The 242,666-nt window shown below is 37.9% G+C and overlaps 3 protein-coding genes across 24 annotated transcripts; all 3 read right to left on the reverse strand.

Annotated features, from left to right (window-relative positions):
• Positions 1 to 330: 330 nt before the first annotated feature.
• Positions 331 to 63,667, reverse strand: HSD17B4 (hydroxysteroid 17-beta dehydrogenase 4). 3 transcript variants are annotated; one of them, XM_030512124.1, is made up of 24 exons: positions 63,502 to 63,667; positions 60,718 to 60,771; positions 56,283 to 56,390; positions 55,698 to 55,757; positions 54,654 to 54,675; positions 54,501 to 54,547; positions 53,657 to 53,741; positions 51,741 to 51,928; positions 49,601 to 49,692; positions 48,979 to 49,003; positions 47,264 to 47,392; positions 41,950 to 42,056; positions 41,155 to 41,388; positions 40,676 to 40,727; positions 39,369 to 39,440; positions 37,780 to 37,883; positions 33,911 to 33,976; positions 20,660 to 20,729; positions 17,234 to 17,340; positions 16,841 to 16,927; positions 14,370 to 14,459; positions 12,304 to 12,442; positions 2,677 to 2,804; positions 331 to 765 (listed from the first exon to the last, which is right to left on the reverse strand). In XM_030512124.1, the coding sequence occupies exons 1-24, from the start codon at positions 63,557 to 63,559 to the stop codon at positions 676 to 678; spliced, it is 2,214 nt and encodes a 737-aa protein (XP_030367984.1). In that variant the 5' UTR covers positions 63,560 to 63,667; the 3' UTR covers positions 331 to 675. The 3 variants fall into 3 exon arrangements, with proteins under 3 accessions (XP_030367984.1, XP_030367985.1, XP_030367986.1); XM_030512125.2 differs by lacking the exon at positions 63,502 to 63,667 and adding an exon at positions 61,069 to 62,912; XM_030512126.1 differs by lacking the exons at positions 53,657 to 53,741; positions 54,501 to 54,547; positions 54,654 to 54,675; ... (2 more) ...; positions 60,718 to 60,771; positions 63,502 to 63,667 and adding an exon at positions 53,370 to 53,614.
• Positions 63,668 to 75,456: 11,789 nt separating this feature from the next.
• TNFAIP8 (TNF alpha induced protein 8) lies at positions 75,457 to 137,915 on the reverse strand. Of its 4 annotated transcripts, none has more exons than XM_030470059.1 (2): positions 137,899 to 137,915; positions 75,457 to 77,347 (listed from the first exon to the last, which is right to left on the reverse strand). In XM_030470059.1, the coding sequence occupies exons 1-2, from the start codon at positions 137,912 to 137,914 to the stop codon at positions 76,782 to 76,784; spliced, it is 582 nt and encodes a 193-aa protein (XP_030325919.1). In that variant the 5' UTR covers position 137,915; the 3' UTR covers positions 75,457 to 76,781. The 4 variants fall into 4 exon arrangements, with proteins under 4 accessions (XP_030325919.1, XP_030325920.1, XP_030325918.1 ...); XM_030470060.1 differs by lacking the exon at positions 137,899 to 137,915 and adding an exon at positions 107,707 to 108,018; XM_030470058.1 differs by lacking the exon at positions 137,899 to 137,915 and adding an exon at positions 96,093 to 96,854.
• Positions 137,916 to 139,028: 1,113 nt separating this feature from the next.
• DMXL1 (Dmx like 1) lies at positions 139,029 to 220,050 on the reverse strand. Of its 17 annotated transcripts, XM_030470950.1 has the most exons (47): positions 219,880 to 219,909; positions 218,944 to 219,032; positions 210,842 to 210,969; positions 205,374 to 205,451; positions 203,309 to 203,387; positions 202,572 to 202,704; positions 200,114 to 200,180; positions 198,409 to 198,584; positions 196,695 to 196,884; positions 194,976 to 195,144; positions 191,659 to 191,871; positions 190,798 to 191,051; positions 190,021 to 190,705; positions 189,356 to 189,477; positions 188,802 to 188,891; positions 188,391 to 188,493; positions 186,312 to 186,428; positions 184,904 to 185,152; positions 182,500 to 184,188; positions 181,820 to 181,930; positions 180,291 to 180,460; positions 179,096 to 179,193; positions 178,587 to 178,752; positions 177,515 to 177,767; positions 174,826 to 175,913; positions 174,373 to 174,564; positions 173,045 to 173,121; positions 172,693 to 172,820; positions 170,627 to 170,875; positions 170,125 to 170,238; positions 161,066 to 161,229; positions 159,468 to 159,607; positions 159,055 to 159,140; positions 157,022 to 157,223; positions 155,671 to 155,788; positions 154,328 to 154,390; positions 153,226 to 153,312; positions 152,454 to 152,575; positions 152,200 to 152,341; positions 147,868 to 147,918; positions 147,535 to 147,595; positions 146,788 to 146,915; positions 146,524 to 146,616; positions 145,986 to 146,077; positions 145,009 to 145,061; positions 143,019 to 143,236; positions 139,029 to 142,644 (listed from the first exon to the last, which is right to left on the reverse strand). In XM_030470950.1, exons 3-47 carry the CDS (start codon positions 210,854 to 210,856, stop codon positions 142,420 to 142,422), a joined length of 9,120 nt encoding a protein of 3,039 aa, XP_030326810.1. In that variant the 5' UTR covers positions 210,857 to 210,969; positions 218,944 to 219,032; positions 219,880 to 219,909; the 3' UTR covers positions 139,029 to 142,419. The 17 variants fall into 17 exon arrangements, with proteins under 17 accessions (XP_030326810.1, XP_030326799.1, XP_030326804.1 ...); XM_030470939.1 differs by lacking the exon at positions 218,944 to 219,032 and having other exon boundaries at positions 190,798 to 191,048; positions 210,842 to 210,967; positions 219,880 to 220,050; XM_030470944.1 differs by lacking the exon at positions 218,944 to 219,032 and having other exon boundaries at positions 184,904 to 185,062; positions 210,842 to 210,967; positions 219,880 to 220,050.
• Between the last annotated feature and the right edge of the window lie 22,616 nt (positions 220,051 to 242,666).

Consider the following 242,666-nt stretch of genomic DNA (forward strand, 5'->3'; position numbering starts at 1 on the left):
TGCAGTGCTAATACCTCTTAAATGAAAAAGCTTTCCCTAAGCAATTAATTCTTACCATTTTCCATGTAATTTATAAGAGTAACTCATATAAAAATGACTGTCTAAATAAGGTGGGCAGAGGCAAAGTTGAAGAGTTTTTCCTGTAGAGAAAAAAACCTATAATGATAAGACGTAAATAAATGGAACTGATGGAACTGACTTGCATCTTCCAGTTGTTCTAATGGAATCATGAGAAATCAAGACAAAAGACAATTTTAATAATAAACCACTCAGATTCACAAAAGTTAGACAGTCTATTTAAGGCAATATAAATGAAGACTGACAGACACATAGAAGGAGATACTAAAGAGGTGTATTGGTTTAATTTTCTTCATCATTAGTACAGAAATATATGCATCTTTGTAAGAACTACATACATTTTATTTAGATTCAGGTATGTAATGAGAAAAGTATGATTCTCTATCATTGCTGAGAAATAAGAAAGGGATAATATTAACAGTTACGTTCATTTCATAACTTTCTGTCTACAGCAATTAAAACAGCTTGTATATTAGCGGTATAATGAATCAGTATATTGATGTTAAGTAGCTTGCAATGTTTCAATTATTGGTTCTGAACTAACTGACGTTTCTATCTTTTGAAGTTCTTCACTGCTGTGGTAGATGATCAAGCAGTTCAGAGTTTGGCATAATCTTTCAGGATCATTTCCAATTTCTGGCTCAGCATGATGTTCCCCTTCACTTTCAGTTTACCAGAAAAGAATGCCTACAAAAACCAGAAAGGAAAAAAAAAATTAATTCAACTGTTTACCCACAATGCAAAGAGTTGCTAGAACCAAACAAGACACCAAAGATAGGTGTGGCTCTTCAATGCTCAGAAGAAAACCTTCAGTTCGCAATGCTCATTGGATTTTTAGCTGAAAACCATCCAAGTTCAATTTTAATGGCATCCAGAACGACAGTTTTCTATCTAGAGTGCAAGACCAAGCCTATGACGCAGGGGAGAAAAAAACCCAAATATAAAGCAACTTCACTGGCTTCCACTTCTTTTGTACATATAGCACAGAGGACTTCTCCTCGTATAAAAGAAACTTCTTCTGAGAAGCTGATGGCAAAACTTCACCAGGGCAGGAAGAAAAGCTCCAATTCCTCCCCTCACTATGCTGTAGATATTCACATATCCTTATATTAAAGGAGAAAATGGAATGAAAAGGTCATTTACTGAAAATTAAAGGCCTAATGAAAAGGTCAGCTACTCATTCAAATTCATGAAAAATCCAAATACGTACACACATATTCCAAATAAATGCACCAGCTTTATACATAGCATATTGCTACGAACTGGAACTAAAAAAGACTTCATTGCATTTGCAGAATCACAGATCAATCAATACTTTCATTGAAATGCTGGTATATTGCATTTTTATTGTCCTTACTTCAAAGAGCTGTATACCCTGTTTGAACCTAGTTCAGTATTTTTTTTAAACTGGTTTTGCTATGCTGTGGCTTTGCAATTTGAAAGCTCTTTGAAAGTTCTGAAACAATGTGCTTTTGCATAGTTCCATTAACTTGAAATACATTCAAATAAGGAATAGACAGCCACCACAGAAGAATTTGAATAGATGCTTTGAGCTTCTTTAGATGAAGAACTTCACAGGAACTCAAAGGAAATACTAATGCCTAAGAACAGATAATGTTCCTGAATTGCAATCATTTTTCTTTAGCATTCTGAAGATTACACACCAACAGCTTGTTTGTTTATGCTTTATGTAGAGGGTCACAAAGGATTTTACTCATGTGGTACGTAGGACTTCTAACAAACATTTGCCATCATCATTAGTCTCAAATTTTACAATCAAAGTCTCCAACAACTTCTGCTTGGGATCAAAGAAAAGGAACTGTTTGATATATGATGAGCTTAATTAAAGTTTTCATTTTCTCAAGCTTTAATCTGTAAGCTGACATATTAAATTTATGACAGTTTAATTTATTTTTACACAAGGCAGTTTTATTAGTAAAATTAGTAGCTTTAAGTAGTTGATTAAGCCAAGAAGCTAAAAGTGCAGAACCAGATTACATAACTTTCTTAAATTGTTCTTTCCCTTAAAAATCTACCTAGTTTGGGTGAATTTTGACCAGTTTCTATGGATCTACTGCCTGCATTGTCCAAGATTTCTCTTTGCTTTAGTATTAGCAGTAAATCAAAATACTGGAATACCAACTTCCTGCAACATGACCAATCAAAACAGCCTCAATGATCAAACTGACAAACCCAAACCTTGCAAATCATATACTGTGAAGTGTCAGGAAACAAACAAACTAACTTTGTACTGCTGGGCTTTATGTCATTTGAGGTACCTTTGCCTCAAGATGATAAATTCCTCATCATGTCTCCTGACTTACTCAGTAAAAGCTAATGTATGCGGCTTTGAGCAACCTGGGCTAGTGGAAGTTGCCCTGCCCGTGGCAGGGAGGTTGGAACTAGATGATGTTTAAGGTTCCTTCCAACCCAAACCACTCTATGATTCTGTGAATCATGTGCTTATACCTCATCTGACTCTGGTCTGCACTGCCAAACAGTCTTGTAGATTTCAGAATGCAAACAGTCAGAAGAAGAGCTTGATTTAACGGAAATAGTATGTCCCCATGTAAACAAGTAGCGACGAAGAGGTTTTACCTTCTGGGGGTTGGTCTTTTGTTGTACCACATCCATGAAATCCTCATCTGAGAGTGTGAAGGTAGTATCAGCAGAACTTCTTGCAGGTCCTTGATACACTGCTCCAGAGCCATTCTTTAAGTCAATTGCTGAGAAGCAGCAGCAAAGATAGTTTTATTCCAAAATAAAGATAAAATTTCCAGTCTAAAGAACACTACTCTCTTTATCTATTATTATAAAGTATTCAATGTGAACATAAATCTTGAGCTAACAGCCACTTAGAAAATGAAAAGGCTTTAATTTTTCTTCGTTAATGAAAGAAAACAATTGAGATTACAACAGAAAAAAAAAAAATCCACACTAAGGGAGAGGCGGCTTACAGCAAAGACTGACATTTGAAAAATACTGCATAGATGGCAATAACTTTTTAAACAAAACTTAGGATGCACAAGATATTAATTGGTGCAATTACTGCAAAAATGTTATTTAGTAATAAAGCTCTAATGTTTTAAACCAGCACCCTATATTCTGAGAAGGCAAACGTGGTGATGTTCAAACATGCTGATGCATTTTCTCTGTTCTGCCCCACAGGCAACATAGCCTGTTCTGCTTTATGCAAAGTGCATTTAAAGCATTGCCAAATAACTGTCTTTCTCTTAGGAAAGCCAAAAATTTCTCAAAGTGTCTGGAGCTTCAGAGTGTTCTTTTCCCACACCAAATAACCTGCCAAAATAATCTATTACAAAACTAACACTATCAGGTATGGTGTCATTTAATTAGAAGAAATTAGAAGAATATTTTGACAGGATGTGCTCTGCCAAATCATTCTCAGATTTGCAAATTCCCAGTCTTTCCCTTTACACCTCTTCCTCTGGATGTCCCTATCTTGATGCCTTCCTCACCCCCCACCCACCCCAGGTTTTCACACACAAACAAAAATTATTATTCATGTGGATGTTCCCATAAGGACATGACATCTCTAATCACAGAATCACTGCTGCCTAGCCAGTACTAATACTGTCAGTTGGTACCTCTTTGTTGACAAATTCTAAGATGCTGACCTAACTATGGAGACTTATTTCTGCATAAACCATCTTGTATTTTTTTCAAATAATTTTTCTGAAAGTCTAAGGTGAACTATACACACTGGGAATAGCTTTTCTCTAAGTCTTTCATATACTGAAATCTGTTCTAAGTAATATTTATCCAGTTATAACAAAACTAGAATCTGGGAATCTCATGTCCCCAACATAAGAAGAAGCCTTCCAGTATCTGAAGGGGGGCTACAAGGATACCAGAGAGGGACTCTTCATGAGGGACTGTAGCGACAGGACAAGGGGTAATGGGTTCAAACTTAAACAGGGGAGATTTAGGTTAGATATAAGGCAGAAGTTTTTTACTATGACAGTGGTGAGGCACTGGAACAAGCTGCCCAGGGCAGCTGTGGCTGCCCCGGGAAGCTGTGGCTGCCCCATCCCTGGCAGTGTTCAAGGCCAGGTTGGATGGGGCTTTGAGCAACCTGGTCTAGCGGAAGGTATCCCTGTCCATGGCAGGGATGTTGGAACTACACAATCTTTAAGGTCCTTTCAAACCCAAACCATTCTATGATTCTACAATTATAATTTAGAATACAATGACGCTCAGTGAGAAGTGACATACTGGATTATTATCCACTTGATTTTAAGGTAGATTTTAATTTCAGGAACAGGTTTAACGGACATCACAAACTTGATGCAATGAGAGCAGAAGAAAGAAAAAGAAGTGCTGATCACCAGACGAACAATCTATACCTTCTGTGTTTGTGGCTAGGAGCTGTGTAACATTCTTCTGATCCAAACCAGCTACTATATACATTCTAACATCATAAGCTAGTGTTTAAACATTGCTCTTGTAGGTTATACAGGCACAGCCTATTATTTAAATATATATATTATTAAATATAATATATATAATATAAATACATATTATTTAAATATATAATATATATATAATCTACTGAATCATGAAATGCAAGCTTTTCAGCGGATACCAGCTCCTCAGATTAAGTTAACCAAGATTAACTGTCAATATGCTTTTAAACTACCTCTACTCAAACACTAGATATGTTACGAACCATTCCAGTGTAGCCAAACTTAGCTCCCTTTAAGCCAAATAGCAAGCTTTTTATGTGGTCAGCAAGCCGCACATAACTTGACTTGGGCAAATTCTGACAACTCCAAGATTTTAGTCTGAATATTATATTATCAATATCATACTTAATACTGATACAATCCCTGTTCTCCTCCTCCATTTCCTATCCCAGTCTCAAAAGCACTGCTTATCAATCTACATCTGTAATTAACTGTAAACTCTTATAGCACAAACATGCCTGTAAACATTGCATAATCATAGTACCATGGGCAAAACTGTTGTGTTTAATCACATCAAATCCTTAAGCCATCTGAAATTTAAACTTATTAGGAATTCCAATTTAAAAAAAAAACAAACAAAAAAAAACCAAAAAAACAAAACAAAAAACCACAACAGAGGACCAACCTAACAGTATGTTCTTTTCACAAATATATGAGAATACTATTTCCATTTACTCTTCATTCTTTCCAAAGAGCATTCATATTTTTTCTAAGGAAGAAAAAAAAGAAAAAAAGAAAAAAGAACAGAACAGCCACAAAAGAGAAGAGCTCTGTGACAACGAATACTGTCTTTTTCACAAAAACATGAAGGAGTTTCTACTGTTACTTGGCTCACCCTTTTTTTTTTAAGCTTTATTATAAACGAGTTATGATTTCAGTTACTCTACTGAAAGCAGTCCAAAAAAAAAAAAAAACAAAAAAAAACCACACAAACCTCCAAAGGGACTAGCAGGAGGAAAAGAAAGAAATGAAGTCCCTAAACTTGATATGTAAGCCCTACTGGGTTAATTCTGGTGAATCACACTGGAAAGTGATCCAAAATACACCATATGTTGGTATTTTAAAGAGGGACAGGAACTCGCCTTGTTATAGAGAATGGAAAATTTCCCCAAAACATGTTCTTTTGTTGTTTTTTTGCTGGGGGAGTGAGGAGGTGGGGGTGGGGAGCGGAAGGATTAGAAACACGTCATTTGATCATTTTTCTTGCCTCCTGATCTATACCTAGCTTAAGAGTATTCAGATGATAACTGAGACTAAACTACAGTACTGGCACACAGACAAATGAATATAACCTAGCAATGAAAGAAATGATCCAAACACCAGAACAGATTCCAACCATGAGAGGAGAAAAATTCTAGCTTCCCAAAATGATCAGAGATGGTACCTTCTTGTAAAATACAACTTTATGACGTAAAGCTATATAACACAGCTGCTTGCTGTAGCAGGAAATGGTCTTGATGCAAGTCTCCTATACCTATCTTCTGCACTTATCTGCTGGATACACACCTCTACAGTTGTAGCTATATACTTATGTACTATATACCATGATGATTGCAGCAGCTTGATAATGATTTGGTACTGGCATAGCTATGTCAGTGCTCAGCTGCCAGGCAACTACCTCATACACTGCTAGTACTAGCAGTAACAGATGAGTAGCCTAAAGGTGTCTCTGGTGTTCTTTTTCTCTGAGATCACTTGGCCCTTCGTGGCTGCTACACATGCAGCTCTTCTCCTAGACATTCACATGGCTGATCCACTCCCTATGAAAACAGAAGTTTGAAACACAACTGTGTGTGCAGCAACACAAATTAAACTTAAAGCTCAAGTCCCTTTTAAAAATCAACTAGTTTCTCAAATATTTAAAACTTTAGCATTACACACACCTGGCAGAACAGCAAAATGAAGCCGTTTCAATGGATGAAGCAGTAACTATCCTTCAAATCTTTGTTTTTACTTTTATACATAAGTGTTATATTACAGTAATTAAATAGCCATGAATTCTTATTGTCCATAAGACGCTGTTGTCAGAGACATAATAAGAAGGGCAAAAATGATATATATGCAGGCTAAAACACTAGACTTCGACATGCTACAGCAGGTAGCCAAAGAGCCTAAAAATCCAAGATTTGGGGCACAGGTTTTGCTTTGCTTTTGAAGAGTGCTTTACAATTTTTAGGAGAGAAATATTAAGAGGTCAGACTATTTTCTGTTTTGGATTGGCTTTTATCCTGCTTTACAGGGGGTAACTGCAAGACAAGACTCATCCTCAATCAAACGAACAAAGTGTCATTCGCTCTTCATTGCCTGAAGTCATATCACATTATAAATTATTAAGCAGTTTTGCTGTAATTTATCAGATGATCACAATCAACTGCACATAACAATTTCTCTCCAGTTCTCTTAACAAAGCTTTGTTCTTCTGAGAATTGTAAAGTAACAGAAGTATCTTCTGCCTTCTGCAGTGTCTTCAGAAGCATGATGAAAAGCAACAGATGGGTACTGTTCTAGACAGCCTTTAACTATCAGCTAACAAATCTCGATGGCAAAGTCTTTTCTCTATAGAAAGAGAAGTTGGAATGAAGTAACTTAACTCTAAGGAAAAGATAAATATTTTATAACTATTGAAAACAAAGGCATTGTACAGTAATAATTATGCAGAAGAGAGCAAAGCATGCTTTAGGCAGTGAAGCCAAATGGAGAAGTAAAAGCTGGGCAGTCTCGATTAAGAATTTTGTTTACAAATAAGAAAAGATAGTTCCAGTACTGCTAAACTTACTCCTTAAGTTTTGATATTGCCAAAATCTTTATTGCTTTCTATTCTTAAGAGGATTTTCAGTATCCGCTTAAATTAAAGCATCTTGTTTCTATAAAGAAACACCACTAAATAAAACCAGCTGTTAGTGGCTATAGTTCAACATCGTTCAGACAGCAGATGAGCTGCCCAAAATTTCACATCCTGAGTGCAAGATCAATGGTTCTACACCTCTCCATGGCTTCACACCATCCACACAGAACTACATAAAAGGAAAGGTCATCACTAGTTTAAAAGATTAACGTTACCAACATTAGTGCTACTATCAAGAAGTGTCTTTGTAACAAAAAAAGCTAAATTCAATTCACAAATCCACCTTCATTTAAAGTAATAAATAAAAATCTTGGCTTACTGCCAAGATCAAAGGGTTACGGTTGTAATTAAAACAAAACACTAAAAATAAATATAAAATAAAGAACCACAAACAAAACAAACAAAAAAAAAAAAAAACCAAACAAAACCCCAACCAAACAAAAACCCCAAATATTTTGGTTTCTGAAAGTTTGGAAAGTACCAGAATGACTGCATACATGAGAAAAAAATTCACAGCAGCCCTTAATACTGCTGCTTTCTCTTCCAGCCTCCTCCCAGATCTTAAGAGGCTCAAGGACATTAGCAGAATATGCTGGAGCTACAATCATTGAATAAGACAGCAATGAGCTGCAGGGCCCAGATTGTTTCTAGGGCTGTCAAGTGCTGCAGTTTTCACAACAGCACAAAGCTGCGCAGAAGTGACAAGTCAAAAAATTAAAAGACAAGCCAGCAAAACTATATAACAAATTTAATAAAGGGAAAGAGGCCTAGCAGATAGCCCAAGAGAACCACAAACAGTGCCTGTAAAGGCCTGGGAGGTCCTTAAAAACAGAGGTCTAAAAAGAAGATAGATAATAAAATAATTAGTATCAGCTCAAGGCTTAAAAAAAACCCTCCCTGAAATAAAATACTCCCTCACATTTCAGTTGTTTCAATGACAATATGTCAAGAATTCTGATCATACATTGAAGGAGTATGTAATATTTATCCACTGGAACTGAATTAGAAATCAATTTTAATGTCATATTTTACTCCTTGTTTTACTATAGCTATGTACGTTATGGGATCTCACTCTCAAAGCAGTAATTTTACTTTAAGAAAAAAAGATAATTCAAAATTGTTATAATCTAACTTACCATAACATTTACAAAACTGATTTAAAATTATTCTACCTAGAATTTTAGTAATAATCAAGTAATAAATAATTTAGTAATAAGATCAAGCAATAATCAGTGGGCAAAATTTAAATGTAGTGTAAAGCAGTGCAATTTTACTATCAGAGTTGACGAACATCAAAATCTGAAGCAGGTTTGAAACTGGTCAAGATAGTGACAGAGAATTGAATTTAAGCTATAGCAAAGGTAACATCTTACTATCACCCTAGTTTTCAAAGTAAAAAAAATATTTGTTAAAGGCTAAAATTTCTAATTGTGTACAGAAGCTTCCATTCCTTTAACAACAGAAAGAGTCAAGCTTTCAAATCAGCAAATGGCATTGTCAGTGTTACATATCTAAATTGGCTGTCTAAATCTAATTCTAATCTAAATTGTTCATGTGCATTACAAAAGTCTTGAACATATGAAGATCTGTCAGAAATCTTTTGGGTTATCGACAATATCTTAACTGCAAGAAAGCTGTCTTCCTTTGAACGCATAACCACAAACCACTCTCTTCTTCAACATTCACCATGCAAAATGAATTATGCTAGCATCTGGTAGAAGAGAGAGTACACGATGATGCTCTTGAACACTGAATAATAATGTATGCAAATAAGTAAAAAGAATTAAATTGGCCATTGCTTAAAAATCTTCAATACTTGCCTCTGGAAGGTCTTTCTTCTGCTTTGTGTTTCTTTGCATGTTTTGTAATGACCAGAACAACATTCAAGAAAATCCCCAAACTAAAAGTTCCATCATGTAGATATATACACCTCATCATTACAAATTTACCATTAAATAGAAAGCAACAGTAGTATGTTATTAATCCACATAAGGACAAACTGTGAGAGGTGTCACAACTGCGAGAGGTGTCACAACTGCTAACACTCTGGTTGTGAGTTTACATAACTACTTTAATATTACAATTTAACATTTAGATTATTAATAAATTAATTTAAATGACTTAATATTAACCAACACCTGCTCTTTTCAACCTTTAACTGCTTGAAATTTCAAAGACACATAAAAATATTCAGAAAAACATCTGATGACACAGAAAGTTCTTCAAAAAAGTGATATACAAAAAAGGGACAAAAAGTGATAATAAAAGAGATTTCTTGCATACCAATATTTCAGATGAGAAAAGTAAGCAATATTTTCTACAGGCACCCTTCTTGTCACCTAGATATTTACATTCAGAACTACATATTTACTACCGCATAGAAACTACAGTAATTCAAGAACACTAACCACTGTTTTGACACTCAGGCTTGAAGGAACTGACTGCACCGTGCAAAAATTTGCAGGAACTTCCAAGACTTTGGAAATGTTTCATTTAAGCTCTTAACAGTAGTCAGCAACAGGAAACGTTTAAAATATTAGATTACCTCCTCCACCCTCCATCCCACAGGGAGCTTTCATATAAAAAATGAAACACATTCATATAAAAGTACAGATACTGTTCATTGCAACAGAAACAGAGGGAATAGGACAAAGAAAAGTTATGTCTATTTAATCCCTTTTACCTAGGGAAATGAGCATTGGAAGAAGGCACTACTTTCCTCACATTGCTCCAGTAGGAAACAGAAGAGAGGATGAGCTTTCTTTGAAAAACAGAAGAGTCTGATTTTTTATTTACTCAAAGCAAGAGAAACTCTCTCTCTAAATACAAATACAAAAATATCCACCTAGTTCCCCTCTAGTAATATTTGGTCTCATGAGGCAGATAAGGCCACTGCTCAGGCCTAAATCTTAAAGTATGCCTGTTATGCATTCAATGGTTTGCAGCTTAAGGTCTTCCAGAGCAAGAAATTTTATTCATGTCTTGAACATTCCTCAGATTTTTCTTTCATTCATTTGTCCTTCCATTCTTTCAACATATGTAATACTGTGTTTAGGTGACAAAGTAGTTCCAAAATTAAAGACAACGATAAATCATCTTAAAGATAGTTTTCTGGTTGTTACAAATATGGTCATCACTCACATTACATTTTGTTACACATTAAATAATAGACATGACTGATGTCATGTACAAAATGATCTCTAACAGACACGAGTATCCACTTTAAGTGTTTTGGAGTTTAATCTACATACTTCTAATAGATCTTCTAAAAATGTAAGCAAGAACAGAGGAAAGACTACATAGGCCTTCTGCCCAGGTTCTAAGCATGCCCATCATTTAAAGCACTGAGTGTAAAAGTGAAAAACTGCAGACATTAGGAATAATTAAGAGCAGTAATGAGTTTTAAGACAGATCTTCTGAGTTAAATTATGCAGTATTTGGCCCCCTTCTCCTCCTGATGTATAGATACTCAGCCTGCATAATCTGTACAGGCATATTCAATATATTGATTAACTGCTATCCAAGTGGAAATCACCCTTTAGCCCTCAGAAATTGCTTATAATTATTATTATAAATATTATAATTCTTATTAGTATGCTTATTATTACAATACTATCTTGATAAATCTACATATAGTATTTTTCATGAAACTTAACAGCAGTTTTGCTACTCAGAATCTCTGCTGGTTAGCATTGGGAAAAAAGAAAGTGGAATTATATGTTTCTAAACCTCTCTATAAAAGAAAGAACAGTTTCTTAACCATAATAACCATTTACTGAGAGCAGATATTGCAAAGACTTAACAATAGTTAAAAAAAGTCAGAGTCTATGGGACAAAGCACTACACAGACTTGCTGACTTACCAATGTCAGTCTCTCTCCTTAGCCCATCAAAGGGTAGCCCACCTCATCTGCATCTACCCCAAAACTGTTCTTTTGACTAGATCCAATCATTAAGACCAATTAAAATGAAGCAGCCTCGGTGACATACTTCACCTCAAGACTTGCACTTTTCCACAAATTAAAGGCCTGGTAGTTACAACCTGACTATAGTTTATTCCTTTGGAAAAGCTTCACATTCTACTAATAGATCTTTCAGGACACCTCTGGGAGCAAAAAAAAAACAAATTCCAAAGACAATCAAATTTATTTCATCACTAAAATTAAACTGCTTCTTGCAAAAATACATGTCGCTAGAAACTGAGCACAAGAGAATTTAAAAAATTTTTCGAGGAAGTAGTTTTGCCCCCATCAGTCCATTTAACTTGTACAATCCATCTCACCAGGAAACACCCCCCCTCTGACCCATTGCTATTACAAGCTTCAGTTATCAGTTCATCAACACAGTCACATGCTTAAATGATGGGTAAGCATCATTATACCTTCATTAACCCTGATCTCAGAAAATTTTAATGGGAAGAAATTGGGCTGTATTTTAACTGAAGTGAGAAGAATAATGTAGTAGAAATAAACACTTCTTTGTCTAGATTAGTTAGCACGTACATCACCAGCAGACTAATTACTGTAACACAGAACTCCTATTAGGTTAATTTAGCCTGCTCATCTACATGCAGTGACAATCCATTCTGGAAAATGTAAATAGAAACGCACTTAAGTTCTAGAGGATGGTTTGACTGTGCCTACATCTAGATAGGCAAGTTACAGAAGAACGTTCCTACCTATAAAGGTTAGCAACTGCCATCATAGAACTTTATCTACCTCCTCGTCCCTTGTGCTTTCAGTGTGCATTCAGATTTTTAAGTCCCAGTGAATATTCATCTACTATCTTAAGCTTATTTTCAAGGTGTCAGCTTAATGAGTATAATTACTCTCATGTCTTAAAAAAAAAAAAAAAAGAAAATGCATGGGGGCATTATATAAAAGCTACAACTTACTCCACTGCATTGCTGTTTTTCCATCTTTAGTGATGTCCCATTGGAATATGGCATTTACTTTCTTTACCAATTCATTTCCAAGCTCTTTTACACGACGACCAATTTCTTCAAACACAAGGTCACTCTGCAGTCCTGCAGTCTTAAAAAGACAGTATGAATCATGTAAAATTGAAACTCTGATTAAAATGTACTAAATAGCTTTATTAGTTCAAGCACTGTGTCCAGGAAAGTCTTTACTGCAGAATTACTAAATGCAATTGAGATTTCTTCCACCACAAATAATCACCTCTAGCAACTGTCAGCATTAAAGAGCACATTCAAGCAGAAAATGCTTCATGGACTCTTCCTTGAGAATTACTACAAACCTTGCAGTTTTTGTCATTTATCACTACAATTTAAAATACGTTTAATAATTAGGGCTCTAAGGGCTTCTAAATTGCCTTTTATTCTATTCCCTCTGGAGGATAACCATTGCCACTTTTTTCCATGGTGGATGCCATGTTAGTTTTTAGAACACAAAAATGTTTTTACCAGTATATTACTTTAACTTGACATGGAATATGTTCAAAACATATTGCATTATGAACACATTCAGAACTCCAGTGTAGACACCATTTAAGAGTAGGATTAGCTACATTTACATTTGCTTTTCCAAACACGTATTATTTTGCAAGCCTTTCATGTCTTTCTTTAACAAGTATTTGTACTGGATAAAATGCTACACTTTAAGAAGCTGCTCTGGTGACATTTTTCATCTAATTGGAATCGGAGCAAAGAAGCTCTCACAGCTTTAGTCGATCTGTTGTACCTACATGTACTCTAACATGCAATACTCCTCACGCTCCTACCTTGTCACCTCTTTGGTTAAGCCTAACATTTTTCCATTACATAACAGAATTCCCAATTACATCTAAATTTGCCAATCTTCACTCACTCAGGCTCATTTTCTCTGGTAGACGTCTGCCTCTGTCAGCAAACTTCTGCGAAAGCACCTTTTTTCAGAGTAAGGTTGAAGAAAAAAACCCTGTTCTGCCCATGTTAAAAAAAAATCTCTGTAATTATTTTACTGAAAAGTCATAATGCTTACATGTTTGAACTTCAAATGCAGATCTGGCAACAGTTCACAATGTTAGAGGACTAAACACAACCAGCAAAAAGAAAAGAGATTCCAGGAATGTATCAGCAGCTTTCTACAAATGTCACTATCTTAGTACTTCATAAACTTCAATGCATTAAAGTTTCATCCTTTGCAGACAGGAATCAATGGGGAAAAAATGGCAGTTTATTAAGGCAATGCATTGTGCACCCATGTCTTTTAGACCACATTAAGAATGCAGGACATCCTTGGCATTCCTTGTACCATTCTGTCTGTTGTCTTAAATGCTGTACCCAAGGCTTAATGAAGGCATGAAGAGGGTTGTTTTAAATATATACAGCATAAAGTGTGTATTGTGTGTTAGGCCTATCCCTATGCACAAACAGCTGTCACAGCCGTCTTTCAAAGTGATTCAATGACAAAACTGTTCTTTTCTATGGGTACACTATCTCATTTTCATTTGTTCTGTTATTCCAATGCCTTCCTGCCACTCTCCCCATGTCTCTCTGAAAAAATTAAGTAAGACAACACACTGTCATAAGTTACATTGAGTTTGATAATCAACATCTATAAAATAAAACCAAAATGCTCTTTTTACAGGTACAGTCCCAAATTATAAGGACTAATTTCAGTCTGAAGTTATGCCAGTGCTCAAAACTTGTAGCCCTCACTGGTGCATGCCCTCATTCATTTTGCCACATAAAAACGCAATGCTTATCCTAACAGTTCAACTGGCATCAAGCACTTCAAACATCAGCCATCCTGTGTATCTTAAAACATCTCTATTTTTCCCAAAGCAGATCTTTCAGCTTCTGTATATACAACCATGTGTGTTTACATCTCTGAACTTGTATACTCATCTAATTACTGCAAATAAGACTAGTGATCTAAGTATTTTTCACGTTTTTTCACAAAAATAAAGCTTAACTATTCTGCTTTGCAAGTCAAGACTTCTATTGCTTCTCCCTACCTTCAGAGGCTCCCGAGCAGAAGTCTTATTCAAGGCTGGTACTATATCCACATAGCCCCCTGCAATAGCAACTTCTCCAGTCTCTTTGACCTGTGGTGGGGGCAAAAATTACATTAAAGAGGTAACATATTTGCAAAAAATCACAAAAGAATGACAACCAAGGAGTTTTCCTTACATTTTTAAAATCAAAGATGAAGGAAAGAGCAAACACAGAAGTTCCAGAGAACCCCACACATAAACGCATTATAGTCTTGAGGCAAGTTAGTCTACTATGCTTTACAACAGCTGTTCAATGTAATTATTTGCTTCATGAGAAATTATACCAAAATATATTTCTATGTTCACAAAATGGTAGAAAAAACTTATTTATCTGAAAATTAACCTCCAGTGTAATAAGTTACTGTTAATGTTATTTCATAAACAGTTCTGAGACAGATATCATTTTTCTTGAGGTAAATACACAGTTGTCAAGAGTTCATCTAGACAGTTTCACTATCTCCAGGTGCCTTACACTGCAACTTGTACTAGAAACAATTTTTCAAGCATTGTAAAAATAGAAACTAGAAGAAGGATGAAAAATAGCTGAATTCCCTTCTGTTTTAGTTTTTTAAAATAGTCATGTCACAGGAGAAAATGAGTTTCATTTTGGCAGTCATTTTAAAGGGTCTGACAAACCATTCTGACTTACGGAAGCAAAAAGGTGATAGCAAAATGATTCACTGATAATGCATACAGAGTTACATGATAAATAGCCAAAGCAGAGAAATATCCAGTATCACAGCTGACCTTACTGCACAGGTGAATTTAACACAGAAAGACTATATAACAACTATTACTCAAATCATGCCTAACACCCTACCACTGCACTTCAGACAACGGTGAAAATGGATTTAGACCAGCATATTGAATTCATATGTCTACCTTTAGTTTGATTTAACTTGAGTTTATTGCAAGTTTAAAGATAGCTTTACTTCAGACAAATCCAAAATGCAGTAAGAAACAGAATTCTAAACAATTCATAACTGCTGAAACAAGGCAGTTTTCTATAATCCTATTTAACACTGTCATTTGTATCCAAAATGACTCCACCCTAGTGGGGGGCGGGGGGGAAGGAAGTGTACCAAAATCCCACAGAACTCTACATATTAGCAATTATGAAACAAATCCAGCTTTTAAACACAACAAAACATCCCACTCTGCTTACAAATTCCAAAGGGCTTGGAATTATATAATGAATTCTGTTAATTTAACCTTCACATGCAAACCCTCTAGAGTAAATACCTGAAGGCTAGAAATTTTGTCAGGACTGAATATAGATATGCCATCTCCAATACAGTAAGTTTCAAATTTCATTTGAGGCACCAAACTGTCGTGTTTACTACTAGTAAGGAGAGACAAGAGTTTGTACACAGTAGCCTTGATGCTGTTGTCATTCTGAAATTCTATAGCTGCTAACGATCATCAGGTCTGCAAACAAAATTTACCTCCTTCAGTCACTTTTATTCCTCAAAGCTGTATTGCCGTGGAAACAGCAACCCCATGTCCTTACGATGACTCTCATCATTTGATTTTGTCTTCACAATCCTCCCTGCAGCTGCCACTATCGCTGCTGCTGTACTCACTTGTCAACAGTTGGCTAAATTTTTAGAGATAGGGCTGCAAAACATTGGCCCTCCAAAGCAACGTAAATTGCATCTGCATAAGCCCACACATACTGACAAATACCAACAGCAAACATAGCTTAAGAAACAGACAGTTTCATAGAATGCTACAACAGAAGCAAAGGGAATTTAATTTTTTACCCTGCAGAGAGTATTTTACCCTTAGCTTCCAGAAAATATCCTATTAAATGTAGGAGAGGATTACAGATACCCACACAAAATGCTAACAGCAATGCCAAAAACCAGAATAATACAAAACGTGAATTTATAAAACTATAATTCTGTTTTATTGTAGTTACTATGCCCAAGTGCTATGAAACTTCAATTTTTACATAGGTTGTTCTGTATTGAGCAGCTTAAACTCAACTCAATCTAAGCTAAATTTGTAGAAGTTTACCTGCATAAACTAACTGTCAGGAGATGATTTAAGATAAACAAATGTTAAAAAATATGTATATCCATGGTTATGAGTAATTGTAGAAATCAAGTACAAGCTATGCTGACCTAGGAATGATTGCTTTTTGCTCTTCCACAGTGGAAAACACAGAAAATGCAATATAATAAGTAATATGAGAGCTCATTTCATTGTAAGGAGTGTATGATTTGTAAGTCGTATGAGTATAATGGTATTTTTAATGGAATCGTACTGACACCAAAAATAAGTAAGAATATTTCCTTCTATTCACAGGTCTTTACAAAACCTTCTTCAATGGTGTCCTTGATAAGCCACTTTTTTTGCTTCCCCTCATGCCCCCAGTCTTTTAACCAATACATCTTCCTCTAAAACCCTCATGGCGAGTGTGTTCTGACCTTGGTCTGAAAATGGATTCTATTTCCTTCCTTCCACATTTCTGTTTGTAAAGTTTGCCCTGGAAAGACTGGTTTCGCAAAGCGAACCTAAAGAAAAAAAAAAAGGTGTGGATGTGAACAAACCTACAATACGTACATGCAAAACTTAAAAGCATAGGCTCTACTGAAATGAGAAAAAGGAAAGAGAAAAATCAGGCAATTAGTCAATGTAGAAAGCCTAAATATTTAAGTAACCATACTAGACAGAGGCATTAAAATTCAAGCAGCAATAAGTAAAAACAATTGTGACAGTTAAGACAGTGCAAAAGCCTTTTTCCACCCTGAAGATTTTTTTTTTTGACACTAAAACCAGAAAAATAAAGAAAATTAACTGCAAAGAATGAACACACAGACCTTGATCGCCTTGAATCTGTTCACATCATTATTTGCAAACTGCTTCAAAATGTTTCTAGCAGCAAACCCAAAGGAGCATAATCCATGAAGTATAGGCTTCTTAAATCCTATTGAAAAAAGAGTAACATTTAAGTAGCATTCTTAATCTTAGGAGTTTGCATGTTGCTTCTCAAATACAGATATTTTATTCATGGTATTTTCCTTCAATAATGTTCTTAATACTTTGTAACATAATTTATCTCACTGGAAAAGTATCTGTTGCCATTTATTGTCTCCTCTGCTTTGAGTCAAAGTAAAGTGCTGAGAACTGGCACTCCAACACTTTGTAAGACTCAGAAGTAGGATTAGTCCCTCTCTGTAGAGGTGACAAAATGAAAAATAAGGAGATTGACCTTTTTAGTATACATGCATAGGCACACCAAATACACAGTTACGTGGAAGTATGCATTTCAAGAATAAGAGGTATGGTAATGGTTAGAAAGTGGTGATATTAAGATTATTTGATGCTTCCCATTTTTAATTCCTATTTATGGTTGCCAAAATTCTTCAAATGTTGTGCACACTTCAGGATTAACTTTATTAAGGATAGAAAGCTGAAAAGATTTCAAACATTTTGAACACATCTAACAACAACAAATTTACAGTGTTCATTTACACTGGCATTTTTGGTCAGGTTTCGTTGCAGTTCCGTGCTTTGGAACTGGAGCTGAACCTTGGCAGAAGACAATCTTTGTATTAGTGCTGAATCTTCTTCTAGTCCTGTCAAAGTCTGACACAATAACCCTTTGAAAACTGCCCCGATATTTGCTAAAGTGCAGTGGATAAATTTTAAAGATTCTGTTGTACTGAGTAGGTTCTGATCCCTTAACAAGTTGCTCTGACTTGACAGGGCACAGGAACAGTAATTGATCATACTTTCCACAGGCCAGGGATTCAAGACAGGTCTGTCCAGATTTGGCTCTGAACGCAGTTTTGCCTGAAACTCATCTGCCACTCTCAGCTGCCAGTCTGATTTTTTCTGAGCTCCAAACAACACCTCACATCATCTACACAGCATGAAAAATTGTCCCAAGGGACAACAGCTGGGAGAAAAAAAGGCAGAACCAAAACCAAACCCAAAGAAACAAAAAAGAGCAGACAAGAGAAAGTCTAGCCTGCAAAGAATCAGAAGATGTAGAAGGAGAAAGCACCTTCAAGACAGACCCAAAAAAGCCACTAGACCTCAGAGCCAGGAAAGATGGGAATTCTGAGACATGGCCCAAAGGGAAGACAAGACTAGCAGGATAGTAAGGATGAGAAACGAGTAAGGAAGAAAAACAGGAATTTTGACTCGTTAGGTTAGGAGATATGACAGAGGACCGGCTAAAAGGAACCTAACTCTGTTTTCTTGCTTTAACTATTCCATTCTGATCATTCTACCATTTCTGTCACGTAAAAAATATTTGAATATACACACTTTTAATAGCATGCTCTTCTCTGTACACTGTGCAGGAAGTATTTCTGAAAGCACAAAGATACCGTGCAGTCAATTTTAAAACAGCTTACTAGTATTACTGTAACAGTTTCAGTACTCACTATCTTTCATACAGAATGTTATAGAGACATATAGTTCTTTAAAAAGCCTTGTTCAATTCACCTTGCAAGAACCAAAACCCACCACTATTTTCAGAACTCAGAAACAGACAAATACATACGGTCCTATTCTCCCCTCTATTTTCTTTATAAAACTAATGCATTCTCAAAGAAAAATCCATAAGACAATCAAGTTACTTTTTATCTAGACTAAAATGAGAACAAAGTAAATGTTGCCTTCACTTTCTAGTATCTCAGAAATACTCAGAAGCTACAGGCATAAAGGCACAAGAAGATAAACAGGTGTTTTCATGTAGCCTGTCTCCTCTGAAACATTACCCACGGGAAGGCTTAACAGTAATCCTGGAACAACCTGTGCGCGTTACACTGATTGCTTGCTTCCTGTGCATGCTGGTAAAAGCCAGTCAAAGAGAACATATACAGAGATTAAAGACAAGAAGGTGTGTGAACATGCCCAAAGAAAAAAGCTTTTCTATAACTACAGAATATTTGTGGAGTATCTCTATAGTAATATTCTTTGGTTGAACCTACAGTTAGTATTGGTATTTGAACAGGATACTGCCAGAGTTCCTATTCCATAAAATCCAGTGCAGCAGTTTTGTGTTCAAAGAGACTACCTCGTCTACAGAGTCAGTTTTATTTTTCACTATGCCTAAGTGCCAGTGCTCTCTGTGTGAGCAGGTAGAAGTTTTCTACTTCTTTTGTAACATTTTTACAGGATTATTGTTGTTATTATTTTATACTCTGTGCTTTCAATTATAATCGGGTATTTTTCTCCTCTACCATCTTCAAGATTAATGGGGTGATTCCATCTAAATATTTATCCAAAATCATCAGCCGAACAAACAAATAGAATGGTTTAATAAACCACAGCAATCTCTTCATGGACTCTGGTATTTTGTTATTATTATTTAGTAACACAAATTTACATGGAATTATACAAAACAGTTAACCAAAAAATTAGTATGTATTTATTAAAGGAGACTATTTGTGGAAGTATGTTAAGCATGATCTGAATAAAGAAGCATAACTCTGCTCTATTTATCTTAGTAAGAACACCATACAGTGATACTTCTTTATCAAAAATCAGTCACTGGAAAACTGCAGACCAACTATTACAGACCAATATTTTCACGTAAAGATGATGATGGTAGCACACTTATTCAGGAAAATTTCTTAAGTAAACAAAATTGCTGTCTGCCTGTAGTAATCACACTGTACTACTACCACAGCCTGAAAAGAAAAATGCCTTTACAAAAGAAATTTAAGAAAACAGACCCTTCTTTAGCAATTAGCAACTCTTCTCTGCAAGAATCAGTTAATGCAGTCTACGATCTGTTCCTCTGGCACGTAGCATTACATAAACGAATAAGCTACTGCACTAGCAAGAGATGCAGTTAAGCAAGTTAAGCAACTAAGACCAACATACTCTCAAAATTATTTACTTAGAAAGAATTATCTATCACAGACCTCATGCAATTCCTCCTGAAGCTTTTGACAGGCAATTATTTCTGCTTATAGGTATTTGAATATTTCTTAAGGAATCATTTTCTTATGAAACAGAGGCTGTAAAGATGGGATAGTGGCAACAAATAAGGTCTAAAAGCAAAACAGGGTAGGAGGCTGGTTTCCACTGTAGGTAATGCTTACAGTGAAGTGTCACACAGAACTCTGAAGACATCTAATGGTGACTTTAAGAACAGCTTTAAAAAAGTACTGTTTTTTTCCAGTTTGTTAAAAGTCATACAGACTGGGGGGGGGAGGGGGGAGATTGAAAATACATTTACATCATCCTTCAGCCAAACATTAATACAATGGTATCCCTCAGCTCACCTCCAAGAGCAGCAAAACTTGGATCCACATGTAAAGGATTCCAATCCCCACTCAGCCGATATAAGGCAGCCTGCAGAAACAGAGAAATAAAAATGAGAGGCTAGCTGTGTTTGGCGGAAACAAGCAGGAGTCACTGAAAAAATGAGGACAGAGTAACAAATATCACAATTTACTAGCCCTTAGATAACTTACTCTAAAACAAAGCAGGTAAAATAGAAATTAAATGTTATTGTGCAGACAAACTGCCAAAACTCCAGGGAAATGCGCCAAGAACTGTGTGTGGTCTTCATACATAAGAAAATAATATAACTGCTTAGTGGGAGGAAAAAATCACCTACTCTGCTGACAAATCCAGCTTCATTAAAATTTGGCAACAGTGAAGGATTGCATTTTCTAGAATTTGCCCATAGGTTCTTTAGCTTGAAAGGTGATTTAAGGAGTCTTCTTCCATGACAGACTCATCCATGGTTTAAAAAAAATTACAAATCAAAACTTTTTTTTTTTTAAACACACACAACACCACGTTTTTTCAACATGTGATTCATCTTACAGAGCTCAGAAATATCCTTATCCTTTTGCAGAGCAACATGATTGACTAATACACTTCTCTTTTAGCAGCTCCATGGGTAGCTGGTCCCAGTATTAAAAACAAACAAACAAAACCTCCAAGTAACAGGCCAAGCTTTCTAGAAGACTTTCGCTTCATGTTAAGTATTCTGTTTCACGAGTAAATAGTAGAGAAATACAACTTCAGTGTATTGTATATACCGTGAATGTGAATAAATCTGAGAAATTACGAAGAATATGGCTACTGTACTTCAGTTTTCTTTCTCTGTGTGGCCTTAGCATTTTTATTATCAAATCTCACATTTGCTGTACAGTGGTCAACAGACCATAACACAATAGGTATGACAAGCCACCCCCTGCTTGTCTTTCTGGACTAAAAGCTTATTCCTTGGTCATCAGATTCCAGTGAAACCCAGTGACTAAATAATTGTGGAGTACTCTCTAGTGCGACATTCCCAAAAGTACAGAGAAAAATCAGTACACATTACTAACACTAGTGAAGATTTAAAGAATTTAGTATTTTTGCATGATGACATATATAAATTGAATGTGAATTTAACTGAAATGAACTTTTAAACTCTTAGTTTAATTGAGTACATTATTGGCCTTTGGAACCACTTATCACTAAACATTTTCTCCCAGGATTTTGGACTGGGATTGTAAATTGTTGTTTACTCTTTTTGAAACACTCTTCCTTTTGAAAACAAAGAAGTATTAGTAAGATGACATCTGAAATTTCTAACTGTAATTCTACTCTCACCCAAAACTTTTGCTTGTTTGTTTGTTTGTAATTATCTTCCAATTGATCCTATACATTCTTAGGAGAATAGTAAAGTCTGGAAATTTTGTATTAATGTAAGACTACGGTTCAGATGGGTCGGAGTTTGCTCTTCCAAAAGGGACAAAAGAGAGGGAAAATACTTGGCTGAAGTAACAGTTAACTGAAATTAATCTTACAACTTCACCAAGAAGTAGAAATAGCTAAGTATCTCGCCTGGTGAGAAGAATAAAGTCAAAATCTCTTGAAGGCAGTATCCTTCAATGCTAGGACTCTACAGCTAGCAATCTACAAGTAAAATCAAGTCCAAAAGAGCAAGCCAAGTGGAATGGCAAGCGATCCTGTGCCACAGAGGACATTCTATAAGGGGCATCCAGGTAGTGTGTGGTGAAACACAGTGCTGGTTGAGGGTGGAACAGTAAAGCAATCTGAGATAATGTCAATATTTACACCCTTGTTACACCACTAAGGCAGCTGGAGTGAAATGATGGCTGGGAAGAGACAGCTACCAATATCAAAGTTATAGCACCATGAAAGAGACTTTTAGTGAGGAACAGACCCTTAGTTCCTTAGGAAAAAAAAAAGTAAACCGACAATTTAAAGAGTTGCTCTTGACAGAATTCTACAAAGTAGATTATCACCCTTCATTACTGACGTTTTCTTTCAAGAGACTCTAAATTTTAACAGCAAATCACCAGTCTTGAGAGAAGAAAATAGAAATTGCTATATATGAAAAAAAAAAAAATTAAATCACTTAACTAAATTAAAATTCTTAGGTCTTAAAATTAATGGAAGAATTAATGTAACTTTTACAAAAGCTGTCAGCAGGCTGTTTTCACAAAGTAGCTGCTGAATTAACTTTTAATTCAAACTAAATATCATTTAGTTGTAGTACTGAAAAATTCTACTTATGTATGACAAAAAAAGGCAAATTCCTGTTTTAAGCTCAAATCTCAACTTAAATCTAGCTATGTAGTTGTTGCTTACTAACTAGCCACTTACTTGGAAGACAATACTGTCAAATGCTTTTCTGAATTACTGCAGTAAAAAATACTCGTGATTTATTGCTAACAAAGTAAACATAGCATTTAGGAAATGATTAAGTTCAGATAATTAAATGCGATCAATGTATTGAACTAAAAGTCTGATATATGAATATGGGAAACAGTACTTGTCTTTTTGTACTTTCAATACCTAGAGTGGCACTGGTCACAGCTAGAAAACACACAGGCTAAACTGAATAAGCAGGTACACAGCAGGTTATTTCAGATTCAGTGCAGCCAAGTCAGGTCTGCCAATAAACTTCATTTACCACAGTCTTTGGTATCACTTCATTATATAAATCACATTTCACATGAGAACAGAACTGTTTTAAAGCCTCGTTGGCTCTACTTTCTACATTCCTTGAATAATGACATTTCCTGAAGTCCTGAGTGATAGCACTAAAAAAAGAAAAAAAGAAAAAAAAAGGTGATGCATCCCTGGAGGATGACAAGAGTCAACTGATGTGAGGTATTAGACTGAAGTCAGTCATAATGTGGTTAGATTGTTTTCCAATTAATAACACAAACTGTCAAGTCTCATTTCCTAACAATTTAGGAGTTCTGCCAGACCACAAAAGAAAAGGTTAGAGACAACCTGCCCATGCCAATTTTTCCGTCTTGCCTACAGACTGCAATAAAGGTCAGTAGTAAAGCTAACAAAATAGGAAGCCAACTATCCGTATATTTTCCCTTCTAACTGGGGAAAAGAGAGCTCTTTTTAAGATAAGCCCAAGAGCTTGTCTACCAAGTATTTGTGTATATATATATAAATAGGTGTGTGTACATGTATGTGTGTATACTTTACCTTATGTAAGTAAAAGCAAGCAGTCAAGCAATCTTGTGAACAAAAAACAGCCACAAATCACATCTACACATTTCAATGAGCTCTGTTTTACATTAAGGACAATTAATGTATCCAGTTAAATTAGCAGTGCTGATGCTTCAAAGGCTCAAATATAGCACAGAACTTAAGTAATTCACTGTACTTAAAATTAAGCAGCTACTCTGTGACTGAGATCCCCATTTGCCATATCTTCTTTTTTAATCATTGATTTCTGTAAGGGTAAGGAGAGATATTAGGAAAAAGTAACTGGTAAAAAACAACACATAGAAGAAAGATACAAGAGTTTATTTGTTCCTCCAGATAAGCAACTATTTTTCTCAAAGGTGACTTAATTGGAAAATAAACAAAACAGGCAGTTTAAGTTCATAATGATTTCCAATGCCTAAATACACTTTGTGGAAATCTGGATCACACATGATTCTATTTTTTAACAAGACTGTAATTAAAAACCAGAAGTGTATATTTTCCTGAACTGCCTCAGGTTTGCAATAATAGAACCTTAGCGGTCCAGACTACACAAACACTACCTTTTTCCCCACATACCACTGACTCCCTCAAGAATAAGAATTACTAAAACGTTCAATTAAAACACCTTCACATACACAGCTATAAACAGGAATAGGTATAACAGGTATAAACCAGCACTACATCTTTTCTCCTTCCACACCCCACATTATTCATCTCTTTACTGTTTATCCCTACCACATATTTTTTCAGATTTAAAATCAACATTTATATTCTGGCACTGGCTTCACAGAACATTAGGCGGCTTTCAGCAGCATGGCAAATGTACATGTAGCCTTCCCTTTAACAGTGCCTGTCTTAACCAAAAACAACAAACGACTTTGGTTTAGGGAACTTCAGATGGAGTAACAATGTCTATATCCCTTACTAAGACATGCACAGATAAGGAGGAAACAAACTCTTGGTAATGAAGAGTTAAACAAAATGAGTGCCAGACTAGTATTTTTCCTTCTTTTACCACATTACCACACAAAATTCCAATATAATCCAAGCCTTCAACTATTTTTCAAAATTGCCATGATCAGAAAATTATATTCCGATCTTCTCAACAGGAATAAATACGGAGGGGTGGGGGAGTGTGTATAAATCTTGAAATTAGCATCATAACATCTAACAAACTTTTAATTAGTATTATAAATACTCACTATACAATTTCAAGGGTTTTGAAAGTATCATCCCTGCACACTGAAATGTCTAGACAAATTAGGAAAACATTATCAAATCCTTGCAATGGCCTCACATCCATTTGCTTTGCTTGTATCATCCTTTGCTGTTAAGCACTTTTTTTCCTGGCATACTCCCTGTATCTGTGAACCTACTACAGCAGTTCCATTTTCTTTATCATGAAACAAATTATTTATGCTACAAACAGAAAAAAAAAAAATAAAAAAATCACCCAAGGCTCTTGAGAGGCTCTCTTGTACTATTCTCTGAAGTCAATTTAAATTTACATGTTTACAGGCAATGCTGTACTACAATCTTTACAGAGCAGGACATAAAAAACCCCCATTTGTCCTGTAACCATATTTTTCCCACCCACATGTACATGTTGTCATCGTCTTCTTTCTCATGACTATACTGCACTTATTCAAAAAACAATCTTAACACAAAAAACTGACCTTCTTATAACATTTTTCTTCTAATATGTTTAAAGTAAGCATAAAATATCTCCAGGGAAATAAACAAATTTTTCCCCCCATATAATGTTAACAATTACTTATTATATCTATACATAATCATAGAATCATCAAATAGTTATGAAAAACCTTTATGATCATCAAGTCCAACTATAAACCTAGCACTGCCAAGTCCACCACTAAACCATAGATTCATAGAGTCATAGAGTCAACTAGGTTGGAAAAGACCTTTAAGATCATCAAGTCCAACAGAATAGTTTGAGTTGGCAGGGACCTACAAAGGTCATCTGGTCCAACAGCCCTGCTACGCGCAGGGACATATTCAACTATAACAGGTTGCACAGAACCACATCCAGCCTGGCCTTGAATCCCTTAATGCCACATCTACATGTCTTTTAAATACCTTCAGAGATGATAACTCCAACACTACCCTGGGCAACCTGTTCCAATGCTTGACAACCCTTTTGGTGAAGAGATTTTTCCTAAAATCCAATCTAAACCTCCCCTGATCCAACTCGAGGTCATTTCTTCTCATCCTATCACTTGTTCCTTGGAGGAAGAGACCGACACCCATCTCATTTACAACCTCCTTTCATGTTGCTATAGAGAGCAGTAAGGTCTCTCCTGAGCCCCCTCTCCTCCAGACTAAACACCCCCAGTTCACTCAGCCATTCCTCATCAGACTTGTGCTCCAGGCCCTTCTCCAGCTTCATTGCCCTTCTCTGGACCCACTCCAGCACCTCAATATCTCTCTTGCAGAGAAGGGCCCAGAACTGAACACAGGATTCGAGGTACAGCCTCATCAGTGCCCAGTACAGGGGGATGATCACTGCCCTGGCCCTGCTGGCCACACGATTGCTGATACAGGCCAGGATGCTGTAGGCCTTCTTGGCTGCCTGGGCACAAGCTGGCCCACATTCACCTCCATCAATCAGCACCCCTAGGCCCTTTTTCATGAGCAGCTTTCCAGCCACTCTTCCCCAAACCTGTAGCGTTGCAGGGGGTTGTTGTGGTCCAAGCGTAGGACGCAGCACTTTTGCCTCATACCACTGGCCTTGGCCCATTGATCCAGCCTGTCCAGATCTCCCTGCAGAGCCTTCTTACCCTCCAGCAGACCAACACTCCTGCCCAGTTGGTGTCATGTGCAACTTTACTGAGGGTGCACTCAATCCCCTCATCCAGACCACTGATAAAGATACTAAACAGAACCGGCGCGAGTACTGAGACCTGGGGAACACCACTTGTGACTGGCTGCCAACTGAAATTAACTCCATTCACCACTACTTATTGGGCTCTGCCATCCACCCAGTGAACAGTACACCGTTATAGGTATGAGCAGCCAATTTCTCCAGGATAATGCTGTGGGCAAAATGGTATCAAAGACTTTACTAAAGTTTAGGTAGACGATGTGCACGTTAGTAGGTCACCTGGCCATAGGAGGAGACTGGGTTGGTCAAGCAGGACCTGCCTTTCATAAACCTGACTATGCTGACTGGGCCTGGTCACTTGGTTGTGCTGCTTGATGGCACTCAAGATGATCTGCTCCATAACTTTCCCCAGGTCAGACTGATAGGCCTGTAGTTCCCCAGATTCTTCTTGTAGATGGGCAAACTTCCAGTCAACTGGGACCTCCCTGGTGAGCCGGAACTGCTGATAAATGATTGAGTGGCTCAATGGGCACTTCCACCAGTGCCCTCAGTACCCTAGGGTAGATCCTAGCCAGCCCCGTAGACTTGTATGTGCCTAACTGGTGTAGCAGGTGTCTGACCATTTCCCTTGGATTATGGGGGCTTAAGTCTGCACCCCACCCCTGTCTTCCAGAGAACAACTGGTCTTACTATTAAAGACTGAGGCAAAGAAGCCATTAAGTTCCTCATCCTTTTCCACTATGTTCCCCCTGTATCCAATACAGAGTGGAGATTCACCTTAGCCCTCTTTCTATTGCTGATGTATTTACAGAAACATCTTTTATTGTCTTTTACAGCAGTAGCCAGATTAAGTTCTAGTTGGGTTTTGGCCCTTTTAATTTTCTCTCTGCATAACCTCATGACATGGTTTAGTGGTGGACTTGGCATAGTAACAGTTGGACTTGATGATCTTAAAGGCCTTTTCCAACCTAGCCAATTCTATCATTAAGCTCCAGACAATCAAAGCAGTCCCTAACATACAGGGCTACTCCACCACCTCTCCTCCCTTGACTATCTGTTTTGAGGAGTTTATAGCCATCCACTGCAGCACTCTAGTTGTGAGAGTCATTCCATCATGTTTCCATAATGGCAACTATGTCATCGTTTTCCTGCTGCACAATGGCTTCCAGCTCCTCCTGTTTATTGCCCATGCTGTGTGCATTGGTGTAGATGCACTTCAGAAGGGCTACTGATCCCACAACTTTTCTGGGGAGAGAAGTCCTGTTCCCACATGACCATTCTCAGGGGCTTCTGTGGTTTCTAACACATCAACAACTCTTGCATCTTTGCTGCTGTCTAAGCAGCATCCTCTACCTCCCCTACCTTCACTGAGATTGCAGACCAAAGGTCCTCGCTAACACACTGTCCCTCAAACATCAGTGTGCTGCCTCCAAGCTTATCTCTAGCGAGGCTGGGTTTATCCCTTTTCCCCTTCAAATCTAGTTTAAAGCTTTTTTAACAAGTCCTGCCAACTCCTGTACAAAGATCCTTTTCCTCCTTTCAAATAGGTGTACCCTGCCTGTTGCCAGCAGGCCTAGTGTTGTGTAAAGCATTCCATGATCAAGCCCTCCAATATTCTGCTAGTGACACGAGGCTCAAAGCCAGGTATTGATCTACCAGCTCTTCCTGTTTCTTCCCTCATCATTGCCCATGTTCTTTAAAAACACACAAAAATATTTACATAAGCTTAAAATGAAAACACAAATGAGACCTCTGTAGAATAAAAGATGAACTTCCACAGAGAAGTATCCACATCCCAATTGCACAGAAGCTTGTAAGGGTCTTGTCACACCATCCTCAAAGTAAAGCACTGACTAATAGTACTGAACTCATTGACAACAGGCAGAAAACATTTCACAGTAGGTTTTAGTTTTATAATTCATTAGGTTGTTAAGTATTTCTCATGCATCCCTTTCCTCCCACAATGTTGTTAGTAAGTTTTTATTCCAAAGTCCACTCTTTTACAACAAACTAAATTTGTGTATAATTGTCTTCACAATTTTTTCCAGTTACATTAAGAACTGTAGTTTTAGCTGAACTTGACACAGTGAAAAACTAAACTCAGGTAGCTAGAAGAGAGCAGTATGAGTGACAGGACTGAAGGACTTCAGAATGACTTAGGAAGGAAAGGACACTCCTGCAGTCTTAGTCACAGGATGCTGATAACACTACTTGAAACATGGCAGGCGCCAATTATTTTCTTCTCTATGAGAGAAAACAGAAAAGAACTGTATTTTAGGAAAACAAAAAACCCAAACCACTAAAAGGCAGCAATTCCTTCACATCCTGTCAGTCGATGCTTGATCTATACCTGAAACAGAAGGCTTTACATAGCCTGTGTATTTTAAATCCTATCAGATTATCTAGGTGTGAATTTACTGAATCTCTATAAAAATACCTGAATGAGTAAAGAATCATGATATTCCCTAAACTGTTTTGGTTTTTTTTTTCATGCTGCTTACTCTATCACATTCTCAAAATCAACACTGGACACTATATGCCACTCCTTTAAACACTCTCTGTACAATTAAAATGTCTCAAGCATTTATAAACATCCTTACTTTATAGACTGGAAATTATAAGGCAGCAGAAATGGTCATAATTTTCAACAGCACAGACCAATTCTGGCTCTCCAATACAACATTTGAAAGCTCAATTCTTCGAAGTGCATCGCATTTTTGAAGTGCACTGTACAAGTTCACAACAGAGCTCCTATGAATTTCAATTTCAGCCTGTGATGCTCAGACACGCTCCTGCTAGTCTGACTCCCAAATTTCATCTTCTAAATTCATTCACCTCATCCTCTCCTATCAGCCATCGATTAAGAAGCACCCATGTCTGAGTACTTTGGGATATCTGGGTAACAGTTGCCTGCAGACCATAAGAATTTTATGAACAAACCAAAGAAAATCCATTGTCAAAGAACTGCTCCAACCAGTCACTAAGCATGAGATTATTTTCCTCTCATTACTCATTCCCAGAACACAACTTCTTGCAAAAAATAACATAGGAAAACTGACTTCCCACACTATCTCAGCTCATCCCTCTCTTTGCTTGTGGAAGGAGTTCTTGAAGGAAAGGGAACAAACATTTATGCCTGCATGACTGAAAACTATCATAAAACATTGCATACAAAGCAGATTAAGACTACAAACAAAGAAAGCTTTATTTGAAATTTTTATCTTTTTAGAGATTTTGCAACATTTAAGACATTATTGTAATTTATCAAGTGAAAGCAACTTAAACATGACAGGATATAAAAAAGCTGCTTCTCCAATGGATCAGTTATTAATCTCAGTTTCACCAGCTCTAACAAGGAATTTAAAAATTCTTGAAAGCAAGGACAAACAATTTTCCTGACAATGAAAACAATAGAGCAAGAAGTATCATGTGCTTGAGATAACCAACTTGATGGAGAAGTAGCTCTGGCAGAAATTCACGATAGCTTACATGTCAGTGCTATGCAGAGACCTATAGGGGGCACAGCTGCATGTACACAGCTGGTCCCAAAGCACGGCACGCTAAGACGCCATGTTTTTCAAAATCTATCTAAAAGGTGTTTCTCCCTCTTTCTCATGTCTATTTCTCCCTATCACTGTAACTAACAAATACACAGAGTCAGAATTTACAGCAGGATGATGTTTTAGTGAAATATACAGTAGTGTTACAAGTAAATATTTCAACTGGCAACCATTTCTTAAAATTATTACACGTTACTGAAATAAGCTGACATTAACCAAAACTCAGAAGTCCTACAAACTCAGCTTTAATTTTTCCGTATAGGCAAACAGGACAGATGGCTTTCAGAAGAAAGAGGAAAGAAACACAGAACAACAAAACTGAAACAAATACTTGAAGAAAATCCATTTTACAGGCTACTGCTGTAATGATTATTTATTGTCACAATGTTGTGTATTCTGAGTATTAATTGTGATATTTGAAGATAGAGAACAGTTTATTTCTTGGGAGGCAACCTGCACAGTATCAGAATGCTGTGAGATTTTCCACAAGCAAACAAAAGAACCCCAGGAAAAAACACAGAAAGTCCCTAGAACCTCAAGACTCCATATTTGCTCCCTTCCTCAAAAGTGACTTGCATCACTTGGACATCATCCACTTTAAATACCCACTACATCTTATTTTGTGTCATCAGAAGATGAATTTCCAAGAAATCGACACATATGGGAAGGGAGTGCAAAGGAAACTCTGCAGAGACAAAACGCTCCAGAGATACATGTCATTCACTGCTTGTGATTCTTAATTGCATTATGAACCATTCAGCAAAATCTGATTGATTGATTAATTTAAGGCCCTAGTTCGAAAACTGGCAGGACTAAAGTAGCCTGGTGATACTGAAGCTCTGTAACTACATTACACATTCCCTACAGGGTTGAAATTGAATGATTCATTTCTTGCTAAACGCCTAATAGTCAAACACCCTCTAGACTTCTTGATTCTGTCAAAAGGTCTATTTTACTAAGAAGATTTACAGCAGTGTATCTAGTAAAGCATAGCTCAGGTTACAGAAAGAGCACAAGCTATAAAAATGCCACAGCATAAGCACATGTCTACAGGGCAAGATGGAAAAAATGTCACCTAGTTCTTTGCAGAAAAATTAATGAACACAGAAGAAATATTTTATGTCCTTCTTCAGCAGGATGCACATTTTAAGCCTTAAAGCCTTTTTAAAAGGTCAGATACTTCTAAGTTTTTCTTAACCATTTTTCATCTTTAAGCAGCTTACACCATGGTACTGCAACTCATTCATAAGCCCTGGTTAGTGTTTAAAAAACTTCTCAGGAATGGGCACAGATTTGAAAGGGATAAACATTTATTATATTATCTGATATTCATCTTTGATACCACTAACCAAAAAGATTAGTTTGTTCTGTGAACGGTCACTGACATAACACAATCATTTTTCATAGAACTGTAGGTGGCTGTACCCTCTATTCTGCTAAACATATGATTAAGGGCAAAAATGGTTATTAGCCCTCTGTTTCCAGTATCCTCTTCACTAAGCAGCGCTTCCTCCTGTCTGAAAACACATAAAGGACATTCTTTGTCTTGGAAAAAATTTAACCCAGTGTAGTTGAGTTAGAAGGAAATATAACTTTCAAGATAACCACAGTCATTGACTTCAGTGAAAGGCAGGAGTCATCACTAAACATTTTTAAAATATGCATGATGCATATCATAGGCATAACCTGCCTATCAGGAAGGTTAGTACATGATTATGCTATGACAAGTTATGGGGGAAAATGCTAGATTATGAAGAGCAGTTTAACCACATAACTGTGGTAACATAAAAACTGAGTGGGGAATGACACAACTCTGATTGGAAATTAATACAGTCCAAGTTAACTCAAACGCCGTCTGCAAATTGATTCTTTCAGTCTGTCTCATACTCTATACTAATTCAATAGCTGAATGGCCACAGTCATTTCTGCCAGCACCTTTTTCATTTAAACTCTTAAGGAAAAAAAAAAAAAAGAAAAAATCAGAAACTTCGATGTAATTTCTGTGCTGGCTTCCATTTTCAAAAAGGATTTTAGGCAGTTATGTGTCATTCCACAGACACGCAAATGTAAAATCTTGGTAACGTTTCCCCAAGCTGTCCTTCACATGAAAGTCTGTATTCCTGCCCATAAAGTTCCCAGGTTCTACACATTCCCCCTCCTGCACGCAGGCATCATCTCATAAGCACAGATGTTACTGAGTAATTTGGCAGACAAGCTTTCTTGCGATTCCCAAAGTCCGCTGACTGTGGCTCTTGCAAGATCTAATTGGAGAAGAATTCTCTTTATATGTTTACCTGTCAGTAGATCTTAAAAACTGTGCCGGCTACTGTGTCACTTCTTTCATTTCCAAAAAAATCAATTTTTGCAGTAGCAAAGTTTCCCAACTTCTGCATTATATGGCTACTACCATCTTCTTTTGTCTCATGAACTTAGCATTTTATGCACTTTAACAATTCTAGACATGAGAATTTAAGGCTTAGAAGCTAAGATTACTGTATGAACAAGGGGATCAAAAATGACATCTGAAAATTGATGTATCTGGAATCAATTCTGATATAATCACACAGCGTAGAATCTGAACTAGGGTTCCAACATTCAAAGTAAATTATAGGCCATTACGGTTGCTGTATCTTATCTAATAAAGAGCCAGCTGCTACAGGCTACCTTCTCCTACATTTAACTACTTGCAGGAACAAAGTACTCTTTCAACATTCCCTGCTCCTTGCTCAACTTGCCAACGTTCAACAAAGCCTATTCAGAAGAATTAGACACCTGTACCTCCTACACCTATGCTGTGAATTTTAGGATGCAGCAAGTACATCAGTGATAGAAACCCAAATGCTGATCTAGGGTCTCTTTCCTGGTTTAAGTGGTAGGGCTAACTTGGACTTCAAGCATGTAAATCAGCTGGATCAGACTTAAGTTTAATTACTCCATATATAATCAGAGGCTAAGCAAGTACCACAGTTCCTGCATTTCAGCTGATGCTCAGCATTTTAACTGCATCTCCAAAAGCTACAGCCTCCTGCCATAACTAAGTTGCTTTTGAAAATATTGCTGAGTGTCTTAATACTGGTAGCTCCAGACTCTCCTGACTTATTTGTTTGATACCTGCATATGTTTACCTTCAGAGGAGGTTATATGTATTTCCTTGGGTTTTTGCCTATGATGCCTATGAACTAGTGGGACTGTGGACAGATGGACAGACATCTGTCAGTATTTCAGGTTTCCCTGACTACTACTACTACAGAAATATACCCTTTTCAAAACTGTGAATTTTAAGCACCTTTTTTGTATGTGTGTGTGTGTTTGCTTGTACCATTTGTTATAAATTTCATAGACTTCGAACCTCTTTTCTTAATCACAACAGAATACAAATGCTCATTTCCTCCTTCTGTGTATAATTTTGTAATCAACAATTACAAACTTGCATCAGCCTTATGAAAAGAATGTTTTAGACAGTACATTGAACAGACTGTCATAACTCAATAAACATATACACACACGTATATAGATATACACACCAAATATACATACATAAATAAATACCTGAGGTATATAATATAATTTTAACTATAAGTGAACATCATATAAGACTCTCTTCTCCAAAAAAACAAACATTTTCACACCAAAAGCATATAAAACTTTACCTGATCAGCTGTTGTTTCATCAAAAATTACAGCATCAGGGGGTCTCTTGGGAGGGTTCAATGTTACCTAAAGCAAAAGAAGTAGTAGTATTATTTCACTGCAAAAATCTTTTATCCATACCCATGCCAGATTATGTCAGGTATGTATAAAAAGAAACAGCACTTAAAAAGCTGTTAAAGTTCCTCCTACCTTTTCTACATTTACAGAAAAATAGAAAAAGATATTTAGGCCTGGAAAAGTCTTTCATCAAGGTTAGCTTTACAAAGATTAGTCGGATTTCATGCTAAGATCTGGCTAACAGTTACATGTTGAAGCTGATTAGTTTGATTACATTTATTCCAAATTAGTTCAAATACATTTATTTATTCATAAAAGCTTAAGCAAGAATTATTCACTCAGAAAAAACAGTTGTCTCATAGAACATTAGTGTTTCGGAACACAAACATTAAAATGAAGCTTTTAAAATAATTCTTTACAAAGTGCAATAGAGTACAAAATTATCTACTACCTCACTCATGGACTACATCACTTTTGGCTTTTAAGAGCTTCCAGTTCCTTTTCTGCTTTGCACATTTTTCTTTTGGTTTGGGTTCAGTTTGTTTTGGTTTTTTTGTTTGTTTGTTTTTTGGTGGGGGGGGGGTTGTTCGGGGTTTTTGGGGGGGGGGGCATTACATGCTATATATTAAGCCCCACATTACTGTAAAAAAGACATTCCTTGTGCCATCCACAGCTTCATCGTTAAGCTTTGAAGACACAAACTTTACCACCTGCGTAACAGAGAACATCCTAGATCATGATAAACACTGTCATGGTTTAAACACAAAGAACACCATAACCAATTAAAATCTATTAAAGTAGGTGAAATCTTTTTTCCCCTCTCCTTCCCGGGTTTTCAAAACAAGCAAACAAACAAAAAGGCCGAAGAAAGAACTGGCATAAGCTCTAAAACAGAAGGAAGAAACTTGACTCTCACCTGTAATAATTCTACTTAATCTTAGTTTGCATAAGCTCTTTACCAAAGAAAAGAGACATCAAAAGAAACCGAGTGCTGTGTAATTTCACATCTAACAATGGCAAAAGCTCTTTCTTGTTTATTAACAGCAGGGCAAAGCCACCCCTTGAGCAGAAGACTTGGTAACACCATTTCTACTTTTGTCACTTGAGAACCACAAGGGACCTACATGTTAATCAGTTTCATAACTACCTAACACGCTTTAAAAACAAGAACAGCTTGACAATCTATTTCCAGTTGGTTAACAGAAATTCAAGCTGACCTACTGAGCCATCCAGATGTTAGAATTAATGAATAATTAAGGAGACCCTTCTGCCAGTAATACATGAAAACTCCGATCAAGAGGGAAGACATGACTTACACAACGTGTTGCTCATCATAGAGCTCAATTTGGAAATTTTTTCTTACTTTGCAGATATAACGTGTCAAGTGACAAAAAGTCACATTAGAAAATATGTCTGATTAGCTTGGGGTTTCTCTGTGGCACAGAAGGATGTGAAAGTCTTATGATTGGGAAAGTTTGTGAAGATGAAGCAGGAAAATTTTTTGTTTAAAACTGGCCTCTGACATGCAGAGGCCTCTGTTGAATTTGCTCTCACTGTACACGTCTATCTTAACTAGATTACATTTTGTTTTCTTCTATCACAGGCAGAACTGCTGCCTGAAACAAGTATTTGTCCTATTTTTTAAAATGTAAACTTATTGATATAGTATTCTCATACTTCACTAAATATAGTGAAGAAGTTGCAGTTGACTACAGTGCAGTGTTTAACTAAAAAGTGCCAAAGCACTACACTGGACTCACTGATGCTACCGCTTTAGATTAGCAACATTTCCTGTGAACCACTGGTTTGGAGGTTTTTTTACATGCACTATTATAAAATCTAACTACAGAAGAATTAAGGGTTCCAGCAAAGAACTTTATAAACTGTCTCAAACAATATTCTGCAATTTTTTTATAATGCACAGAGGCTTTTCCCATTTCTCTTCGAAGCAGCATGCATTTCAAGATTTGATCTGTAAAGTTACATATGGGAAAACTTTTATGTAACTGATATAGATTTAAGTAAAAAAACTTGTAAGTGTACATCCAAAAATCCCACAAAAATCCCACAGAACATTACCTACAATATTAGACATATGCTACTTCATGTATCTGGACATATACACTATGTGTTTATGTGACCCTGTTAGTCATTTGCTAACTCTCTCCGAAAATGCAGAAGTTCCACTTCACTGGAAGTAAGAAGCCATAACGCTCCTTCTCTTTTCCTCTTTATGCTTTCCAAACCTCTTTCTTGCAAACACATAGATTTATAAAGAGCTATACCTAGAGATCTCTTCTAGAAATTGCAAGTTCAAACCTAACATCACACATCTGAGTACTTCTCGGCTTTTTACTGCTTAGCTTTTTTCTAAGCTAGTCTTTTTACTAGAGCAAAAACCTGCAACATTAACATATTATTATAGTTATTAGCACAAACTTCACACATGAAAAACAAGTTACTAAACATAAACATACACATAAAATTATCACTAGTATCAATTTATTTTAAAATATAAACAGCTCCCCAATCCCTTAAACACAAGCAAAGAAAATGTCTGAGGTGGAGCAGCAGAACACACTATAATGTTAAACTGATGACACACATAGTCCCAACTGAAGATGTAAGCACTGAGGCAGAAATTGAAATGTGATCACATCAAAAGAGCTGAGACAGGTTTAAATCAGAACTCTGCTGAGTCTAGTTGGCACCACTCAACAACTCAGTAGTAGGACCCTACACAAAGTAGCTAAAATCTCAACTTCGTCACTCTCCTTGCTGCCATGCTCAAACAAGAGTAGCCAAAAAATCTGCTCCTCAAGCTACATATAAGAGAATTAAAGCTCCCCAAATCTACTTGAGAAAACCAAGACCTACAAATAAAAGCCAATTCTCTGTTCTTGTTCTGATCTAAAAGGTCTCTAAAAATGTTTCACATCAAAAGTAGATTGAGGAAATAAAATCTTTCCAAGAAATCAGGAACTTTGCTTATGTGCACATTACTGGAGAGCACGATTTGGAGTAACCAAATAAAAATCAAAACATAAAAAGTTTGATTTGTTTGCAAAGCTTATATTTGGGTTTCATAAAAACAAGAGTCAATAAGACTCTTGCCACAGCATCTTCCGTCTGATCTACACAAGTAAGATTTTAATGAATTTGGCACACCCCAAAGTACAACATTAAACAGATTTTACCACTTCTATGGAATTAATTGGGTCAGATTACAGCCTGCTGCACTGATGGCTTCAAAAGACCCTGCTAAAAGATCTAATACAAATCCTCTAGAGGAGCATTCTGGCCACATCATCATGCATTTTATATGAATTTCAATTTTATTTTAACTTCAGACATCATTTTCTAATTCCAAGTCTACAGAATTTAGATTCTAAACATTTTCCAGAGACTCTCCTTTTCTGTCTTCCATTAGGATATTCCCTATCTATATATTCAAATACATAGGAATATCTCAGCAGCTGCATGTTTAGCAATTCATTTTTCTCCCTAATTGTCAAAACAAAGCCACTGGTTTCCCAAGCTCTTAACAGTACCTTTTCACTCAAGGTCTTCAGTGAACAGAAGAAGTTAAACTACATTGAGTTTGTAGAGCCACACTGCTCAAATGCCAGCTGATCCTAGTTGATACAGCAAGTATTTTTTCTAGTGCTGACAGAAGTTTTTATGTGTTTGTGGGGATTTTTTGGGTTTTTGTGGGATTTTTTTTTTTTGGTTGGTTTTTGTGGTTTTTGTTGTTGTTCTTGTTTTTCCGAGGCGATTGTTTTTTCCTTTTATATGAGTATGCATGAATTTACCTTGGCCTTTTCTGACGTTCGTTTTCCACCAAATCCTCCAGCTCCAACGAAAAACAGAGAGAACTGATTATAACATACTAGGTCCTTTCCACAATAAGTATTCACTGAAAGACAACAAAAGAAGGAGGTCATATATTACCTTCCATCTCCTTTTTCATATAGCTAGCATGTGTTGCGACAAGAGAAAAGTTCAGCTTCAAACATGACAAAGCTTATCTTAACAACTGAAGGGACAATGCTCACGCTTTTCATGTCTCCCTGTTGCAAGTCACTTCCTGATTAGTGACAACTAATGATCTCTTTCAAATAACATTATCATGAATTTTATCTATATGAAAGCATCAAAATTAAAAAATGAACTATCAAAATGTTGATGACATTCAAGGTGCTAAAAATACTTAACAATAGAGTGCTGAAATTAGTATTTCAGCATCTCACACTGCATTAGCAATTTAATTAAATATGATAAAACTGTGCCATAAAGTGTAATGTATCAGAAGCTTATTAAGAATCCCTAGTGTGTAAAGCACATAACCAATCCATACCAAAAGTGGTACTAGTCACTTGCATGAAAAAAGCTTCAGAGCAAGCTTCAACTTATGGTCACCTGTTCCTTCGCTTGAAGAAGTTAAACTTCTTACACTGAATTAAGGTTCAGCTGTAATTTCTAGTTCATGCCTATTCCACTCCCTTAAACCTTCAGACTGAAATTTACAGTATTGTTAATAATGTTCATTTCCATCTCAGGAAGAAATTTAAAACCGCTAATAGCTTGCTCACAAAAAGAACTTTTGTGTGTTGCAGAAACAGACAGGCTTAACGTTATCCCAGTATGGAAGCAAAACACAGCTGGGGAAACACAGCAACAGTGAAGACCTTTTTGAAATTTCACCTGCACACTGAAGGAATAAAAGCTCAACAGCGTTTATAAATTCACTGCCTATTAACCTACTCTTGCAGTCTAATTTCCCCAGGGACCCTAAAAGATATAAAAATTCTGAAAATGACAGCTTACCAACTTCTGCAGATAATCTGATCTCTTAACTTAGATACAAGAGGAAGGAAATGGGGGGTTGTTTTGTTTTGTTTAGAAAAAAATAATGTAGGCTCAAAAAAAGAATGCAGGACATGCTCTTAAAGACGGCTGCTTTGCAGATGAGACTAAACAACATGCACCTTATGACTAACTAGCCTTTGTAAAACCACCCCCCAAAACACACACACGCATGCATAATCCTTTGCTGAAGGGTGGTAGAATCTAAAAAGGCTGCCTTCAGATAGGACTAAGTAGTATTATTAAAGAACTTTGTTCAGTTTGTATCGTGCACTACTCTGCCTACATAAGAAAAAAACAAACTTTCTCTGAATTTTTTTCCAAGTGTTCTTATTTCAGTACATTAACTGCCCAAGAACAATTACATTATACATTTACACAGCTATTGCTAACTAGCTAATTTCTCAGCTCTCGTTGAGGTTTAATAAGCTAACAGTCTTTACTGTTGAAAAACTGGCAGTTATTGGTACAGCTAGTTAAAAACTGAGCCTGTCAAATTTTAATGCACCCCCTCCAAAAATTATAAATTTCTTACCATCTATAAGCAAGACTGCTCCTGATCCCTTGTCAAGAATATCAGCAATGGTTGAAACTGAAGTTAGTTGCCCTGTAAGAAAAGAAGAACATCTACATGTAAGGTCTTCCTTTGTGAATGAAGTCCACATATCACTCTTTACACTTTGTTACTAACAATAATAATAATTATAATAATAATAATAGTCATAGTATTTGTGATCATAATGATTATAATTAAAGTGCCTGAGAATCTTCGCAAATATTGGTTTGTAGATGTGAGGAATTTTATTTATTTTAAGTTGGGGGGGAAGGGGTTAATAGAATCTTGCTATAGTTTATGTATTCAGAGCTAAACACAAGTCACATTTCAGACTCAAATACATGTCTAACTTCAAATTTAGGTCAACTCACTTAAGGATTGTCCACAGATTTCAAGAGGGATGAGATAACTACAGTTCTACAGAAGAGAAGCTCAGCTCAGGGCGTAGGCCTGTGGGTTTATGAAGTTTGTCTCTAAAGAGGTTATTGCTCTAGAGAGGCCTGTAAGCATATATGTTTACATAAGCAGCCTATGGAATGGAAAAAATAGAAAGCTTTATGAAGTCATGGCAATCCGTCACTAATTATCAGACCTTTGTGAAGTTAATACAACTTTCACACATCTTTTTTTTCAACAAGAAATTATGCCATTTTTCTGTGGCTTGCAAGACTCTTTTTCTCCCTTCTACAGTCCAGAAAAGTTAATTTTCAAAAACTACTAACGAAGAAAACCAGACACATGCATACATATCCTGTATGCATCTAACGAGCACCTCTCAAGTGTTGTAAACTCAGAAAAAGAGCTTGCTACTGCCAAAACTAATTATCTTGAGAATTCTGACAGATCTTCTCATTGAGATGGCCATTCCTCCTTTACACACATAATCTTATCTGCTTATAGGCACACAGATGCAACCAATGTTGAAGAATTTTTAAGTAAACATCCCAAAAGTTCTATGATACAACCTTACAGAAAGAATTAAAGTTTCGCTAGTTAGTATCAAATTATATGAGTAACACACCAGCAATTAGGGTATTTGCTTATTATATCAAAGATTAGGTATGATTTTACTAAGTATTATACAGAAAAGCAACACCTGATCCCAAGAATGGAGTTTCAGAATTCCCTCAGTGATGCACCAGGCTGCCTCTCTTCTCCCCCACCCCTTGTAAAAACAATGTGCAAAAAATCCAGTTGGAAACAGAGCTTCCCTGTTACTGTTCATAATATGGGTAGAGAAACTTTTGTCATACTGGAAATCAAATCAGCAACACAAAAGGACTGACCTGAGGTTGGTAATGGTTTATACAGTTCCAGATATTGCTCACCATGCAGCATCTATGTAAAAAAGGCAGTGCTATAATGACAAATCATTATATTCTATTGCTTTCCCCATTGCAGTTGCAAGGAAATATAGTTATTTTAGAAAGTGTTCAGAACAAATAAAAAATGCAAGTGTTTGTTTTGTTTTGTTTTTCCAATTTCACCCCCAACAGAAAGTATTTTCAAAGAAAGTTTTAAACTTTCATGGTTGAATAAAAGCATAGTGAACACAAAATTTAACAAAAAATTCATCACTCATCTCAGGAAGACACAGGTTATAAAAGTAAGGAAATTAATATTTTCTTAGGATGCAAGAATACAAAACACTGAATTTTTCTAATCTACAATAAAGGAAATTTACTAATATTACAAAAATAGTAATTAAAATCACCTTATAGTTATCTAAAACACAAACAAAACTAGATACTTAACTCTTCCATACCTTAGCAAGATCAATATTTAGTCCTGGAAGAGAAGGGATACCATCAAACATTGAAGTCTGAGCAGGAATTACTCCAAAGCTAGGTAAACAGCAGAACTCTTCACTTCCTTCAAAGAGAAATTTTAGATGATCTGGATCCTTAGTTGACATTCCCACACCAAGGGCATATAAAATAGGCTCTAAGTGAGTATATTTATACACGTTGGTAGCCAATTCCCGGCCAATAATGCTTGTCTGGAAATTAAAAGTCAGGATAAAATAAAATTTCATAATAGTTAATTTTGCACTTGCATTCTTCCTATAATTCTCATACGAAACAAAATCCATATTTGAGCATTTTCTTTATAGTCACATGTAAACAAAGTATGACTAATAAATGCATCATAAAATATTAATGTATTTGTTGCAGTACATGCAAACCTACTGTAATTCATTATATCTTGCTGCAAGCAATTCACTTCAAGAATAAGCAGCATAACTTCACACATCTCCACTCCTGGCAATGCTTAAGAATTTTTCTAAAACACTAACCCTAACCAAAAAGGTTTACAGAACTTACAAATACTTGCATTCTACATTATTCAGTCTATTCAGTCTTAAGTTTTCCCATCATCATTAATAAAAATGAAGAGTGGTGTCTGGAAATGTTTCTTATTCTGCTTCCTCACTTAGCTTAAAACCGACCCTTCCTTCTGCAGACAGCAAGCTAGAGTAGAAAGCTGATCAGCAACATAACTCTCTCCATTCAAGACTTTCACCTAACTTTGAGTGCATCAGGTAGACAGAGCTACTTACCGTGTCAAGAGATGAAGAGAGCACTGACCCAGAGCTTGTTGAATTCATAGTAACATTCCCTTGAGATTCTATCTGACTAAGAGCATCACTCAATACACTTATGGACTCTAGAGAAAGGAATTGAAAATAAATGACTTACAAATAGCCTTAAATGAGACACTCCAGTTAGACACACAACAAACATGCCAGCAGATGACGTATAGCCTGGTACTTCAGCAAACATACATCTGCAAATTGAGGATAGTTCCGCATTTTATAGGCATCAATAGTTGACGATAAGTGATCTCTACACAGGTTCCGCCAATTCTGCACCCAGGAGTCAACTATGACACCTACATAATTCAAGTGCCTGAAACACAACTGGTGCTGTACACCACCATCCAAGCCAAGAAAAATATGCCAGAAAATACTTCTATTCCCCTGAAGCAGTGTTAAGGAGAAGATAATAAGCATTATGTTTCAACCGTCTCAGAAATAAACATCTGAAAATTAGTACTGCTTTTCTTATCTGAAAATTATTTACAAAACAAGTAACAGGTCTCACCTCCTCATGGTTACCTTCTTTCCCAAGTCACATAAACAAACAAACAAACAAATAAATAGAAAAATAAATAAATAGATAAGTCTGAGGCTTGAATAACGCCAAGATTACAAACAAGATGATGCACGGCAGAGATACAGAACTCAGCTATGGTAAAGGCAGGCCATCAAGAACAGCTTCCTCCTTGAAGCTCAATAAGGCTAAAATCCACATTAAACATTTGCATGTTAGAAAGAGTCAAACAGAAAGTGGTGACCCAGAGCTGAACACAGTACTCCAGGCAGGGTCTCATGACAGCAGAGGGGACGAATCACCTCCTTCGACTTGCTGGTCAGGCTCCTTTTGAGGCAGCCCAGCACATGGTTGGCTCTCTGGGCTGCAGGCGCACACCGCCAGCTCATGTCCAACTTTACGTCAACCAGTACTCTCAAGCCCTTTTCCACAGGGTTGCTCTCAATCACCTCATTCCCCCACCCTGTATCGATACTGGGAGTTGCCCTAACTCATATGCAGGATCTTGCACTTGGCCTTGTTGAACCTCATGAGGTTCACACAGGTCTACTTCTCAAACTGTCCAGGACGCTCTGAAAGGCATCCCATCCCTCAGACGTGTCAACTGCTCCACTCATCTTGGTGTCACCTGCAAAATTGCTGAGGGTGTGCTCAATCCCTCTATGTCCTTGATGAAGATATTAAACAATACTCGTCCCTGTATGGACCCCTGAGGGACACCACTCATCACTGATCTCTACATAGACACTGAGCCATTGACCACTACTGTCTGGATGTGACCATCCACAACCAATTCCTTATCCACCAAACAGTACACCCATCAAATCTCTCTTTCTCCAATTTAGAAAGAAGGATGTTGTGAGGGACCATGCGAAAGGCCTTACAAAAGTACAGAGAGATGACATTCATAGCTCTTCCCTTGTCCACTGATACAGTCACTCCATCACAGAAGGCCAGCACGTTGGTCAGACAGGACATGCCCTCGGTGAAGCCATGCTGCCTGTCTCAAATCACCTCCCTGTCCTCCATGTGCCTTAACATGTCTTCCAGGAGGATCTGTTCCATGATCTTCCCACGCACATAGGTGAGGCCTACAGGCTGGTAGTACCCAGGGTCCTCCTTTCTACCTTATTCAAAACACGGGATGTGTTGCTGTTCATCCTTAACGTCACCAAAATTGGTTTTTTTGGTTTTTTTTCTGATTTTGTTGGTTTTATTTTTTTTTTTAAACTGGCCTACTGTTATATTTGTAATCAGCAACAGCTGATCGACTTGCATCAAACCAAAATTGTTTAGTAACACTTTTCCTGATGTTCAAAGCATATATATGAACCAAAAGCTGTCTTTAAGGACTCCTGTCCTTTACTTTTTTACTTTTTTGTATCTACAACAGACACCAACAGCATGAGATATGCCAACGGCTATAGGCCCTAATTTCTTGAGAGGTATCAGCAGAAAGTATGTTACACTTTATGTTTTCAGGTGGTTTTCATGCATTAATATCAAAGTTACTTTTAAGATGTTGCCCCTTTAGATTGCCTGAAAAGCTTAAGCAAGCTACCAGAAAATCACCAAATTCAGGCAGCAAAACCTTTTTTTTTTAATCTTTTTTTAATAAAGAGAAAAAATGTTAATTTCTCCCCCCCGCCCCACCCCAAATCAGTATGTTACAGAACTTTTCCAGTTAAGAACCCCAGTGCTAACATATTCCTCTCCTCTTTCAACTTACTAAGTTGAAAGAGGCCTAAATTATCACATAGCTTCCTTAAAAAAAAAAAAAAAAAAAAAAAAAAAGGTAGTCCAAAATCTGTTCTCAGATTTTTCTGCTATTAAAATGACATCATGTAGTGAATGCACAAGTAATCTTTAGGTACTTAAAAGGACTATATGTGAAACTGTATAGGAGTACAGAAGAACTGCAAAGACTTCCCAAAGTACATTAAGTACTAAGCTTTTAAAGCCTAGGGAATAACTACAGAGAACATTCAGATACCTGGGGCACTAAGAGGAACATGAAAAGGCAGGAACAGTTGGTTACTTTGACTGTGTCAAGTAGCCTTTGGGATAAGGGGAGGAGTTTGGGCAAAAGACTATACTGAACCTAGAAACATGCAGGATAACTACCAAGAAAGATTGTTTTACTGAGTGCATTTTCATAATATCTGAGGAACTTCAGTGAGTTACTGAATTAACATCAAATGCCAAATCAAGTGACAATTAGCTATTTCCTATAAATCAAAATTGCACAAACCCTATAAAATCAAATTCTGGTATACAAGCAAGAGTTTTTTAGCTTGATTCAGTTTATGTACCAAGAGAACAAGTTAAGGCTAAAAGCTGAACAAGTGCTTAAAAAAAGTATAAAAAAAAAAAAAGAAAAAAGAAAAAAAAAAGAAAAAATGTGGATCTTTCTACTTAAGCTTGTTCTAAGAAAAAGAATTCAGTGTTTCTATTTTTTAAAGACCACCGCTAAAACATAAAGATCAGACAGTAATTCCATTTAACCTTGAAGAGTTCAGCATCTCCAACAGAACAACCTTGACTGAAAAACACAACTATGAACATGCTCTAGACATTACATATGGAGCATTTAATTTATTTCTCTTTAAGAGAATGAATACTCCTACACCTGCAAAAAAGGAGAAAAAAAAAAAAAAGAAAAAAAGTACATCACAAATCCAAGTAGTCACAGTATTCAGTAATGTATGATTGTTATATATGTAAGAAAAACTACTTAAAAAAAAACCAAACAAAACACCAACAAATGATGCTCGTACTTTTTTGTAATCTAGAATGAAGAAAGTCAAATTGCTTTTATCGCTATGCCCAAATTATGAAAAAGATTAACATCTCCAATTATGGGATTTCTACTATATTACAACCAAATACTTTATCTAATTATTGGGGGGTTTTATAATTATACATAATGGTTAGTACATGACTGCTCTTCATAGCATCAAATTACTTAATGAAATCTTCTGGGAGAGTTTTAACTTGCAGATGTTGGGTATTGTAGCTTTTTATTTTTCATGCGAGTACTCTAATTAGTTTCCCTTATTTAACAGTTGAATACCTTCATGCAATATAGTGGAGACTCCCACAGAAAAAACTTTTAATATAGAACTGAAAATCCTATTCAGCTAACTTCAGTATTTTCCTCAACCCTTCCGCTGATTCTCATACAACAAATTAAGGTAAGAATTTTCATTCAGACTGGCAGTATTTGTGGCTTGATGTCACTGAAAGGTCAGTGCTGTGTTTTGGTTAAGTTCATAACAAAACAGAAGCTAACGTATGTACACTGCATGGGAGACTCATGCTAATGTAGTATTTCGCAGTTTCCTCACTTTAGAAACCTGCTGTGTTTTATTGTAAGCACATTTACTTCAGAAATCCAAAAATCTTGTCCAATATTTTCTCATGATAGCGTCAAGAGGCAGATGTACAATATCGTGTGTAATGCTGAAGCAACTTTCAAAAGAAATTCCCATCTACAAATTTTTTCCTGCAACGTTTTTCTGCTACCAACCCATAAAAATAATACAGCACATGTGACAGGTTGGAGAACAGACCAGAAATTATAAAGCTGGAATTCTGTTGTTATAAACACCATTCCATAGCAGGACAGAGAACATTGTTATCAACTGACATACATCTGGAAATGGGATATTTGTAAGCCAAAGATCAGTGAAAACAGTAAGTGAGGTGATACAGAACTACTGTATGGCTGGTTACATTTCTCTACCAAGATCTGAAGGAAAGGACAAAGTGTCTCCTGTTCTGGACTTGGTTTAGGCATCTGAAATGTATCCCTAATGGATTTCAGAACCAACAGCTTCAACATTTACTGTGTTTCTAAGTATCTTTGAAATTCAACTGGCATTGTGCATAAGGATGCCTCTTCCCCTCCTCCACAATGCTGGAATTTCTTAATTTGACAAATTCTCAATCTTTGACCTAAATAATGACATGCATAATTACAAAACATCCATCAGTGATACTAAGCAAACATAACTCACACTAATAAACTAAAGGTAACATCTTGAGAAATCTTGGAAAGCAATTGGGAAAATTAGTCTGTATGGTTCATCTATGACCTATGACAGCTACGTATCTAAACAAAGAGAGACGTAAGACAACAAAGAGAAAGCTGGGAAGATGAAAGAGAAGCAAGTATAGCAGCAGCAAAGATCAGAGTCGTTTTGGAAATTATATATTGTGAAGGAACAAAGAAAGTAAACAAAGCATTGGAAGAGACAGCCATCTTGGTCACCAGCCAAGGGGGTCATGTTACCCAGGAACATAAGGCAGTAAGGAAGAACTTCTTTGCTATGTGACTTAACCAGACTTAACCAGAAAGCTTTTTGGTATGGAAATGTTTATGAAAAAACAAGATTCCAGGACTGAAAGAAAAACACAATCTCTCTACTACACTGCTATTACCTGTAGGTTAAGTGCAATCAAATTAAACACCACCATTAGCCCGGCTGTAATACATAAGGTGACAGTGTTGTCACTTCCCTAGAAACTCTTAAGAAGATAAAACTCTTAATTCTACAGAGAATGAATTCTTAATTCTACACAAAAGATTTATTAAAATGATTTGACTGTGCTGAAACAGTAAATGTTTAATGTTACATGTTTACAAAAGAAATCAACGGTTCTGCAGACTTGCAAAGTTTCAGCAAATGTCTGACAAGAAAGCATTCTCTCCTAAGCTTTGCTTGTCCAAACTATTCATGTTATCACAGCCTCATTTACCTTGGATACTTCTGGGTTTGCTGGCATTATCAAAGTCACAGACCTTCTCCCATTTATCTCTCACTGCTTCAGGTGTCATTGGCTGATTCTTTCCTCTCACAATAGCACCCAAGGATCGCTCCCAGCGCACTAATGGGAAACATGAGCCAGAGAGTTCAAGGAATAAACAAAGAAACTTTTAGTTTCTTTAGATCACTTTCATCTAGGCCACTACTTTCAAGACAGTGCAAGAAAGGAAAGGTTATAAGTACCCCAATTTAATTCACAGTATAATTTCAAGCTGGACTAAAAGGCACACTGCTTTTAACTAACATTTAGTAAAGGAATAGCCCTGGGTTTGTATTTCATTAATGCCATGACAGACTAATTGCTCTCTGAAAATATTACATAATTTTTAAAATTCTGCCTAGTGAAAAGCTGTAGCTAGTATATATCTACAGACATTCTCTTCTGACATGATTTTGGCTACTAATGCTTAGGAAACTTCTGAAAGCCTTGGAAAACTATAGGGGAAATGTGAAAACTACTTGTTATCTACAAAAGAATGTTAATACTAGTAGCCAGCATCTCCAAATGGTCCCTGAAGTTGTATTTCAATATCATAACTTTAGAGAAGCTGGTAAGGCTAATGTGAAGTGAAATCAGTTCTGGAAGGATACAGACTTCCTGGATTGCAATTAATCCTTAATCTGTCATGTTGGTTTTGCTCTTAATTAGCAATAGACACTGAATAAGGCCATACTGCTACCTCATTAACAAGCTGGTTTCATTTTTAAGACTTCAACAGAAGCCATTATAATGATGAAAAGCGGTATTTAATTTTAATCAAAGAGGAGAAGCCACAGATTTTCAGCTGTATTAAAACTCAACTCTTCGTGGAGGGCAGCAACGTTTTACGCTGCTGCCCCAGTTTGTTTAGTCTGTTTAATGTGCTACCTGTGAAAAGCAACTTCGGTGCCACCAGAACACTTAAAGTTAGTTAGAAATGTACAAAACCTTTATGAAGTGCGGGGAAAAAAAAAATTTGGCAGAAGCAGGATCCACTTAATTAATGGTCCTAGTTCCAACCCACTAATCATATTCACCTAGGCTGAGAAGTCCTTGACTGGTTCAGGAAAATAATGCTGGTACTAGGTTCAACATATTTAGAAGAAAAGACACTTCACACACTGAATTCAGTTTTCCTCAGTATTATCTGCGAGTTTTCTTTATGTTCATATTTAAGCTAGTTACTGGTGTCACTTAAGGCAAATACTTAGCTAGCATAGCTACTGGTTATTAATAATGCTAATTGCCTCAATATGTTAATGCATATTGCTAGTATTTTTACAGAAGTATAAACAAAGGTGGAAAGCAACTAAAAAGCAGCCTGTTTACCAGCATGTGCTACTTTCATACAATGAAAAACTGAAGTTATCAAAAATTATTCTTCTTGACTTCAATTATTTGACATCCAAGAGCTAAGGTTACTTAATAACCTTAGTTAGCTCAAAGATATAATAAAGCACATACCTAGTTTACCAGTTTTCCCCCATGCTTAGTGAAATTTGTGACTTCTACTTAAAATAAGCAGTCTCCTCAGAACCCTAGGCTTTTGCTAATCGTCTCTCTTGATACAAAAATGTCTTCAGCAGAGGTTAATTGCAAAGATGATTTGCGCATTTTTGTTGTCAATTCAAAACACAAAAATCAACCCTGCAACACAAAGTACTTACATTTTCCAATCCATCCAGCTCCCACCTGCCAAGAAAAAAAGAAAATCATCGGCTTACCAAGTCACAAAGCAAAGCTTTGGTAATGTAGAGAAACAATACTATACTTCAGAACAAATTCAATATAATAGAAATTTCCGAACTACTGCTGGTTGTATTTAACAGTTTTGTTAAACACTGGAATGTGAGCAACATAAAACTCAAAGAACAAGATAACAGCTTCCATTCAAGTTTGACAACAATACCCATAATGTATTCCATAACTAAGTAATTCATCCTTTCTGCAAGTTGCTTTCTGTGTTTGAATGATTTAGAAAACAAGAACTTCTTTTGAAGTACTTGCTTTGGTATCTTTTCAAACTTATAAAGGTACAGTAAGAATTGTAACAATCAAATCAGTTGTATTTTCATCACACACCAGAATTTTACAAGGTTATTACTGCCTGATGTACTTGTTACATACAGCACAGGAGGGCCAATATTTCTTCTGTCTATGCTGAGTATATGTAGAACTTGATAATTCAATTTCAGAAAAAAGGTTAAAATTGGACAGGCTAAAGCAAATTACTGATTTTGGAGTAAGGGAAGAAAAGAGGGGGAAGAAAGTGGGGAAAAAAAAAATTACCTCAAACAGACTGCCATTCTCTGCACAGCTCTCGTGGCAAAGCCAAACAACTAATGGAGCAACATACTCTGGTTTGAAAGCATCGACAAGATCTAGAGCAAATTGGAGGGAAGATCATAAAATAGAAATACTATATTATTTCACCAAATTATTCTTACTCTAAGACCTTCTGACAAACAGCAGAGCGAGGAAGAATTTAACCAACAGTTTTCTGACATGAAAAGACAAATTAAATGAAACATTTGAAGATTCATTAAATGCATACAACTCATGAGACACATGCATGCCTCCAAACCCAATGACACTGGTTCTCAGCCAGTGTCAGATGAAAGACTGTCTAAATGATGGGAACACCGTAATGCGCAGACTGCAAGGCAGGCACCTCCCTAAACTTCCATTTGAGAGGCAGCCTGAAACAAGGACAAGCCAGCTAGACATAATCCTGATGGAGACGTACCTGAACAATTTCCCTTTTCATTTACTAGTCAGTTACAAAGACAAGACAATATGAAAAGAATTGAAGCTGCTGAATATTTGAGAAACATCCCATTTTAAAATACTGATATTTCCAAATGTGATATTGGGAATTATCAGCCCTGCGGAATTTATATATCAATTGTACTTTGTTGTATATTTTAAGTTGTATTTTCACTGTCATCTGGTACAAGAGTTTTCTTGAAGAACTGTCTGAAAGCAGTAACTCAAAACCATGCAGCCACTCGCTCACAACCCCCTTTTTTCCCCCCCGCTCCCGGAGGGATGGGGAGGAGAATAGAAAGAATTGGAGGGAGGGAGGTAAGAAAGAAATGATCAGTGCTGTAACTATCTTATAGGGAGACCAAAGAATCTCACTCTTCTGAAAATGACTAAGAAATAAAATTAGGAAGTAGTTTTATCACTCTAGTAAGTATCTCCAGGAAATTCCAGCTACTGAACTCCACTCCATGCTCCAGGAACTCATGGCTGCAAGCTTAAGGTATTTGACTCTTCTCTAAGTAAGTGCAATAAATCCCTGGAACCTGCAACCTACAGAGGTACTAGATTTCCTGACCACTTGGATTTTTTTTAGACTTAAAGCAGGATACTTTAAACAGAACTTAATTAGTCAAATAAAATCATGCATTCAATCCATGCATAACTGTATAAAATATATTACTTTTCAATATCTTGTATATCAGTCTGAAAAGTTTAATGATTCCCCTGGCTTTGAAATTGGCCTATAACTAGGGAAAAGAAGGGCAAGAAGGAAATGAAACAGGCTGATCACAGAATCATAGAATGGTTTGGGCTGGAAAGGACCTTAAGATTATCAGGTTCCAACCCCCCTGCCATGGGCAGGGACACTTTGCACTAGACCAGGTTGCTCAAGGCCCTGCCCAACCTGGTCTTGAAAACTGCCAGGGATGGAGCATTCACAGCTTCCTTGGGCAGCCTGTTTCAGTGCTTCACCATTCTGACAGTAAAGGATTTCTTCCTACAAGACTTTGTGAGAGCAATTTGCTCTTACAGACTTTTATTTCCAAATCCTTTTTGTTTCTTCTTGTCATTTGCCAAAGTAATTCTATTTATCCTACATTTACACTTTACACACAGCTGTCTCTTGATACATTCTTTACACTGACTTCCCAGTGCAGTGCTCTGTTAAAACCTGTTAAAGCATTCAAAGATTCATAAATGTGCAATAAAGTAAAACATAATATATTAGGAAACTCCATTCATTATCATCTCCTGCTGATCATGTAACAAAGAAGTACGCACGTAATGTGTTGTGCAAAAAATAGTATTTTGCACTTAGACAATATTATAATAACTGCAGAGACCTTATGCACATACCCAATTCCACATATGATGAAACAACCAACCCTTGCCACTACAAGTAGGAGGATCTTAGAAGATACTAACCAAAGAGCCTTACACATGAAACTGTTTTTGTGAAAAATTGCTTTTTATCTTGTGGAAGAAAATACGAATTCCTTAGACAACGTAAGTAAGTTGACAATTCAGAGACAAAAAGACAGTAGAAATAATGAATTAAGAGTGTATGAAATGTAAAGGATTTGTATTTTCTAAGAGACAGGAAAGTTAGCTGTGCTTCAATTCACTGAAAAACATCAGTACATGTAGATCTTAAATGATTCACCTTGTGGCATGACAGTCTGGGTCAGTCTGGATCCAGCAGTAGGAGCAATTGTGTTGCAGTGGATGTTATACTTCCGACCTTCAATTGCAATTGTGTTTGAAAGACCCAAAAGGCCAAGTTTTGCAGCACTGTAGTTTGCCTGACCAAAATTTCCATATATTCCAGCAGCTGAGGAAGTCATAATGATTCTTAGGGGAGGAAGGGGGTGAAGGAGAAGAAAAGTTCTATTATTTCTTCAAGTTTTTCAATTCTACACAACAGTATTTTCCACCTTTGGCGTTATATTGTCCACATTTCACAAAGCAAAAGTGTGCAAATAAGAAAACATTACATGTTTACTTTGCTAACAAACAGATGCCTTTTTTTATGTTTGACTGACAGCAAACATCTGACAAATCCTGAAAGCATTATCATAGTAGCAGAAAACTGACAAAGTCACGAGTGGTTTTGAGTTATAGCGCAAAACGAGAATAGGCACTCTGTGACAAGTGGGTACAATATAGAGAAAAGTATTTCCTTTTCATGTTCTAACTGCACTTCAAGTGGCATTATTCCTATAACTATCAATTGGCTTGAGCAGTCAGAAGAATTTATTTTATTGAAAATTACTCCACCTTAATATCTACCTGGTAATATGTGAAGACACATTCTTACAAAATTCACATTCAAAGAACCCTGATGTGTGTTAAACACATGAAAGAAGCAGATAGGAAAGTCTTGCCCTTTGTTGTCTCCTAACATTATTGCTGTGGAGATGAATGAACTCCTCACAAAAAAGCTCTAAAACTACTGCAGTTCATAGCTGGTTTGAGGCAAGAAAACATTGTGCTGCATGTCTTCTCATAAACCAGAATTCAAAAGAAAAGAGACTACATCTTCACTTTTAAGAGAAGACTTATCAGAATTTGATCCAGTCTACTATAAACACACTGCACTGGGATCAAAATCTATTTCATTTTTATTCTTATTTGCCTTACTGTCAACAATTCAATGTTTTTAATCTAAATAAAAAGATGTGCTACAAGTATTGGCTCAATATGATCAAGATGAAAAAAGCTACAAACTCTATACAAAGCAAACATTTTGCAGATGGCACACACTTATACATAAACTGCAGAACAACTTGCTACCATTCATCTGAGCAAACACAGAAAAGAAGCCATTCCCTAAATTGATGCAACTCCTAGACTTGAACCATGTATTCTGCCTGCTGATCTCTTTGCTTATCCTTACAGTTCAGTTCCCTGGATGAGAATGAATACCAGTTTGGTCACAGAATCACAAAGAAGCTCATAGAGCTTTTGACATGTGGGTATGGTTATTAAGATTAATATAATCATGTCAGTGTTTTGATAAGGAAAAACAACAGGAAGTGAAAAAATTTAAAAGGTCTGAATTCAATGCACTTTTTCAGTTAACAGTAACACATAACCAAAATAGACTAAGACCACTCCCTCTATTTTTAAGACATTTGTGCAAAGGGGGAAAAAAAACACCCCAAACAAACCCCAAGACTCACAAGCAAATAATCCACATGTACTTGTAATTTGAATAAAAAGGAGGAGGCCACAAATCCCTCAGACTTGCAGCAGCATACATTAGTATGCGTGTATACTTGCAGTAACATACATTGTAAACATTTCTAACCAGTCCTCATGAGAAGAAACGGTATTCTGCTCCTGTCTGGGATACTTGCACCTACATGGAAAAAACTTTTAAACATTGGGCTTGGAAAGCAGAAAGGGAAGCAATAGTGAAAGGGTAAGGCTTACACATTTGGACTGATTTTGTTTCATCCCAGTGACAGTGAAAGAAAAGGACACAAAACTCCTCCTTCAGTGACAGGGCATGCATCGGTCTGTTTTACTGAAAAAGTAAAAAAAAACCCAACCAACCAACCCACCCCAAATTTTTACCTGCCAAATTTCTGATTTTTCATATGATTCCATGCAGCTCGGGTCACCAGGAAAGATCCCCTCAAATGAATTCTATGAATTATATCTATGAACAAATTAATGTCACTTTAATAATCCCAGGATTTTTCCTCCCAACTTGAAATATACCGTTTGTTTCTTCTTCATGACAAAACCTGCACTCTCTTCATAGTCTCAAACTGTTACTAAAGAAGTGGTGGGCTTTTTTTTTTTTTCTTTTTTTATAGATCATTTTGAAGTGCTTGCCTGAAATACACTGATTGTCTCTTCTTTCTTTTGGACTCTTGTGTATAGAACTCACATGCATTCATAATTCCTGCACTTAAGCACAGTCAAACAAGGACTACAGAAGGCAGACCATCTTTGCAGAAGTCTGTTCAACTACCTACAACCTCATTGAAAGTTCCCCCTGCTCTTCTGTCCCTTGGCACATCAGCTTTCTTTCCTCTGTTAACTAGTTTTGGGGTTTTTAAGCCGTTTAGTATTCAGCCAGTCACGAGGAACGTGTTCTGCTCACAAAAACTATTGTGTGTGTTTCACATGGCTCTTTTTTGCATTCCACCCAGCAACAAGGAATGGCAGCTACAGCCTTTCTTCCCCTTTGGAACTACATACACCTACCATGCATTGCAGCACAGATCTGGTTTGCACACTGAACACAAGGCAGCTGAAGACAAGCAGCTTACCACTAAACTGTCAGAGCAAAAGATAATTCTTTAATCTGCTATAAAGAGCCTTCCCCACCTTCTCTTGTTCCTTGATCAATGGGAGAGATGTACCTTTCACCTTTCACACAGAAAGTGCATTTCAAAGTTTATCAACTCACCCCAATCTTCATCACTTATCCGAACAAAGGAACGGTCTCTTAGGATCCTGAAACGCACCAATAGGGCAACAAAACAAACAAAAAGATGAACAGATGTTTACACAAAAGTGACAGCCCACAATCAAATAAGAAAAAGCCTTCAAGTTTACTCACCCAGCATTGTTTATAACAATATCTGAAAAAAAAAATAAAAATAAAAAAAGAAAAAGAAAAAAAAGAAACTAAGTGAATGCACTGATAAAATACAAGCTTGTTTCTATTTTTCTGCCACTTCTAAAAACATATAGAGTCAAAACCATTGCACACATACATCATATTACTATTCTATAGCTCCTTATCCTGAACAATGGAACTCTACCATTGGACAAAATTTAGACAAGACAAAATACTTCAGTACAGGCAAGTCTCAGCCTCCCAGTGAAACAAAGCCTGACAGGAGGTACAGCTGAGAAATGCTGGCTATCTAGGAACGCAATACCTGCAGGATGCAGCCATCCTGCACAGTTCTGCACCTTGTTTTGAATTCCAGAGTGCTCCTGATTATACGGTTTGTGTCACCATGTTTGTTGCAGTAAGCCCAAACGATAACTGGAAGAACAACAGAATCACCGAGCCACTAAAGAAACCTGGATCATATTTTTTTGTCAAATATTTAAGCTTTGACGATGTGCACTTTTAGCCATTTAACCCTGAGTTAAAATCACATATACTTTACAATTAAAGAGTGGCAATCATACGGTAAAGAGGAACATTCCTTGACAGACAAAATACCTCAAGCTTTTTTTTTTTTCCATTTTTTTTAAAGCATTTTGATCTTCACATATGCAAAAGATCTTCCAAAACACGACTCTTCACCAACATTATTTATCCTAATTTTATGAAGCTGCTATAATAATTGACGAACTCTGTGCATTGAGACATAAAATATTTGCCATTACTTAAGTATAAAATTCTGCAGGGCAGGAAAACAAGAATCATATATTGAGCTTTAAACGTCTGCTAAAAACTAGGAGAAAGGCAGAAAAGTTGCCCATGCAGATTAAAAGTGGAAAGCCCCTGATTTAGGTTTCACTAAGGGCATCAAGGATTCGTGAGTTCTAACTATTATCACACTGTACTTCATATACTTGTGAATTGCACTGTTTATAATGGCTCTGCACCTGCAAACAAGTTACAACAAGAATTAAGCCATTGTACCTATCCTCCCAAAAGCCTCAAGTGCTGTCTTCACAAGCTTTTCACCATTTTCCACTGAATCTGTAAAAAAAAAGTATGAATTTTCAAGTAAAATGAACTGGATATATTGCAATTCCAGGATATTAACAACTAATTCCATGAAGTTAAGAGAAATAAATTGTATACAACCCCAATATAAAATAAATTCAAATTCAACCACTATTTGCATGTGGCCTAAAGCAAATCCCACACACTAAGTCTCAATGACACAACGCTTGCCATTGCAAGAAAAACAAGAAGCAAAACTAGTCAGAATCACCCATTCCCATTTTGCCTCTGACAGCTGCAGAGGGACAGTTTCTTATTATTTCCATGTTAAGAAAGCATATGAAAGGGTATTACTAGACAAGTACTAATTAAAAATGCAATTGATGCACTTGCTTTTAGCATCAATGTCTCCCTACTCCACATCACATTTAAGCTATTCAATTTATATATTATTGGCAAGCTGGCAGTAGTCCTTCATTAAACAGTGTCAAAAATTCATTCAACAGGTCCACTATTGCTATAGATAAAGCATTACACTAGTCTGGGAAAATAACATACCATAATTAGGGACTGCTTTCCCTCCTTTTGCTCTGATTTCGTCAACAACTTTGTCAGCAGCTGAGGAGCTCTTCCCATATCCCTTGAAATCACCTCCAAGATCATTCACTGTGCATCACAAACAAATGTATTTTTCATTGTTAACATTCAGACTTCACGGTCTCTTCCTACCTCATTATCACACTGAAAGTTATATGGAGTATTAATGAAACCTGCTGCATGTGGATCCTACTACGAATTTCAGGTGATTATTAAAAAACAGTAGGTAGCTTTATTTTATTTTTTTCTTAGAACTATAACACACAGTATCAGTTTTTAAAAGTAGCATGGGAAACATAACTCGCTCTGTTTGTTTCTTCTCTCTCCACCATGCATTCAAACTTGCTTGCCCTGCCCAAGCTACCTCTCTAATTGTGTTACTGTAGTTCAGAGATTAAGATCAAGATTACCTATCAATCATAGGCGATTAATTCTGGTCTCCTGTCAAACTGCTATAGCTACTTCATGAACCGTAAAGAAGACTGAGAAGACTTTGTTCCTGTCCAACATTGTAGCTACAAGTTACTAGTAAACTTTATTTCAGAATAGATCAAATGGCCCGAACAAAGGGAAAAGATCCTGCTCCAGATCCTGCTCCTGTGGGGTAAGGCCACCTAACACAGAGAACTGCTTTGCTTCCAGGCTGCTCTCTGTACTGGGACATGCACCATTAAAGGCAGCTGCACAGTAACAATATAGTTTGCTGCACTGCTGTATTTGCTTGCCCCACAGTTTAGTAGAATCCATCAGGGGAAGAAAAACACCCCTAAAAAATCCATACACACATTATATTTGGACAAAGAATTTCAAAGAATGGTAAGAAATATGTTTAAATGGGTGTAAAATGAAATGGTAAGAAAAATACAATTGACTGTGGATTTACATATGATACTGGTATTTTGCTAAACAGTCTTTTGCTATGGCAAACTCCAGCTTTTTGCCTTCTAACTTTTTTAAGTCCTCAAGAAGCCAGCAATAGTGAAATCCTCAAAAACATATGAGACATTCTTGCTGGTCCTGATGGTAAACAGCAACTGTAAGTCTGCTGTATCATCACAAAAGGAAATAAACACATATCATGCCCCCTTTTTCTTCTTTTTTTTTTTTTCCTCTTAATTTTCTTTCTTTTTTTCCCCCCTGGGGTTTTTTTTGTTTGTTTGTTTTTTGTCTCGTTTTTTTTACTGTCCATATAAAGAGTAACATAAGTTGCAGGAGACATGAAAAAAATTGTTCTCTATTACTTAAGCCAAAACGTCTCATTTGAAATCCTGTATTCAACTTCATGTGGAGCACTGCAAGAGAAATGTAGAAAAACTGCAGAAAATCCATATGAGTAAATGAAAATGCCAAAGCCCAGAAGAAGTGAGCCATGTAAAGAATGGGGGAGGCATGGGGAGACAACAACAAACCAGAATCAAGAACCACCTAACCTGAAGCAGGGAAGATTCAGACAGAATATGATGATATGCTCAAGCACATAAACAGACTGATGCAAAAATAAAGGAGACAAAATCTCCAAGCTAAATAGATCAATATCTAACAGTTTGAAAATGCAGGTAGCACAATTCAGGTGACGCACTAGAGAAAATTTCCAAGTGTAGTGAAGCATTAAAATAGATAACATGGGCAGACTGCTCCGTTTGCAACATCAAATGTCTTTAACATGACATTAAAGAAAAGCAAGTCAGGAACAGCACCAGGACTTCTAATCTGTCCTGGGAAAGAAGAGTGGACAATTTTGTGGTAAATATTTATACGAAAACATTCAGTTAGTCTTGTTAAGACACTACAACTCTCTACCAAAGACATGCTTATATATGTTTATCTTTCAATAGTAATTTGCTGACAAAAGCTTAATTAAGTATTTGGGAAAATTTCTAGAGGCAGCAAAGCACCTTAGGCTGAGTGCAAGCACTAGCAGAGTTTAAGTGAAAGTGAGTACGCAAGAAAGAACACAGCTATTTCAGGTTTGAAAATGATAAAATAACTCTGTAAGAGTAATTAAAACAAAACCAAACAAAACAACATATAAATGACATTATTTTAAGCTCAAGCTTTACATTATATAATATCCAGCTGAAAACATCCAGTAGAAAAGAGCCAGAGACTGCAGCAGTTGTGGCAGAGCGCGGTTATAGTCTGAACCATAGACAAGAATTTCTCTAAGCCTATGGGTGCAAGTAGTGCAGAACAGCAGAAGCAAACCTGCAGAGTGAAACAGTTAGTGCTGACGACCTAACATCTACAGTACATGGTTGGGTTGTTGGTTTTTTTTTTATAAACCAGATCATTTCATGCTGTAGCCTGCTGCCAAACACACACTGGGAACAATCTTGGTGCGCTGCTAAACTGCCTCTTCCAGTTTGGTTTTCAAAGGAACATGTACATCAACACCATCCCACAACACAAAAATACAGATGCAAATCAGGAGAGATGCTTCAAAACTATGCCTCTAATCTAAATTAAAACAGCAACACAGAAGAGACTTCACGTAGACTGAAAAAATCAAAAATCAAAAAAAACAGTAAGGTCAGGACATAACACAGGTTGCAAGACTAAAACCAAAGCATTCCTTTCCTCCTCCTTCCAACTTTTTCCAATAAAAAGCATGAAAGAGTTGAAGCATGACCAAAAAAAGAAAAAGAAAAAAAAAAGAAAAAGCGGTAGCAGGCAGCCTTTGGGTGATAAGAAAAGGCTACCACAAGAAAAGATAACCGCACCGACAGCAACTCATTCAACAAAAGGTTGCACACAGAGATGTGGAATTGGACAGATAACGCTCCCATGTTGGGACACACTGGTATTCCTTCAGCTACAGTATTTGATCACTGTTCTTACAATGTACCTTAAATTCCACAACTTAAAAAAGAGAGCTTTTTTTTAAGAAACAAGATGTGAGACTTGTATCTGCTTGAGTTAAAAAAAAAAAAAAAACTTTACACAGGTAACTTCTCAACACTTTGAAGTCAGAATCATAAGAGGACAAGAGTGATAAAAACAAGCACATAGAGGTAACTGCAAAGCTGTTACCATAGACTTCAGTTACTACAAGAGGTGGTGAAGTGCAGTTTCCAAAGGCAAACAAGAAGTTTCCCTTACTGACAGTCAATTCTTAACTTACTGATTTAACTATTGTGCAATGAGGCCACAAGATAAATAAGTACTAGCTGTGATCACGCAATACATTTTCTTTCAGATCATTCTGGAAAGTCAGAACACCACTACCTATACAGAGTCAATACAATCAAATATTTGGACTGCTTTAGTACCTAATTTTTGTTACACAAGAACTTCAGGTAAAGTATTCATTTGCTGATAAGTAAGGCATCAAAGGTGGCAACCAGCAGCATCTTTGTCTCCACGGAGACTTTCATATTTAATCAATAAAGTAAAAACAAACAATTCTTATGAAATTTTGTATACTGAGATTGTGATTTTTCTTAGAAAGCTACTAAAAATCAGCAAGTAGGTTCTTGTCCACAATTCGTTTAAACCTGTAACTTTGAACTCATCAACCATACCTGTACAAATTCATAGACAGTCAAATCATAGAATTGTTTAGGTTGGAAAAGACCTTTGAGATCAAGTCCAACTGTTAACCTACCACTGCCAAGTCCACCACTAAACCACATCCCTAGACTGCCACATCTGAAGAGTCTTCTAAATACCTCCAGAGGTTACTCAACAACTTCCCTGGGCAGTCTGTTCCAGTAGTTGACAACGCTTTTGGTGAAGAATTTTTTCCTAACATCCTATCTAAAAATGGCAATGGCAACTGCTGGAGAATGCCCAGGAATGTAACTTACCCTTCCAAATTAGCTTGTGATACAGCATTTTGCACAACTAAGTATTCCCTGAAGAAGGTTCAACCAAATGGCTATGGAACTATCAGAAATCCTTTACTGAGAGCTATTTGGCACTGTCACTAAGGCCAGATGGCCCTCCTGTGCAATGCACTGCAGAAACAACGCAGTGTACTTTCAGTACGTTCTGTGCTTTCTACATTTCAATAACTTCTTTCCTGCAGTAAGGTAACAGAAGATAACATACATTTTCAACCAGTGATATTGAAAGTTTCTGAGCAGTATTCACCTAAGACAACACCCTCTCTGGCCACGACTCACAGTAAAGGTTGGTATACATGGATGAAAGTTAAGTCCAGGAAATTATCTGATTCAAACCGGCTTTCCAGAAAAAATAAGCCCTTGGTCAAACTTGGGCAATTTGTTTCATAAGAAAATAAAGCTTAGAAGCAAAATTTAAATAGCAAAAGATAAGACAAAAGAAACATTAAATAACAAAGGTTACTGTCTAAAAGGGCATGGACTGTTGAATGCAATGCAAAAAGGCAAAGGTTATTGTCTAGATCAAGTTAGTTAACATAAATAAAACTTACCAACTACTGAAGCTCCTCTTTCAGCAAAAGCCAGAGCATATGCCCTGCCCAAACCTAGTTTAAAATAAGAAAAAAAAGAAAAAAAAAAAAAAAAAAGGTAAAAAAAGAAAAAAAGAGTCAATTTGTGTCCTGGATCACAACTCAAGAGAAAAAGCTACACAAAAACAAATTGTGTGAGGAAAAATGCACCAAATCAACACAAACACCTTAAACATTCAAAGTAAAACACTAATTACCCCAGGAGTTAAAAGTTTCATATAAGCTCAAAACATGAAAGTAAACAAAACAGATAAATTGTAGACAAAAGGCTCCAGTCAGAAGAAACAAAAAAATAAAAATCCCCATGCTTACTCTTTGTTATTGCACTGGACAGAACCATCAGGGAAAGCTGTCTGCTGCTGAGTTTGTGCTTGTGATAGAAAAATACATTTGTAAGGCAGAAAGTTTAATGTCTTGGTGTTAACCTTGAAGGAGGGGATGTTTCAAGTTAATTAATTACATTCTAAGTGAACAAGATACCTCCCTGGTTAAAGTTAGTCTTTAATATTTGAAGAAGAAACTGAACAAAATTTAACTGTCAGTGAAGATGTACTTACAATACCCCTCCAATTATCTGGATATAAAGGAACCACTTAATACCACAGTTAACCAGATGCACCCACAGTTTACCTATCCTAACTTTTTGCCTCACATTCAAAAGCAAGACTTGTGCACCTTTACTCTGGCTTAGATTCCAGGTGTGTTATACATTAGTTATTTGTTATGAGAAATAATTATCCACTGTATCATTCAAAAGTTATTGACATCAACAATAATTTTTTCATTCCAAAAGAAACTGAGATTTGACTGATCAAAATATGACTGGTCAGAAAAAAGTTTCTCCGAGTGCAACAGTATCTCTTTGCCCTTCACAAAAACATTCAAAGCTAGTTCTCAAGAGAAAAAAATGGGGGGAAAAATCAGAACTATTTAGGTTGTATTGAAAGACACTGATCTCACACCAACAAACTGGAATTTTCCTTAAGACTCCAATCACAGTCTCTGCAATGGAGTGTACCACATGAGGTGCAGCCACTGCCTGATGCTAACCAAGTCCAAGCAAATTTTTTTTGTTTTGAAAAGCCACACAACTGAGAAGTGCACAAAACCCAGACCGTGTTATATGTGCTGGTATTCTCAATTAGCAAGCAAGGACTGAATGCTAAAGAATCAAAACTAATCTTAAAATAAAAAAAATCAGCTTGCAGTGGCAATGCTACATGACAGGCCACAACAATATTTCACAGGGGATTTGCCCAAAGTGAAAAGAAACGTACATTTTTAGATGCCTGTTTATGTGAAAAAAGGCCTCACTTTGAAACAAACTAGTGATCAAGATGTTTCAGATAAATTCCGAGCTCTGAGCTGCTCGCTAGCATCCAATTCAAAAATCAGTGTTGACAATGTCTTTGTTTTGCTAATACCTAAGGTCTCAACCTGTTCTTCAGTTAGACTTGTTACATAGAGAAGCACATAGTTCATAGGCCTGGCAAAAGCTGAAAATCACCATGCAAAGACCTGGCCTCAGTTATTCTCTGGTTTGTCAGCTGCAGGTGACCTGAGTGCTTTCCACAAAATCTCATGTGCATAGTCCTTCTCCGCAAGACATCACATCATCTAGGCCTCCAAAGTGACTTCTCTATATGCAGCTCCACAAAAAAAAGAGCAAAACTTTACTGTGGAAAAGAATCTTCCTGAAGGATGACAGAACAAGCTCCTTTAGCAGCTTATCACAACAACAAACTTCGCCTCACCCCTGGCCATACTCAGCTCATATCTTCGCTGGAAGTACCAGAGTAGGCAAAGGTCAAATGCATTCTCACGCATTCAGAGTAAGAAGGAAAAAAAAAAATACAATCAAACAAAACATGAGAAGAAAATAAAAATAATTAAAAAAAAAAAAGCACACCACAACAACAAACACAAACCCACAATTTCCTGGCAAAACCAAGCATTCCACTGCAGAACCACCTTCTCTGTTCCCCGGAGAGACCAGGCCTGCAGCCCACCAACAGCACAGCACAGCCCTCCTGCCGAATGAAACCTCTCCCCACCCTTTGACCTCTCCGCTGCCTGCTCCCTTGTGCCTCCAGAAGGCCTCACAGAAGGAGGCTGGGAAGGCAGCGGCACGCTGGAGGCTGCTTTCTGCAGCAGCAATGGCACACGTCAAACCCCTCCTGGAACAGCAATATCAGACCACGCAGGCTGCAAGCGTCAGTCACTGGGTCCAAGGCGAAACTGGAAGGAATTAGGATACCAAAACAGCACGTGGGGCAGGACATCCACTACTGCAAGTAGTGTGATTTCTCCCGTGTACTTAAACAACAGAGAGCACGCATAGAGGCAGTGCTGGCAAGCTCATTTTCAGCAGTACGGGGCTCTTATCGAGCTGGAGTAGCTCTAAGCAAGCTCAGCGGTAACCCCTGTACAGCCTTGGCACCGCCGCGGCGATGGCCGACATCTGACCGGGCCGCCGCGGGCCCGGCTCCCCTGCAGTGCGTCCCCCTCCTGCCGACACGCCTCTGCCTTCCGAGGGAAAACACCCCGGGCTGGACGAGCGAGCCTCTCACAGACGTCCCCGGCGGCCACCGCGGGGCACGACGGAGCCTGTCCGCACCCCCGGCCTCCAGCGGGAAGCCCCGCCACAGACTCCGCCGCCGCCCTCCACACCGCACCCTGCGATGGGACGGGACGGGACGGGACGGGATGGGATGGGATGGGATGGGATGGGATGGCGCTGCTCACCTCCTCCAGCGCCGGTCACCAGCACCACCCGCCCGTCAAACCTCAAGCCCGCCGCCATGACGCTCCGCTACCCCGCGACCGACTGCGCTGCACAGCAGCCCGACTCGGCTGTCAGGGCACAGCTGGGTAGGGCAGCGCAGGGCGGCGGGGGCGAGGCGGGGCTGCTCCGCGCATGCGCAACCGCCGCCGCCCTCTGGGAAACGTAGTCTGGGCTGAGGAGAGGGAGCGCGGCTCCGAGTGGCGGGACGCGGCTGCCCCGAGGCGGGGTCGTCCCGTTTCCACACCTTTACAGAGCCGCTTGTGAAATACAAGGACTTTAACAGCGAGTTCCTTTACCCTCCCCCACCGCTGGCACGTCTTTACTGGTGTCCGAAGGGGCCGCAGCTGGGGTTGTGTGGGTTTCAAGGTGAGGCTGCCTTAGGGTAGGCATCCCACTTCCATTTGAGGCTCATCTTTATTTACTTCTTTCATAGAATCATAGAATAGTTACAGTTGGGAAGGACTTTAAGATCATCTAGCTCCAACCCCCCTCCATGGGCTGTAACGCCTCACACTAGACCATGTCGCCCAAGACTCTATCCAACCTGGCCTTCATGTTAATCTTATGTTTTATGGTTTGTTTTTTTTTTTCTTTATTTACTATTTCCCAACCCAAATTGCTGCTTCCAGCTGTTGCTTCCCTGGTTGTAGAAGTTCATTAAATGGAACAATTAATGTGAAATATACTACCTTTGTTTCCCACACCGATTTTGCCCTTCCATGTGTGGAAGGCTATGCTGGAGCAGGTGCCCAGGAGCTGGCAGGAGGCTGCAGGAGTTGCCCTGCACCAGACGCAACCACTGGCCCACCACAGGGCATAGCTGAGCCCCACAGCCAAGCTGGTGGGGCCTTTGTGAGAAGAAAGGGCAAAAACCCTGTGCAGCAGCTATGAGAGAGAAGCATCAGGAATCTGTGAGAGCAGCAGCCCTGCAGACACCAAGGTCAGTTAAGGAGGGGAGGAGGTGCTCCAGAGGTTCCCCTGCAGCCGATGGTGCAGACCATGGTGAGGCACCTGTGCCCCTGCAGCCCATGGGGGTCCACGGTGGGGCTGATATTCCCCTGCAGCCCATGGAGGTGCACACTGGAGCAGGGGGCTGCCCGAAGGAGGCTGCTACCCCGTGGGCAGGCCGTGTTGGAGCAGGCTCCTGGCAGGAGCTGTGGAGCTATAGAGAGAGGAGTCTGTGCTGGAGCAGGGACCCACGCTGGAGCAGCCCGTTCCTGAAGGGCTGCACCCCAAGGAAGGGACCCACGCTGGAGCAGTTAGTGAAGAAATGCACCTAGTGGTGCACCACCACAGTGGAGCAGGGGTACAGTGTGAGGAGGAAATATTAGCAGAGATGATGTATTTTGTGGAACCAGCTGGTGGGTTAAGTAGGAAGGAACATGCCTATTCATTATATTATTGTAAGCATGGTGTGATGTGAGACAGCGTCATTTACAATATAACTGTAAGGAGTGCCCAGAACTCTGAGCAGCTGACTAGCTTATTTTGCTGGGGGAAATCATCCACATACTCCCTCTGTACAGATGAAATTTAATTCATGATTAACCTTTCTTGTACAGTTCATACAGTTTGTATTATTTCTGGAGCTAGTGGAAAGAAAATTTGGTTTTGTTGCAGATTATCTTCATGGCTGTTAGTGCTTTATTGTCTACACTAAAAAGAGCTGATAGTTACCCAAGTGTTATCTATTTAGAGACTTGCAAACTCGGAGAAATTGGCATTTATGACCTCAAATAGTCTGTAACATTTGTTTCTTTAGAAGCATTAGCAACAGAGTTGTATTGCCTGTGATTTTATTACATGTGGTTCGTTTTGAACAGACAAATGGCATTGAATCCTGTAATTGCAATTGACAGTTTGGACACTAGAGAGAGCACTGTGCTGTAGTAAAACTGACAAATACATACCCACCACAAGATAGGAAATTCTTATATGACAAACCTAAAAAAAGTTTATCCACAGATCAAGTCAAAGGGACGCTGCTTTCAATAGACACTGGTTTTACTTAGCCAATAGATTCACTGGCGTGGTGGCATTTCTTCTGACTGTATAGGCGTGTTATGTGTATGCACTGGAAACTACAAAAAATTGTTCTGGAGTCAGGTAAGAGAACACAGGGCAGGTAATTAGTCCAAAAAAAAAAAAAAAAGGGGGGGTATGATAAATAATGTTGACTGCATGCAGAAACAATCTCTTGCACTGGAAGTGTGTGTTTTTCTGGCATTGTATTATTTGGCACAAATTACCCTCATAACTAATTACACTTTCAAAGTTTGCCTATTTCATTTGAATGCAGCTCAACACGAGCAGATTTCCCAACAGCAAGAGGCCTGGTGCAGTTAGCTGTGTGTTGCAGAGAGAAGTGATCGTGGTTCATCTGTACCCAATGTTTGATAATAGGAGGAAGCTGTTTCCTGGGAGGGCAGGGCTGTGAGTCAGTTTGTGATTGCTCTTCCTGAGGAAGTAACTGTCTGTGAGCTTTAGTTCAGCCTGCACACTCAATATTTTATTTGTTGTTGCTATGCTGTGAGATTAAGCTCCTGCCTGGGAGAAGACAGGGAGGTCTGCAAGACGAGAGCAGTGCTGGCTGCTGTGAAAGCAGCCTGGCTGGCCCCCCAGCACCACCCTGGCACATGGTGTACCTCAAAAGGTACAGTGCACAGAAGAGATCATTGTATGGATGCAGTGTGTAGCCATGGTGCTGTCTGCTGAGCATTATGCACCCTTATTTGCTCCTGTGCGTTTATTAGAGATGTTAGGGTCTTCCTTCTGTGCTGTGCAATAAGTTCAGGATGTAATTTGTTAGGGTAATTTGTTAGCTTAGTCAGCTGTGCATACACTCCTGGAAACATCTAGTTCAGACTAGAAATACAGGAACTAATGTGGTCAACCCTACGCTACCAAATTTATTTGCATGATCCCTTATAGAATCATATCTATCTAAAGCAGCATAATTCTGAGTGCATGGCTATAAAGGAGTCCTGGGAGAACTTTTTTCATTTTCAGTGCTGGTTCTGGGCCTCTTACGTCATCTTGAACTGACCATTTCAGCTCTCGCCTTTCAGGTTCCATAGTCTTCTGTGTCCTAGTTTTGGGTTGGGTTTTTTTAGATGATGGCCAATTCAAGGAAAGAGCTCTATTCTACATGCCCCAAGTAAGATCAGGCCCTGAGGTACTTCTATAGCGTAATTTGTTCTTTAAGTAGCTAACAAACAGGCCTTGTTAACAAGTCACTAGCTTTTACACCTTCCACATTTTGGTGCATAAACTGGGATTAGAATCAGCAAAGAGCTCACACTTCAAAACAATAAATAAAGCTGAAGTTTTCTCAATAGATTTTCCTCCCCCTTCCCTTCCCCCCTCCCCCCAACACAACAGGAAGTGCAATGGAGTGAAAGTATATCACTTTTATGTTTTTTAAACTGAAACCTGTCTGTGTACTAACAGCTATTTATTATTAACTCTTACTGCTCAGGAGGTTTTTTTACACAAAAAAAAATTCACCAAAACCCCAAAGCAGTACTGAGTATGATGACGGGTTTTTTTCTGTTACACTTCAATGCCTACAGCAGTATTTTTATAAACAGTGTATTTTCATGTTGTGCACTGGAATAAATTTATTGTGTGTTCTAAAGTCATGCTTTCGATTGACAGGTTAGATAACTCTATGAGAGGGGAGTTTCTCTTGTAAACTTGGGGTTGCATGTGTTGTGGATACTATAGGAGTCTTACTCCCATTTAAAGTGGTTTCTGCCATCTGCTGTAGTAGATGGTGAGCACCTTTGAACCTTTTATTAGCGGGGGGTAAAAGAATTGACTGATTTGCTTTACTCTCTATTTTTTAATGTCACTGTAAGATCTGTTTGGATCGTAAGGCTCATTTTCAAGTGCTTTCTTTGCTTTCTAGATGGTTTTGCTCATGGAGATTTGTAGAGGCCTATTCACTTGGAACAAAGATTTCTCTACAACTGTGAGTGAAGAGGGCAACCAGATGTTTTTTGCCATTACCAACAACTGAATCCATATTAAAAACTGTGACGCACTTCACTGAATACTACATGGCCTGCAACAGATGGTACCTCCACACAGCCTTAGTCCTGGGGGAGTTTTGAAGGTAGGTATTTTCTGCTGTGACGAAAGAGGCCTCCTTTGCAGCCAGGTCATCGTCCCCATTTTCCCTCTCCCTCTCTTTCTCTCTCTCTCTGCAGCCACACTCTGTCTGACAGTACAGAGAGTTCATTGAGAGGTCTCAGCCCCGAGCTAGCCACAAATGTTCATTGCATACAAACCAACTGTATGGCCCGCCTCACTCTACTGATTACTCTCTTAGCAAAAGTAGTTAAAGAAAATTACATATTTTGATTAGGTATACAATTTTATGTAGTAGAAACCGGGGCTGAGGAATCCTTCATAGGTAGCATATAGTGTTCCTATTGATTTCTTTCACCTGAAAGAACAGCAAATAGTATTATTTCAATTCTAACTAACTCACATTCTCATGCATTCCTTTATTTTTCTGTGAGCCTACAACAGTTAGTAAGTGGGGATTTTCTTGCCAGTGAATCCACTGTCACCCTCAGAACTTGAAAAGCAGCTTTCCTAATGTGACACTGAGGAGCAGCCCACTGTATAGTTAACAGTGAATGTCTTCTTATGAACCAACTGCAAGTGTAAATGCAAACATTTACATAGCTCTTGTCAACTACCCACATCACAGGAGGTCTCATGTCCCTGTTTTGGCAAGAAACGTTAATTTTGGCATTTGTAGCACATACCACTCAATTAAGTAGAAAATCCATGCTGGGGGCACAAGCAGAGCGCTATGGAAGCTTGCCATTTGTTTCCATCAGAGACTTAGGGTTTAAGGGGGACTGAAGCCCTGGGTCAGTCAGGGCTTGGAGGACTGCTGAGCTGGTATGTAGTAACATGTTAGTAGAACAAATTCATTAAGCAGAAACTAGTTGCTTGTGCACATCTACAGCTTTGAAAATATGTCCTGTGGAGAGATGTTAGGGAAGTGCCAGCAGAGTTATGGTGTTGCTTCTGTAACATAACCACTCCATTTCATCCGAAGTTCTTCTTCATGAAAAATCCATTAACTTGGTCTCCTTGAAGGCTGGGGGGGGGTAGGGGGGGGGGAGAGGAGAATAAAACCCACATGATCTAAAATAAGAAGTAAAAAGACTAACGAATAACCATATGTCACATTCTGTGGAAATCAGATGCGTATTGGCACTACTACCAAGTTATGGAGTAAACAGATTTGCAGATGAGCTGAATCTTTAATGAATAGATGGAAGACTTGAAATTGAAATGCCTTCTGAGAAAACTGATTCAGTGCAGTTGCTTTCTGAGTTAACAGCCATATTAAGCTTTCAAACAACCAAAAATTCCAAGAGGTTCTGCTCGTAGAATAAATGTAGGTGGCTCCTTTAATAAACAAAAAACATGCCCAAAAGATAAATTACTTTTAAATTGTGCCTCCTAAAATGGCTTCTTCCTTCAAGCTGCCACCAAGGGCATTCTAGAGTGCTGAATCCCGATGTTACAGCAGCTTTCTCTGCACAACGGCGCACGTTAATTCCCTCCAGATAAACAGCAGACTTCCAGTTGTGTCTCTCTGAAGCACCCCACTTTGTCAGATTCCATTCCAACTACCCCAAAAACGCAAATGAAAGGCAAACACCACAGGTTCAGATAGACTATATTCTGTGGCGAGAACTCCTCCCCAACCTGCAGTAAAGAGCAATTTTATTCGAGAACACATGCGTTATGGAATAGCTCACTAACAGAGAAGCAAGATGAAGAACAGCTAGTCAACTAAGTAACAACATAAGCACTTTTTCCTGTAGTAGGTTGTACTCCTCTTCAGCACTTGCTTTGCTAATCACAAATGAGGTGAGAAGTCTGAATTCCCCAGCCAAGGTTCTCCCATCTCCAAACAGTAGCAAAAACTAGTTTTCATCAATACTGTTTTGTACAGGGCCTCCTTTCTTGTTTCCATATTGTAGAACCGATCTTCTCACTTCTAGCTTTGGGGTAAACTGTAGATTGCAGTGTCATAGGATACTGGAACTGTAATCTTAAACACATTGTCAGACTTAGCCAAAGTCAAATGCCTATGCTTACAGCAGGCAGTAGACCTTATCAGATCGAGGATGGCAAAGCAAACTTAATGAGATCTTTCTTTGATCACAGCCCTTTCTCCCAGAAAAGTGCTGAACTTTCCTTTCCATTTTTCCCTAATAGTTTCTCATATGATGGCACATCAAAAACACCTTTGGGAGTGTCCGTACCATTGAAATCAAGTTAGGCAGCCTGTAACTGAGATAGCTTTTCATTTGGGCAAAGAGAGCCACTTTAGTTGCAAGGGTGAGATCATTTTTCTGTTGCTGAGTTATCAAGATCCTTGAGATACAGAACCAGCTTTCTTGAAAGTAACAGCTGATCTCATGTCATGTCCCAGGACCGATGCAATTATTTCCACTCCCCCCACCCCTGCTTAAAGCACTGCCTCAGTCTGTTTTATTTCTGCAATCTCATAGTGGGCCCAGCAGATGATACGCAGTTGTAGGTCCTGACTCCCCACAAAAAGAAGCCAAATCCCACAGTATCTCAAGTCCAGTCAGTGAAGTAACCTGAAAGCATCAGCTGAGTGCTTCAGGAATGGGGAAAGGCTGGCCTTTCACGTCACAGCAACCCTTAATTAACAACAGTCTATCAACAGCCAGGGGACTTTCTTCTCAGGACTCAAGCCAAGCCCAGCTACTGACATAGATTCCTGGAATAAAAGGAGACTAAATTCTGCTTGTGAAAGCCGAATAATTTTTCAACCATATTCCATATGCCATAGAACTGGTGCCTTGCTATTCCCATCCAAGAAAAGAACGGTTGGTGGTATACAGGCCTTACCTGGACTCGTTTATTCCATATACGACATCATGCTCTCTGCATTAAAAAAATTTCACACAACTTAAATGTAACAATATTTTTCATCCACTGTTAGCTGTGGCTTGGCCTGTACAATCAGCTTTAAATGTATTCTGAAAAATGTAATTCGAATGTCTCACAGATGTGTTGCTAATGAAGAGCTTTAGGTTGCCATGTTTAAAGACCAGTGGGGCTGACACTCTGAAAAGGTGCCAGCAGGAACTGGAGAACAAGTGAATGAAAAGCCATCAATTTTCTCTTGGAACAACCTGCATTTATCAAAACCTTCAGAATTATATCCACCAAGAAGGTTCTTTATAGCACACAGAAACACTTACTGACTGAAGAAAAAAACAAAGTATCTAGGAAGAAAGATACTGTGCACAAGGCTGACTTCTGTTTTGTTTCAGCTCATATTTAAGTGCTTAATAAACACTGAAAGAAAATAGAAGTCAGCCTTGTGCACCATATCTTTCTTTCTAGATATTTAATACAGTCTGAAATAGGAATTAATTTGTCATGAAGCCAACGGAAAGTATGATTGATTTTAAAATCCAGTGTTCAGATTTTTAGAGTAGACAAGTGGAAGGCCTTACATGTGATGGTAAAAAATAATTTATACCTAAATCACAGTAACTCCACAGGAAGCTCCACCTTTGTCCTCCACCTACCACACCAAGACTTTCCCACAGGGGAGCACAACAAATAGCAAACAGGTTTCGGTTGCTCGGGAAAGCTAGGCAAGTAATGTGCCTCCTTAATTCCATTATTCTTAATCATTATAGTCTGCTGCTTTGCTTGATACTGTGTAATTATGGGATATCCCAAAGCTGTCAGATGCTTCTTTTCAGTTTGCTCCCTAATAGAAATGCCATAAAGGATATTTCTCCAGAAACTAGTTTTGTGATAACAAGTAGAAATTTACAGATTGTTAGAAGATATGTCAGTTCCTGTATTTCCCAAGCTCGCAAGAAAAAGTGGGTATTGATTCAGGAATGTCCTGTCCATAAATATCGGAAAACAGAACTGTAAATATTAATCTGAGTACTAAGAAATGAAAGCACAGCAATTTGTGGTTTAAAAATTAAGAAATGTTGATATGTGATATAGACCAAGCACTGCTGTAGCAGAAGGAGCTCTTAAGCACAGCCTGTAAGGAGACATTACTCCTTTATTTTTGTAGAAGTAAAATAAATCACATGGTAGCTACCAATATGAATGACGAAGCTGCAATATAATTTCAGCTGCACTGTGCAAACTTCAGCACAAACAGATTACTAATTTAGTACGGATTAGGTTTTTAGAACTTCTTTCTCTATAAGAAAAAATGCAAGGGTGGGGATTTTTTAACAATTTGGAAATAACAACTACATTACTTAGTCTAAACTTTCAGAGTAACAGCCACAGTGTGGGTTTGGGTAGCATTTTTTTAATTTTTTTTTAAGATAGACAGGGAACTTTCCTCTCACAAAAGAATTTTCATTTATGTGCAAAACATAAAAATAAGATATTACAGAACTTTTCTGGACAGCTATAATATCCTTTGATGGTTGTTTAATCCAGAGCACAGACATTTGCCACTTAACCATGAATGTTGGCTGACCTTGCCCAAATTTCAATGAAAAACAGTTGTAAGAAGGTTTCTCTGCAAATGCTTACGCAAACAGCAATCTTCATTTCATGTTCATGCTGAAGTACAACCTCTGTAATGCATTCAAAAGCACTATTTTATTTTTTTAAGGCTCAAAAGTACATTTAGCTGAAATCACAGCTAAATCCTTACTATGCTTACTAATACTGATGGGGGTATAGATTATATCCAAAACAGTATTAGCAGCTACACCAAGATATAGATTATTCTTTCAGGTTTAAAATTACCTTTTTTTTTTCTTTTTTTTTTTAAAAAAAAGGAAACTGGTATTTAGCTCTGTTCTGGGGTTTTTTTGTTTGGGTTTTTTTTTTTTCCCATTAGGTGAAGTGGGTAACATATTCTATCTATTGTTCTCTTTATGTGCATACTCAATATAATATTATCATGGGACTAAAGTGGTAAGGAAGAAGTGGACCTGTCTGAAGAGTAGTTCTGCTGCTTGGAAGGGCAAGAAAAGCACATAAGGCCAAAGAAAAGCTGTGGTAGCAGGTCACTAGATGTTGAACACTCAGAGAGATCATCTATGCCCATACAATATGCAACTTATCCATCCCCCTCATAACACTGGCATGTTTGACAGTGAGGAACTTACGAGTCGTGTGGATTTCTCTCTGCTAGACAATAAAAACAAGCATGTTCTGGTCCCTTGAAGAGTTACATGCAGAATTCCAGTTTACCTTTAAATAGTCATTTTATAAGTATTACAGCTGTAACAAGGAGCTGGAAGCAACCGAAGCCAAATGCCATCAAAATCAGTTCTCTACTTTATTGGACCAGTGGAATCTTTGTAGGAAGAGATGTGAGAAAGCAATTGGCCATCTTCTCACTCCTTTATTTTATAGGAATTTGCTTTATGGATGGGGATTGAATCTTTTTTAGAAGAGATGTAATTTGGATTTTTTCCTAAAGAAAAAAAAAGAAAAAAAACACCAACCAAAACAAAAAAAAACGAAGACCACACCAGTTGTCGGAAGCTTCCAGTCACCTGATAATCTCTTACCTTTTAAATGGAGGTAAATCTCAAGAGGTCTTAAGGACAAGAATAATGCTTGCAACTTACCCAACTATGTCTTTTTTTTTTTGTCTATGTATACACACAGATGCATACAAACATAATTAAGGGGTGGCCAAAAGTTCTAGTGAATCTCTTCCAAGCTGGCACACATAAAGTGCCTTTGATAGCCTCCATCTTTTTTTCTTTGTATGGCTTATATCACAGTTGTTTATGTCTTGCAAAAGCTATCCAAATTCTGACTTTCCACTATTTCAACATGTCTAGAAGGCCGTAACACTAGTTTTAACTTGCACAACTTCATCAACATACATTCTGATGGCAGTAGGTGCTACATATTAACTGAACATTGAAAGAACATTACAAATACGGAACACCTAAGGTACTGGGATTGAAAAGCCTATTGTAAAATGAATCCATGGTGATTGGACTTTAACATATTATTAATTTTTACCTTATTAAAACACAGTGTTGCCTCAGTTTTACAGCACAGAATAACAGCATTACCTTACCCATAATTAAACAGTACTCCTATATCCTTTTTTAAACTCTGGACTACGTCAAGTTTCTGCTAGAAGGTCAATGTTTTAATACAAGTGTATTATAAAGAAAAATGCTATCAATTTATTTCTGAATTTTTATAATAAAAGCCACTATTTATATATGCTGCAGGAAAAATAAATTAACTGCAAAAGTATACAGCTTGAGTGCTATGTCGTGTTACTTATAAAGGTAGGTCTTTGGAAGTCCAGTACAGTTGCTGTCTTTCATCATGACAGAAGTCACTTCTTTGATTGAAAATGAATGCCAGAAAAGAACTATTGTTACAGCATCTCGGAAGAATGTAGCTAAATGGTAAGCTAAATATAACTTCTACCAGTTTTAAAGTTTTTAGGCTTATAACTGAATTTCCATGAGCAATTTTCACTTTTTCAAAAAAGTAAATGGTCAGATAACGCAACTGAGTAAAAAGTTACTCTGTTATTGAAAATATACATAGTTTGATGACAGTATGACTCATATACATCTAAGTAGGTGTTTGTTAACAGTGTACAAAGGCCACCTGAGCGATTTTTGTCCCAGAGAAAACTTGAAGTTGCACAGTCAAAATATTCTGGGTTGTGGCTGAAGAAAATCTTTTGTGGTTTATGCAGCAAATGCATATATTATACCTGCTTCTAAACAAGATACTGTCCTGTCCTCCATTCAGTAACTATTACCATTCATTCTAAACTATGCTATTTTGGAGAATGAGAACATGATTTAGAAATAGGATTTGTAAAGTAAACTTTCAGTTTCTAGAAGCTGTCTCTTTCAAGGTAGGAAAGGAACAGAAATACGTGAGGCAAATACATCAGAAACTATACTCTTTGCAATTTGCGAGATTTTCCTCGTGATATTGCATTCCACATATGACTTTTGAGGGACCCAAGCACAATGTATTTTTGGTTTAAGTAAAACCTGGGAATGAATCTTAAATGATATTCCTTCAGATGTCAACCTATTCCTTGGCAAATTCTGGTGCACTATCCTTACATCAGCTTCCAGTCGCTCCAGCCCAGTAACATTAATCTCCTCCCTCAGCTGGACACTAGAGGCATGTATAAAATGAATTCACGTTTTGAATACACAGTTCTCTGGCATACACATTTCTCTTACATTTCGTCCTCCCCAGAGGAGGGCCACAAGGATGGAGGCTGGAGCACCTCCCGTATGAAGACAGGCTGAGGAAGTTGGGGCTGTTCAGCCTGGAGAAGAGAAGGCTGCGTGGAGACCTCAGAGCAGCCTTCCAGTATCTGAAGGAGGCCTGTAAGGATGCTAGGGAGGGACTCTTCATTAGGGACTGTAGTGGTAGGACAAGGGGTAATGGCTTCAAACTTAAAACAGGGGAAGTTTAGATTAGATATAAGGAAGAAGTTCTTTACAGTGAGGGTGGTGAAGCACTGGAATGGGTTGCCCAGGGAGGTTGTGGATGCTCCATCCCTGGCGGTGTTCCAGGCCAGGCTGGACAGAACCTTGGGCCACATGGTTTAGTGCGAGGTGTCCCTGCCTGTGGGAGGGGGGTTGGAACTAGATGATCTTAACGTCCTTTCCAACCCTAACTATTCTATGATTCTATTGCTGGTAATACTCAGAGCCTAGTGACCAAACAAACATGCAAAAAGTGGTATTTTTTTTTCTTACAAAATCACAAGTAATGCTGAAGCCATATGTCAGGGGCTGCAACGCTTTCTTTGCTGGCACAGGCCAAGTCTGCTTTTTATAATGTAAAATGCAACAAGGGGGGGGGGGGAAGGAAAAAAAAAAAGACATGACAAGTTCAGAGTGCAAATATTCTTTGGTTTACTCAGTAAAACAAAAGGACACAACAAACAGCAAAAACACTGGCAATTAAATAAACAGCAAATTCTTTATATGCATCCTAACAAAAAGTCTTTGGGTGTTTGAAATGTATTAACTTCATGCTTTTAAGTACATTACACTGTCTATAAAGTCACATTTTTTTTTATCCCCAAGGGTAAGGCAGGAATGAGGGAGAAAAAGAAGGATGAAACATAGCAGGAAAGAAAAGAAGGGAAAAAAAATTATTAAAGATTCCATTTTTCTATTAGTTAAATAGTATATAACACAATGATAAAACTAATTTCTATTTCTAGTTTCATAGTACACAAAGTGAATTGGCTTGGAATTTATTTTCAGATGATCAAACTTTCTGAATTCACATCATCATACACATCAGCCTAGTGTATAAAATAGACTGACTTACACCTTTTCAAAAAGAATCGTGAGCCTTCCATACCAAACAACTGATTCTGTGATTCTATTAGCAGGATTCTAAATACCTTAAGGAATTGCACAGATAGGTCACTATGTTTTACCTTATCATAGACAGAGTTAAAACCACGTACCACAAGTGGTTTATAGGGAATATGCTTCCCCAGTTAGGCTATTTTACTGTAGCTTATTCCTAAAATAATCCCCATATAATCAAAGGAAGCAAGCATCTGTGCAGGTCTGTGAGGATCTATACTTGATAGATCCTCCCTTGCAGACAGGAAGTTTCCACTACTGAGCTGGAGATGAACAAGCCAGTTAAGACTCTATGTGATGGCATCACTGATATTATTTAAAACTGAATGCTTCAAAAGGGCAACACTAGGAAGCTGTGATCTGTGCAGAGAGCATTAAAGACTATAAATGAGTGACATATATTTTACAAATAAGTCAAAGAAATTATAGAGTGTACCATCACCATAATAATCTGTTACCAACATTACTGGATTCTGATAGTTTAGGAATAATTGTGTAAATCTATGAAAGATATGGACAGTCTCATAACATACTGTTTTGTTTTATATATCTATCTCGCAAGACTCGCTCTACTTGGACCATTCTTTTTTATTGTCTTTATCCAGCTGTTTCTGTAGGCAAAGCACAGTAAAAAAAGGCATGTGCAGTCTTCTTCTAGATAGACTGTGAATAGCAACAGATAGCTCATAATAAGGAATCAATTTAATAAAGATATTTTGGAAATATTTTTCATAAGGTAAAAAACCTGTTTTGCGTGCTCCCTTATTCCTTCATAAATCAACAGTGTTTCATCTACAAAATAATGCACAGGCAATCAACTTTAATACACATACTTATATGTTTCCCTCATCTAGCATTTTGTTGACACCATCACAAAGTTTCTGCAAATGGAGTTTATAAGGTCCAAAGGGATTGTACAAGGCAGCCAAAAATTCACAATCAGAGAAGTGATCAAACACATTGTTGACACGTCCATGTGACTTAGCAGTTAGGTGACGCTGAATGATTTCATGAAGTAGCTCTCTACAATCATTTAACAGTTTGGACAAAAAATTCCTGTCAAAGGTGTAATCCACCTGATGGAAACTGACCACAGTCTTAGCCAGCTGATGAACTTTCTTCTTGAATTTCTCCATCAACGCTATTTCATCCTGATTAAATTGGTTGTTCCTGTAGAGAATTGCCAACTTGAGGACTACCTTAATGAGGTTTTTGATGATTTTCTCTGCTTCTTTTTTATTTTGTGTATATTCCTTTGTCACTCTGTAGAGCTCATCTAAAACATCACTGCTTGTATCATCAATCAAAGTAGTTGCTATTGATTTGGACACCATTTTTCCAAGGATCTTCTTCTGGGCCTGAATGGCCAGACTTTTGGAGTTGAAGACATCTGTGGCCACTGGGGGGAAAAAAGAGAAACAGCGTGCAGTCAATAGTTCATAACAAACACACCAGAGAGAGTAAGTTGAGGAATATTTCCATGTCTACCCACTCATATTAGTCCTACTAAATGCCACAAAAAAATACCACCTTATGTATGTAGTTGCAGAATAACCCATTTTTTCAATCCCTAAAATGCTGCTGTCTTCAGGTTTACATTCTTTTAGACCTTTGCCTTTGAGAAAACACAAAATGATACAGAACTTGCTCAAAAATGGCTTAAAACATCCCTTCACATATGGATTGATGTGATTTCAAACTGAGGCAATAAACCTGCCCTATTTTATCAGATTAATTGTAAACCTGATCCGATTCTCACATTCATAACGAAATCTGAAACCATGACTATCCCAACATCATGACAATTACCACGGCTACTCAATGAGATACCAATTCTCTCAGTGAATTGACTGTTGCAAAACTTTTTCCCTCTTAGCATTTTACATTACCAATGAATTCAGATCCCACACATTGTTTTTTTTAATAATAGCAACAAAAAAATCCTTTTTCAGCAAACAATACAGAGATTCTCTGGATGCAGACTGAAGAAGTTAGTTTTCAGAAAGGAAAGCAAGTATAGATGAACACTTCTATGTCCTATGTAGACACGCAGAAATAGCCAAAAATAGGGATTGCCATAATACTTGCTAACATAACCTCATAAAGAAATCCTCTGTGACCAATAAAGCAGATCCTAGAACACATTTCCGCCTCCAAAACTCTGCTTGCTTGCACCAATATACCAAATGACTGATTTGTAATTTCTTCGAATACTTAAGAAACTTGTTTTGTGAAACGTTTCTGTTCATATTCCGTTTCCAGTGACAACTATTTACAGCACATTTCCTTTGCAGCACCTTCTCCATTAAGGCTGATGTGAATTTGTATTTCCAGGTTGAACGGCCTAGAGACAGCTGCCTCAATGCTGCAGCTTTGCTGGAGGCTCAGACAGGCTGAAGGAAAGCTTCATCTGTTTATATTCACTTTGCATATGGAAGATTTGCTTTGCAGACACAAGGCCTGGAAACTTTTTTTTTCTTTCCTTTTAATGAAAACATAAACCCCGCAGATGCGAAACAGTAAGACCTTGAATTTGGGAAAGGTTTCTCTTTAACTGTTTGTATTTGGGCAGCTGGGTGTGTTCAAACAATGGGTGCCTCTGGGGTTCCAGCAAATAGCAGGGGCTTGTCCTTCAGGACATGAGACACAAATCTGCATTTTTTTCTTTAACACTACTTTTGAGAAACTTAGTAACAAGGTCCTTTTTTGTCACCTCGAAACTTTCAAGTATGTTTGTTTGTTTAAGCTTTCAGTGTATTCCTGTATTTTGTTTTGAAGCACGAAGTGTTTGAGTGAATTTTTTTAAATCTTTACTACCCGAGAACACTCAGAAACCAAAGAAACCATTGTTAACTATCTTGGGCAAAGCACTCAAGATCACAAGACAGACACATTTCTCAAACACAAAGATACAGGAAGACATTAAAGATGCTAAGCAGTCAATCTGAACTGAAAATATTTTATTCACTTTGTGTTTTTAAAAACAAAACTGCAAGTGTTACTGATCAAATAAAGCTAATCAAAGTATTTCACAAAGTGGTCAAATACTAGAACTTAGCAGCCAATGCTTTAGAAAGATCTACAGATAATGATAGCTTTTTTCTCCAAAACAGAAATATTGATTGTTCATAAATTTCATTTCTTAAAGCCTTCCAGTTTACTAATTGCTCATGATGTCTTCTTTCTGACACTTCACAAAGATATACAGATGTTCATACTAAAGCAGTTGCTGTTTCAAAGTATCTTTGGGTACAGTTCTAACAATTTACACATAACAACCTGCAAAGCATCAATTTCAAGAAACTGAAAACATGGCAGTTTTCTAAAAATTGTAGTTTTTCAACAAAAAACAAAACTAAACAAAACCCTTACAATATGTAATTTAGTATTTGACAAAGTGGAGCTTGACCTGTAATTACCAGTGCTAGGCAAAACAGAAATTGTTCACTTACAAGAGGTGTTAAAACTCTTAATGGCATTTCTCTAAAAACTGTCCAAGTTTTGAGACTACTCAGCATGGCCTATTTTCTATCTGCTCTGCAATACACCAGAAGTTAGCTTCATTCCCCCTGTGTTATTACATGGCTTCTAACTTAATTGCAAATAATGTAAATTTCATTCTTCGGTATTTCAGTCAATCTAAAAAGAAACTTACAAACTATTTGTGTTTTATAATCAGAATTTTTCCTCATTACCAATGGCAGAAAGACCTAAAATGTATTTCACGGTCAACTGCTTAAATAAAACTGAGTTTAAGCAGTAAGATTATAGAGCTTCTTCAGATGGAAGACACATACTTCATTAAGCCCAGTAAAATTATTACTTACTTGTTCACCAAATGGAATTGCAATTGTTAATGCTGACAGCAGAGAGAGAGGCAAAATAACTTCAGCTGAAGACAGGCCCGAGGCTTATTTGTTCCGCTAAATCCAGCGCATGCTTTATCATGCACTTTGAAACGCCATCAGAAGCTATGACAAAGTGAACATGGGTTTTTCCCCCTGACCGTAACAGCAGCTCTTCTTGGCTACCTTTCTCTCCTGCCTGCAGTGCTTCATTTTGTTTTGGCACCTCAGAATGCAAAAATACATCACAGTGGTTTCACTTCCTTGAAAAGACTGCTGAAAGGAAATTGCACTGCTGAGCAAGCAGTGCAACACCAATAGCTGTTATATCAGACAACTGGAACAATAAGCAGAAAGGGAGGGAGAGGAAAGGTCCTGTGACTCGAAAGGGTAGGGGATGTGTCAAGAAGAGGTTAAAACATTAACCTGGTATCTGCAAATGCAGACACTCTCATGTATTGGAGACACCTGATTAACGGGTCACAGAATGCCTGCGCCTCCAAGCCCCCTGTTCCCAATGTGAGGACAGCCCAGCATCTGCTTCCAAACTGCTGACCTCAGTTTCAGGCACAAACACCTGAAAATAAGCCTGTAAACCCACATTTAGACAACTACCTAATGCAGCCTCATTTTCTTAGGTTTGATTGTATGTAGTCACTTTTTAAGAGGGACTACAGTACCTGAGCAGGATGTATAAATCTCTGACCACACATATGGTGTTGACAAGCCCCATCCTTGCACTTCAAACTGAAGTAGTGCTGTTTCTCCTGTGGCCTGCAGCAGACCCAGAATTTGGGCAGATAATTCCACTAATTTTAAGCATCTCACATATAGTTTTTCCTCATGACTACTCTTTATAGCTCCTATTTCTCTCCTGTGCAGTTTTACGCTTCACTTTTCAAAGGTGTATCATCACAAAATACCCCTTTGAAATCAATGGGATGTCATTTTCTGTACCAATCTATGCAAATAAACATGATTATGTTTAATAAAGCCACCCCTCTGGCAAAAGAGAGGAGTCCAAGGGGAAAGTCTCTCAGAGGAAATCCTGCCTCCATTACGTGGAAATTCACAGGATCTTAGGGAAGACGGGGACATCTGCAAAGTCTTATAATTTGTTATTTAGAAGAGCAAACAAGTTCGTGGAGACTGCCTCCTGTGCAAGTTGGCAGCTTAGTAATTTTTCCAAGCAACAATGTGTGTTTAACAGTATCTTGTGTTAGAGTCAATAAACATTGGACATATGAGCATTCTGGGTGTGTTTTCCCCGAAACATTTTACCTTACACATATTTTCTTTAAAACTGTAGTGGAAGTATAAACTTTCAGTGAAAATTTGGAATTGTGGCGTTAATAAGCTCTCAGGAGACTAGTATAAAAGTACAAGAAGGCTACTACTTATGGCTGTGATGCTGACTTTTCCTTGACATGGCAGCTAGTACACCTCCCTTTGTACTGTGGCAAATGCATCTTACCAAATACCCTATTTCTCAAGTCTATTTAAACTAAAGAAAACCAAAACAAAATCAAAAACAAAAAACAAAACCAACAAACCAACCTAAAAAACCCAAAAACAAACCAACAAACAAAAAAACCCCACTAAACCAAAAAAACCAAACCAGTAATGGGGGAGGGGGAGAAGGAGGGAAGTTGAATCAGATGAATTCACTGCCTTAAATCAAGGCAGAATGTTTTTTCCACAAGCTAACAGTTGATGTTAGATTCAGCATCACTTGCAGTTGAGTATATTCAATCTCATGTACATTGACAATGAATACTTCAGTCACTGAGTAGTTTTAAGCCTGCTGAAATAAAGAAGGACCAGGAAAAAGAAGTACCCAGTAAAAACTTGCAGTGAACCATGCTGAATTCCATCAGCAAGTCGAGAGTTGATCTTTCTGACATGAGTTCCTTTTCTAGCGTACATACTTGGTATGTTGATACAATAGTCCCAGCGGAAGAGAAAATGTGACTGCAGAGCCATTAATAACGACGCTGCTTCATGACAGAGTTCTCATTTTAGTGATTGGCATGCCACGTACTGCACTAGTACCTGGTGAGCGCAAGGTCCAAAAACTACAGGGGGTTTTGGGCAAGGCACAAAGAACACTTATATGGGATTAGGAGGAAAGAGACAGCACTGAATGCTCCAGGCAGCATTTAACAGACTGTCTCAAACAGCTTTGAGAAATGTGGCAACCTGTTTCCTGCCAGGCATCCTGTGTGAACAAGTGTGTTTGCCTCTCTACAGACTGTGGGTGAGAGCTACCGCTAAAAGCCCACACGCTGTATGAACTGCATGTTCAGTCAGACTCTCAGAGTGAGAGAGCAGAGCAAGAGAGGGATGCAACATGGAATGAAGTGGGGCTGACAGCACTTTCCGAGTGTATGTGACCATAACTTGTCACCTCCAAAATCATCAGATTGCCCAGATATCAAGGGATAAAAAGATTACTGATTTTTTTACTTTTTTTTTGTGCCCTCTGCTTTCTCAGTTTTTACTAAGCTACCCTAGTTTTCATGAATTATAAAGGCCAGAAACTTTAAAAAAATAAATATACTGAGGCATATAAATATATGACTTCATGTATAAACACATGACTTCAGTAAGGTAAAACTTCAACTGTGATAAACTGCAAGAGCTAGCATCAGTGAATGAAGAAGTCCTGAAGTATAGAACAGGCAAGAATAGTCATAAACCTGTTACCAGGCCTGTAACTATTTTCACAATGTACTTACTACATGACAATAAGATTAAAAAAAAATAAAAAAGAAAAAAGAAAATTCAGTGGTAGGACTCAGACTATGAATTTTTCAGATATGAATAATGTAAGCTGATTTTTCTAGTCGCCACCACAATTTATAGCTTCTTCTTAACTGAGTGAGTCATGGTTTCAAAGAGTAGGGTTTTCTGCTGTTTTGTTGTTGTTTTTTCTTTTCTTTTAACATAACTGTCAATGTTTTGATTCTTATCTAAGTGTTTCAAAGTTTCTGGGGTAAAAGGTGTGTTAAATTTAAAGTTTTTAAAAGCACAGATAAAGTCCTTGCAATGTAGAAATCATTCCAAAACCACAGCAGTCCCCACATGGCCACTTCAGTGTATCGGCCAGTCTTTGTGTTCGCAAGTGTTTGTTCATTTGTTGGCCTTTCAGATGCTGATGAAAACCAAAGTTTGTACCAGACATGCAAGACATGCACTCTGACAGCTTTCACTCTTCACCCTCAGACACTGGGACTGCAACTTCTACACTAGCTGATGGCACTGGTGAAAAGAGACCAGGGCAGCCACAGCATTTGCTGAGAAAAGGACTACAACAGGGCAGATAGCCTGGGCAAGCACCATCAGGCAGTGGAAAACCCAGAGGGCAAACAGGTAAGTGCAGAAGGAAGGGGGGAAAAAAACCCAACCAACAAACCAACAAAAAAACCACAAGGGCTCTATACAGTACTTACTTCTTCCACATATTTCTTCCACTTTTTTTGATTCAGGTACACAAGATCCTTATTTGAAGAGCAAATATTTTATTTGCCACCTTGTTTTTAAAAAGGGAGATTTATATGTGAATATAAATTTTAACTAGAGAACAGTTTGAACTAAAATTTTCAATACATACAAAGCATTCGTTCATGAAGATAACTAACCTTTGCCTACCGTTCTCTTAATGGGTGCAGTAAATTGTACTGAATTCTCACTCACCATAATCTTTACCGACTGAGCTCACTATGAGAAAGTTAATTAGTCAAGCAATGTGTACTAATTTTAACATTCACACTGGAAGACCTTCAAAAGAAAAAACAGCCAATCTGAAACCAAGCCTAATGCATGGCAAATATTACATGAGCAGGATTACTGGTTTTGTAAGCCAGCTCTGAGGCTGAAAGTCACTCTGAAGCAACAGTTCAGCCATTCTGGAAAAAAAATCTGGCTAATCACACATTTTTTAAAATATACAGCATGTCTAATTTGCATACTCTTACCCAAAAATGAGCATATAGTCAGCAACAGGATCACAAGACAAGATTAAAAGCTAGCCAACACCATTGGGAACACCTTTTTTTACTCCGTAAAGTGCTGAAGAAGCAACTGTCCATTTGCAAACCTGCAAAATGCATTTGATATTGTTATATGCTTCCTCATTTTGCTATTTATTCTAGCCTTAGTGTATTAAAATGTCCAAAATTTGACTGTCAGCAAAAGATGACCAACATTGTAGCCGCAAACCCAAAAACAAACCATGAAAAAACAGAAAACAAAATACTTTTTGATCAAGTGATGAGAAGAATTGCCAAAAAAAGTACCTGGAGGTTAAAGCTGTGTAGTGTGGCAAGGAAAGATGCTATTAGCAACAAGAATGTATGCGCAGAGTCTTGCACTCCCATGAGAGCAGTTTGTGCCAACAAGTTATTCTGGTTTTACATGCCTGTGCTTCCCACAGCCACCCTGTGCATCACATGATACATACTGTAGCTGATTTAGAAATTTAAAAAGCCTTCTTAAAGCCCTTCTTTCTAGAGCCTCTGCATGTATTTTAATTAACAGCAGAGCTTTAATAATAATTAAAAAAAAAAATCAAAACAACAGATTAACTTCTGATGGCTGCTCTTAGAGAAGCATGTTTTAAGATGTGTTGGATATTAAACAGAGAAAGTGACAGTCACACAGAGTAGGGTCACGAACTTGAATTTCACTGCTTTGCCACCATTTGTTATCCTTGCTGGAATGTAACAACAGGTGCTGTGGTATAAAATATGCAGCCTGTGTATTTCAGCTGTTGGCCATTTCAGGGCTGTATCAAGTTCCTGGTTATCTACCAGGTGTCCATGCACCATGCACGAAGGGTAATACTGCACAAATCTCTTCATAGGAAATGGAGTGTATCTTTGGTCATTCCTTTGGATCAAATAAATGGAAGGCAGGTACTGCATTTTTTGTCTAGCCTTAGAGACACATATCAAGCTACAGCAAGACAACAGTGCCAAGCTCCCTAACCCAGGTCACACTTGCAATAAAATAATTGGTCCATTACACTTGGATGTTTTACCAAAAGCTGAAGTTTAAAGAGGTATCTAATTGCTCTTGCAACCATCCTGACAAATGGAATGTCTCCTCTCCAAAAAAACCTTAGCTGTAGGCACAGGGCCTAGAGTATTAATGGAAGAGCTTCTGGCTTGAACGCAGAAGGAAAAGCACCAAGACCAGCAGCCCTGAGGAACTTTGAATCCATTGGAGAGACTCAAATTTGACACGGGGACAGGGTGAGGTAGTTAAAAGGAAGCTGAAGATATACATAATAAAAATGTAAGGAACTGGAAGGTTAAGACAAGATGGCAATCTGGCATGAAAGGAACAGGGAACTGATTACAAGGACAAGATAGCAACCTGGCTGTCAAAATGTAAAGGGCATATATTTTGAATAGCATGTAAAGAAAGACAGAGGCTTCAGAGAGTTCAAATCAGAGAGTTCAAATGGCAGAAGGGTTTGTGAGTGATCTTACAATGGCTTTGAAAGTAGTTCATAATGTTTGTCCTGTATTTCCAGTCCTGTTCTTCTCAGTGCCAATCTGTATGCCACCCTGTCTGTTTCTTGCAGACAGGAGAGGAGTCCCTTGGTATTATCTTTCAGTGTAATGTTTAAAAGAGGCTGGATTACTAGTTTACACTTTTTTTTTTTAAATTTTTATATATATATCTATGTATATATATCTCACTTTCGTATCTTTCACTAGATGCCTTGAGAAACTAAATGAAATGTTCCCCCCACACACATAATGCAATTCTGTCTTCTCCTTTCTAAAGAAACTCCTAAAGCGCTGAAGATTGCCACAGCTACAGGCCAGATACTGAAAAAAAATCAGTAGCGATTCCCAGGGCGCTCAATTCTCACATATCTGGTCAGCATATTCCTTTTTTCAATATCAACACTGAAACGCCAATTATAAAACACAAGAAAATATGCCATCTAAGAATTTTACTTATCAGATATTGGGTTTTTCTTTAGGTCTTTGACATCAGTGACACCCTTCATCTCTTTTGCACTTTTTAATTTTTCACTACCTTTTCCCTGTTTTATAGCATGAAGGGTAAGTTTTCTGGCACTAACCGAATGGCTGTACACAGAACATTTGTCTACGCTTTTGCACCAACCATTCATGGTACCTGTATATTCTTGGTGGCCATAGTGGTCTTTTCCATTGCCACTGCTGACATGCATTTCCCTTACTTTCCTCTTCCACACGGAGCAAATTTTTTTCTCCCAATATTTAGTAGCCACAGTTACTAAAGGCTACCCTCTGTATCCATACTACAACTACCAGAACTTTCATCGTAACTTCCAGCCATGAAATACGCTTATAACAACTTATCTCTAACTCACTGCTACTGCCTTTTCTTTGTATTTGGCCTGCATGGCAGGCTGGATGGGGCTTTGAGCAACGTGGTCTAGTGGAACATGTCCCTGTCCATGGCAGGGGGCTGGAACTAGATGATCTTTAAGGACTTGTCCAACCCACACCATTCTGTAATTCTAAATCAGTGGCTGAGAGTATTATCTCTCCTTCATTCCCTTACTCCCTTGCTGTCTGTTCTGAACAAGACAAAAATGCACAGTCTATCTTTTGGGTGTTTTTCTTTGACTCCTGTTTGTTTCCACTTAATTTGCTTTATTTCATTTGGTATATCCAATTCAAAACCAATGCTCAAAACAGCTGAAAAGTATGAGAAGTATTTCTATACGTAACGCTTACTGGAAAAAAGAAAACCCACCATCTTTGACTTAATACCTCCCAAACTTTCAAGCATGAACTAAGATTGTCAAAACACAGGTCCACCTTCCCACATAGCTAAAGAGTTTGGTTTTGCCTTCACTAAAGTCAGAAAATTCCAGTCAAATATAAAGCACAAGAGAAAAATTAGGCATTTAATACGGTTAGCAACTCGTTCTTACGTAAAATTAAATCTTCTAGTTAAACATCATTGTGTGTGACACTGCCATTTTCTTTTACATCAGGAAGCAGTATTATTTGGATACAAAACTTTGATACCTAGCAAAGCAGTAGCAATCCTATTTATTTTTAAATGTTGCAAATGTATTTATTGACTAAAGCTAGGCAGTCTCCAGAGGCCCCTCTCAGCCTCGACTCCTTTGTGATTCTGTGAAACTTGTGTCTCTTTTGTAGTTCACTCCTTGGGGCAAGGTGTGGGAGATTGAGTGCACTGGTTTTGACAGCTGTTGACTACTGCCGAATTTAAATATCCAGCTTCTTTACTTTGCAGTGGCATCAAAAGGTACCTTTAAGTAGGCGACTAACAGCACTGATCACCTATGAAGGGATATCCACCATCAGGAAAGGTTGCTGTAGCTTGCGATTTTCAGGACTGTTACCCAAAAAAGTAAGAAGGAGGGAACGCAAATTTGAACCTGGAGAAGAAAAGGCCTCAAGTGGTGAAAGTAAACATCATTAATCTAAATTTCAAATTAGTTAGATTCTATTTCGGCACATTTAAAAATGTCAACAGTTTCTTTTCACCTCACAGTGATACTGCTCTCCTCCCACAACAAATGGGTTGACAGCCGAATCCACCGTAGCTTACAACTCTTTCAATTGATTACAATACCAGCTGCTTGTTGCAAAGAAAGGTAAATTTAAACATACCTTAAGGACAATGACGTCTTGCATCCCAAACTTCTACAGCTCTAATCTCCAGCATTGAGGACAAGGCTGCAAGCTTGGTGAAGACATCTTATGCAGGTGTAGACGCCAGAGCCAAACTTGATTCTTATCCCTTCCTGAAGTATCCACTACTTCTGTTCATAGCTGCTTAAATTCATGATTCACTGTTTCAAGTTCTTTGCTAGTTTCTGAAGTAAAGTCTATGTCTCTATTTCTCAGTATTTTCAATATAAATGTTTTTAAGTGAACAGAAACATTCATTCGTTTTCTCTTTTTGCAAGTAGGAAAAAGTAGCCCTTGGAATCAGTGGCTGAAATATTCACCAGTGTCATTTACTTGTTTTTGCCAAAATTAAACCAAAATTTTTTTTCTCTCTCTAGATAGTTCTATCTTGTAGAATAGTTTGGTAAAGTGGACATAGTAAAGGAAAAAACAAATCTCATGAAAGCTTTAAGTTTTAAAACAATGGAATTTCTGCATATTTCAAAGTTCCCTACACACCTCAATGAAGTTAATAAAGTGGAAGCTTGTCTGTGCATGCAATGATTCAGTGCTTTAATTCCTGTATAAAGTGAAATGTAAACACTTTGGGATCAAGACTTGAGGGTAACACAATCTTAGAGGTCCACTGAAATCACAGCTACCAAGGCCTTAGAGGAACTTTCAGGTACTGACCTTCACAGATACGTAAAATATACGCCAGAGTATGTCCCTGGATCTCAAATTACAAAATTTTCAGGGATAAAGATTCTCAAATAAATAAAATCCCTGCTATTTAGTCTCACTACTGCAAACAGCCACCAGGAACAGGACTCTCCGCAGACACCCCAACATTTGTGTATCATATGTCAAACTGAAATACAGGTTTCCCCTACTGCTATGCAAAACAGATCTCTGATGTTTCGTTCCTAATCTGTATAGTTACAAATACTAATACCAAATTCAGCAAAAGGTAGGAAAAATAGATTGACTTATACAGTATGTATTCAATCCCCTATATTGCTTCTCCTGCTGTGGTGAAGATTCTAGATCTCAAGTTCCCCACATTGAATTCGCCATGCCATGACATGGGCTGTGTACTTCTCACTGCTAGCCAGTCCAGCACTAGAAATAGATTCTATCTCTAAACTACAAAATAGAATCCTGTCAGGGAATCAACTGATGAAACTTAATAAAGCCACAGCCCAACCCAGGCAGGGGATCTTACGAAGAAAAACAAAATTTATGAGAAAACATCCCAAAAGGACGAATGTAGAATGAAATTCTCAAAGGACACGCTTCCCAGTTTCTATCCTCCTCGCTCAAAACAAGAATGTGCCCAAATGAGAGCAGATTTAAGGCCTGTTCAGTAGTCATGATGGCAATGTTTCCACAAAACCGTACATCTACCATTAAAAAACATAAGCAACTTGGCGAATCTACTGGTGCAGACAGAGAAAACATGAAAACCTGTAACTTCCAGATTTCCCACAGTACAAAAAAAGTTAATGTCAATATACAAAAGAGTAATGTTCAGATAGGTGCTCTTTATTAATGCAAAAACAGTTTAAGCACTCAAATTTCTTATGAAGTCATATACAGCAACTGTTACTGCTGTATATGCAGTATGACCACTGAATATTACTGGATCTATGAAATATCTACCCAATACACAAAACTGAAACATTAATCCTTAAACATGAAAAAAAAAAAAAAAGTAATTTTTTTGCTTTAAAGCCATTATGAAGTAGATGAAACTATTTTTAGCCTGCTACTTCTTCTATTGAGCATGATGTATGGAAAAACAAAACCAGAAGCTGTTTCATGAAGTAGCAGAAGAATCAGTAACTCTTTCACACCTCTTTATGAAATGCTCTCCTCTTACCACATTTCATAATTTAATTGTAATAAAAATACCAGTCCAGAAGGTTGAAATAATACCTACAATACAGTTTTCGTCTGCTTTGTTTTTTAGATGTGTTTATATGTCTGAGGAGAGAGAGAGGATGGGAAGCAATTTGCTTTTCAAACTGTCAAAAATGTGACAGTTTCCCTTTTGAAACTGTCACATTTAACATAAGATTTGACCAAAAGATAAGATTAAGAGGCTGATGTGTGGTTTTGAATAAAGATTACAAATTACAATTAGTATTTGTTATATTTTCCTTATCCCTGGAACATGCATTACAAAATATTCATTATTCTTAGAAGCCATTCATTTAGCCTTTTGCTATACTTGGAAATAACACTAATAAAGAATACAGCCTTTCCGAATGTAGGTGCAAGGCCCTTCCCTTACCCAAACACTTCTTTTGATTCTCCAGAGACTCATTGACCTTTGCTCCCTGATCTCTAACCTCTGTCTCATTTGTAACAGTGCATAGTTTGCAAATTCCTCAAAGAAAATAACCCGAGGGTCTAAGAAGTACTATAATACAGCAAACGCTGTCATCAACCAATAAATGGAAGGAAGGCTGGTAAACTAAGTCTCCAGTAAAACAACCAATTCTGTGTGACAAAAAAAAAAAGACTGGTAGAATTTGAGAACAAAGCCACCAAATGAGCTGTAGCACATGACAGAGGCTGAGAGCACTAGGTTGGCTCAACCTGAGGACTAATAGTGGACCCAACAAATACATCTAACTTGTTACTGAACAATTACAGAGAAGACAGAGCCAGGCTCTTTTTGAGGATACACAGCAAAAGAGAAAAAAGGGCCACAGACACAAGCAGCAGCAAGGGGAATTCTTATTAGGAATGACCACTTGAAGGTGGTCAAATATTGCAATACGTTGCTAAAGAAGTTGTGGGACCACCACTCTTAAAGGCACTATCAACTTGACTGTAAAAAGCCTAAGCAACTTCACCTATCTTTGGATCCAACTCCAAAGCTGGCTCTGCCTCAAGTGGAAGGCTGTGCACAATGACCTCTAGAAGTTTCCTGCAGCCGCAATTACTCTACGATTCTATCAACTAGATAGCTCAAGGGACTGTATCTTATTTGAAATTAAATGCATGAGTCTTGTAGTTCACTATGTAATCAAATATTTTAATTCATAAGTATAATTAATGGATCAAGCAAGCTAGCATTCAATCCAACAATCGCAGCTAAATGATTAACTTAAGAGTTTCAGTGATTCTCTGAGGTAACCTAACAGCTACAGCTAGTGCTTACTCTATGCCCTCTGTTCAAATTACCACCTAGCTTCCTGATCTGCTCCAACTGCACGAGGAAGACATTGCTAAATATGAAATGTTCTGCTGACGATAATTATTCCATACGGACTTCCAAATGTGGTATACAACAAAAAAACAACAGTTCTCCCACTCAATTCTGAGCCTGTAGAAGAAGCAATGAGAGTAGCCACCTAACTCCTTCATAGAGAGGTTATCTCAAATATGACCCTGATTTTGCCAGGGAAAAAAAACCCCAACCATTCCTTTGACTTTTTAAAGGGAGAAACAAAGAGCTGCTTCCAGAGTCTTACAGTTTAATAGCCTTAAGCCAATGCTCTTACCAAGAGAGTCCAGTGTCCACATCTTGATGGAGCTGCAGCGGCTGTACTACAAACCATGGTAGCTGTATTCCTGTTCTCAAAGCCCTTTATTCATTTCCTGTATCTTGCTTCATTAGACACACAATCCTACAAACTACATTAAAAAAACCTAGCTGTTATGACTTGCCTGTGTACTGTGGTTGTCTTTCCTCCAAATTTTCCATTGCTCCTTCTTCACTAAAGTGTTAGCTTCTTGCTTTTCCTTCCACCCCCACTATTTGCACCTCTGGCAATGCTTTCTCTGTGCATATGTTCCACAGTATTACAGTATCTGGTTAGTAACAATTCTTCCTTTATAATTTCTCATAAGCTTACTTCCTTTTTTTCCTTCCTTCCTGTACTAAAGTGATATATTTTGCCTTCAACTTGTCCTATTACATCTTGAATTCTAATAATGTATAGAAGGGATTACATGAAATGCCAAATTGTTAAGCACTGCTCTGATTTATAGAGCTGCATATATGGTATGTATGGCCACAGTAATCTTTTAACTTTTCATCAGCATCAAGTTAACCGTGAAATAAAAAAAACTCAAATTGATCACTCTAGATTTCTGACACATCCACTGAGGCCAGATGCTGCTTTCTGCTCCTGAATTAAACTTTTCAGACTACTCTCAACACAAAGCTTCTGTTTCACTGGCTTTAATGTTTTATGGAGATTGTTGTTTTGACAAGGGAGAGTAGGTGAAGAGTAGGTGAAACAAAGAAAGCCCACAGGCCACGTTTTGTAGTCTTTCAGGTGAGAGCAGAAGGTGGGTCTCTTATGTGGGGTAAGCACTAATTGATTGTATGGGTAACTCTCCACTTGTGCAGTTTAGATCTCCCTGTTCATTGTCACAAAAGCATAAAAGGTTCTAACAAATGCTAGTTTTGGAGATGATAGACTTCCATCGACATTTTGGATAGAATAAGTGGCCTGTAGGAGCATGACAGCAGACAATTTTCTATCTAATGTGAATCTACCCTGGAAAACTTGCACACAATGAGAGGTGACTGAAAAATGTCAAAGCAAATCCAAGAGTACTTACAGAAGGGAGTACTGACTTCTCAAATCTGTGAGCGCTCTGTGATTTTATAAGCCCTGTGTCTCTGTTCTGAGCTCTAAAAGGAACAAAACAGGTGAGCTCATTTCTCAGTAATCTCATTTGGATTAACAAATGCTAATTGTTTCTAAAAAAGCTCTGAGCACTCGTAGGAATGCAGAGATCTCTCTCATGAAACATGTTACTTAAAACTAAGTAAAATAAAGGTACAATGCATGCTCTCAGTGCTTCCGAGTTTGTAATACAATATCCATTGTTTCATAGGCTATAACATTCACTCTGATATCTGCTATTTTTTTTACTTTTACTTTTAGACATGAGATTTATCTCCTGTTGTTTTCTAAATATACAACATGAAACCTGTAGAATGAAGCTGAAGTTTTCTAGAGGTTTACATAAATTACTATTTCCTTCTACTGAAGGAATACTATGTAAGGAATCCATTACCACCACAATAATTTCAACCTGTACTGGCGTGTATTTAAAAAGGTGTATTTGTGACACATATTTTTAACATGACAGCATTAAGAACATTTCCTTCAGATCTCAGAAATCAAGTAAGTCAAATAGCAGCCTAAAACCATTCAGTACCTTCCTTGGTACATGACATGCCACCATGCAACACCAAGTTGAAATTATGCCATACAGTTAAATGCTATAACCATCTTCTTGACTTTACCATGCTCTTTGTTTCACCCAGGGCAAAAGTAACTACAGGAAAATGTTCCAGGGTTATTTATAACATGACAGTTGTTGGGATCTGAAAATGCAATACAGATTGATGCCATACACACACACACGCACACATTTACCACAGCATTGTGGTATACGGATGAATACAGAGATTGTTCTAATGTTACTAAGCAGCATGATGGGAGGAGAAAAAAAAAAAAAAACAACAACAACACAAAACTGTTTCATGTTACCATTCTAATACAGACCATGCAGAGATCAAAAGCAGAAGCTGAAAAGCCCAGATATATTGCTGCATGCTCCACAGCCAGCAATTAGTACAAAATACAGTGAATTAATGATTGTCTTCCAGCAATGTCCTTTTACTCCCAGTTCCTACTAAAACACTAAGATTTTACTTGAGGTCAAAGACACTAGCTTTATCAGATTAATTATAAAAAAGAAAATCTTCAGGAATTACCATTCAAAATCGACCTCAATTTTTGGTTTCACTGTAGAAAGGGGTATTGTTCATGTTTACAGTAGTAAAACCTACGGTTTTGAACTTGTTATGCACATTTTAAATAATAATCCATATTAATCCATAAAATCTACTCTTATAGACATACCAGTGTTCTCCAGATACTGCGACTAGCTTGTATAATAAAGTGGCTATAAGTGAAGTATTGCTCACTTCAGCATCAGATCACTGCCAGAACACATGTGATGTTCGATAGTGTTACTGTGCCCTCAATCTTCCTTTTGATTCAGGCTGATCCTCCAATACATAGTCCAAGAGACACACCTAGCAGCTGCAACTGAATTTCAGAGCTCCTCATATAACCCTTCACTAGCACCCACCCAGTGATGCTTCCCTGGCTGCTTGAGCATCTCTGCTTCAAGGAAAACAGAAAAATTCTGCCTTTGCTTACAAACAACAGTAAAATAACTTTTTTTTTTCCCTGTAGCTTTCTCCTCTTTCCACTTTTTAACATGCAGTTATGAACCACTATGCTTTCATCACTAGCTTTGGCCTTGAAATGTACAGAAAATAGTAAAACAAATATAGTAGTTGAAGTGTACCCTCTACCCCTTCTGTAATCAGTCACAGACCTTTAGCTAGTCATTCCCTGGCTAAACCTCATAATTTGTGGGTAAACCATAATTTTTTTATTTTTTTAAAAAAGTGACATTCAGTCTTGCACCTAAAGGAAAAATGAACCACCCTCCCCTCCGGTAAATCACTTCAAAGATTACATATCCTTAGTGTCAATAGCCTGAGCCCCAAATTCAGTTTGAATTTGTGAAGCATTCATTCTCCTTACGCAAAAAGCGCAGTTTCTTGATGAAACAGAGACTCTGAATGCCTATTTTATGCACATACAGTGGACCATACTAATCCACAAGTATTTTCCTGTATTTTTCAGTATTTTAATCAGTGATCTTTCATGTCGTATTCAATCAGACAAGGCAAAGCTGCAGTTCTACATATTTACCTGTTAATCCCAGTCTTTATTCACCTACACACTAACTCTGTTTTCTCACGCATCTTCTAAATTATACTTCTGCAGATTGGAGTATATTACCAGGAATACATCTACAGACTGACTGAAAAATATTCTCAGTGACATCTGCACCTTACCTTCCCATAATGGCTATTGTTTTTATTTTGCATTCTAACCTATTAACATTACAGGACATCAAAACCCAAATATTTTCCCAGCTAAAGTAACTAACCAAAAAGCTACCCTTTCTTTCTTGTCTCAGCCACCTGCTCCAAATGCCTTTTTTTAATAGAATCATAGTATCACAGAATGGTTTGAGCTGGAAGAAACCCTGAAGATCATCCAGTTCCAACCCCACTGCCATGGGCAAGGACACCCTTCCACTAGACCAACATGAAGATCCTGGCATCTCAAATTGTTACAAAAGAAATGCACAGAAAGATATAATCTTCAGCGGATTTTAAGAATCTGAGTCATCTAAGAAGGTAGGAGATTTCTCTAAACAAGAAAATCCACATTTCAAATATAGCCAACTTGGTAAAATTGTCTGAAGCTTCTGTATAAAACTAGAGAATATTTCATTCTATGGCAAGCACGCTGATATCTCCTGTTCTAAAACTGAGAGAGAACACTCACATTGCCATATTCTTATTCACATATACTCTTTTTCAAACAGTTTCTATAATTTTTTTTTTCAGTTCTGTTTTTCAATAAATCTGTCCTACAGAATCTTCTTGGGAAACAAAAACAAAAGCTGCCTTCTAGTTCATCTGTTCATTTGATGAGAAGAAATAAGAAAACAGATATCATTGTTGTAATTCTTATCAAAACATATCTTATTCATTCCTTACCAGGTTCTATAAATCAGCACTATTAGCATTAAGTTTGATTCAGTCCAAGCTGACCTTTCTGCAAACCAAAATACTTCTTTACTCAAGTAAGAACAAAGAGATCCATGATAATGTTATTCTTCAAATGGGGAAGTTGTACAGAACGTGAGGGGAAAACCATCTGAAACATTCTGAGAAGTTCTTTCCACCAAATACAAAATGCTTAGGTTGCCTTACCTCTTGCTTATCTGTTAGGGTTTTTTTAACTACTTCTCTGAGCCATACTGGATCTCTGTATGTTCGAGTCTCCCTATGGACTATTTGTAACCATGGAACAGTTCTAAGAAATCCAGTGCATAACCTCACCGCTGCCCTGTTCCCTCTTCTGTATAAATGCTCTTTTGTATATCGGCACTTTCAGGAAATTGCCCTCCTCCTCCCCTGCTTACTCCCTACCGTCCTGCCCCGGCTCGCACCCCCTCCCAATCAACACTAGGGAATAATTGTATTTTTGTTGGAGCGCTGCCAGCTCCTCCACACCTTCCACTCCAGAAGCAGTAAATGAAACCCTGTAGCTCTGGCACACTCCTTGCAGCTTTAGCACATGCATGCACGGCACACTCATTCAGACAGGGAAGTAAGTGGCATCAAGCTTATTCCCAAAATAATTACCTTTCACTTCTCACCCATGCAACTTCCTCTTTTGCTGAAAAATACAGTGCTTCCAAATTCAAGAAACCTTCCTTTTTCGACATTCTCCTGCCAGTGTTTTGAAACACCGCTCCTTCGACTTAGCAGTATTCCACGTGCGAGTAAATTACCGCTGGCAAGGCAGACACATATCCCTGCGTGCCAACACTTGGGTCATTCCATACCCAGCGAAATCAGCAGGACTTCAGCTGATTTTGCCAAAGCATTTTCCCCTCCCCTTTGAATACCCAAAAGCTAAAGCGAGCAGATAGTCTCCTTCATGCTCACAAAGGCACCGCTGGCAATGTGAGCGTGCTCATTTCCTCTCCTGTGAAAAGTTAAAACCCGTACCTTCCTTGGGTTCATCGGCCTCCAAACTCATGGTGTCAGCAAGGCACTGGGGACCAGACTGCAGCTGATGTGCACGCCGAGGAGCAGCCGCACGTCAACTTCCCAGAGAAAAAGTAAAGAAACCGGGCGGAGGCTAGAGGGGAAAAGTGAGAGCGAGCGAGAGAGGGCTGGGATTTTAAGGGGAAAAGTCTACGAATTCAGCAAATCACAACTGAGCTACTTTAAAAGGATCCCGCCCCTTTCTCAGCTGCACACCAGCGGCCGTCTGGAAAACTAGCACCTTCACAGAAACCCTCATTTTACTCGCCAGCAGTCGCCGTTTATGCATTTTATTCTCCCCACTCTGTAGGAAGGGTGGAGTTTCACTTGTTGCAGCTTGCCAACGTGGTATGAGAAAGCAAGCAGGGGAGACCGAGAACGCCCTCAGTGCGGAGCAGTGTCTGATTGCGGTAACTGACAATCAGATTGGAGCTCTCTTAACTTGCACGAAAATCTAATTTAAATCAATTATTTTTTAAGCCTAAATTGTGCATTTCAACACTGGTTACTATCTGGAATTAGTTCTGTAGGCTGCGTAATTATACTGAGTAATACAGGATGACTAAATACATGCTTAAAGGATGAGAAGCAGCAGCTTTCTTTCAGGTAGTTTAAGCTAAATAATTATTTTTTTCTTTCTCTCTTGTTAAGTGCATAGTGCCGTCTACCCTGAAACGAGCAATTCACCTTTCCTTCTAGGAAAAACTAGCCAATTTCTCTGTGCTACAGACCACCCTGCATCCTAGATTTTTTTAGATAACTATTATGCAGTATTGTTTTACAGCACAGCGAGAGAACAGGGGTCTTTTGCAGCCACCCCCCAACTTGCCTTGCATCTTGCATAAATGCCTTCAGAGCCAAATCGGGGAATTACTTGGAAGCCTATTTTCTGATTGGCACAGCTTCCAATAAAATCACCCTCAAAAGGAACCATCTTTTCCTACTTACTCATTTAATAGATTTTTAGCACAGTGAACAGGACAAAACCTCGGTGGAAACGTGACTGCTCAGACAAAAGCAGAGGCGTGATCTCCCTGGAGAAGTCCTGATGGTGCTGCCAGATCTGACATGCAACCAAATTCGCACCTGCCTCCCCCTCACAGGGTTACATGTGTGCACCTGAAGGTTTGTGAGGGGCTTTGTGGAAGTAACGCTATTAACAGCTATTAATAGTCAGCAAGCCTGTTACTGGAATCAAGTAGAAATAAGTGTATTTCAAGATGAAGTCAGAAAGAGCCAAAGCTGCCAGCTGCACAAAATTGGGGCACATAGGAAAAAATCCAAATATAAGCATTTCAGATTGTAGCATTCAGCTGTATTGACTAATGCTCATGGGAAGACTTAAGCTGGTACAATGGTCTTGTGAGTAAAAGATACCCAGTCAGGAAGGGCGGTATGAATTCTTAAACCCTGGAGAAGTTGCTTTGAGACCGGGGTAAATAATACTTCAGAATGGGAGCAACTTTTGTCCTATTTTGAATGATTTTATTCATGAGGACTGTTCTTTGCCATGTATTTCTCCCATGCCTAAGACAGACAGATCTCTTTTAGTTAAAGGCTCTTGGTGACACTGGCAGTTTTTTATTTTGTAATATGCACAACTCCATGAGTCCCTTAAGGACATTCCTCAAGAAGCTAGCTGTCTTCTACAGGCCTCATCATCTCCTGCAGTGTAGCAAAGCACAGCAGCTGCATCCTTCAAGGAACAGAGAATAAAAGTGAGTATTACCCTAATTACAACACTGGGCTAGTTAAAGAAGCCACATTTTCAAGTTAAAAAAAAAAAAATAAATTAAAATTACTGTTTTGGGGTAATTACTGTTTAGCAGATTGAAACCACTCAAAAAACCCCACACAGAATAGAGGAACAGGAGAAACATAATGTTAGTCAAGATGAACTGCGATAGCCTTTGGGGTCCTTTAATCAAACGGAATGTTGGTAAAGAGATAAAATAGCCAGAATATATATAAGAATATATATAAGCCAGTATCAAGAGACCTGCATGAATAGATTTACACAATAGATGGATGCCTTTAATTTAGATGACAGACAGACACTGAGACATAAAGAGCCTTGTGGTTAAATGTCAGCAAGTTCTGCAAATTAAGATTTCTCAAATCTCTCAGAAACTTCAGACTTCTCTGGGTGGCTAACAACAACTTCATGATTTTGTATTGTTTCTCCCCTACAGCATCAAGATCACATCTCCTCACTCAGCCCTGTTCCTTCTGCATACAGGGTCTCAATTCAGATTCCAGAAATGTTGGTTTATGTTTCATTTTGGTTCTTGTGCATCTTGAAAACACATGCATCAGCCGAAAAGACCCCAACCAGACCAAAGAGTGTTTAGGTGGGTAATTTTCTGATCTTAGGTTAAGCACCGACTTTTAATGGTGTTTGATCATAGAGACATTACCACCTTCTTCAGAGTCTGCACCCAATGAACTCCAGTAATTTTACTTAGAAGGCCAATAAAAGTAACGGAATAAGGCAGGTGAAAATTAAACAGAGTCCATGGACAACACCAGAGCCCAGTGATGTAAACAGCCTGGAAGCTTAAAAAAACTCCTCTTTAATCACAAATTGTGCATATGATACGGAGTAGGAAGGACAAAACACAGAATGACAAAACCTCTGAAAATACAATCAGTAGATACAGCTAAATTTCATATGGCAGATTCTCTTAGGGAAAAGAAAAGTAACTTCCTAAAATGAAGGGCTTAAAACCCACCCTGCATTTGGATGGATGCTGTCTCAGAGGGAAGGCTAGAATTCCCAGAGGAAAATTAAATCTTTTGTGTGGCATACACAAAAAAAATGGGTTTACATATAAGTTTCAGTGGCTAAAAGTCTAAAAGTCACAAAGCTGGTACAGTGAAGTACAGCCCTTTAGAATGTGAAACAAAAAACTTCTGGTTTTACTTTATGAAAAATGTAGTTGGGTTTGGTTTGGTTTGGTTTTTAGCACATAATTTATAAATTGTCCTACTTTCTACTAACAGTAAGGCAGGGTTACCACAGAAGGAACAGGCTGTAGCCAGGCCTTGGCTTACTACAGCAATACGCAGGACATAGTGAAAGGATGGGCAGCTGTGTCAGCACATCCCCAGCCCAGCTCAAAACCTTGCTCCTGTTTTGTGTCTCAATGCATGCTGAGACAGCTCTGTTTACAGAAGCATTTTCTTATTAGATACATAGGTGACAAATTCTATTACATATTTTATAAATATTTAAAACATATAACTATAATAGCAATCAAAAAAATGCTGCTAAAATTACTGCTAGGAAGATTCTGAAGCTCAATGCTGAAATGTCAAAAAAACCCCTAATGTTTTGGTTTACAAAGAAGGGGAAGCAGGACTACTATATGAAAAGTACCAGGATGAAACTTTCAAGAGGACGCAGCTGCCATGGAAGCAAGAATACATCTCCTACTGAAAAAAAAAAACCACCAAACCAAAACCCCCACAGCCTAGAACAGTTCTAGAGAAGGAAATGATAATGTAACACTTCAGACATTACATATTAATGGAGTTTTTCAAAAAAAGAAAAGATCTCCCCATGTTTGGTTATCATAATTAAGGTTATCTGGTGATAACTTCTGCTTTTCCAGAATGTCACATTCAATGGATTGCAAACCTTTAAACAATAAAAAGAAGGTCCATGATAATTTCATGCATAACCTATGGATTATGTTAACTTTGCCTTTTAGCAATCATGCAGTAATATAAGGAAAGCTTGTGCCATCTCTCTTCTGCAGCCCCATCAAGTTGTACCCGTTTCTGAAGCAAGGGGTTGGAGTTGACAAATTTTCAACTGCTGACACTCTTCCGTGGATGTGGATTACGGGCACATAATGCAAGCTTTCACCCAGGACAAGGAGAACATTGGATAGTCATGAAGCACTACTCACATGTATTATTTCTTCGCATGTATCATTTGCAAAATGTAACGAGAAATTATGTGATACACCCATTACTGTAAATGCATTTCACCCATTCTCAAATATTTAAGTATTTATCAAACTAATGTTCTGAAAGGGAACAAGATGTAAGCTTGTTATATTTTAATCCAAAATTTCCCAAGCAGAAATAAGTGCAGCATGTCTGGTCTGCACATTTTTATGGCATTTCCAAATATGCTGCCCTGTGAGAAGCGCAATGAGACACTTGTACAGCACCTGTGAAAAAAGATACAAAATAATAGTTCATGGAAGAAAGAGGACAAATGGTTAAATTCAAATGCCTGGAAGCCACCTTGAAATAAAATTAGGAAACTAACTGCAGCTACCTCTTCAGCAAGTGATGCCTTGTTAACTTGTAGGTTTTACCAGAAATACCTTTTTAAAGAAGTTACTATTAATAAGCAAAGACAGCATAGAAGCATGCCCTCGACTTGCTCCACTGGTCATTTTCTGCATCTATTCCAGTACCACCACAATCTTTTATTTTTCTTTCATGCAGGCAGATCGTAACTGTACTGAGTTTCAAGGTGCACGTTTATAGAACAGGAGACAATTTTGTTTTCTAGCCCTTCCCTATTAGTTTAGACCTGTGGATGAGCTCTTCGTCATCCATACAGAGCAGAGACCTTGCAGCACAAAGTGAGGAGCTGCTGCCTCCTCCAGCACTGCCTATGTCCTACGATGCAGAAATCCACCAGCCAGGCATCCTCCCAGGTGCCAAACAGCACGGCCCTGGCCTGCTGAAAGTGCCTTCTGCTGCTGCCACACACAGCACATGCACAGGGACACATGTGTGCACAATGGTGCACAGGGAGAGGAATGGTGTGAAGGGAGGGGCACAGAGTCACAGAAAACAGTAAAATATCTCCTTTCTTGCATTGTGTTTAAGTTGTTCTGCTTTCAGTTATGCACTTAAACAGTTACACACAGACATTCAAATTAGCAAACCAAGAACCTATTTTAAAGTTATTTCCTAACCCAGAGGTAGAACAACACCATTTGTAGTTGTGTTACTTCTGTTATTGCACAAAAGAGTGCAATAGGCACTGTCTGTGTAGCCAGTGCAGCAAAACCAAACTTGAGCTCTTACGCAACTTTGTTAATTTGGGGCTTAATATTATTTTACAGTAAAAGAGGACTTTTGATTAGCTCTGTGATTTAAATAGTACTGTTTATGCAGTTATGTAACTAAAAGGATTAGGTATAATAAGCCCATCTGTTGTTGCTGCAGCCAGACTTCACTCCTGATTACTATTTAATATTTTCTACCATAAAGCACACAAAGGTCAAGATAACCTAGACAGTGCTTAGCTTTTGATTGATGTCAGAAATATTGTTTTCAGCATACAGCAATCAGGGTTTTCACGTAACAGCGCAACTCTCACATCTCAGTTAGAGATGTCATCTACAAATGCAAACTTTTTATTTATGCAAATGCAGGTACTGTTTTCCGCTTAGGAAAATTCAGTCCACTGAAAGCCAGACAGCCAAAATAAACCACAACATTAGCAGGTTGATCTATAAGCTGGATCTCAAAAATATGGGGTTTGGCCTGATTGTCACCACTTGCTGTTCCTTATCCTAAAGTCGTGTTTTCCTCTTCGCGCAACAGACTTCAGACTAATCAGATGATAATGCTTGAGGCACTTGTTGAAGCACTTAAAGTGCTTCCACCTATTGGGCGAACCCAGAAAAGATACTCTGGTGTATGTTTCTACCTTGGGGTTAATGAATTATATAAAGTCCAGCCCAAGGGACCAGGCAACCCTCAACAGCTGCTGTGCCGTGCTTGGCATCCGGCACTTCATCCTATTCTCCCCCTTTCCTTGTGCTGTCCTTCTTGCCTGTTTCTGTACCCTCTTGTTCAGCATCCATTCTCCACCCTGCTAGTGATTTATTCAGGCCTGTATATTTGTTTAATTTCCAAATGGCAAGAGCAATATATGGGAAATTTAGTATTGTTATGAACCCACACCACGCTGCCAGTGCAGCCTTCAAAGTAAGCAAAACCTGGGCTTCACCACAGAGTAAGCTGTGCAAAAGTATGTCTAAAGACTTCCTTTGGTAATGAACTGGCAGAATAAGCAGCAGTATGAGGTGAAAAACAGATTCACTGTGACCCAACCAAATTAGGGATAAGAACAAGCAGCATGTAGGGAACAGATCCTCGTTTCAGCCTCAAATAAGCATCCTCTGTCACAGAACAGCACAGTGCTGGGAATGGGACTGCTCTCAGCTCAGAATGGGTGTCGCTGGCTTACCTTTTTTCTTTCAGAATAGCTCTGCAAATTCACATTCAGAGCAACGCCATGACTTCTGAGATGTGAACCGTGATATAACTCTGTTGCCCTGACTATAGGTACCATGTTGTACAAACCCACTAACAATGGTTTTATCATGTCATGCACTTAGAGGCGCTTACTTATCTAGCAACTACGAGTTACTGAAGACAAGGTTACAGTGCAGGTTGAAGTATAAAACAATTTTTTATGAGCAAACATGCCAACTAAAATTCAAGGACTTGACTGCTATCCACAAATGCATGATAATCAATGATGGTTGCTGAATGTTCAGGAATCCATCAAGGACATGACGGAACTTAAAGACAAATAGTCAAGGTTAGCTTGTGCTATCCTGCACCAAGGACAGCAACAGATACTTATACAGGCTTACTGCACTGTTTCTCCAGATACCAAAAATTTCACTATTTTTTTTTATAAAAGGAGAACACCAGGTTGCTACTGCCAAGACAGCTATGCCAAGCAAAAGGCAGCATTGAAGAGAATGAGACAGTGACAAAGAGATGTGTGTGAACACACCTAGGAAAGTGCAACCCTCCAGTTTGGTAAAGAGTACAGCAGATCTGAGCTAGTTTTGTCACACAGAAAAGTAAGCTTCCTAGTGGTAGTTTATGATAAAATTCTTACGAAATGGTTGTGTTATTATATGACATTGCAGCCTTTGCAAAAATGAAAGAAAAGTCTAACAAAAAATCTGAGGGGCAGATCGCCAAATACATAAACATGAAAAAACCCCTGCATCAGAGACAGAAATCAAACAAAAGCATCACACAGACGAGGGGGGCAGTTAATATGCTACACAGAGACTGACAGCAACACCACAGGCCATGGAAAGAGATACTTAACCCAGAACCGCTCTCAGCAAGACATAAGAAAAGAGGTATTGCCAGATACTTATGCATCAAAACACAGTGCTGGTGCAATTTTAATTTAAAAGGGGTATTTTAATTAAAACCACAAAATCTAATATCACATTGCCAAAAAGAGCTTGAAAACAAACTGCCTGAACTAGTGTTAAATACAGTATGTTTTAAACAGTGCTGCTGGAGTATATGGCTAACAAGGTATGGGGGGTTGGTTTGTTTGTTTAAAAAGGTATGGCAGTGATGCTGACGTAAAAGAAAATTGAATATTACCTTCAAAAAGGAAGTTTTTTATTCATATAAAAGCAGTGTACATATGGGAAAACACACCTGTCTTGGTTTGCAAGGGCTGTGTTCCAGTCCCAAGCAAACAATATAAGTGTTTGTATATAACACATAACAAACTATGCTCTTTTTCTTTAAGACTCCAAAGCCGTTAATCATGCAAACAGCCAAAACACCACTTGCATATCAAATGCAAACCTTATCAAGATAAAATTTCAAATCAAACAAAGCTAAAAAATACGAAGCTATGAGAATAATGTCCTTTTAGTTCAAACTTAATTAAAAGAGACTAAAAGAGGAATTTAAATGGATATTAAACCTAAGCAGAGTTTGCTTTTTAAAAATTCAGTTTAGCTATAGTTTACATTTGCAAGCCAGATGTACCTAATTATGTGGTGTACATTCAAAGAACCATATTGATTTCTGCATGTTTCAAATCGGTTTTAAATCAGTTTATTATTTGCCTAAAGCTTTGACTGAAGCCACATTAAGAATCTGGAAAAGTACTTGCAAGAACTGGATTTCTTTTGGGGAAAATATTAACTAACACTGTGCTGAACAAGTGCTGGAAAGTTAGTTGCCAACACCAAAACACATTTAAGAACTCATTCTTTATGGCAGTCTTATAGCAAGTCTTATGGCAAGTCTTTTAGCACTTGCTTTCCCTGGCCTGTGGTAACATTTTCATAATCAAAGCACACTTTGGAGATCAGCACTTCAGGCTAGTCCAAGTGAGAGCAGCAGCATCTCCTTCTTTTCCACCTACAATGCTAGCACAGGCATGTGGAGTCCACTTAAGGAAGATCCTGTTATAGCTAACCTTTAATATTTATTTTTTTGGCTAGGAAATTTTAACCTAAAATACCTCTGATTCTTTTATTATTATTATTATTATTATTATTATTATTATTATAAATATCTAATAAATTAATTGTGGCTAAGAGTAAGTATTTCCCTCAGAAAATAAGGGCTTGGATGATCTAGTTATGACAAATGGAATCCAGACCTTGCTCATTCTCCCCTGTATTAAGCAGGCTTATGCTAGTGAGCAACACAGGCAAAATCCAGGTGTAAGGCATTAGCATTAGATTAAAAACTCAATGTTGGGTTTTCTTGATCACTATGAGTTCCAATAAAAAATACAAACAAACAAACAGAGAATTTTTGCTGGAGCCCAAATGAGTTTATTTAGTAGAGGCATGTCTAACCTTTCAAGTATTTTATCTACAGGAAATTCTCAGCTCTTAGAATGCTTTAGCAACAATAACAACTGAGTCTGTACTCTGGGGCAAGGCCAAACCGAATACCACTTCACAGGGTTCAGGGTTGCTGCGAGACTTTCACAAAACTATTTCAAGTATTCATTTTCAAAAAAAAGGGAGGGAAGATAGAGGGGAAGAGGGGGAGATGTGGATAACAAGATCTGAACAAGACTTCTTACTCTTTTTGCTCAACATCTCATTTGCTGAAAGCTGAATTATGGCACATACTTCAGATGGTTTACTGTTGAGGAGGCTGGTCTGCTGGAGCCATGCTACTGCAGTTCTCCTTAAGGCTGAGGACTTTGCAGTGTTTCCAAAATCTGAGGCTCAGTGGGGACAACAGCTAGCACCATCATTGTCCACTTAGAAAACAAAAGGAGCAAGACAAAAAATAAAGGCTGCCAGTGACTCTTCCACTGTTGGCACAGAAGGGATGGGGCACTTCTACCAGAAATCCCACATGTCAAACTTCTGAGCCAGAAGCAAAGCCTCGAAGGAGATCCCACCCCCCGCGCCTCCCACGTCCGTCTCATGATGCAGGTCATGGAGCATTCGTTGCTGGTTTTGGCCAATGCCACCAGGTGGCAACAGCGCCCTGAGCTAAAAAGAGCAGGTCTGCGGGATGTTTTTGCACAGGACCAGCAGCAAAGGGCGGGCAAAAAGACGAGCGGCTTCACGTGCAGCCCCGTGTCAATATTTCATATTGCAACTCACACAAAAAAGGAAAAGGTTGAAATTATGCTTTGTCTGTACGTGCTGGAATGGAAAATCTGGAGAACTAGACGCTTCTGACGCAGTGGCCGTCGCCTGACATCAGCCATCAGCACACTGGCAGCAGCAGAAAATATCTATCATTTTTTCCAACCCAAACGCCAGATGTGCTTGAAAAAACGCTTAAATCTATCTAGAAGATGCTTACTTTTTTTAGGCAAATTAAGTGTGTCTATCTGGAATCCAAGAAAGCCTGTGGTAAGGGGTTAAATTGAAAAGAATTACTTCAAGTTGGAAAGATGCAGATCAGTAAAAAAATAAAAATAAAAAAAAAGGTAAAGGGGCTGCTACAACAGCTTGGAATGAAAAAAGGAGTCCAGCTTCAGGCTAGACGTGAGGAAGAAGATTTTTACAAGGCGGGTGGTAACATACTGGAAGACGCGCCACCCCTGGACACATTCAAGGCCAGACTGGATGTGGTTGTGGGCAACCTGATCTAGTTGAAGATGTCCCTGCTCATTGCAGGGGCGTTAGAACTAATGACCTTTGAAGGTCCCTTTCAAACTCTTCTATGATCCTATATTAAGATAGCAGTATAACGGATGGTACAGTGGTAACAACTTGGCTCCATGAGTTAAAACCACACAAAAATTTCAAGAATGACTTCAAGGTACAGATACAACTGTCCTGCTCATGATGCTTGGTCCCTGCCCCCAGTTCCTGCCTGCAATGACTCAGTTCAGCCCTGCTATGCCCATATGTTTTTCCCTTCCCTATCCTTCCACTGCATTGCCAGAAATGGGATAATGCAACCTTCCCTTTCCTTCCCCCACAGAGAGGATATTTTGAGATACCTATAATACACTTTCCCAGCTTTCAAGTCAGTGGCAGCCTTTCTGGTCAGTGGCAGACATACAGGATTGTTTCATGTGTGGAGACAGTGGATAAATCAGGGGGATAGCACATAATTCAGGAGAATAGTAGGTGAGAGAGAGATGTGGACAGGAGTAAGTCTCCCCTATTTCAGAAATTCAAACAGGATAAGGGGGAGTCTTGAAGCTGTAGTCACCTCTGTAAAGAGGAGGTCATACTGAAGCAGGTTCTAGGTCCCCAGAAAGTTGCAGACAGGGTGAAAGAGCAGTGGGGAGATCAGTGTGGGAAGGAAGAGATGAGCCCCAGCCCTCAACTAATCATTGGGAATCCTGACAGCTTCTCACTTGATGTGTAGCAGTAATACGAGGTCTGATGCCAAGAATCATAAATATCACTACCACACAGAATTAAAATGCCCACCATAACCAAGGAATGCCACAGATAAAGACTGTACATACAATCTGCACTAAGCTTGCAGAACATCCCCAAGCACTACATTTTTCTCTGTGTCAATGCCAGGAAAAGACAAAGTCCCAGTAACTCTGTGAGAATTCAAAAATTCAAAAGATTTTTTTTTCTCTCGAAAATTAAAAGCAATTCAAATGGTGGAGAAAGCATGGTTTACCTAAGATTAGAGAATAGTAGAAGTTTCTGTGTACACTGTAAAACTGCAATTATCTGGGGACTAACCTCCCCATAATATTTTTTTTCCCAAGTATTAGTCACTCATTTTTTTCTGCATGCCAATTAAAACCTTAGCAGACATTAAAAAAAATGCAGTTAATATGTAGTAACAGAGATGCAATAAGACTAATAAGAATATTCTAGTTTAATCAGTGTTGGGTAGATACACCTGCCTATCATGTTTTCAGAAGTCTAAGAAAATAATGCAAATACTGAATCTACGTTCCTACTTCCTAGTTGCCTTAATACATTTCATCCTAAATGTATGTACAAATGCGTTCACATTCCTCATGAAAAAAGCTGAAGCAGGAATTGCCACCACTGAAAACATTCTCATTACTCTAATAAATGCTACCTAAGCAGGTAAGATTTTCCACATCATTCTTGATCCATATTTTAAGCCAATGTAGATTTATCAAGTTTTTCATCTCTAAGTGAAATTGAAAAAATAAATCTCCATTCTTTCTCAAATGCCAGATATGACATGTTTGTCTTAACTATGAAATTAAAAGAATGATACTAAAGTACACATTAACTGAAAGCAGTAAAACATCATCTATTCAGAAAAAAGCTCATATGTTCACTTGGCTATAAAGCTGTTCCATCAAAATTTTATTTCCAAACAGACTTACTTGATCTCAGTGCAGTTGACTGTGGGTAGAAAACAGTAGCAAGTCTGGTCGATGAGCAGAAAAGCAGAGGTGAAATGCAGTATTATGAGGCCAGACTACAAATATATTTGACTCAAAGATAATGCAATGCCTTCCCAAAACAGATCATTTCAGCATCTACATAACACAACTTATTTTTAACATCAGGAAAAAGCCAGCAGAAGCTTACCTCACAGTAAACAGTGAACATGTTTGGGCAACATAATTCTAAAGCCATCATGTTTCCCCATTTCCTGAGAGTTTGGTTTCACAATCCTCTGTGGTTTTTACTCCACAGTTTGTACTGTAAGTGCCTACTGACCTTCAAGCTTGTGACCAATTCAAGATAGCTCTTCAGCAGTCGCTACACAAATAATCTAATTTCTTCTCAAAATTTCTATGGAATTTAAACACAGCAGACACCATGTGGAGATATGTGGAAATCCAGAAGTGTATCAGTTTATCAAAGCAAAACAGGGGTAAGGAAGACTTCACTGCGAAAATCACAGGCATGACAAATACCACAAGGATAGCCATCTCATCAGTAGTAACTGAGTTTTGACACTACTGACTGCAGGAAAGAAACAGAAACTCCTGTTTGTTATACTGGGTTTCTGGCATTTATTCCAATCCTAATCAGAAATGGGTGAGATACAAACACTTACTACTGTATGATTAGGGAAATACTGAAAAGAAATGAAGAACCGACTGCACTAAAATACGCAAGTATCTAACACCAACAAAGAAATTTGAGTTAATATAATGTTTGGAGAAAAACACGGTCATAAGTTTAACAAAAAAACCCAAACAAACAACGAATGCTAATAAAAACTGGTATTTTTGATGACAAACACTGCTGCTTTGGCTTACTTGTGAACTAGATTAATTTTCTTATTTCTCTAGTTTTTTAAGAAGCATGCAAGTACACTCAGCATGAAGCGCTGTGTTTTTAAGTGAAAAGGTATAGCAAATGTCAGTATCCCCTGCATGACTCCAGGCGACACAGGATTCTTGGAGTCTTCATTGATGGTGTATACATTCATGCACACACAGAGCACCTGTGGGGTACCTATTGTCTGTCTATTTTTCCAGATTGTTTGAAATATGGTATCTATGAATATTTACCTTTAAAAAGTGTTACACATCAGTGCCACCTCCTTCATTTAAATACAGCTTAAAAATTCTTTGCAGAACTATAGATGTACACAGGCCAATGTGCACAACAAAAACGAGAAACCATAGTTAATAATGTTTGTGCAACAATGATCTGAAAGTAATGTGTACACGATGACAGCAGAGACTTATGCTGATCTTACCTGATTCCAACTCAGATCTACTTATGGCTTTTCACCAAATGGTTTCTAAATGAAATCAGAATTGAACTGAGTTTGAGATGCTCAACCTTGACTGAGACTTAAATAAGAATTTTTTATCATCTTGAAATTGTTCCTAACCTCAGCATATAAAAAAACCCAAAACAAACCCACACAAAAAAAAAAACAAAAAAAAAAAAAACCAAACACCTCCCCCCCCCCCCCCAAGAAACTAACCCCCAAAAAGCAGCAAACCCCACACAGATACTTAGTCTGAATTCATGTATTAGCAACCTCTGTGCATCAAAAGGCCTTGTTTCAGAGGTGAAAGCTCAAGGATATGAATTTTGGGGTGAAACAGGCACTGCCTTTCTGTTCAAAGTAGCGCGTCTCTCTCCAGAGAGGAACTAGGGCCTCATGCATGTCAGCTTCTCCTACAGATGCTACAGCAAGCCCTTACCTAACCTACTCGTGGTTGTGAATCCCACGTAAGTTAGCCAGCTCTCTTCAGATGTCCTGAAGTCTGACCCAGGGCTGCATGCTGAAATCCCTCAGTGAATGCAACAGCGGCTTTTTTCTCCTCAAATCTCTTATGACAAAACCCTCAGGTATAAAGCAACAGATTTCACATAGTACTCGTTTCATAGGGTGTAACCACAAATACCAAATATAATTGGCTGTACAGGAAAGTTAATTATTCACAGGTGTTTTATACTAAAACTCAAACTAGATATAAATCTTATTTTGACTACATATGACAAATGAAACTGTATCTTCTGTACCTGAGCAGAACTGCCAACCCCCAACAAATAAATAGTACCTGTTTCTACTCTGAACCAGAGACTAGCTGTTGATCAAAGTGTCTGATACACCTCCGTTAAAAACAAGGAGAGTTAGCAACATTGTGAAAGATAAAGTCCATGCAGTGACAAAAAACATCAACAGTTAGCATCTGTGAAGTCACTTGCAAGACTCTTGTTTACCTGTATTTATGATACCTGATACTCCCTCAAAATGAAATAGGTATTTCTATTTGTGGTGAGGTGATTCTCCCCCTCTACTCTGCTCTCATGAGACCTGACTTGGAGTACTGTGTTCAGCTCTGGGGCCCCTGACACAAGAGATATAAGGACCTGCTTGAGCGAGTCCAGAGGAGGCCACAAAGATGCTCCAAGGGCTGGAGCACCTCTGCTGTGGAAACAGGATGAGAGAGCTGGGCTTGTTCAGCCTGGAGAAGAGAAGGCTCCAGGGACACCTTATAACAGTCTTCCAGGGCCTAAAGAGGACCTATAAGAAATCTGTAGAGGGACTTTTTATAAGGGCATGTAGTGACAGGACAAGGGGGAATGGCTTTAAGCTGAGAGAGGGTAGATTTAGCCTAGATACAAGGAAGAAATTCTTCACTATGGAGGTGGTGAGGCGCTGGCACAGGTTGCCCAGAGAAGCTGTGGATGCCCCATCCCTGGTGGTGTTCAAGGCCAGGCTGGATGAGGCTTTGAGGAACCTGGTCCAGTGGAAGGTGTCCCTGCCCATGGCGGGAGGGGGTGTAACTAGATAAGCTTTAAAGTCCCTTCCAACCCAAACCATTCCATGATTCTATTTTTACACGCATTTTAGTGATTACAGAGTTTTGGGGACCAGTTTCATAACAAAAATTAAGGAATTTACTTTTAGGCCAAATGCTTGTTTTGAATGTTAACAGTCAGTGAGTATATTCAGCACCCTGCTCCAAGCCTGTGCTATCATTATGGTCTGTATAAACTTTGATTTATTATAAAATGAGACAGAACTGCCTACCTGGTATACAGTTCAAAAATATTCCTAAAGCATGCAACTTCATCCACAAACCACAGTGCTTTCCAAATCCGACTCTGCTGTATTTCTGAATGTGTTTGTTACCAGTAACCAACACCTTTAAGAGATACTGTCCACTGACATCATGACTAAGCATGACTGGAGCTGCTGGGACAGATGTGCTCACATGTCCTCCTTCCAGGAGAACATAAATAGCTGGAACATGCTGCCGCATTTCCAGTTTCTTGACAATATTTGAATCTCAAAATCACTTGACAGCACTTGAGGTAGACAGAGGATTCTGAATGTGAATACAGAATACATCTGGAATAACCTCTAGTGATTAATAAACAGCCTTCACGTCTCCTTCAGGGAAGTGCTCATGCATGTTTGTTCTCCCTTTACTCCAGAAGAAAGCACAGACCACTCAGGGTTGCAGCCTTGAGAGGCTTCTTTTCAAAAGACATTGATGCCTGGTAAGGGTGTCCTGTGAAATACTATCCCTGATCAAAGGAAAACACTAAGGAACCCAACTGAGGCCTGACAGGAAAACCCAGGATGTCATCTGCATAGACTAACACTGAATTTAAAACTGACAAATGCACCTCATGGGGCTTAGGAACCTACACATTTTTGTGGCCGAAACTGTCCAGATGAGGAAAGGGGAAGGATTCAGGATGGGAAGCTGTCCCAGCACTCCAGGGATTCCTGAGCTTTTTTGAAGAGGAAGAAATGCTCAGGAGAAACACCTACCTTGAACTGAGAGGGGAGGAAGGCAACAAATTATGATGCTGGGAATCAATAGGCTCAGGAACAGAAAAACCATCACTTCTTAAAGTGACATGAAAGGTAAGCCTTAGGAATTCTTCACTCAAAATGTGTTATCTTGAACCTTTGTCCTAAGCCTCTCACTAGCAACCCAGATGTTTAATCAAACTGAGTTATCTCGTAAAATAACCTCCCAAAAGCCAATGAATTCCTTAAACAAGAAAGATCTCATACTTCTGTTTATGTGATGCATTATGGCTGTTAACTGTCAACACTAAAGCGTGACAGCTCTTGATTCAGTGGGAAAATGCTAGACATCCCTCTGTATCGCATGGAGCTGCTCTGCAGAGGTATACAGAAATGCTGTGCTTTCGCCATCCAAGTGTGCTACCATGCTGAGGAGAACAACATCTGAGTCTAGATGGACAGTTCCCCAAAAACCTGGTCTAGCTTTGCATCATTCAGTCAGAATGATAATTCTCAGAAGGGCTGCGATCACAGCTATCTTCATCATTGATGTCCTGCATCAGTTTATGTGGAATATGGCATGAAATACAATGTCAGCTGATGACATCACACACTCCACTATCTTTAGGCAGGATATCATAAACATGCAAAGTGATGTCCATGACGATACTGCTGCAGGTGAAGTAGAAAATGTACATTCTGTGTCCAAATGCAGAAGAGAGGAAGAAGAAAAAGAAAAACATACCACTTCCGGCAAATACTGAAAGATGTGTTGGTGAGATACAGTTGGAGGCAAACACAGGAAGACAGTCTCTATAAGCAACAGCACTCCTTCCTTTTCTGAATATATGGATGACTATGAGTGGTCGTAATGTTAAACCAACAGGCAGAGTTTGCAGTTCTGCAGAAGGTTAAATTCTGTCTACCTGCTTTCAGACACAGTGCAGGGAAATCAGTTCGAGACGGATAAAGAAGAAGCCACTGAGTTAAAATCATAAAATAAAATAAAATAAAATAAAAGCCATAAAAAAAACCCATAAAATAATGTGAAACTTGTGTTTTCCTAGAATTTTGTATAGGTGGAATATGATGATATTCATTGCTTCTGACATCTGGCAGCAGCCGACCCCAATCTCTGTAGCAATCAGATAGATCAGGAGAAATCTCAAGTTCCTCAGATTTGTCACCATACATTTCAGCAACTTCAGGAAAGGCCCCAAGATCTTTCATGATAGCAGCAGATGCTGGAGGAGTATGCCACCCTCGACTGAAGCAGCAGGGAAGACACTATTTGAGATACCACTGTAGTGCAGCAGATGGAGAACAAAAGCATGGTTACATCCTTTCTTGTCCCTGTATAAGGGAAAGCATCTTGAGGTTGTATGAGTAAAAATAAACTAATTTTTTTTTTTACTATTTTTAAGCAGAGCAAGGCTGATATACATCAGTAAGGATCAACAACCCTCTGGGCCTGACTGTTTGGCTAGTTTTCAAACCTCCTCACTATGCAGTCATCCAAGTAGTACTTTGTCAGTTTGTCCAGGAGGATGTTAGGGGAGACTGAGACAGTGTCAAAAGCTTTTCCCCAAGTTGAGGTGAACAACGTTCACTGCTTTGCCCTCACCTACCAAGTCACCTCACTGTAAAAGGCCATCAGATCGGGCATGATTTCTGCTCTGTAAATCCATGCTGACTGCTCCTCATTCCTTTCTTGTCCTTCACGTGTTTGAAATGCTTTACAAGATTTCCTCCATCATCTGCCCAGGAACTCAGGTGATGCTGACCTGCCTCTCTTTCTCCAGATCTTCCTCCCTGCAGAAAGCAGTGACATTTGCTTTCTTCCAGTCTTCAGGAACCCCTTTGTGTTGCCATGAAAGAAGTTAGTTGAGACTGGCCTCACAATGGCATTAGCCAGCTTCCTTAGCACATGTGTGTGCAAATTCCCAGGTCTCATGGACTTCTGTACATCCAGTTTGTTTAAGTGCTCCCTAACCTAAGCCTGGAGCAAGAGTAGAGTACCTCAGGCTTTTCTCTGTCACCAGTTCCCCTGCCCCATTCAGCAGTGGACCCACATATCCTCTGACCTTCCTTTTGCTGTTTATGTACCTGTAGAAGCCTTTCTTGTTGCCCCTCACATCCCTTACCAGATTAAACTCCAGGTCAGCCTTGGCTTTCCTAATGCTATCCCTGCATGCTCGCACAGTAGCTCTGTATTCCTCCTGGGTCACCTGTCCCTTCTTCCATCTCTTGTACATTTCTTTTTTTTAAATCAGTTTAATCAGGAACTCTGGGGTCATCCATGCAGGCCTCTCCTGCTGTCTCTGCTGATTTCCTGCTTGTTGGGATTGGTTTTCCCTGAGTTTGGAGATGATCCCTGAATATTAGCCAGCTTTCCTGGGCAGCTTTTCTCTTCATGGCCACATCCTGTGGGATTTTTCCAAGTATATTCTTGAAGAGGTTGAAGTTTGCTCTCCAGAAATACAGGACGATGGTCCTACTTTTTGCTATATTCTTTCATGATCCTTAACTCCACCATCTCATGGGCACTGCAGCCAAAGCTGCCCCTGAGTGTGAAGGGGGAATGCCAAATACCCTGAGGTTAGGATCTAAGGAACCTTTGGCTGCACACACTTTTCAATTTCTCAGGCGGTTCTTTTCTACCACCATCATCTGTAGGACTGCCAGGATTTGTAAGGAGGTGCTCTAATACAGTTTGCGAGATAGGACAAGTCAGGGTACTCTGCTGTCCAAGTTTATCTTACCTGCCCTTGAAGCAGCTGGAGAATCTTCTCCATGCACAATTTTTATTTTCTCTCCTTATGATAGTAGAAGATCCAGCGGTATCTGTCAGTCAGCATCTGTCTGACACTGGAGAAAAACCTGCCAGGAGGCAGGCTTGCTTTCACAGTTTCCTTACCCTACCTTTAGACCTCAGACCACACTAGGCTTTTCATTAGGAAAAACACACATTGCTTACAGCACTAGGAATCTCCCATTCCATGCACTGTTTCAAACGGGAGGGTCTGTTCGGGTGATTGAGAAGTTAAGGCTACTGGTGAAGCATATGCATAGTGGCTTTTGCCACTGTGAACTTTCACTTTATTTTAAATGCAGCTAAAAGCTTTCCTCGCTTTAAGTAATCACCTGCAAATGTAAAGAGCAGCTGCAGCAGACCAGACTGAAGATTTTCCCAGAACTCTCCCTTCAACAGTGGCCAAAATCAGGAAGACCACAAGACATCTGCACCAGAACTGCCACCAGCCACCCTTCTGACCATCTGCAGCTCAGGACCCACTGGAGGCAGAGATGGCTGGTAGATAATCACGTACAACACAAAAAAAATCTGAGAAAACATTGGAGTCAATAAATAAAAATAGAGACAAATATAAACAGGAAGGATCAGGAACACATTTAAGAATTCATAAATCTGTAACTTGGGAAACACATTTCATAACTCATTAGGTTAAAGCTTTTAGCTTGTATAACTAGTGTGTAAATAACAGAGGACAACATTATATTGATCACTAAGAATTAGGACAATGTTTACTTAAAGGATTTAGATGGGAGCTACTTGTATACTCAAATATCTGTGCAATTTCATCATGTTTTAAAGTTACAAATACTTTATTTGTTATTTGCTGGATCCAGTCCCAGTGTCAACCTGTTTACATTTCCTAAATATTACTCCTCTGTGGAATTAAGCAGAACTACCTAATAGAGGACTAGACCAAATTTATTCTTAGCCTTTACGGACTAGTACTTAATAATTTGTTTTAGTTTCCAGTAATTAAGGGTCCTAAAAAAATAGGAGCTATCCGTTTATATCGTAAAAGTAAACCCAAAATTAGAACAAAAGTCATATTAATTCCTAAAGCATTCAAAAGATCTACTTTTGTTCATTTATATAAGCCAAAGACAAAGGAAGCTACCGAAACTACTATGGTCTTGCCTGGTCTTTTGCTCTAAAAAGAAAACTGGTCCAGACACTATCATGATATTATATATTAACTCAGTTTGTCAGAGGACTGTGCTGCAATTGTTATAATTGTTATATCTACCTATCTCTCCTAACTACTGATTAAACACTGTGGACCTCCACAGTGTTGCCATGTTTATCTTGCAAATGCTTCTGAAAGTCTCCAACAACCTTCCTTGATGGGTAACAAACAAACAATCTATTCTGCTCAGATCTACTTTTCAGAAACAGCATTGCAAAATAATGCTGGGTCCCATGAGCTTTGGAGTAATTCACTGACAGATCTCCTAAGATCTCCAAAGGGTTTTCAGAACCCCTGGAACAGATACGTAAATGCCCAACTACCTAACCATGCATGTGCAGTGAAGCAGCACCATGGACACTCCAAGTATGTCTTCAGTTGCTAAAAATAACAAGCAAAACCTTGTCATTGGATAAGTGGGAGATTCTGTTTGCCATGAGTTTCTAGGTGTTTTGGTGGATAGCAAGGAAACCATCAGATTTCTTATGAAACTGACTTGGTGCTTCAACTAGCTCTGGGACTAAGGACTCCAAAACACATGTCCCCATAGACTGAGTATTTATATAGTCTTTTTATAAGGAGCAACTGTTAATCACAAAAATCTGTCAACAGCTTGTGACACAATCTGCCTGTGCTATTGTAAGACACTTCTCGTAGGGCTTGTTAATTCCAACTTTTGTGTCAAACCAGGCTTATATCCTGCCACTTTGGAGGATGGGACATGCTTGTTTGCTTACAACTGAACCTCTCTATGGAAATCCTTCACAATAGACAGGGATAAGAGCTATTTTATGGAGGTTTTATACTGTCAATCAGTTACCAGTGTCCAAAGATACAACTAGTGTTTGGATCCAATTCACAAAGCTGTTAATTGTTTCACTTGCATTTCTGCATTTTCTTTGGATTATGAGAAAGTCTACATGAAAGGTTTTGTAATGCAGGAGAAGGTTTAGGGTTCACACTCTAAGAATTATTTTTCCTTTAACAAATTTCAGTTGGTCCTGTTGACAGAGCAGTACAAAGTGGTATATAATGGATGGTAAGTAGTTCAAGCCCTCAGTAAAACACTACATTGGAAAGTCATTAGTTATTTGCTCATAAAAAGATGACTAAATTTAGAGAGACAGAATGTACTCAACATTTTAAAGAAGAATGTGAACCAGAGAAAGAGGTTAAGCTTCTTCAAGAACCATGAATTAACAGCAAGAAAATAGAAAGTTTGATTTTTAGGAGAAGGATTCAGATACTTCATTCATAGCAGGTTTTGTTGTTTTAATTCAATGAGGCTTCAGTTCGGAGGCTTGAGCTTATGGGGAAATTAACTGGTAATTGACAATAAGCTTTAGAGAAGTCCACTTTGGGCATTAGAATTTAATCATTAATTTGGAAAGTAAAATTAAAATGTTTATCATACAGAGTGCTACCTTTACCATGAATGTGTAGAAGAGTTGGATTATCAGAGCAAAGTTAGCAAACCTATCAAGGTGTACTGTTCTTGCTGCCTTACAGGTGAGTCAATGTAAGTGTCCTAGGTCTGGCTGAGATGGAGCCAACCTTCTTCATAGCAGCCCTTATGGTATTTTGGGATCTGTGACCAAAACAGTGTTGGTAATACCAATGTTTCAGTTGTTGCTGAGCAGTGTCAAGGCCTCCTCTGCCTCTCACTCTGCCCCGCTACTGACGTGTAAGTTCGGAGTGGCAACAGGTCAGGAGGTGTCACAGCCCAGACAGCTGACCCGAGGTGACCAGAGGTATTTTCCATACTACGTAACACAGTGATCAGCATTAAAACTGGGGTAAGGGGGGGGTTTCCAATGTAGACATTGTTCTGGGACTGGCTGAGCATTGGTCTGCTGGTGGTAAATTACTGATTTTGCAATACTTGTTTCTTTTTCTCTTCCCTGCCCTGCCCCTGCTTCCTTTTCACCTACTAAACTGTCTTTATCTTGACCCATAAAGGTTTTTTTCTCTCTCACTTTCGTCCTTCTGGTCCTCTTCCCTACCACTGGAGGGGAGTAAGTAAGTGACTAGGTGGTGACTTACCTGCTGGCCAGGGTCACCCCACCTCAAGATGGAAAGCCCAAAAACCTCCTTAGTAGGAACTCTTTTTATTACTGCTATCTCCGTCCACTTCAACTGCTACAGATAAGCTCCTCAAGGCTATCTATGCTTTCTAAGCCAAAATTAATCCAGTGGAAATCTCCTCTGCTTTCCATCACCTGCTTTCCTTCTGGGGCATTTGTCCTCCTTAATATTTTTGACAAATAAGTTTAGGGCAGGGTAGATCAGGATTGTTAAGATAAATTAAGTTTATATAAAAAAGGGGAGATTTTTTTCAGCACAATATTATGTACTACTGGATAATTGTTCTTAAGAATTAGGAAGAAAAAATCCACAGGAAAACACCTAAAAACCCCAGACTGTTCTAATAATCCAAAACAATTCCTGTTATGTCATTTATTTTTTTATTTTACCTGACTAGTGACAGAGGAGGAAACTAGCAATGCAAGTCTATGCAACAGCATGAAAAAGTATGTACGTTAATCCCACTTCTTGTTCTATACATTAGATACGTTCTACCTTCTTTTATACCCAAGAATATCAGGTCAGAAAACATTAATCTTTGAGTTTGATTACAGATTACATGATCTAGATATTCACTGCTAGCTATAACTGTGTACGCTTGCAGTCTCTCCCATAGCCTGCTCAATAAAGACACGTTACAAATCCCTAAAAAACATACTTTTCAGATTTCTCTTGAAGGAGCTGAAAAAATCCTAAGCAGTAAAAATCAGACATCTATGACTACCAAATTTTCACTGTTCTGGTTCGGCATATAATAAAATACAGCTGTAACAGGGAAAGCAAGTCACAGCATCTTGGCTTCTGTGTATTGTCATTATTTGTTCAAGTACCTCTGTCACAACTAATGCTTTTTTAAGGCATCTTCTGTATTATGGCTTTTAGAGAAGCAGAGAATGCAGCAAATAACTCAGGATTCAGTCTAACTGGTTTAAGAAATAATATCATTTCAACTTTTTCAAGTATTTTAAAAAAGGAACTGCAGATTAGGATTAAATACTACCAGTTTTCCTCCCTTAATAAACATTTAAAATATTTTTTAAAATCCCAGTGCTTCCTTCACATGCACTGACTTGCCATTTGCACTGAAAAGCTATACAGAAACATACAACTGCTAAAGCAGCATATTTTTAAAACTCTGTATGGTTACTAGTATAAACATAGGAATATTTTGACATGCATATGTATGTCAGCTACACATTTATTTACTGAGATGTTTATACAGCAAAGGATTTGTCTAAAACACAATACACACACATGTGGATTGCAGATGCTACATCAGCCCTTCTCATATACATCCTGGAATGCAACCCTGCCACTGCTGACACACTGAGAAGACAGATATTCATAAGAGTTAACCACAACATTAAATCACTGAATGTAGCTAAAGAAATGCTAAAATTAATTAAAAAATATCTGTCTAGCATCTTTTTTTTCTTTTTCCTCTGTACTGTACTTAGACATTCCCGAGCCAAATTTCCCTGTGTTCCAAGGTAAATCTCTCTCTTTACTGTGGCAAGTTGCACTAACAAATGCTAAACACTACACTGGCACAACATACACATTATGGATAATAAGCATTATTCAAAGGCACCTTTTTCAGGTATGCAAGTTTACATTTGAGAAACAAAGCCAAGCTGTGTTTAAATATTCAATGCACCAACAAAACAATAACTTTAAAAACTGGCTTACAGAGAATCAAACATTTCCCAGTTTCCTAGGAATATTGCAGAATCTGAACACTGTACAAAATTTCCTAAAAAATTCTTGTACACAGATGTTGATTATATTGATTTAAGGCTGAATAAATTACACCTGTAATTTAGGAAAACTGCAAAACAGCAAAGAACAAAAGGGAACAGCAAAAGGAAAAAAGTGACCTGACTGACTACAAGCCTTATAGTTTACAGCAGCATTCTGGGTTATGGAAAGCTCTTTAAAGAAGGAGAAGTTAACGAAACTGAAATGTAATTCAGAAAATGGTTATCTCAAAAGTGGATAATGTGAAAATAGCCTTCTATCTTTCCTGATCAAGACTTACTATACAGAAAGCCACTAGTGAATGACTGAATGACTACTAGTGCATAGTTGGGCAATGGACTTCATAAAGGAAAAATGTTAACAGAGAGTACTGGAAGGGTAAATCTCAGGCTAAAAGAAGGTTTCTTCGACAGTTTAGGTAAGGCTAATGCTTGCAACATATTTAACCAAAACTTCAGTAATAAAACTTGTTTCAAAAGAATGTGATAGTTCATGTGCTGCCTCCCACAAAGCTGAGAGGCATCCTTAACACAGAAACAGTGAACAAATCTAAGCAGGGCTAGTGCCAGTGAAATGGCATACAGACTGGTATTTTTAAGTGCAAAGCCAGACTGATACAATGCAAACTTTTAAGTGTTGCCTCCAAATGCAGTGGACGCACAATTCCCAACCCTCAGACACGTTACACCAACTCTGACTTCTCCTCCCACCCAGCCTGAGAGCTCTCTGTAGTAGCATAAGCATTTGCTCAGCTGCACGGCACACCAGATTGCAGAAATGATTCACAGGAAAAAAATTGCTGGGTGGGGGGAACAAAATAAAAGCTAACTGATCTCATGATTGAGTTCCTCAGTCTGATGAACATGAATGTTTCTGCTGACACAAGGAAGGAAATAGTATAAGCATGGGAGCAGGACTGAATGACATTTTTGGCAGCCAAAAATGTGTGTGAAATTAGTGCTTACTCACTTGCATCCTTCAGCAAACAGAGGATATCATCAACTGGAAACAAAAGGAAAAGGTCCTGTGCCACCAGATCATGACAAATCAACCAATCTGTTACTGCTTGGGAAAAGATAAGACAACAATGGTGGGATGCAGAGACTTTTATTTGCATACAAAGGATGACACAGACACTTGGTATGTGGTTAAACAATTAAGCAAACAATAAAGCAGAGCTTCAGCTCTTCTACAAAAAGGCATGAACCTTGTGGGCTTGAGGATGCCTGGTTTCTTATCCCATACCAGTGGTAAGCGAGTATCATAATCTTTTTAACCAAATAGAGACCACATATGTCAAAGGACAAAAGGTTTCCAATCATTTATTTTGTGTTCTAGGATTAAAAATTTATTAGCTCACATTATAGTATTTCCTTCAGTTATTCAGCCCTTGACCACAGCTACCAGTCCCATGCTTTAGCGGTATCTGTCATGCCTAATCCTTCACTGTTTGATTACACAGGGGCTCCTCCATTTGAAGTAACACTCGCACACCACACTTTGCCAAAGATGCCACTCTTGGATAGTCTATTTCTCAGCCCAAATTTCCATTACATTCTCTCAGAATGCTTGCTAAGTAAGGGTCATTACCAACCCTCAACAGCTTTTCCTAGGTGTACCACATTCCTTTCTATCTACTCCCCCTGTGCCAGCATTTCGACTGCCTCACAACCCAAATTCAGGCCTGCCATGACAATGTCCCTAGCATGGCTGTCATTGCATCATTCCTGCCATGTCAGCATTGGTAGCTGATCCCATTCACTTCAGCAACTACCTCTTTCATTGCACAGCACCCAGTTCTCATGGTGGGGGAAGGCAAGAAGATGACACCAGAACCACTCCTTACAACAGCCTCGAATCACGCCAGTGTGAGGCTCACCCCCCAGACTTCCTTTAAGGCCCACATACCCACAACCCCTGACGCCTACTGATGCTTGAAATGTTGTATATCTCAATATAATCAAACATCACCGAGCTTTTCTCCTGTTGACTGTGTATTTATCTTACTGAACTGGGACATCTTCACCCTCAAGCTAGCTCTAGATGAGCAGCTACCTCAGCAGCACGTGCTCAGAACAAATGTGTTTAACCTTCTTTGCCTGACACATGGATAACTTCACCTGCCCACAGATTTTCCATCATTCTTGCGATTAGTTCAAATGGATCCTGCCAATGTTTGCTAACGAAGTGGTCCGTACTGTTTCTCACACGCAGGAAGAGAAAGGTCCTAGCACAGTGAGTCTCTTTTCACATCAGTAAGGACTTCATAGCCTTGAGCACGTGCCAGGGCTGAATCCACCACAACCTCACAGCCCCACATGCCCTTGGACTCACAAAGCATTAGCTATGCCATCACATGCACTGCAGAGGCCACTTTCACAACTAAGCACAAAGAAAACCATGCCTTGCCATATGTTTGCTAATAAAGTGCACAACAATCCAATGGTAACACAGCCAGATGAGCCTCATATGTTGATGATTAGTCTCAGAATCTTAGAATCATTTAGTTTGGAAGATACCATTAAGAACATCGAGTCCAACCGCCTTCCATGTTGTACCAGAAATGCTGCCGCAATACAATGACAGTTAACACTAAGGTCTATCTACGTCTGTGGCATCATGAAACCATTAGCAGAGGAGCCCACAGTCTCTCTCCAGTAAAAAGAGAAAATAAAAAATCATGAGCAGCAATTCCAGCAGTCAGAACTCTGTCTAGACATGCTATTTATGACAGACATGTACGTATGTATGAAAACAAAAGTATGTACCTACACTATTCAAGAGAGAATTCAAACCACAGGAAATGCAAAGGAAGAGTGTTGCAGTCAAGGGGGGGGAGTGCCCATCCTGCAGCAGCAGGCAGAAGATTTTGGTATATTTACTCTTTCAACAAGGAAGCTCATTAAAGAAGACCTCAGTCTGTAAAAGCATCCAGGGGCTAGACAGCAGGTAACAGAAAGGGTTATTTCAGGCTGATATGAAAACAAGTGAGAACAGACCAGCCACAAAGACCCAAGTAAAACTTTAAACACCAGAAGTCTCCAGTGCTGGCACAATCCTCCCCCTACCTCTATAGAGGGTGCAAGCACGTGTGCAGAATTAAAATGAGGTTTGATCATAACAGGAGATGAAGTTGCTAGCTAAAGGGGGACCTGGAACCTGTGATTCAGCAAGCAGGCTTCTCCCAGTTTCCTCTTCCTAAAGCAGAGCCTCCACCAGCCTAATGAAATTGGTTTGAGTGTATACAGGACTGGTACAAAAGCAAAAAACCTTCTTATGAACCTTATCAAAAGGAATTCGGGGATGTATTAATTATTAAAACAAAAATTCTGGCAAGTGTCACCAGATTTCAAACAGCGTAAACATTACCAAAGGTATTTAGCATGCATTCCAAAGTGATTAGTGATAAAACACTAAAAAAGATTTCCTATGAATCAAAATGGTTAGTAGTCAATGTTATTTGAAGAACAGCAGTGAAATTTATGTCCAGACACATAATGTTATTTAAAAATGTGCACACTCAGAGGAACTAGCAAAATTGCCCATCCTAAGTTTGTTTCTGAATAACTTATTATGAGTATCACCTTTTTAACTTACATTTCTTTAAATCTATCTTCCTACTAAAAAAAACCCAGAAAATCCAACCAACATTTAGTAAAGCCATGGACACTTTTCTACTTCTGCCATGTCAAAAATTATTTTAACAGGCTTCAAGTATCATAAGTTTAGTTTCTTTTTTTTCAGGAAAGAAGCAAGAGAAGTGACATTTTTTACAGTTCCTATTTGAAAAAGAATGGAAGAAAAGAACCTGAGTGAAAGTGCCAGAAGACTGCAGCATAGGAGCTGGTTTCAATCTGCGACTGGAAAAGCTTATGCTGGTTTTAACATGCATTGGCTGAAGCAGTTTCTTAACAGTTCAGATTCCTGTCTCCGAGCTCTTTCACAAGGAAAGCAGTATCAGTCACCAGGGGATTCGTGTCCTTGCACAGTCTCTACAACAAATGTATTCATTATTTTGCAAGAGGGCAAACAGCTGCACTTCCTGGAATGTGCTGTAACTAGTCATCTTTAATGCCAGGTAGCATTAGCAAAGCTCAATGCATTTGAAACAAAAAATGATGTTATCCAAAGAACGCAGTGTAAAATTTCCTTATTATATGGCTATTGACAAAGTATGCTCCCTTACAGCTACCTTGTGCCAGATGTCGTAGTTAACACAAGGAGGTGCTTTGATTGCTACTCTGAGTTAATGTTAGAATTGCATTCTAGGCTACGCAAACAACTTGTCAGGACGGTTACAGATTTCCATAATTTTACCTCTGAAAAACAGGTTCCCAATCTACATATGCTACCCAAGCAAGGGTGTAAGGGCTGGAAGCACTCGCTTCCGACGGCTGACAAACAAAAAAGGACTCCTTGCAAGACAGGAGAGGTGCATTCCCAGAACCAGCACCACCCTATCAAGACTATAAAGGGGAACCTGTGAATGTTACACTTCAGGAGTCAGTGCTTGTGTTTCTGCAGTTAGGCTGTGCTTTACACATAAACAGGAATCGCAGAAAAATACACACCAAAATAAGTAATACTTATAAAACCACACAGAACTGGTCCAAAAATACATTTTCTGAATAGAAATTTAAAAAAAACAGTTCCTTTGAAAGTTGTAGCATTCTACACTGAACTGTTTCATCTAAATTACCTTAGTAGATGACAATTTTCTATTCAAAGTTTCTGGAAGTCTGATGTAGATTTGATATTTTTCTTTTTTTTTTTTTTCCCCCCACAAAAAATTACAAAATTCTTAAACACTGACATGATACCAGAGGGATCTGGAAAGTTTTTAGCTGAATGTTAAATTAATTAAGCCTCATGCAACCTCCATCTTCTTTGCATTAGCTAGGAATATCTCTTTTTGGAAACGGGACTCTATTCCACATGCAGGTATGTCATTCTAAACAGGGAAGAATCATAAATACAATCAAATTTTCCTTGAAAATTCTTACACCACCGGGATGCAGCCAAAGCCATTGAGGCTCTCAGCTGCCTCAGTTAAATGACTGCTTTCACTGTTCTTACCTTACTTGTCTTTCCTAGAGGAATAAGGCCATGCATTGCTTTTCATGAAATTAAGCATACTTTCCCTGAAAATAATACGGAATGGCAGATTTTAAAGTAGAGTAATTTGTGACTTTCATTACACAACCTTTCTTTCTTTCTTTTTGGAAACTACTGCCCATCTGCCCATTTTAGCTGCACAGATTAAGGAGAGGTGGTAACTATAAATACATTGACATGCATGCAAGGGAATCTAAAACAAGAAGAGGGAAAATGAGGAAATGCAAGCTGTTTTGCACTTTCTTCACTATGATAAAGCAGTTATGAAAACAGGTTAAACCATCAGACAGCTCCTGTGTATTTTCAACTCCAGAATAAACCACCTGAAAGTACCACTTAGTGCTGTCACCAGAAATAAGGATGAAGAATTTAAAGGTAACATTATCTACTTACAAATACGAGAAATATGACAAAATGATACTTGGATTTTTAAATACTAAATAAGGATACCTAAAAGTACTAAAAAATATTAAGGGGATTCCTACCTAAGCTAGAGTCGGATAAAAGAGAAAGACTTAGGGGTACTGATGGATGAAAAATTGGACATGAGCCAGCAGTGTGCGCTCGCAGCCCAGAAATACAAACATAGCTGGGCTTCATCAAAAGGAGTGTGACCATCAGGGTGAGGAAGTGATTCTCCCCCTCTGCTCTGCACTCATGAGACCCCACCTGCAGTGCTGCATTCAGCTCTGGGGCTCCCAACACAAGAGGGATGTGGACCTGCTCAAGTGAGTCCAGAGGAGGGCCACAAAGATGATCAGGGGGCTGGAGCACCTCTGCTATGAAGACAGACTGAGAGAGTTGACCTTGTTCAGCCTGGAGAGAGGCTTCAGAGAGAACTTTTTGCAGCCTTTCAATGCTTAAAGGGGGCTTAAAAGAAAAGACACAGAGACACTTCTTATCAGAGCCTGTAGTGACAGGACAAGGGATAACATTTTTAAACTAAAAGAAGGTAGATTTAAAGTAAATATAAGGAAGAAATTTTTTATGACACTGGGACTGGTTGCCCAGAAGAGTGTTCAAGGCCAGATTGGACAGGGCTTCAAGAACATCCTGGTCTAGTGGAAGATGTCCCTCACCCAGTGGCATGGGGGTTGGACCTAGACGATCTTTGAAGGTCCTTTCTAACCCTAACCATTCAATGGTTCTGATAAAAATGGAAGCACACAATCAAGGGGAACAAAAAAAAAAAAATAAATTAGAATGACAGGGTGCTGTAATTATCTCTATACCAAGCATTTTCCAAGAAAATTCAGAGCTAAAGTTTTGCTAACAAAAAAAAAAAAAAAAAAGTTTAAAGAGTTAAGAATAAAAATGCAGGTCTGAATATCTCTAGCCACTTTCTTCAGTCCTTAGTGGTACATTGAAAGAACAAGAGGGAAAAATTAGGTTTACAGAAGTAATTTAACTAGTGGTCCCAAGCACTGAAAAGCTTTAATCACAGTAATTTCTGTACGTTATTAATGCAGAGTAGAACACTGTTCAGACATACTTCTCTTACTTAGTGTACCTGTAACTACATGCAGCTGTTAGGAGACAGACCTGTCTGGATTTGGTACTCTGCAAATAAAATCAAGAGAAGAGATATGAATCGTAGGGAGAAAGACAGCTTTTAAAGTACCTTGTGTTAAATGAATCAATTCAATAAACAAGCATTAAACCCAGGTGTCTGAGAAATGTTCCTGTGTATAACAAGGTTTAGCTTTTACAAACTACCTCTTAAACTGTGTACAAAAATGGATGTGTATTATGCAAGAAAACTATCCCAAATTATACTCTTGATCAAATATTACGAGTTACTGAAAACTCCTCATCTAAATTACTGCAAAATGCAGTAAAAAACAGTTCCTTCTACTTGGCAATAGGAAAGTAAGTTTTATCCAAATAGAAAAGTCTGGACACTTCCTCTCATGTTGAGCAAAAGAAGATAAAATTTCACAGAGAATGCTTTCCTCCGCCAGACTTTTTTCAGCTTGGTTAAGATTTGTTCAAAACAGACAACACTTCAACATCCATAAACAGATTTAGCCTGAATCACACAACTAGCCCTGTAGCCACCAGCAATAACTCACACACCTCTACTGTCAATAAAAGTTTTTGTGTACTCAAAGAAGAACCCATTTTCCTTCTGTGACAAGTATTTCTTACTGGATCATCCTGGGCTGCTTTCTTCTCACACTATTAAAATACCCCCAGGGGTTTTCTGGAGAAGAAGAATTCAGTACAAGTCCTGTATGGAAGGATCACACAAACAAGAGGAACTGCAAAACTTGCTAGTCAGAGTAAACAACCGTATGTATATATGTACACAGATAGTGACAGAGGTACTAAAAGAACAGACGGGTTCAGAATTAATGACTCTGCTTCGTTTGGAGCACGGAAAAAAACCCAGGGTATTAAGGGAGCAGGCAAGTTGTTGCCTGAAGTCTTTCCACAGTTTTCAAATTCCATCTTATTATTTCACTACCTTATGTTAGAATGACATCATTAGTTTATCTTCCCATTTTCTCTCAGTTGTTAAGCTGGGCTGGCAAAATGACATGGCTCTTTTTTCCTAAACTACACAGATTTCTGAACAGCCTCAGAATTGCCATTTTAAGTACCACAACTACTCCATCGTTGCCTATTTGCCACTAAAACTTAAATTATGCATAAATACCACACCTTGAAATAACTTTAAACAAAAAAAAAAAAAAAAAAAAAAAAAAGAGGTTTCTTCTGAAGCCCTTGGTCAACTTTTATTCCATCAAAACAATCTTGCATTGAAAGTTTCATTTCCAGATTTAAATCCAAAACAGGAGTTAGTTTTGCTACAGGCTGCCACACTAAGTATTACAGAATAACTGCTGCACAATAATTGTGTTAGTACAGACAGCTGTTTCCTATTTCAATCCTTACTGTATTCAACAGAGTTTTCAGATACAGGAGCATAACTTTTAGGACATGACTGCTCTACTGCAGGCTTGGGGCATGCCAAGAGTCCCAGAAGTCAGAAGTAACAGGAGTTGTGGGAGCCTGGAACCCTCGGGCATACCCTCCCATCCCCCCTCATCACCCACCATACATCTCTGTCCATGTTTAACAGCACATCTCCTAAAACTATCATCAGACAAAACGGATGCTCCAGCTCCCAGATCAACTATAAGTAGATACAACTTTTGTATAGCAAGCTCAGAGAGCTAGTTACTCCACCACCATGCTATTTGGACAGACACAGCAGCGGATGTACCAGCCAGGGAAATACCATCAAATTGTTGTTTGTGAGTTATTTGTTCCTTGGGCAGGGAACTTCAGCTGAATTTACCTGAGCAGAGAAAATTAGGCAATGGTCACTGCTCTTCATGCCATCTGTGTAGCATAAATTGACAAAATGTTTATTTCCCTCAGTTGTGCAGCATAACCTCAGAAGACTTGTCTTTGGTCACCTGCCTGAACAGGGGAGACACAATACCCATGTCTACCACCAAAGCATTACTGAAGGCAGATGGTTACTCCAGGTAAGTAACCACAATCTTGTGACACATGTAAGGGCTTTGCAAGGCACTTTCTGTGATGTGCCTGCCCTGCTGCTGGCCACCCCCAGAAGATGTTGGCTGCTCACAACAGCCACGGTACATGGGGTGCTCCTGCTCCACGCATCCCTGTGGTTCCATGGCCTCTGCCCCACTTGTGAGCTGCAGTTAATGGTACAGATGGGGTCTGCCGGCTTTTCCTGATGCCAGTGTATGCTCTAAAGCCAACAAGCCTTCAAAATATTTTTTCTGTGGCAAAATTCCCTGAAGTGTTTTCAGCTCATATCCACCCAAACCAGAAATAATACCTACAAAAGCTTTAGATCACTGATTCTACCACTTTCCCATTGCAAGCCCTTAGTTCACTGAGCCCAGAAAAAAACTGCAGTGTCAGGCAGTTAACAGACTGTCACATTAGGTATCTAAACCACTTCTTTTGTAGCATAAAGAGGCTTTGAAAAAGACCTCTCTTCTGCTTGGCACTGCTGTCAAATGTTTTTGATGAGCTTTAGGTTACTTTATCATGGTGTTATCCAGCTCTTCGTATTAAGAAAAAAACCAAACAAACACCCCAAACACTTCAGCATACATGAATTTTTTTTTACTTTCAGTGTTTTGGGTTTTGGTCTCAAGCTAATAGGAGCTTCATTTAAGCTCCTATTCCAGTATTTGATCAAGTTATGAATTTACTCCTCCGAGCTAATTATTATTGCTTTGCCCATCTGTTAATTGCCATTTTTCTCCATCAATGTATTTATTGCCATCAAGACACAGAACACTAATTTTCAGATTTGTGCTGTAACTATTCATTTCTTAAACAGCATGGTTGTAAGGCAAATAAAGACAAATAAAGGTAAAATTGGTCATAACTGCATTTTTAGTTTTTCTCATACACAGCTGTAAAATGAACAGATTGTTAAATGATGCACGCTGCATTTAAGCTTGGCCAGTACACAGGTCTGCTTTCCTATCATTTTAAAACTAAATTTCAAAGTCCACTCTAACGATACACTCTCCATCTATCATCTCTTTTTGAGCAAAAAATAGGGTTGTTTTTGTGACAGGGTTTCCTGTGTATGTAACAGCAGCACCTACTCTGGTTTTAGGCCCTTGCAGGTTTTGAAGGTCTCAGATGCTGACTTCCCATCAGTTGGACACAAACCCTCTGAAAATGTTTTCAATATGTGTTCTACGATCGCTGAAAGTAAATAACTGGCTTGATACAGAGACCTGGGTACTTGTGGTAAAACAGGATCTTTACACAAATACGGGGTTTAATTTTTTAAAGGTCTTGGGTTTTAAAGCAAGTGATTAGAAAATGAGCATGCTGAGAGACTTCTAAAAAACTACAGGTAACAAAAAACCCTTACACAAAGCTTATTGAAAAACAGCAGGCAAACAAACAGTGTGTCGGAATGCCAGACAGGAGGGACAGCACTGTACAAACTGCAATTAATGCTCAGGTTCTTGTTCTGTGCTTTTCATATTCTGGTGTCACCTAGAACACGCTTTCAACACAAAATACTGCTAGCAAATACGCACAAAAGCATTCGGTCACAATCAGCATACTTTCTGCATCACCGACAAGTGTAGTGTTCTGCAGACCAGTACTACACAAATTCAAAGCTTGGGTTACACAGATTTCTCTACAATTCAACAGTTAATCACATTTCCACTATTACTCAATGCTACTTGTAACTTTAAATGTTTCCAAAAGCTCCAAGCAAAAATGTATTTACAGATTTCTTTTTCTTTAACACGAGGCTAATCTAATTCACCAAAGTACTAAAATACTTCAGTGGATAACAAAGTCAGTGGATGTACCTGGAAATAATCAGTTGAATTAGATAAAGCAGGAGATAAGACCTTGATATGAAATTCATGGAAATACAGACATATCACATAAACTGTTTCTAGAATGACATCTTCAAAAAAGAAGCAATTCCACCCATCAATATGCTGTCAACTACCAGGTGAAAAAAGGGCTGGCAGCTTTTGTTTTAACAAAGTTCTCAAGATTCCCATTACTCTGTTTACAGTAACAGATGTGTATTATCTTATGCCACGAGTCAGGAGGCTAACGCATTCTGTCACTTATCCACATTATTATTAACATTAAATACTGCTCAAAGATACAAAAAAAGAAAATTGTAGTCAAACAGAGAAAAACCATTAGCTTCCCCTCAATGTGTGTGAATTATTCTGAAACTGCTGGAAACCACAGGAAGATGTTCAGAAAAACTTTTCTACACTCATCCTGAATCCACTTGAGACTTCAGCAGGAGATATCCCTACAAACAAACCTCACTTATTTTAGATAATTGCCTTTATTAACTTGTAAGAAGTTTGGGGGGGAAATATGAAATATTAAAACTGTTATCCCTCCAATGCAGATTTGTCCATTAGCTCAAATGCAAGAGTCAGTTTGCATCACAGGGTTAACAAAACAACACAGCTTCTCAATTTTGTTACAGAAAAATGTGGCAATGGTTTTTGTTACACAACAATTTCAAGAACAGCACAGATATAAAAAGTCTTTGAGCTTTATTATTCTACATTTCACTGTAATAATATCCATAACTAAACTGCTAAAAATATAGGTTATCAGCTGCATTCTTCTAACTTGACTTTCAAAGTTTTGGACAGCTAAGCAAGCTTCAAGACTCCCAAAATAAGCTTGGCTTTGTCTCTCTTGCGCAACCCTCTATTTACATTCTTCTGCCTGTATCTTACACAAAAGGCTTCTACTTTTTGATCTCATAAAAAGCATAATCAAGTTCCACACGCCACTAACACCCCCCTCTCCTCAGCTGTTTACAAAATCATTCCAATCATACCAAGAAGGTAATATAGTTAAAAGTGCTAGCAATACTACAAATAAGACCAAGTCTAGACTACTTGAGGGACGGGTTTTATGTCTGGAATCCTAAACATTGCAAGTTGGAGTAGCAAATTTTTCTCAATATAAACTCAACTATTATATCAAGGAGATAAAGCTCTAAGTGAGTTGGCATGGTAACTTGAGACAGAGAGTTTCTTTTAAAAATTAAAACAATTCTGCAGTTCATAAAGACAGCACTATACACAGGAGGATTAGGTAAAATCTCAATATCAGCATTTGTTGACCACAAAACATGAAGATGAGCTGAATTTTTATATATATATATTTATTTGCCAAACAGTATTTGTTGATTATTCTTTCATCTTGGAACAAAGCATGAAATGCAAAATTCAGCTGAAGTACAGCTGGTAAAATGCAGTTTGTGTTCCCAGTCGAGGAGGAAGGATGTGTGATAAGCTGAAGATAGACAAAGGTTCCCCCACAAGACTTGAAAATTACTTTACTACACTAAAGAAAATAGATTAAGCATATACAAACCAAACAGTCTTCTACCAAGAAGTGGAAGGACAAAAACACATATCTAACTCTGAATACTCTAAATTAGCTCAAAAATCAGGGCTTAATTACAGGCCATTCAAGTTCTCCTACCTTATCTAAGATTTCTTATGCCTGCACATACTTACCACTTGGTGAGTACTTTCTGCAGTAGATGAGTCAGAAAATCATGGTACCTTCCAGTACCAACTAACATTGCTCTACAACATTCCAAAAACACGGTATCTAAATAATCCCAAAATCTACAAAATATTTTGCAAAAGATGGAGAATGGGTTTACAACACATTTCATATTAGTTAACCAATACACCACAGAGCTCTAAAAACTGACTGCTTCATATAAAATCACGATGCTTTATTAATAGTAATTAACATAGCAGCAAATTCCTCTTCATTCCTCAGAGCAAAGCAGCACCAAAAACCCCTTCATAACTATTTGTATAAACACACACTAGAATGCTTTCAGTAAGTCATAAGGCATGATTCAACAAAAAATTTGAATCATATTTTAGAAGCATTTCACTATTTATGTCCACTGGTGATAAGGCCTTCTGCGACACAGTGGACCATTTATGGATAAAAAGGTTCTGCTGCATAATCCACATTCTGAAATCAGAACCACGGAAGATTTATGAGTCTAGACAATTTTTTTGTTAGTGGCCACCATGCAATATAAGTAAAGGTTGACATATTCAGTGCCCATGTCCACAGGAATACAGTACAGATGACTTTATCCACCACCCTCCAACAATATTACAGTGATACCATAACTTGATTATGCCTTAGATTTCTGCAGAAATGGCAAAAGCAGGAAGGCTTTTGTTTCTTTTAGGACTCAGTGACAATGGCAATATATTTACACATGTAAAATGCTAGATAGCACACCTACCCAACAGACTTCTGACAGAGAACACTCCCCATCACCTGAAACCTACTTTTTACTATCTTATTTTTGGGATTTGCAGATTAACTTCCAGAACTTCAGCTGTACTTGTAAGTAAAAGTTCTACAGGCAAGTCTAATATTCTGCAGTAATGCCAACATACTTGTGACAGCTCAGTACTACCTGCCAAATTTGAAGTGGCTGACACTGCTATATGGGAACTGGGTCCAAAGCAACTTACTTCAGCTAGAAACTAAAGGGAAATTCATCTTCATGGAGAATCAGAGTAGTCAGAGACATCGTATTTCCTAGTCAGTCATTGAAATATGATGGCATTTTGTTTGATAAACTCCACTTTAGCATGCCTTTAAATAAAATAATTATCTCCTTCTAAACCTTTTTTTTTTTTTCCCCTGACAGATGAAAGATTTTGCCTTCTCAGATCACTTATTACTTCATTAGTTAAAATGTCTTTCAAGACATCCAGTTTTGTGGCATTATCTGTGTGTTGTATGTATGCCGGAGAGGATAGAGGGCTTAAAAATCAGTTACTGGTAACTAGAGATTTTTATTTCCTTCACAAATTAGGTATTCAACTTCAAAGCTCAAGGGACAAACATATTTGCAGGTATGTTTTCTCAGTTTAAAGCTTATTTTCCCACTTCCTGGTACCTTACAGGTTAATACACTCTACCTAGTTATGCCTGCCCCATCTCTGGCAGTGTTCAAGGCCAGGCTGGACAGAGCTTTGAGCAGTCCGGTCTAGTAGAAGGTATATGTGCCCGTGGCAGGGGTGTTGGAACTAAATGATCTTTCAGGTCCCTTCCACCCCAAACCATTCTATGACTCTATGACCCTTTTACATGTATTTGCCACATAAACAAATAACATGGACTATAGTTACAGGTTTTTACTCAGTTAAGCTATTTAGGACAACCAATCCTGAACGTATTTAAGCCCCATGAACTTTTACAAACACCAAACAAAAAAAACCATATTGTCCCTATAAAAAAATCTGATTAGCATATTAGGCGGTATGCTTTTAGTTAATGAGAAGGCATTGAAAGAAATGCAGATTTGGTACTGATATCTTCTGGACTTAATCCTCAACATACATCTTATTAACTTACCAATGCCAACTAATAGTTTTATCATCTAAAAGCCATGTAACACCTCTGAAGCCCCTATAAGGTTTCCTCAAGAGGCTGAGACATTTACTTTTCACCATCCCTGCTTCTAAACAAAAACAGAATTGAAATTAAATAGTAGCTTTAACTTACATCATTTAAAGGGAACATGTGCCTTACTAAATGCAAGGCTGCTGCACAGATCCCAGGAGCCACCACAGTGAAATAAAGAAAAATAAAGAAGTGATGGTGATTGTCTCCTAGTGATAGAGTCAATTATCAGTTCAGAAAATGGCACCTGAAGCACAGGACTATTAGCTTCTAATTTAAATTGGATATTCTGTACTCTTCCCCTTCTTTCAGACGTGTTAGAGATGCTAATGAAATGTGCATGTGCTACTGCTCTGCAAATTACACACCTCAGTCTCAGGGTACAGAGCTCACACTTCTCAGTGGGGGTGAGGCCACTCTACCTTCAAGTTATAAAAGGAAATTCTGGTTTGAGCAAAGCATTACTTGAGAAAGAGAGTATAAAAATGTTGAGTGAAACTTCTTGATCGCTTGCCTAACTGACAAATGCCATCTTAAGTTCTACTTGACCCCATATAACGTTCACTCTGGGTCTTATGATCTGAAGATGCTGGAGGCAAAAAAGAAAAACAACCCATAACTAATTTCAGGCCATACTCACTTTCTTTGAATAAAGAGTCTCGAATAAAGAGGACTAGATTTTTCACTACGTCACAGTTGAAAAATGGGGCAATCATTTCTATCACAGATCAAATAAACAACGTGACTGCTCATGGCTGTGAACATATAGGCACAACGCCCCCCCAAAGCCCCAAACCAACTCTGAAAAGTCCCTAAGTTACTTTGCCATTAAATCATCAGCTCCTGGAGCACCACATTCCGTGTATCGGTACTCCAAACAAAAGTCAAGAGCACTAGAACTTGTTGAGATACGTATCACTGGAAAATGTCTTGACACTTGTTCAAGATATATTGCATACAAGGTATACTTTCTCTGTGAGAAAATTGTTCCTATGTACTTAATTTTCAGTTAAATTCTGTTTTGTTCATCAGATTAATCTGATCCACAAAACCTAACTTGAAGCAGAAGAAATTTGTCAATGGGGGAAGATGAAAGTAGTTTGAATGATCTGACTAACAGTGGGAAAATAAACAAAATGGCAAGAAAGGTACCTACAAAGGCTGAAAAAGAGACAAAAAGAAAGGAATCAAAGCACAGTCCAATCACCTTGTATTATATATCAGTGCTGTAAGAAGCTTAAACCAAATTTATCCAGATAGTAGTCAAAGCGCTATAAGGTAATTAATACAGTAAAAACTATGGAAAACATACTACCAGCCATTTAGATTAAGGTAATTCAAGTGGACATATACAATGTTAAGATCACAACAACTACCATTTGGTAGCTTTTTTTTTTCCCCCCACTGTTCATGTATGAGAATTAACAGAAAAAAATAAAGGGAAATCCTAGGCCAAAACTTCTGTTAAGAGACAAACTCAAGGGTGAACATCTGCAAGCTGGAAGAAAAATTAATCTAAAGATGTAACTTCCCTTGAAGCATCTGCTGTTTAAATACCATATTTTGTTCTTCAGTCTTTGTTATGTGTACAACAGTAACCTGCAAGGACACATTATCTGCTTTAAAGATTATTAGGCATTTTACAATCTGTCACTGGGAGGACTTGATGTACTGGGAGTCTTGATGTACTGAAATAAGAATTTGACCCAAGTTGCGATTTCTCAACCATTTGATTATTTCCTCAGCCATTTGAAGCAGCAATTGTTATTCTTTACCTAGCAGCAGTATTTAAAGAAATCTCAAAATAGGCAAATTAAGCCACAAAGTATACTGAAATCTGGGTTTAGTCAGGTTATGCTCGTTACTATTTAACACAAACGAGTAGCTTCCTGTTGTCAGGGGAAACAATGGGCAACTTCCATTTCAAGCCTCAGTGTTTTGTACTCCTGCAAAGATCTGCGCCACAACTTTTACTTTTGATAATATTCCATGTGAAATTTCCTTCCAGGTGATATAAAAATAAGTATGTAAATGTACTGGAACATTTCAGTTCCTTCTTCCTGCTTCTGAACATATTCCAAATTCACCAAATTTTGTCTACCAAACAGTAGTCTTGGACTTCCTTCCCCTGCAAAACTCTTCCTCTTTGGTTTCTCTCCCCACCCCCCCCAACCCCCCCAAAAAAAACCCCACCCAAAAACCTGAACAATTCCTGTTTAGAGCCTCATCAAACTTTTACACAGTTTATTTGACAGACAGCAGATGATTCCCACCTCTTAGAAAATTGACTTCTGGGATGAAGCAGTGAGGAACATCCAAATACCTTCTTCTAATGCTCGAGTAGCTGATTCCCTTAAGCATGTTTTTCTCTCCTCCTCATCACCATGTTTTAAACAAGGCAAAGCTAAAAATGTATACTGTTCATGTAACATGCAGCCCATGCATGTTTAAGTTAAAACTTTGAGGTCTGCAAACACAGGATGTGACATTTTTGCACTAGTAATAAATGGTAACAACAATACAGGTAGCACATTGAGGAAGGGAACTTACTCAACTTGAATTCAAGTTATAGTAACTTGCGCTGCCTCCAAAGTTTACTAAAGTCACAACTTTCAAAGTTTACCTGAAGTTATAATAACTTGCACTGAGCCTCCAAAGTTTACTGAAATGCTCATTAATCACTGCAAGGTGAAAATAACCACCAGAAACTTCTACCACAAAAGAAAAAGGATTCCCTCCAAAAACCACTAACTGGGAGAGTTGTAAGCAACACACGGTGTCAAGGACTTTTCCTACGTTTTTAAACAGCATCCATGTAACGTAACATGCTCCCTCATCACGGGAACAGGAACAGTGTGCAGGTGAGGACTCTGTCCAGGCAGGGTACCTTTATGCATCTGGCGCAGCCTGACCCGTGCTGCCGCTGCAACACCCGCCTTGGGTCTCCCAAAAGACAACAGTTACTGGACCTCGCAGCGATGCCACAAGTGACGGGGTTCAGCCCAAAGACGCTTTTCAGACCGGACCTGTGGTCTGTGGCAACTGAAGGGCTAGTCCGTCGTCACAAGGCTCGGCTATCAGTGCTCTTTCACAGCAAATTTCCTATTTAGAGCTGACAGGAGATAAGCAGCGCTAGCAGCAGCCAGCGAGTGCAACTCACAGCTGCTCATCTGGCGCATCCGGCGCCTCGGAGAGTTCTGGCCGGGCGGTTGGTAACGTGGGCAGTTTCACCATGCGGTTACACCAAGTGTTTTGCAAAGGAACATAACCGAAATCAGACACGTGCAGAGCGGAACATCACTTGGGCTGCGATTTGGTTTACGGATGCGGATGTGTGCTCAAGGAGGGTTGTGAACGTGCACTTCTAAGAGACGCACAGATCTCCAGCGTGGAAAGCCTGACCATCCTGCCTCCTGAAGCGGAGGAGCCCACACTGAACCGTGATCTCTCTTGCTCAATTAGCAGTATGTACGCAAGAAACAAACTAATTTTACTGGCAGAACTTTTGCTAGTCGTAGTTCAAAACCAAACTCTCAAAGTTTGTCTTTTGCCAGCGCCGCGCAGCACTCGGCTGCGTTATCCCACTTGCCGCGTCTGCCTCCAGAGCTACAGATGGGCTCTGTGCAGACTCAAGCACAGCCCGCCGACAGCTCGCCTAGGCAAAAGCACCAACGTTTCTGAGAAAAAGCAGGCATCTGCCCCGACGCCTGGGGGAGCGGCCGAGGGGACAGGCGGAGCGGCTTCCCGACAGAAAGCCCCGCGCCGCTTTCACCCCACTGCACTTCTGCGTGTCGGATTTCTCAACGCGGGCGCTTTCGGGCAGCTCCCACGGGAAGAGCCGCTCTGAGGCGCGCCTGGGCTCCGCAACGGCGAGACTCGCCGTGACAGGAGGCGGCAGCGCCCCGACTGCGGCTCCAGTCCCGGCCCCGTGGGGACTTCCTGAGCTCCCTCCGCCCCAGCCACCACACTTCGCCCTCCGTGCCGAGCCCCGAGTAACTCCGGGGCAGCCCACCTCCGCCTCTCACTTGCAGGGCCGGGCCCCCACGGCTGCCCCCTCGGCGAGGAGGCTGCGGGGGCACCGCCAGGCCCCGGCCCGGCCGCCCCGGCGCGGTGGGACCACTGCCCTGTCCCGCTCGGGGCCGGGGCTGCCCGGCGCGGCGTTAGCGGTGGCACTTACTGTGTGGGCGCGGGGCGGCGGCGGCGCCTCCTCGGGGCTGGCGGCGGGAGCGGCGGGCGAGGCGGTGCCGAGGCGGTGCGGGCGCGGCTACGGCAGCCCCGGCTCTCCGCGCCGCGGGGCGGGGCGGGGCGCGGCCCGGGCGCGCAGGCTGTGCCCCCGCCCGCCCGGCCGCCTGCTTCCACGGCGCACACCGGAGAGAGCATCGCGGGGGGAGAGGGAGTGAACACACCTCCGAAGGAAAGCATAGCCGCGGTGCTGGGCTGCGGGGCCATCTTCGCTTCTTTCCCTGCTTTGCTGGCAAAGGAGGAGTTACAGCTATTGCAAGAGCAAGCCCCGAATAAAAATGTTCTTTCTTTCTGCTGAGCTGAATGCTATATAATCATGGTATGGTTAGGGTTGAATAGGACCTTAAGATCATCTAGTTCCAACCCCCCTCCCACGGGCAGGGACACCTCACTCTAGATCACGTCACTCAAGACTCCATCCAACCTGGCCTTGAACACTGTCAGGGATGGAGCAGTTACCATTTCTTTGGTCAACCTGTTCCAGTGCCTCACCAGCCTCATAGTAAAGAACTTCCTCACATCTAACCTGAATCTACCCTCTTTCAGCATAAAACCATTCCCCCTTGTCCTGTCACTACGGTCCCTGATGAAGAATCCCTCTCTGGCATCCCTGTAGGCCCCCTTCAGATACTGGAAGGCTGCTGTGAGGTCTCCACGCAGCTTCTCTTCTCCAGGCTGAACAGCCCCAACTTTCTCAGTCTGTCTTCATATGGGAGGTGCTCCAGCCCCCTGATCATCCTCTTGGCCCTCCTCTGAACTTGCTCCAACAGCTCCCTGTCCTTCTTACGTTGCGGAAACCAGAACTGCACACAGTACCCCAAGTGGGGTCTCACAAGACCAGAGGGGCAGGATCAACCTCTTGGGACCTGCTCGTCACACATGTTGTGATGCCTAGTGTGTAACTAAAGTAGGGGCACCCATCTTTGTGCCTCCTCCAGAGGTGGGACAATTAAGAGGTGAGGTTCCCAAAGACCATCACAGGCTTTCATGTTTAGAGGGGTTAAAAAAGTGAATTGTGGAAGAAAATAACAGAAATATCAGCCTTATTCCCATAAGAAATGACTTAGAACTGATTAAAACTGATAGTTATGCATTCAATAATAAAAAAAAAAAACCCACCAACCAATTAACAACCACACACTACACCCCCCCCCCCCAAAAAAAAAAAAAAAAAAAATCAAAGCTAATATCTGGCATTTAAAAAGAAAAAAAATAAGAACACAGAAAAGGAAAAAGGCCAAACCCATGCAAATTTTAGAGCTAGAAATGGGGAGGAATAAGAAACGCCAAGAAACTTGGTAAATCAATCTTTTTATTTTATAGAAAGTAGTTTGATCAGTGTGCTGAACCTGCCATTAGAGGTGGTTTTGCTATTTTAGTAAAAATAAACATTTGAAAAAATTACCTTGGAGAACATATCATCTCCGAGCTTATTTCCTTTTAATCACTGTTACTTTTTTCATACCTATTGCAACTAATCTAACACTCAGTGCTCTTAAGAGGAAGGGAGTGCTACCTAACATAGCATATATCAACAACTTATTTCCTGTAACTGGTAGTGAGGTTTCTAAATGCAGTAGAACATGTATAAGCTCACCTTGCGCCACAGCAGGATGGTACAAAATCTGCACCTATTCCACTCTCCATCTTTCTCCGTAAACATCCTGCAACATCAGCTGTCAGCTGAGAATTTTCTGGTTAAAAGCCACAGAGCAAGCCAGTTTAAGTACCCAGATGGCCAGTTTTAACTCTCACAAAGTTACAAAGTAATGGGATCATATACCTGTTTGAGGTAACACAAGAATGACACGCTCTGATTGCATTATGTATTGCTACATAGATAAACATGTCACAACTGCTGATCTATGATATTTTAAAAGGGACATTATCAACTACAAGCTGTTTTGCCTGGATATGGAATTATTGTTGATTAAGCACTGGTAAATGAAAAGTTTAAGTTCAATTTGTGCACATGGCTACTTCAAGCACAGAATCCCTCTGCGTAGCCGCTGTTACCCTTCTGTTTGAGTAACTTGCATAGCAACAGGGAGAAAGCATTAACTGCTGGAGGACAGAAATCACTGGAAAATTTTAAGGGCTGCAGCTGGAAGAGTTCTGAGTTCAGTTTATTCTCAATGACTAGATTTAAAGTTGAGAGTGTCCCTTTAAAAGTTTCAGATACAACAGAAGTAATTGATGCCATCATTACAAGAAAGCTACCAGTAATTTGACTTACCATAATTGTTAAACGCCAATAAACATTATACAAGCAAACAACTAATTTTTAAATGAAATAGCAGCAACATGGAACTCTAGAAGGTTGAGTTTCTGCAGGATTTATTGGGTAGATTATGAAGGTGTGGCAAATACATCTTGATTTTACATAATTTCATTTTGAGAGTAGCTTATGGTAACTATAAACGTTATTGAAAAATGCCTGCTCACAGTCAGTACTTTTCTGGTATAAGCCTAAATTTGCCAGCATTATTCATAGTGCAGCTTTACTCAGAAAAAATGACAACATTGTATGTCTTGGCAAATTACACATAAAATCTGCTCAGTTTGCAGATGATAAGACAGCTTTTTGTGATTGCCAGTACAATAAACTGAGCTTGAAATACTAAAGCTAATGAGATATAAATATTTAAGGACAAAACATCAAGGACATCATAATTATATAATGTTGCCATGATTTTTGCACATTTTTCTTTTCTGAATGTAACTTTATTAGTTCAGTGGGTGCGTAACACTAATGCATGTAAATAAGCAGCAATATAGTCAGGGTTTCAGTTGATTCTCAAGGAGTGTGCTACTGTTAACTCCATTGTTTTCCTTCTTTGATAAGAATAAGGAATATTAGAAACTCAGCCACTGAGCAGATATGACATACACATTGGGCAAGTCTGTTTTGTAAGGTGGTATCACTTTTAGTCAGTTACTTTTCTGGTCCACCACTGTACTTAAACTGTTTTGATATCAATATTTATGTCAATGTGTAAGTGTCATAGAACAATTACGATTACACTGAACAGCTGTACCAGTTTGAAATGCTGTCACATGTTTCTTCATGGCAAAATATTCACATTCTTTTTATTGCACAATTTGAAAATTCAGGTTATGTGCATAAAAACCTTCATAGTGTTTGCACTGCAACCTGCGAAACATACATTTAAAATGACCTCAATACGTTTTATAAAATCTTTTTAAACAATTTTATATTCTTAAGAGAAAAGCATCCTGAGAATGTTACAAAGTTTGTTTTACAAGCCCTTCATTTCTGCTATGCTTTATTTATCCCCATAGTTCCTAATTTGACAAGTTTATTTTACAGTTAATATCTTGCTCCTATATTTCACAAAATATCTTTTAGCAAAAAGTACACCATTGGCATTCAAGTAATCCAGCGTCACATCTAATTTACAAATTAAACCTTTGTCAAGCTCTCAAGTCAGGAAAAGTAAACCAAAATACTTACATAAACAGTTTTAAGCTGACTTAAAAAAAAAAAAAAAAAAAAAAAAAAAAAGGCTTTGTGCATTAATAATTTGGTCAAACATTTAAGTTATGCAGTTTAATATTTTGGCAAAAAAACCCAACCCAGCTATCCTTTCCAAAATATTATCTTTCATTTTACACCAGATGTAAACATACAGTACAAAGACAGTGTTAAAGTACTTTGCTGTCGAAGTTTTTTACTTTTTCCTTTTTTTTAAAGTACTTAGGAAAAGCAGACAAACAAGAACGTAAGTGCTAAATATGAACTGAGTATCTTTGGGCTAAATAAAAGTCTTACTGGAAAAAAATGTAAGAATAAATTATTATTTTTTTCCCCCTCTACCAACATGTAAATAAATAGTCTTTGAAGAAATTCTAGTGCCATATCGTAAAGCAGTATCTTCCTGCATCTTTTTGATCAAGACTAAAACTTCATACAATCTTGACTATTTTACTAGGAAGATATATGTTAATATTTACAGATATTTGTAAAGGGAGTGTTCAGGGTTAAAAATATATTTCTTTTTAAAAGGTAAGCCTGCCATCCTGATGGCAGTGATCCAAGCTGTAGAACAGAAGACAAGTCACAGAACACCCTTCAGTTTCTTATACTCTAGATCAAAGGAAAGAGATCAGGCAAGTTAGAGAGGAAAACAGCCTGGATTCCAGGAATGGAGACAGACAGTGGTTTGTTACATGAATGCTTGCATGGCCAGGACTATCTACTCATAGAGGCTATCTCCTCTACACATAGGTAAAATTCTTTATTGTCAGCTGACTAAAGTTGAGAAGAGAGACAGTTACAATAGTTGCCGCAGTGAAAGAGTAACATTATCTGAAGGTTTCCATCTGGACAGAGGCCATGCCCAAGGTGGGAGTGTAACTACGTGAAAAGGAAGAGTAAACCACCTCAGCAACATCTTAATAGTATTATAACTATGTAATTTGGAGTCATATATAGCTTTTATTTTAGGCAACAATCAAAATCTGAAGAACCTTGTTAATCCTTAAGGCATCAGTGCATCAGGGACTAAAAGCTTCAGGTAATAAATATGGAGGCAAAAAAACCGAAAAAGTGCATCTTTGTGGCACACGCTATCATTGTGTATCTGCTTTGTTGGCTAGTTCCAGGACAGTATTTTCAGGGATGGTAGAAGGGGAATGTTATACAGTGTTCTGAGAAAAAAATATTACATCATAAATTTCACATCATTTTTTAACACATCATTTAAAGGGCTTAATCTATCGGGCAAGATCCTCATCTTTACTGTTCCATCAGCACCACAGGAGAATATGTGATTTGCTGGTCCTGTCTCGATTTGCATGACTCCTGTCCCAATGTTTCTGAAGAGAGACTGTCGAGCATGCTCATTGATGAAAGTGTGAAGAAGATTAAATGTAGACAGACTCCATACCTGAAAAAGCATCAAAACATCAACTTCTTACAAGGATAATTACTGTGATCTTAAAATCCACCAGTAATAAGTCATGGAGAAACTGGACTACATTTTGCATTCATTTTTCTGACATTAACTGTAAATGAAAAGATAGATAGCAATCTGTAATGACACAGTTATAGAATATTAATACTCTTTTTCTATAATGAATATATATGGGAACTAAAGTAAAGTAAGAACTAGGAGGACTGTGAGACTAAAATTTCATAATTACATTAGTAACAGTGAAAAGCCAAGGTTGAGAAAGAATGTCATATCTGATTATTCCACACCTATGCAAGATTGTTTTTGAATTTACACTTCATCACCAGCTGTTCCCTTCCCATTAATACCTTTATGTTGCCTTCAGCAGATCCTGTGACAAAATACTCTTCTGTGGGATCAACAGCAATTGCTTTGACTGGCGAATCATGACTCTGGAGTAACTGTTGCTGCTGTTTTTGTCGAAGATCAATTAGACATGTAAAGCCTTTTCTGCCTCCAGAGATTAACAGCTGATGTTTTGGAGCATATGCTAACACAGTCGCTCCACTATCATGACAGATAAAAGCTGAAAGCCAAAGCAAAGTAATTTAAATAAAACGCACAGTACTAACTTCGATTTGCCATCAACCTCTAATGTTTCGAGACAGTAGCAACAGTTACTTTGGTAATCCAATTGACCACAACCAGTCCATTTATTGCAGTACCACATATATTAAAGCCCAGGTTCACATCAGACATCTTGAAGTTTCGGTATTCTCAAGCAGTTGCAAACTGTATGAAAAAAAATTATATCCTTTTCTCTATCCTTGTGTAATCACCAACTATTAAGCCTTGACCAGAAACATTCTTTTCAAACTCTCTAATGCTTGATATTTTAAGGCATATGTTTGCCATAAAAGATGTCCTCCTAAATCACTTGCCAAAATATCTTGCAAGTTGCAAATGGCTATTTTACTTTTAATTTGCTGCTTTTCACATTTGTTTGGACATGTCTACTCTCCCAAAAGAGTGGAGAAAGTGAATGAAGATTACAACTAACAGAACAAAGCTCAGTATACCTAAGACTGGACACTGAATCCCAACACATCGCATGTAATATGTTGTACTTGTAGTTCAAAAGGTTCTCTAAATTTCCATTTCAAAATTCAACACATCTTACACATATACTTAGGCATCCAAACACTTCGTTACAAGGAATTCACAACTCTCTCTGAGCCTAATTCTGTATTTCAGTCATATTTCTTTGCCATTGTAACAAAATATTAATATAGTTAATGAAACTCTGTTAAGTATTTACAATCTGGAAAAAGCATACTTATAAGAAAAATTCTTCCAAAGCATTTTTTGTAATACTGTATGTATTACAAAATACATATGTATGTAGGTATCTATACATGCACACAGAAAGAAAGCATTTAAAACATTCCACAGTATTTGGCAGAACACATAGAATAAAAGAGAAACAGAATTGGACAATCTTTGAAAGCAAAAATGCACTACTTTACAAATACAGCAGTTAAGTTTACCTTTTAGTTCAACTCTGAAAACTACTATATAATTATGAGATCTTTTTTCTACAGCTGCTTGTACAATATACTCATAAAAATCAATTAATGTTTTCTAGAAAGCTTGGTGGTTTTATTCATATGAAAATACCAATTTAATTTATTCATTTTATTCATATCTTCAGAGAACTGTTTTTATAATCATGGCTTCTCTGAGGATAGGATTTTCACAGAGGCAATGAAATGCTCCAAGATTCATAAAAAACATGCCCTTGCACATTTTCCAAACACAATGTGGCTGCAAGTGCCCAGTGCTATGTTTATATTACCATTATTTGGTCTAACACTTAACTAATAAATTTTAAGTGAGGCCTCCCAGATTTATGAACACAGACACAGCAGTAAGAACCTTAAATTGAAAGGTGTGAATGCATATTCTGAAAATATGTATCTCATAACTGTGCTAAAAACTGTAGCTTCTACAATGTTGGAGCTATTGTCTTCTCAACATGCTAATCACTACAAGCAGGAGTTGCTCACAATCTTTTAAACAGGAACAGAAATCACAGAAGTCTGGCTGTCAAGGGTTGCACTTGTGGTGCAAAGGTACAAGGTATGCAAAGGAAGGTGCACATGTCCATGAAACTAAGCATTTATATCAAGCACTAAATTTCTCAAGAACCTATTTCTATATTCTTGCTGATGTACTCAGGACTGTGAAAGATGTTTCACTGTTAATATTAAAATCACTTTCTACAATAACTTTTCCATAAATACAGACACAATCACAGTGTGATTAAATATTTTACTGGTTTTATTTGATTTTACTTACCATGCACCAAGCTATTTGTAGCCGAAACCAAAGTATCCCAAAGGCAAATATTTCTGTAGGAAAAAAAACCACAACAACAACAACAAACCCAGAACATTTTAATTCAGCAACAAATGCTCTGAAGTATTTGAACACTTTAAAAGTCATCTGAACATTAAAGATTGTTTCAGGCATAAAAGCACTGTAAGCAGACTTTCAATAATAACTTTTGAGCAGACTCCAAATTACTTTCTTAGTTGTACAAATACTGCAGGAACATGTGCTCTACACAATCATTCCATGACTGGTTTTTCTCATAAAGGATTCATACTGAGATTACAATTTTTTGTAGCTGAATTCACCTGAATGTTAGCAGGTTTTGCCACTTCTTGATCAAAACTTACTTAAGAAAGTAAGTGTGAAATGTAGATCTGTACCAACTCCCTCCATCTATAGAAGTAACTTAAGACAGGCTTGTACAAATAGAACAGAAGAGTTCAGTTGGAAGGGACCTATAACAATCATCTAGTCCAACTGCGTAACCCTTTCAGGGCTTACCAAATGTTAAAGCTTGTTATGAAGGACATTGTCCAAATGCCTCTTAGACACTGACAGGCTTGGCACATAGTCCTTGACCACCCCCTCGGTAAAGAAATGCTTCCTAAAGTCCAGACTAAACCTCCCTGGCACAGCTTTGACCCAGTCCCATAAGTCCTGCCACTGATTACGAGGGAAAGAGATCAGCACCCTCTCCACTTCCCCTCCTCATATGCAACATGTACAGAGGATTTGTGCTTCCCTATGGAACCTTCTTTAATAGGCACATGGAATGTAGCTGCAAACATTGCTTCTCTCCTCCTCCCATATAGAAATAAAAAGAGCAGAAGTATTCATGTTTCTTTTAAACTGCTAAAGGAGAATCATCAAAAGAAAAAAAGAGGGAAGGAGAGAAAACATAATACCACTTAATTTTTATGCATTATCACTGCAGTTCTTACCTGTTGTCAGAAGACGATCCCGCTGTGGCTATCAAAGATGATGAACTGATGAAAACAAAGTCATTGGCTGTTTTATTATGACACTGCCACGTCTGAAAAATTGCAGTTTAGGAATTATTACAAAAGAAATTGATTTTGTCCCAGTATAAAATCTTGAGCTTCCTCAAGAATGTAAGCTGTTTAGAAAACAATTTAAAGAACAGACTTATAAAGGTATGTGAATGCCTTCTGACTTTTCATATAAATATACTTTCTAGTCCCGCATTTTTGACAATTAATCAACAATTGACAATTATTGACAAGTCTCAAATAACACTGTTATTTCAGACCTAACATTGCATTTTCTTCTCTCCAACTTAGTATGACTAGGATTTAAGAACTCGTCTGTCATATGGATCACAGGATGTCAACATTATATTGTTAAATCTTGATTAATACTGGTTATCAACACAGTCCCTGCCCTCTTCTATTCCAAAGGAGGAAGGAAATAAGAGAGCACAATGCAAGTTTATGGAAGCAAATTTAGTTTTCAGCTTACCAAATACGGTTTAGGTGAAGTTCCAGTAAGTGGGCAACATTTCCAGTTTGTTTGATATAAACTTATGTATCCATCAGCATCAACAATTCCAAACTGAAAAAGAGACATTAATTGTAAATACATATGTATATATTATAGAGGAATTACCCACAATTCAGAGAAACACCTTAGATTTGAAGCATGTGATGTTTCTGCTAGTTTACAATTATATTAGAAAGGGGGGGGGAAGAGAAGAGGGCAACTACAGAGCTTTCTATCAGTTACCTTATTTCCTTGGTAATTGAATCTCATTCGAGTTACCCTTGAGTTGCCACCAGACCGAAAACATGTGATTTGCTGTGCATGACCCCATTCAAACATTCTTACGCTACCGTCTTGAGCACCTGTCAGGTCTGCAACAGAAAATATTTACATGATTTTTCACAGATGTAGCAGTTGAGCAGGAAGGTTGCTTCCAAAATGTTAAGAAATCTCACACCAGCTCATAACATTCTCAAAATAACTAGTGCCACACTATGTGCCATAGTATGTGGCATAGTGTAGGAGTAGTGTGTACCACTGAAACTTAAAACTGTGCTATTCAAACATTATTGAACTGTACTTACTCATCGTTTAAGAACTGTATTTAGATGGTACTGAAATATGAAGCTATTTACTTGGGAGATAATAATGTATCTTTTTCATACTATCTTTTATGCATTTTCATACTATCTTCTACCCAAGTCACAAATAAAACAGAAATAAGTACTTTTGTCCATTAAAAAAACAAAACAAAAAAAAAACCCAAAACAAAAAAACCCCCCCTTTTTCTAAAGGCTATTCTATATCCCCTGTGCTTTTTCTGGGGGAAAGTAAAAGCCATTTCAGTAAAATAGGGCTTATAATCAACTTTTAAAACATGTAATAGATTGCTGTGCTAGTACAAAACAGCTGCATACTAAGAAACAGGGCCAGTAAGTAAATATATAATCTTTAGCTAACCTGTCTTTTTCTTGGCAAAACTGAACTTACAATATGGTAATGTTGGATGAGAAGCCATTCTTCTGACGTTATTAATAGCCTTCTTGAGCATCTGTTCAATATACAAAATAGAAGAAAATTAAACAATACTACTGAGCAAGAATTTACTGAACTACAATAATTACTGATCACACAGAGTTGTTTCCTATCAAAATTCTTACTGAAAGCAAGTATTGGGTTTAGAAATGCAGATAGAAGTCAGTTTCTTCAAGACTAGTGTAGATCTTAATACTTCTGCAGCTTTATACATGTAGGTAAAAATTAACTTTTTGCTTCAGAGATTTATGGATCCAAATATAAACACTCCTTAGACTGCAATCTTACCTCTTTTCTTGCCAATTCCTTTCTGATTCCATTAAATTTATTGGAATATTCCTGAATATTGTAAGATAAGCAAGAGAGAGGCAGAAGCATGTAAAGAAAGAGGTAAACAAACTTTAAGAGAAGTAAAAAATAGGAAGGAATATATTTATTTTCAAGTCTAGTTAATTTATTGTCATTGATTGAAAAGTGATTATTTGCGGCCATCCAGAATAAGCAATATACCTAACAACTGGTAAATCAAAGATTCTTCAAAAGCATTTATAATTTTGCTAGTACAGATCCGATGGATTTTCAGTAGCACTTTTGTTCCTAAATTCCAAACTTTGCTTTGAGCAATGTACTGTACCAAGAATGCTGATTCTTAGCTGACTAATTCTTAACTGGAAAGAGTTACATAAATGGAGTGGAGACATCAGACAATTAAGATAAAAACCTCATCTAATTAAGTAAGTCTAACCAACAACAAGAACAAACTGGTAGAGGTTTTTCATGAGGGAAATTCATCTGTATTTTCCTTGCATGTCTCTTCCCTTCTTTTCTTTCTGTTAATGTATGTCAAAGTCAAGTTTTCATTCTTTTATTTCCTGGTAGTTCTCCTCATCTGGCTACTTTGAGGACTGTCTTTCCTCAGAAAACCGTTGGATTCAGTTTGCTCATGCACGTACTATTTACACAAACATTTGGAGGAGAAGAGGGCATAAATTCATATTTGTGCTAGGTGTTCACTTTAAATGATAGCACAAACAAAAGCTTGTTGCCAGAGCACTCACTTTCAACACAGCAGCATACCACCTTCTATGCATCAGTAACAAGCTGGCACTGAACTTTCACAGAATCATTTAGGTTGGAAAAGACCTTTTAAGATCATCAAATCTAACCCTGCTATAATTTTGTACAGTATTTTGCCACTATTCTGTCACTGAAACAGTAGATAACAGATCAAGTATATTAAGTATGCCATTCTCCCCTGGCCTCCAATTATATCAGGGTGTGAACTGGAAGACTGGCATGAATTAAAAATTTTTACTTGCTTCATATTACTAAATATGATCCAAAGAATTGAAAAGCAATGTTTTCCAAACTTTCAGTTTCCAAACAAAAAGGAGGAAAGAAACACTTTCAGGGAAATAATTTATTTTCTTGTTAAAATTTCCTAGTATTTGGATTAGTGGAGTAATTGCAGCCCTCTCGATCACATTTTGGCTGAATGTGGTTCTGGGTAACCTGATCTAGTTGAAGATGTCCTTGCTTATTCCAGGTGGGTTGGACTAGATGACCTTTGAAAGTCCCTTCTGACCCAACCCATTCTAGGATTCTATGACTTTGGAAGAAGATTTAGACAATATATGCATTATAAGACTTATGACAACGGAGGATGCTATTTTTCAAACATTAATCTATACACAAATTGGTAAATAATTGCAATACTTTGCTCTCTAAACTTACAATTTATATCTGTGTAAGTGAAAGAACAATTATTCGTGCTCGTTCTATTTCTTCCCCAAAGTGAAGGGCTGTGTGGAGTTTTATACCTACTACATTTTATCCAGAAGCCAATGGAAATAATTTTCCTTCATTCAACAGACAAGCATGCATCATGATCACATAATGCTTTGGAAAAATGCAAGTATACAGAAATGTGCCTTTGAAAGACTACGCTAACATAACTCTCAGGCGCAGTGTCTCTGATTTAGAATCAAATCATTATCAAATGCAAATACTTCCATTACCGATATAACTGGCATTTGATACTGTTAGCCTTCAGTCCCACCTTAACAACGGCTGATGCCTAGAACACTGACTGCTTTGTTGGAGAGTGGGTGCTTTCGGCCTAATGTACAGTAAGGCTGAAGAATAAAAAAGATTAAAATTCAACCCACCAATTATTAAACTGGTGATTATTGGTATCAGTCACACTGGCTTAGAAGACAAACTCTTGGACATTACCTGAGTTTCAAAGTTGACAGAATGTACTATTTACTTCAGTACCCTCTTAGAAACACCTCCTGTAAGAACTGTGTAATCACACAGAAGGATCTCGTGCTGAGCCTCCTTACTTACCTTGTATGAACTGTGTAAGAGGAAACAGTGAAGGACAATAAGAGAAAAACCTTAGAGCTAATAAACATTTACTGCCCGAGTATTATAAGTCCAATAGTTTCCCTTGCTGATGGAAGTGAAGCAAGACTGAAAAGCCAGTAATAGTAAAGAACAGTGAAGTATCTACTAAATGGTCTGCCAATTATGGAAAAGCAAAGATGAGAACAAGGATCAAAAGCAGTATCTGAAGGAACAAAGTAACAAATAGTAGCAAAAGAAAGATTTTGGAGAAGGTGGTTTTCCTCCAGATTTGAGTCCTGCAACGGTAAATATATTTCCTGCCAAGAATCCCTGTACCTTCCCTCATTTACTTGGTCCTTCATTCAGCACCTTTGCTGCTCTCCCTAGTGGGCAGGTGTCATCACATGCTATGGCTGGTTCTCTACTCTGCCAAAGTCAAACAGCATGCCACACAGAATTTAGGTCCAAAGTTTGATGGCAAACACATTCAACACAAGCACAGCCATATTTCCTTAGGTAAGAAAGTATTACTACATATAGAAGGTCATGTAAGAATAGTTTACATTAACAGATTATGTAATTACTTTGTTAAAGAACACACTCACAAAAATTCTGTACATCTCTGTGTGTGTATACATACATACACATATACGTATATATAAAAATAGAAGTGAGAGGAGAAAGTGGCAAAAGCATTCAAAGAATACTTGCAGAAGAGACCCGATTGTAAAACCAGAGCTGCAAAACTGGCAACGAGGATCAGTAGCTCCTAAATAGAAGGGAGAGGTGTAGGTACTGGCACAATACCCACTTCCATGTGCGGGTAACATTATCGCTCTTATAATGCTCGTTCCTTATTTACTACTCCTAATCACCAAAAAATTTCACAAATCAACTGTAATATGAATTAACATGGTTCTTTCATTCTTCTACCACTGACGGACTTGCTGTGAGCTATTAAAATGCCACAAAGTGCAGCCAAGTCACAAGACTTGATGAATTCCGTTATCCAGGAAAACTCCACATCTATGTGCAGAAAGGCCGCGAGGTATAGGTGTCTTGTCTGACCATTTCAGTTAAGTGGCTCAAAATAAGCATCTCCCAGCTAACTAATCAACAGATCTGCATTATTAGAGAGCATCTATGCTGCATAGGAACCAAGTATGTCAATGGCCAGACTAGAATTATCATTTTATCTGAATTAAATCTGACCTAAAAGCTTTTTGCTCAGGGGCAAGCTTCACTTCAAATGCAGAATCTATTTCTTAAAGTAAGAGCTCCCCTTGTGCTCCTAGAGGTATCACCTTTAGGAAAAGAAGGATCAATTTACTCATGTGGACATAGTCACACTTCACTGGGTGTCCCTCATTCTAGTATATTTCAGAAATGCTGAGCAGTGAAACTGATTGTCTCATCTAAACCATGATCTTCAGAAGTGAGATATTTAATAATGCTACTAAGCAGGGTCATGGCAAAACTGCACAGCACTTCAAAGACAGAGCTGACAACAGCTTTGGAGATAAACAGTCATACACCAGCATGATGTGCAGTTCAAACTACACATGATTTTGTACTTGGTCCTGTTTTTGCAGTCCTGGCTTCCCAATTTTTATGAAACCATTTTCCTCAAGTTCAAGCTGCTCAGTTTCCAGAGTTTAATTCATTTCTTTTGAAGCCTCTGTCCTGCCAGTGAAATCTGCTTTAGGATTTCATTCACTGTCCTTTCCACAACACAGGCTCCCACTAATATACAGTGGTACTTTGTATTCGAGCAGAAGTTGGTATTTCCTTTTAAATAAAAACTGGAATAGTCTGGAACTCAGAATGAAACTTAAGATTATGCTTAAAATAAAAATCTACCTCGATATTTTACACAAATATTTCTATCCGATCTTTAGAAATTTACATCCTGAAATCTCCTGAATATATGCTTTTTAGACACAGAATTGGCTTCAAGTCATTAGACAACAGTTTATGCTACAAACTCTTTCTTGAACCCTGGTTCTTTATTTTTAAACAATTTATCTTAAGTAAAGAAAGCATACACAGCTTCACTAAAAGGTCTGGCTTGCTTAGTTGGTGTATCTTCAATTCTGTGCAGTATTTTAACTTATTAATCAGATAATAACAAAAAATTCCAGCTCACCTTGGTTACACAGAAAAGAAACATTTACTTACATGCTAACTGTAAAATAAAACCAGCAACACCGTGAAGAAAAAAGGAGAGAAGTAGATAGAGTACATAAGGCTAATCTTTGACAAGCAACTTACCACAGATGCACCCCTGCCAGTTTGTGTACTACCAAGCCAAGGCATATTGATAGGTGTGCCGGGATTACTATGAGTATAGGGAGTGGTTCCCTGAACGTTTACCAGATCATCACGAGCATGTATAACTAAGAAATCATCAGCCCTATAAATGAAACAACATAAGTTAGATTCCAAACAGCAACATTAAATACCATGCTTCGTTACACTGATTTAAACACAGTCAAGCTGTGATATTAGAAACAGAAGAAGTATACCCTTTACTTTCTATTTCCACATCATCATCAACCCAGGTATAGATTTGTGTAGCTAAAATTGCAGAAACATCTAATTCTTGTATGTCATGACTCGATGCTATTGCAATGCAGTTCCGATTAGCCTGAAAAAAAGTAACATACACAAAGGCAGTTAGAAAAGGAATACTCAAAAGGGTGCTTTTTAAAAGATTTTCTCTTGTTAAGGTACAGCTGTTCGCAAAAACATACACAATCCATTTACAAAACCCAAATATTTATGTCTACAAATCTATTTAAACTGTCTAATCTTGACACTTCCTTTCTAAAAGTCTATTTACATCTGGGATAGCATCACACAGTAATTGTATTTTACACCTATCTCAAGCAGTCCTAGTTTCTTCTTGCTTACAAGAGGTCACTATACTACAATGCTTGCAACCAAGCTCCCCTTCTCCACTTCTTAAGGCTTAAATGGTTAAACAGGAGAAGAAAAGATGAATTCCTGGTTGTCTTCAATAGAAAAAGAAAAATATTCCTACACACAAGCTTAAAAAGTAGAGGTCACCTCTCCCTTCTCTCAATCCACTGCACAAGAGAAAAAAGACAATCTGTAATAGAACTGTTTAATTATGAAAAGATAACTACAAAGTGCTTCAGAGAAGGAAATGCTAAGAGCTAAAGCTGTAGCAGCACGGCTGGTAAAGGACCTCTCACCCATGCACAATGGGACTACTATCTGTTTATCAGGTGGAAATACAACACAATTAGACTATCCTACCTCCTTTACACTCACCTTATTGACTGCAAAAGCAGTAATGATGTCAGACTCTTTATGGATTATTCTTGCCTTGCCTCCTGGGTATCCCATATCTGTTTCTATCTATATTTAAAAAAGCAAAGCATGTTTAAATGCAAACTTCTATGCAACAGTGCTTTTTACTGGGAGTACAGAGACCAAACACCGGATCATATGAAATTTCATCTATTTTTTCTCAATTTTAAGAAAATATGACAAATATAACCTGTAAACACCTCTTTCATGTGTAATAATGTAGCTTCCCACTGTCATGCTGGGTTTGCCACAGCAACACAGAAAGGTCATTTGTCACAGAACTCACAGTACTGTGTCCATTCTCAAGTTTTCCAAGGATGCTGAAAACCAGTGAGACTACATGTACACTTGGGGTGCTAATAATAAAAAATTGATCCCAATTTCTTGCTAATACTGCTTTATTGTATAGTTAACAACAAGGTAACCCAGGAACAGCACAGTGTTTTCATTTCTGTTTTCTCGCTACTTTTGTAAAAGAATACTGAAGAATAAAGTATTTGTTTGCAATTCTAGACGTAATATCGTACCTTTTTCATCTTTCATACCAATCTTTCAAGAAAGTCACTATAAAGTTGTTACACAGTTCACTTTTGACCATCTTAAAACTAAGGCTCAGTGAAAATTTTTAGTAGCAAACTACTATTATACTAACAAACTGCTCTAACTTCAGTTAACTACCTCTAGTTAACTACTTCTATTTACAGGCAACTATGCTAGCCAGCTCATACTGGTGAAAGGTCCTTATGTACTATGTTCCCACAGTACCACTAAATTTTTGTCACATAGGCAAATCTCAATCTCAGCTCTTCACTCGGTATAGCTGTGGAGTTTGATAATATATATTGTTCTTACCAGGTTGTTTAATCTAGCTTTCTAAGATACATTTAGTTTCAGATAGGCTCTTTAACAACAATAGTTTAACTCAATCTCCTGCAAAACTGTATTTTTAAGTCTCTTTCTATGTCAGCAAAGATATTTTAAGGGAGATTAGATCAGCACCATTTCAAAAAGGAAATATTTCATGATGTAAGGTCAAACTAACTTGAGCATTACTACTGTGTACCTTATTGATGATGGGCTCCTCCACCACAGAATTTTTCATCATTTCATTGTGCTCCTCTAATGACTTCACCAAGGAAAGAACAACCACAGAACAGAAAATATAGATAAGACATAACATGCAAGGTATCAAGGAAAGCTTTAGTTCCTTTTTGTTTACACCAACACAGAACAACTGAAACACAACAGCATATCTGCATACACATACATCCATATTTTATGTAGTAACAGTAATTATCAAATTCTAAATGCTATAATCAGTACAGAAGACACCGATTTACCTATTCTGCATTGGAACAGCATCTTATCCATCTCAAAAGTCAAATTTACTGGAAAATAAGTGTTCTACACTGACATTTTATCAGTGACAAGAGGATACAAAATAAAGCCAAGACAACTATGCTGTGTAAGGCTGCCAATGATCCCATTTGAAAACATATAAAGCACATCTAAAATATTCCAAAATACCTTTCCATATAGCATAGCAACATGGCTGCATTAACATAGGACACGATCAGAAATGGGGCATTTTCAAACGACAAGAAAAAAAATGAACGATTTTCCTTTTAACTGCAGCCTGCAGTGAACACAATTAGCCACAAATAAACAAGCTAATATTGTAGTTGTGACAGGACAAAGATTAGCTCACACTGAACTCTTTGCTGCCATGACTTTACTAATGAATACTTTCTGCTGCATTTTGAATTTGTTCAGATCTTGTTTCTCCTATGTTTTTGCTACTCCATATTTTGTATTGTAATACAAGTGATTCATTCAAATTATTGGGAGTAGATAGAAAAGGAGCAACTAAAGAGGGAGGGAAAAAAAAAACAAAACAAAAAAAACTCCATTACGGAACTACAGCTCTAAAAGATTTAACTGAATCTGGAACCTGCAATCCAGCTAGACATTGGGACAAGTTATCAGAGACAGAAATATTAAGTTTTATATGACCATTTTTCTTACTAAAATTGAATCATAACATGACAGAAACCAGTGGATAAACCCAGGATGTTCTACTTTTAAAACTTTGATTAGGTTACTGGTTTTAATCACTGATATTTTAAAGTTTGTCATTCTTTTGAGGCAGCTTTTATACTGATTTTAATGAAGAGGATGATTGTAGCTAAGTGGTGCTAGCCATCAGTCTACTCTTGAAGACTGATTATTTTTGTTTTCAGTGAAACAATGGACAAAGATTTTTAATATGAAATACTGCCAATTTAGAGTCACAGCCAAGTGTATATCTAATTGTGCTCTAGAAAGTAAACAGATCAGAAAAGTAACTTCAGTAAAACCTTACAGATTGACCTGCAATATTTTATGCATTTTATATACAATACTAACCTCATTTAGGCGTCGCTTCTTTGTAAAAATATTTCTGATAAAGGTTTCCTGGATTTCTTCCTGTTTAACCAAATACTGCCAGAGCCTCTTCACTGATAGTGCAACATGACTGTTAGATCTAAAGAGCCAAGTTAAAATAAATATTTACATCATGATCATGAGACTGCAATATCTTCTAGTCTAATCAAGCTATAGTCAGAAGAAATGCTGAAGCAACAGCTCTCTAAACTCTGTACGGGACCTATTCAGAAGCCTCCTGGTACCATCTTCCTGGCAAACCTACGTGTGAGATGAGATGCAAAAGAAAAATACAAAAGATCATGTAGCATTTTTACCTCCTATACTGGGACAAATGAGAAAAATCTCTTCAAGAGGTCACACAACAATAAGGTCAGCATACAGGTAATTTGTTAGTCCACCTCATTCTTTACAACATGGATTATTTTTGTTTATTGCTAATGAGTACTTGAGTCACATGGACAATGAATGACTAACACTTCCTGCTAGGAACACATCAATTGTGTAACATCTCTGAAACAATCATGACTTTTCAGTAACAAAATTAGAAGGATTGTAGAATCAGATCAGACTTCCAATGTTTATGCTTATTCCTAGAAACTGTATAATCAAGCATAATTGTAAATACAAATATAGCTGCTTATGGTAGGCCAAAAAACATCAAACCCTGAATCACTTTAAATCACAATTTAAAAACAATGCCAGCCAGCAGATAGATGTTAAACTGTTCCTTTTTAATCAACTCAAGTTATTAAAACGGTGACAACTGTGAGGTATTTTATAACAGAAAGACAAACTTTCTGTTGATTCTGCAACCACAGGTGATAGCAATATTAAAAAAAAGGAAAAGGAGAAATTTATTTAAAATTGACAATTTAAGAAACTGAACACACTTTTCTGGCTGAACATGAATTATGTGAAGTCACAGTTATGCAAATATTATAAAGAGTAAATATCTCTCCTCTGATTTTAGGAAAAGATACTGATAAGTATGTACTTTTATTCTTTCCAAAGATAGGCCAATTATTTAATTCATTTTCACTCATCCTTAATTATCTCTCAGGGCAAATTTGCTATTATTTTTATTGTCAACCATAGTTCTTCCACAGAGACATCAAACCCAGTACAGTCAGCTTCAATAAAAGAACTTTAAAAAATTTGAAACCTGTGATTTTTTTTCCTGATCTTGCTTTGGACCAGTGATACATGAATTCTGATGTGTACCCACAACTCCAGAAACTGGAATTATATTGTTATCAAAGTCATGGTTTATCACATGCACTAACAGTATTTTAAAGATACTGTAGTCACTGTTTATAGAAATTAGGCAGACCTGAATGGAGTGTTTGTAGGCTCAAGTAAAGTTTTATGGCGGAGCAATGCAGGACCAGCAGCTAGGACATCTTCAGAAGCATGAACTGAAATATAACGTTGAGGTGGACCCCCATATAGCTCAAGACGTCGGAGAAGAACTTGTTCCCAGCGCTGTAGTGTTTTCAAAACTGCATGGCATATTGGGGAGCTAACTGGAAGCTCTAGAAAGACAAGAATAATAAAAAAAACTTCCTTCTTCATTATAACCTTAACAAATATAATTCCACAGGTGAAGGCTGACGTGTACTTCAAATATCTCCAAAAGTAAGCTTTACTCAAACTTCAACTTGGTATTTGCAAGTAAAGAAAAAGATTAACTACTCTGTGCTAAATAGAGGAGCAGAATTCTCCAATGCTGACATATTAAATATGATGGAACAGATCCTCCTGGAAGCTATGTCAAGGCACATAGATGACAGGCAGGTGACAGGAGAAAGCCAGCATGGCTTCACAAAGTGCAAATTGTGCCTGACTAACCTGGTAGAATTCTATGATGGACTGAGTGCACTGGTGGACAAGGGAAGAGCAACTGACGTCCTCTGCTTTTGACTTCCGCAAGGCCTTTGACACGGTTCCACACAACATTCTTACCTCTAAATTGGAGCAATATGGATTTGATGGGTGGACTTTTTGATGGATAAGGAATTGGCTGAATAACTTCATCAAAGAGATTGAATGAATGGTTCTATATCCAAATGTAAATCAGCAACAAGTGGTGTCCCTCATGGGTGCATATTGGGATCAGTACTCTTCAATATCTTTGATAATGACATAGGCAATGGTAGTGAGTGCAGCAACTTTGCAGATCACACCAGGGTGAGTGGTGCAGTTGACTTACTAGAGGGAAGGGATGCCACTTAGAGGGACCTTGACAGGCTTGAGGAGTGTGACCCTTGGGAACCTCCTGAAGCTCATTCACAAGAACAAGTGCACCTGGATCAGAGCAATCCCCAGTATCAATACAGGCTGTGGGTGGTGGTGAAGGGATTGAGAGCAGCCCTGTTGAGAAAGCCTTAGGGATACCGGTGGATGAAAAATTGTACCTGAGACAGCAATCCGCATTTGCAGATCAGAAAGCAATTAGCATCCTGTGCTGCGTAAAAAGATGGGTACTCAGTAAGGTGAGGGAGGTAATTCACCCCCTCTAACTCATTCTCATGAGACCCTTCCTGGAGTACTGCATCCAGCTCTGGGGTCCCCAGTACAAGACAGGCATGGACCTATCGGAGCAGGTCAGAAGGCTAGAACACCCATTCTATGAAGAAAGGCTGACAGAGTTGGAGTTGTTCAGCCTAGAGAAGAAGAGCTCCAGGGAGACCTTATTTCAATACTTAAAGGGGACTTACAAGAACAATGGAGAAAGACTTTTTACCAAGGCTTGTACTGACAGGAGAAGGAATAATGGTTTCAAACTAGAAGAGAGAAGATTTAGATTAGACAGAAGGAAGACATTTTTTTGTGATGAGGATGGTGAAAAACTGGAGCAAGTTGCCAGCAAAGCTGCAAAAGCCCCATCCCTGAAAGTGTTTAAGACCAGGTCAGACGGGGCTTTGAGTAACATGATTTGGTGAAAGATATCCCTGCCCATGAGAGGTGGGCTGGACTCGATCATCTTTAAAGGTCTCTTCCAACACAAAGTATTCCACGATTCTATGAAAAAAGGAGTAGGAATAATGTAACTTGAATTACAAAAAACTATAAGATTTCCACCAAGAAATTAATATTGTAAATATTCTTGTATGACTAACAGGCAAAAAAAAACCCCTACATATGCAGACTTCTGCTAACTACTGAGTATTCCTTCTCACACACACATCTTGTCTACCTATCATGTTATTTCATAGGTATACATATGTGATACATATTATTCCAAGATCATGGAAAGATTAAGAACTTTTGAACTAAAAATAAAGCTATGACATAGATATTATTCAATACGTTACTGATTTTAAGTGTGGTTAAGTATGAAAAGACAACTCTGCTGCTTATTACCTGAAAGATCATGTCCAGCCAAAGGGTAGAAAGTCTTCAAATTGTGAAGTACCAGCTGAACCATTGTCAATCTCATCAGTGACCAACTAACAAGAAAGCACTAGTAAGTCATTTACTAATAAGAAAATGAATTTCTCATTTATTCACGATTAGGGTTTAAATTTAGAGCTTTAAATCCTCATTATAAACTGCTGAAAACTACAAACCATGTTTCAGAATACTATAATTACTCTGAACTCAAAAGTCACTATACCAAGAATTAATAAAATTATTATCACTGTGAAATATTAACTAAGTCTGGATAATGCACTGCCATGAAATACCAAGTAACTGGTTTATTATCTCAAAAGTAAAAGGCCAGAAATGCAAGTCTAGCCATTACAGAACATCTTGCATTCTAAAGAATTACTTACCTGTATGAATTTGAATTTGAATGCTCTTGATTATGTGTATTTGATGCAAACACATCTCCATCAATATCTTCATCATCTTCACCACTTTCCTGACTTTCTTCTGAATCATATTCCATTCTACTTTGTGATGGAAGAAAAGGCTAAAAATTTAAACAATATTCCTTGAGTATCTTCTACCAACATTTAGTTTTAAATTATCTTTTAAAAAATTATATCTATTATAATATCTAATGCCTTTTACAAAAAAAGCAGACAGAATATCTTACAGTTAGTAACATTTGGAGTTTGTACCTCATGAAAGGATAACTGTCTATGAGCATTGCCTACTTTAACAGCTTTTTTACATTACTCAAAATTTTAATGCTGACAATGAAATTACTAGCAGTTTTCCAATTTATATTTTGCTTTAGATTCACATCAGATATATCAATATCACAGATATATCAAATAACACAAGCTTGTTATTTGTCAGAGAAGCCAAAATTCCCAGTGTATATTCTGTAGTTCTTCTAAGGGCTCAGAGGACTAAACAACAAGAAAATCCTATCCCCTGCCTATAGTGTTCAATATTTACAAGCCCACTATCAGTGCCTCATTGCGTTATTAAGTCTTTGCAATTTCCTTGCTCCTAAAGTACTACTTATGTATTTATTTTGCTGATACACAATCATAGAATAGTTAAGGTTGGAAAGATCATCTAGTTCTAACCCACCTCCCATGGGCAGGGATGCCTCACACTAGACATGTCACCCAAGGCTCTGCCCGGCCTGGCCTTGAACACTGTCAGGGATGCAGTATTCACAACTTCCTTGGGCAACCTGTTCCAGTGCCTCACCACCGTCACAGTAAAGAACTTCTTCCTTATATCCAGCCTGAACTTCCCCTGTTTAAGTGTGAACTCGTTACCCCTTGTCCTACCACTACCGTCCCTAATGAAGAGTCCCTCTCCAGCATCCTTGTAGGCCTCCTTCAGATACTGGAAGGCTGCTATGAGGTTTCCATGCAGCTTCTCTTCTCCAGGCCGAAAAGCCTCAACTTCCTCAGCCTGTCTTCATATGGGAGGTGCTCAAGGCCCTTATCGTCCTCGTGGCTCTCTGGACTTGCTCCAACAGCTCCATATGGCTAATATTTAATACAGAAATGTACCATACCACTCCATACAATTATGTAACTTTCTACAAAGGAAGATCTGCCACAGCAGACTTGACAAATGGCAACACAATTTGATTTCAAGTAAGTACACATATTCATTTCACCTATTTGAAATAGACAATAAAAAGCTACTCACATTTCCCTGTTCATCTAAATATCTGACCCATAATTACCTATACATTTGTATTCTGTAAAAACTGTAAAAAGCAACATGTTTTGTTCATGCAATCATCTGAAAACAAATCAATTTTGTAACAACAGTTTTTAAGAAAGCTGTTTCAAAAATACCTATAGTCAATGTGTTAGAAAAAGCTAAATATGAGTAATAAAAACAAGCAGCTTATCACACATGTAAATTGATACCTAGAATAAAGACTAAGAAGAAACAAAATTACCATTCCAGAAGTGACAGAAGATAGTTAACTGTCGTAAGAGCAAAAAACTACCTTGGCAATGAAATAATCCCAGATGCTAAGCTCAGGAGGAATAAATCTTTCTTTATAAGATGGAGATTCTTCGTCTACCAATGGCAGTGCAGGCAACTGAGAACTCTCTTTTGGAGATGCTTTTGATGACAGCCTGTAACGTTTTTGCTGTTTCTCTCCTTCATCTACAGAGGAAGAAAGTACAGTATGTTTTTAAATTGTCCAGTCCACCTCCCTACTGTTTTTTAATAAAGGGATTTATAACCGAAAATAAAAATCTTCCTTACTACATTTTTCAGAATTTTATCTTAACATTTCTGTAGAAAATAAGCATAGAGAATCCTCAGATTTGCAAAACTAACACATAACTAGAACCCCAAACAGAGAAAACCCCCACCACAAATAATATAGTAGAATACACTCATAACTGTATAAGAAGCGTTCTTCCTAACAAAGATGACAAATATTGTTGCTCAAGCAACAATACTGCAAAACTAAATTACTTTAATAAGTACTACTGAACACTGATTATTCTTGGTTTTTAAGACCAGCCATGAATTTTGTCTTTCATAATTTATAGTGCAAATATCCAAGACTGTCACTTCTACTCCAAGTTTTAATCCCATGTCTTCTTCCACAGGAATTGTGTACTTTTTCTAAATCATACAGTTTTGATAAATCCGTATGTCCTGACAATATATTTCTCCAGCAAATATAGAAGATTCCTAGGAAGATTATGGAGTGATGCCTTCATAATCCCTCCATATGGGGCTACCACAAATCAAATCAAGCATGTGATTGGGAAAAGCCAGCACCAATTCACTAGGGGCAAATGGTGCTTGATAAACCTGATCACCTTCTACAACAAAGTAATCTGCTCAGCTGATGCTGGGCGGGCAGCGGACATTGCCTACCTGGATTTCCCTGAGGCTTTCGACACAGTTTCCCACACCCTCCTCCTAGAGAAGCTGTCACATTATGGTCTCAATGAGTAGTCTATGCGGCGGGTGGGGAAGTAGCTGACCAGCTGCACCCAGAAGGTAAATAGCTCCTTTTCCAGCTGGTGACCTGTCACCAGGGGGGGTCCCCCAGGGATCAATATTGGGCCCAATGTTGTTCAATGTCTTCACAAATGATCTGGAAGATGGGATCAATGAACCCAGACCAAGTCTGGCGATGATACAGAACTGCGTGGGGAACTGGACACTTCAGAAGGGAGAGCCATATGCAGAATGACCTGGATAGGCGGGAAGAGTGGGTTTACAAGAACCTTATGAAGTTCCACAAGGACAAGTGTAAGGTCTTGAACCTGGGTAAACACAATCCAGGATTGCAGCACAGACTGGGATCTACCTGGCTGGGGACCAGCTCTGTGGAAAGGGACCTGGGGGTGCTGGTGGATAAGCCCAGTATGAGTGATGAGCGTGCAGCTGCGGCAAAGACAGACATCGGGATGCTGGGTTATATCAACAAGGACATTACTAGCAGAGACAAAGATGTCATTGTCCCACTCTACTCAGCACTTGTCAGGCCCCACCTGGAACACTGTGTTCAGTTTTGGCCCCTGCTATACAAAAAAAGATGGGGGCAGGCTGGAGAGGGTCCAGAGAAGGACCAGAAAGATGATCCAAGTGTTGGGAAGCCACACAACAAAAGGCTGAGAGACCTGGGTTTGTTCAATCTGGAAAAAAGGCAGCTCAGGGGAGACCTTATCACCATGTTCCATTATAAAGGGTGGCTACAGAGAAGATGGAGACTCCCTTTTTACAAGGAGTCACATGGAAAAGATGAGGGGTGATGGGTATAAGTAATTTTAGAGATATTTCAACTGGACCTAAGAGGAAAATTTTTCACAGAGAACAATCAGCCACTGGAATAATCTCCCCAGGGAGTTGGTGGACTCACTGATGTTGGACACTTTTAGATTCAGCTGGGCAGGGTGATGGGCCACGTAGTCTAGGTCATGCTTTGCCTAAACAGATTGGACCAGATGATCCTTGTGGTCTCTTACAACCTGGCATTGTATGATTCTATGATTCTAACTAATAAAATCCAATGTACACCTTATCAAACAGGGAAGGACCAATTATTTCTAATGATACTTTAACTCCTAGGAGTTGAAGGGTCGCCTCAATTCCACCAACATTGACTTTTTTCAGAAGTGTCTAAGAGATTTAGTTCAATTATATTCTTGATGATTACAGTACTCAAGGAAACAGCTTATCCAAGCTATCAGAAGTATCTTAATGCAGTTATTCCACACATGAATGAACAAGAAAGCTGCATTTCGTATCCCTTATTTCTTTGTTAATTGAGAAGTATCAGCTTCACAAATAAGGAAAAGTAATGGCCTACTTAAAAAGAGGCTCACATAACCATCTGACAACCTGAAATTATGCTGGCTCTTGGTAGGGGAATTGTATTCTAATACAGCCTTTCGTTAGGTAGAGGAGTAATGATATTGATAATCACTGTCCCTGAGCAGTAAGTTACATGTTCTGGCTCTCCAGAACACTTCTAAAGGAATGAAGGAGAAAGGGAATCATATTTGAAGATTTGATACAATATGGTGGCCTTCATTTATCTTCCATTACAGACAAAATGGACTTGAATCCACTTCCTACTTGTGAAATTTGTTTTTTATTTTCAAGTATGTACATGCAATGCATGGAGATTAGTTGCTATTGTGAAACAACTGAATAGGTCCAAGGCTCACACAAAAGAGAGTAAATTTTTTGAACTGCCTTTTGAAGTTCTCAAAACTTTCAAGAATTATGTAACCAACTACTGAATATTTATTTTTTTCTCAGGCATCTCAAAATCTCCCTTTTCCAGTTAAGGTTTGAAAAACAATGACATCACCCAAACGAATCACTGAGCACACTTAAGTTTCACCCCTTTTTTTTTTTTTTTTTTTTTTTTAATTAAGGGGAGAGGTGGGGGAAGCAGTTGGGGAAGAGGAGTATAGGAAAAAAATTTGGTTGTTTCTTGTTTAGTTGAACAGGCTTTTGTTTTGCATAGAGCAATAAGACCAGGCAGCTAGTCAGAAAAGACCTCATCTAAATGACTCTTAAGTAAAGCAGAATATGGGTTGCGTTATGATTTGAGTTTTTGGCTGAAGTAACAGCAGTAATAGATAGGCTTCAAAAAAGCAAATGTGCAAGGATGAACTAATATGAACATCACAAATGCAAATGGATGCTTTATTATTTTAGCTTTCCTTATTCCCTTCTGCTACCAAGGACCCACAAGCAATAACTTCAACTAAACTTGTGAAATTACTTTGTCCAGTTAACACTGCTGGGGATGGCACAAAAAGAGCCAACATCCCTATGTGCCACAAGTGAACTATTACAAAGAAATATTTCCTATACCTTTTTTTGTTTGTTTGTTTACATGTTTTATCTACAGGAGACTTTTGACTCTTGATAGATGCTTGAAAGACTATTCCCTTCAAAATTCTTCTAGGTACTGTAATCACTTGAAAACAGAAGTTCTAACACTGTAGACAAGAGAAAAACTGCTCATTTAGAACAGCTATATTCCATATATAAGACTTACATGCTCATAACACTAACTAAGCCAACTGTGAACCCTGAGGGAGATAAAACTTAAGTTGATTTTAAAAAAATACATTGGGGTTTTTTTTTTTTCTTCACAACTATGATTTTTTTTTTTTTTTTTTAAATGAAGAACTCTCTATTCACAGTGGGTGATGGATTTTTTTCATAATTTCTCGTTATTTTTAGACCAGAAAAAACCCTATATTTTTTCAAGGATTTTCAAAACATTTTGGCCCATGTATGAAGACAACCATTACTACTACACGGAATTATAGAATTATAGAATGGTTTGAGTTGGAAGTGACCTTAAAGATCATCTAGTTCCACTCCCAGTGTCACAGGCAGGGACACCTTCCACTAGACCGGGTTGCTCCAAGCCCTGTTCAACCTGGCCTTGAACACTGCCAGGGATGGGGCAGCTGCAGCTTCCCTGGGCAACCTGTGCCAGTGTCTCGCCACCCTCACAGGGAAGAACTTCTTTCCAATGTCTAATCTAAACCTTCCCTCTGTCAGTTTACAGCCATTCCCCCTTGTCCTGTTACTACATGCTCTTGTAAAAAGTCCCTCTCCAGATTTCTTGCAGGGCCCTCTTTAGGCACTGGAAGCTGCTCTAAGGTCTCCTCCGAGCCTTCTCTTCTCCAGCCCTCTCAGCCCTCCTTCATAGGAGAGGTGAAATATATATGAACTATAAAATCATTTTTATATAGAACCTAATAAAAGCTGAAGACAACATCACATCTTTCATCTTGAAATTGGGATATTTTAAAAGTCTTTATTGCACTACTATACTGTATTTCCCACATACACACTCTTAGGGATATTATTTGAAATCCACTTACCTGTACTAAAAGTTGCAAATACAATGGCTGCAGTAAAATGCATTTTCATTTCATTATCTAAAGCTCATCAGCTAAGAAAAAGCATGCACATGCATCACTATGAAATTTTAGCAATTGCTTTTTAAAAAGAAAAAAGAAAAAGAGAAATTCACTAGGCAGGAAAGAAGGAGCAAGTGTTGCATGGTACAGAAATAAGCAAGTAATATGCTTGCAGGTTGTTTTTCTAAGCAAAATTGAAAAAGCAAATGCTTTACTTTAAAACAGTACTTTTTTCCATTCTGTTGGATTATTCCTGGTGTTTTTAAGAATACTGCAGGCTAGTCATTGAAAAAAAAAAAAAAAAAAAAAAAAAATCAATATTTAGGGCAAATGAAAGTACAGCTTTCTAAATGGTTTGGAATTCATACTACTAATGCTAATTTTTTTTTGTTTGTTTGCATTCTAAAAATCTTTGAATAAACTAAAAAATCATTTAAAATCTGATTTTGTCATTTGGGATTTCAGATTTCTAATTATATTCATTTTCAAATTTCTCATATGTCTAGTTAAAACTCTTTTGCATGCTTTTTGCATTCAAAACATTTCTCTTTGGTCCCATTTTACTTATAGGACAAATGTAAAATTTATGTTATTTTCCGTGGATATTGGAATCTTTCAGACATGGAAAATGCTTCTATTTCTGCCAAGATCTAATACATACAATGATATTCAAAAAGCCGGTTGCCCATATCACCTCCCTTCCACCTTCCCAAGAAAAGCTAAAAGGCAGACCTCTTACAGTTTCCCCAAAACTTAAAAATCAAGTCAGTTACTGTGTTTTACTGAAAACTGTACGCAGGCATGAAGTTTCAACACCCCAACACCCTAGGAAAAATGCAATTCTTCATTAAGAGATGTAAAGTTACAAAAAGCATTGTCCTTGACTGCAGGCATCAACAAGTATCAGCACTGCTGAAGCCCAGACTGGAATGATAGAGACATGACAATGAAATACTGATTTTGTATCACACCTCAAATCATTTTCGTAAATGTAAAGCCCTACAAAGATACCTAATTCTTTGGGAAGCTATGAAAGCCAACTGAAACAACAGCGTGGTGAAAATCTACACTCCTGGACATTTTGACTTCAAATCTAAAAAGAACTTGCATTTTGCAAGGTTGCTAATCCTAAAATTTTCAACATGATGTTCTGCTTAGTCATGGGCAATAGCTTGTGTGGCAGAGGTGATGAATTTAATGAATTAGCACTCAACATCAGCAACTGCAATTAAGCTGCGGTTCAATTACTGTATGTGCACAAGACTGTAAATTCTTTGTTCTATTTATGCACATTTAATAACTAGTGCAATTCACTGAAAAGCTCAAAGCAAGTATATATTAAGGTCTCAGATGTTTCTGAAGACATTATATATCAGGTGTCCCTACCCACGGCAGGGGGCTTGGAACTAGATGATCTTTAAGGTCCCTTCCAACCCAAACGATTTTATGACTCTGAATTGGGGCATTTCAGTAAGTGGTGGATGGACACTTCTCCAAAATTAGATTAAGCATAATGAAAATACTTGGTGGCATAAACAAACTTTGTTGATATTTCCTGCTCTGATCATCTAAGGTTTCTTCTACTGAGCCAAAAAAAGACCCCTCTATCTTTCAAAGTGCAAACACTTCAAGTCAAACTTCTGTTTTAATGGTTGATTTAACTAAGAATATGACAGTAATAGTGAGAAGACAAAGACTTTAATATAGAATAGAAAGGCCACACAAGTTAATGAAGTATGCAGTACTCCAAAGTACCATAAGAAAATAAGCCTAACATTGCAGTCTCTGACTTAGAATTTAAGGCAATTATTCTCACATTGATGTCAAAGTTTCCATTACTAACAGTATCATAGGGAATTCTGCATTAAAAAGGAGCAGTTCAGCTTGGCTGTTGTAGGTCTTGCACAAGCTGGAAGGCTTTAAAAAAAAAATAATAAAAAAAATCAAGGGATATGTATCCTTTTCTACATTCTGAGATTAAGCCATTCCTGGACACAAAGTCTAAATATGAAGATTTTTACTGTTGTTTCTGATTTTATGGTGAAATTGAGTAGCAGATATATAGTAAGCAGAAAGTTTCTAGTCCAAAGCATTACTTATGCAAGTTCAGGTTTTGTTGTTGTTTTGTTTTAGATTCTGAATGAAACCTACCCAATAGTAGGTACAGCAAGCAGATAAATGCAAGAGTGCTAAGGGTTTGGATTTTCTTTACAATTGCCTAAGCAAACTTGGCCAAACGCTAAATTCATGTTCTGTTTAGACGCTATGTTACTTTAAGTCACTTTAAGATTTATAAAAATCTGTAATGACAGTATGTTTTCTAGATGGTCATCAGCAAGCAAAAGCTACAAATTAATTCAGAGGATCTAATGAGAAACACATGCATAAGATGACAGCAGGACTGCACATTCTACGGATAAATTTTACATGCACGTCCTCATTATCAAGGCATCTATTTCTCAAAACTTGAGGCATGTTGGGCAAAACTAGTCACAGGAACAGCTGAGAGCTTGTTATTTCTCTCTACCAAAGTGCTCAGAAATCATATTTCTGTTAAAACTTTTTTTAATTGCGTGGAAAGTTAGGACAATCGGCAGACAAAAATAACTTGTTGTAATAGTCAAGCATTAGTAGATTTTGGTTTCCTACATCTGAAACCCAAAATGACAATTTTAAGTATATAAAGTGTTCTTGTAAAATACTCAAGTTTAGGAAGTAGTTTTGAATTTAATTTACTCTTGTAGCATGGAATGATTGAATGTATGAAATGAAATCATGGATTTCTAACTGGTAAAGCCAAATTCAAACTTTTCCTTAAAAAACCTCTGGATTATAGAAAACTTACCATCTCTATATAGATTTCAGTTATGAAAAAGTTTTCTGAGGCAGTTTTGAAGAGAAACTATATGGCAAATATGAATATGAAAAAAACTACTATAATCAACAATAGGGTTATTTTTCAGATGCTAATTGCCTCTTTAAAAACAAAACATATCCGTAGTTTTAAGACACAGTAGATTTTCAAATGCTCATCCAGTTTGTCAAAATGCATCCACAAAACCAAGAAACACAGCTGGAAAGCATAACATGTCAGGCAGCTCTAAAAAACATTCAAACTGTTATGCTTTGTTTGAGCTTTACTGCGAAAAAGGCAATAAACCAATGGTATTTTACTCAAAATAATTCCTAACAGAGGTCAGGATTTTAAAAGACTACCAGGAACTATTTTTATGTTCCTGTTATTCAGTTTCTGTCTAAAAGAAAGATTACATAGGTTGGAAGGGGCCTGGTCCAACTCCTTCCTCAGAAGAGGGCTAACTTAGGTGATGACCTAGTTTGTTCACGTTTTGAATAACCCCGAAGATGGAAACTCCACAACCCCTCTAAACCCCTTTTCCAGTGTTTGATTATTGCTACAAATTAGAATTAAAAAAGGTCCTTTCTTCCCTTAAATTTTCAGTTTTAGCTTCTTGATTCTTCCAGCAACAGTTTTACTAATTCTGCAGACAGCTAGCATTCATTTTTAAGAAAAATATGCAGTACAGAGGAATTCAGTATACATTTCAAAATACTGTTCTATGTAAAGACAATTATTTTATCACTTCAAAAGAGTAGTAGCAGCAGCATTGATCCAACTCAGTATACAGTTACCAACACATAGGAAACTTAGAATTGCCAACAACAGACAGTTATAGCTTCCAACAATTCCGATATGGGAAATATATTTACCTTAAAGTAATAATGAGAAATATTTATTCAATATCACAGTGAAAATTCATCAGATCTAGAATAAGAACTCAATTTTGATTAAAGATCTCTTAGAAAAGTATTTTCAGAGTAATGTCTGACAAAGTCTGTATTTAAACAGACTATATTTTCAGTTTGCCTTAAATGCAAGATAAGACACTTTTATATATAACGTACCTCTAATAGCAATAGTAATGATATAATAATAAAAATACAGTTTAAGTTATATTTTATATATATGTTCAGATGTGATGTACTAAGTCACCATAGCTTAAGTAAATTTATCTTTACTAAATCTTCCTTCTAAAAACTATCTGTAGGAATGTTGTTCCTGGTTTTATAGAAGTCCAACTAAATTGTAAAGCAGAAATCTATACCAAAAAGAAAAGCATTACAGAATTAACTCTGGGCCTCAGGATAATTTGCAATCATCTGAATATAAAGAATTGTTTGCTTTCCTAAAGGCTTCTTAGACTACCAAAACTAAGTAGCAACAAGACACCTTTTCTTTGTAATGTCTAGAACAAACACTTAGAAATCCACATGCATAATAATGCTTATATTGAAAAAGCAAAACAAGCAGCTTTCCGACAAAGATATGAAACACTTCTGATCCTTTCAAACCATGGTCAAAATAATTTTATATTGAATATTGATTTCAAATTAAGTGTAGTAAGAGTACAACACCACTGCAAATTTTTTTGAAAAAGGCCAAATTCAACTGCTGCTTTAATTAAAAAACTTCACATTAAATTTGATGTCATGGCTTGCAAACAGAAGTTTTTCTGTCTTTCTATATATGCAAAAAAAAACCAAACAAACAAACAAAAAAAAAAAACCCCACACATAGCAAACTGCATGTAAAGGCCTAGTACTAAATCTAGTATCTTGCCTGAAAATTTGGAAGGACTATGAGTACTGAAGGTGGTAAGGGATTTGGAAAACCCCACGCATTCCATGGAGAACACTACTACCTGATGTGGGCTAGGCATTGGGAAGTGCCTACCTGCCAAAAAGAGAAAACATACTGTATTTGTAAAATGGGAATATATTGCTGTTATGAGAGAATTGGAAAGCTTCAAAATTAGCATTAAAAACTAGGCTGTAACAGTACTGAAAACTTTCTCTTTAAGATGAAGTTAATCCCATCACATCACAGCAGTTGTGCTACTTGGAAGTGTTATTTCAAAAGGATTCACTTCTGTTTCCTATTCTATTCTATACAATATCTATACCACTACATTTAGATCCTTGTCTTTCTTTGCAGATCTAAAAACATACTGAACTTTTACTGGACATGAACTATTTAAAGCAATTACTCTTAAGCTTTCAGCAGTCACATCATTTCCTTAAGAGATCGAGAAGACACATATAAATAAATCAATACAACTAACCAAGTTTTGTCTTTAACTGAAGTTGTCCTCTGCTGGGCGTATGAGCTCCTCCTCCAAAAATAGCAGACCACATCTTACTGTTAAGTGGATGAGCCATAATTCTATACAACTCATTGCTAGAATGTGTGGCTAGGCCATGGATGAACAGACTCAGGTAGACTGCAGTTAGAATTTCACAGAGTAAAACTGTGAGACCTGGCTGGGCTTCCTCACCAGCAGAATTCAAGAGACGTATTAGAGCTGTTATTCCTGTTTATAAAAAAAGGGGAAAAAAAAAAAAAAAGACATATATGTGTGTGTGAACATATTCCAGTTTATCATGGCATCTTGACTGGCAAACTCACATTATTTAGTACCTTCTACTGTAGAAAAATTCTATGTTTTACAGGAAATTGAAAACTCCAGGAGAAAGTGACATGCTGCTTATTTTTAATAGTTTATCATAGCTTTTCAGCTTCATGTTTTGGACTAATGTCACAGAAATACATGGCAACTTTTCAAGGATAAGGGGAGGGAGGGAAATCATATAAAACCATTAAAATTTGGGGATACATCTTAAATAAAAACCTGGCAACTTTAGTTCAACTCCCTGCTACTGAAACTCTATGATACATTTGATTACACTAGTTACATGAACTTTTCTTCCCTCCACGTTTCAAGGTCTCTCTTTTCAATCCTTTGAGCAAGGGATTAGCTCTTTACTATTCTCTACTTCGAATTCGGTGTCTCACAGTATATTCAATACACAGCATCCAAGTCATATATTTAAAACACTAATTTCTCATTGACTTTCTTGTGGTGCTTGTTTCACCAGTTCGGTTTGTAAGTCCAGTGTAACACCAAAAGTTGAAATGCTAGATTTTCACTTTACAGTGGTAAAATGAACCAAAAATCATGGGCATGAACTTGAAGCATACATTGTCTGACAAGTGTTCTTTCACCCAAGTACTAAACATTTTGTAGTTGTTTTATGGTCCCAATAAATGCTGTAGATTTTCAAATCTGGCTCTGACTGTATTGCTTTGTGCACCTAAGTGAAAATACAAATAGCAGTGGCCAAAGAATTAGGTTTTGTGTCATATTCTCCCATTTGCACATAAAGCATGTGAAGCTATTAAAAAGAGAAAACAGTTCAAGGTGATGTCACCTGTAAGCACAACTGCTACCAATCCGTTGTCTCATTCATAAGAAATTTAACTCTGCAACTAATGAAATAAGCAGAAAACAGATGACAATCCGATTTCTCTCTAAAATCTATAGATTCAGTGACAGAACATTATGCAGAAAAAAAACCCAAACAACCCCAGTGGAGCAACAAACACAAAGACTGCTTAAGGTTCTCTAAAAGATTTTCTTCACAAGAAATATTCTTATTGAAAAAACAAATCCCATAACCTGAAAGCATATTTCCTGGAAACATTTACATTATAGTTAGTAGTGTAAACTGAAGGTCATATAGACATGTATTACATAGTTTACACTCCCTCTAATGTGACCAGTGTAGCTTCATTAGCATAAATTCCAGCACGTGTTAAGAATTACTTGAAGTAATTCTCTGTAATTAAGCTGCAAATTTGAAGTTTTACAGCTACAGAAAAACATAACTCATTATAAACTCCTCATTTTCAATAGTTTCAAGTTAGTTCAAAAGTTGTACGTAAGCTACAATCATTCTGAGACGGAGCACAAACTAAAATAGCCTTTCAAGTCCTTTTCAAGAGAAAGAGAGTAACAGTGAGACTCATTTCAAGTAGAGATGAGTAGCAAGTAGAGCACAGGACACTACTTCACCCTACTTTCTGTTTACTTGCCCTTTATTAGAGCCCCCACTAACATTTTTTTAGCAAGAGAAAGCAATTGAAGTAACTTTGACTTTGTGAATAACCAGAACTACTAGCTTACAGCTTTTGAAAAATGAAGATAAAATTTTACTGTAAGAACTTATTTTTACCACACAGCTTTTATGAATACTACTAGAAACTCCAGAGCATAGCTACGTGCTCTTACAGTGGATCCAGACAATTAATTTTTCCTCAAGGGGAAAGAAACAAATCAACACTAGATACCTGGCCACTGAGCAGGTGATGTATTGGGAGTCACTGTTTCTTCTAAGCTTGCTGTTCTTAGAGAATGGCGCTGAGTTAATAGCACTGTCTGATACACTGTTCCAGTGAACTGATTTGCTTGAAATGAGCTGTGAAACAGAAAAGTGGGATGTCGCATTTATAAAAAAAAAAAAAAAACAAAAACAAAAAAACAAACAAAAAAAACGTTATGTTTAAAACTATTCAAGTGATAGCCCTTTCTAGATGTAGGCAGGTGCAAACACTGCCTTCTGGTGCACTATATATTATACCATCACTACAGTAAGACAATGTGTTGACCATTCTCTAAAAAGTACTTTTCATAGACCTTTACCTGTAGCTGTGACCATCACAAAGACATTGGTAGATGCAGGCAGAAAGTGACGCTGCTAAGGTATGCATTACGTATATCTGTAAGACAAAGTTTTATAGAACATATTACACTCAAAGCGAACAGAGGTTAGTAATCACAGCCTTTCACGCATACAGATTTGTAACACTGGAACAAGCACTGAATATGAAAAGTGTAAGTATTTATGGCAAAACTCCACAACCTTTTCTTCAGAATTCATTTCAGATACATTAATTCACTTTGCAATGATAAGGATGGGGAAGCACTCATTCGCCCCACCAACTGATAATCACAGATCAGCTCTAACTGCTGTGTTTTCAATTAAGAAACAGCAACATGTTAAACCTCTACACGACAGTCATGAGTGACTATACCCTGAGACAGTAGCAACATGCTAGTTCAGAATGAAAAGGTTTTGCTTCAGAACGAAAATTACAATGCAGCTTATTTTTTGACCAACTCTTGTACAGCTCTGACACACATACAAATTTACCCAGATCAATATTTTTAATCATAGCTGATACTTTTCTTACTGTATCAAAACATACACAAAGAGTTAGAGAATCTGTTGATCAAAAAGATTCCTTAAAAAAATGAGTTTATTATACTTATTTTTCTGTTTGCTCTGAAAAGAAGCACTAACTAGGAACTGAGCAATCTCTTGAGTGTTCTCTAAGGAATCCCTAGTAAAAGTAAACATGATTTGGGAGCCAACACATAGAAAAGTTCAGGAAAAAATTAACCTAACACCTTCAGTTTGGTTTCCAGTCCAAGGCTGAATACAGAAGTCTTACAGAAATATAACATCAAAACCCCAGATTATATTTGACTGTATGAACATACATACTGTTTCACAAAAAAGTCTGAGTTTACTGCGCTTTGCTGACAATTAGTTTTTATACCTCAAAACTTAGTTTTATTTAGGTCTAGAACTGAAACACAGAGTTTACCATTAATGTAAAAGAAGTAATGATCACATTGTCATAAAGACAAATGTGACACTGATAGTGTAGTACAGCATGTTTCCCATAACAGATGTCATCTGGGACAAATATCCAGTCCCAAGAGAAGCCAAATTAATTCAGCTTGTTGAAGCAGATGCTCAGCGCCTCAACAGTAAGTAAAAATCAGTGGACATTATTTTAGCCCAAGATAAGTACTACAGAAAATATTTATATTCCACAGTTTTATTACTTGTCACAGGTATGCACACCAGAAAGCTTTCATGCTCTCAGAAAAGACTCGTTATTTTAGCAAACTTGACAGTGACAACAACAACAAACCCAAACAACTGTAAAAGAAATACAGACCTTGTTGTTCTGAGTATCTGGATGAGGTGGTGAATCAAGGTTTATTATGGCATGTAATATATCATGAGTTAAGTTACCAAGATGTAACAATGGATTAGCCACCACTGTTTTGGCACTAGCTGTGCAAGCAAATAGGAGAGGTATGGAACTTTGCTCTGGTAGAGGGCTGGAAGGTATCTGTATTGACTGCTCCTAAAAACAAGCAAGAAACACACACACAAAGTGATAGTACAGGTTCCTAAAGGGAACAGAACATTTGAAAGACTTGAAGGGAATTCTAAACAACAAAACCCCCATAACCTAAAGAAAACATAACATGTAAAAAAAAGCAGTGTTATTTATACAGAACAGGTGTGTACTACTGTAGGAAAACTTCAAAATAATATTAAGCACATTCCAAAAATCTGCAAAAAACTTAAAGCAGAGAAAACAGAAACTAAGCTCCCCACATACCTGCTGAGATTCTTGCAGTAGCAGAATTAATTCCATTCTGACTGACGCCAAACCTCCACCATGAGAGCCATGAAGTATACAATAACTAAGGAACGTTCTTAGGAGAGACTGGTATTTCAGGAGCCATTGACGTCTTTTCTGAAAGTCTTCTTTCTGTAGTACATGTTTTTGCTGGTCAGCTAAGTCTTCAGTATTTTCATGTAACATAGCTTCCTCTGGCATCACACTTACTTCTGACTGTATATCTTCTACTTCAACACTATAATCACATGTCTTTTGAAGAGCTACCACTTCTCTTTCAAGCCACTGATAAAGCTGATACCTCAACTTCCCACCATCTACCTCATAACCAGTGGACAACGTACGAAGCTCTACAGTAAGAATTTTAAGGCATGCTCTTAACTTCAGTTGTGCTGAAATTATATCTTCTGATTGACTTAGAATATCTTTGTCATCAACTACACTAAAAGATTCTGTGTAGCTAGAACTTGTTTCATATAATTTTTCAGTTTTCTTTGGAGGTTTTAGCTCTTTCATTACCAGGGAAGAATCTTCACTCTCACTTCCATCACTGTCTGACTGTAGTTTTAAGTGCTCATCTTGGAATACCACACTTGGCTGGCTCCAATCAAAGGAAAGAGTTGAACTTGAATGTTTTCCTGATGAACAATCTGAAGAGGAACCTAGACCATTCAGCACTGGCTGTGACCAGTCAACACTGGAAGATTGGTCTTTTGTTTCCAACTCTTTAACTGGAGAAGATGGCGAGAAGTCTTTACTAGTATCCATTAAACTAGGGGATCTACAGAATGACTTTGACCTCGTGACAACTTTGGGCATCTTCGATAACACTTCTAAGGCCAACATAGGACAACCAGCTCTTAGATGAGCATACGCAGTGGTGAAAAAAAGCCGTCTTTCGCCTAGGTTGATTTTGTCAGCTAATCCATTTTCTACTGTTAGGCAAATGTGTGTGGAAGATGTATCAGAAGAACCAAAATGACGTCTCAACAAGAGAGGATGTGTTCTTAAGTAGTTATAGAAGTTAAACACTGCAGGGTTACAATTCGATGAGCCATCTCCTTCACCTGAAAAGATATTGAATCATGAGGAAAATATACCACTCCGTATGAAATAATTCATCTGCAAAGTTCCAAGTTCAGAAGGCTACAAGGTCTTAATATTCATTCTGTTGTTTATTTCATTGCACGCCCCTTTTCACCTTCCTTTGCACCTTTATCATTTAAGTATCTTGGGAGGGAGGACACTGACAAACCTAATCACTACTAAAAAGAGAAGCTTGAGTGGGAGAGCAGGTAAGACCATTAAAACAGCTGCATTTACTTTCCTTGCAGCCAGGCCAGATCTACTGCAGTCAAACAAGACCACGATCTTGTTCAGCTTAGATTTCTCAAATCCCCATCACTAAATGACAATAAGATACTATATCTTACTAAGGACTTTTACTTTCAAGGGTCTTCTTTACAAATTTTGGATTAATATTTACTTTTTCTACCTCTTAACAATAATGCAATTTATAATAAAACTAGGCAATCCATAATATTTATACATATTATCAGTATTACATACAAATAAATAAATTATACAGCAGGTCAGCACCTACACAATTTATCTTCATGTCCAAAACCACAATATGGAAAACCCTAAAAATATACAAGCATCAGCATAGGATGATTCACACAGCCTCCTGAGTTAGCCAAGACAGATAGCCTTACTGTCTCCTCTTTTGCAAGTTATGGCACAACTAACTACAAATAATAGGAAAAGGTATATGAAAGAGAAGCTTTTAAGTAAGAAAATAAAGCAAAATACCACAAATAAACCACTGAACTAATTAAAGAAGAATTAGTAACATTTAAAAATTATTTTACACAGTAGGATGTGACCAAGATGGAAACAACTGAGCATTTGTCCCTCGTTTGCTCAAAATTATCCTAAGTCATATAGCTTCTACTGAAATCAGATTTTAAAATTAATTACACAACTCTGGGGATTTGGGTCTTCATTTATCCCCACAAAATTTCTCTCAGTAGCCAGGACTGAAACTAAGCTAGCATGCTAACTAGTAGGGACTCGAAACATTTAACTTCCTTAAGAACATTAAGTAATATCACCACTGATTCTTAGAAGGCCTATAAAGTGAACAGGGAAAAGAATCACTTTGGGAGATTTATATGCTATTTCAGACACCACGTGGACCTCTTTGTATCATAGCAAATACCAAAAATCTTTTCTATGGCAGTTTATCATTGTGGTAAACAATTCTTCCCAAGGACTAAAAGCTACAAAATACATTTTTTTTTATAGTTTCCTACGTAACTGTGCAATCAGAATTTTTTTCCTAGGTTGTGATAAAATCAAATTAGCTGCTGAAGTTACTTTGTCTCTTCATCTTTAAGTTGCTGCTGGAAAAACAGCTGCATAACTTCAGGGCCATTCTCATTATCCTGATACTCACATCCTTAAAGGATAAATTAAGTATACATTCATGGGATACACGGTATCACCACAGTCACCACATTTACTACAAAAGCCACATACATTGCTACAGCAAAGTATTTACTAGCAACGGCAAGCAACGTGCAGTACTTGGCCTTGTTCAGTCTACACTTTAAGAAACTACTACTTAAATAAACAAATAGTTAAAGCCAACCTAACATATTCTTACCTCCTTCGTCTTCAGCAGAATGTTTAATTAAAGTGTTAAGAGCCTTGCTATAATCTTCCAAAATCCAGTAAGCCATACTTCGCAGGAAAGGGTCACAGTGCATGTTTCCTGAGCTCTCTTTTCCAGGACACACACTTCCCAGAATTCTCTTCTGTAGTACAGATTTGTAAGTACTAGATACTTCAAACTCTGATTCATAAAGTCTTGATATTACAAGAGCCAATTGAATGTCATTCAGTTTCTCAAGGCAGACCTAATTGAAAATAAATACATTCACAAGAACAAACATTACAATTTCTCTTCTGGCTAAAAGGATTACAAGACAGGAAGTGACATGAATCTGTTCAGACTGAGATAACTGGGCCTATTAATTCCATAAGAAATTAGCAGGAACTACGCAGAATAGCTGTAGCTAATTGTGATATGTAAGTCCTGATGTGCAATTTCTTCAGTTTAAGTCTGACATGACAACAGATCTTTGAAATTAATTGGCATCAATAAATCATCATCAGTGTGCACATGAAACCTCTTGAAGCTGTATGCTTTTGTTACAAAGCTTTACAGAACAAATCCTTCATTAGCAAAGAGATGAATTTCCTTCAAATTTTTCAGTTCAAACAGACGCAGAAAACAATTCTGGTTTGTGAAGGGATTCTAGAAGCCCACCTGCATTACTGCTAACAAGCCTTCATTTTCAGATCTGGAACTTTCTAATGAGAAACTGTGTTGTCTTCGTATATGTCAGGGTGGACAACTGAAAGCAAGTTAATGGTAGGCAGACCTCTTATTATTACAGAGAAATTAAGCATGGGACTTCTTCGCATTACCAATATGAGAGCTAAAACATACAGATCAAAACATACAGATCGAATCAAAACATACAGATCGGGGATTTCTATTTGCTGTTAATTGTCGGGGGGGGAGGGAAGGGAGGAGCAGGGAGGGAAAGATCACAAAAACTGCAGAATCTTCAGGGGTCATACTAAAGCAAAAAGCAAGTCATGTTCAATATATTTGTAAGTTTGGGATAATATAACAGTCTTAAACATAAAAAAGTTCATTATTTTATTACCTCCACTGCATCTTTTAAGTGTCCTGCCAACAAGAAAAATGCTGCAGAATGTTCAAAACGCTGTTTGCCTAGCAAAGAAAAAGCATTCTTCAATGCTGCTTTACGCCATCTGTCCTCAGTAAAGTTGTTTCCAAAGAACTGTGTCATTTTAGTGTCTTTTTGGGACCTGTATATTGAATATAATTGATAAAAATATTATATATTTTCCTAGATGCATTATGGTTTTCATTTCCTCAAAAGTAAATCAGAATTAAGCAGTCACTGGAATTACAGTATATTTGAGACTAAAACTTGAAGCATCTATTTTTAGGAACAGCAACTAAATTACCTCAGTAAATACAGGATGCTTAAAAACTACCAATTCCATGTAGTGACTAATTAAGAAATTGAATGTCAGCTGTCAATGATAATATTTGTACTTCTTTTGGACCACCATCACTTTCAACTTTTTTCCCTGAAATTATACCAGACAGTATGAAACTCTGTGTAAGAGCTTGCATGTCTCCTACCTGTATAGGCCCCAGATGACAGCCTTCTTTTTCATTGCAAGGTAAAAAATGGCCGCATCAAGTGGATCATTGTTTCGCTGAAAGGCTGCTTTAGCCACCTGTGAAGACAGTTCAACAGCAAAAAATCAACCAAATTTTAAAATAATCTAAAATGGAATTCTTATTTTTTCTGGTATCCCATGTCCCATAGTGCTTGAAAGTTCTCTTCAATCTAGGACCCCTCCTCTCACTATGAGCCTGACATAAGAACTCGTGAAGATACCACAGCTGCAACCCTTTGTTTTTGATATCACTTAGCTAATGCTTTTCCAGTTCTAGAAGCTTTTTGGTAGATCAAATAGGAATTCCTACACCTGAAATCATAAAAAAATTAATTTATTATTTGCTTTGGTAATCAAAGGACAGATGGAGTCTCTCAACAGAAGAAAACTTGTTTACAGAAGATTACTTTTGGAGGTTGGAAAGGAAAAAGGGTTAAGTGGCAGCAAGAACAGTCCAAGACCCACGTAAGGTAACCTTAAATGCAGGCCCAGAATACTCGGAATTTTTTAAATGCAAGGCAGGTTTCATGAAGTGATGATTAACTGCTGAAGACTGAAAAATAAAAGTAGAGACATGCATTTTACCACTTTGTGCCTTGTAGTCAAAGTATCCTGTGCATGTCATTTTCTAGCTCCACACACTTGGCTTTTCCAAGAGCTTAAAACAAGTGATAATGAGGTTAGGCTTACGTCATAATTAAAATACGTATTTAAAAAAAAAAGCCAAACCAATAGAAGGTTTTGTTACCATGGAAACATATCAATTTGCAAGACAGATGTCCAATATCTTAGTTGACCCCACTTCTGGTAAGTTTCTAAGGAGAAACTTTTTCCAAATTTTGCTATAAAAACAACTATATGCTCAATCTGTATCTTGAGCATCCACAATAAGCACTGTACACTGCCACCTTTGAAATGGAATATCTAAAAGCCCATAATATACTTCACACTGGAATTTGAAACCTGAAGTACTAAAAAAAAGTTACATACGAAAGTTCATATTTATAAACTATACGCACAACAAAATACAGCCCAAAATATTTAAAAACACAGAACATATCTAAAAATTTAAACCCACACAAATAGAAGGTAAATGCCAGAGGAGAGCTGCTTGAAATACATTTGGCAATTTCATTCTAGAATGCTATGTTTACCTTTTCTATGCATTTCCGCAGGCTATGGATATTCCGAACCCACCATCCTATACCCATAGCTCTGAGTTCTGACCATGCTGGATCTCCTTTCTGCACTGCAGGGAGCATGCTCAGTAGTTCTTCTTCTGCTACTGAATGAAACGCCCAGGCAAAATGACTAGTAGATAAGCCTACATAATAAGCCATTAAAAAAGGAGAGTCACTAATAAAATAATGGAGAATATGAAGTCAAGGGGGTGGGAAAAGGAGAAGGGAAGAAGGTTGAAGTGTTTATTTTAGATTTAAGTGCATTGCAGATGAGGCAACAGAAATTTAAGAATATTTAAGCACTGCATACCACATATTAAAGAAAGCGCATACAGATTAAAACATTTTTTCACTTGCAAACTCTCTACGGAAGTCGGCAAAAAACAGAGTTTATTGACTGAAGCTCAAAACATACTTATAGTGGGTGACATTAAGATTAGCCATAATACAAAGTGCAACATACTGATTAAACTTTTCAAAGTTTTGAAAGGTAGATTCACTATTTTGAGTCTTTTGACTTGGATTAGAAAATGGAAAGTTTCAGATGATCACAACAGAAAACAGTTTTCAGGCTACGGATACAAAATAAAACTAAGGAAAAAAAATAACATGAGAAAGATGGCAATTACTAAGCAGCTGCTTAGCTGGCTAAGGGTAATTGCAACTGCAGTGAGGGACAGGTTCTTTACACAGAGGCACACTCGACTGCACTTCTGCAGATGCCTTGGAGGTACTTCTTACTCCTGGCAATTTTTGAGCTCACCAGAAGCAGAATTATTTCAACTAAATGTATTTCAGTAGAGAGCTAATTCAGCAGTGCTCTGTTGTGGCAGTCCTGGCAAATTCCAATTTCTGATGCAGCTGAGGGGTGACATGCCAGAGACTGGAAGTGCAATCAACTTTCATGACGACCAATGAAAAGGTAAAGAAGCAATTACAGCCAGTCCTTCAGACTTGATTAGGCCTAATGAAATTCATCTCATTCTGATGCCTGCAATATCAGGTTGGAACTACTTAAAATTATATCAAAGAATACCATTTGAAATAGTTCCTTGGATAATTCCAGTATGCATGTGAAAAGACATTTAAAATCTGGTAGACTGTCATATTTTTTTTTTCTCCGAATATGTACTAAAAACCTAAGTAAATATGTACTCTGTTTTCTACTACATTATTTCTGCAGAGTGTTATTGGAACAACATGGTACTAGAAATATAGAACAGTTCTATATTTCTCCTGGGGAAACAGAAATAAAAATCAGAACTAAGAAACTGTTGTGGGGCGGGGGGGGAGAGACCAAAGTTCTAAAGTTCAAAGTTCCAAGACTTTCACGTAAAATAAACCAGACATTTTTCTGCTTTGTCATACATTCATATTGAACAAAAACTAACAAAATAACTCACTGATTCTGCAGAGGCATGTCAACAGCACAGCAATGATATGTACGATATGCACATCTATGTCACTAAGATTCACCTCATTTAAGAAAATACATCAGTTACCTTGGTGAAGCAGTTGAGCTCGATGTACAGGAGGAAGTGCAGTTGTTAGAAATGTGTGAAGCCGAACAGCCAATACGAATTTTAAACCACATTCATCAAGAGTTTCTCCACCTGGAAGTAAGAATCTTTATAAGCATTTTAGAGAAACTACTAGAAGTAGCTATAGGGTGTCTTAAAAGAAGAAATACTTTACAATTCTGTGACTACTATTGCTTTAAATTCATAAATATAACAGCTTTATTTATAATTTTTCCCTTGAAGGAATAGGAAAGAAGAAAATGTCAAAGTTTTGAAGTTATTTGTTCTTAATGCACAAAACAGAAAAACTGGTATTATATAAACAAATCCATAAACTTATTTCTCTATTTCTCTACATACTGCAACAAACATTGGCTATTAAGAAAGTTGTCTCTTCGAAAGTGAATTAGAAATATTTATGGACTAACGGACTAACACTGGCATTAACAGTTAGCAGTGCAAAATTTGGTTTTATGGAAGTCCAAAGTCTTGAAACTTTAGTTAAACAGCATTTACTGTGATGGCACAGTAAATACAGGTTATACTAAGAAACGAATCAATGACATGCTTTCATAAGCCACAAAACCATTCCAAACTAGTAAAAACTCCCCAAAAAGGTTGTGAAGCACAGTAGGACATTTAATGTGGAAGAGACAGCTTACCTTGATTTCTGTCTCTGCTTTCTCCAATGTCAGTACTGGTAGTGGCAATTGTATCTGCCAAGGCCATCAATGACATTTGCTCCATTCTAGTCAGACCTGGCAAGCTTGAATGAAGCAAGTGACGAGAAAGAACTTGAGCATGTTCTGGTCCGAAGTAAGTTGGACTATACTGAGAAAGATCGATGACTTTCGGTTTTGAACTGTCTTCATCTGCATCAAACGTGACTAGTTCATCTGTACTTATAGCAGTATTTTGAAAGAGATCTTCATAATTGTCACTAGGCTTATCTTTTTTATTTTGATTATTAGACTTCTCTGAACAGGAATGAGATGAATCCTCATCTGCAGCAAGCAGAGCATACAAAGGCAATGGTGGAACAGAGTCTATTTCAATATAGTCTGTAGTCTCCGTTTTGCTGAATGTTTTGGGATCTCTTGCAGTACTTCCACTAGCACTGATGGTCAGAGATCTGAGCCTCTTATCATGATTAGGTTCAGATTCATTTATAGCAACAACTTCTCCAGCAATGCACTTCACCAGATGGGACAGAATGGCTTTCACTCTACGTACTTTACCAAGATCCATGAGTTCCAACAGTTGATATGGATGGTACTGAGGTAAAGTGGAAGATAACGTATGAGCTGCTTCAAAAAGACCAGAATCTTCTATTTCTGTAGAAAGATCATAGGCAGATCTTTTCCCACTAAGTTTCTGTGCAAGGCTCGTCATAGATCTGGTCAATGTTCGCTTTGGCGGATGCAGACCTGAGATGGCTGACAGGCTTTGTTTCATTAAGCCAGTTATAGACGGCATACTTCCACTGTAGGAATCTGTACTAACTAGTTCCTGCTTGGAAGGAGATTGCCACTGGGAGTAAACATGCATTTCACAATCCATTCCAACTACAAGAATGCCATCACGTACCCAAGACAAGGAGACTGGAAAAGGAGGCGACCCCTCTACAGAAGAAATCAAGTCGACACAGCGCAGCAGAACAAACCCAGAAAGAGTTGTAGCCTTCATACTGCCACTATGTGAGAATGCTACAATCTCCTTACCATTTTGTTCTTGCATTCTCCCAGCCAGCTGACCAAACATGTAAAGTTTGGATCCAATTCCCACTGTTAGAATATGTGAACCATCTTCCCTAGACATCCAGTCTAAGTGTACCAAGTGCTTAGTGCTGGGCATAATATTCCCACCATGAGACAGAGAAACATCTTGTCGGTTACATGCCACTAAATTACTATCAATACTAACACCAGAGTCTAACATGGTGGCTATCTCGTCTAAATGAAGAGTCTGTTCTAGAATCCAGGAAGAACCCCCTGTAGATTCGCATTCAAAAATACTAACATGCATTATAAAATCTTGAGAAAGACTACTATTTTCAGATGTTACCTGCTTGTATGCTACTGCTAATCTGTTTGTGTGCGCACAACTAACTTCGGTTGGCCTTCCTGGAACATTAATAGCACTACTACTAAGAAGTCCATGCTCAATCAGTAATGGCCATTCTTCCCATACATAAGTGGCATCACTTTGTGCACTACACTCTGGCATGGAAGAAGCTGATGATTCAGTAGTAACCCTGCATCTCCAGAATCGAACTTTTCCATCAGAGCATGAAGTAGCCAGCAGATACGGTGCACGACAAACAGGATATATGGAAGAAGAACTCAGATGCCCTAAAATTAAATAAAATACACTTTTACCGGGGGAAATATTAAAAGACAAGCAAAAAAGCAAAGATGTGTTTATTCAGTTATTTCATTACTCTGAAACAAAAAAATACAACTGCTTCCTCAAAAAGAAGGTTGTTTGCACGGTCTCACAAAGGAAACAGTGTGAAAAAATACTATGAAACCTTCACTCTTTACTATTTCATGCTCTAGCGAGGAGTCAAATTATATGATTTAAACCTGAATATTGGTCTCTATAAGCTCTCCCAAACAAACATTTCCTATTCAGAAATCTAAAAATCTTTATAAAATATATATATCTTTATACTTTTTGGACTACTGGTGGAAGCCTTATAAATAAAGTATTGATCCTGCAAAAAATTTCATGAGTGGCTGCAAAACCAAATTTGTGGTTGTATAATTCCTTTTATTACAATATCTGGAATTAAATAAATATTATACCTTAAATAAGAGCTTTATTTTAGTATTAGTTCCAGTATCAAGATTTAAAGTCAGAGGAGGAAGTTTTAGCAAGCCTTTTGGATCCACATACAGGCATTTTAATTTCAACAAGAAATACCAAACTGACTATTACTTTGTTTCTTTTAAGAACAATTTTTAGGTAAAATTTTAAGACCAAAGTCAGAAAGGCAAGAATTCTTTATTTTATTTCTAAGAAAATAAAAAAGCCACGCAAATGAAGAAACACAACATTACAAACCTGCCGATGGCTTCACACTTATTATCTCGACTCCTTCTGGCAAATTCAACTTTTGACTATATACCATTTTGGAAGACAGGGTAAGCCAGCTGGTGCTCTGAAGGTTTGCTCTACAGGCCTGATACTTTTGAGTGAAAGGTGATTGGATCTTCTCTAGATCTGGTGAAGAATACACTTCATCTGTTTGTGTTGCTGATTCGAGTGTATTTGAATCTATCTTTTCATCTAAAAAAGTTTGCATTGTTAATTTTAAACAGTCAGACTTAAGAGAAATACTAGCAAACCTCAGATTAAATACTTCTGAAATTCTAGAACAGCTGAGAAATTATAACTTTTAACTCCTCAGACTTCAACCAACCAAACTATAACCAAAACCACCAAAACTACTGACAAAAGTGCTCTATGTGTGGTGATCCACTGAAATTAATGCTCTTGAAGCACAAAATACCTGTCACCAGAGAAAATTAAATGAAGACTTCGAAGTATTACCTTACAAATTGGAGAAAAGTATTTTTCAGAAAAGTTTTGTTAATATTGCTTAAAATGTAGTATGTCAGATTACATGTTAGAAATGCTTTATTATTTTTTTAATTAAATTCAGCAGTTGAAGTACACATTTTATGGATTTGGAACATGAAAATTGCTGACAGGTTGGTTGAAAATCCTTATCAGTAATGCCCTCATTGTATAAGTAGATCAGAAAATTTGGATCTTTAATCTTCTCACCAACCTACAAAGTAATTGCAATAATGCTTAAAGTAACTGAAGCAATAGTAAGACAAATACCAATCTGGTTTTAATGCAGAAATGTGCATTGTAACAGGTTCCTCTGGTAAGTAGCGAATGCCCAATTTATGTTTTCTTAAAATATTTAATATTAACAAAAACTAGTAAAGTGTATCTTCGATTACTTAAAAGGGTTTGTAATTTTTGAAGTACTTTGGTAGTCTGAAAGAGAACTAGCGGAGCTCAGAACTTCAAAACTGTTCTCAACTGTGATTGTATCTCTGATGTTTAGGTACTTCGGACTATGGTCCAATTTAGAACTTCTGTGTAAAGTCAAAAATTGCAGAACAAAAATTTCTGAGAAGCAAACAGTCTGAACTGTAGGCTGTATTAAAACCAGATAAATGTATTTGCCCTTAGGATACACAAAAAATAACAAGCTTTGGGTTGAGGCTCAACTCAAAAGCTTCAGCATTCTGAAGATTAAGTAGTAATCAAGAAAGAATAGGTAGTGATGAAAGCTTGTAATCGAACAATTGGAGCTGCTTTTAAAAAAGCTGAAATACAATTCAGAATATGCTGAATAGCATATATATCCAAGAGAGAGTGACTTTTCTCTTTTTTTTTTTTTTTTTTTTTTTTTTTTTTTTTTTTGAAGAAAACCACAGGAAACAGGGCTTACCTACTGAGACAGGAATTGACTTCAGATGTAAATGCCACATATGTAGCAATGAATGGTTTTCAGTATACTCCATTACAATTAAGTAGAATTTTTCAGAGAATCCATTCTGCTGGTTTCCTGATGAAATTCAAAACAGAAAAATCTTAGAGATTATTCACCAGAAAGCAGAACTAAATTTTGCTGGCTAATAATCACATTAAGGTACTGCAAACTATTACTGAAATACAATGGTCTGACTCATCCAATTCCGTTTTATTAGTTTTCTCACTATTTTATCACAAGCAATAACCACTATAGGTACACATATGAAAAATTGCCAGTCTTATCTTTTAGAGAGGACAACATATTTTTTTTGAAGTTTAAAGTTAAATCCCAGACTGTACTCTTCAGCTCTACACCTTTGCTTTTTACATACTCATCTCTTACAGTTTCTTAGCTACCTGTTACTGGCAACTGTAACAGTTAAGATGGTGAGCTAGACAGAGGTTTGGCCTTTAACATATAAGAAGTATAGAAGTTACATCTACAGAAGTGTCACTTCAACAGTCAGAAAAGTCACAGCGTGGTCCAATGGATAGGCTTAATTGATCACAACCCAGCCAGACCAACTACATTGTCTGGAATGCACAAGAGGTACCATGTCTCTTCCTGACTATTTACTATAGCTTCACCCCAAGAAAAGATGACATGAGTTGTAATATCAGTAGGAGCCCATTTCTGGAGGGTGCACTCAGCCATTCTCCTTCCCTAGCAGGAAGTAAACCTATCTACATAAAACAAGATCAAGAATAAGCTGTATTTTCCCTGTGGGTTTGACATTGGGTTGCTTACAGTACTACAGAAAAATGTGAATTTCTTCTTTTTTAAAAAATAACATGAGCTAACTACTTAAATATTTTAAAGAGGAAAGAGCAAGAGGCTTTAAAACTTAAGAACTTTAAATACTAAAAAATGCTTTCAAATTAGAACGTATGCAAATATGCTTGGAGTTTACAGTTTTTCAAAGGGTCCCTATTCCTTACACAGCAGCAACTCATGCAGACATTTAGAACACATACAGATGAATACGGTGGCCCTTTTCTAAGACCAAATAGCTTCAATATTTCTCTTAAAGCCCTTTCTGTATCTCATACTGAAGATACAAATGTACAACAAATTTGTGCTGCAGAGTAACACTTCTTTTTTTTTCTCTGTTTGTCCCTATTTTTCAACATCCCATTTGTGATTCTGACTTCTACTAAGAGTTGGGTTTACATTTTCACAGATTATTGCCATTACTCCAAATCATTCAGAATTGATTACTATGTATATACAGTTCAGGTAGTATTTCACTAGGTGTCTCCCTTCTAACAAAAATTGTGTACCAAGTTATTATGCAACATTTTGACACTTGCACAACTCTGCTTCCTTTTTTTCAGCATTCCCTTCACTATTACAGGTTACTTAGTATCACAAACTTTATTCCAACCTCTTTTCTCCACATTATTTTATTGGAACTGAACAAAACAAAACAAAATGGACATGTCCATATAACACTACCACTGACCCTCACCACGAAGGAAAACTGATAATTTATGCCAGAGCAATTCAGATCTGACCTAAGACCTACAAATCCACGCACTATTCCTAGATTGTATTTTATAGTTGTGTTTTGAAGCATTTTGTTGTACCACACAAGGCCTGACGAGCAGTATTTAGCTGATACAAAGAATGAACATCCATCCGGAAAGAATGCAATAAGCTTTGTCTATGTCATACCCTACAATTACAGGATCCATATTTAAAGTCCTTTCCCCCTCACGTAAGAAAAGTATCAGCAGTGGAATGCTTAATACAGCACATGATGGGTATCTCATGACTTAAGCTACTTTATCTAAAATTTGGTTGCACATTACTCAAAGGAAGTGAAACACCCATGAGTTTTACTAGACCAGATTTTCTCCTTTGGCATATAAAGAACTCAAAGTAGAGTATTTGACCTTAAAAGGCTGAAAGCTATATAACAAGTCCTTTTTCCTTTGTGGAATGAAAAAAATATAATACTTCGTCTTCAGTGTTCTAAGAAAAAGAATTCTTTACCAGAGTCTGAGAAATAGCTCTTCTTTTCAGGTATTTCCTTCTCCTGGTTATTTAAAATGAAGTCTTCTTGAAAAACATGGAATAACTGTGTTTTCCTGCCATGCTAAGAGAAGTAAAAACATACACAAGCAGTGAACACCATGAAGTATACTAAATGGGAGCTGTCTAAAATGGGAGCTTTTAACTTAGTAATTTGTACATATCAATGAAAAATTTCTCAAGAAAATGCACCATGATTACTCCCGTTCTTTTCATTTACAGGTTCTATGAAACCAAAAGCAAGACTATGTCAGTATCAATTTTCAAATACCTCATCTTTTCCTGATTGAGGGTTACAGGTATAGCCTTTATTATTAATACCCTTTAAACAAGCCAATTATGGTATAAAATGAGTACAGAAAAAGATCTTACTAGCTCTGTGATAGCATCCAGTTCAATGATACATCCCGGGCGAGCCGTAGATTGCTGACTTACGATGTTAAAAACTTCACCAACATATTTCTATTCAAAAAGAGTCAGGGTGTGGTCTTGTTAACTCAGTTTTGTGCATTTTTGTGGCATAGCGTGCTAGCTAGGTGCAACATCACTAAACAAATGTTAACTAAAGCATTAAATACACACTGTTTGCAATCTACCAAGGACACAGGTAACATTCCCAATTTTATCAAGAGCCACATTTGGTTTCAATGGCTGAAAGGTGATGAGAACATCAGGAGTTGTCCTTCCCCCAAACTGCTTTGTCGTCTCAACTTTTGCTTAGGATGGACATGCATACAGAGTCTGTTGCTCTGTCATTAATCCTCACACTGCAAGTGTTTCAGAGGTACTGTTTTTACAAGCAGAAATAAACTACCATAATCCATGAAATCCTTAGCAGCCAGTTTAGTCAATTACCAACAAGTCTGAAACTAGTGCTACTGAACAAGGTTCCAACCTCCAAAAACCTGAGACAGCTTTTCACTTACAGAAATTTCTGGATTGGAGAGCTCACACAAAAGTTTCTTAGCATCTATTACAGCTTGATATAATCTCAAATGCTGTCCATCGCTAGCCACAAAGCAGGCACTTGGAGAATTACAGTATGCACCTGAAAAACAGGAATGCAAAAAGTGCTCAAATATTCAAACACCAACTTACCCTTTTTTTTTTTTTTTTTTTTTGTAAAGGGCAATTTTGATGTTATGAAAGAAAACAATGCAGCATAAGAAAAATTATCGCTTGAATTCTCTCTTGTTAATTTCTGTTCACTGCCAAGAATTACAAAGTTTAATGCTACGCTCAGCAACCAAATTATAGTGTACGAAGGGAAATGAGAATCCCATCTGCACACCAGAGCAAAACCTACCTCAGCTTTTAAGCATACACACTCTGAAGTGTACACCAGCATCTAAGAACTTTACCGTATTAGCTCCTATCAAATACATAAAAGAAGGTAGAACACCACAGCAATTCTTCATACAGAAATAAACAATTTCCAAGTATCAGCTGCTTGGAAATTTGCAAAATAAAGGACCCTGCTTAACATTTTTTCCAGTACATTCAAGTATATCTACATTATCTATTTAATAGCATTATAAGGTTATATTGCTCTTATTCTAGAACACTGCATAAATCAGGAAATAGAACTCACCAAGGCAGTAGCTGGGTATAAGTGTGGGCAGCCATGCAACATTAGAAAAAGCTGAAACATGGAGAGAATTGATCCGAGCAAGTTCAGAAACTCCACCAGAAAAGGACAACGGCCCAACAGGGTCAACTCTCCAAAGAATAAGTTCACTGTAAACTGCATTGGGATCCTGGGATGTTACATTTGCATTGCCTCTACTCTGAAATCTTACTGGTGACTCCTGAGACTTTAAAGAATCATTTGCCTGTTTTGCATTCTCAACATCTGGTGAAATAAGAGCATTGTGATGTGAGGTTGTAAGCAGCAGTGGTAATACTGAGTGGCAAGCCAAGTCATTAAGATGAAAACGGTGACCACAGTATCGGGATTTATGTGAAATACTGAGTACAGTTGAAAAAGCAGATTCCTCAGCAAAACTCACTAGCCACTGGTTCAATGACCCATCTGCATGTTTGGAAATCATCATAACATTAGGTGTGAAGATACTTAGTTTTAAACTGTTGGTGGATTTACTGTGTCCAGAAGAGATAAGCATAGATGAAGATCGTGTAAGGCCAGGAGGCTTTTGTTTGCCTTGTTGAATAGCTAAGTCAACATTTTTGGTACAAGCATACATCACTATGCTTCTGCAAAGAGAGTTTGCATCACCTGTCGGAAATGCAACAGGAATTCTTGAGACAAATGACACCTGGAATTTTAAGAAAAAGAGAAAGAGTAAGTTATTTTCTCATCATACTTCTCACTGGACAGCGATGCATAATCGATGCAAAAATAAAGTACCTGCACCTGGCGAAACATGCCAGGCTGGTATTCATCTAGCCAGTCCACATGCCATACCAGCAGTGAACCATCCATAGGATGTATACTGAAGAGCATGTCAGCATTTTTACTCCATTCAGAAAGTAGTATTTCAATTTCATGATCAATAACAGCAGAAGATAAAGGAACAAAGCTTGAATTTGCAGTAGTTTTCTCATCACCTAGTTCCTTCTTTTCTTGGTTTCCTTTTTGTTCATCCGCATTTTCATTAACTTCTAGAACACACAAAGACATATATGTAAGTATTATATTCAAAAGCAGAAGTATAGCAAGCAATGTTATTCAGGCATTGAAGCATCTTTCAGGGCCTTTACAAGCCACTCACAAGCACAATTTAAAAGTAATTAAAGTTTTAACTAGAAATCCTCTAGTGGACCTCAGTCAATGACTAAGAAACCAAAACAGTTTATATTGCTTTTCAATACTTCTATTTTTCCCGATTTTATGCAAATTTTTGCATGCATAGGCAGAACAAAAGCAGTCATCTCCATATTATATTATACACTAAAGATATTTAAATTAGGTGTCCATTAATTAAAAAAAAAAGTTAATTCTAAGGTTGTACCTACTTCCTTAATATTAAAATAGCATACTTTCATGCAAAGGCTTGAATGCCAGCCTCAGTAAATAATACAGTTTCCAGCATGATTAACTCAAAATCTCAGGAACAACCATAAATGAATTAATAACTTATAGATTTTTAAAGTCACTTGGGTACTTCTAGTGTGAGGGAAGGAAACACAAATGTTACTGTAATCTGCATCCTTACATAACAAGTTGCTTTCTAACTTGAAAGCCGTTTGTGTATGATAAGACTTTTACCTTCTTCTGATCTGCCATCCATTTGACTAGATTCCTCAGTGTTAGTCTCAGGGGAATGATGCTCAAAACTTTTTTTAAGTTGTTGCAAAAATACTTCCATGGATAAGGTAAAATGAAGTTCTTTATTGTTCAGCCAGTGCACAACAAAAGGTCCACTTTTTTCTTCATTTTCACCAAGACTCAGAGATGTTATAGAAGGGAGGAGAGGAATATCTACCAAAAAAAAAAAAAAGTTGACATTTTTGAAAACCAAGTAGTTTGGTCAAAAAAATAATTTTAGAGAATTCTTTTTTAAGCAGAAACCCTACCATTGCCACTTGTCTTTCCTTTCATCAACATCATCTTCCTTCAGTATTAAGTTGCATGACTGCTACCACAAGAAATGTTCCACAGGAAGGCTCTTTGGGATGTTTACATTGGGATTACATTGTGGCCCTGCACTGTTAGGTTTTCATGATCTAACAGTGTCATACAGGTTAATTTACCTTACTTTTTGCTACTACAGCTCAGTATGAACCAAATAATAAAAGCACAATTTCACAACATTTAGTACACAACAGAGGCTGCAGTAGGTATACACTGTAATCAAGGACCACATACGACAGGGCTTACGCTAGCAAAAACTAGTACAGTGACCAGATGATGTCCTCTGTAACACACCATCACATAAAGACAGGATTTCTGATTCCTACCTATTCCATTATTATTTGACATTGCCCTGTAAGGCTAGTTGTTATCCCAGGTGGCCGTGAAAAATAAAGCAATAATCACACACTATGTGCAGAAGCAAGTATCAGACTGCTGCAGAGTAACATCATGTTACATGTGGCTAAAAAGCAGCTAGGTGATTTATTGCAATTTCTTCAAATGAGCCATACAACAACATGCCAAAAGCTCCACCTGCATTTAATTCCCATCTAGAAGCCTTCATATATCTTCTTATTTCCTTCTGCCCCTATTTATGAAGCATAAAATTCCATGCCTTGGGAGACAAAATACTTTTTACTCAAATCCTGGTTCGTTTAGGTTTTTTTTTCAAAGACAGTGATGGCTTTGAATTACTTAGCCTCCAGTCTAGCCTAAGAAAATAACTGAGAACACAAATATAGAAGACCACCAGGACTAGCAGCAATTTTGTTGCGGGAAGGGGACGTAGCAGGAGAAGGGGGCAAGAGGAGCACGGACTGTTTAAGAAATACAGTCTGTCTTCCTAAAGAGACCAATCACTACCAGCCTCAAAAATGTCATAATGCATTTGGCAAAAACAGAATGTGAAGGGAAGAACTCTGTTGACATCTCTTTGGAAGATGAAGCTACAGTAAACATGAGTAAGATGATGAGCTGGAAAGATGAGTTTTCAGATTGGATTATAAATCTATGTACTTTGAGTATATATCAAAAGGTCACTAAAATAAAAATAACTTGTTTTTCCCCATACTCCTACCTCAAAACTACCAAATTCTAACTGATCCTCAGCTCTGGACAGAATTCTTAGTGCATTTCTTTTTGCATCATAAATCACACTCTTCTCAGAAAACTTAAGGTCTTTGGAGTCAATGACTTTGTCTGGATTCATCTAGAGATAATTTTGTCCTAACAACCACTGCTTATTCCTTTCATTGAACTCCACGTTAAGCTGAATAACAGTTTAAGTAACACTCTGGTATAAAAGAAGGTCTCAAGGATTTTGTTGCTATAAGAAACTGAGTTTCAAAATGAGCAACAGAACACAAACCAAATAAAAATTAGACATTTATTCTTATATATGATCACATTATTTTTCTTCTGAAGTGAATGAGAGATAAAGCTGCTTTGACCTCAGTTCTTATCGAGTAGTCTGTTGTAATATGGGCAAATTTTCAAGTGAGAGAGCATAAACCAATTTGGCTTAAATTAAATAAAATACAATTAGATTTTCAGATAAAATTTAATTTCAAAAGGGCAAACTAAAAGGACTACTGAGAGAATCTGGTTAGACTGAGGTACTTAAGGACTTGACTGTAAGGGAAAACAGATATTTCTAAAAATTAAGATTTAATATATCAAAGTTACTTAGAACAGAGGTTACGCATTAAAAAACAACCTTTTATCCTCCTATCTAGAGTTAAAGACGAAGCATCAAGATAGATAATATTAATACAGGTAACACCAGAAGGAATACAAGATTAAAAGGCTGAAGACAAGTGTTGACATCTAGGAGAAAACTTTTACCATTCTTTTCGAAAATGTCTGTGAGTTTGCTGTTGGGCATTTATATGGCAAAGACTATTAAAAGCAAAATTGAAGTTTATTTAGCTATTATGTAAAAACATAGACCGGACAGCACAAAACTGCAGGTTTCTTTCTCAAAGGCTAGATGTGACTCTAGCCACATCTGTTAACAGAAACATGAACCAATACTAAGAAAGGTGAAGAGTAACTCTATTCTTACAGGAGAAAGTGTTTACAGCTTGCTTAGCCCAGAAATGGTAATGGAAACCAATGATTCTTTTTAATCATACCAAAGGCTATACAGTTGCAAATGTGAACTAATCATGAATGCCTTTCGGTCAAAATTGGCCTTTCAAACAAGGGTGAGCAGGAACAAAAAAATAATTTAAAAATACTGTAAGACAGAGTTTAGCTAGTTTAAGAAAACAGTTACATCATATTTGTTCATTAAGTCTAGACACAGGAAATCACATCACAACAGTAAAACCTTAACAAAATGCCATTCGATATTGCATCTGTTCAGTTTTTCAATAAGCAGACATGCACTTCATTTTCAGCATACCCAAACGATTATGAAGACAGAAATATTAGTGACTAGAGGGATATTCCTTAACGCCTATCAACCTATTCCTTGAGTGCAAAAGAATATTAAAGTTTATGGAACACAAGATGAAGGCATGTTTTGCTTGGCTCAGATACAGAAGTACAGGCATGTGATTGCTTAAGACACTTTGGGTCAGGTACTCATTTTAAGAAACATGGAAATTTTTGATTTATCAGTGTGCTCCTACTATGACACAAAATTCCTAGTAAATTTGTAACTCCAGTTACAGATACTCAGCCTTCTGCATCTCAGACCACTGTGAATCTCAGCTTAAAGATAAGCAAAACTGAAAGACAGGATTACTGTAGAGGAAATTTATTCAAATCACTTCATTACTGTAGAAGGTCCTTTCATGCGTTAAATTAAATCAACATACTAGTAATTTTGCATGATCATGTAAATACAGTAAAAACACATCTGAGACTGTTGAGCTTACACAGACAACACAGACCTAGCAGAAATTGTAGTTCACCCTTTAGCAAGGATTTATCACATTGCTCACCTGTGGCTGGATTGATACTGGCAGCAATATGGAAATGACAAAGTGCATTTGCATGAGGAAGGATGTTCCTGTGAACTTCGTGGGCATTTCGCTGATGTGGAGCATATCCAGTATGTGCTACAACAGCACCTGTCCTCCTCCTTCCTCGTCGGAAGTGCCTCAGGTTTAACTGCATGAAGAATAAGGTGTCATTTTAAATTCCTTTCAAAAAGAAAAAGCAGATTTCAGCTGTAAGTAGTTTTCTAGGTACTAATGAATGATTTTTTTCATTTTAAAAGCTACTTCAAAGCATCAGAGGAGTTTCCAGCAAAAATCAGACCTTTCGGGTTGTGTCTGCAGTGGAGATACCAGTGCCTTCAGATACATTTATGAAGGTCTATATAGTACCTTGACATAGTAACTGCTTCATTATTTCAGTGAGAAAACAGTGTTCATCCAGTTTTTACACTTAAACAGAAAATACTATTGCATTCCATAAACATGCTTATTTAAGCATATCATGCTTATTTAAGATTCTGAACAAAGAAAGCAGCAAATCTAAGGAATCTCACTTCAAAGACTAAAAAACCTGGATCAGTACTTTGGATCCAATTAGATCAGTATTTCCACTCCCATCATAAGGGCCCAACAAGTTTTAAGATCTTCTTCCCTTTATGCAAATACATGTTTCCAAGGAAAAAGTAATATTCCATTGTTAAGATTGACTATGCTAGTATTAAAAAGTCTCTCTCCACATACTGCCCAGTTCAAACCCATTGTGCTGTAGTTATCTACACAGGCACCAAAAGGCACAAAAAGGTACACAATTTGTATTAAAGATGTACTGTAGTACATCTTGGCATTCCTTTTCACTTACTGTCATTTGCATCTTCCACAGCATGCTCATGCGAAAAAGTTTTTTCTCATTTTTCGGTAACTATTAGCTCTGATCTCTCATTTTCAACAGGAACACAGAACTGTCTCCAACTTCCTTTCCCCTCCCCCTTTTGAATATTTTTCTTTGCTGCACTGTGCCTTTCAACCTGTTGTATTTTTTAATCGATACCACGTATGCTAAGAAAGCACCATAAACATGCTAAATACATCACTGTATTAAGATAAAAGCACAATGTTCACGTCCTCTCTACATAGCTTTTTAGGAGACCACTAATGTTTCACCTTCCTCCCTCTTCGCATTGGTTAGAAAACATTAACTGGTAAGGATCATTTGCCTTAGATACAGCTTGTGAGCAGTCTGCTCTACTTGAGGACTACAGCAGTATGGCAACAGAGGCTGTCTTCCCTCCATTTTATCACTGCTCTTTCAGCTGCAGAAGACTGAAGTTGTGGGATGTTCTCTGAGGTAGCAAATGAGCCCCTAACACATATTTTAAGGCAGCTTCATTAGTGGGTTTCACATAACCTATAGCATGTGCTCCAGACTGTTCCTAGCTCTTTGAACAAGATACTGCAAAGCACTTTGCTTCAGTTACCAGGGGAAAATGGGCAGTAGGGACGTAAGAGCAGTGCGTCTTCCTATCTGAAAGCTCAGCAGGATGGCTGTCAGCTTAACCTTCTTAAGGAAGATTTCAATTAAATTCACTGCTTTATAACACGCTATGCACATCTATGGTATAAAGGACTTCAGCTCATGCTCCATGTGAGTTACTAATTACAATCCTGGCTAAAATTGCATGTGTGTACATGTATGTATTCTCATCATTCAATTTCACTTCTTACCTCTAAGGCATTTTGCACTTTTTCCTTACTTGAAGTATTTCTCTTGAAGTTATTTGTGAAGTTTGCTGCTTCACTCCAATTGCTGTATCCTCCACCATACAATAGACTGTCATTGGGTAACAAAGTCTCTGCCCAGATACGACAAACATTATCCTTACAGCAAGTCAGAAGCACGTTGCAGACAGCACCACTAATGAAAGAAAATTTAAGGTGTAAAGAAGCTGCTTACTATCACATAGCATCAAAATAAAGCAACAGTTCCAAACAGTTTTCCATTACCAACTTTCAGAATTGCACCAAGTAACTTAAAGATATTAAGGAAAGAAAAACTCAACAATACATTCTTCAGAAAACAAATTATGTATGAGAGGCTTTCATATCTATTCAAGTATCTGAATATAAATTACCTCAAACTTCATTACACAACTGTGCAACACCAAATCATGGATTTCAATTTACAGATTTAATCATAGTTGGAATAGCAGAATGCATGCTATTCTTTTTAAAGGTCTTTATATTAAAAGCTAATCATATTCTGGATTCCTGTTCTCAATTCCCCAGATCTTATGGCTATATAGAATTAAGAAAATTATATATCCAAAATGGAGAAACCAAGGTAATACCAGAAATGCAACAGCCAATTTAAAACTACAAACTTTTCTCCATTTGGTCAAACACACAAAGGTGTATGGAATTCAAATTACTATTAATTGGAAGAATACAGCAAAAGGATGGTTGCAGGGCACAAAATTGCTAATGTAACTTCAGTTTCAGATTACAATTACTGGTGAAAACTAGGGACAGGTCACTTAGGAATCATCGCAAGGAGGAGGGGCGGGGAATCAAACCGAAAATATCCGTTCCAAGTGATGACTTTAATTCAATTTCCAGATACTGTTTCTGACCAAGGACTGGTTTTGTACTAGGTAGAGAAATACATAAAAAGGCACAGAAATATCTGAATGTTTGAGAAAGATGATGTAAAGTAACAAGACTTCTGAAATGTTCTGATTCCATTAGGAGAGAAAGACAGGAACAATCTGGGACCAAATGCATGAATAGTCATCTAAGTGCAATGAAAAAGATGCAAAGAGATAATCTTGCAAGAGCCAGTTTTATATTTACTCCAATCGCTAAACCAGTCTGTGGGAATCCATCTCTATCTTCCTAGTTCCTTCCCAGGTAAGAGAATGCTTACCATGTTCTCAACAACTTCAGTGTGCAGGAATCATACGAACACACACAACCAACCTACAAACTATGCAAACTCAATTATTAAGTGAAGTAAGCCATACAACTTGTGTGACCATTGACTGTATACAGAATCATAGAATTCTCTGGATTGGAAGGGACCTTAAAGATCATTTAGTTCCAACACCCCTGCCACAAGCAGGGAGGGACACTTTCCGCTAGACGAGGTTGCTCAGAGCCCTGTCCAACCTGGCCTTGAACGCTGCCATGGGTGGGACAGCCACAGCTTCTCTGGGCAACCTGTACCAGTGTCTCACCACCTTCACAGTAAAGAACTTCTTCCTAATATTTAATCTAAATCTGCCCTTTCAGTTTAAAGCCATTCCTCCTGGTCCTATCACTATATGCCCTTGTAAAAAGTCCTTCTACAGATTTCTTGTAGGCCCCCTTTAGGTACTGGAAGACTGTAGAGTATGGGGTTTTTTGGGCAATTTACAAACCTCAGGTTCTTAGAACTACTGACCGTGGCATGAATTTACTGGTCTTCCTCCATGAAAACGCATTTACTGATCGAGGATGAGCCAAATAAACAAATGAAAAATCAACTTCTTTTGCTTGTTTTTCTGGACTTGCACCAGGTGGTGTTACGGCTGATCGCCAGCTGTCTGTATTGTACCATACTTTCACAAGACAATCATCCTAGAAAAGAAAAAGACAGTAAATAAGATGACCTTGCATAAGAATATGACGCACTTCACGTATTTCTGGGTATGTCTCCTGTGGTTTTGTTTTTCTTCTACGTAAACTACTTTTCCAATGACAAAAAGTCAATTCAGTAAATAGAACTTCGAAACTTGATCTTAAACAAAATATGGTATCAGAGTTTAATTTTAATCTTTCTTGCCATTACTAACTCAGATTTGATTTTGCTCCTTCTGATTAGCTGCCAGTTTTAACCACAAAAATGCAAGCTGTACTGGCCTGACTGGTATTCCAATGTTAATACAACTAATCGTACTTTGACAGAAAAGCACTAAAACCTACATATACAAATTTAAGTGTTAGGAATGCAAAGGTCAAAGATGACATCTCGAAAATCAAGCTCAGTACTACTCAGCCTGCTTTTTGTAAACATGCATGTACATAAGTTGAAAAAATCCCATTTCTAGTGCCCTTATCCTTATGTAAGGACTCGATAAATTAATCTCGATTCACAAGTTGTTGATCAAACTATTAAATATGAATGGTACTGAAATACTGGGTATGGTTGACATGACTCTACTGGGGGGAAAGAAGGGTTGTTTTGCTGACCAGCATCTTCTCTTACAAAAATTAAACAGAAACAAAGATGCATTTTAAAGATTTTGCGAGCATGTAATTAACTTACTCATTTAGGGTAAAAAAATCCGTCATTAATTTCCTACTTAGTAATTCTTCCTATTTATGCCTACGTATACAGTAATTGCTCTTTACATGAGTTTATAGCGTAAGAAAATAAAACAGAATATAAGACATTCCAGTCAAAAACTCTGCAAGTGTATTACCCCATAGAAGCTATTTGTAGATAAATTTTTCCATTATTTCATCATATTATAACATTAAAATCCTTTAAAACTTGACTTTTAAAATAAATATCAACTCGTACCCATTAAAAAAAAAAAAACAACAAAAAAAAACCCCAGGTAAAACATATAGTATATATCATCAACAATGACAAAACACCTTTTTCTTTTAATAAAACTAATCCATAACGTTGGCCACGAATATACCTATGGAGGGGCATACAGATATATTTACACACAATAAAGAGCTAATTTCGATTAATGGTGTCATAACAGTGAAATACCAAATATATTTCCTCACTAGAAAGATATCCAGCAGTGAGCTCATCCACAGATCTCCCCCATTCATAAAACTCTTCCCTTTCTGATGTCATATAATTTGGTACTGACTACTTTAAAACAGCCATTTTTAATCAGTAGTGAATATTTATTGGGTCTTGGCCCCCCTGAACTACCTTTCTCCCAGATTCTTATTTACCAAAATGTAAACATGCATGGAGGGATTACTGGAAATACTGTGGGGGAAAAAAAAAAACACCCACGTATATATATATTAAAAAACACCTTTTTTTTTTTTATAATTTAAAAAATAAGTGTTTTTACATTGTTTGTTTGCTTTAATAGCTTACCTGAATTAGTACAAAACAATTAGAAGAAAATGCTTACCTTTCCAGCAGTAGCAAAAAACTCCCCATCTGGTGAGAATTTCATTAAACAAACTTGAGAAGCAGTTCTACGAAATAAAGAGAGTTAAAAATAGACAATAAGTTTTAAGAACTTTTTCAGAACTCCAAACAGTTTTTCCCCCTTGAACTCATGAAAGTGTTTTAATTCTTACATGCAAGGTGTCCATTAACAAATTCCAGCAGGACTAGGAGGTAAACCTGTGTGCAACATATGGTTGTGGGCACACCAGAAAAAAGAGAAAACAAAAAAGTTGTAGCTAAGGATGCCACAATCTTCCAAATAGGTCCAATCCAATATTCTGAATCCAATATTCCAAAACATCATAAAAGAAAAACAGCTGCTAACAGATTACACTGTGTGCAGATAGGCTCTCTACTTCCACTTCACAATTGTTTGGATTTCAAAGTGATTTCTGTTGTCCCATACTATCCTCCAACTTACTTGAAAAACACCTCAGTTTCTCATATTTCCTACAGTTCTAACTCAAGAAAACAAAAAGGTGTAAAAATAATAATGTAGTTAGAAGTATCTGAAAGTAATTTTTACACAAACGGTCATACTGGTAAAAGATGCCACACCAAAATAATCTCAACTAAGTATGTGGTTCATTTTTGCTGTGATTTACTTTCCTTGGAAGTACAACAAATTATATTCTTTTACAGGTTTTGAAGCACTGAGCTATTGCTTAACTGACAAGCTCACTAATGGCAACAAGAACTTACAATAATTTAATATTGCAGCACAATGCAGTGTACATTTTCATCCTGAATTCACTAAACACGTATATCACGTAAGGTTTAACTTTGAGGAAGAATTAAGTTAGCCATCAGGTCGTTAAAAAGTATGTGTGTGCTCTAGTGTGTGCTGTAACAACAGGAAGACAATTACAAAAGCTGTGCAACAAACAAAGTAAATTTCCAGCTACATTTAAACAATATCCTCCTAGTCGAGCCAATACAAAGACATTTGGGAATGCCTCCTTCAGACATTACAAATTATTCTGGCAAAGGGTAGTACTGCAAAATCACTATCTTGGAAACTTTTCCTTAAGAAAAACCCATTCTAGATCTAACTGAACTACAAGTGCCAGAAGACATACAGACATAAACTGACAAAGCAAGTGCTGTTGACCCTTTACAGGAGCTACTAATTCAAAGTATAAAACAGTTCTCTTTCCTCCACAAAAGAGTTTAAAAGAGGGAAACAGGCAGAGAGCTATGAAGACTTCTTTAAGGTTTATGATACAGATGCAAAACATATTATTGAAGGGACAGAGGAAAAGCAGTATCTTTATGATCTTGACTACTGCTAATACAGTCCCAGATTCTCATCACATTCTATTTACAGGCTGACTCCTCCTCTTATTAGGCTGAGAGATGACGGTCCAAAGGTGGCTCAATGAATTGAGTATGTCTTCAACTTCTTTTATTTAGAAAGTTTATTGTATTCAAAAGAGAATTTTTTGGTTGTCATTTGGATGATCTTGTGATTTTAAATACATCCTTGGTAAATGTTAGTGTACACAGAAAAAACAACAACCGAAGGATTTACAAAAGTGTTTCGGTTTTTTTGGTTTTGGTTTTTTGGTTTTGCCTTTTTTTTTTTAGGTTTGGTTTTGGTTTTTTGGTTTTTGGTTTTTTTGGTTTTTTAGGTACATCCAGAGAACTGCCTGACCAATGATAAGTGCTTCATAAAGAAGAATTTTAAGTAAGGGTCCCTCCAGCCAGCCACATCAGGAGACTTCTTTCATGAGACTGCCATATGGCACAGTGATCCGAAGTGAACAGTGCACCTGTTGTATTAGGAAAGTCTTCCTATGGCAGGAAAGATGGCAATTTAAATTCTCATAAACAGTACTAAATTAAAACTCTTCTGAATGTACCAATACACAGACACAAAGATTAAAATCAACATGCATACAAAAAGAGCATTCAAAGATGCAGTAAAGCAAAATGCATCCATCTTTGCATGACAGTTCCAAATACCCAGAATAAACACAGAAAAAGTAAAGGATGCATGTAAGGGGGGAGATGGGTGAGAAAGAAAGGTGAAGTACACTGGACATAGAAGGAAGTTTCTTTTAATCAGTCTTGCAAGCTTAATAATTTTGAAATATACAGTTTTCACCTTACTTCTCACATAGGCAACAAAGCCTACTGGGACAATAGCAGCCTTTCCTCAGTATTTCAGTAGTGTTTCAGTGTAACTGAAGAACTGCCTAAGGACATAAACTACCCCAAAAACCAACTACAACTGATCTTGTAGGAGGAAAGAAATGTTACGTATTCAAGGGCAACATGATTCAAGTTTATCATGTATCAATAATATTTATTAAGAGTATACAACGGAATTCAACCGAAGTACATTAAATATTTAATCTGAAAGGTACAAATCAGCAAGAAAAAAGGAATTACTTGTCTTTAAAGAAGTTGCTTACTTGCACTGCCAGATACACCTCCATTCACCAAGTCCAACATCTGTTCTTTCAGTATTGTCATTGTCAGAAGGGTTTTCCAAAGGGACACTGGACCAAAGCTGAAGACAACTGGAACCAGTCAAAAGGCGAGTGCCTAAAAGAAATGTTTGTAACAATGTAACTACCAGATAAGTAGCAAAATATAGACTTCTATAAAGGAAGAGAAAAACAACCAGTTTTGCAAAGCTGAAACTGAAGAACAAAACACACCAGATATTAATACTTTTTGTATAGTAAAGTTACTGGAATAGCAGTGTGCCTTTTACACATTCCTCTAATCAACATAAAGCAGTTCAATCTTGCAAGCAGATATTCCCACTTAAAACATTTTGATTTGAGCATCTACGGTTCAAAATGTGAAAATTCAGTAATTTTTCAAAGTAGTTATTCTCTACAAGAAACACCTAGAACTACTGTAGGCATCACTCTTTCACAAAAAATACTTTACCACTTAAGCCATGTTTTTAAACATTTGATACTGATGAGATTAGGATAATCAATTAAGACCAAACAGATGCACCTAATATTTTGACTCTCCTATAACAAGAAACAAAAGGTAGATTTCACTCCATTTTTTGTTTCGTCTTAGCATGATAGAGAACAGCAATCTTTTCTTTGTACCCAAAGGACAGTGAAATTTAAATAAAAAATTAGTTGCTATATCAAGTTGATAGGTGTTTCTTTCACTCAATTCTCACCTGTGGGATCCCATGTCAGATTATGTGCTATGGCTTCCAGTAAGATTTGAGCATTCTTCTGCCACTGATAATGTAACGTCTGAAATGTTAAGCATTCACAAACATTAATATGAAAACACTTCCTTCCTGTCCTGGGTTCACCACAACACTTCCCTTCCCTTTTAAAATAGCAATAATACATCTCCACTGCATCCTCCAATTTTTATGAAGGATGTGTTTAAAACAAATTACTGATTATCTAATAAAAATTGATTCATGTTAATTTTTAAATGAAGTAGCTATCCTTTAATCTGACTATATAAATAGGAGTTTCTAACTTCTTATTTTAAAAACGTAGCTAAAAAAAAAAAATCAGTACATAAAATCACCACCAGAATCTGAAACTTCTTTTAAAGGGAAATCTGGTTTTATTTTTTTTTGGGGGGAGGGGAAGAGTACCAAAAATTAAATACACTAAATACACTTGGTGTTTGATACCAGCAGTATTGTTGAATTAAAGGATTTCAATAAGGCCAAGATAACATATATGATACTTCCCTCCCCTCTTCTTTTTTAATATGCAACAGGAGAGTCTACTATTTTCAGATTTCCCATCATTACTTCATTCACTGGAACAAGAGGAGGATTAAATTCACAAAATATTTACCTGGTCTATTTTCATAATAGATTGCAAAGTTTTGATGCCTTGAATTATAAGAGAAACTGAAATCACTACTGGAAATAATATTAAGAGCCAAAATGTTTTTTTCTTAATCCACAAAGACAGACATTTTTTAAGTAATCATCCCCCACTCCTAAAATATCAAACCAAGAGATGTGAAAGTTAAAATATAACAACTAAATCTTTTAGAAGTTTGGTAGAAAACAGTAATAACTACCTCCAGATAAGATCCTGAACATTCTAGTAAATGGAAGACAATCTTACAACAATGTAAATATGTTGGAAATTATTGCATAGAGGTTAATCGTGAGAATGAAGTAACAGAATACTTCTACAATTATAAACATTTAAAAGCAAATAATGGGTAGAGAGTGCTTCCCCTACTGCCTACAGTTACTACACGAACATCAAAGTTCAAAATTAAGTGTACTGTTAAACAGTAGAGAAAAACATTCAGCATGGATTCAGTGGCTCCAATGATAACAAGAGAGAAGAGTACTTCTGAAAATTTCATGAGCATAGGTTGTCACATTTAACCATTATTTTATTCCATTGCTTTCCAGTGGTATAAATTATTACACATATTCAACACCAGCTATTTAATTAATATACAAAATGCCACTGGTTTACAGGTACACCAGGAACCATATGACTGAGCTATGACTGGTTAGTATAGAGAAGGGAATCCACTATAAGGCTCTATAAACAATTTATTAATACAAATGGAGACACCAAACACCTGAAGGGGTCAACTATTGTCGAAGTTCTCTTATCACCAAACTGACTTTAATTAGACTCCAACGCTTCTAATTATTAGAGTAATCCTCTCCATGTAAGCACCATGGTTAAATAATTTGCTTTAAACCAAACTATTAGCCAGAAATCAAGATTGTGGCCACTAATTCACTAAATCACTGTCACTGAAACTAAGCCGTATGATCAAGATTAAAAACATTGTTCTCATTCACTATTATAACACTGAAGTATAAGCATTTGGTCAGATATTCTAAAAAAGCCACAGACTTTTTGAAACTGTTACAGATTTGACCAAGATCATGCAGTTTCATAAACCAAACTTAAAATAAGAATTGTAAAAGACATCAGGGTGGTTCAAAAAGTGCCCATCTTTTGGGGTTCTGGAATATTTCACTTATGAATTATAGGGTTAGATAAATCAGTAATATGCAGCATTACAGCAAAATCTATTTCTTTAAAAAACATTTCAAATAACATGTCTGTCTTCCTCCTACCATTTTTACTTTCCAAGGGCCATTGTACCTTTCAATTTTATTCTAGCATTAGAAGACATCAAATAAATCTTCAACTTTAAAGCAAACCAGAAAAATAAGGTTTTTTCAGCCTTCATAACTAGGTAAATTAATTAAGAAGTAATGAATCACTTACATTACGATGGCCGCTGTTCTGCTTCACGAGGCTAACTGGCTCAAAGATACAAATCACTTTTCCATAAGAAGCTGCAATCTAAAGCAAATTCATATTTATATGTATATAAACATACAGAGAAGAAATAAACTATAGAACAGACAAAGTACTGCAAATTGTTGATTCTACTCTTAATCTTCCTTGTAGATAAATTTGAAGCTCACATCCATACTCCCTTGTGTTGATAAAAATACAATTCTTTATTTACACATTAGTCCTGAGTTACACATTAGTCCTGAACTACTGAGAGTGGATATGCGCTTTTTTTTTCTCCACTTTTTTAAAGTTAGATCTACTATCAATATTATCTCCACATTTAATTAGCTAAACACTCAAAGGAGTCAGCAGAGTTCACATTCTCACAAATGGAACCAACATTGATTTAGGGTACTTTTGTTCCCCGGCCTGAGAACATGCTACATTACAAAAAGTTAATTCAGAAGACTCAAGCTATGCAAGCTAAACACCCAATGCAGAGAACTGCAAAACAGGAGAACTACTGAATGTCAATGCAAAATACTTCAAAAAAAGTTGCAGCATGGTCAGCTTTAACTGATATTTCAAAGTCTTATTCCACCAGTGGCATCAGCCACCCAAAAGTTGCATTAATAGAAAATTAAGAGTATTTTATCTCAAGATATCTGTGTAAAAAGCAAGCTTAGAAGTCAAAACAAGCCAAACGAATGGTAAAGACCACAACATTGTGACACCTAAGTTGTTACTATCTATGGATCCATTAATTACAGATGTACATGATCTGTATAAATGTACAGATCCATACAGATCCTAAAATCCACAGATCCGTAGCTTCAAGAGAAATCCTCTGCATTAAAAAGGATAGTTAAATAAATTTCTATCACAATAACAACCTAAACATCAGCCTGGCCCAAAAATGCCAAGAATAATTTTGTCATAGTTGCAAAATGCCTCAAGAAACTTTTACATCTCAGTCTAATACTTGCCCTCTCTAATTCTCTTTAACTACCTCACTTACTCTTCTCTTAATTCTATGCCACACCCCAATTGCAAGAAGTTTATGTAAACTTATATTGATTAGATTTTTCCTTTCTTCCAAGCATGGACAGTTCTTCAATTTTTATTGTTAAGTGGGTTTTTAACACAAACCAACATTAGCCTACCAGAATGCTAAACAAGTAGTGTCCAGAGCATCAGTTACCCCTGAAATTTTCCACAGGCTTCCACAATGATACAGCCGCTCAAACTAGTCCCCATTGAGCAGCATGCTGTCAAAAAGAGTAATGCAAATTTGCGTGTTGAAGAAATTCCCAAACTACCACAATAATCACCCGGACATCAAACAAATGTCTATAGTAGTCCCAAATCCTGTTATTAGAAATGGGATGTGCAGAGAAGCACAAGTTGTAAAGAGAGGGGTTAGCATTATTCCTACTGATAGACAGTGGTATTGAGTGCACTCTCAGCCCATTTGCAGATGACACCAAGCTGAGTGGTGCAGCTGATTCACTAGAGGGAAGGGGTGCCACCCAGAGACCTTAACAGGCTCAAGGAACAGGCCCACACAAACCACATGAAGTTCAACAAAGCCCAAATGCAAGGTCCAGCATACGGGTCAGGGCAATCCCCAGCATCGACAGAGACTGGGGAAACAAATGGATTGAGAATGGCCCCGTGGAGAAGGACTTGGGGGTACTGGTGGGCAAAAAATTGGACATAACACATCAGTGTGTGCTAGCAGCCCAGAACGCCAAATGTACGCTGAGCTGCATCAAAAGAAGGGTGGCCAGCAGGTTGAGGGAGGTGATTCTCCCCCTCTACTCTGCAGAGACCCCACCTGGAGTACTGCATTCAGCTCTGGGGCCCCCAACACAAGATGGACATGGACCTGTTGGAAGAGGTCAAGCAGAGGTTCCACAAAGATGGACAGAGGGCTGGAACACCTCTTCTATGAAAAATGGCCGAGAAAGTTGGGCTTGTTCAACCTGGAGAAGGCTCTTTGGAGATGTTACACCGCCTTTCAATACTTAAAGGGACTTACAAGAAAGATGGAAAGAGACTTTTTAACAAGGCCTGTAGTGATAGGACAAGGAGTAATGGTTCCAAACTAAAAGAGAGTAGATTTAGATCTGCTTCTGATCAAAGTAATAAATTTTTTTATTATGAGGATGGTGAGGCACTGCAACAGGTTGCTCAGTGAAGCTGTGACGGCCCCATCCCTGGAAGTGTTTGAGGTCGGGTCAGATGGGGCTTTAAGCAACACGATTTAGGGTAGGGTGAGACTAGATCATCTTTAAAGGTCCCTTCCAACCCAAACCATTTAATGATTAATTCTCGCACCAGTGTACAAGAATAAACTATGAGTCCTAGGGGCAACAACTTTGTCCATCCTCACCACTTTGTCCAAACCAGGAATATCACTAGCAGCTTCAAGTTCCCATTTCATAAAGTTTTAGTATAATCCAAATAGTTTCTTGATACACTGATTTTTTTCCCCACCAGGCCTCAACATTGAGCAGAAGCCCTCAAAATTTCTCATTCATCAGAATGCCTGTAACTCATACTAAGTTACATTATTACTCACTACTGAACAGTGGAAAATCAAACAATCACAGTTCCTTTGAAAAGAACCTACAGACTGTCCACTAAAAAAACAAACAACAACAAAAACCATACACACGTAACAAAGAAAACCCAAAGAAAAACAAACAAAAGCCCCACAAACCCACAACAAAAAAAAATCCCCTGTAGTATAGTTTATGAAATTTTAGACCCTGGATTCAAAGCTGAGCTTTCATACTCAAAATAATTATTAGTTCTACTTATGAGAAAAAAAGGTCTTATTTAAAAATGTCTTATTTAGCAAGCTTACTGGTTTTACCTACCAACTTTATACAGGTATTCTATTAGCATGTAAAATAAATGAAATTTTTAATCAGTACCTATATTTTTGTTTGACATCAGTAAAGTAGTTTGTTCCATGAAGAAAATACTTTATACACATTGTAACACTGCTGTCACCAGCCATTATACAATCAACTTTTATTAAAAATTTCAAATTATCTGAAGGATCATCTTCTTGCACCCTGTTAGCTATTTCTACAAGCTAAACCATGAAAACAATAAAAGTTTTGTCAGGTTATGATTAAAAGTTTTGACCTTAATTCTTATGTTCACTAGAGGAAGCACAAAGACGCTTGTAGCTTACACTCTGTGGGAGGATTTCAAGTACTGTACCCACTTACAATGAAGTTTTCATTACCAAGCTGCTTACAACCAGAAGCAAGAGACTGGATTCAGTGGCTAAGATTACATCAACCTGTTTGTGAAACTAGTCCTTGCAAATCTACGGGACACTTTTTAAAAAGTTCATATGCATACACATATAAACATATAAATATATATATAAATACATGCGTACTTGGGATGATTAAAAGTTTTCATCTATTTTTTCCCCCTCATCTCATTTTTGGAGACAAAGAATTAACAGACTAAAATTAAAAACAAATTAAAAAACAGACTAGGAAGAGGAAAGCCGGTGCCATGTGCCCCCACCCTTCAAAGCCAAGGGAGAGATGGGTCATACATGAACTTCTAAGCTGCTGCTACTTCAAAGTAGCTTCACAAAGCGCTAACTTCCCAATAAACTAGAATTAGATTTAGGGGGAAAGAATGAAGAAAAATGTAAATGTTTTACTTTCATAACTAGAAAATAACTCTTACAAACCAATTCTGTCATCCACAGGGAGAATGATGGAGATCCTTCAAAGAGAATAAGGCCAGCTATTATGAAGAAAATGCTTGACAGCAGCTCTCCATAAAGATAAAAATTAAAAAGGTACATAATTCATAAACTAGAAACTATAACTGGATGGTTTCCAGAAAGATTCAAAATCGCAACCTAAATAAAATGCACTATTTGCATCTTATTCTCCTTCTTCCTGTAGCTTTTGAACAACAAAGAATAATCTGAATATAAAATGAAGAGAAGTCTGTGTCAATACCGATGAAGAAGCTGCAAGAAGAAATTCCACCCTTGCAGCAGTGAACTGGAAATGTATTGATCGGTCCAGTCAATAAGTAGATTCCTAGACATTCACTGCTTACTATTTTCATTGGTCTGCAAATACATCTAGTCTAATTCCTAACAGCAAACAATATCAACTTGCAGAATCAAAATGACCCCACAGGTCTACTTAAGAAACTAAAAAAAAAAAAAAAATCTAAAGTTTAGTAAGCTTGATAATTTGATATTTTCCCATGTGTTTACAGCTCAAGCACAGTTCATCATTTAAATACATACAGAACTGGTATTGCGCAGTCAAGATGACCTTGCAAATTTGCAGAAAAATTTTAAAAGATTAACATGATTTGTATGTGCACATCACCATCTGTTAATATAAAGCCAGTGAATTAAAAAAAAAAACTTTCCAGTTAACAGCCGCCAATGGAGAAAGACATGCAGTCTTTATGTCTAAGAGGTACCAGAAACACAGAGGAGAACATTTCCTTATTTTCATTTATGTTCTTCAGTATCACTGCAAGAGTTCACCACTCGAACATTAAAATGTAGGAACATAGAGTGGCTGAGGATCATCATCACAGACTTCACATGTTACCATGAACTAGTTTGCATGCAGAGATCTTGTCTCAAGATGGACACCAGAATCTAACCAAAGCTCTCATTATCTCCTCAGGTGTGTAGCGATGTGCAGAAAGCTCATATGATCTCCTCACTAGCACTGGCTTAAAGAAAGCAACAAAGTTAAAAAAACCCCTCCTATGTACCCAGACACAGTTTCTACTGAATTGAATAGCTTAATTATACTGTAACATCCTAACGGATAGAGTTACCTGGTTACATATTTTTTACTGTGACAGAAATATTACGAAAGATGTCTGCAAAAAGGACTTGAAGCCTAATAGTGTCTAAAATACATTTCTGATCCAGTTTACCTGCATAAGAAAAAGAAAAGCTGAGAAATCAAGGAAGCAAAACCCTAAGAGCAATTTTAGAACCTTTATTAATTGCTTGAAAAGGATGACAGTTTTCTGAATAATCTAAAAGTGATTTTTGTGGAAGCACTCTCTACTGCCAGCCACTAATATGTCAAAACACATCAACGATACACCCAGTAGTGTGAAGCTCTAGTGAAAAAATTACTTTTGCTTCCACCTTACTCATCTTTTAGTCAAATTCTTGCTATCTCCTCTTTGCAGCCCTGTGCACATCTCTATCTTCCTGTACAGACCTACATATCTTCTACAATCTCATTATCCATGCTTACTATTTCACATTCACTGGGCTGCTTACCACAAATAAAGACATGAAGCAATCAGCTATTTCACTATTCATTCCTGTGAATTTGCCTTAACTTGCAACTACCCACACTCTTGAGAAGGTGCTTAACACAACATTGCTAGAACATTAATAGAAATACTGCACTACGTACCTTCCCCTGTTGCATTGAACAGTCCACACATCCTACTTGAATGTTTCCATGTTTTGCACCAGGGATTATCTGTAATCTTTCAAAGTCAGTCCCCAGTACCACAATATCACATCCTGATGCATATGCCTAAAAAAGAAAAATGAGAATTAAGTAAAACTTTAGCTACTTACAGCTTATTGGTGAAGTATGAAAAGGTATAGTCCACATATTCCGGAGTGAGAGAACGATAAAAGGGCCAAAAATGCCATTTTAGTTGGCCAAAAGAGTAAAGAGCAGAACAGTCTCGCAAAAACTGCAGATGGAAGATTTCCATTTACTGACATAAATGATTGCGCCTTACAACTAACCCTACCATTTCTAGTATATTAACTAAAAATACTTTCGGCTTGAAAAAAGGCAGTAAAATGGAATGCTAGATTTGCAGAATTGAAATCTGATGATCATGCTTTCATGCGTAAGAGTATTTCTACCAAGAAATACTAATATTAAAACAAATAAATTAAATTAAATAAATAAATTAAAATACAATATTAAAATAAATAAATTAAAAAACATGGAGATTTTGGTCCAAAGACAATTCTCCATACAAAAAGGTTCAGAGACATTTCACAAAACAGTCTTACCCGGAACACTCTGACTACCATTTTCAGCCAATATTCAGTTATTTCATTCCAACCAGCAGACCACCAGCCCCCCTTAAAATAACCTGATAAATGGAAATGCTGTCTATAATGCTTTTGCAGACAGAATGCAATCATTTTATTTATTAATGGTTTTATTAACCAATTTATTAATTATTTATTAACCATTAATTTATTAATTAATGGTTTAATAACCATTTATTACTGGTCAGGTTTTTGAGCCCCCTCCTATCCTGACCCCTCTTCAGCTTCAAGAAGTGGTTCAAGCAGTGTAATTCCTCCTGTCAAAAGAACAGCATTTATTACAAATTGACATCATAACTGCAGGTTCCAAAGCAAGCTAAATATAAAACTAATTCGAAAAGAGGAGATTGAGTCCTATTTTTTGTTCAAATGTTAAAGGGATTATTTTAGTATCACAATGACATGAACTTTGGACCTGTTCTTCACAGAAGATTTTTTTCTTTAGTTAAAAACCATCTCAACTGGTCACTCACTGATTAAGTCCATAGTCCACCAGGCAAAGATTATTCAGAAGTACCATACATATAATTTTTCCCACAGCCATTTTGTGGAAGTCAGTGTTGCATATGGAGGCAGTTTTAAAGAAAAGGAAAAGAAAGAAAAAAGAAAAGAAAAACAAAAAAAAAGTGCTTCACTTTAAAGAGATAACTTGGCTTTATTAAAAATGTCTTTAAAAGACTGAAGTGTCAAAGACTGTATGAAGCCTACATGCTCTTCTGTATACCCCTACAGTCCTCATCAGAACTTTAGACTTACTAAATTTCTCTTATCAGGTTCTCTCCACTTCTAAATACACAGGCAAGCCTGAGAGCACGCAGCATCACAACACAATATTTCCACCACAGTGAGCAAGAACTAGTATGTAAAGTAATATACACTGTTAGCAGTGATCCTGAAGTTCAAAAACTAACAATTTTAGTACAATCAAGAACTCAACCAGTTTCAACACATAAAAAAGTTCTGAGAACACTTGGAATTTTGCACTAGAAGAACTCTAAAGTACTGATCAAACACTACACATTGGAGTCTTCAGGAACTGGTATATCAGAACTAAGGCTGTCTCCTGCTAACCCAGGCTGTGCTGGACAGCAGTAGCTCAGAGGTATGCAAACATTCTAGACTTGCTCTTTTCCTAAAAATGTCCTTTTATGAATATAAACTCTTGTCCAAGAGCTATATAGTTCCTCCTTCCTTTTGCTATGCTTAAACATGGCTATTATTTTATGTTTAATACTTATTTCTTGCCCAGCTTCATATGCTGTGTGTTTAAAACAGGAGAAGGCTGCCAAACTGGGGATAAACTTCCTCAAGAAAAGTTGGGGAATATCTTCTCATCCTAGTAGCTCTCAGTTCTAATAATTATAAGAAACTTGTAAGAATCTGGAACAGGATGGGGACAAAAGGAGTGTCCTTATAAAATCTTGTTCCTGGAAAAAAAATATAGTCTTTCCATCCTCTCTTTCTGGTAATTCTCAACATTACTTGAAAAAAACATCACCCTTGGTCACATTGATTTCCCAATCCTCAAGAAGCTGTGAAACCACTGACTAGCACTTACAACTGTAGAGATGATCTGTCCCCAAAGAGGTAAAAAAGGGAAGAAAGAAAGGGGAAAGAAGAAAAAACAAAAGAAAAAAAAAAAAAAAGACATTCTCAAAGAGCTTCCAAATATAAGTACAGCCAAGCTGAAGGATGATGACTTAGAGGTTATTTTTGAGGTTTAGTCAATGTTTGCCTGCAGGAGAACTACAATTTCAAACAGAAACAGCAAGGGATGCAGAGGGGAAGGAAGCTATGTATTTCAAAGAAAAGAAGTGTCTGAATAGAAGGTAACTAGGCTGCCTGGCATGTGAAACTGCAAAAAGCTCCTTTTTCTACTGTTGCCTATCATTCCAATCCCATTACACCTCTCACTGACCAGATACTTCAGGAGGGAAGCTTGAGTATTCCCCTCCTCCTAAGGCCTCCTTCCTTTGGTTCTCTGCTGTCCGCACTGCAACTCATCCATTAGACTGTCTCTGTGCAGAGAAGTCACATTTTTATACACTCTCTCTGGAACCCAAACTCCAGTTCTGAATGAGGTTTCTAAGCAAACTGTATCCTATAAAAACATTTCTCAAAAACAAGGGCACAAAATTAACTGCTGGACTAGTTATACGTTTACTTTTTTTTCCACCTCAGAAAATCATATGTGGCATTTTAGCATAGTATAAGGGAAGTCAGCACTCAGGAACAACGGATACTTTCTATATCCTAACATCTCTTAGATACAACAAAAATTAATTCTGCCTATCAGTCAACTTTATCTTTTCACTGCACAACTTGTCCACAATTGGTCATACGTCACTTGTTTTCATTTTGACAGAAGCTATGGAAGCTAAGCCAAAAGGTAATTCAAGTGTTCCATAATGTGTAGGGCAAGAAGCAAGTTCAGAATATAAGCATTTCTTGTATCCATACCCGTGCCTACATTACCAGGCCCCTGGGAGATTTGGGAAAGGGGGCACAAAATGCTGTCATACACTTCAACTAGGAAAGAATTCCTAAATATATAGTAATTAAAAGAAACAATTAATAAAACCTCAATGCCTTTTTAAAGCAAGCAGAGCCTCCAAGTCTGATTTTAACAAGCCATAAAAACCTTTCACCTTAAGAATGCCCTAAAATATTTACAAGTTGTCTTTGCACAAGGGGACAAGCAGGCAATGTTGACATTATCATGCTCTTGGAATGTTTATTAAACAATGATTTGTTCTTCTGATACACAAATAAACAAGATCAAACTAGTTCAAGCTGCATGAACATGGATTTCACTAGCTGCTAACATAGCAAAACAAGCATGAAATTAGGAAGTGAAAGATGTTTGAGGCCTGTGAAAATAAATGTAATTTTGCATACAATACTCTGTTCCCCCACAATTTCTACCTATTCTTTTACTCAAATGTCAGCTCTTATTTCTAAAATAATACCTCTTCGGAAAAGATTAACAGATATTTTGACAATAATAGTGCTTTCAAACCATACTGGTTTTAACAAAGTAGTACTGACAATTACATGAACTATTCTAATTTAATTCTATTCTAATTTATTTCTGAAGTGAAAGCCTGAAATACACAACTCAAAACCAGAACGGTACTGGCAAATCACTACCCTCAACAGAAGAAAACTAAATGAGCAGAGGTCTGGACCCCTTATACAGCACAGCATCTCTAAAACAACTACTTCACTTACACTCCAGCCTCTTTAGAAACGTATAATTTCTTCTATGTACTGACATACAAAGTTTTTGCTGTAATTTCTGCTACAGCTATGTAAGGACTGATGTATTATCTTGTACAACTCACACAAACTTTATTTAATCTACATCTCTCACATGAAGGGCACAATTACCATGAATTACCAGCTATTATCCACAGGTGAATGCACTAGTGTGTGTGTGCACATATGCATTTATCAAGTAATATATACAGTAGCACATGCAAACATATATGAGATGAACATACAGACTAGAAAGATAACCTAGAACTCTGTGCTGGGCTCAAGGTCAATCAGAACCACCTAGCAGAAGCAGTCCAAGGGACCACACTTAGCAATTCACAGGAACTTATTTGGAGTGCTCTCTCCCTGCCATAGCTATACTGGAAGCTTTCCAGTATAATGACCCACAATCTTTTGCTTCTTTTGTTCTGCAGTTGATTTTGTTACTGTATCAAAGGTAATTCTCAAGCCACATAAATGCCATTTTATGGCTGATGGGTCTCAAGGGTTCTTGTGTCCCTTGCAAATGAAATGAAGCAAGTCCCAAAGGCCAGGATGCCACCGCTCACAATCAAATCGATCAATTAAAAAGATTTTATCAAAAAACATTTAATGTCCCTGCTCATTGCAGGGGAGTTGGGCTAGATGACCTTTGAGGGTCCCTTCCAGCCCAAACTATGATTATACCTTAGGAAATATTCATTTCCCATTTAAAAAAAATAAAAAATAAAAAAAGCAAAGCAAGCTATTCCAAGGAAAAGCATTGCATGGGAACAAAAACTTAATACTAGAAAACCAGAAAAAAACTCATCATTATTAACTGCATAAGGTACCTGTTTCTTCTGCTGCATTGAGCACATACACATAATACATTCTCAGTTTGTGAGGACTAAATACTGGTTATATGCAACATAAATAGGCACAGGTATGAGAAAAGTATTTCATTGCGTCTCACTTCTCCTATTTTTCCCTTCTCATTGGTTCCACTTTTAAGAAAAATTCACAACAAAGGTCATTCTTATGAAAAGTGAAGATAAAATTTAAAGGCAAATAAATCTATCAAGCAGGTGATACTGCAGTAATGTCTGTATTTTATTATTTTGAACAGAATGGCCAAAATCAAAAAGCATAGTCACCATGAGCTACATAGTACCTTGCTGAATTACCCTATTTTAGAAAAGAAAGAAACAACCAATCTACCACCAAAAAAAAAAAAAAAAAAAAAAAAAAAAAAAAAAATAAACAAAAAAACCCGAGCACCCAGGCAGATATAAATTTGCACTAATCTTTTTAGCATGGTCTCGCCCCCAGCCCCATTACTAGATTAGTGTAAGCTTTGATACAAGTATTAAATTTAAATATCTTATTTTTAAAAAATCTTTCATTAAGAAGATTAAATTTCAGAAATACTCTTCCATCATGCTTGAAAATAAAATAAAAAAACCCAACAAACCCACAACCAGGCTTTCTAATCTATTAAAAGTACTTGAACTAATGTACTTCTTTAAGTGGCAAATTCATTGGCTATGCACGTAAAATCAAGTCTCACAGAAACTCTACTTTTCATTGAGGTGCAAATAGGGGTTTGGTTTGGGTTTTTTTAGATAAATTCCATTAAGAAATGAATTAGGTTTTTAAGTTCAGAATAGGTTAACTGGAATATAGGGGAGGAGGGGGGGAAATAAGTTATCTAAAAGGTTTCCTTCCCTTCTCTAAATGAAAATCACAAAACAGTGTAACTTCTTGAGTGATTCTTATGACCAGTCAGTTAATTTTCTTGACTACAGATATAATGAAGTTCTAAATACAAAGAAAATATTAAGTACTTTCTAGACAGACAGGTAACTATTTTACTGAGCCGCAGAATATTTTTTTTTTTTTTATTTATTTAACAAGAAAAAAAAAAGGGAAAAAAAAAAAGAAAGCTAGAAGTCTTTCTATCACAACTTAATTCCTTTGGAAAATTCAGCGTGGTCTTGACAAAATTATCCAAACCAAGATGTTTTCCAAGTGCTTTTCAATTCAGCATTCAGAGTTGGTAGGTTCATCAATCATATAAAGCAAGTCTCAAGTCCAGGATGAGTATAATCACACACATGGGAAATCTGTCCAGAAAAGATTCTGGTTGCATTGAAATAAACCATACAATTTATCTTTCTTTCCCAAATTTTTACCCCTGCAAACAATTGCTCTTTGTGATTTCCATTACCAATCTCAGGACTTGTGCTTGGGCAGTTGCTATTGCTCATAGTGATTTACTTTTTTTTTTCCTCTTCAGATACTTGGTGGGGGTTGGTGGGGGGGAAGTATTGCAGAAGCAGAAATGAACAAGCAAAAATGCACAAAACCAGGCAATCACAAAAATAGCAACAGTGCTGGTTATCCAGTAACTTAAATACAACTTCACTAATTACTACTACAGCAGTATCCTACCTGATGAACTCCATGAACTTATTAAACTCAAATATTTCATTTTGGGAGGGGGAGAGGGGCGAACCAAAAAGAAAGCAAAGGATGTACTCCGCTGCTGACAAGCACAGAGTAAATAGAAAAATTAACTTTCATGAGAAGCATATAGATTTCACAAACAGTTGAATTCTGACTTCTGAGGGCTGAGTTCTCATTCACTTAATGTACCACACGTTATTATCGCCTGCTGTCGGTGGATAAACAACAGGCATGCTTCTTGTGATATCTTAGTGCTCATGAGCCTTCTTCTATATATAAATAAAACACACGTCAAACACTCTTTTTATCAGTGTTCTCTCCAATGAAGCTCATGCTCCACTTGACACTTCACATCCTAAAAAAAGAAGGCCAGAACAACAAACCTGCACACCACTAGCGCAAATATCTCAAATACCATCTTAAAACAGAACTGCATGTCTTCAAAAAAGTGCATGCAATTCAGTGGGTACATGCATTTTTTTACTAGTTTTGATTCCAATTAATTATCCAGAGTTTAGGCGAAGAATCTGCAAATTATAGCTTAAAAAATCTAATATTTAAAACTTTCCACCTTAAATATTCAGTACAGCGTATCAGACAATATTCTGAAGCATACTGTAGCCAAAAGTAAAAAAAAAAAAAAAAAAAAAAATATATCAAGGTATTAAAGACCAAGTTCTCTTGTCAGACAAAGACAACTCACCCCACCTGTACAGTGCATAACCCTGAAACATCAACTCCTATGAGTTCTCAGCCACGAAAACTGGAAGCATGGAAGTTTGCTGAAACATGGTTTGGGTTGGGGTTTTTTTTTTTTCCATTTGTAATATATCATTCAACAGTATTTACACTTATTAATGCTTATTCATGACTTCAGATACAGGAAAGCAATGGACCACTTTTCTTGTTGGATTTTCTAAGGGTTAAGACCACCATTTCTTTCCAAAAAGGCAGAAATTACCTTTATTACCTTCACTTCTTAATCACTAAGCAATCTCATGAACTTAACATAGCATTGTAACAGTAACAAAAAAAAACACACAAAAAAAAAACCAAACCAAAAAAAAAACCCAACCCCCCCCCCCCCCCAAAAAAAACCAACCAACCAACAATAACAACAAAAAAACCCAACAACCCAAATCTAAAGCAGTTGAGGATAATTCTGTTAAAAGATTTAAATCCCCCTTCTGGGGAAAAGGACAAAACAAAAGAAGACGAATGTGTCTATACGAAACATTGTTACTATATTTACATCAAAATACCTCTTGCAAGACAGAGATCACAGAAACAGTTACTGAAAACTACACTTCCCAATCATTCTCCTCAAAGAGAGATTCTTACTCTTCTTACCCATTGGGGAACTCTAACACTTTGGGTAAGTTAGGCCGTAACAGGCAGAGAGCCCTTCAGTGACATTAGTAACTCAAACTATTTCCCCCAAAAAAGAATTATATCAAAATAGAAAACTTACAAGTGTATAGTTCGAAAGTTTACTAGCACTTCATTAAAGCAAACCTTGTCTCGTACCAAATGGTTTCCCACCACTGCTGGGTCTTTAAGATTTCTGGATATAAAATCATAAAGTTTGGCACAGTTGAAGTCAGAAGAACCAATTGCAGCACTTTCAGAAATCTTCCAACATGAAGTTATTCACACAATTCACTTTTTTGGAAGCAAGCACGTTGCCGAACGAGGCTGTAGACAAATGGACTCTGCAGAGGCAGCCTCACTCCGGGGAAGCAGCTCTAGAGTGCTGCGCTGTGAACGCAGACTGTACCCACCTTCCAGCACCGACACTGCGCCGCTGCCGCAGAGCGAAGCTGCAGGTAGACACCTGATTTTAGCTGCGTACACCAGATGGAACAGCAAAAACCAAGTTTAACTCTTGCATTCTATCTATCATGCCACAAGCAAACTCGAAACCACATTATGCTGTAATTAGGGGCGGCCAGAAAAGGTAAGGTAAAAAATAGTCACTGTTCCTTGTTTCATCCCTCTACAGCCCAAAACGGATGGCAGGAAAGGTATATTTCGGGGGAGAGTGGGAAGAAAAACACAACAGAAGTCTGTTTACAAAACAAGAGCGAAAGGGAAGAAAACAAACACTAATAAAAGGCTTTAGCCTTACTAAATACTGCGGAGCTTCTCCTTTCTTAAACACAAATATCGGTGGGGAGTTCAGAAATGGTTTTAGACCCGTAACACTAAGTAACACACGTATTTCAAGCTCTCCTTCAGCTAGGCGCAGCCAGGACGCCAGTCACCTCTCCTGCTGAAAGCAAGCGCTGAACTCCCCCCTGCAGCAGCAGCCGCCCGTACCGGCTGCGTTTATGTAATCTTTTATCACAGCCACCATGTTTCCGCGTCCGCAAGCCCCTGCGAGCGGTACCGCACGGCCGGGTCCTGCCCGCGCCCCCCACCGCTGCCCCGGCAGCAAGGCCGCCCCGCACGGCACGGCCCGCACCACCGCTCTCGGGAAAGTTGTGCGAGGCCCCAAGCAGGTTCCAGGGAGGTGTGCCGCAGAGAAGCGCTCCCACAGCAGCGGGCACTGCCGCTACCGGCCGGCGGCCGCACCGGGGCCGAGCCGCCGCGCTCCACGGGGCCGGCTGCCGCCGCCGCGCCTGACGCAGCCGCTTTCGGCGCCTGGGTCCTGGCGGGAAGACTTACCGTGAAGGGCTGGTTGTGCAGGCTGCCCACCGAGAAGCAGTTGTCGCCGGGGTTCACGGCCCCCGTCAGCACCTGGTGCAGATCCATGGCGAGAGGCCGCCCCCGCCCCCGGCCCCCGCCGCTCAGCCGCGGCTCGTCCCGCGGGCGGCGAGGAGGCGGTGGCGGCGCAACCCGCGGGGCGGGGCCTGCCCGCGCATGTCAGCAGAGGCCGGGAGCGGAGGGCGGTCGCTGAGCCCGGTGTGGAGCGGGGCGGTAAGTGTGTCTTCCGTGTTAAAGTAGCACCGCAAAATGCTGCCTTGGGCTGAGGGTGAGGGGAGTGGTGTGACTGACCCCGGGTCGGACGGAGCTCGCTGGGCTGGGCCGGGCTGAGCTGTGTTGAGCTGCGCTGATCTGAGGGAGAGGGACGCCAAACGTGTCCAGCCTGACGCTCCATCCCGCTGAAGCGGGCACGGAGCCGGTAACCCTTGCAAGACACAGCAGTCCCGACCATGTGCCCTCCTAGCCCGAGTTACTTCACAGGTGCAGGGACTCGGCCCCCGCCTGTCCGCAGGCCGTGACAAGAGGAAGTGTCTGGCAAAGGGAGATGCGGTTCTCGGAGACTTGGGAAACAAAGAAGACATTTTCCTCGGACGCTAGATCAGCGGTAGGCAACCAGGTTTTTCACCTTCCTCACAACATGAGGAGAAAGGAAGTGAGAGCCATCTAGGATGGGTGTTGCTTTACACACAATTTAAGAGTGGGATTAATGGACGCTGGTTTGTTCCAACGAGGCCAAAGGCCAAGACACAAAGTCAAGTTGGGCACAAGTGCCACAGGAGAGTACCCTGCATGCCTGGATGCAGGAGGGTCTTCAGATCCACCCTGCCGGGGCACCTCGCCGTTTACATAGCTCTTCACCTCTGAAAGGACTGAAAGGTTGAGGTGTCTCCTAGTTGCGAGAAAGCACAGCTACGCTGAAAGCATGTTATAACTTGTTACTAATCTTCACACTGTAACTAGTTTTTAGTTTTCCAACAATTTCTCTTACAGACTTCAGCATTACTTGTGTTTTCCATCGTAAATTACAGCTCTCACATCCATTTGCATTTTTACATTATCCCAATATTGAATATTAGAGCCTCTTTCTGCCCACCAGCTGTTCCAAGAAATAACACAAACTCAAAATAGTTTCATGATGTATAGGCATAACTTTTTGCATCACATCACACAGTATTTATAAGGTGATACAACGTATCTGTACATGGAAATGCCTTTTCTTCCAGTGTTACTTTTCCAGTCCTGTGGAAGCAAGGTCAACCTCATACCCTTTTGGGCGTGGTGTCTCACACATTATTTTAGTAAATACAAGCTTCACATACTTTGAAAAGTAGATTGAAAAGCACTGGTTGCTGCAGTAATTCATGCAAAGGAAATAAAGACTTCTTCTATTTTCTTAAGCCTTCTGATGTGAGAAAAATCCATCCAATTCGGCACTCTGTATAGACATTCCTTCAAAGAGCCATGGTTTTCTAATGCTGGTTATAAACTCCTATCACCCTAATCGCTTTCTTTTGAAAAGGATCAAAAAGCTTATCAAATTATCCTATCAATGAACAGTAATCTTACCCTTGCTGGGGGTGCTGATCGCTGATCAGTGATCTTATCCTTCTGCCAGCTGCAGAATCTCATGAAACAACCTTAGGGGATTTTTAAGTTAAAAACTATTTTCATTGGGTTCTAGGAAAGAACATGAATTATGACTGAAAACAGCAAGAGGCCTTTATTTGTGATTTTCAGCACAGCCGCCTCCTTCTGGGCTCAGGCTGTGAACTGCTCCAGCTTTGGTTGCAGCCAGCTGATACTCCTTCCCACAGGGAACTGCTCCAGAAAGCAATTGGCTGAAAAGGCTGGGGATCCTGCAGAACCGTGTTGGTTCTTCAAGCCTTATTCACTCCAGGTGTAAAGCGCATAGGATGTGCAGTATGATGAGATAGCAGGGTAACAGAAGACAGCAATTCCAGACCTCAGTCTAATGAAGGTGAGGAATTCAGGAAGAAGGGGAAACTCAGGACACCAAGTAAAAGAATGAAAGGAAGAGTTTTACTGATAACTTTATTCTAATCTTTATCTAATTACAACACAATATGATACGTTTACAACTGACACACCCTAACATGCTGGTTTGTTCAGAAAATAGGGAACTTCCCATTTCCCTAGTAACTAGATTTGGTCTTTGTGACTATTCAGTTGAATATGTTTGAAAGGACATTACCTTTTACAGTGTGAATCTATGTAATGACATGCCAGGTGCATGTATCCGTATCCTGGCTCCCATCCCCATGGGGCTGGGATGCTACCTTCCCCTTCCCACATTTGCTGCCAGCAATGAGCTGTAGTGCAGGAGCTCTCACTCCTCACTGCTGATTCCGGACATTTCTGCTGCGCCTCTTACACTTCTCAGCCTGGGGGATGGCAAGGGCAGCCACAGAAGTGGGACTTGGGCACATGTCCTTCCATCTGATGCCCCTTCCTTCTTCTCTTGCAACATCTGTGAATTTATCTACAAACAAATTATGAACTGTACTTTTTATTATGACATCAAAGTGAATACACTGTTGGAAACTGTCAAAATTTCAGCTCTGGTCTGTGCAATTACATACTGCAGGCATTTAAAAAAAAAAATAAAAAGCTTAAAATTGTTCAGTACATTTAAAAGTTTATTTACACATTGCCTTGTTGACAAAAACACAGAGGTTGGTTTTGCTCAGAATTTCAAAACTTGACAGTTATTGAAAGGTTAAAAAAAAACCAAACCAAACCAAAAAAAAAAAAAAAAAAGAAAAAGAAAACAAACCAGAAAGCTAATAACCACCACAAAATTGTTTTCTGTGCTCTTTGTTCATTTTATTTGTTTTACCACCTTCTCAGTAAATAGCTTTTTTACAAAAAACCCTTCATTTCACTTTTCACTTGGAAGTACCTAAAAAAACGGGAAAAGCATTGAGTTTGCGCTACAGGATTATGAAATACCATCACAAGCTCCTTTCTGTTGTTTTGCTCCAAGCCTCAGTAAATCTTTCTTTGAGTCTTTCAAAATCAGAATAGCAGAAGACAGGAAAGACTACCATTTCCAATATTTTATCGTGGAGTGGCTGTGGCTGTTCTGAAAGTCTGCCAGAATGTCAGCATTTGTGCATGCGTAAGAAGGGCTTAGAAGTGAATGATTCACTGATGTTTGGTTATTGACCAAAACATTACTTTCTCAATAACAATGTGGCCTTTGATGCTCCAAAAAGCAATAACAAGTATATACATACGCATTTTTCATTAGGAAAGCCTGCTTGTATTTCTCTAATAATGTGTGAGGAAAGTCCAAGTGAGAATTTTACATCACACTCTCACAAGTCTCTTCTGAATTCAAAATTGCACCTCTGCAAAGCAAATCCATATTAGCCATATTCTTCAGTGCAGTGCAGTAGAAAAGTGATGTATGTTTTCAAATTATTTCACTTGCACAACTTGCTGTTCTTTCTGTACAATAAACATCCATGAGTCACTCATTAATAGCAGTGAGCTTGCTTATGTCAGTGGTATACAGGCAGCTTTGAAAGAAGCTGGCATTTTAAGAGGCATGTTTAGTGTTTGCCTATAGTGCTAGGAAACGTCGTTTGCTTCCCTGATTTCTTAATAATAGGCTGCAGGCAGGTAGCCGACTTCTTTTTTTTTTCCTTCTGAAATAATTTACATTATGGAATTCATTACATTTTAATTTGCCTCCTAGGAGAACACCACACTGCAGAGAGGAACAACTGTTCCACCTCTCTTTGTTGCCCTTGATCTTTCTGCAGGGTTTCTTTGGTTTGTGAATACCCGAGGCAAAAGTCTTACCTTTGTAACATCAAGAGAAAAGAAACCCTTACTGATCTCCCCAAAATCTGGATTTCCCCCTCTGCCCACCCTGGGAGTCACCTGAAGAAGAACTTAATCCTCGTATTGAGCTTTTATGACTTTTAGCAGCGTAAAAAGAGTCAAAACACAATGTGGCATCTTGGGAAAACATGAAATGCATAGATACATGAACATTGATTTTTAGTAGTACAGTCCTAAACAGCTGAGCGCTTCGTGAAACCTTTGCAAAAAGCTTGCTTTGTTCATGTCTTCAGTACCCTGTGTTTTGTATCTGTAGCCTGCAGGTTAGACTGATATTTGCTTCCTTTTTTGTACCGTTTTCATTTGGTGAAAGGCATTTTGTAACAGCTCATGTTGCTGTCACATCTCTTAATATGTACGGTGCAGTACATTCTTTTTCACTTCAGTGATCTGATACAACTTTTTACTCAGTGAAGGAGATATAGGCTGACTGGTATCCCTTCTTACAAGAGATGAGTAAAGACGTTTTGTTTTATTCAGTTCATTGTTTATTTGGCTTTTAGCAATACTTCCATTTTATAAGCTCAGAGTATCTTTAGTGGTTGTTTCCAAGGTAAAAGCCAACCATTAGTAAATGCTTCAGACTTGTGAATTAAGAAGTAAGTTAACAATTAACAAGCTTTTACATTCATTTCACAGGCTAAGATTAAAGCTAAAGCTTTATAAGAAAATCATGAATGGGCTGCTGGATAAGACATTAACTGTCCACTCTTTCCCGTGCATTTACAAAATTCTCCGTGATCACTGACAGCTGAGGATACTGAGCATGACTTCATCCGCGGGAGCAGCAGAGTGGCCCAGGGGAGGTTTCTCACAGGTGTCCCATCACTTCCTCATCCTTTGAGGCTGTGAGAGCCAGGCAGGCTGCTTTGGCATGGAGCTGATGTGCAAAATACCCACTGTTGAACCCTGCGGCACATGGTTGAGAGTGATGGCATGGCATGTGGGAGTCCTGTCTTACTGCAAATGCTAAACAGTGCCAATTTCCAGATGCATCGGTCAATTTTCAAATGTGCACAGGGCACTTTTCATGCCATGGTGCAATAGTCAGAATCCTGGAAATGACTGAGCCAGGCTTTCTCCATCCATAAAAAGATGCCCTTTTAGTTGGTTGGTTGTTTGTGTACACCTAGGACACTCCACCTGGCCCTGGAGAAGTTCTTCTGATGGCTCACTTTCTGGTGCTGAACTTTGATTAGGCTGCTTATGTATAGTCTGTTACTTGTAATTCACATGAAAAGCTACTGAAATATGTATTATGCAGTACCATTTACCAGAATGTATTTGTCCTTTTTATGTAAATCCTGAATTATTCAGTATGTCTGTTCTTTTCTGAGTTACTGTCGATTTCAAGTTGAGTATAATACCAAATATTTCTTTTTTAGTTTACTATGAAATGATATGTAAATAAATATATTTCACATTTATGTAACAAATATTCTCTTTCTACTGCTAGTCTATTCTAATAAAAAAAATTCCATTATATATTTTGAACTTTCATGTATGTTTTCCATGTCATATTTAAAAGAGTGACGCCCTTTATAGTTGTGCCTAACAAACTTACCTGAGTTATAGTGCAATAACTTTACTGTTCCTTTCATGTTTATATCAAGCGTTTGGACATTCATGTTTTCAAATTCGGTATCAGCATATCTCCACAAACCTATTATGTACAGATGTTTATATTTAGGCATTTAAAATGGCTTAAGATGCTCAAGGCCTAGCCTGAAAAAAGGAAGTGACTTTGTGCTATTTTTTCAACCTTTTACCTCTTTAAGGTTCTTTCTGGTTAGGTTTTAACCTCATAGCAGGGTGGTATGAGCTTGTGACAAAGGACTGGTTATAACCCTGTACCTGTACACAGATTTAAACAGATGGCTATTTATGTACAGAGAAAGTATAATTTGAAACACAGGAGCCTGTTGTTCTCTCCTCTTGCAGTGTAACTACAATATAAACCGTTTTCCTCTCAAATGCATACACGCCCTCTTATTTCACAGCCACTTTGTGAAGTAGTCTTACTTTTTGTTCTTTTGACAGCAGTTTTAGTGCTATACAGTGAGAGCTCATGAGTTGTTTCTTTTTCTGCTTGCTACATTTCGATAATGGAGCCATATTCCTCTGCTCAGGCATCCATACGCACATATACAGGGTGCCTGACTTGTTAGACGTACTCGCTTGTTTAATATTAACATTACCTTCTTTATATTGTTTTTTCCCTTGAAATAGAGAAGAGAAAGCAAGAGCAACCAAATGAAGGAGAGCTCATCTCTGTGATACTGCAAATTCCTTCTACCATTTAATAGCATATTCACTGTTCTGGAGAAACGTAAAACCCAAAGGTGCTCAGAATAATAAACACTAACATTTCAGATGGTGTTAGATTCAGAATTGACTGCTATATGCTGAGTAGAAAATGGAGTTGCAGTTACTGATTTTGAGTGGAAATAGCCACACTTAATGAGGCTTGAAAAGAGTTATTAAACTTGCTGTCTTTCTTATCACTTGATCACCTCTATGTAATCTCTTTTTTTGTTTTAACTGGTAATAAAATGTTTGTGTTTGTATAGGAGAGAATGGTATTGAAATGTCCTCCATTTTATAAATAACAAATTGTGACAGTTTTTAACACAGTTGTGGGCAGGGTCTAAAATTTACACATGCACACTTTAAGACATAGTGAAGGGTGGTGGGTTGTCCATCAGTAGCAGACTTCATCTGTTTTGCAACTATAAAATAACTTTTTGACTAGATTAAAAAAAAAAAAAAAAGAGAACATGCAATTTCCTTGTTTAAATTTTGATGTGAGTATGAAGTTTCACTGTGTTTTCTGGAGTCTGTGACTTTCCTGAAACAGCATGTGGTTTTGTGATGTAAACTGTTTAATCTGCCCAAGAGCAATAATGCTTTATTGTGACTTTTCCTCCACCACATACTGTACACTCCACCTCAATGGACTGATTTTATGTACTGCTGAGTCAATATTTACCACTTTGCTACTGCCTGCAGTAGTTTTAATCCCTGCCTGAACAACTGAATGGTACCAGGAGCTTTCTAAAGCTGTAATCCTCTCATATTCAATGAGTTTCTAGTGAAAATTCAGGGTGTTCAACACCCCAAAGTGCTATAATGAAAGTCTGAAACCATGTGAAGTTTAATTCTTCTTGTAGCACATTACTTGTTTGTATGTGAATTTTAACATTGCAGAGACACTTCAGGAAATATTTTTGCTGTATAAAACACTTGATTTCACAGATGAGGACTGGCACAGGCAACAGCAGGATTTCCTTGTTGGTCCTAGCTCTTGTTAGCAGATGGAATTGCAAAAGTACATTTAAATGTAATGTGGCAGAGAATTATCTCAGGTGTTTTGATAAGATAAAGGGCTATTTGGTGTAGCTGATAATCACACATAAATAGCTGGTGGAGCAGGCAGTAGTGTCACTGAATGGGGGGAAATACACTGTCACGTGTACTGGGGCAGATGTCAGCAGCAGAGACAGCTGCCTGTGTGGCAGGTTATGCAGGGAAGACAGCAGGGAAGGTTTTCCTGTCTTGTATGAATGGTGAGTGAGAAGCATGCTGGCAATATTTTATTTGCCTAGGCCTTGGTTATTACTGTTTATTGCTTGTATTGAAATAGTGCTGTGGCACTTTATCAAGGATGGGGAAATACTGCGTGAGGCAGGGCATTTGTGAAACCTAGACAGTGCATTTTCCACAGTGTTGTTTTACCCCTACGAGGCAAGTAATAGGACTTTTTTCCATGTGTATGTGAACAGAAGAGATCCTGTTGTACTACCAGAAACATCCGCCAGAGAAGGAACCAAACCCAAGAAAATGTAAGAGAAAAATGGAGTAACAGCCATTAAGAAGTCTGTGTCCTGCTCTGCTTTGATGCACTGAATTGCTTTGTAAATACAGTCTCAGATCTAGGCAAGGCTGTTTTAGTCTTTCCTTCCAGGTTAGGGTGGGTTTTTTTTGTAAGCCATTTACTCTGCCTGGTAATCCGGCAATGATTTAAAAACACAAAATCTGCTTGAACCATGCAGGTATTAAAATTCCATCAAGGCAAATAAAAAACAGCTGTGCAAAGCTTTGTTCAATAAATATAGTTAGCTTGCATGTAAAAAATTGTAATTGGTTGGGGTAGACTGTCAGCTGTATTGTAGAGATGATCTCTTAAATATGTTTTGGAGGAAAAGAAATTAATTTCTCTTCTGCAATTCCAGCGTCTTATGTTAACTGCTGAACTTCCATTGCAAGACCACTGTAATTTATTTACCAGTGCCACTCACAGTGGTAAATAAACTGTAGTGCTTTAATTGATACCAATGACTACAGGGAATTTTTGTTAGAACTTTACATTGAGTATTTTATTTTTACTTTTTCTGGGGGACTTTGCAAGGAAACAGGTAGCAAATACAGCCACAAGGCAATAGAGAAGCATAACATGTATTCTGTGTTTGCTTTTACAGCTTACGCTATCTTCTTCCTAAATAAAAATAGAAAGATCCAACCTCACCCCAGGAGGAGAGAGAAATAAGATTGATAGTAATCAGATATAATCTATAATTAGATTTTGTGTTTAAATATATCCATCCAGAGAGGAAAATAGCCAAATAACTAAATAAATAGATAATCGGCATTCAAAAGCCTAAAACTGGCAGTTCAGTCTGCGAAATTGTTTCCTGCTCTTGACTTCCATATAAACATTAAACAGTCCTCTTTAGCTTTTTGGGAGTCTGTGTGTGCATATGTGTGTGTCCATATGTATGGGGTTTTGTGCGAGAGAAAGAGATTATGAATCATCACTAATGCATGCTACTTGTTATGTTTTCAGAATGCCTAGCCATCAGCAATGATTCCTTGAAATATGAGGAGATATGAATTTTTAATTATTTCGCTGCTAGCTGATTCAACCAAAAGCTCACCACCCTTTGGTTCACAAGATATTTACCATTCTAAGAATTGACAGTATTTTCATATTACATAAGAAAATATAAACTGGATTTTTTTTCCTAGATGTAGCACTACAGATTTTGTGTTAACACCAAATGACTATTTGACAAATCCTTATTTTAATGTGCTATATAATAAGCAACAGGAAATACGAAACAATATATCAAACCCATTAAAATCACCAATTTGGTTTTCTATCGTAGCTAGGTGAAATATACTGTGACAACTTCATTTTATATTGGATGGTGGATACACATGTAATTAAAAATAACTGTTCTCAGGAAAGTGCCACTGAAGTATTATATCTTGATTTCCACACTGCTTGCACAGTTTTAGAACTGTCATCTTCAATAAATTACAAAACTGTAAGCAAAAGAAGGCTCAAAAAGTATTTAAACCCCACAGAACTCTTTTAACAAAGCAATGTACCCATTTCACCAAAGGATATAGATATTTCTGGGGGAAAAGACTAAGTGTTCAGGTTTCATATTCTGTAACTTATATGTTAATTCCAAACTGGTTTTAGTTATGAAAGCTTTGAATTTATGGGGTTCTAACTTACACGTTATCATTGCATCCTTTTTTATGAAGATACATTGCATAAGGAACATGAATGCATTTTAGGCTTTGGAAATAGCAATCATTGTAAGACCACTTTGCCTAATAGTACATTTACTAGAATAATTGAATTGGAAGAAATTCAGATTTTCCTAAAAGAAGAAAAAATTAGCAGAGTTGCTGCACAACTGTATATTGCCCACTGGTCAGATGACGGGAAGGAGAATGGAAATTAAAGCACAATGCAAATCATGTACTAAATGTATCAGCTGCTAATTTTATCAGTTTGGGAGAAATCTTATGAGAAGGATGTCTACAAATAATTTCATTCCTTCCTAAGGCAAGTGATCTAAGTTTCAGTGCCTTTTATTTACTGATGAGAGGAAGGAACTGAGAGAGTTGGGGTTGATCAGCCTTGAGAAGAGAACGCTCTGGAGACCTTATTGTGGCCTTTCAATACTTACAAGGGACCTATAAGAAAGATGGGGAAAGGCTTTTTAGCAGGGCCTGTTACAATGGGACAAGGGGTTTTAAACCAAAAGAGGAGAGATTCTGGCTGTATGTGAGGAAAAAATTCTTTACAATGAGGGCGGTAAAACACTGGCAGAGGTTGCCCACAGAGGTGGTGGATGCACCATCCCTGGAGACATTCAAGGCCAGGCTGGATGTGGTTCTGGGCAACCTGATCTAGTTGAAGATGTCCCTGCTCATTGCAGGGGAAGTTTGACTAGATGACATTTGAAGGTCCTTTCCAAACCCAAACTACTCTGTGAATCTATAATTCTATTAGATGGACCTGGGAATTTTTATAGATACTAAATATACACAAAATAAGAATGTGATCTTCTTTGACGTAAATCAGATAAGTGATATCTGACTTGGGGTGTGAACTTGAGGAATACTAAAATATATAAATATTGGTGAAATACCTTACCAGGCAATATGCCAGGTAAGGTATTGGGAACCTGCCAGTGGAGCAGGGCGAGAAGGCCACTAGTGCCCTCTAAAGATGGTATTTGACACCCACCTATTGCAAAGATTTTGCAATAGCCCCAGTGGAAGGCCATCACAATTGGACAGGAATAAATTAACTGAGTAAAAATAGAAGTGTGCCCCTTCTTTTCCATTAGCACCGTGAAGCCTGTGAGTCTTGGCCTAAGACGGCGGGGACACTAAATTTGTTTTCAGGTGCCATTATTAAGTTTTTTTAAACGTACCTTCCAGTGCTCTGCTGATAGGCCCTACTGCAGCAGCAGTCAGCAGCATAAACCTGCCTGTCACATCTGTTCAGGCTCACACGCAGCTCCCTTCCTTGCTCCTTTCAATCTCTTTACAAATGGGCCATGGGCAAAGGACAAATCAGGTGAGGTACAGATTGACACAAACCAGGTTATTTTGCAGTTAGCTGCTCTCCATTGAAAACTGCCTACACTTCTCTACCTCTGCATAAAGGAGTTTATTCAGAGCAGTGCACACGCTGAGCACCTGAAGGTGGTGTTACGAATAATTTAATGTACTCATTTGTACACCTTTCTGACTTTGCAGTGTACACATCACACCAACAAAATTTGGGTTGCACTCTAGTGAACAAGCTATGTGCAAATCAAGGTAATCTGAAGATAAACCCTTAACAAGCTACCTATGAATTTGCCGCCCTTGCTCCTATCAGCACACACTTTTTAATACAGAGGCTATGTATTAATTTTATGCCTGAGAATGGCACACAAAACTGACACACAACTGTTTTCCCTTTCTCTCTTTTGTAACCTTAGGTGGCAGCATCATAACAAAGACTTTTGCTTCACATGATCACACGGATACACCACAACAGCAAAATCAGTGCCAGATGCAGCTCATACTACAGAAAACTCTAAAATGTGCAGTTTTGCATAATATTGTGCAGCCACAAGCTGCACTGATTGCAGTATTTGTGTTATTTGGCTGTTAAGTGTCTTTTCTTTCAGCACTGCATAGAGACAGCACAGTTGCTTTTGTGGTATTTTTTTCCCCATGTAGATGTCACCTTAGCTGGCCTTGAACATGCAGGAGGTTTATTCCTTCCAGCCTATTTTTCACTCTTCACTGAAGTGCATGTCGAGTTTTCTTACTGATCTCAGTGGAATAGCATTGAGCCATCTTTTCCTATTAGCTCACAGCAGTTCCCATTACTCTGTGGGCTACAATGTTACAGCATGGGACTTTGAATTCCTCTGTGCTCCAGATCCTACTTGTCATGGGAAATGATAGGATGTGATTATTTTAGGTCTATTCAGCAAGGTGCTTCCAAGTCTCTATATGCACAGGATTAATACTATGAAAAAAACCCAAAACCCAATATTATATGTTACTTTTGTCCTTTGGGTTTTCTTTTTTCCACAAAACTTTCAGCATTTAGAAGGCGAATATGGGGATGTTTCAGGCTTCTTAAGGAAGCAGACTGGTAGCTGGCTCACAGTTCAAATGTGCCTGAGCACACTACAGCAGATGGGAGAAACTCCGTGGACATGACCTACATCCATGGAGGATTCTCAGCCTGCTCCAGCACTGTATACAGAGGCTGGAGTACCAGGGCTGGTTCAGCTTGGACAAACTGGAGCTCGGGGCACCATCAGCAGTCTCCAGTGCCTACGAGGGACTGCTGGGGAGCTGGGATGTTCTCAGCAGGGTATGGTGGGTGGGTGACTGAGAGGACAGGCTGAGACTGGCTGTAAGGAAACCTTTTCCTGGGAAGAGAGGTGAGCTGTGGCACAGGCTGCCCCAGGGCCATGCAGGCTCTCTCCCTCCTTGGGCAGCCTAGTCTGATCCTGCTGGGAGCAACCTCTTGTACCAGGTACCTCCCAACATTCCTCATCTGGATTATCCTATGGCACTGTAGTCCTTTGAACGTAGATCTTGCTCGCTTCTAATGATGGTGAGCCTATCCTTGACATTGGCCTAAAAATACTTAAGCTTGCAATTCTATATTACAACTTTTTATATTACAAGCTCTTTCAATATTAACCATCCTGAAAGTGCTTAGGAACTCCTTCAAGAGTGCGTCTGATGAAGCGGATCTGTAAGTCTCTTCTTTCTCCCTCCTGCTTGCTGCAGCTGCTCACTCCTTTTTCCATGTGAGAGCTAGTAGAAGAGTTCTACACTTGTTCCACTTCGTCTTTATTTTGCTGCTACATGTTCCTCCTTCATATAGCTCACTAAAGATAAAGGAGAAATGGCAGCTCTTCCTGAAAGATTGTTATTCAAAAGCTTACGTTTCACAGGGGTATGAGCAGTTTCCTCAGTAAGAATAGCCCTCTGAGCCTACCACATGCTGCTGTGCATGTAAAAATAATCTCAAAGCTTTAGCATCCTGGAACCCCAGCCATTTTACTTTTCTTTGTATTGTTATGATGGTTTTAATTAATTGAGATCAATTATACTTTTTGCTGGTTTTGGTTTAAGAAAGATTTCTGGCTATTATTTCATGTTAATTAACAGCTTTCCTGGACATTGTCTATATTTTAAGGCACTGTTCTGAAGTTCAGCAGAGCCAAGCTCAGATCTTTTGTTAAAGGCTACACTTTAGAAAATCTGTTTGCTCTTTTATCATACTTTCCACTAAACAGTGCAGTGGATAATATCTGGGAATGCATGTTTCTTATTTGACTCCACTAGCTCTTTAAAATCCTGGCCACTTACAATGAATTATTAGTAGACACATCAATTTTAGTATTTTATGTTTGACAAACACAGATTTATGGTGTGCCGTGGCATGGTTTGTTATTAGTCTCTAATAATGTAATTTCAGGCTAATGACACAACATTATAACATCGTCTTTGCCAGAATGTACTTACTTTAGAGACTGGTTTCTGCATGTCCAGAACTGAATTTACCCGCTTCACTATTTTTTACAGGTTTCATACTTGTATTTTTTTATCTCTCTACAGACTTTTCTTTTACAGTTTGTGATATCTTGTAACCACATATTTTTCTGAAGCCTGGCACTATTTTATTACCTTAAGTGGTGAGTCATCAGTGATATGTATTTCTGAATTGAGCTGGTAATGAGGGGGTCAGTGTGTACTTCCCTGGCTGCCTTATTGGGATGACATTAATGAGTTTCTGCAATGTCTCATCTTTTGCTGTGATTGCTGCAAATTTATTTCTTGTTATTTCTGTGACTACAAAAAATATTTAGGTATAAAACCCTATCATTTGCTAATACAACTGTCAAATACTATTGACAGTATTCATCTTATCATATGCTTCATCACTCTTTATTTCCCTGTTTATGCTCTATTATTGAATCACAAGAGTAGTATCTGGGGGAAAAAAAAAAAACAGTCACATTTTGGGAAGCACACTCATTTATTTGTTCGTTTCTCCTTTTCTATGGATATCGTGAGTTTCCAATTTGCTTCTATCATGATAATATCTCAAAAGAAATGTCACATGTTTGATTAACCCCAAGTACCACAGTGTACAACTACAGTTGTATCTTTTCTAACACTCCATTTTTAGGCAATTCCTTTATTTCACCTAGAGAGCTTTATAAAGGTGAGACTTATCTTCTACTAATCTTTTCTGCATTTTGTATTCTTGATTTTGATTACTGTATGATATCAAGTAAGTATAATTAAGATAAATATAAGGAATATGATTAAATGTGTCTGAATCATTATTTAAAGTTCAGTCAAAACATTCTTCACAGAATTCTCCTCCCTGTTGCAGTCTGGTGTGAAATCTGCATTTTTCTCAAAAGCAGTTTTTCCTAGGAATGCAGGTAACTGCCTGTATATAACTGAGTGCCATATGTAACTGTATATAACAGACTGCGAACTGTCTATATAACATTACTACTTGCTTTCTCATCCTGATCTGTTAAAAACTCCAGATATATTCAAGAAAGTCAGTAGTTTCTACAAGTTACCTTTCTCCTTGGTTACAGCTTGTTACCTTTTCCCCAGAATTCCCAACAGTGAGTAGTTTTCAAGCCTTTTATTTTTATCTTTTTCATCCCAAAAGTCCTCTTGGAGGATCCCACTGCTGCCAGTGAACAATGGTTGGGATTCCTCAGAGCTGGGGGCTGAATAGGGATGTAGATTAGGAAAGGCTTAATGGTGTTATATTCAAAGAGGAGAGTGGTGCATGTGGGCCACTGCCAGCCTTTCCAAAATCTGCACAGGTCACACAGCCTGTGACAGTTCTGCAACAGCCTATTCCTTACACATGCACTTCTTGTAATGGTTTTAAGCTATTTTCAGATAGTAGGGTTTTTTTCAGACTAGGTCAAATGACTAGTTCAGCACAAAACCAGGTCTTGGTCTTGGAAAGAAAATGATGCCAGTAGGCTCTTTGGGATATCCTATTCCCACTGGATCTGATTTTCCTGAGAACACGCTTGTTACTGGAGTGTCTGCCCGAAACCACAAGTGACCATTCTCTCTCTTGCCAGACAATCCTATAAAATGCAAATACACACTTTAAATTCACAGCCAGGGTGGTCCTTAAGCAGGGTGCTACCTTATAATAACCACATATTCCCCCACATCCTGTGTCCTTACGCTATATTTAATGATTTTCCTGGCATGGCCTCTACAGTGCTATATAAAATAGCCTTTCGTTCCTTCTCTGTCTTCTCCATTCCTCCTATGCAGCCTCACAACTAAAATAATCTACACTGCACATCTACTTTGCACTGCAGGAACACATCTGGTGCCCCCAGAGGCAGCCCTGTTTAGGTGTGCAAGCACACTCCATCATTCCATTTAACCTCTGCACAGCTTGCAGGGAGAAAGAGACCCAGAATCCTTCTAAGAAAATTCCTGTCATGACTGGTTACAAGGCCAGAGGGGTTTTGTAGACTGCCAGAAGTCAGGCTGAGGTTGAAAAGATAATATAGATGCCAAGTCCTTGTCTGGGTGCTGCCCCAGGAAGTATATTGAAGTGCCATTATGTCTACACCACATCAAGGCTTCTATTAACATATGCCTAATTATTTTAGGCATTGATTTTACTTACTACATTACCTATCAAGCAGATGGTAGAGCTGCAGTAACACAAAATTATCTGCACTACCACAACTATTTACTGTGCAAGGCCACTCCATGGAACTACATATTTAGGTTATTTAGCTTTGTTCAAAGTCTTCCCTTGGAGTTGAAACTTATTGGGAAAAGAGATTTAGTCCAGTCTGTGGAAAAGAAGTTGACTGGGGTCTACGAAAAGCTTTCAAATAAGGCTATTAAAAAGGAAACTGACTGCTCAGCAAAATAGAAGGATTTCTAAAATAAAGCAGTTTATTTTTACTCCCTCTGATTTACTAACTACTGGAAGAAAAAGTATGTTTTGCCTGACAGTGCTTTTTGTTATGTAAACAACTCTTTGAAGGGGAAACAAATCCATGAACTTCAGCTTAACTTCCTTAAACGCCTGATACCATTAATGAAATTGTTGGGATGATAAAGGATTAGCAAGTACATTGCCAGAGTAAGCAAAATGATCAGGGGCAAAGCAAAAACAGAATAACAAGACCCAAGATGTTTCAGCAGAGGTAACTAAACGGGACATTATTACATCATGCATGACTGATAACATTTTGTCTAAAAATAATCTTATGTTCATATGCATCCATTTAACAATTCAAGCTTAACCATAAAAGTAAATACAAACTAATGATATGGCTGTGATAGATGTAGTGTGTCTCAGCATAGAAGAGAGGACAAGAAACTGTACCTAAATAAGTATCAGCAAATCTGGGACATGTGTGCTAGCAGATACAGAGTGAGAAGACTGAGTTGCCCTGTGACAATGAGCAGGAAGCATCCAAGAAAGGTCCTGTCTGGGACCAGCTGGCACCTTGAATCATTTCTCATAGCCAAGACTTGTGAGGACAGAGAAGAAAATGATCTGCTGTGCTGTATGCTTTGCTGCCCAAGTTATAGTTTTGTTCAAAGTTCCTTCTGCTGGAAATATGTCTCATAAATAGACCTTTCTTTCCACGCCACATCCTATTTTATCCTATTTTACTACCCACGATGAAAATCAGGTTCCACAATTGCCCCTCTTACACTTTGCTGTGGTATGTATTCAAACTAAACTCTAGTCCTACAGCAGAGTGGCAGATATCCAGAAATATTATTTAATACTAGTCTGGTCTATAAACCCAGGACAATTGTGCTGCATGAATACCACTTTGTAAAAAGAGAGTTCTTCTGGCTTGCATTATGCTTTCACAACTATCAATAATTTTCCTAAGCTGTCCAGAGATGAAACTGTGGGATTCTCACATTTTACAGACTAAATATTATTTACAGACTAAATATTATTATACAGATAATATTATTTTCTTGTTAAGTAAATCTCAGTTGAAACTCCTGTGCTGTTACTTTAATATGAGGTTTTTACTCCATTCAATGTGGAGTTGTCTAGGAGACTGTTTACAGAACCAGAAAAATGGATGTTATGGAATGTATTGTGCAATTGTTCTGTGAAACTACCCAACTAAGTGATGGCAAGATATTGCTAAGCACGTGCGCACCAGTAAAGTTGCCATGACACTTCCCCTCTGCATTGTCATGTTTTCCAAATGGCCAAATTCTCTTGGGTTTAAAGAGAGAGGTAGTTCTTTTTGGAGGTGCATTCTTGTAGCTAAGAATAAATCACGCTGGTCATCTCTGCTAGTTGCATATACTATTCTGATAGAAGGACAAGTGAACAAGCCAAATGTTACATTGCAAGACAGGTACAGATTAAAATTCTTGCATCCCTGAAGATTTTTGCTTGTTTGTTTGTTAAGACCAAAAGTAATGCAGCTTCACTTACTATGTGTGAGGTGAGTTAAAGAAGAGGGAGTAGTTTCCACATGTGTGGAACCTGCCCCCTTTGACCACCTAAGGCAGGGCATACCATTACTGTCACTGGAACAGGAAACACTGAGGGAATACTGTAATTATGATGTTTGACCAGACTGCCAACACAGGTTTGTGAAACATACTCAGGGGATATTTTTGTTGCAACTTTGAACTGACTTGCTAAATGCAAAGCTTCTAAAGTAAATGGAAATAGGGCCTCTGACATCCCAGAGTGCCCTGTACAAGTACAGCTGAATGGAACACTGGTTTTCAGAGGCCTTTAATGAAAGCCCCCAGTTAAAAGATTTCAGCCCGTATTCCTTAACCAGTGTCCTCACAATCTTTCCTCTCCCTATGACACACCACCTCTGCACCAGCAGTGCAAGCTGACGCAAGTGAATTCTCTGTACACGCTTGTCAGCTTCCCAGAGGCATGTAATGTACAGGAATCTCCACTGAGTAGTCCTGAAAACAGAAACTGTCTGGTGTAGCTCTAAAGACACAAAGCCATGGAGGACACATTGACCTTACCTACAGTATTGTAGCAGATACTGCTTCAAAAGCTGTCTGTCTGCTGTTTGTTTTAATGTCCCCATCACTGAATTTAACCTGTTTTGTTTTGCAAATGCTTTTTGTATTTTCAACTGTGTTTTACAGATACCAAATAACATACAAGGCATATGGAGATTATATGAGCAACTATACTTGTATCTATACAATGCATAGATTTTTATGTTTGAATCTGATTTTAGGCAAGGGTTTTCATATTAGCATGAGTTTTCAGTTACCTATTACTGTAATGTGCTCCAGGCCATCAGAGATGCAATCACAGGTTGCAATTACAGGTTCAGTGATTAGAATTACCTCTGTTATTAGCCCAGTGTGTAAGTGAGGCCATGATGCAATCAGAAGCCTTGTTATCAGACTTCCAGATCATTGCTGAAATGACTGTGTTTAAAAATGTGTTTACATTTTACAAATGTTCACTTTTTTCTTTTATAAAATAAGTGAATGGACATGAATAATCTGTTACATGATGTATTTACATTCAGTGTAAACTGTTTGAAAAAGGGAGATGACACTTGCATTTAAGTACTTTATGAAATTCCATGTGAGCTTCTTACACAAACTATGAGATCTACTTACAAGAGGTAAAACTAAAAGTGACTGAGAAGGCAGTTAATTTTTACACATGTAAAAAGAACCAGACTCATGAGCCAACTTTAGCAACTGAAACAGTACTTTACTGTATTTTCCAGATTATGATCTCTTCCACTTCTTTTGCAACTAACCACTAACAGCAAAATGAGGAATTGAGCATGCAGAGATTTTCCAAATTAGGGAAACACAGCACTGTGCGATGTGGCACACTGGGAGGGTGCGCAGCAGGGTGGCATGTTGCTTCACAGCTCTAGTGCCTGGCTACCCACAGGGTAAACCGAGCTGGTCTATCCGAGAATAAACAAGAGAAAGAAACTTGCAGAGTGGTTGTGTGGGCACATGATGACTCGCATTAGCAACAGGGGAGATGTGGAAGGCAGGAAGAAAGGCAAAATCATCACCTTCAGCAGCAGTGACAATTTATGCACACCTTCATATTATTTGTCACATTGAGAAATATACTGTGACTTTTAAAAAAATTGCTAAATATATGCACGCTTGAACAACATGCTTATTTGAACTTGATGGAAACTGGCTGGAGGCACCCTGCAGCAGCATTGTCTAACACCTGCTACACTGCCAGCACTCACCAGTGTCTGAGCTGGAACAAACAAACGTTATGAGAACTCAACATGAGCATGTTTGTTGACAGTTCTCATTAGAAGGGATCACTAATCCACCCTTAAAAGTGACTCCTTATCAGGCACAAATGCCTGCAGACCTGTTGGCATCTGCCCATCAAATGCAGAATGCTGAACTCCAAGCTCAGATAGACTGCAAACAGCTATGAAAGCACTTCAGTATTAATTAAATTAATTTGGTGTAACAATCTTGTAACAATCTTACAGTCTAATTAGTAACATTTTATAGTACCAAATATCACCCAAATGATCGAAAGCTGCCTCTCAGTATCTGCTGCCTAAATTGTATCTATGCCAGGGTCTTTCGACTCTGCTAATAAACCTGTGTTAGGTAAAATGTTTTTGCAAGTGATGAATGATGCCTGCAGAAGTATGTAGTTCATAGAATCACAGAATCACAGAATGGTTTGGGTTGGAAATGACCTTCAGATCATCTAGTTCCAACCCCCCTCCCATGGGCATCCCCCCTCTGGATGGCATCCCATCCCTCCAGTGTATCAACCGAACCACACAGCTTGGTGTCATCAGCAAACTTGCTAAGGATGCACTCAATCCCACTGTCCACGTTGCTGACAAACGTGTTGAGCGAGACAGGCCCCAACATCGACCCCTGAGGGACACCACTCGTTAGTGGTCTCCAGCTGGACATTGAGTCGTTGACTACAACTCTCTGTGTGTGGCCATCCAGACAATTCTTTATCCACCAAGTGGTCCATCCACCAAATCGATGTCTCTCCAGTTTAGAGACAAGGATGTTGTGCGGGACGGTGTCAAATGCTTTGCACAAATCCAGGTAGATGACATCAACTGCTTTGCCCATGTCCATCAGTTCTGTAGCCCCATCATAGAAGGCCACCAAATATGTCAGGCATGAGTTGCCCTTAGTGAAGCCATGTTGGCTGTCACCAACCACTTCGTTGATTTTCATGTGCCTTAGCACGCTTTCCAGGAGAGTCTGCTCCATGATCCTGCCAGGCACAGAGGTGAGACTGACTGGTCTGTAGTTTCCTGGGTCTTCCATTTTCCCCTTCTTGAAAATGGGCTTATATTACCCTTTTTCCAGTCGTTGGGAACCTCACCTGACCCCCATGATTTTTCAAATATGATGGACAGTGGCTTAGCAACTTTTCTCACGAGCTCCTTCAGGACCTGCAGATGGATTTCATCAGGTCCCATGGACTGGTGCACATTCAGGTTCTTAAGATGATCTCGAACCTGATCCTCTCCTACAGTGGGCCTAAGATCGTCATTCTCACAGTCACTGCATCTGCCTTCCAAGAGTTGGGCGGTGTGGTCAGAGCACTTGCCAGTGAAGACTGAGGCAAAGAAGTCATTGAGAAGCTCAGCCTTCTCCAAATCCAGGGTAGCCAGTTCTCCTGTTAGCTTCCAGAGAGAGCCCACTTTATCCCTAGTCTGTCTTTTGCTGGTGACATACCTATAAGAAGACCTTCCTGTTGTCCTTGACATTCCTAGTTGCAGATCAATCTTCAGCATCCTAAGGGATTATAACTTCAAAATGGGACTAAATTATCTAAGCCACTTAGCCCAACCTGGGTGATACTTCAAAAGCAAAGCTGCACTCTGTATCGATATTTGTCCTGCCTCACTACTTTCCATCTTCTTGGAAGAAAAATACTACAATGTAAGTACCTTTATCTAACTCAGCTGGAATTGATTCCAAGGCAGATTCCCAAAAAGGTTTCAGTGTTAAGACTGAGTAAAGAAATATGGGTTTACTCATGATATGTATCACTGTCTACACTATTATTTTTGGAAATGACAGGTAATTATCCCAAAGGGAGAAAGAAGAACACCACTTCCTGGTATGAAGAGCATGTGAAAACATGCACACTGGTAGTTTTGTGATGTAGTAGTTACCTTGAAATTCACACCCTCACTATTTCCCGGTAACTCATTTGTGTAGTTTTAACCAAAAATAAAGGTGTATATACAGGAGTTACATTAAGACAGCTGGGATGGAAAAGTTACTTTGAGCTATTTTCTCACATAGAAATAGTTCTTAATAGTGTTTCCTTACAGGGTATCTCAAGGGTGTGGATAAAAAAAGTTTTAATGGATGAACATTATTATCCCCCAAATCCTGTAATTCTGAGAAGGAAATGATGTTTTGAAAGTATCTCTCTTTGAGTGAACACTGTAGACAAGAGGCACTAAAGAACAACAGTTAGCGCTGCAGAAGAATTTTCATCAGACAAAAATGAAGGCAAAATCACTTCTGCAAAGCATTTTGGACATGATTGCACAAATTTTAGTTCTTATGTCAACACAAAAAATGCAGATGAAGACTAAGCAACAAGCAGAATGTTTCTGTCGCTCCTGTTGTTTCACCCCATAGTGAATAAAATGTCTGAAATTAATTCCCTGTTTTTCAAGTCACCTGCTGACAGTTTTTACAAAGCACTAAGTGTAACGGATGGAAACCTAGCTGAGAGTTGGTTCCCTCTCATGACTGAGAGACGTAACAAAGTATGTTTTTTGCCGAAGTGTATTTGGTAGGGTATATAGTTTATGTTCATTGTACTGTTTGTCAGAAAGAGGCAGGAAAACATAGGTGTGCAGCTGTTCTACGACCTTCATACTTGGCCACACTGGGGTGCCTGGCCAACGCTCTCGGCATGAACAACAGTGAGATCATGAGAAACTGCATGGCCCCACGAGTAAACAATTACAGATCTGGCATAAAGCTGGTTGTCTTCTAAGGGTACAAAAGCAGGACACTCTTGTAACCAAATCTGAAGCCTCATCTATGGGTGGACGCACCATGAAGGAATTTTCCCAATTGCCTGGGACTCCTGGCACTGGCCGCAATGGGGCTTCCCAGCTTGAAGTGTGGGCCTGGATAATGATTCAGTGGTAACTGGTGATATATTTCTTCTTAATCTCTGTTCTCTCTATGTAGAAATGATTTGATGCATTGCTAATTTTCTTCTGTACTTCAATTATATACATATATGATTTGCTTTAGTGTACTTACTTACTATACATAGATATATACCTGATTCGCGTTAGTGTGCTTGTTTGCTTTAGTGTGCTTGTTTGATAAACTGTGCATGTTATACAGCTAGTGACTGTAGTGATAGGACAAGGGGTAATGGGTTCAAACTTAAACCAGGGAAGTTTAGGTTAGATATAAGGAAGAAGTTCTTTACTGAGGCTGGTGAGGCACTGGAACTGGTTGCCCAAAAAAGTGACGACTGCTGCATTCCTGGCAGTGTTCAAGGCCAGGTTGGACAGAGCCTTGGGTGACATGGTCTAGTGTGAGGTGTCCGTGCCCATGGAAGGGGGGGTGGAACTAGATGACCTTAAGGGCCCTTCCAACCCTAACTATTCTAGGTTAGTAGTGTGTGGTTGTTCTGTTGTGTACCCCGCCTGTCAGCAGAACCGTTAAGATATCACGAATGATGGACAAATCCGAAGACTTTAAACAGAATGTCTCAAGTAATGTCTGAAGCCAACAGGTTCAACAGATTAGGAGACAACAGTATGCAGTGTGCATCACTGCTATACTGTTCTTACCACGCAACCAATTTTTCAGTGCTGGATGCCTAAATCCTTTTCACTTTTTTTTTTTTTTTGGGTGGTGTTTTTCAGTTTGTTTTGTTTTGGTGTTTTGTTTGTTCTGGGGTTTTTTGGGTGGTGTTGGTTTTTTTGGGGGGTTTTTTTAGTGTTGGGTTTGGTTTTGGTTTTTTTTTTAATTTTTTTTTT

This window comes from Strigops habroptila, chromosome Z (assembly GCF_004027225.2).
Source record: "Strigops habroptila isolate Jane chromosome Z, bStrHab1.2.pri, whole genome shotgun sequence".
In the NCBI taxonomy this organism is placed as follows: domain Eukaryota; kingdom Metazoa; phylum Chordata; class Aves; order Psittaciformes; family Psittacidae; genus Strigops; species Strigops habroptila.

What these genes read in the sequence shown, in the direction of transcription:
- HSD17B4 (XM_030512124.1), bottom strand. Translation starts at nt 63,559, where the DNA reads ATGGCGGCGGGCTTGAGGTTTGACGGGCGGGTGGTGCTGGTGACCGGC. An exon ending in TGAGGCTTTTGGGAGGATAG is followed by an intron (nt 54,676 to 55,697) that starts GTACAATGGCTT and finishes TTTTTTTTTCAG; the next exon opens with ATATTGTTATAAACAATGCT. An exon ending in ACAGATTCAAGGCGATCAAG is followed by an intron (nt 16,928 to 17,233) that starts GTCTGTGTGTTC and finishes TTTTTTCTTTAG; the next exon opens with GTTCGCTTTGCGAAACCAGT.
- TNFAIP8 (XM_030470058.1), bottom strand. Translation starts at nt 96,123, where the DNA reads ATGAGTTTGGAGGCCGATGAACCCAAGGAAG. An exon ending in GGCCGATGAACCCAAGGAAG is followed by an intron (nt 77,348 to 96,092) that starts GTACGGGTTTTA and finishes TTTTCCCCCCAG; the next exon opens with TGGCCACAGATGTCTTCAAC.
- DMXL1 (XM_030470938.1), bottom strand. Translation starts at nt 219,966, where the DNA reads ATGGATCTGCACCAGGTGCTGACGGGGGCCGTGAACCCCGGCGACAAC. An exon ending in TCTGACATGGGATCCCACAG is followed by an intron (nt 202,705 to 203,308) that starts GTGAGAATTGAG and finishes CATTTCTTTTAG; the next exon opens with GCACTCGCCTTTTGACTGGT. An exon ending in GCATGTTTCGCCAGGTGCAG is followed by an intron (nt 190,706 to 190,797) that starts GTACTTTATTTT and finishes TTAAAATTCCAG; the next exon opens with GTGTCATTTGTCTCAAGAAT.